Source organism: Drosophila ananassae, chromosome XR, assembly GCF_017639315.1.
Source record: "Drosophila ananassae strain 14024-0371.13 chromosome XR, ASM1763931v2, whole genome shotgun sequence".
NCBI lineage: Eukaryota > Metazoa > Arthropoda > Insecta > Diptera > Drosophilidae > Drosophila > Drosophila ananassae.
The window spans coordinates 16,223,938-16,470,050 of NC_057932.1; the positions used below are offsets into that span (position 1 = coordinate 16,223,938).

The 246,113-nt window shown below is 39.0% G+C and overlaps 17 protein-coding genes across 33 annotated transcripts; 10 read left to right on the forward strand and 7 right to left on the reverse strand.

Annotated features, from left to right (window-relative positions):
• Positions 1–22,529: 22,529 nt before the first annotated feature.
• On the forward strand, positions 22,530–29,451 carry LOC6505092. Its single transcript, XM_032452109.2, has 4 exons — positions 22,530–22,587; positions 24,484–24,996; positions 25,065–25,265; positions 28,484–29,451. The coding sequence occupies exons 1-4, from the start codon at positions 22,585–22,587 to the stop codon at positions 28,979–28,981; spliced, it is 1,215 nt and encodes a 404-aa protein (XP_032308000.1). The 5' UTR covers positions 22,530–22,584; the 3' UTR covers positions 28,982–29,451.
• Positions 29,452–55,064: 25,613 nt separating this feature from the next.
• Positions 55,065–59,054, reverse strand: LOC6507951 (circadian locomoter output cycles protein kaput). 2 transcript variants are annotated; one of them, XM_032452058.2, is made up of 4 exons: positions 58,565–59,054; positions 56,938–57,536; positions 56,664–56,813; positions 55,065–56,056 (listed from the first exon to the last, which is right to left on the reverse strand). In XM_032452058.2, the coding sequence occupies exons 1-4, from the start codon at positions 58,569–58,571 to the stop codon at positions 55,199–55,201; spliced, it is 1,614 nt and encodes a 537-aa protein (XP_032307949.1). In that variant the 5' UTR covers positions 58,572–59,054; the 3' UTR covers positions 55,065–55,198. The 2 variants fall into 2 exon arrangements, with proteins under 2 accessions (XP_032307949.1, XP_032307948.1); XM_032452057.2 differs by lacking the exon at positions 58,565–59,054 and having other exon boundaries at positions 56,938–58,355.
• A 6,013-nt stretch (positions 59,055–65,067) lies between these two features.
• On the reverse strand, positions 65,068–74,364 carry LOC6508274. 2 transcript variants are annotated; one of them, XM_001965445.4, is made up of 4 exons: positions 74,095–74,364; positions 72,909–72,957; positions 65,840–66,303; positions 65,068–65,766 (listed from the first exon to the last, which is right to left on the reverse strand). In XM_001965445.4, the coding sequence occupies exons 3-4, from the start codon at positions 65,972–65,974 to the stop codon at positions 65,320–65,322; spliced, it is 582 nt and encodes a 193-aa protein (XP_001965481.2). In that variant the 5' UTR covers positions 65,975–66,303; positions 72,909–72,957; positions 74,095–74,364; the 3' UTR covers positions 65,068–65,319. The 2 variants fall into 2 exon arrangements, with proteins under 2 accessions (XP_001965481.2, XP_032307881.1); XM_032451990.2 differs by lacking the exons at positions 72,909–72,957; positions 74,095–74,364 and adding an exon at positions 66,505–66,799.
• A 6,215-nt stretch (positions 74,365–80,579) lies between these two features.
• Positions 80,580–131,204, reverse strand: LOC6505173. 2 transcript variants are annotated; one of them, XM_044717419.1, is made up of 7 exons: positions 130,878–131,204; positions 128,878–129,065; positions 85,986–86,190; positions 85,031–85,556; positions 84,309–84,933; positions 83,469–84,236; positions 80,580–82,728 (listed from the first exon to the last, which is right to left on the reverse strand). In XM_044717419.1, exons 3-6 carry the CDS (start codon positions 85,987–85,989, stop codon positions 83,529–83,531), a joined length of 1,863 nt encoding a protein of 620 aa, XP_044573354.1. In that variant the 5' UTR covers positions 85,990–86,190; positions 128,878–129,065; positions 130,878–131,204; the 3' UTR covers positions 80,580–82,728; positions 83,469–83,528. The 2 variants fall into 2 exon arrangements, with proteins under 2 accessions (XP_044573354.1, XP_014760308.1); XM_014904822.3 differs by having other exon boundaries at positions 80,580–82,732.
• A 2,658-nt stretch (positions 131,205–133,862) lies between these two features.
• LOC6505094 (allantoinase) lies at positions 133,863–137,101 on the forward strand. Its single transcript, XM_001965443.4, has 4 exons — positions 133,863–133,999; positions 134,476–134,957; positions 135,015–135,555; positions 136,550–137,101. The coding sequence occupies exons 1-4, from the start codon at positions 133,894–133,896 to the stop codon at positions 136,885–136,887; spliced, it is 1,467 nt and encodes a 488-aa protein (XP_001965479.1). The 5' UTR covers positions 133,863–133,893; the 3' UTR covers positions 136,888–137,101.
• A 4,063-nt stretch (positions 137,102–141,164) lies between these two features.
• Positions 141,165–158,075, forward strand: LOC6505093 (cyclic AMP response element-binding protein B). Of its 6 annotated transcripts, none has more exons than XM_032451975.2 (6): positions 141,165–141,945; positions 150,784–151,233; positions 152,463–152,690; positions 152,790–152,958; positions 155,613–155,747; positions 156,031–158,075. In XM_032451975.2, exons 2-6 carry the CDS (start codon positions 150,886–150,888, stop codon positions 156,237–156,239), a joined length of 1,089 nt encoding a protein of 362 aa, XP_032307866.1. In that variant the 5' UTR covers positions 141,165–141,945; positions 150,784–150,885; the 3' UTR covers positions 156,240–158,075. The 6 variants fall into 6 exon arrangements, with proteins under 6 accessions (XP_032307866.1, XP_044573355.1, XP_032307862.1 ...); XM_044717420.1 differs by lacking the exon at positions 141,165–141,945 and adding an exon at positions 149,622–149,886; XM_032451971.2 differs by lacking the exon at positions 141,165–141,945 and adding an exon at positions 149,638–150,285.
• Positions 158,076–159,487: 1,412 nt separating this feature from the next.
• Positions 159,488–161,384, reverse strand: LOC6505172 (protein-serine O-palmitoleoyltransferase porcupine). The gene has a single exon (XM_001965441.4). The coding sequence runs from the start codon at positions 161,239–161,241 to the stop codon at positions 159,688–159,690; it is 1,554 nt and encodes a 517-aa protein (XP_001965477.1). The 5' UTR covers positions 161,242–161,384; the 3' UTR covers positions 159,488–159,687.
• A 3,149-nt stretch (positions 161,385–164,533) lies between these two features.
• LOC6505095 (nitric oxide synthase-interacting protein homolog) lies at positions 164,534–166,608 on the forward strand. The gene is made up of 3 exons (XM_001965439.3): positions 164,534–165,415; positions 165,478–165,586; positions 165,654–166,608. The coding sequence occupies exons 1-3, from the start codon at positions 164,664–164,666 to the stop codon at positions 165,723–165,725; spliced, it is 933 nt and encodes a 310-aa protein (XP_001965475.2). The 5' UTR covers positions 164,534–164,663; the 3' UTR covers positions 165,726–166,608.
• Positions 166,609–167,766: 1,158 nt separating this feature from the next.
• Positions 167,767–171,414, reverse strand: LOC6505170 (coatomer subunit beta). Its single transcript, XM_001965438.4, has 6 exons — positions 169,550–171,414; positions 168,832–169,487; positions 168,611–168,772; positions 168,283–168,556; positions 168,114–168,219; positions 167,767–168,045 (listed from the first exon to the last, which is right to left on the reverse strand). The coding sequence occupies exons 1-6, from the start codon at positions 171,172–171,174 to the stop codon at positions 167,980–167,982; spliced, it is 2,889 nt and encodes a 962-aa protein (XP_001965474.1). The 5' UTR covers positions 171,175–171,414; the 3' UTR covers positions 167,767–167,979.
• Positions 171,415–173,493: 2,079 nt separating this feature from the next.
• On the forward strand, positions 173,494–176,448 carry LOC6505096 (transferrin). Its single transcript, XM_001965437.4, has 5 exons — positions 173,494–173,647; positions 173,723–173,965; positions 174,266–175,352; positions 175,821–176,205; positions 176,276–176,448. The coding sequence occupies exons 1-5, from the start codon at positions 173,560–173,562 to the stop codon at positions 176,378–176,380; spliced, it is 1,908 nt and encodes a 635-aa protein (XP_001965473.1). The 5' UTR covers positions 173,494–173,559; the 3' UTR covers positions 176,381–176,448.
• A 706-nt stretch (positions 176,449–177,154) lies between these two features.
• LOC6505169 (cytosolic purine 5'-nucleotidase) lies at positions 177,155–199,931 on the reverse strand. 5 transcript variants are annotated; one of them, XM_044717421.1, is made up of 9 exons: positions 199,384–199,931; positions 197,747–198,034; positions 196,784–196,872; positions 180,233–180,306; positions 179,961–180,174; positions 179,746–179,892; positions 179,128–179,248; positions 177,613–178,587; positions 177,155–177,553 (listed from the first exon to the last, which is right to left on the reverse strand). In XM_044717421.1, exons 2-9 carry the CDS (start codon positions 197,837–197,839, stop codon positions 177,413–177,415), a joined length of 1,854 nt encoding a protein of 617 aa, XP_044573356.1. In that variant the 5' UTR covers positions 197,840–198,034; positions 199,384–199,931; the 3' UTR covers positions 177,155–177,412. The 5 variants fall into 5 exon arrangements, with proteins under 5 accessions (XP_044573356.1, XP_044573357.1, XP_032307965.1 ...); XM_044717422.1 differs by lacking the exon at positions 197,747–198,034; XM_032452074.2 differs by lacking the exon at positions 199,384–199,931 and having other exon boundaries at positions 197,747–198,085.
• Positions 180,675–230,597, forward strand: LOC6505098 (cuticle protein 21.3). Of its 5 annotated transcripts, none has more exons than XR_006507764.1 (7): positions 214,276–214,511; positions 215,959–216,223; positions 216,455–216,838; positions 218,925–219,015; positions 219,117–219,546; positions 220,208–220,338; positions 230,475–230,597. XR_006507764.1 is itself a non-coding variant. In XM_032452077.2 (5 exons), the coding sequence occupies exons 1-5, from the start codon at positions 214,500–214,502 to the stop codon at positions 219,184–219,186; spliced, it is 825 nt and encodes a 274-aa protein (XP_032307968.1). In that variant the 5' UTR covers positions 214,277–214,499; the 3' UTR covers positions 219,187–220,120. The 5 variants fall into 5 exon arrangements, 1 of the variants encoding a protein (XP_032307968.1); XR_006507763.1 differs by having other exon boundaries at positions 214,277–214,511; positions 216,452–216,838; XR_004310203.2 differs by lacking the exon at positions 216,455–216,838 and having other exon boundaries at positions 214,286–214,511.
• LOC6505097 lies at positions 204,921–207,062 on the forward strand. The gene has a single exon (XM_001965435.4). The coding sequence runs from the start codon at positions 205,128–205,130 to the stop codon at positions 206,784–206,786; it is 1,659 nt and encodes a 552-aa protein (XP_001965471.1). The 5' UTR covers positions 204,921–205,127; the 3' UTR covers positions 206,787–207,062.
• Positions 225,756–227,440, reverse strand: LOC6505168 (secreted protein C). The gene is made up of 2 exons (XM_001965431.4): positions 227,073–227,440; positions 225,756–227,002 (listed from the first exon to the last, which is right to left on the reverse strand). The coding sequence occupies exons 1-2, from the start codon at positions 227,112–227,114 to the stop codon at positions 226,130–226,132; spliced, it is 915 nt and encodes a 304-aa protein (XP_001965467.2). The 5' UTR covers positions 227,115–227,440; the 3' UTR covers positions 225,756–226,129.
• Positions 227,571–228,346, forward strand: LOC6505099. Its single transcript, XM_001965433.4, has one exon. The coding sequence runs from the start codon at positions 227,629–227,631 to the stop codon at positions 228,268–228,270; it is 642 nt and encodes a 213-aa protein (XP_001965469.1). The 5' UTR covers positions 227,571–227,628; the 3' UTR covers positions 228,271–228,346.
• On the forward strand, positions 228,648–229,594 carry LOC26514113. The gene has a single exon (XM_014904870.3). The coding sequence runs from the start codon at positions 229,078–229,080 to the stop codon at positions 229,552–229,554; it is 477 nt and encodes a 158-aa protein (XP_014760356.1). The 5' UTR covers positions 228,648–229,077; the 3' UTR covers positions 229,555–229,594.
• Positions 229,716–230,186, forward strand: LOC6505100. The gene is made up of 2 exons (XM_014904808.3): positions 229,716–229,825; positions 229,876–230,186. Exons 1-2 carry the CDS (start codon positions 229,760–229,762, stop codon positions 230,140–230,142), a joined length of 333 nt encoding a protein of 110 aa, XP_014760294.1. The 5' UTR covers positions 229,716–229,759; the 3' UTR covers positions 230,143–230,186.
• Positions 230,598–246,113: the final 15,516 nt, after the last annotated feature.

The window sequence follows — 246,113 nt, forward strand, 5'->3', positions numbered from 1 at the left end:
AGTTCATCAATCAAATCGAGTGGGGACGAAGATGAGTTATGGATCATTGATCGGCTGTGATGAGTTATGATGTTATGATCAAGGATATAATGGATGGGAGAGGGTTTTTTTAAAAGGGGTTTTATTCAATTTCTTATTAGAAAGGGGTTATAGGGAGTAGTTTTCAAGATAGTACCTATAATATGCCTCAAGAATACTATAGATCTCAAGGATCTTCTATTAAAAGAGGGTTAGGATGAGTTATGATGTTGGGATCTATGAATTTGGTTAAATTTCTTATTAGAGAGGGGTTCTAGGGAGTGGGTCTTCAAGGTAGTACCTCTAAAAACCTATCCAGAACTCAAAGGTATCAAGGATCTTCTATTAAAAGATGGTTATGATAAGTTATAATGCTATAATCTATGATATAATGAAAGAAAATATGAAATACTAGATGATAAGTAATTTGAAGGGAAGTTTTCTTAAATTTCTTATAAGATCCAAGTTCCAAGGAGTAGTTAACCACGTAATATCCATAAAAATTCAAACAGAATTCTCCATGATCTCAAGGATCTCCCAAAGATCTTCTATTAATAAATGTAGTTTAATAAATTAAACAATAAATAACCAGCCCCCTGGCAATTAAAATTCCTGAATTCCTCAACAAGATCAAAGATTAGAGATTAGAGATCCTGGTAAAGGGATTTATTTTCCCCTTAAGAAGGGAGACTCCCTTCAAAGGACTCTCTAATTGCCAAATAGAGAGAGAGTGTGTGTTAAAGTCACGAATTATCAGACAATAAAAGGGAAGCCAAGTGTACGACACTTGATCTTCTTATAAACCAATAATCCTACATCTCCTATAGAGTATCTATGTGTGTGTGTGTGTGTGTGTGTTTGGGAAGGATATCTGGGCAGGACCATCTCCTTGCTTAGCTGCATTTTTGGCCGCAATTTATCACACGCCACTTGTAGCCCCGGGGCCTTGATCTAATAAAAACTGTCAAAACGTTAGCAGGATGCTGGGAAAATATTTACACCAAGGATACAAAGGACATACATACAGAGAGAGAGAGAGATTTAGACACACACAAATAGAAAGAGATAGAGAGACTCCTGGAAAGGACTGTTGTTCAAAAAACAGTTAGAATCTAGACAATAGCAGGTCTGACCTGATGATCCTGGGCGGTATGACACATCAGGAATCGGGAATCTGGAATCAGGAATCACAAAATTTAGACATTAAAGGACCTAGGATCCTTGTCCTCGTTTTGGGTGTTCTCCTCTCTCCTGCGGCTCTCTATTCAAAAGATGAAAGTGAATTTCGGAATTTCAGAAAGAAAAAATAAAAAAAATGTCAGTCAATTGAAATGAAATGAGGAGTAGAGCCCTCCAAGTTCTTCGTTTTCTTACTGTCTTTTGGTTTTTTTTTTTTTGGGAGGTGGGGAGGTCTTAGAGTCCAACTGGTAGAGTTCTGGGCGGCCCCTTGCACGTTTAGCTATTTTTATGGAGTTCCTCGGAATTGTCGCTGGCTGGCTGGCTGGCTGGCTGGCTGGCTGGATGGCTGGCTGGATGGCCGGTCTAGGACTTGGACCTCACTGGTGTTTCGGTGGGTTACTTTACGTTACTTTACACTCGGTTTCTTTCGAATCTTGAAACATTTCTATTAACACGGCCCCGGGTGCCATTGTTGGCAACCGTTTTTTAACTTTGCCGACGCCGCTGGGAAAAAACTCTCCCAGACTTCCCAAACTGTCAACGCCGACGCCAAAAAAAATTGTATATTTTTATATTATTATATGGAAGATATATAAATGAGGATGTGCAGTTGATTTGGCCGTCATTTCCTGTCCAAGCTCTGAAATAGTTTCTCAATGTCAGCGGTTGCACAATCCAAACAGTCTTATATCTTTTTATTTTTTTTTTTCCATTTTTTATTCGACCTTGCCGACGGCTCAGCAGCCACAAAGAAATAATAAATAAAAATTGAAAGCCAAAATATTCAAGCCTCGAAATGGGGCAAGCTTAGCCAAAAAAAGGTTTTTGCCAAAAAAAAAAATAAAAAAAAAATAAAATAATAATAAAAACTAAATACAAAAAACGCCGGCGATCGTAAAAAACGGTTAAGCACTTGATTTATAGGGTGTTATAAGGTGTTAGGGATTTGTGGCCAGCTTCTCAGCTCCAGCTCCAGTTCCAGCTCCAGCTCCACAGATCCTCAGGTAGGCAGGGCAGAGAATTATCAAAATATGTATATTCGTATTCAAAAACAGATTGCAACAATGAAATAAATAATTGCAGTTTTTTAAGGGCATTTTTTAAGACTTTTCTTTAAGATAATAAAAGGTATTATAAAAGGTTTTTTTTATTATGGAAATTGTTTGGGGAATATATAAATTTTAACAGTTTTAATCATAATTTTGTTTAAATTTAAATATAATATTAAAAGTCATAAGTCCTTTTCGCCTAAGATAATAATTTATATTTCTTGATTTCTTTTTTATAATATTCTAAATTCTATAAATTTATATACTTAATTTTAGATATTCTTTATAATAATAAATATTATTGGAGCATATAATTATACCCGATACTCGTACAAGATACATGGTAGGGTATGTTGGTTTCTTTTTTTTAAATAAATTTAATAAAATCTTTACTTATATACTATTTAATCTTTTTCCAACTATTTCTATTATTCATAAAATTTTTTCATACTGTACTTAACTATAAATAAATCAAATATTTATGATATTTGAAACAAAAAATGTACCTTAAAATTTTACTAATTAATAATATAATTATTCTTATAAAGCCTAGCTAAAAAATTCTTATAAAAGCTAATAAATATTATCCTAAAATCTAAAACAATCATAAAAAATATTCCAAACCTAAATAAAAAATATCCAACAATTAAAAACTTAAAATAATAGTCCCTTTTTAAAAATAAAATTTAAATGAAACCCTTATTTCTTCCCAAAGAGTATTGCATAGTTCTAGGCTCTCTTGGGGCTAGGTTTTCCAGGAGGGGGTGCCACCTCCCCATCCCCCTCCCCCCTTTTTGGAGGTAATCTTATCGCCCCCGGAACCGCTGCCGTAATCGGACGATAAGCAATAGAAGCCGTATCGCAATCAGCGCCTAAGAGGCGGCAACTCCCGGACTCGAATTAGATATAATTAAGCTCCGGCAATCGGCAATCGGGAATCGGCAATCAGTGGCAATGGTGGCAGCCACAGTAGGTGCAACCGCAGTAGGTGCAACATCGGCTGGCAGGAGTAGCACAAAGCCAGCAACACCAGCAACAACAATAACCACAATGATGATGGCCAAAAGAGGAAGTTAATCCGTGGCCATAATCGCAGCATAGCGCCACAGCATGAGGCAACTTAAGCCTTGGAGTTGGGGCATGTGGCATGGACCAGAGCTGGGGAGTTGGATGGTAGAGGGGGTTGGGGGGTGAGCTGCCTCCTGCCCCCGCGGAGAGGCCCATTGAAGTGTCAGCAGTGCCACACATCGCCGGGTTCCCCTCTGTGCGTCGGCGAGGGTGTCTCCGATGCTAATCTCGTCCAGCTCTGCTCCAGGATACTCTACTTGTAAGGAGGGGAAGGTGGACTTTAAAGGAGAACTAGTAAGTAGCAAAAAAAAATTATTATAAAGTGATCTATTTAAGGGGCAATGAGTGTCAGGGAAGAAGTGTCTTTTTTTGATTTCAAGGTTTTAAGAAAAAAAGTTATAAGTTAGTTTTTAGTTATAAGTTAATAATTTAAGAGCAAACATAAATAATTAATAATAAATAATTATTAAATAATAATAACTTTGTGAAGTAAAATACAATAAATAAATATATTTTCTTATTATTTATAATTTAGATAGAAATGCGAATTGACAGAAGCTTAAAAAATATTAATAATAACTAAATATAAATTAATAAACAAAAAAAAAACAATTATAAAAATTATTTATAATTTACATAGAAATAAGACACTAAAGAAGGTAATAAATAAATAAATAAATAATAAATTAATTTAGACACATTCAAATGTATAATTTAAAAAAGAAAATTATGTACAAATAATCTTATTCTATATATAAATTCTATATATTTTTTAAAATAACAAAATAATTATTAATTATGGAATTGTTAAAAAATTACTATCATTCTACCTCATTTACCTTTAAATAATCCATAAATATATAGCTTAAAAAATATTTAATAATATATAGCTACACAAAACTCACTAAATTACTCTTAAATATTGTTTAAATCTTAAAACTAAATGAATAATAATAATAATTATTAATAATAATTAAAAACCAGAGCATTTAAAGGCAAATATGCTCCAAAAAAGAATGCAACTGCCACGAAATCGCGAACAATGCCAATATAAATATTGTGTAGTACTTTAACATTTAACAATACAACACCACCAACAATAACAACAATAAGAATAACAACAACAACAACAACAACAACTCAAAAGCCCATAATAAACAAACAATTACGGTTTCATTTTGTTGCACGTTGCAAGGCAATGGTGTTGTTGGTGTTGGTGTTGCAGTGGCACTTTTGTCGCAAAAACAGTCTCCATATTGGCTGGCAAATACTATATACTGTATATACCCCTGCCTCCTAAGCCCCACCAGGGGGCACTGCCACAGAGATTGCAACTGCAACAGCAACTGCAACAGCAATTCTTGTGGCATTTTGTGCGATTCACACAGCGGGGAGTCAAAAATGTTCGCCACAAAGACCCCAAGAGTGTCCAGTCCCAGTCCCGCCCGATAAGAGAGTTGCAACAATGGTTGCTGCTGCCTCTAAAGACTTTGCAACTTGCAACACCAATAACTTTTGCAGGAGACTAGGACTTTTCTTCTAGGATCTTTCCACACAAAAAAAAAAAAGAAAAAAAATAGGTAAAAATCAACTAATTGCAAGCGATACTGATTACTCATACGCCCCCATGGCTGCAAAAAAAAAAGGACACGCGAGGGGGCATGTGGCAGGGGCATGACAATGACAGGCGGCAAGCTACACGCGAGGAACATGGGACAAAAACAAGACAAGAGGCCGCAAATATTTGTTAAACTTGACACCAAACAAAAGAATTTTACCGAAAGAATTTGAATGAACCAAAAGAAAAAAAAAATAAAAATAAATAAAAATAAAAAAAAAAAAGCGAACAATGTAAGCAGCGCTGGAATGCGACAGGGATGAGGGGCAAGGGTGAGGGGGTGGAGTGTTGCAAGGGTGGAGATGGTGGAGCCACAACCACTGCCACAAAGCAACAACAACAACAGCAACAACAAAAGCAAATCAAACACAACAAATCGCCAGGCAAACACCAAAATCAAATTGTACAACAAAGCAGGCGCAGAAAAAAAGGATTTTCAGGCAAAGCACAGTGGGCTAAAACTAAATAATTGTAACTTAAATTTAATATACATTTTTAACAAGTTACTGAAAGCTAAAATTTTAAATTATTTAGACAAGAAAATATAAATTGTTGCGCTTAGGGATTTTTTTTCTTTTAAAAAGAATTTGGGAAGAAGTTGGGAATTATACAGATTAATATTCTATTTTTAGTTATATTTGTTTAATTTTATATTTAGTTATTTATTTAAGATTTAAAGAATATCTATAAAAACCAAAATAGTAAAAGTATTTTTTCATAATTATATATTTTTAAATACTTGGTTGGGAATTATAGTGACCATATTTTTTTTTTCTAATATAATTATTGTCATAAAATAAGTATTTTTATTTATTTTTTGAAAGAAAGCTTTACAAATCTTTAATTTTTTTTCAAAAGAATCTAAGACTTAGACTTTAGTCTTGGACTTAAAAGCTTCAGACTTCAAAAGCCATTAAAGCTGTTGAGAATGAAGCTTCAGAATGTTTAGTTGGGAATTATAGTGGATGTTAAAATGTATTTTTGAAGTTTTTAAAGATTTTGTTGTATAAATAAGACTTTTTATTATTATTTTACCTTTGAAAAACACATATTTTTAAGGCTCTATATATTTTAAGACTTATAAATTTTTAATCTAAATAATAAACAATATTAGTAGTAAAGAACTATAAAGAAAGATAATATTGAATATAAAAAATAATTGTTTAAAACTACAATAATACAAAATATACTCAATTTTTTATTAAAAAAAAATCAGTACCACTATTTTAACATATTTTATCTCTAAACTCTTTTCTTTCAGTCTTAAGCCCTTAAAAGTCCTTGTAGGCCCTTTGAGCCCTTTAAGACCCACTGTACTCCGGATTTCAGGTCCCTCAGAGTGCTGACGCGCGCCGATCCTGGCCGGCAGGAGTCTGCGAGTCGGCGATGGCGATGAAGGAGCCGGGATGGTGGCCAACCTAACGCAGTTATCAAAAGCGTTGAATTATGGCCGCGTTTGGACTGCCAGCTAAATGAGCAACACGTTGCTGCCGCTTCTGCTGCTGCTGTTGCTGTTGCTGTTGCTGGTGGTGGTGGTGGCTCGTTTTGTGGCGCTATCGCATTTGATCTCGTTTGCCGGTCCCTGGGATCGAACAAACCCGCAGGCTATGGTCTTTTGGTCTCTCGTCTTTTATTTTTTTTTGTATTTTTTTTTTTTTTTGTTTAGGGATAGGTATCGCATCGTATCACATCGCATTGGATTGGACCTGATCGGATCAGGTCGGGTCTTAGCTAACAATGCCCATGATATCATTCATTTCTCATTTTCGGTTTTCATTCATTGAACTGGCCAAGTGTCGCCGCTTGTCCGTCTGTCCCTCTGTCCGCATCTGTCCGCCAGTTCGTGTTCAGTCTAATTTCATAATAAGAAACATCTTCCAAACACACACACAATGGGACATTGGAGAGCACACTTCCTATTTATTTTTATTTTTATTTTTTTTTTGGTTCAACCTTGTTCTTGTTTTTTTTTTTTTTTTTTTTTTATGGCATTGGAATGCCGCTGGAATGTTGGCATTTCCGGTTGGTAACCCCCTCTCTCATGGGGGTTAGAAACCCTTTTTCTTTTTCAACAAGAAGCGGGAAAGGTTCAAAGCTCTAAGATGAGTCACCTCTGGAGTGGCTGTCTCGGAAGAGTCTCTCTTTATTTTTTAATTTTATTTTTTTTTTTTGCATTCCCCAATTACTGTCTGATCGGATTCATTTCATTCATCCATAGATCTGTCTAAACATATATTTCCCTCACAGTGTTTCTGTTTTAAGGCGGCGTCTGTTCACACGCCGCTTCTTTATTCTTTTTTTTTTTTTTATTTTTTTATTTTTTTTATTTATTTTTTTTTTGGTGGTTAGCAACCCAGAAGAAGACCGTGTTGCTCAATGTGTTGAAACATGAATGAATCTTGTTCACAATTTGGCAACAACACGTTTAGCACGAAACGAAGGACGACAATGGACTCGAAACTCCTCTCCTCTCCTCTCCTTTTTTTTTTTTTTTTTATTTTCTGGGATCGTATCCATTGTGAGGAGCGATCCTCGGAGATGGGATACCTTCCTTTTTTCCAAACCGGCGGCGGCGGCTGCTTCAGCGGCTACAGCGGTACCGGCGTCGCGTACACAAATTATTAGCAGCCCTCGTCCGCTCTGTCCTCTGTCCGCCACTGTCCGCTCACTGTCCGCCACTGTCCGCTCTCTGTCCGCTCACTGTCCGGTCTCTGTCCGTTTCCCCCTGGTTAGTAAAACATCATGTTGCTGTTAAGGGTACCAGGCACTGGGTCAGACCAAGGCACTAAAGGGGCAAGAGACACTGACAGGGGGATTTTTTTGTTTTTTTTTTTTTTTCTTATGGCTGAGAAGCAAGAGCAGCCTCTGTGGTCCAATTTGGACAGTCTTCTGTCCACCATTGTTGTTGGGACTGGTACTGGTACAAGGGACTGGGGACTGGCTCTGCCGGCGGCCAACTTGGCCGACCGATCGCCGGTCGCCGAGTACTGGAGCTAGAAAATTATCTGCTTATCTTGTCTTGTGCTCGTTTCGATCGGCTGCTTATTCATGTTCTCGTCTGCACCCTTATTTTTTCTCAGCCACTTCGGGCATAGCCGATGGCTTATGCGGTTGGTTCTGTCCTTCTGGAAGGGTATTCCTCAGGAGCCGGTGGGTTTAAGAGCTATCTTTTGGTGGCTGTTTGTTAAGGGTTTAATGGAATTTCTTTCGATTGACAATCTTTGGGTATTATTTTGTCCGTTTGTCCGTCAAATCACCTGTCCGTTAGTCCTCTTAATTAATTGCATGATTATTTTGAAGAATATTTTTAATATTTCTACCATTTTAAAAAGATTTATTGGGCCTCAAGACTAAGTTTTCTTAAAAAAAAGCTTGATTTTTCGAGTGTCCGTTAGTTTATATGTCCGTTTGTCGGCTTAATCATCTGTCCGTGTGTCCGTTAGACCTCTTGTTACTTGTCCGCTTATTCAAAATAATATTTTTAATATTATTTACATTTTTATAGTTTTCCATAACATAAAGTCGAAGCTTTCTTAAAAAAAGCATGCTTTTTCGAGTGTCGTTTAGTTCAAGTGTCCGTTTGTCCGCCAATCACCTGTCCGTGTGTCCGTTAGCCTTCTTAACCAATTGTCCGCTTTTTTAGGGGATTCTTGGTAATATTACTACCTTTCTAAATTTATTTTTTGGGGCTGAGGCCAAAGTTTTCTTAAAAAAAGCATGCTTTTTCGAGTGTCCGTTAAGTCACTTGTCCGTTTGTCCGCTTAATTACTTGTCCGTGTGTTCGTTAGTCCTTTTAACTATTTGTCTAATTATTAAGAAGCTTATTTGTAATATTATTACATTTTTACAAATATTTATTGGACCTGATATTTAAGTTTTTTTAAGAAAAGCATGTTTTTTCGAGTGTCTCTTAGTACACCTGTCCGTTTGTCCGCCAAATCAGTTGTCCGCTTGTCCGCATAACTATTTGTGGGCCTACGCCTCTCTAGAACTATTAAGTATCTCGTTAAACACCTATATCTTAATACAAATATTAAATTTAAACCTTCTATTACCTCTTCTTAGCTACTACCCTGTCCGCTTGTCCGCTTGTCCGTCTGTCCGCGTCTCTATTTGTCCTCCTATTAGTAAGATTAGTCCCTCAATCAAACCTCTTAATATCCTTATCCCTGAAGACTCCTTCTACTTCCCAAATAAACTCCCCTAGACCCATCTCCCTTAACCCATCTCTTTAAAATATTATCTCCCCCCATTTAGTTTAAAGACCTCTTCCAAGGTATCATCTAGTCTATGGAGGACAAAAAAAAAAGGAGCTCTCCAAGCTCCTCCAGGCCAGGCTGCTTGTGTATTTAATTTATGTGGTTGACGTGACACTTGCCGGGGGCCTCCGGGGGTGGACCGACCGACTTGGCCCTGGCATTGGTCCAAAAAGGCGGCAAGTGGCAAGGTAGTAAGGTGGTAAGTGGCAAGCGGTAAGCGGGTGAGTGGTAAGTGCTGCCTGGTTGGTAACTCGTCCAGGTCCGCCTAATATGCGACAGCCTCCGCCTGTTAACACATCGGTGAACCACAAAATATGAAAACCGAAACCGACACCACCACATCCCAGGGCAGGACAGGGCAGGACAGGGCAGGGCAGGGCAGGACAGGGCAGGACAGGGCAGGGCAGGGCAGGGCAGGGCAGGACAGGGCAGGGTAGGGCAGTCAGGCCACAGAAACCGAAACCGAAACTGAAGCGAAGGATCTGGTACTTTGGGGGTACTTTTTGGGTCGATTTTTGTTGGTTGGACCCTAGTGGTTGGGACCTGGTGGTTGGGACCTGGTGGTTGGGACCTGGTGGTTGGGACCTGGTGGTGGGACCCTGGTGGTTGGACCCTGGTGGTGGTGGTGGATCGTGGAGACCCCACGCCGCTGTGAGGTCTGGATGCCCTTCTCTTCTCCACCATACCTTTCATATTTGTTTTTATTTTTATTTTTTTTTGTGGCCCTAACGAGGTGTCCAGGCGATGACGATGGCGATATTCGAGCCACTGACTGAGACTGAGACTGAGCCGGAGACTGAGTCCGAGTCCAAGTCCAAGTCTCAAGTCCCATGTCTGGTAGTGAGAGTGAGATGAGCCGAAGAACCCCCGAACCCTCCTGGTGATTGAATTTCACACGTGGCTTAGTGTCCGCCCGCATTAAGCACGCTTCAGTGGAGCGAGATGGAGTATGGTTTTTGGGGGGAAAGAGATAGTATATGGTATATGGTTGGGGGTGGGCTGTTATGCAAATATATTCTCCAAAGAGGGGGGGGGGGAGGGGAGGAGAAAAGGAGACATCGCCATCTTGGCAGGAGATGGCTGATCTCTTCGCCATCTTTGGACCTTCAGAGTCGAAGGAGGATGAGCTTCTACTCCTGGGCCCATTGTTCTTTGTGGCTCCTTCCGATGGCATTCCAAAGATTAATGCCAGACAGAGATAGATTCTGTATAGTACTGGTTAGAGGGAGAGAGAAGGTATATATGTCCTGGGACCTGGGTCTGCGTATGAATGAGTTATTTCGGGCCTAATCGCAACGCTTGCATCTCGACCAGGCGACCAGGCGACCAGCGACAAAAATGCCTTCACCTATACCTTTCGACTTCTTCTTTTTTTTCATCCCAATCTGACTGCGATTCCAATTCTTCAGTCTACCAGTCTTCTGCCAGCCAGCCAGCCAGCCAGCCTCCCAGCAGCAGATTCCCAGCTTCTTTCTTTCCCTTTTTTTTTGTGTTGTCTCCAAAGAGATCCAGTGCCTGGGCCTTTCAGCCTTTTTTTTTGTTTTTTTGCAGCCTCGACTGTCCTCCATTTGATTGAACTGCTCAATGAAATATGCAAATTTGTTGCCGCCGCTTAATCAACTGCCTCGGCCTCAGCCTCGGCCTCGGCGACTCTGCCCCCAGACCAGGGGCATCATCATCCGCATCCCCATCCGCATCCTCATCCTCATCATCATCGTCATGAGCTTGGTCGTCTTGGCCAACACATTTGTGGTCTTTTGTGGTCTTAAATATATCCTGCTGGTGGGTAAATTTTTTGTTCTCTCTTCTCCCATCCATACATATATATTTTTTTGTATTTTTTGATTCCCAGCTGTGGTTATCGGATCGCGGCGAGGGCAAGTCACGACTTTGCCGCCAAGAAGCTCCATCTCCAGCTCCCAAGTGAGTAGAAGAAGGCACTGCTCGGCCCAATCTCCGGACTCGCACTAGCCATCGCCATCGCCACCGTCATCGCAGCAGCCACCCACCCACTCCCGCCATCCGCCATCCGCCATCCACCATCCGGCCGGACAGTTGCAGTTGCAATTTGGCATTTGTACCCACATCCTACAGCCTCATCTTCACTTATTTCTCATTTTGTTTTAGCCTTTTTTCTTTGGTGGGAGAGTATGTACACTTGAAGAAATTATAGAGAGGTTCAAAGAGCTACAGGTTAGAGTTTAAAGGTGGTATGTCGTTTTCAGGGATCTCGAAGGACCAAAATTTTCAAAGCAACTTAAAATCAATATAGTTTCTATGCTTAAGCTGCTTTTGGTTCTAATAAGTAACTATTTTAAAACAACATAGACCTCTCAGAAGAAAGCTATATAATTCTTCAGCCTATGTCGTTCTAATCTCGAAGGACCAAAATTTTTAAAACGACATAAACATCTATATCTGTTATATACTTATGTCGTTTATCACTCGTAGGATCAAGAGTGTCGAAAACCATATAGGACTCTCAGAAGAGAGCCATATATTTGCCCGACTTATGTCGTTCTAATCTCGAAGGACCAAAAGTTCTAAAACGACATAGGCCTCCCAGGAGAAAGTTATATAATTTCATCAGAAAAGTGACTTAACAGTTAAAAATATAACTATTTCTTATTTTTAAAAAAAGAATTTGAAAAAAAAAGACATAACTATTATAGAAAAAAAAGCTACATACTTTCCTAAAAGATATGTAGCTCTAACAACTCAAATAAATAAAATTTGTAGAGAAACTTTCAGCCTAGAAATATAAATTATTAAAAACAAATTAAACCCTCAGTAATCTGAAGATTTCTCTCAGTGCTTTTGGGCACAGAATTAAACCATTTCAATAAAGAAAGACAAGCTTATTTTGTTTTCAAAGAGGGGCATCAGGTGTTCACCCCACACCGTAAGTCTATTGGCCGACTTTAGACCCAATTGTGAACTGTTCTTAGGCCGGCTAATTACACTTAATTGGCCTTGCTAACAAGTGGCAGTCATCCGGCCACAATTTGGCAACTCAATCAAGACATCAAAATGTGATTGAGATGCAGATGGAAGCTGTTTTGACTTTTCAAATTGAAAACTGAGACTGTAGACAGAGTTTGAGAAACAGAAACTAAAATTGAAATTGAAATTGAGAGTGACATGGCATTGGCCTGAGGTGTTAAGGGGGAGGGGTTTTCATATAAAAAAAATCCAAAAAGATCTCCTCTATCCCCAAATATTATATCCCACTGGCACGCCCCAAAAAAAAACATAAAGAGATATTACTTTCCAGTCGTGTCTCCTCTATTTTATGCAATGAGATGCAAGATACAAGATACAAGATACAAGATACCAGCTACTAGATACTAGATACCAGATACAAGATAGAGATCTGAGTGACTGGCAGATTGCTGCTATCGATGTTGGCTTAATATTTGCGTTTGTGGCGTTAATTATAGTCCGTTCCTAGCATATCTTCAGGCCAAGATACAAAAAAAAAAAAAGCCGTTTCTCTGATTGTTTATTTGTTCGATTCGATGTTGGTTGTGGATTTTCAGTTCGAGTTGGAGAAGTTCGGACTCTGGCTTCGATCTGACAATTGCTGGCCGTGTAATTCCGGTTCGTGCAACGATAATTATATTAATTTGCCATCGAATGAGCCACCACCGGAGTGATACCAGATACGGGTATGGGTATGGGTATGGGTATGGGTATGAGTTGCACTTGCAGTTGCAGTTTTTTACGCTTTTTTTTTTTTACTTTTTTATCCTCTTTTTTTGTCGTTTTACTCTTCTGAGAGGGTATTGTTGGCTTTTTGAGGGGTTAGGAGGGTGAAGTTATCGATTATTAATCGATATATCGGTCTATTGTCCGCGTGTCCGTTTTTCCGCTTGTTTCTAAGAGGGAGAGGTTCTCAGTTTGAAAAGTATAAGGTTTAGATTGTTTTTATTATTTAAATTTAGTCTATAGAACCTAGTAGTCTTAGCCCAATAGATCTGTCCTTTTGTCCGTGTGTCCGTTTGTCCGTGAGTCCGTTTGTCCGCCTGTTTCCAAGCTCTATAACCTCTTAGCTTGAAAGCTAGCACCTTAACTTGCAACTTAGAGGTCTTAGATCTAATACTTTATCCAAAGAGCCTCCTCTATATGTCCTTCTGTCCTTAACTTTCAAAGAAAACAAACTTTTAGGAATTAAACAATAATAAAAATAATAAAAATACCCCCTTAAGAGTATCAGAAATTCATCTTCACCCCTGAATAGTTTTCCTTTCTTGTAATTTTTTTTTTTTTTTGGATTTTTAAACTGGCAGTGGCACTTGCGGCTGTCAGTACACCAGTCTGGTTATCAATTTCCCACTCTGTCTGGCATTTCTGCATCTGTATCTATATCTATATTTGTATCTGTATCTGTATCTATGTATCTATATGTGTGAGAGTATCGACTTAAGACATGGCATGGCCATTACAAAACAATTGCGATTGAGGAAAATCAAATCAAAACTGACGTCGGGGCAGCCTCAGATGCGATATGCGAGATATATAGATACGAACAGCTGACATGTCTATAATTATTCGAAATCAGGCAAAGTAAGGAAATCTTTTCTCACACAACAAAAAAACGGGAATCAAGTGGCAGGATATTTGATATATTAATGCAGGATTCAGATTCAGATTCACATATTTTTTTTATTTGTTTGTTTTTTATTCCCATTGCGGCGCTGTCATAAAAACTTCAATGTGGGCATTAAAACGCGTGCAGCAATCGAGGGACAGATACTACACAGCTACAGATACAACTACAGATACAACTACAGATACAGATACAGATACGGATATGAAGCTTGAAGATACAATACCTGGCGGCTTTTGTCCCTCTTGTCCCTCCAGCCGCCCCTCCAACTTGTCTGTTCGCTGCGTGTAAGACAAATGAGCACTCAATTATCGTATCTCTGCTTTGGCCCCCACTTTCAGTATCTGTATCTGTATCTGTATGTGTGAGTGTGTGGCTCTGGGGTTTTGTATCTTTATCTTTGACAGGACTAGGCCAGGGAGCTGCTGTTCTATCAATTGATTTTTCACACAAGTCTTCCGATTCAATTTGTTTGTTGAGATATTTTAGAAACTAGTGGGTGGTCTTTTAGGGAATTATTATATTTCTTCTAGAAACTATCTTTAAAACTAATAGTTTTAGATAATTTTAGCTTCTAGATACTCTTAAGAGTAATGTAAAATTTAATATTTTTAGATTTTTTGTTTAAGTTTTTTGCTTTGAGGACTTTCGGGTGGTCTCCTCGTTAATCGATGGCCAGAACTCCTGGTGGCTCATTTTTTTATTCCCATATTGTCCTCCTTGGATTCCAGTCCTCCTTCCTTTATTTTTTATTTTTTATTTTTTTTTTTTTTTGCGGCCTGTCAGTCAAGCAGCCTTCATGCCCCATACTTCATACCTTAATGCTTCATATATTTAATTCTTTTAACTCGGGAACCTCCTCATCCTGGTAGTGTCCACTCATTTTCGAAAAAAAAAAAAAGCAAAAACTGCAGAATTATGAATCGGCATGTTTTTTTTACATGTGCGGGAGGTCTTGTAAGATACACAGATACACGAGTGAGTATCTGGAGAGTATGGGATATATATGGGTGGTATGTATATCTTGTACCTGTCGCTCACAACCTGTTGAGATGGAACGAACCCCTTCTGATCCCCAACCCCAATTCGTTCGTCAAATCTTGAATTAAATGTTGTGAAATTGTACACTTCAAAAATCCCAGAAAGGAACTATCATTCTACATAATTATCATCTGGGTATCTGGGTTTTGTTTTTTTGTTTTTTTCTGAAGATCTTTAATCTCTTATTGTTTTTTTGTGTTGTGGTGATGTGGTGCTGTGGTGCAATTATTATGATCATCATACGTATTGTGTGGTCTCTTCAGGGATTGTCTCATTTTCTGGTAGGATCTTGTAAGGCGATCGTTCTTTTCCAGAAGAACTGGTAGTGTCTTTGCCACCATTACTGCACTGCCTGCCTGACTGGTGGAGATTAATGGCTGCGCATTAATCAAAAAATAAAAAAATAAATAAAAAATAAGGGGGGGCGCCATCAACACTTCCAAGGCTTCCAATGCCATACTTTATGGCTGTGGATGGGTCCATTTGATCCATCCTGTTATTTGACACTTTATGTGGTCAACTCCAATCAAGTCCGAAAAACGGAGGCGCCATCACAAGTTGCCACTTCTCGTATTATTTCCACATCAACTAGCCACACACTGCCACTGCCTCCTTCCCTATGAAAAGTAATAACTGTGGGAACTGACTTGTGGTGGTGGTGGTCGCTCCTTCTCATACTTCCTTTTTTTTTTTTCTCTCTTTTTTTTTTTTATTGGTTGAAAATAAGTTAATAACATGGGATGGCTACTACTGACGGAGGCGGAGGCAGACTCTCAAGTCCAAGTCCATGTCCATGTCCATGTCCATGGCCTCTCTATATAAACCTATAACAATAACAATGCAACAATATTGCTGATCTTGTTGAGAGCGGAAGCTCTTCTTTTCTTCTCAACAACACACCCAAAAAAAGAAATAAAAAAAAAAAAAAAAAAAGATAAAAGAAGGCGATCCAAAGTATATCATCATAGCCACCACCTACAGTCCTCCAGTCCTCCAATCCAACCATTCTTTGGGTTTGGGATTCTGGGATCCTTGTTGCGGCTTCTTCAGTCAGTCGGCAGCCAACTGCCTCGGGCACTGTTTTTGGGATTTAAGCATCGGTTTTCGATGGCTTTTCATCCACCGATCCACCGGTCCACTGGTCCTATCCACTGGTTAGTCCATCGGTGGATCCTTATGGACTGCGGACGCCACAGCCAGAGACGCCGACACCGCCGATAATGATGAAGGTGTTGGCGATGATGATGCTGATGACGCGAATGCGCCACAGTTCCCAGTCCAAGTCCCGGTCTCATCCCTACCAGTCCCTGCCACAAAACGCAGTCAAAGCCAGCCAAAGCTCCTCCCCAGCTTCCAGTTCAGAGGCCTTCCTTATGAGGCTTAGGCGACTTCTGAATGCGCTACTCGAGAGATTTGAATAAGAAATTTATTTTAAAAACTAATTTTTTGGATTTATAATCAGTTTTTAGGCTTAAAAAATGTGTAAAAAATTTTATATAAATTAAAACTTATATATTATTTATAAATTGTATTATTTTTAAACATTTTATTTTAAAAACTTCACAGCTACAGATGTTTTTTACTTTCTTGCAGTTTCTAATTAGTTACTGCTCTAAAAAATAACGTTTAAAAAACTTAAAAATCTATTTAAAATATTATTTAAGCTTAGTTTTGAGTAAAAAGTGGGTTTTTGAAACTGTTTTTTGAAGTTTTTGAAACAAAAAAGAGGATTTCAGATAAATATATGAATATTACAGGGTATTACAGGCTCAATATTATAACTAAAATGAGTTTTAAATTTCTCCTTAAATATATATATTTATATATAAATATTTTTTAAATTTGACTCTTTAAAGCAAATATTTAAATAATTTCGTATAATATATTATATTTGATTCATAAGTAGTACCTATTTTTATAAACCCTTTCTACTATTTTTAACACCACCCTTGGAGCATCCCTCTTTACTATCCCCAAACACCCTATGATACCCTGTAATACCAGAGGTGTAGGGCATTCCTTGGGGCTGTGCGGACTGGCGCCGTTTGGCTGCGATGCGCCGCCGTTGCCGCCGCCGCTAAATGGGATCAGTTTTGGTAACGAGTTAACGAGTTGATTTCACTCCAGCGATTGCCGCCGCCGCCGCCGCCGTATTCGAACCGGATTAGCAGTCGCACCTCCTCCCCCTCTCGGATGCCCCCTCCCCCTGCCACACCCCCTCATCTGATTCCTGGACCACCGAATATCCACATCCACCGACCGATCCGGCTCCATCTTTGTCTGCGGTGGCCTCCATGGCCAATGTCTACACAACAAGGTGACGGCTCATAATGACGGGCCATGGCCAAGAACGTGAGCACAGGGCTCTGGCTCTGGCTTTGGCTCTGGCTCTGGCTTTTGGCCAGGGCTTTGTTGGCCAGGCTTTCTGGGCCGAAATGGTCCAGAGTCCGTTCGGCTGGGATCAAAATCGAGCTGCGTTGAGGCGTTTGCACCTCCCATGGATGAGTCGCCAGTGTCAGGGCACTGAGCGAAAAAAGGGTTAACAAAAAAGGTATTTAAAGTGTAAAAAGATTTATTAAAAATAATATTAAATAATTTATATAAAAGGCTATAAAAACAAGGAGTAAAGGAGGGAGCCTAAGGAATAATTTTAGGAACAAATTTACAAAGAAAATGAAGCTTCTTAAAAATATATTTTTATAAAAATAACTGCTTTAAAATGTGTCTTAAAAAATAGAATAAGAATCTTGAAGCAAGTATTTAAAAAATTAATTTATTTAACATATATAAAACTAATAAATAAGCTCATTCAGAAATATATAAATAAAATAAATAAAATAAAAAAAGTATATGAAATGAAAAGTAGCTTTTAAAAAATTTATGTCAGGCATATTGTCGTCTTTACAGTGTCTAAAAAAATAGTATACTCAATTTTTAAGCAAGTATTTAATAAATTTATAATTTAATAAGTAAGCAAGTATTTAATAAATTAATAAATAAGCTCTAAAAAAAAAGAAGGAAAAAAATCAAAAACAAAATACAAGAAACATGTCCTAAGAAGCTTTTTAAAAATGTATATTTAGCCAAAAATATCTTAAAAAACTGTCTAAAAAATATTTAAAGTCATTTAAAGTAAAATGTATATTTTTTTAAACATTTATAAACTATAAAAATTGTATTAACCCCCCATTTCTTGCAGTAACCCTGATGAGGTTGCATTCGAATTGCCAGCAAATATTCCCCTCTGTGGCTGCCGCTTTGCGGGTCTTTGCCAAAAGTGGGCGTTACCCGGTGATCATCACGCATTTGCGAACTCCTCCTCTACCACCACTACCCCACTACCCCACCCCTCCACCCATTCCCCCTTCCTCTTACCTTATTTGCAAACCATCGCCGGACCCGGGGTACCTTAATGGGTGTTATTTTGTTTTGCCGTAAATATTTTTGGAATGGGCGCTAATTAAGTTTGGCTCTTTTTTTTTTGTTCAGAGCTGTTGCGTCTTGCAGTTTTTTTTTTATTTTTTTTTCTGCACATCCTTGGCACTTTAGTTATGTGTGAAACTTTTAAAAAATTTTCGGATCAGTCGGCAAACATGAAAACCCCTCAAATTGGCGGGCATTAAGATCCCGAAAGCAGCCAGCTGACGCCCCTTTCCTGGTCGTTTCCCCAAAATGAAATTATATTACTCATACGCCACGTGGTACGGTCACTACACTATAGTGGTAGTAAGTAAGTAAGTGACTGTCTAGTATGGGGAATCTATGAATGAAAAATCAACGGAGCAGAAAAAATGAGTAAAAATACGATGACACGACACTGCAACAAATTTCATTTGCCATAAAATATTGTGGCATGCCTTTATGAGTCATTTCCTCTTGGCTTTTTGGCTTTTAACTTTGGCTCTGGCTTTTAGTTGCTGTTTCAAATCGATGGGCCAATAAATTAGCATTATGCGGTTACAAATCCCCCGACTCAAAAAAAAAAAAATATATATATATAAAAATAAGAAGAAAACATCTTCCCGATGAGCTGGCCAGTCTCAGTCTGCCACCCCAACTTGGTTCTTGGGTTCAAAGTTCTCCCGCGAACTCCTTATCAGCGTTTTTCATTTTTTTTGGTTTATTTTTTATGGTCAGTCGTTAAATAATTTAATCATTTAATCATTAGACTATCGTGTTTTGATAAAAACGTGCCATTTGGCTTGCTTTTACTCCGGAAGTCGCTCCTTCCTTTATAAATAAATTAGTCTTGTCTTAAGATTAGATTAAAGGAGGGTTTTTTGTTTATTTTTTAAAAATAGAAAGTAAAATATAGACTCTATTGTTTGTTAATCATTTTAGTGTTAAAGCTTTCGGGAACAAAATTTTATTAAAATTCTTAGTAATTTTTCGCTTATAGAAAATAATATTTAAACTTTCCCTTAAATATTTGAATATTTTCTTACTTTTTAGTTAGTCTAGTAGCTTTTCATTTGTTATTTTATTTTATTTATTTATTTTCTACAAGTTCCTACAAAAAAATACAATTTATTGTCTAAAGTAGCCACTTTAAATTTTCTCATTTAATTTTTTAATGAAGTAAAAAAACCTCCATAATTTAGATTTAATTTATATGTAAAGTTTTTTAGAAAATACCTTAAAACAAGTATCATTTTTGTATAAATAGATTTAAAATTGCTTACAAACTTGTAGCCATTTAATAATTAAGAGATTTTTATCTAAGAATTATTATTTAAAATTTTTATATATTTTTTTTTTTATTTTATAAATGTTTACTAACTATATATATTTTTTTTACCTTTTCTCTAAAAATATTTCCACTGTTGCAAAATAAAACCTACTAGTAGTAAACCTGATTACGTGACTACTTACAATTACTATTCCATTCATTAAACTTCAAGTATTTCCCCCCCCCCTTTTTTTTACAGCATCCCCCCCCCATAAAAAATTGAATCTTTCTCTGTTAATCATTTTTTATGAGCTTAGTTGTAAACCCATTTCCATATTCCTCATACCGTACAGAGCCAATATTAAAGTCATGTTCCGTACGCGTGTCGCCCTCGGAGAGTACGTCAGATATTACTCATACGCCACCGGTGCCGCCTGGTACTTCTGTCATGCCATTAGAGTTTCTTACAGAAATAATGACGATAACGATTACGATAATGAATTCTAGTCTGCCAATTGGACAGATCAACATACGATAAGTTAGGCCAATAAAATAAAAATTAAAAAAGAAAAAAAAAAAACCAAAAATCCGTGCCAGTTGGTTCGACACAATAGTTTAAAAATAGATGCGAATTGTCATGATTGACAATCGAAACAATTCCCTTTTTTGATTGACCGACCATGTATTTTTTTTTTTTTTTATTTTTTTGGAGACGTCTCCATTGGTTGTGAGTTCATGAGTAATGATGACTTCAAATTTGGCGGGCATGGAGTGAAATTTTAGAGCAGTAACCCACACCCACCTCCTGTGTGGCTGTTTCATGAATGAAAATTGCTTGTGTCGTCATTGTGGCGGGCAGACAGAGCGTATGAGTAATATTCTTGCGAAATTTGAAACGGAAATAACTCAAATTCATGCTCTCTCTCAAACGAGAGAGACATTGAGAGAGAGAGAGAGAGTAATAGTATGAGTATTTGCATTTGTTATTGTTATTTTTTTATATTTTTTTTTTCCTATAATCGGAAGTGAAAGTCATTCGATAAGAGCTCCTCTATACCCTATACTGTGTACATAGAGTATAGAAGCTCTATCGGGAGACCGGCAAAAATCTATTTCAATTTTTTTTGTTTATCTGCGAGAACAACGAGCTGCTCTCTCTCGCTAGAAGAGAGAGAGAATCACAGAGAGAGAGATACAGATCGTTTAACGATCGGAACTCGGAACTCGGAAACTCGGGAATTCGGAATCGGATATTCGGAAATTGGAAATCGGTACGATTATGTGTCATCCACATAGGCGTGTGGCATTCTATTGCTCCCCGTGTTGAAATGAATTACTTAATAAGGCCATAACTAGCAGGCCGCCTTGTTTCCAGGGGTTAATGTTTAACACGTTGGGGCTCTACCATTTGGAGCTAATGAGCCCACTCAAAAGATACTCTGATTCGATTCTAATTCCATTGAGTCAGTCGCTTGAGGACCGACAGATTAAGACTTTATTTCTATTTTAATTCCCTTATTTGTTGCAGCAATTAACAGGGCAATTAAGTGTTTTATTCGAAATAATTTTTAATCTTTTTTTAAGAACTTGGCAACTTTTTTTTGATAAAAATTCTTTCTTTTCGATATTCTATATAATTGATTACCTTTTTTTATTTGAGAATATTTTGCTTAAATGATTCATGGGTGGTTTCTGTGCTATTTATTTAAAAACTTGTACAAATATTAACAAAATTATTATTTATATGTTTTAGTTAAAGACTTAAAAAAAAATTTAAAATTTTAATTTCTTGGAATCTATTCATAAATGTACTTATGTATGTATTTTTATCGTAAATTGTGCAAACTCACTCAGTTCTGCATAATTTTTATATAAAAAAACACCATAATGTAATAGGAATTTAATTAAATTCTTTGATTTTTGATTATAAATATAAAATAAAACCCATAACTAAGCATTATTTTCTTTGAATTCTTTAAGAAAAGTTTCTGGAACTTGATTATTTTATTATTATGTTTTTTATTTTAAATATATTTTTATAAATTATTTTATTTAAAAGCTATTTATTTAAGAAGATAACTTATCTTTTCTTAAATTTCTCGTCAAAATGTAGAAAATTATACATTTTTAGAGCCTACAATTTATGACAAAGGTGATCCCGATCGCTTGAATATTTTCTAGAATTTTCTTAGACCTTTTAACAGCTGATTTTTTTAAATAATTATTTTTTATAATTTTTTTAAATAGTTTAAAAGCTAAAAACTTAGTCTAAAAACCCCCTAATAGTAGCTTGGTAAAGACTTTTATTTTTCCGAAAATGGTGACCCCGATTGGCCATTTCTCTAATTTTCTTTTCGCCTCTCTGGACACTGCTGTTGCCGGCTGCACAATTGTTCTTTTGTGGCTTTCTCGCCTTTTTTCTCACTACAAAGTTTTGAGTGCTTTTTTCCAGCCTTCGCACTCAATGGCCGACCGACCCCCACTCCGTTGACGCTCTTGCCCACTCTCTCCCACTCCGGCTAGCAGGCTCTCTTGCTGGGGGAGCCGACGCCTCCTCATTAGTCCGCTCATAGTAACGGAGGAGCTCGGTTCGGGGGCAGCTAATGCGAAAAAAAAAACACTGCCACCGAGAAAGTCACTCCAACCCAGAGCTTCACTCACTCCACTCCACTCTCTTTTTTTGTTGTTATTTTGTATTTTTTTTTTTTTTTTATTCTCGCTCTTTTCAAGTGGGTTGAGAAATCGGCAGCGACTTCGACAATTCGATCGGTTTCGGAATCAAATCATAGCGAACAGTCGAAGGCAACGCGTCGCCACTTAACGCGAAACTTCCAATAAATAAATTATATTTTCCAACCGAGTTGCCAAAAAAAGAAAATAAAGAAGGAAAAACATACAAAGTTCGCGATTAAATTTATTATTTTTTTTTATTTTATTTTTTAAATTATTTATTAAAACGCCTTAAAAAATAAAAAACTGAAAACAAGACAAGTGAAGTGCCAAGAAAAAAATAAATACAAATTTTTGCAAATAAATTTTATGCAAAAATTGTAAAGCCAACGATTTTTATGTAAATGGTAAGTAAAGTGAAGAAATTAAAAATTAAATAATAATATTTAAGATTTGTTAAGAACACCTGTTGTTTTTTGTGATAAAAAATATTAATAATATTATTATGTTTTTTTTGTTAAATCTTTTGCCAATAAAGTCGAGTAACAACAACAAAATAAATATAAAGCAAATCGTTAAAAAACATGTGAAATTAATTTACACGTTCCGTCTGCCCGAGGGGGGATGCGTCAGCGATAAAGACGGCAAGTCGGCCAGAGAGAGAGCGAGAGCGAGAGAGAGAGAGAGACAGGTAGAGATAACTCAAGACCCTGGTTCTTGGCCATGAATTTCACAAAAGCTTGCAAGAAGTATTCCTTGATTTGTTTTTTGGGCCCCAAGTTCGTTGACCATCTCCCGATAGATACTATTTCCTGGCCTACCCCACACTATCCCCAACTGACCCACCCCCTCCCCCAAAAGGGAGCTGATTCAGTCTGCCAAATAAAGAAATTTATTTTTAATTTTAAATAATTATGTCAGCCAGATAGTAGAGCGAAAAAAAAAGAAAGAAAAATAATACGATAACAATAAACAAAATCACGCACGCTTCGGGCCCCCCAAACAATTGCGATTATGGCCGAGAGCGGTACCGGGAATCCCCCAAACACCAGCGACGTCGTCGTCGCCCACTCACTCTCTCCCCCTCTCTTTCGCACTCACAGTGTTAAGGTCTCACGTGCGCGTCGAACCTTTCGCTCACTCTTATTGGCTCCCCAAAAAAAAAAAATATACAAAATAATAATATATTTATGCGAATCGTTGAAAGTTAATATATAACCAGTCGGTTTAGTGGCTTTGTGACTTATGGTAATTACCCCCTCGTCTGCCACACATTTTGGCTATAATTCGCACGCATGCCCTCTTGGGACTCAGACTCAGACTGGTTATTACCCGACTCGGACTCGGACTCGGACTCGGGCCAGTTAACTTCTTATCATAAATTCTAAACTTGGCCAGCACTGGGTACTTTGGCTAGAAAGTTTCCAAAAGGGAGGGTTCGTGGGAAAAAGCAGAAAAACATGGAAGGTTCAAAGTTCGGGGAAGATAGGGGCTTTTGATAAGGTTTAATATTTTTTTAATTATTTTAATTAAGAAATAAATATTTTTTATATTTTTTTCTATTAGCTGTAATAGTTTTTAGGGATATCTATGGGAAAAAATATCAAATTTCTTGCAAAAACATTAAAAATTGATTTTTGATGTTTTTAAACTCCTTCTTAAGCCTAAAAATAGGGTTTTTTTTAAAGGTATGTTATTATCAAAACTTAAGAAATAAAATAAGTCATAAATTATAATAATAATATAAACTTTTAAAAGGGAAACTATATAGAGAACTAAATATTTGAGTTAAAATATAAAATAGTTATAGAAGCTGAACTATTTATCAATTTTAAATATTTAAAAGTGCTTTTAGGACTTAAATTAATTCAAAATAGTTTCTATCTCATCAAAAATCATACATTTATGATAATTTTATAAAAATAAATTGTGATATTTTTGATAAAAAGAGAAAATAATTTACTAGTTTTTAATAAAATGAAAGGTTTAAAACTTATCTTAAATCATTTTTTTAAAGGAAAATAGAAAATAAATAAGTTAAAAAAATACAAAATATATTATTAATTAATTGTTATATTTTACACCATAAAATATTAAATAAAAAAGTATGGAAAATATCTATTAACATATTAAATATTTATTAAAATTTTATTTTATTAAATATTATTTATTACCAATATTATTATTATTTATTAAATATTATATTTATTATTTTAGAATTATTATCAAATAATTTTTAAATAATTCCCCAACTTCAATTAATTAATTAACTAATTTTCTTCCCCTCCTCTCCCCTCCCCCAGACGACAGCTGCCTGTCCGCTCGACGTCGGCAGAAGCAGAAGCAGCACCGGTAGCAGCATCAAAACGGCCATCGCACGGGCAATAACGGAACCGGAACCGGAACCCCAGCCGCCACCACCGCTGTCGCAGCTGCGGATATCCCGACGTCGACCGAGGAGTTCCTGGTCGCTCCTGGCTTTCGTCACCATAATGTGCCTCCAAATGCACTTCGGCGGTGGCGACTTCGGTGGTGGTGGTGGCTTGAGGGGCGTGGCCGGTGCCCCCCTGCAGGACACCTCAGCGGGCAGTAACAGTGCCGAGGAGGTGGCACTGATGGCCGGAAGTACACCGGAAGTGCCACAGAAGCGCCTCCATAAGCGCCATCATCCCAATTGCAGTTTCCGGTGTCGGTTCCAAACGGAACTAAACGCCAGCCTGGAGGTCCTGGACTGGGAAAACACCTGCGGCGGCAACTGGACCGGCAGGGACATCAAATACAAGCACAGGCCCAACACCAACAAGAAACGGAGGATGGTAAGATACTTCTAACTATTATTAATTTTTAATTTAATATTTAATTTGATTTATATTTTACTTTGCAGATCCTTAAAGGCCTCCACGATCAGACCAACAAGGAGCTGATTATCCTGCAGGACGACGACAAGAACCGTCGCACCACCAACTCGGAGCGGGAGCTGGCCAAGAAGTACAACAAGGCCATCGACCTGAAGCAGCGGGAGCGGATGGCCCTCCACAAAAATCAATACAATTTTTTGCCAAAATTAAATGCCACAAGTTCTCAGGTTGGTCTTCATTATTATTTATTTTTTAATAATATTTTTAAAGATTAAGAAAAGCGATTTAAGAGAGCTTCTCCTGTTGCCAGGGGGCGGCTCCTACCTGGCGAGGAGAGGTGAGAAAAAAGGGGGGGTCACGTGCTCACCTGCGTAGGTGCAAACAGACCGTCACAAGTTTTAAATGCCCGCGTTGCGGTCATATGAGTTTCCAGTCCGAGTCCGAGTCCGAGTCCGAGGAATCGTGCCAGCCGACAGCGAGAGTGGCTCTAAAAGTTACTCTTAAAAATGCAAATACAAAAAAAAAAAAAACGAACCATTGTATATTTATTTTTAATTAAAAATTAACTCTATTTTTTTTCAACATAAAAATGGCACATAAAGTTGAACGATTTTGTGACTAACTCATGGACCGCACCTCGCTACGATTCGTCAGCATTTTTTCTGAGCAATTCGGGACGCCCCATTAACAAACAAAAAAATAAATATAAAAAAATAACCAAGCACGACAGTCCAGAAAAAAATTAAAAAAAAAAAATTAGAAAAAAAAATATTTAAGAAAAAAATATTTAGCTACTGATGGCATAACAATATTAAAATTAAGAGCAAATTAAAGGCGCGCGCGATCGGCGATCACGTTTTATTATCGTTTTCGGATCAAAAAAAAAAAATAATAATGAAAAATAGCAATCTGATGGCTAATTTAATAAACAAACAGAAGGAACTCAGGCGGCGCACACTTCTGACAAGCAAACACCAAGGAGCGCGATATATCTGAATTATAGACCATATTATAGACCACATTATAGACCATTATAGACCACATTATAGCCCCAATGTATCAAGTTTCCAGCTAATTGATTTTTTTCAACTGGAAGTCTAGAAGCGGAAGGGAATTCGGAAATAGTTGGGGAATTGAGTGTCGCATTCATGGGAAATGAGTGTAGGGGTTGGGAAAAACCCACTAGACCGATAAGCCCCATGAATAATATCAAAAAAAAAATATATATATATATATTTAAAATAGGTATGGTCTTTGGAATGTGGAAGCAAAAAGTGGAAGTATTCATGGAGTTTAGGGGCTAAGCCAGCAGTACTTGCGACAAGGTGACTTATTCGATCGAGAAACGAGTGAACTTTGGGCTTCTCAAATAAAAAAATAAAATAATTAAATTTAAAAAGAGAGCGGAGTCTTTCCGGAATTAGCAAACTCATCTCAAGTCAGCTAGAAAACTAAAGACAAGACTCAAGTCTTGAAAACAAAGTTCACTATCTACCTGGTTTATTGGCCATTTCAGTCAAGCATAGTCCACTCTATCAGTCAGTCATTCAGTCATTCAATCACTCAATCAATCATGGCGATGAGAGGCGGCGAAGCCCGGCTTTCGCTGAAATTTCTCAATTGTCGTCACAAGTTTTTTGGGGGAAAAATACCCGATCTTTGCTGTTTACACAGCCAGAAAATGAGTTAGCGAATCATTTTGGTTAAATTTGCATAAAATATGTATATAATTATTATTCATTTTGGCTAATTTGTGGAGTTTTCGGGGAAATGGAAAGTTTTTTGTTTTTTTTTTATGTTTGGGAGTAATAGTGATATAGTTGCGGAGTTTTTGAGAAATTTAATTGTAATATTTAAGTGTTTTTCCTTTGAAGTTTTAGTTTTAAAGTGGGGAATTTAACTATTATTACTAGTTACTAAGTTAGTAGTTTTTTCACATATACATATTTTTTAAGGATAAAATTTTTTAATACATTTTGTTTCTTTTTTTCAACCAGTTTTTTAAGATACTGGACTTGGAATTGTGATTTTTATGATACTTATTTTAGAAGAAAATACATTGTTTTGGTTAATTTTCTTCAGGCTTTGATATTTTTTATTTTATTATAATTTTTATTTAATTTTTTATAATTGCTATATTTTTTTTTTGCGGTGTGTAAAATTATTTTCCCATCAAAAAATCCCTTAAAATGACTTATCAAATATCCCCAACTATTTCCCTCTCTGCATCTAAGCTGGGAATCTTTCCGGCCGGGGGGATGTGTGTCAATATTGGCCAGAATCCGCGTCCCGGCTCTGCGTCAATCGGCGATTACGCCAACTAATTGTTGACATCTCTCAGTCGGCGCCGATCGCAGCAGAGCCGTGAAGTAATGAGAAGGGTGGGGAGTGAGGGGAAAGGGAAAGAAAGAGAAAAAAGAAACGGTACCCATTTCCGATCGTATCCGATCCGATGACAAGGTGCCAAGACCTACGACTGATAGAAGAAGTCTATTTTTAGGCACGCGGCTCGGCTTGACTTCGGCAAAAAAAAAAAAAACAAATAAAATAAATAAAAACAAAAACAAATAATGCTGACTCGGTGTTCGATACTGGGAAACAGCGGCCTTTTGACGTCACTAAAAAACTTGCGGCATATTCGCACTACAAACAAAAACAACAATAACAAAAATATGAGAAAAAAAAATATGTGAGAAAATTGATAGGGTTGAAATGTTGGGATTGGGGGGAGGGGGCGGTGTTTAACGATGTGATATGTTTGAGTTTTCAACGCTCATTTACGGTAAATGACACACTCGCGGCGAAAATAGAGAGAGCGGCGCGCGACGGCATACGGGGCGCATACGTGATTCATGCCAACGAAGCGAACCGAGCTGTGGATTCCCCCAAAAAACGCAACAGTCAAGGGGGGGGCGGCATAGTGTTGGGGGTGGAGGAGCGGCGCAATCCCCAAGCCCACCCAAGCGAGGGAGGCCTAGAGTGGAAGAGAGAGAGAGAGAGAGCCTACACTTCATGTGTATGAATGAAACGAGTGAGACGAACGCCAAACGTACGATGACGACGACTACGTCACGAAGCTCACGAAACGAAGCCTCCAAGGGGGAGAGCAGTGGAGCTTGGCACAGAGAGAGAGTGAGAGCGTAAAGGCAGAGAGCAAAGCAGAGCAAGCTGGCTTTTCACTTTCAGGCAGCGCAGTCGACGCCGTTCAGTCAACCCAAAAACAATTGAACCACCACCACCCCCCCCCCTTTCTCCACCCAACAAATGCCCTTGTGGGGGGGTCTCTATGTCATATAGATAGGGTTTCAAGGGTGTTCTAGATATCAGGGTATTTTAGAGAATTATAAAAGTATTTTTTTTTTTAGACTATTTAGAATTAAAAAATAATTATATTTAATTAATTATTTATTTTAATTAATTTATATATATATTTTTTTAATTACAGTTAAAACTGCGTCACGTGCACCGCGACCTTCAGCTCTACGTGGGCGCCTTCAGCTACCTGCGGCACGCGAAACTGCACTGGGACTACGCCAACCTGCAGGCGGAGAGCGTGATGTCCGCCGATCTGGAGCGCCTGCGCGCCTCCGCCCGCCGTGCTCTCTGCAACGTCGAAATGGCCATTAATGCCACAAATCGGTTGTACCCCGCCCACGTCCCTGCCGGTCATAAGTTGCGACGACCCATGACCCGCCAGCTGATGGAACGAAAATTGCAAAAGTTCAAAACACCGCTGGTCCAGTTGCATCGGCAGGCGACCTTGGCCGCGGGGGGGGCGGAGATGATGCCGCCCAATCTCCACTACGATCAGCTGGCGAAGGATGCTCTCTTTGTGAAGTTCAAATTCGTTAGATACCTGAAGAGTATCCGCAAGATACTGAAAACGCAGACAAAGCCGAAGAATAGAACCAGTCACATTTCCTCTCAACACCATTCCGCATAAAACACGAGGCTCACATTCCATTTTACAAATTTAAATCCTTAAAAACAACATCCTTAAAAAAAAAACATCCTTAATTTATTAAAAAAACATCGAAAAACTATTTATTACGCAATCATGAATCACATTTATGGAATTATTCCACAACAGGCTATGATATGACAACCGAATATGAAATAATTCACAAATCTTAATTTTTTAAAAATATTATTTTTAAAAATTATTACATTAAATTTTTTTTGTCAGTTTAGTCTTTAAGAGCCACAATTGTATTATTTATTATTTTGTGTCACATTCCCGAACTATTCTAAAATATTGTAACTATGCCTTGTATTACGATGCTGTGATAATAGATCTATTACGATCTATATCGTATACGATTTATACGATATATATTATATATACGATATATACACCTCTTATCAATTTTTTAGCTTTTTAATGTAGTCCAAAAATAAATTCTTTTTTTTTTTTTTTAAATAGAAAACAAAACAAATGAAATGAAAATTAAAAAAAGAGTGGTTTTCTTTCTGGGAGGGGGAAGGGGAAGGGGGTTTGAGATATCATATTATTTTCCCACAGAAATCGCGCATACGCCATGGTTACCCCTATTTTAATGGTCTGGCAGGAGGTTTTAATTGCAGAAGAATTACTCGGGCATTTATAGACTTGTTCAGATACTTTACGACCTGCGGAATAATAATTCTCTCAGTGTTTTTTAACCTTTTTTTTTTTTTGTTTTTTTGGTCAGTTGTCCCCTCTCGGTGTCGCAGCAATTTTTATGACATGAACCCGAGAGGGGTTCTCTGATTTAATCTCTAAAATGGGATCTACGCGGTGCGCACCTATACTCTTTTTTTTCTCATTCTGGATATGAGAAGAAAACGGAGTCTGAGTCTTCTGGATATCCCTTAAAACCTATCCCGAATCCCTGGACTTATATATTTTTTTTTGTATTTTTTTTTTTATCGCACACAATCAGCAATTGTCATTAATTTCGGACTCTGTGGGTTTTTTCTTGTCGTGTACGTGCTCCGATTTGTCTGGAAGAGTGGAGAAGACTCCTCTTTCCATTTTCCATTCTTCGGGACTGGACTTTTGATTCAACAATTTAATATGACCAGGAGAGGGGAAGAGGAGATGCCCCCATTTAGAGATGGTTATCACACCCAATTTTATGATGTTCCTCACCCTTTCTCTTTCACCCTCTCTCTCCATCTCTTTCTTCTCTAGAGAAGAGTCACGGGATTGAGGCACATGAGACTATGCAGAAGAATCCATTCATAGTAGCATCTTTTTGAAAATATCTTAGCGCCTTCTCTTTCTCTTTTCCCCCCTACTTTGCATGCATCGTGCGTAGTCTTCTCCTATTGCCTTCTCTTTCTAGGCCTATGTAGCCGTCTCTTTCGGCGCGAAACCCTTTTTCAGGTGCACGTAACGCATCTATCTTCAGTTTTGATAGGTTTTTATTGGCCTGACCTTTATTAAATTGAAAATTATGTCTTTCTATGAGAAATGTTGAAATTCCTTTGGGTTTCCCTTTTAGAGCCAACCCTTTAAAATTTCTTATCGGGTATATGGGTTTTTTTTGAGTATTTGATTTTTATTTTATGGTTCAAGGAGTTTATGTACTGTTTTTAATTGAAAATGTGTTTAATTACTATTTCTTGGAGGTATTATTGGCATTAAAATCTAGATATTATTACTTTGAGCCTTTTTTTAAAGAAATCTTAAGTTGAAAAACTTTAAAAAATGGGTTTTTGAAAGAAATATTTTTATTTAAAGTTTAGTAAAGTAAATAAAGTAGCTAAAAAAATACTTTAATAAATTATTGTATAAAAATTAATAGTATTAATGTATTTTTTTGCTTTTTATTTATTTAAAAAAATCATTTTAGATTTTGAAGTTAAATTTATATTTAAAAAAAATGATTTATTAGATTTTTAAGTGGAATTATACATTTAGAAATAAATTCAAATATCATAAACCTAGTTTTGGATTAATTAATAATTATTTTTTAAGAAATATATATGAAATCGTGTTTATTATGAAATATTTCTTTAAAAATAGGTAGAAAAAAGTTTGATTTTTAATAAAATAATATTTTCTTTAAAATAATACTTTGCCTTTTGAATTATAATGTAAAAAACTAGTCTTATAAGCTGCATTTTCTCTAAAAACAAAATATTATATAAATATTATACCTCTTTCCCTTTTTTCCAGGGTATCCTGCTGTTCTCAACCCTTGATTTAATCTGATTATTTCTGAATGAACTTTTGCGCCTGCCACTGATCTAATCTAAATGTTTATTTTGTTTATTTTTTCTTTGTTGTTTTTGTTTTTTTTTTTATATATATACTTATATATATGTTTATATATTTTGTTTTTGTTATTTTTTTGTCCAGCCTGTTCCCGTCACCGGTCACGTGCAACTGTTTTTTTTTTATTTTTGTCTCCAACTCGGCGGCAATTAATTTAAAATATCTTATTTCATTTGTGTGTTTTACTTTTTTTCTGGTTCTGTCCCTCTTTTATATATAAATATTTTTTTTTTGTATTTAAGTTGTATTTTTGAGTTATGTTTTCCGCTGCAGATTTACTTTCAGATAATGGGCGTTACATTTATGTTCCCTTAAAATGTTACCAGTTTTCTTGTTTATTTTTTTTGGGTAAAAATAAAAATAAGTAAGAGAAGTGGGGAGGGAGGAAGATGACCACCCACCAAGGTTGTGAGGAAACAAGTTCCGATTACAGTTCACACAGACTTTTTTTTTTTTTAAATTAAATAGATTCTCCCACGACTTCAGATTTTTCGAATCAAACAAAGTCAGCGAAAATCATGTGGGAAATTACGGAAGATTTGTTGGCAGAATCCCGAAGAAGGGCTTGGAAGGTGTTGAAATCTTCTAACAAATTGCAGATCAGCTATTTCGAAGAATCGCTCTTCACACAGCTGTCTCTGGAGGTTGAATCCGAGAGATGCTGATTTTACAAAAATATCTATATTCCAAGAAACCTTAAAAAATAAACAGAGGTAAGCTTTAGTTTGTTTCATATATTTTTTTTTTTATATTTATTTTATATTATCTTTTATATTATTCTATTTTCTATAGAGATCTCTAGCTAGCCGTCTAAACGGCGCCTTGGCCCAAATAAATAACAAAATTACAAAACCCCCGACGCACCTTTATCCCAATTTTTTTTTTTTTTTTTTTTGGCATTTGTCGGAAAGGTGTACTTCAATTGCAAAATGTTATACAATTGTCCAGAGAACCCCCGACACAAATTATGAAAGAAAAACCCATAGAATCAAATATAAAATTTTCAGATCAAAGGTGACGCGCCCACTTTAAAAGAACGACAATTGAATTGAAAAGGACAAAGGACCCAGCAGCTGGACAATCACACAATAAAGTGATCAGTACCCCCCCCACACACACACACACACACAGTCACCCCCACCCCCTATCGAGAACAATGACAAAAATGGTATTTAATTGTCAATGAATGGAAAACGCTCTTGACCTTTTGCGGCTATTTGGGAAACAGTTGCCGCTTAACACTGCTCCATCCCCTCGCACCCCTCGCATATCCTTGTGCAAAAAAAATAATAAAATAAAGTAAAGTATATTATACCAGATAGGTGACCCAAAAGAGCACAAGCACCACCCAGGTGAGAAAACTCCAGCCCGAAACAAATTCCAGCGACAATGGAATTGTTATAATTAATGGCCAGCTTGGCGCCAGACTTTTTGGTCGAGTCCCGACAAAAAACCAGAAACAACAAGGGTCGACATCACAACCAGGGTATCCACGAGTAACAAGAGGAAGCCAGCTACCTACACAACAAGATACACATGAGAACTACTTAAGAGTGTTATGGATTACAAGATACATCAGTTGTACGGAGCTACCTTAAAATAATTATAAAAAATTAATTTAAATAGATATTTAGTGAATAGATTTCGAAAAAATATTATAGAGAATTTATCCACCAATCTTTACCAGTACTTTTTTTGAGAATCGGATAAATATTGGCAAAGATATAGCCTTCGGGGATTTATATATAGCCTTGGGGGCCATCCTGGCATTCCCGGTGTTTTCGAAGGGGAGGCTCCAGAAATTTTGGAAAAAAATTTAAAAAATATTTTGTTCCCAGGTTTTGACGCAGAATGGAGGGGAATCGTTCCACGAATCTTTTAAGGTATTCCGCTTGAGGATCGGATGGAAATCGGCAAATATATAGCCTTCGCTGGGGGCCATACTGGCATTCCCGGTGTTTTCGAAGGGGGGCCCCAGAAATTTTTGAAAAAAATTGAACAAAATATTTTGTTCCCAGGTTTTGATGCAGATTGATGGGGAATCGATTCACGAATCGTTTAAGGTATTCCGCTTGAGGATCGGATGAGAATCGGTGAAGATATAGCCTTCCTGGGGGCCATACTGGCTTTCCAGGTGTTTTCGAAGGGGAGGCCCCAGAAATTTTGGAAAAAAATTGAAAAAATATTTTGTTCCCAGGTTTTGCTGCAGAATGATGGGGAATGGATCCACGAATATTTTAAGGTATTCCGCTTGAGGATCGGATGGAAATCGGCAAAGATATAGCCTTCGCTGGGGGCCATACTGGCATTCCCGGTGTTTTCGAAGGGGAGGCCCCAGAAATTTTGGAAAAAAATTGAAAAAATATTTTGTTCCCAGGTTTTGATGCAGAATGATGGGGAATCGATCCACGAATATTTTAAGGTATTCCGCTCTAGGATCGGATGAGAATCGGCGGAGATATAGCCTTCGCTGGGGGCCAAACTGGCATTCCCGGTGTTTTCGAAGGGGAGGCCCCAGAAATTTAGGAAAAAAATTGAAAAAATATTTTGTTCCCAGGTTTTGCTGCAGAATGATGGGGAATCGATCCACGAATATTTTAAGGTATTCCGCTTGAGGATCGGATGGAAATCGGCAAAGATATAGCCTTCGCTGGGGGCCATACTGGCATTCCCGTGTTTTCAAAGGGGAGGCCCCAGAAATTTAGGAAAAAAATTTAAAAAATATTTTGTTCCCAGGTTTTGATGCAGAATGATGGGGAATCGTTCCACAAATCTTTTAAGGTATTCCGCTCTAGGATCGGATGAGAATCGGCGGAGATATATCCTTCGCTGGGGGCCATACTGGAAATCCCGGTGTTTTCGAAGGGGAGGCCCCGGAAATTTTGTGAAAAAATTTACAAAATATTCCCTTCCCAGTTTTTGATGCAGAATGATGGGGAATCGATTCACGAATCGTTTAAGATATTCCGCTTGAGGATCGGATGGAAATCGGCAAAGATATAGCCTTCGCTGGGGGCCATACTGGCATTCCCGGTGATTTCGAAGGGGAGCCCCCAGAAATTTTGGAAAAAAATTTAAAAAATATTTTGTTCCCAGGGTTTGATGCAGAATGATGGGGAATCGATCCACGAATCGTTTAAGGTACTCCGCTTGAGGATCGGATGGAAATCGGCAAAGATATAGACACCGCTTCGAGCCCTCCAGGACGCACCCGAAAACCCGAAAGGGAAAAAAGCGGGAAAATTAATGAGCGTGTGCCGGCCGTGTCCTGGCGGCACCAGGGCCCTGGGAGGGGGGAGGCGAGGCGAGGCGAGGCGGTGGTGGTGCCGGCTTATCGCAGGACAAGATCAGGGCACAAACAGAACGGATAGGAGGGGGCGGGGGTCCTGAAGGGCGCAAGTCAATCAGTCAACTGCGAAGGCAATCACTCAATGGGAACACACACACACATCCCGGTACACTGAGAGAAAGGTAAACAAGGAGAGGTGGGGGAGGGTGTGAGGTAACCCGTGGCGGGGGCCGGGGCAGGGGTGAGGTCACAATTCACAAGTGGCCTGTCAAATATTGACCGAACCCCTTTCAAAGGACTCGAAAAGAAACACAACTTCACAGGCGAATGCGATGGACAAACATTTGAATATAAATATTAAAAAAAAAGAGTAGAGACCCCTCCTTGTTGCCCACTCCTAAAGGGATATATATGGAATGCGGTATCTGGTCAGTTGATACCGATCTTGGATCTTGGATCTCAGGTGCTCATGTAATCCTGGAGAGAGAGACAGTTCATTAAACCGAATGCGACTGGACTGGCGACTTAATTGGTTGCCCATTATGGAGCTGGTCAGCTACGATCACATACGAAGCTAAACACTGAGAAAAAAATTAAGGGTTTATGGTGAGAAATGGATAAAAATATTATTAACTATATTTTTTATAATTTTTTTCTACCAAAAACCTAAAAGTTAGAGCTCTACAGCTCCTAGAACTTCTCTTGAACCGTAACCCCTATAAAAACTCATTTCTTTTCTAATTATCTTTACTAGTTACCCCCTTTTCTTGAAGTGCCATCTATCCCAGACAATATTTGATTAACAAATCCGCGGGAGGAGTACTGCAGTAAACTTTTGCAGTAAAAGGATCGTCTACGAGACTGTATTCTAGATGGTAGATGGTAGAATTTCAAACCAAAACAAGTGTGGCCCGATCGGAGGACTAATTGCCGGCCAATAATATGACAGCGTTCTCATTCAATTAAAATATCCATATCTAGTGCAATTAGACGATGTCCATCGCTCATTAAACTTGCACGAATTATTGCACGCACTTTGTCATACATTTTAATTTCACTTTGTCCGAGACAGCAACGAAAACAACAACTGACCAGAAAGGAAAGTTAATTGGAGGCAAAAACGAAGCATAGATACTCTTTAAAGAGTTATTTTAATTTTATTTTAATTTTTATTAAGTTTTTAAGGCAAAAAGTAAAGATTATGAAGATTTTAGGGGAGATATAGAAGATATAGTCAACCGATTCTACTAATTTTTATATATATGGTTTATAAGACTGCTATTAATGTCTCTACCAACTTTCATCTCAATATCTGTTAAAACAACCGAGTTATATGACTTTAAAATATTTTAACGGACATGCGGACACGCGGACAAGAGTATTCCGACTTGGTAGGCATTCCTGGTCCCCTACAGTTGAAAAATCATAGTATCCTTTGGAAGAGTATCTGTATCTTTGCTGACTTCGAAGGCAACAACTAAATCGGATTGGAAAGAGCGAAGGCGGGGGTAGAGAAGGGGCTACGATCTTTGGATCTTTGGAGTTATCTGTGCTACACATTAGCAATTACGCTCATTACACTTAATTACAGAAAACTAGGAGTGCATGAAGATTTCCACATGAGGACGGGACGACTTCGAATGCGAAATGCGAAATGCGATCGGAGGAGAGCCAACCTGAACCTGAACCTGAATCTGAAAACTTGGATTGGAACAGAGATCGGTTTTGGTTTTGGTTTTGGAGAGGGGAATTAAATACAGAGAGAGAAATATAAGAGTAACTATACTAGATAATAGAAAATTATTATATTTTAAGACTGAAATAATTTTAATAAAATATTTAAATTGGAAACTAAATATTTTTCATATTTAAGTTGATTTTTTGTTAAAAATCACTATCATATCTATGTCTTAGTTAAAGTCCAAGTCTAGATAGAGATGGCATTAGTGAAGGAGAAAGAGAAAGAGAAAGGGAGAACGGGGGCGAAAGAGATGGCATGCGGAGCAAGTGAATTATTGCAGTCTCATTATGTGCGATGAGTTATGTATGGCGTATTGCTTTCGTCGTCAGCTCGTCAGTTTTTCTGGCCAGAAGACTGGAGACTGAAGACTGAGAGGAGTGAAGACTGGAAGACTGGAAGACTGGGCAGTGAAGATTGAGTACTGGATACTGGGGATCTAGAGAGTCTGGGGGCATGGAAAGTGCTCCGTGTATCTGCATCGCATCGCCGAAACAACGCCAGACAACTGACTGGCCATCTGTCAGTGCCTTGGCCCCATCCCCTCCCCCCTTCCTTTCAGTCTCCTACCCCCATATACCCCCCCCTTTCTACGGCACTGTCCTGGCCGAAGAATGTAGTGCGATGGTCGCCTAAATCAAGCGTACTTAGCGAATGATTTACATTCCGAAAGACAGCAAACACACTGCTTTGCGGTATGTGATGTTATGCGAGCAGCAAACAACAACAACAACATGCACAGCAGCAACATCCAACATCCAACATATACACCTGGAGGAAAGTGGTGTGTGTGTGAGTGCGTGTGTGCCCCACAATGCAGCAAAAGGAAAAGAAGCTTGCCCCAAAATGAAGAACAAATCAAAACGAACTATAAGATCTCCTACAATTTCCAAAGAAAAACTGATTTAAGAATAGTGTTTAGTATTTTTAGTATTTTTAAGGAGTTTATTAGTATTTTTGTAGGAAATAGTATTGTTTAAATATTCTTTATTCTTTTTCAACTGTTTTTTTAAATCTATTTCTTTGATGAACTTCTAAGATCTCACTTATATTTAAATAAATTAAATACTTAAATATTGAAGTGGTGTCATTTATATATATTTAAATATTTGTAAGTGGTATATTAGTATTTTTGGTATATAATAGTATTTTTTAAATATTAATTATTCTTGTTATTTTTTTTATTTTTATAATGAGCTTCTAGGACCTTATTTAATAGTTTCTATACAATTAAATATTTAATTATATTATCTATATATATTATTGATTATTTTTAAATTTTATATTAGTATTTTTGGTATTAAATTATATTTTTTAAATATTCTTTCTTCTTTTTATTCTCTTTCTATTTCTACGATGATTATAATTTGATTTCTATGCCATTCCATTTAATTAAATATTAAATTACATTAAGTATAAGTAATTAATAATTTTTAAATATTATATTAGTATTTTTTAAATATTCTTTGATCTTGTGATTCTTTTATTATTCTATTCTTTAAGCAAATACCTTAAATTCCTTCTTCCAAATTAACTTTTAAGGTCTAAGTTAATAATTTTTAGATTATTTATTAAAATATTAAGTAGATAATTAATGCTACTATTTTCTAGTAGATCTCGTACAGTAATCCCCCTATAACCCTTACACTTTATCCCCAAAATAAAACTAATACTCATTCGTATTCCCGCCACTTCCTCCCAAACATGTCACTTCCCTTGAAGGGAAAAGAAAAAGCCCCCAATGCGTTGGCTCTATTTACTCACAATGTTCTAGTTTTTATTATTTTTTATTAGTATTTTGAGGTTTTTTTTTTAATCTTTATGACGTACGAGGAGTACGTAGAAGACGTAATGCCGGCCAATATGAATGAGTTATAAATAGAAATACTATAAAAAATATAAATAACTGAAACAAACTGAATCATACATTTATTATTTAATTTTTTATTTTATTTATTTTTTTTTCAATGGCCAGACCAATCAATATGCCGCAGTCAGAGGATTGTGGGGCAAGCGATAAAAGGAGGGAGGGTGGAGAGGTGGTGGGGGGTAGGGTGGTGGTATAGTGTGTGGCAGGCACCGGCACCGGCACCGCAAAAAAGTCGGACGCTTCCTCGCATAAATATCACCAGCAATTACTCAGTCATAAGTCTGCCGCTCGCTCGTTTGCTGTCATGACATGAGTGACTCTGCTCGGCTCTACTCTACTCTACTCGCTCTATAAGGTTGTTGTTACCAGAAGCACAACCAGAAGATCTCTCCTTTAATGCATCCCCATGGTTTACCCCCTTCCAAGGGGGGCTCCCGCTCCTGTTCCGCCTCTGGCAAGGAACAGACATCGAGTTTGCAGCTCAAGATGCGAGATGGGCGATGGAAGATGGAGATGAAGATGGTCAAGCAGATGGATGGCAAAAAGGCGATGGGTATACCCCCTAAAAAACAAAGAACAAGAGAGGACTATGGTGTTGGTTTGGCAAATTTAAAAAAAAAAAATAAAACAAAAACAAAAAAAAAAGCCAACAGTCCTCAGTCTCCCAAAAACATGAGCCACTGGGCGGTAATTTGTTAAAGCTTCCTTACTTTTCAACACTCCCTCCCCCCACCCCCTTGACAGGAAAAGGGGGGGAGAGAGTGGGAAACCCTGAAGGATCTGAAGTCGAACCCAGAGCCTTAATTGTGGTGGCCCCTTGAGTGGCTGACTGTTTTAGATCCTTGCGACTACTTTGTCTTGAAGATAAATCTCCGGAGCCATCCATCTAAGTAGACCAACTTTCAGGCTACAGTTCGTCATGATCGTCAAAGTGCACTGGACGAAAAGTTATATACCATAGAGTAGTATTATTTGATGAGTTTAGATATCAAGTTTGGTGGGTTTAGCTTTAATAGTTTATGAGTTATGGAAGAGTAAGTGATTTGGCGGACAGGCGGACAAGCGGACAGGGGTTTTTGAGGTTTTTTTATTTTTTGAGGAAGGTTTTTAATAAAAAAAATGGAAACTTAAGAGGTCTAGATACTAGATCTTCTCTAAAAAACATGTTTTTATTAAAAAAAAAAATAAGAATTGACGGACAAACTGACGGACAGGCGGACAAGCGGACAGGGGGTTTTCAAGATTGTTTTTAAGAAGGTTTCGAATAAAAAATAAAAACTTAAGAGGTCTAGATACTAGATCTCCTCAAATATACTCTTAAATAAATGTATTTCTTAAAAAAAATATAAAATAGAAGGACAGACTAACGGACAGAAGGACAAACGGACAGGCTACCAGCTATCCTACTTGATACTTCTATATCCCCTTAAATAATACTTAATATATATTATTTTTCTCACTGTATCCAGGGAGATCTCCCTCTTCAGATCAAGCACAAGCCCACAGCTCCCTCTTTAAGAAAAAAAAACAAAAAAAAAGAATCTTTTGGAGAAGAAAGAAGACTCTTGCTGACTCGAGCACTTGCTTCCTCGACACAAATCAACGGGGATGACAGACCCTGACACACCGACAGTATACTAGGGATGAGTCTCGGGACCCAGGCTCCGAAACCCCAGATCCCGGGGGCTTTCCATCATACCCAGAGCCCAGAGAAGTCCCAAGTCCCGGTCCAGGGCGAGCGCCGAGCCGAGCCTCGGTTCGAGTCAATGAAAATGTTAAGCATCTTACGCCAACATCAATTTCGCGTTTATTTATAGCCGCGTTTTCCTTCCTGCCACTCGCTCCTTGGCCACCAGATCTTGGCCAACTCAGCGCCAGGCCCCCTACCTCCCTCCCTGACGTCACTGATAATAAGTCCTACTATCCCATAATACCATAATATGTCATATGGGATGGGATTTGTTTAGTCAAACTTACGCATTAACAGTTAAAAAGTAGAGGCATCAGTGTCGTCACTGTTTCCATTTTTTATTTATTTATTTTGGCCTGTTTTTTATGCTTTTTTTGTTTTTTTGCGCTTTTGGCCATATTACTGAGTCAATAGCCGGGCCGCAGCGCCAACAAGTTGTGGCTGTCAGGCGTAGTCACCGCCGCAGTTGGTGGGTTTATTTAACAGATCTTTATATATACCCTATAAAGGGGTATATACGAGGGTATATGGGGGTACATGAGTGTGCTTTAGTTTGCCAAAGGATTATAGAGCAACAAGATATGAGTTGTGGGAGGAATAATCTTCAAGATTTGAGATAAAAGATTGAGATTTAAGAAAACAAAAGAGTTTAAATATTAAATGGTGGCATTAAGGTCATAGTTTTTGGTTTTAAAATATAAAAGAGATCGTAAAAAGAAGGTTAAAAATGTCTAATAAATATCTAAAAATGTCTTAAAATTTTTAAAATATTAAAAACCGTTCAATTTTATTTAAAAACTTTATTTCTTGCAAGTGTTTTAATTAAAAAAATTAACAAAAATAAATCTCAAAATAAATCAAATCTTAAAAACTCTTAAACCATTTATTTTTCCAGGGTATTACCTTAGTTTATACATTCAAAAATTAAGCTGCTTTTGGGCTTAAAAAAGAAAACAACATTTTCAATGAATTTATTATAAAATATAGAGAAACTCTGTCTAAAAATGTCTAAAATGTTAAAAATTGTCTAAGTTTAAAGACTTTCATTAAAAAACTTCAACAAAAATAGTCATATATAATATACATTTTATTTTAATCTATTAAATTGATTTTTCCAGGGTATAACCTTAGTCTATACCCCCAAAATTAAACTACTTTTGGACCGAGGAAAATAAATGCAATGAATTTATCATAAAATTGCGAGAAACTCTGGCGTTTTTCGCCGAAAACCAAAAAATGTGCGACTCGAGTTGCCTGAGATGCGGCTTCTGGCCTCTTATCTGTATCTGTATCTGTATCTGTATCTGAGTATCTGTATCTGAGTAACCACCAGTATCTTTAGTATCTTTGTATCTAAGATGAAATAAAGGCGCCAAACGACCTTGATAATAATTTTTTTATTTATTTATTATATTTATTTAAATATTTTTTGGAAGGAAGTAAGTTTATGTTTTTTTTTTGGGGAAGGCTTACTTTTTAGATAAGAATATATCGATTGGAATTTCCGACAATGACCCCCCCTTTAATTGGTTAGAAAAATCAACTCTTTTCATTATCAAAAGTGTTATATTGGATGTGTTGTAAGTTATACAATTGCCATGCTAATATATTTCACATATTTATAGGCAAATTTATTTGGAAATTTATTGGTGTTGGTTCTTGGAATGACTGAGAAGGAGGAACCGAACCACTGAGCACTTTCCTTTGAATGTTTAGCTTCTGACCCGCGGGGGCCTCGAAAATTTTATTTTCCCATCGTCCAGTCCATATAGTCTATATATCCCATAGCCCATAGCCCTAATCTAATCTAAATAGAAACGAAGCTTAAGCGGAAATCAGATAGCACTTGAATAAATCACTTCCAACAGACCCGCACATTAAATTATTTATTATTATTGGCCGCATAAAAAAAATAATCTTTAATTAAATATTATTGTTTAGTAGAGAGATTAGTTAGTTAATAGATTTACAATTTACAATTTAATTAATTATTAAATTTATATTTTGTAGTACTGCCAAGCCCCATACTCCACTTGGAGGTGAAAACTCTTCTTTTTTGTGGCATTTCCGATCGTTTAGGCCAAGTTTGTTAGCAAGTTGCTTGTCTAAGCCAAGTTTGCTTTTGGGCCAAGTTATGATCTCTCTCTCTCTTTGGGTTTTAGGGTTTTCTTTTGGACTTTGGAGGAGACCCCATCACCATCACCGTCACCAGTTGACCAAAAAATGCCTGGGCCTTTTATGATGGGAAACAGTTTGCGGCTTAAATCATGTTGTGTGTGTGTGTGTGTTGTGTGTGTTGTGTGTGTTAGAGTGGTGTGTGGCAACAACAAACATCATCATAATCGTTGCTAACCCATTCATGTACCTTCCTATTTTTTTTTTTTTTTTTTTTTTAGATTTTTCTTTTTTGATTTTTTGTTTTGTTTTTTGTGCCTAATGACAAAGACTAATATTTTCTTCCTGTGACATATCTCTTTCGTGCATTGAAATTTACTTTTTGTTTGGTTGTTGTTGTTGTTGTTGTCTCTTATTGTTGTTATTGTTGTTGTTGTCTCTATTGGCCATGTTGTCGCTCCATTTAGACCAAAAGAACGGAGGAGGAGACCCCCGGGGCCAACAACAAGCATTTTATGGAAATTATTTGTTGCATTGCGCTGCTAATGTGTTAAAACAATATCTTGTCCATCTGTCCGTGTGTCCGTTTGTCCGCTTGTCCGTTTTGTCCGCCTTGTGTCCGCCTTGTCCAACTGTCCGCCTGTCCGCCTTGTCCGCCTTGTCCGCCTTGTCCCTCCACTTCTTCGGCTTTTTGTGTGTACGCTGTGTGGCACAAACAAGATGAGGAAATATTTACACAAGCCCATGGGCCAGCCAGCTGTGAGCGGCACAACCGGGCACGCCCCTGCACACCGCCGCCTCAAAGTCTCAAATACAAACCTTTTCTTTTTTTTTTTTTTGGTTGCAATTGGCAAACCAACGACAAAATGTCTAAAGTGTCTCTCAGTCCTTCCTTTTTAGGGTTTTCTGGTTTTCCAGTTGTAGGCGGTAGACCACCCAGTCTCGGCTCGGTCCTCTTGTCCACCTCTGTCCATTGCATCAATTAGCTCCCACTGAGCATCTCATTTCACCTGCCCGCGCTGCTTGTGTTTGGTCAACCGTCGGTGGTCAGTCGTGGGTCAGTCAATGGGTTTCGGCCTTCCAGCCTGCTTTCCAGCCTGCCCTTCTTCCCAATTGTCTCGGAAGCGCGCGAGCGTTGCGAATTGCAGGTCTCTTCTGCTGGTAAATTGAAACGTCACCCCTAACCCCTCGACAGCCTTATTTCCATGCCATTTCCCAAGCCCGGCCCCACACGGCGTATGCGCAACGGGTTCCCCCAGCTACCCAGTGTCCTGGTCCTTTTTTTTTTTTTCTGCTGATAGTCTTGTTTAGTGTGAAATTCCTGCTGATTGAGGGAGTTCTGTCAGGGACATTATTTGTTTGGAATATATTATTATACTTGGCAGTTTTAAACACAAACATTTCACGGTGGAGTTGGTTTTAAGGCCTTTTATGGATTACTTCTTCTTAATTATATTTATTAATAATGATTCTTTATCCTTTCTTTACTTAAATAACTATAATTATATTGAAAATATCCAGAAACTGACTAAGTTTCATAGAACTCTATAATAGAACAATAATAATACCTCAAGTGTTGTAATATAATATTATATGATTTAATATACGATATAATATACTATCTCTGATCATTTCTAACTTACTTTTATCCTAATATACATACTCTGAGGTATATGGGATATACTCCAAACATAATATTAATAATATTATATATACTAAGGCCATTTTCCATAAAAATATAAGAAACTACTATAAAATGGTAGTAATAGTAATAGTAAAATAGTAAAGTATTCTAACAGAAAATATATAATATTTTACATATATTTTTAAAATATCAAATAGTTATAAAATATACTACCTACTAGTACCACTCTTATACTATACTTTAAACCTTATATATTCCTATTTTTCTTACCATTTTATACTTAATAATATATTATATAATTTCTTTACTTAATTTCTTTACTTTTTCTTACCATTTTATACTTATTTATATATTATATAATTTCTTTACTTAATTTTATTTCAATATTTTTTATATTTTATTACATTTTTTACTCAAAAAAATCATAATATTTTAGAAATCTATACCTTCCACCGTTCTATTTCTTTACTTTAAACCTTATATTTTACTTACTTACATTTTTCTTAGTATTTGTATATTTTATTAAATTGTTCTACTTGAAAACATAATATTTATATAAAATATAGACCTCCTCCTTTCCACCTTTCCATTTCTTTCCTTTGACTTAATTTTCTTCCCATAATACCGTCGTTTTTAAGAAAAAAAAAAAGTCCTTTGGAGAGGCCGCCCTTTTATGGGATTTCCGTTTTGTTTTGATGGAAACATCAGGGACATCCTTAGAGAGCCTGGCACCGTTAACACTTCCGAGACTCCCATTGTGGATCAGGTGTTTGTAGTCCCCCACCCCATCCCGTCCTCCTTCGGTTGTCCTTTGCGTGTCCTTGTTGGCCTTTTCCGATCGATTTATTTTTGTATGGTTGGGCCTTTTGTTGGTGGAGGAGCGAAACAAATATCAGGAAATGTCATCATTTGTAAAAAGGACAAGGACTTCGTCCTGAATTGAATTAAGTCCCGTTTCACAGGATCACAGGACATTGCCACACATGGCGTGAGAGTACTGAGCAGAAAGAGAGAGAGTGAGAGAGAGAGAGAGAGTGAAATTGTCACTAAACATCTGCGTCTTACCTTTCTCTCACACTGTGTCTTCTTTCTTTTCTTTTCCTTTCCCAACCTTTTCTTTCTTTTTAACCCCACCCCACTGCCCACTCCCCCCCCCCCCCCCCCCAGCCGTTGCACCCCTGATGGCCGCTCTCTTGTCTTGTTTGCATTGTTCTCGCCCAAAAGAGATTTGATCAGTTTTTAATGAACTTCATTCATGTTTGAATGACTTTGATCAGTTCCGCTTTGTCCCCTCTCTCTCTCTCTCTCTCTCTGGCTGTCTATCTCTTTCTATTACCCCGCCCCGCCCCCTCTCACGTTTCTCACTTCAACAATAGCAAATACACAAACCTTTTTTTGAACGCGTGCGGTGCGATTTTTGTGTTGTGACAGAATAAAAAAAAAAAAGAAAAAAAAAAGGAAATTAAAAAGAACAAAGTCTGAGGGTTGAGGGTAGAGGGCAGAGGAAGTGCCAGGGGAGAGGGGAGAACTGGCAAAAGTCAAAAGGTTTATTCACAAAAATTAAAAGAATTAAAAAAGACATACATACAACATTTAAGATTTAAAAATTAAAACCTAAAAAGATAAACTTTTAACAATACATATTACTTTACTATTTTAAAAAAAAATTAATATTAGTTCTAGTTATTTTCTAGCAGTCTATAATATTTTAAAAAACAATAATAAATGTTACACATAAATACACTTGAAAAAAAGAACAAATTTTATACTATTCCCAAGCTGGAGCTAATCCTCGGATAAAGAAACCCCTCTTCTAAGCCGCTTGCCTCCGAAAAATTTTCTCACTCTTCAAAATAATAAGAGGGGAGGCCTTCATTTACAACAAATCGAACAACAAATACCCTAAAAATAGCAAAATAAATAAAAAATAAATTGTATAAGCTATGAAAAATATTAAAAAATATTTAAATAATGAGAAAAATAAAGAAAAAAATAAAATTAAAAGCCTACGAATTAAAAAAAAACACAAATTAGCGGACAAACGGACAAGCGGACACACGGACAAAGAAATATGCCAAAAAAGGTAAAAAATCCTCAAATAAAAAATATGAAATAAAGAGAAACTAAATAAAAAAAGTTATTACAAATTATCTATAAATATTTTTTTAAAATAAAATTTTAAAAAACCAAAATACCCTCCCAAAAAGAAGTATAAAAAAAAATAATAACCAAACAAAAAGTAAATCAAGTTCAACGAGGCGTACAACAAATATTTTCACCAAGTGCCGACAGTTACCCCCTACCCCCTACTACGTCCCTCTAGACACCTTTAGCGGCTTCCCACCCCCACCCCTCCCCTTGACAGTGCCGCCTCCGCCCCTGGTTAGCTGGAGATGGAGATTGGGTTGATTGAGGGTCCTTCAAAAAAAAAAAAAAAAAAAAGGGTACAAAAAACAAAAAATCTGAAAAAAAAATCCAGTATTAAATGTGTCCCACATTATGACCTCAATGCGATGGAAAGAGATAGCCAGGTGATGGGGCAGAAAGAGAGGGGTAGATCGGGAAGGCAGAATAGGAGAGGTCGGGAGCCTGCGAGAGAGATGATATAGAAAAATTTATTATTTTACTTGTCAGAATTTGTGCAGCAGAAGATCTGTTAAGACGACAGTCGCTCATCATGATCGCGATGATTATCATTATTGAGGCACTCTTGCTTTGATCTGCCACAAAGTTGCGCCCAGTTTTCAGTTCAGGCTCATCTTAAATCCCATTCCTTATAACCTTTATGAAGGTAGTCCCCCTCCCTGCCTACCCCTGCCACCCTGCCACATGGGCGCAGCAAGTGCAACCCGGTGTTGCCGCCAAAGTTGACGCTTTGTGTCATTGTCAAGTGTTGCGCCTTGTTTGTGCAGCACCACACACAACAACAACAACAAAGAGAATTAAAGAATAAAAAAAAAATATTATTACAACAACAAAAAAAAAAAAAAGAGAGAAGAAAGAAGGAGGAGCACTGAAGACACGATGACGCGGAGGAAGAATCAGAATTCAACATTCAGAATTCTGAATCCAAAAAAAAAAAATCTGAATCTGAATCTGAATCTCAATCCCATTTGCTCTATTTTTTTTTTATTCCTGATTAATGTGTGTCTTTTCAATTCTTTTTTTATTATTATTTTTTTTTAAAGAATAGAGGCCCCAATTGACATTCCAATAGACGGCCAACAAATAGTCCCAACAATGAGTGTTGGCCGTGTTAATAACAAATTATAACAAATTCCACAGTTTTCACATTTTTTTTTTAAAGGATAATTATGTAATAACCGATACTTGGATACTCTTCCCGCAATAGAGTATCTAGAAGCGCAGAGGAAGCTTAAATATTATCTATTAGTGTTCAATAGAATAAAAAAAAAGACTTAAAACCCTTGAGCTTAAAGCTCTAAGTTTTAAGTTTAAAAATAAATTAAACTTTTAAGAATTTCAAGCTTTTTTTAAGGGAAAATATGAGATAAAGTAAATTAAATATATATATTAAATATATATAAACAAGGTTCTATATATCCTTTAAAGAAATATAGAAAATTAAAATATTAAAAAAAATATATATATATAAAATTATTAAAGCTATAAGAACATATATATTTAGGGTTTAAAAATAATATATAATATATTATACAAAATGGGTAAAATTCATAAATAGATTATATAAAAATTAAATTATAATCAAAAAATGAATTAATAAAATATTTATTTACTAATTAAAAATTAATTAATCAAATCTTGCCACTTACCCGCCCACTGTACCTCCTTTTGACTCTTTATATACAATGCATGTAGATATTTCTACTCCTTTTTACATACATAGATTGTTATTTACATACATGAGTACATATGTAATACATGGTATGTATGTATGTATGTCTGTCTTGCTCCTCCCTATGTATAATTGCCACTTCTGCTGCCAACTGTACCGTTGCCTAGGCGACGCAGCGGCTGCTGCAAGTTGTCCACTTCTTCCACCCACACACATTCGCGGGGGGGAGGCAGGCTTCGCGAATTTAATTTGTTTTTAATTTTCAATTAATTAACTCTTAAAACACAAACTAACTAGATCCTAGTTAGTGTTTCCTTGCTGCTTCCCCCTCTTCTGCCCCAAAGAGCGGCACATATAGCGGTTTTCTTTTGACTAACGGCACTTGAGTCACTCACTAAAAAAAACAAAAGCAAAAAAGACACTTTTATATTTCCTTTATTTTTCCTTTAATTGGCTTTTGGGACACTATTTTGAGCAGTGTATCTACTAGATGCAGCTGCAGGGACACACACATGAGGACTATGCCCTTATAAGGCAAGAAAAACCGAACCAATTGCGGCTTCTCGGGGCATGCCACCAAAAAACACATAAAAAACAGCACCCAAAAAAACAGACACTCGCCCCCGACCGATTGCACTTGTTTTTGCACAGAAATCATTATAATTAATGGCATTTTAGTTAGTACTGCCTACTTATGATAGTTAGTCACTGTTTCAGGCACTGATTAGTTAGAACGAGAGCAGTTAACGGGAAACTAGACGCCACGAATCGTGAGATGAAGGATACTGATCGCAAGAAGAAGAGCGTCGCGAGAATGGCGGAGGAGGTGGAGAGTGCGAAAAGCGGAGAGTGGAGAGTGGCGAGTGTGGGAGAGAGGAGGATCGGGTGACGGTCACATTGTCCTGGACTTTGGCGCCAATAAATGAACTTTTGAATTTTTAATTGACTTTTTCTGATTAATTACACGGATTTTGGGGGGATTTTCTGGATTTTCTTTAACTTTTCCAGCAAAAAGCTAATCAAGTTTTTTATCAACGAACTTTGGCGCGAAGGGATTACTTTTTGAATTGTTGATAAGGGTATCTGTGTCTTTGGTATCTGGAGTATCTACAAGATATAGTATCTATAGGAACTAATTATAAGAAGGAATATCTATAAGATCACTAAACTGGATAGGAGTTTTTGGTTTGAAATTGTTTATTTTTTAAGTGATTTTTTCTTTATTCAAAACAATTTAGTTTCTAAAAATTTTATTTATTTTTTAAAGTAATTTAAGCTAAAATACATAAGGGAAAGATTTATTTAAGCTTTATTTAATTTTTAAATATTCTTATATTTTTTATGAAGTTTTTCAAGGAAATAACACTACCATTTAATTTATTTTTGTTGCTTAAAATCTTATGTAATAACTTAAATTTCAACTTCTTCCTGAATTCCCTCCAAAAAACTGATTTATTGCAAGCATTATGTAATATAACCCATATGATTATAAAACCCATCCCTTAAACCCGAATCCTTAATCATTCCTTGTTCTTAAATCTTTATAATTAATCCCTGAATGGGGATTTTTTTTTTTTATTTTTTATTTTTACATTCTTGTCGAAATGCAAATTAATGCGTTTTGAGAACTTATTGACTTTAAACCGTTATGTCTAACCAGAGGAGGGGTGTATCAGGGTGGGGTAGATGGCAGGTGGGTGTGCGTTTGTGTGTGTGTGTGTGGGGGGGGGGAGGGGGTCCAGGAGGGCGAGTCACGTTCGCCAGGTTGCATAAATCAAGTGACAAGTCGCCGCCTTCGTTTTTTGTTCGTTTTTTTTTTTCGAATTTGAGTGTGTCAGTGGCGCAAAAGCAAAGCGGACAGAGGCGGACAGTGGCGGACACTACGGACAGTGGCGGACACTACGGACAGAACGGACAGTGACGGTACAAAAGCGGTAAAAGGTAAAAGGTAAAGGGAGAGCTCCCTTAAACGAGATGCTGTGCCGGTGATTATGACGACAAACCATAAAAACGCATGGCAGGATGTGAGAGGCGCGAGTTATTCCGTGGCTTTCCTGGAAATTCTCAACCAACTTTTTTTCTTTTTTTTTTTTCCAGTTCAGTTTCCCACTTCAGTTGAGGTCTCAGTGGTCTCAGTTCTTAGTTCCAGTTTTCGAGTTTAGTGTATTTTTTTTCGAGTTTTGAATAACCATCATCCTAGAACCTAATCCCATATGCACGTATGCACAAGACTGTCCGTCTGTCCGAGTGTCCGCTTGTCGGTCTGTCCGTCTGTCCGCTTGTCCGCCTGGCAGGACCTCTCCCTGTCGCGGGTGCAAAATGCAAAACAATATCATCATAAAAACGGCACTACCAGCTGAAGTCGTCCATAACCATGACCATGTCCAGTAATATATATACAAATATATATATATATATATATATATATATATAAATATATATATATATAACCGAAAACCGAAAAACTGAAAACCAAAAACCAAAACCGAGAAGCCAGTAGAGAGGTCTCCCAGACACACTCGTGACCGCTATAAATCGATGAAGTCATTGTGTTTTTGTGTCCTGAACCTTCTTCCAAAAAGGTAACAAAATAAGTGCAAAAGAGACCGAGTCGAAGCGAATGAAAGAGACAAAACTATAGGGAAATATCTACTGGGTAGTGGGTACTGGGTTGCCTTTACAATTTCGAGTTTTTATTTTTATTTTCGTACTTTGGTTCGATTTTATTGCCACCTCATAAAAGTAGCATAAACATGTTAGTAGCCTTTTGCTACCGCTACTTAAGTTAGTTGCCACAAATCTTGCCTCTCTTTCTTTTAAAGGTTTCTATCTCTTTTACTCTCTCAAAAGGAATATTTCTTTCATATTATATTTTTAAATATTTTTTTTAAGAGAATATTTTGAGTTTTATAGAGTATTTATTCATTCGGGTATGGATTTTTTGGGTTTCCCCTCTTTTTTTTTATTTTCTTTTTTTTCTCACCTCTGTTCTCCGTTTTTCTTTCAGTGTCAAAGTGTAATAAAATATTACTCATGGTAATTAAAATTTTGTGCTGGCTGTGGCGGCTTTTATTTCTTTTTCCGTCGGCTCAAGTTCAATGTGCACAGAAGCGGAGTTTTACAAAAAAAAAAAAAATCTAAAAAACTAAAGAATAACAAAAAACAAAAATTAAAACAATTAAAAAGCGTTTGTCGAGGTGCTCAACTCCGAAAAATGAAATAAACTAAAAAAAAAATGGTGGGGAACTCGTAAAAACCACGGCGACAGTTCAACGACATGTTTATTAAGTCATACGCAAAATTTGTTAGGCCTGTCTGAGACTCACAAAAAAAAAAAAAAACAACTAAATACTACATATATATAATATAAGAAAAAAAAGGGCTGAGAACTCCTGAGACGGGCAAGACTTTAAGATTTATATCCAAGACACTCTATGAGATTACATAAACGGCCATTAAAGTGTATGCTAATAAAAACAAGATATGTCCCGCCAGACAAGCTCACAAATTATATAATTAAGAGACCCCACTAGAGAGTACTACCTTTATGGCTTTTAGGTTTTTGGCTTTGGGCTTTCGGCTTTAGGCTTGTGTGAAATATTATTTAAAGGCTTTAATTAGAACAGAAGTAGGGGGTTTTTTTGGCTGAATTATAAACTGAATGAGGGCTTCAATCAAATCAATTAATTTTTAGGCTTAAATAATATATTTGACCTATTTGTTGGACTATTTGTTAAGTAATTTAATATAATATTTATATATTTAATAGAATACTTTATAGCCTTAAAGAATATGATAATAAATCTTAAAGTGTTTCAATAATTTTTATTATTATAAGTCTATTTTTTGGACAATTTTTTTTAGTAATTTAATAGGCTATTTAATCCAATATCTTATATAGGTAGTAACAATTACTGAAAAATTGATAAAGAATTGAAAACCTTTTAAGAGAAGCTCTTCAAAAAACAAGAAATATATAAAGAATTGTTGAAAAATTCAACAAAAAAAAGCCATCAGCCGGCCGGCAAACGTAAATAATAACAACTTTAAAAAGCATAATCATAAAAAAAAAATTATGAAAATAAAATAAACAATAACAACAACAGAAGCAGTGGCAGAAACAGCAGCTCCACTGGCGATAATAATAATAAACAAAAAAAATACAGAAAAATATGGAAAAAAAATGTGAAAAAAAAATATATATTGAAATACGAACGATTTGAAATGCAAATCACACGACCAATTTGACAAATTAATTGAATCGCTTTGTAAACAAATCGAAACTCGGGCCGGGCCGGCTAATTGACAGGGTCACTCCCTGGGATTAGGGGGGTGTACCAGGGGGTACTCCACATAGAGAGCCCCATATGGAGCTCTAATGGCTTGAAAATTGAAACCAAATGGGGATTTATGGTTTTTTTTTTTTTGGTTGCCAGACGGAATGGATTTTTAAGAAGCCACGATGACAACTGGAATGTTTTCTAAACAAAGGTTCGCTTTTTCCATCAAATTTTACTACAATAAATACTTAAAAAATTATATTCAAAATAGTAGTGGTATTCCCCTTTAAATTAAATCATTCAGAGCCAGAAAACAATTGGAAATTATGGTTTATTAAGATTATTAAGATTATGAGAGAGATAAGGTATATTTTTGGGAAAGCCCCGTGGGAACTGTCTAGCTTTTTTTTTTTAATTTAATTGAAAGGTTATTAAATATAAATAGGGAATTCAAAAAAAAATAAAAACTTAGCTAAACAAAAATTATTCTTTTTAAATATAATAAAATAATCATCAAAATATAATAAAATGTTTAAATAAAATTAAATAAAAATGTATTATAATTATAATTTATAATAATTAAATAAATGAAAAACCATAATTATATTGTTAATTTTTGGTCACTTGTCTCGTTTTTCGATTGAGATTTCAAGAGATTTCGAGAGATTCCATCAAAAAATAGAAACCGAAAGCGTAAATCCTGGACGGCCCAGAACAAGACGAAAAGGGCCGACAGGACGACGGCATTCCTGGAAGGTGTCGCCGATCCGCAGGACAATAAAAAACACACAAAAAAAGAAATGAGCCAAGAAGGAGATTGGAAATTTTCTTTCGGTTTCGGAAAGACAACATAAAAAGAAGCGCAAATGGCCAAAAAGGACAATGGCCCGAGGAAAAAAAGTGGCCAAAAAGGACAAAAGGACCTGAATAGAAATGCAGTTATTTGGGAGCCGAGAGAGAGAGAGAGAGAGAGTCGCCTCCTCCCCGGAAAATGATGGGTTATTAAATATTTTTAATCCCGACACAACTTACTTACCATATTCAAATTTCAGGACACCGGCCAGGTAGCCGACAGGATATTAACCAAAAAAAAAAATGTGAAATATTGTAATGTTTTGAAAAACCACCGTTATGGAAACAGGCCAGGCCAAAAGGACAATAGAGACCAGAGAGATAGAGAATGTCGGACAAAATCGAGCCTCTTTGGTTAACATTTTGCCTTTATTGTGCACGCTGTTTAAATATTTACTGAGTTTTACAATATTTATGACAGCTAAAAACATAACAACACCTACTTTACCCAAAAAGGGCTCACAAAACACACACACTTGACACATACATGCCTGCCTCGAAGGATGCAAGGATCAGTACAGAAACGAAAAAAAAAGAGAGTGAGGCTTAAAGACTTCCTTTTAGTCGATCGATTGCAATCAATAAACGGCTTAATATTCCATATATTTTGCTCAAATGTCTCGTGCTAATCCATTTGCATGTCAACAGAGCTGAGAGAGTCCTTTTGCACGACTCCCATTACACAAAAGGACACCTTTTGTTCGGTTCAGCTTCCGTTCCGTGTTGATAATCCCTGGACTCTGGACCCTGGATCCTGGACCCTGGACCCTGGACCCTGAGACTCTCTGGACTTGCAAGCTCGGCAATAAGCCAAGGCATTAAAAAGTAAATTTGCCTAAATCCGCTTTTCAAAAACAAAGGACTAGGAGACAAGGACCTTAAGGACATGCATTTCGAGGACTTGGAGACAAGTGTTCGGTCGTGTTTTAGTTTAACACCAAAGGATAAACGATAGATCATCTTACCGATGATCCCACCGAAATACGTCTAATATTTTGAAGACTAGACACTTCGGACAAAAAAGGACACAAAGGACTTATAGATATTACGTACAAAATATGTAAACTGAAAAATAAAACCCGGCTTTTAAACGTAGAACTTTCATTGATCAGCCCAGACTTCATTGATCATCTTCCCATCTCCTCATTCCATTCATTGGCTTTTGTGGTTTTCTGGCCTTTGTCGGATTGGCTTGGTTTCGATTGGATTGAATTGGATTGCTTTGGTTTCGGATTAATCTACTACCTGTAGTATAGTCTTGGCCAGGTGCTGCTAGAGGGGCTGCTAGAGGGGGGTAGCCTGCTTCATTAAAAGAAGAATATAGAAACAGGTGCGATGTGCTAATAGTTTGGCGCCGCTGGAGATCATAAAACCCGAAGCGTCGGTGGAGTTTATGACTTTCAGCCAACAACAAAAGAGATTCAAGAGGGGGGGACCACACTCAGAAGTGGGTCAAGGTTTCATCGAAATTTTAGAGGGGGTTATCATTTAATAAATTACAAATAAAGGGCAGCTATTGAGAGGTGTTGTTGTCACTAGGTAGAGGTTGGGAACTCATTTTTTTCAAATTTTTAGTTAATTTTTAAGGGGTTAGCACTGTCACTTGTTGAATTAAAAATATTTTTATTTACCCCCTATTTAAATAATTGATTTTTGGCTATAAGTTTGAAGAAGAATTTCTTTCTGTTTATTTAATAAAGCATCCCAGAAAAACCACTTTTTTATAGAATTTTTTTTTAAAAAAATTTCAATATTTTCTAAAACTTCTTTTTGAAAAATTTTATTTTTTAAATAGAAAATAAGGGTTCACCTTGGAAGAAAAACCTATACAAGTTTTAAAATTTATTCCTTTTAATTCCTGAAAATTGAACCCCACTTCTTTTTTTTTTTTTTAAACCCCATTTTAAAATAAAAAATTCATTTATTTAATTTTTGAAAATTTCGTTTCAGTTTTTATTGTTTGCTTTATTTCAGTTGCTGCTCCGGCTGCTGCTGTTCTCTAGATCTATATCTATATATATTAAAATATATATATACTAGACTACAATGGGTCTATAAATACGAAAATCGATTTCTAGGGCGTTCGCTTACACTAACTCGAGGGTTTACTGTACAATTACATCAAGCACTATATCACAGATATTCAAACTAATTCTAACCAAAAAAAATTGTTACTTTTTAAATTAAAAAAATATTAAAAAATATTGGCTTAAAAATAAATAGAAAAAATCTTAAAACTGAAGGTCACATAATTGGGGAGTTGGAGGCTAGGGGGCGTGGTTAAGTAATACTTTGTGGTGGGGAGGGGTGGGAGGAGGTGCGGTTGCTCTTATGTGACTAGAAACGGCAACTGCTATTTTTTAAGATTTCTTTTTAAAATTAAGCTGCTTAAGTCTAAATATTCAATAAATACTTGTTGGAATGTGTGTCATGTTAAAAAAAAAAATAAAATAATAATAATTAATTAATTTTTTTTGTGCTGGCAATCAAATAATTTACTTAAGCTACGATTGATCGATTAACGGTTAAATTAAGGGGCGGGACAGGGGGGCGTGGATGTACGGGTGCAGGAGAAGGGGGGCGGGGTGATATGGCGGTCGACTCACGTGCGCTGCACGCGTGTACCTCTCGACTGCCGCTTGCCACGCCTACCGCCGCCGCCACCGTTGCCACGTTTTTGTGGCGCCACCGATCCACCCGCCTCCGCCCCCGCACCCGCCCCCGCCCTTGCCCCCTGGATAACCTGAATATCCTGCGTATCCTGCGCCGGCTTCGACACCTCATTAAACTCCTTATTCTGCCATTCTTGTGTAGATTTCTTCTGCTGCTGTTGCAGTTTCTTCTGCTGCTTCCGTTGCTGCTGCTGCTGCTGATGCTGCTGGCGATGCTGCCGCTGCTGCCTCTGCTGCTGCTGGCGACGCTGATGACGCTTCCTTTCCATTTTACCGTCACGACGCAATAGCTGCCACATGGTGCGCAGAAAATCATAATAATGATGCTTCACAAAACGCATATCGATGGCATCCGCTTCACTCAAGGCTCCTGCGGCAGGATCACCGCCACCGGAGGAGCCATCGTACGACATTTTTGAACGCAATTTCAAACGTTTGTTCATCTCGAGACGTGATATTTGTGGCAGTTTCTCCAAATCATCTTGTTGTTTTTCGGATGATGCAACACTAACAGGACCATTATCATCGTGTGTCACGGTCGCCACATTAACCGCCGCAACGCCACTGCGCCGCTGCTTCTGCCTCTGACGCGGACTCTGCGTCTGGTTGACGGCGGTCTCCAGCTCGCAGAGGATGCGCCGCGAACTCAAAAGCAGCTCGCGCAGCTCGCGGGCGGTCCGCGACTCCCGGGTTATGGATCGCTGATCCCAGCGGATCTGCAGCCGGCGCAGGTACGCGAAGCTGGCCACGTACGTTTGCATGTTGCGGTACCAGCGCTTCAGGGCAATCTATAAAAAATAAATTCAAAAATAATGCAAATATTTAAGATTAATACAGGGTTTTAAAAAAAAAATTAAGAGAAACAAATATGAGCTATAAATATTTCTCAAAATAATAGAGTCTTTTTAGAATGATTTTCATAAAAAAGGTTTCTTTTAAGTTTCTGTTACAAATTTAATAGAATTTTAATATTTTTTAATTTGAAAAATCTATAAAAAACTCACAAAATTCATATTTTATCCAAAAAGTTTTGATATTCCTATTTATTTTTCATTTTCTCGCTATTCATTCTATTTTTCATTCTATTTTTTTGATCTAAAGAATAGTTCCTAAAAAATACTAGACCCCCAAAAAAAAACTAAAAAAAAGGTTATTTCAAGTTATTTTTGAAAATAATATTAGAAAATCTTTAAAACAAAATGAAATAAATATAAAAAAAAAAGTTTAAAGGTTCTACAATTTTGAAAAGGTTTTTTTTTCAGATAGTTTTTCAAAAAAAAGCTATTTTTACACATTTTAAAGCTAAAAACACTATTTCAAGCTATTTTCTTACTTTTTTTTCCCCCTAAAACTTATATATTTGTTAAAAAAAATATATTTTTTTTGAAAACTTACCGTAGAGTTGGGCTTAAGCTTGGGCAGAAACTTGTAGTTGTGTGTGTGCAAGGACCACATGTTCATATTACGAATATCAATAGCCGAGTCCTGCGAGCTGTTCAAGGTGCGATATTCACTGAAGGCGTGATGCTTCAATTGATTGAATCTCTAAAAATAAATTATACAAAAAATAGTATATAGATTAGAAAAAAAATTATAAAAATTTAATAAAAGAGAAATAGATTTTTTGGAAAAAGTAAGTAAGTAAGAATAATAATTAAAGGACACCCACCTGCCTGGAACGCTGACGATGACGACGATTACCAGCCGAAGGATGATAGTTGCCGGCACAAGGATTCACCCACTCCAGGGCCGTGGTGCTCTCATTAAAGTTTCGATAATCGATCCAGTTACTGTTCCGTTTCCGGTGACGTTTCCTTGGACTTGGACTTGGACTTGAACTAGAACTCGAACTAGAACTCGAACTGGAACTGGAACTAATGATGGAGCTGCTAATGATGCTGATGGGGGAGGGTGGCGTGGTGGCGTTAGTACTTGTACTAATATTAGTGGCTGTTGTTGTTGTTGTTTTTGTTGTTGATGATGGTTCCGTTAGGCCATTATTGGTGGTGGTGCGCGATTCCGCCAATTGTGGCAACTGAGCGGTTAGCAGGATAACGATTAGAAGCAACAGGACCATAGCCGCATCTCCAACTGAACGGTATTTAATTCCGCTGCCGCCTCCTCCTTGTCCGTCTCTATTGATGTCTCTTTCTCCTTCTCCTCTAGTGCCGCCTCCTCCTCTTCGTCCGCCCGGTGTGGCGTTTCCGTTTCCGTTGCCGGCTGCCGTTTTGCCGTCTTTAGCTTTGGTCGCAGCTCGCTGCCAACCAACTGATCCAAAAAATATATATATATAGAGAGTTATATTATAGATATATTCCAAAATTCCAAAAATTCCCATAAACCAAAATTCATAAATTCCAAAAATAAATAACAGTTCTTTTTTTTTTCTCGACACAGGATTCCAAAAAATAAATAATCGATAATTAATAATAATTATGAATGAAAACGGATGACAGGATCTCAAGAGAGAAGGCCGGAGAGAAAGTTTTCTCTTATCTAGATAAAGAGAGTGGGAGAGAGAGAGTGCGAGGGCGGCGCGCGGCTGATGAACGAAAGTGATGGATAGTTGGAGGTTGAGGGAAAGAGACGAAATTCTTCAGACTTGATTCTTCCAAAAAAAAAAGTAAAATAAAGGATATGATTTGATTGGACTGACTTGGACTTGCGTTTTCTTCGAGGACTCGACAAGGACCTGCCTTCTAAAATTTTCTTTTCACAAAATTGACTATTTTTTTTAAGTTTTAATATTTTTTTTGTTTTTGGCTTTTTTTTTTCTTTAATTCGATCTCTTTCCACCACTCGGGTTGGCCAAAAAAATATATATATATATTTATGTTTAATGCAACAATGATGAATGCAACTGCAACCGTGCGACAGTTTGTGCAATTTTGTTTAATTTTTTTAACATTTTCTCTGCGTTTTTTGGTTTTGTTGCTTTTCTTCGCTTTTTTTTTTTTAATTGTTTTTGTCTTTTCCAGGGCGAGATATAAATAAAATATAATATGTGTGTATGTTTTTTTTGAAGGGGGGAAAACTTGTTAATTTAGACACTAAACTCGAGAGTAGCCTGAGCTCCAAACAAAACACAAAAAAAAAAAATTGTAATTGTATCCTTGCTGGTTTATTTTTGCTGTTTAAGGATTTCTACTAAAATTTCTATCTTGCGTTAAAAAAAGGAATAATTATAACATTTTAATTGCGAAAGAGAAAAGAGTAAATAATTATTTTTGGAATCCTTAAAAGTCTTTATATTTTATATAATCTGTAATAATTATTTAATTAAAAATAATACACACACCGCATAATCGATGAATTATAAAGATGAGGGCAAGGATTCTCCTTTTTTCCAATCCTTGGCGTTAATCCAAAATAATTTGTTTTTTTTTTTTGTTTTTAATTTATAGATCACTTTGTTGAAACACCACACTTGAAAAAAATGTTTTTTTTTTATTTTTAATTTTGACAGTTGTAGTTTGTTGATATTTTATAGATGGAGTTTTGAATTGATTTAGTTTTGTTGGGAAAACTAGTACGCGGGGAGTACTACTGCTCGCATCCGAGTGTGAAACCGAACTGAACCAAAAGTTGTGCTGGATTTGACCAGCTTTCTTTAATGAGAGATCGGATCCGGCGTTTTTCCGATACACTCCGATAATACTCCTTTTGGCTACTCCGATTTCGATTGTTTTCGTTTTCGTGACGGAGCTGTTGCTGGTGCGGCGCCGAAAGACGAAAAGCGTCGAAACTGAACTGAACTCGGATTGAAATTGAAACTGAAACTGAGGCGATCGCCCGAGCTCGGTTCAGAGCTCGGTTCAGTCGCTGCCGGCGTCGCTGCACGAGCGTCGGCGGTCCACAAAACCATGGTCCAAATGGCCATAAAGACAGCAAAAACAACAAAAAGGGCACCGCAACCGAAGATCTGCCATCTCGTTCTACCCCGCCCATAACTGATCCTCCCAATGCTCTCGCTCTCCCTCTCCCTCTCTCTCTCTCTCTTTGGCACCTGCTTAGCCTAGAAACGATCGCCTACCTGATAAAGGAGCTCAATCGCTCCATCCCTTTTGCTCCTTGTGGCCTGGGTCGGAGACTCCATTTTACCAATCGTCCAATCCGGGCCACTCACTCAAAGCCACTGAGAGCGGAGGTAGGCGAAGAAAAAGGCCAAAAGAGAGAGCATTCGGGTGGAGAGAGTATGGTGGTGAGAGTGGGAAAGCTACCTGGGTTCCAATATTTTATGGGCCCTCTTTCCCCCATACAGTCCTTCTCTTTCCAGCCCACTGGTAGCCAGGATCAAGCCCTCTCGGTCCATTTTGACCTTGAACTGACCCAATCACCCCTACTGGTCAAGAAAATATCATATCCTGATATTGAAATCAGGTAAGGGGCTTCCAGAAGACTCTAAATTACACTTTTATATTCTGGAAGTTGTTTTTAACAACATTTATATTTTATTTTGAATATTTCGTGATATATTTCTTAAAGATTGTATCCTTATTTTCAATGTCCTTATAAATATAACACTTAGAGATCTAAATGGATTATATTATGTTTTATAATTTATCTTAAACTAAAACTTAGTTTTCTATGAAAAAGTTTAAAAAAAATGAAATTTTTGAGAGTTTTTAAATGTCAAAAGTGTTTTTAAAAACCCCCTATATTATGCTCTGAATAAATATCATAATGTCCGATTATAAATAATACAATATATTAAAAAATACAATTTAATATGACTCTTAAAATTATACTTTAGTATGTATATTACTTACTAATAATTACTAATAATAAGCCTATATTATACTTGCAGATACTTCCTATACATGTACAGATACTTTTTTATAAAATATTACAATATTATTCTTAAAATAATACTCCAAAATAGGTTATATTTTGAAATAATTTTGAAATAATATTTATAAATATTTGAAATATGTTTAACTCAATTTAACTTATTTATATTTGCTTATTTATATACAATTTATATTTAATATAAATGATATCTTATAAAAATAATATTATTATACATATATTAATTTAATATATTTTTACCCAAACACCTACTTTAAAGAACCAATTATTTGAATTTCTGTTCCAAAATTTCAAGTAGAAATCACCTTAACACTTTCCTATTATTTTGAAAACTAAAAAGAATCTCACAGATATTTCCTATATATAGTATACCTCCAAAATTCTAGAGTCCAAGAGTGTAGATGTTTTTTTTTGTTTGAAAACCCGTAAGCTGGTCTAGAAAAGTTTTATGGCGAGGTGGCAAGTACCTGGGACCAAATGTCAAACTAAATCCGGGCGGCTTAAAATTTATGGATGGTAGGGTATCTGGTATTTGGTATTATGCCTACCTATATATAGGGTATATGCCCACTGATTTATTTTTATTTATTTGTTATTGTTACTGTTGTTGTTGTAAGGAAGAGGGCTTGCACAATTGAGGGGCTAATTAAATCAAGAGTTTGCCTTTTTTGGCCGGCTTTGTTTGGAATTATGTTTGGTATTGTTTCAAAAAAGGACCAACAGGACAGGACGACAGGAGAAACAGCTGTATAGATGGTCAGATAGCAGGACACACACACGGGCAGTAAGGACAAAGTATGACCAACAAACAGAGTATGACCTTTTTTTTTTTTTTGCGTGTAACCGTAAGGAAGCTGCAGGACGTGTCGCACAGCAGGGACACTACTCCTTGATTTTTGCCGCACGCCACCCTAAGATGCAGCTCGGGCTGCCAGGACCCCCCCCCAAAGGACACATATAGGAGGAACATATATCAAGGTGGCACACCGTGTAACCTATTGTGAGTCCTTTGGGAAATCGAGAGAAAATAAAAACAGGCGGCATCTAAAGAAAAAAAACACAAAATATAAAGATGTCTATATAAAAAGGACGAAAATACACACACTACAATTCGCACCCAAAGTAACATCTTTATCCTTGTGTTGTAGTCCTGCGATTATTGCATTGATGAGCTCCTGCTGCTCCTGTCGGTAGACACACACACACGAGGCACAACGGGATATCCACACACCTCACACACAGGACCTACCCCCCTCCTTCTCTTACTCCTCCACTCTCACCGTACAGGACATGCTAGGACTGGGACTAGGACCCCCGCCCCTCCTGTTTTACTTCTGCAATTCGTTCTGGACAAACAAAAATATTTATTTCGCTAAACAAAATTGAGCTGTTTTCGGTGAGGTCCTTTTGCACATTTCAATGCCCCGCCATTGTGTCCTGTCATGGTGTAATTTTTTAGCGGCGTAACGAATGCCAAAGGATACGCTTTAATTGCCGTCCAGCGTTATACAAAAACAAAAAATCCAACACACCAACAAGGATCCTCGAACATCGGAACCTCGACTTGAAGGTTAACCGACAGCCGCAAGGATATAGGAAGGACATGACCAAAAAGTAGAAGAAGAAGAAGAAGAACATATAGCAGCAGGCATCATTACACGCTGCTTAGCTGGCCAGGACCTGTGTCGAGGATCTCGCCCTCCTATCTAGCCTACCTACCGTACCGCACCGCACCGCACCGCACCGCACCGTATCGTATCCTTTTTTCGCAGGACGCCGAAAAGGACGAAGAATAGGAGGAAAAGGAGGTGTGAGTTGCGAGCTGTGCCCCGAGAGTTTAGTTGTTTTGATGTTTTTTGATTATGCGTAAAATCGGTCGCTTTATCATCAAAATCCCCCTCGGAACTGCTTCTGTAACTTAAACGGTTAGTTAAGTCCTTCTTTATTTGTTTATTTACTTATTTGTTTATTTTCCAGCCGATATCCATTCGCTTCAATCCGATTTCCCAATTGCCCTTGAAATTGCCATTCGTTATGGGCTTTATTTTGTGGAATTGGTCTCTGAATCTTTAAGGATTTCGGCACTTTTTTTTTGTATCTGTAGGGATGTAATGACTCAATCAAGGATCTCAAAAGGAAGTTCCAAGGGATTTATTTGTCTTGGAAGAAGTCCAAAAAGTTATTTTGATAAAAAATAAATATTTTTTAAAAGAAATATTAGAGTTTATTCATTAAAAATCTATATCTTATTATATTTATTTTTAAAAAGAATTTAAAACAAAAGAAAATCTTTAAATCCTTACCCAATTAACACTATATTTTGAGATTAAAAAAATATATAGAGCCAAAACATATTTTCAGCAATTTTTTATTTTTTATATATTTTTTTGTTGTTTTGCTTAACTGTTTTTTTTTAACTTAGAAGCATTAAAAAATGAAAAAATTAGATTATTGCTAAACATTTAATAACATAATAGTTTCTACAAAAAAGACCGAAAAAACATCATTTTTTCATTATAATTTTAATCTTTTTTTACACTAACTTATAAATTTAAATTTATTATACTTCTAAAAATGAAAATAAAAAGGAAAGGTCTAAAATAAATGTATTTTAAAATCAAGTAATTTCAAGATTAGACTCTCATTTTTTTTTATATAATTTTAAACTTAAAAACTATTTATTTTTTTCAAAAACATTTTTTTCCAATTTTTTTACTCTTACTTTCTATTGAAAACGAAATCATAAGTAAAAATTTTATTTCGGGGAGTTGTCAGGACCCTCGGAAGGCGTGGCCTGGTAGGCTCCCCAATTGCCAGTGCCTGTTGCCATCGGGTGTGTGGGTGTGTGTGGGAGTATGTGTCAGAGCAGTCATCACGGATTGGCCATCTTTTCGACCACAAACGAACACTTCCGAAGACAGGCAGCCAATCAATGACCGAAAATAACGCTCGAAGAGAGCGCCAAAGAGAGAGCGAGCAAACAGAGAGCGAGAGAAAGTCGTGAGAGAGCCACTCAAGTGCAAGGTGTGTGATTCTGTTTTTATGGAAGCAACAGGTTGCCGCTTATATGCCTCGTTCTCCCTGACAAAAAAAGCAGAGAGAGAGCGAGAGAGAGAACAGGTTGTTGAGCAAAGAAACAGAAAAATTTTAATGAAATGGAGTGGAAGTGGATTTTCATTCATAAAAATTCAATGTCCCTCTCCTTCTTCCCCCCACTATTGCTCTTTGGATGTATCTGCTTCTTCTACGTTTTTTTTACTCCGCTGACTCAATACGGTTAGTTGGGGAATTTACAGTTACTGGGGACTGGAGACTGGAGACTTGGGGACTGACGCCATTTGTTGCTGCCACGCGAACTAAGCACTCCCCGTTGATCGAATTACCCCCTTCAAAAAAAAAAAAAAAAAAACGGAGAAAAAGAAGAAGCCAGTAAAGTGGATAACGGTAAAATTAAGCAACTCAATATGGCAAAAATATAACATTTTTTTTTTAAATAATTTTTAAATAATATTATATATAGGATATATATAGTTTCTATATCACGCGACCATTATTGCCCGATATTTTAGTATAATGATCTATGAGTCACTGTAGTGTTCGGTACTTGGGGGTACTTGGGGTTTTCTCAATGAGTGGAAAACGCTTCGGAAACCTTCGAATGGAACGTGCCCCGATGGCACGAGCCATAAATCCGATCTATTGGCCCGATGGGTCACTGGGGTGGCTTAAATTACCAGCCAGTCCTATAGTCTAGGTAAATTCCAGGGTGGCCCCAAAAAATTCGAATGCACTGCGGCGAGTCATACCACTAAAATGGAATCTCTGACTACGATTCCGATCTATGGAATATACTGGTGATGGGTGTGGGACTCGATGAGGGAAATCCACATACAGATTACATTTTTTTTTTGTCATTATCTGCCTCGTGTACACCTGAACTGTATTACTCAATGTGGAGCGGAGCGATATACATATGTAGATGTGTTTGAAAAACCCAAGAACATGAATTTATAATTTTTTTATCTCTAAAAAAATAGACTTTGGGGAAAACTGTAGATAAAAATGTCAAAACCGAGACAAAAACTTGAATTCTTGAAGGCTGTTTGATTAAAATAATCAAGTCGTGACGTTTAAACATTGTAATAAATAAATAAAAAATATATATAATAACAAAAAAATTCCATTCATAAAAAAGTAAAGATAAATGACTATTTAATGTGTAAAATAAAATATTAAGATTACTACTAAAAATAGTAATATCTAAAAATATAAATGTTTGTAATATATAAATATTTAAATTATTCCTTTAATATTTAATTTGATAGACCTAAGAAATATTAAAGTAAAATCTATAAATCTTTGAAGCCAAACAAGTCCCAGAAATCGAATCCCATCGGATCCAGCTGATATGAGAATTATTTGAAAATTTAAGTAATGATTTCCACGAAAGGAAACTATTGAAAAATTTAACAAAAATTGATTTATTTTGAAAAGTATATTTTGTAATATTTTTAGGAATTAATATTTTTCAAAACTCACCTCAATGTTGGTCCAAAATCATCTCGTGATGAAATGATGAATCAAACCCTTAATGATTCATAAGGTCTGCTCTATATATTTGGATAATATAATAATATAGATAATATTAGTATTCAAGTCAAGTCGAAGTATTTTTTTGAAGCGACAATCTGAGACACTTGCCCAAATAGAATTATTATTTTAGTCACTTGCCAATTAGTCACTTTTAAGGTCACTTTTTAAATATTTTGAAGAACTTTGGTCACTTTAAAGATCCTGTTTTGAGATCCTAAACCTCCTTATAGCCCCCCAGAAAAAATCAAAATAATTTTTTTGAATGCTCGTTATAATAAATATTATATATTTTTTCTTTCACATAGAATCTAGCTTTAAAAAAAATTGTATCCTTAATATTATTAATAAGTTATCGAGCCTGCGAGGCAGATGTGTGATCTGTGTTTTTTTTTGGGGGGGATGTTTATAAATAGAGTGCATTATGTAATGGGGTGGGGGTGGGGATGGTGTTATGGATATAAATAATTCGTTGGGTTTTTTTTTGTTTTTTCGTGTGGAATAATAAGTTAAATAAATAATTTATAGCTAAGAGTGGGGGTCTGGGTGGGATTACCTAGCCTAGCAGCTTTGAGATTGCAATGGTCGTTTTGTATTTGTTTTTCTTTTTTTTTTCTCTCTTCTTGAAGTTCCAATTAAATCCGTGGACTTTTTAGTCCTCCGTCCACTTGCCGTAGATGCGCTCGACGATGGTCAGGACCTTGATGGTCTCGGCGTAGGCGGCGAACTGCAGTGTGGCATGCCTCTCATTGAACTTGTAGTCCGGTGTGGCACACTCCTCCAACTGGGACAGCTCCAAAGCCTTAACCACATTGTGACTGACCTTTTCGGAGATGTGCTTGTGAGTATATTCCCTTGAGGCAGATGCAAATTCTCCAGTTAGCTTCAGATGCTTCACGAAATCATCAAGGACATTGAGAGCGGCCAGAATCCGTGGCATCTCCTGGTCAACACCGCCCACTTCACCATGATACTCGAAGGCCTTGTCGATGAACTGCACCTGGGCCACCTCGTTCTTGAGAGGATGCTCCAGATACAGCCGATGCAGTTTGGTTTCGTGCAGCGCCTGCTCCATAGTCTTGTTGCAAGTGTAGTCCAACTAAAATGTGAATAAATAACAAATAAATAAATTAATAATTGTTGCAGGAAGGATGAGGAGATGAAAAACCTACCCATTCATCGGTGAGACAGATGATGGCCTCCTTGGTGTCCTGGACCACCTCGAAGGCATTCCTCAGCAGAGCGGCGTTCAGCGGGGCGTTCGACATTTTCCGAGCACACTTTCCCCGGGTGGAGGTGCCGATCATCGATATATTCCGGAAACTGGGCTCCAAAATCTCCTCCTCCACGGACCGTGGTGTGGTTGGGAAGATTTCAGATTTCAGGTTTCGGGTGGTGCGACGATGTCTCCGAAAACGCTTCACAGGATTGGCGGTGGGGTGGGGTCGTCGCCGGTGTGGCAAGTGTACGTATGGCAGTGATGTCTCTGTACCTGTACTGGTGGCGTCTCCCCTTTTATGGATAGCTAGCTCCGAGCCACGGGAACGACGTGGCAGTGCCGATGTCCCCGTCGGCCAGCTGGCGGCGATTGTGAAGGCAAGCAGAACACCAAACAGGAGCCAGGACTTGCTGGAAGCTATAAAAATAAAAAATATAAAAAAAAAAAATGATTAGTTACTTTTTAAATATTTAAATACTCTAAAAAAAAATCATCTGACTGGATGACACAGTTATGAAAATAATAATTATAGAACGACAGATATCTCGGATTTATGATGGATGTGATTCAGAGGCAGAGAGCTGGCCCGAAAATAAATAAAAAAAAAAAAAAACTTACACGCCAGACGGAAGCGGCTAATAAATTGGCGGGATGAGTGGGCAGTTACAGTTACAGTTACAGTGGCTTTAAGGGTCTTGGCCTGATCGGGACTCAGATCCTGAAGACGCTCCTCCAATAGCTCTTCCTTATTACAAGCCATTGTTATATTTATAATTTTTAAAATAAATAATTGGTATTTAAACTTTGGTATTTGTTATATATATATTATATTATTTTATTATAATAAACACTCGCGAATTGGGATAGGTCTTGGTGTCTTGGGTGTCGAGAGACTGGAGCGTGCGAGCTCTGCGGTGCGAGATTTGACGGTTAATGAGGAGTTGGGGCCGCACGCGGTCACTTTTTATACGATATCCGCGATATCAGAAACCGAAGCCCCACGAACGGCCGGCGGCGCGTCTCAGCGCGTGCCGACTCACACCAATACAAATGAATCCACACACAGATACAGATATACATTCATAATACTCAGTACTGGATACTGATTACTGGATACTAAGTAAAAAAAAAAATCAAAAAAAAAAAAAAATACAATTTATGCGAAAAGCAAAGCAAAAAAAAATCTTGCTTCAAAAGAAAAAGCAAAAAAGGGAAACAAAAATCTTCAAAGATCTCATCTCTCGATGACGATTTTAAAATAATTATTAAATTACTAAAAAATATAATATATATTTTTTATAGATTTTTTTTTTAACTCCTTTTTGATCTATCATTTTTTTCTGATTTCTGATCACTTTTCTTTTGATTTTCTTTCATATTTTCCAACTTTCCTTTTGGTATCTTTTGCTGTTTTCTTCCTGTCTTGCAAGAAAGTGAGTGGAATAGTGTCTTCTGTGTACTGTCTTCTGGGGGCCCTGTCAGCCCATCCGCGTAATTTATGCACACACGCTTCTTAACCCAAAACGGATGTCACATTGAATTCTTATACCCTAAACCTAAAAATGGCACTGGTTACTTTCCGATGAAGTTCCTGAATCTTAAGACCCTTTCAGGAATATCAGGGAATTTTTGTAAATTTATTTTAATATTATTTTCAAGCCAAAAGTCATAGAAATTGTTGGTTCACTTTTTCTTGCAAAGTTATTTCATAAATTTTAAAGTTAAATAGTCTTTTAAAAAATAGTTTAAAGTGTAAAGAATAAAAAAGCATAATATGGAATTTTTTGAAATTTATTTTCAAGCCAAAAGTAATAGAAATTAATTTTAAAAGTTACAATAGTCTCCAAGAAATATTTCAAATTGTAAGAAATGTTCGAAGAAACATATTTTCATTTAGTTATGATTTTAAAAAATGCAATCTTTCTTTAACTTTATGTAGTATTATCTTAAAATTATTTAATTTTTATGTTTTAAATACAACTAAGAAAGCTCCTTTAATCCCTCCTTTAATTTCCAAAAAAAATCTACCCAAGTTTCAATGATTTCTGGATCGAATTTAGTTGATTTTTGTTTTCAATTTTGTGCTTTGATGCTTTTTGCTTTTTAGTGCTTTGCTTTTTGAATGCTTTGCTGAGTTTTGTTGGGGTTTTTTTTGTCCTTTTCACTCTCGGCGAATGATGGACCTGCCTTGGGAATGACGCGTTTTTGCGTAGGCATTTCCGATCGAGCGCCCGGCACGTGTTCGTTGTGGTAACTAAACGGCCAAGTCGGACTTTAAACGGACTTCAGGTAAGAAATCACCTGCCCCATTCGGTATAAGAGACAATTACCAACTTACAACAAAAATAATGCTAATAAAAATAAGTAAAAAAAAAAAAAAATACCTTATAAAATTCAAACTCTTCTATATCTCATTCATTTATTTTTCTCTCTTTAAGCTTTACTCATTGTTTTTATTAAAAATTTTTTTTTTTTTTTGTTATGACGGGAAGACGGGAATTTCACCGTCAAACTGCTTGAAAATCTCCAGGGATTCGATCCAAATTTATTTATAATTTTATTTTATTAATTTTTTTTTTGCCATAAGACGTAAGTTCTGAGAGAGTCGGAGGCGGGCATAGCTCCCTGAAGATTTAGAATTTCAATTGGAAAAGTTCATTTCGTCAAAAGTGAGACTTTACCCATTTACTGGGAAGAGCCCAAAAGATTTTCTGACTTTTGATAAATTTCATTTTTACGTAATTGGTTTTTTATGATTTTGTCCGTCCTTGGGTAGGGTTCTTGGTAGTCTAGACCTCTTGAAGTTTTAAAGAATATGACTAGGATCGGATGACTATATATTATATGCTATATATTATTTCATTGAGAATATTATGACTATCTTTGGAGTGCATATTATGAGGCAATCATATATAATAATATAGATTTTCAAAAGGATAGAAATACAGGAAGGACTCTATTCCATTTGATCCTGTTCCATCACTCTGTTGCTAGCCAAAAAAAAAAGTGAAAAAAATTAAAAACCAAAAGTTATATTAACCTAGTAAGAGCAAAGGCAAAAAATAAAAGCAAAGTCAGCTATTTGAGCTTTGTTTACTGCCAATTATCACACCCCCAAAGGTGTTAACTAAGGCCACGCACACACATCTACATATCTACACACATCTGTGTATGTGCCTTCCAGTAATCCATCCGACTTGTCTCTGTAAACTTTCAACGTCAGTCCCTCCAGGGAGTTCCGCTATCTAATATTTATTTTCTTTTTTTTTTTTAGCAGTGTAAAAAATTGTATTTAGTTCTTGTTATTTTTTTATTGTTTGTGTTCCCCTTTTAGAAATGATCGTGATTTTCATGTGACGTGTCACTAAGCCGCAGTCTCGAGATCTCAATGAATAATGGAGCCTTTACTAATACCCATATGGATCGTATTATTAAATATTAGTGTAATATTATTATTGAATTAATATTGAAAAATAATTAGTAGGATTTGCGCTGAACTATATGCTATATCTCGCCACAGGACTCACTAGAAAGCAGATTCAAACTCTCATTTAAGTCCGAGTCCTACATCCTTCCTAAATAATTACAAAATTCCAACGCGCCAATTAAAAATTCAAAAGTTCATCTCTTGGCGCCAAAGTCCAGGACAATGTGACCGTCACCCGATCCTCCTCTCTCACTCGCCACTCTCCACTCTCCGCTTTTCGCACTCTCCACCTCCTTCGCCATTCTCGCGACGCTCTTCTTCTCCTTGCGATCAGTATCCTTCATCTCGCGATTCGTGGCGTCTAGTATCCCGTTAACTGCTCTCGTTCTAACTAATCAGTGCCTGAAACAGTGACTAACTATCATAAGTAGGCAGTACTAACTAAAATGCCATTAATTAAAATGATTTCTGTGCAAAAACAAGTGCAATCGGTCGGGGGCGAGTGTCTGTTTTTTTGGGTGCTGTTTTTTATGTGTTTTTTGGTGGCATGCCCCGAGAAGCCGCAATTGGTTCGGTTTTTCTTGCCTTATAAGGGCATAGTCCTCATGTGTTTGTCCCTGCAGCTGCATCTAGTAGATACACTGCTCAAAATAGTGTCCCAAAAGCCAATTAAAGGAAAAATAAAGGAAATATAAAAGTGTCTTTTTTGCTTTTGTTTTTTTTTAGTGAGTGACTCAAGTGCCGTTAGTCGAAATAAAACCGCTATATGTGCCGCTCTTTGGGGCAGAAGAGGGGGAAGCAGCAAGGAAACACTAACTAGGATCTAGTTAGTTTGTGTTTTAAGAGTTAATTAATTGAAAATTAAAAACAAATTAAATTCTCGAAGCCTGCCTCCCCCCGCGAGTGTCTATGTGTGTGTGGGTGGAAGAAGTGGACAACTTGCAGCAGCCGCTGCGTCGCCTAGGCAACGGTACAGTTGACCGCAAGAGCGGCAATTATACATAGGGAGGAGCAAGACAGACATACATACATACCATATATTACATATGTACTCATGTATGTAAATAACAATCTATGTATGTAAAAAGGAGTAGAGTATGGAATGTAAATAAGGATCCTACGGAACTTCAGTTCAAGGTAAGTGGCATACTCTTATTTTATTGGTTTTGTTTTTATACCCTTGCAGAGGGTATTATAATTTTGGTCAAAAGTGTGCAACGCAGTGAAGGAGACATCTCCGACCCTATAAAGTATATATATTCTTGATCAGGATCACCTCCTGAGTCGATATGAGCATGTCCGTCTGTCCGTCTGTCCGTCTGTCTGTTTCTACGCAAACTAGTCTCTCAGTTTTAAAGCTATCGAGTTGAAACTTTGCACACACCCTTCTTTCCTTTGCAGGCAGTATATAAGTCGGAACGGCCGGGATCGGTCGACTATATCCTATAGCTGCCATATAACTGATTGATCGGAAATGCCATAACTTTGGTGTTTTTTAAGTTAGAGGGTTGGGAGTTTCTACACATGTTATATTTGACCAATTTATCTTGTGTACAAAATTTCATAAGGATCGGCCGACTATATCCTATAGCTGTCATAGAACGATCGAAATTGGCATAACTTTGGTGTTTTTTAAGTTAGAAAGATGGGATTTGGTACAGATTCTATTTTGGGGAAAACAATCTGATCTGCCAATTTTCATAAGGATCGGCCGACTATAAACGATCCGCTATACATCTAATAAAATAAGATGGGTGGCGCCACCTAGCGGACTGCGACTGAACTGCAAGGGTATATCAACTTCGGCTCCGCCCGAAGTTAGCTTTCCTTTCTTGTTAAATATATTTTTTGATAAATATAAAATATATAAATATTTCATAAACATTTCATATTTTATTATTATGTTTATATTATTATATTTTATATATTAACTATTACTATATATATTTTTTGTTTAATTTTAAAATTAAAAGCTTTACTATTTATATTATTCATATTAAAAAATAGACTTAGTCGTCCTGTTGAATTATAGCACGCGACCCAGTCTGCTGATTAATAAATAGTAGATAATTAAATATTATGAAATTAATAAATTTCGTAATTTTTATGATTAAGGTTGTCAGACGTTTTTTTTTGAATTTATAGAATCCTCAAACCTGATAAGAGTCGAATAACCGCATTAATGAATAATCAATTAATTTAATTATTGAGCAATATGAAATTTAAAAGTAGAGAAAAAATGTCTGAAAATTGTTAATTATTTTATTTCTATTTTAAATTGCCAAAAAAAATACTGCAATTGGCTAAGGAATTATTTAATTTTCAACTAAAAACGTAAATGAATTTTTTGGGAAAATCATGAGAGTTCGAGACAAACATTTCCGATAAACATAAGTTCCAAATCTCAGGAGAACTCGAACTCTGAGGCACAACTTATTTCCATTTTTTGTACATTTTTCGTAAGATATATTACATTTTTCGCAGATATTTTGTTCGTAAGAGCAGTTGACGCAATCCGGAGAATGAAACTGAGTTTTATGAACGGAAATACCCCGGAACGGAAGCGTCCGTTAAGTGTTGACGGTAGTGGGCCGTACTGACCACAGACACTACTGTGAATGGCAATATTAGGAAAGCTAATAACCAGTATATTAGCTGAGGTATAGCTGATGGGGTAAATCACACGGGATGTTTACCCTCTATTCTATTACAATCTCCGGGTCTTGCTTCGTCATCATAGCTCTCTATCTCCCGATTTCAGATCGGATATTCGAGAGAGATAGTATATATGTACATATATACATACATATCTATCGGATGGCACACTCACTTATTTACCCAGCACATTATCTTATGAATGAAACGCTGTGGGAAGCACTTGACGAGCACCCCCCGAGCCAATCTTTAAGCCAAAATCCAAACAAGGGGCTCGGACTCGAACTCGGACTCGGACCTGGACGCGGCCCTCGGGTGAGAGAAGCGTCTATTTTTGGCAATAAATAGACGCTTCTCCTCTCTCCGAAAGCGCCAAAAAAAAAAAATAAAAAATAAAATAAAAACTCTTTGCACAAGTCATGATGCGATTGTTGGGTGCGATTTGTGACGCACTGGGGTTCCCTGAACCCGGCCTAACTACCTTTCGGGCCAATAAAATAGTTAACAGACACTCACAGTTCTAAATCCTGTTTGCAATCTGCCTACAGATATTCGACAGCTGTAAGTGAGATGTTATGCAAGTGACTAACGCAAATATTTTTGTTGAAATATTATAGTTAAAATAGTGAATTAAATAATAGTTTTTTAATCTTTTTTTCTAAGAAATTCAGACTTTATATTAAGTATACGCACTGTGGAATCTTAGAAACTTCATCTTATAATTAATAAATATTTTTTAAAATAGGGTTTAAATAGTTAAGATTAATTCTCTTCAAAAATTCTTAAAAAATATAATAAAAAACTAAAAAAAAAATCTGAATCACTCCATATCAAGTATACGCCTAGTTGAACCCAAGCAACTTTTGTCATATCAAAATACCAGGTATATTTTAGGTCTACGACTTATCAAGTATACGCCGGGTGGTACCCGAAAACTTACCTCAAGGTAGAGTTTGCCTTAAACGAGTCAAAATCCAAACAAACGTGGCCTAAAAAATAAGCATAAAAAAGAAACAATTATTAGAAAAACATATTTAAACAAAATATTATAATTTTCCATTTCATCTATCAGAGCTTTAAACAGAAAAGCTATAGTTTTTGCAAAAAAAAAAGCTTAGCAATTTCCATTGCCTACTTTTCGGCTGTGAGTTCAAAAGCTTTCTTCTTGACCAAGTACAGTAGTGGCCACAATATTGTACACCTGCGTTTGGGCCAAAAGTTAAGCTATAGAACCTCTAGAATTGTTGTTTCTCATTTCGGTTTTGATTTATTTGTGGAACTGGTTGTTACATTTTGTAGGGCCAAGGGCGTATTCCGAGAAACGTCTATTTTATTAAATATACTATATATTTTATGTAATATTGAAATAAAAACCCACAAAGGTTTATTTTCTTGGAAAAAACCAGGTTACATACCAAATATGTACTTTAGTGTGATATACCTTGATTAAGTCTGTTAATTAAACTATGAATTTTTGCACTGAAAAAATGTTAAGGAATCTTAAAGTTTAATCATAATATTAAATAATCATTATGTTCCTAATCTTGGCTACATTTTTTGGGAATGCCCCAAAAGAAATAATTTTTCTTCCCACATTTGTCAGACATTCTGTCACTGGCTCTCTCGCTCAGGCTGCCTCTCTCTTTTTCTCACACTGTAGTTCTGCTTTCACGTGCTCTCTCTCATCATACACTGAGAAATATTATTAATTTTCAATAATTTAAAGTTTAAAATATAAAAAAACACAAGAATCTGTTTATTTTTAGCTCGTAAACTGTTTTATAAAATTAAATTTAAAGTACTTATTGTAGTTTTTTTTAATTCAAAAATTTTATAATAATTGATTATTTAAAATATTTATATATTAAGCTTACAATTGAAATAATTATTAGACAAAAATTAACTCGAAATTGTATGAAACATAATTCATAAAAAGAAAAATCTGAAAAAATGATATAAAATGGTATAAAATGATTTATACGTTTGTTTTTAAGCTTTTTATAGTTTATTTTTTTAATTTCTTTAAATGTTCCCCTAAAATTTCCCTTCGCAATTATTCTCAGTGTATTATTTCGACGCCCTGCTCTCGTGTGTTTTATGATAGACCGCGATCTGTGTTTACTCACCGTTTCTGCTGAAAAGTTTGTTCTGGCCGAACTTTGTTAACACACAGCTGTTTTTTTTTAGCCAAAGACGTCGATACCACTGGTTATCCCACGTTAATTACGGCTCGAAGACAAAAAATTGGGGTTCACAGCGGAACACAGTAAAAAAAAACAAAAACAGCAACAATAAAGGGCTTAATTGGTCTGAAAATGTGGGTATTTTGAAGATACAAACAGAACCGGCGAGGTCGACTGATGAAATTGAACTGAAACCAAAGCTGGAGGAGCCGTGGAAGGTAGTGCCGGCACTGCTGGCGTCGACAGAGCATTTGCGGTTTGTTTAGTTCAAAGTGCACCTGGAAATAATTGACCTCCTCCCCTTGCACCCTCCTCCTCCTTCAACCTTGATGGGACAATTTAGTAATAACTATCAGAAACAAAAAAATTATTAACAATTTGTAAAAGCTATTCTGCAATATAAACAAATAATTTTAAGTCAAAAGCACGTACAAAACAGGGGTTTAGGGCCAGGCTTATTATTTGGCACGCCACTGTCTTGTGGGTTTGTGTCTCCGCTGGGTGACTAAATGGGGAAATGGTTGTGTTTCTTCATAAAAAGGGCTTTATTTTGTTCACAAACCAAAATAAGTGACACAACAAATATATAAATTAATCAAATAAATAAATAATTATTATAAATACATATATATCAATATAATTATATAATAGACATGATTTATTTGAAATAACTAAAAATTACAACTCGAAAACAGCTTGAAAATTACCTAATGCATAATTGGCACAGCTTTTGCTTTATTTATTAACTTATTTATTTATAAAATTGTTTATTGAACTAAAAAAAAGTCTAATAACAACGTTTTAAAGTGGGATTAGTCATAAAACCTTTTTTTTTATAAAAAACCGGTATTTGTTATATGACCATAAAAATTGGAATATCTTGGACATTTTTTATCCGATTTTGAAATGGTATACCATTTATTAATAAGGGCTGTATTCCCCTTTTTTCTGAATTAAAAAATTAGCAACATAATTTTTTTAGATTTTTATGAAAAAATTATGATGTACCCCCTTAAAAATTTTTGAAAATGGGGTCAAATTTTTGAAAGTCTGTTTTTCATTGAAAACGATAGTACTCGATGAAATAAGATCGGGAAGGTATAACATTTGCCGATCGGTCGAGAATTAGCCAAGTTATGGCTAGTTGGGATTAGCGTTTTGGCCCAGTTAGTCTAGGTGCGGGTTTTCGCTTTTAGCCACACATTTTAGCCAATATTTCAAGAATTTTACATTCGATTCCAAAACGGAATACCATTTTTGAATCAGGAAATCAATATCTTTCAAACTTGATTCAAATCTGGGCAACAAAAATTTTTTTCATTTTTCGGAAAAAATCATGATGTAAAGAATTTTAAAGAATTTAAAGAATTTTCGAAAATTGAGTCAAAATTTCGACTCTCAGATTATTAAATAGAATGAAAATAGGCGAAGAGCTAAGATTGGGAAGGTATAACATTTGCCGATCGGTTAAGAATTGGCCAAGTTATTAAAAGTTAAGCTTAAGAAAAAAGGGGTTAAGCCAAGTTGAGTTGGAAGTTTGCTTCAAAAGACGGTTTTTGAATAGCTTTTGGCCCATATTTCAGGTAATTTTAATGCAAATTAAAAACAGAGTACCATTTATGAATCAGAAGCTCAATATCCTTTAAATTGCATCAAAATATGGGTAACTAAAATTTTTTAGATTTTTAAACAAAAAATCATTTTTCGGAAAAAATCATGATGTAAAGAATTTTAAAGAATTTAAAGAATTTTCGAAAATTTAGTCAAAATTTCGACTCTCAGATTTTGATGTAGAAAGATAATACTCGAAAAGACAAGACCAGAAAGGCATACCGCTTCCAAATCGGTCAGGAATTGGCCAAGTTATGGCCATTTAGGGAATATAATTAACTAAAATTAACTAAAAACATAAACTAATTAAAAACATGGCTATAGATTAGTATTCACTTGTGAAACACAACCAACTAACAAGTAATGTGAAATTCAACTGGGGAACTGTCAACAGATCGAAGGAAAGAAAGGAAATCCAATGAAATGAACATGATGCCACGGAATATGGCCTCGAGATTCGGATTACGCATTTGGGAAATTAGGCAAATATGTTTGGTGGCATGCCCCAAGCCCCACGCCCCATGCCCCATGCCCCCTGTCCACTGCACTTTGTGCATAATTGGTCGCTTGTCGCAGCGATAACAATGCCGATGACAATGCCAGTTGGACGGATGATTAGCCAGCAACAGTTGTCGTCAGTGTATTGTTACCTGGTACCTGGTACCTGTTACCTGTTACCTCTTACCTGTCAGGAGCCACCCTCCTGACCCCCATGTCCTCTGACCTTCAGCGTAAAATCGCCATCTGAATCCGACATTGTCGTATGAAGCAATCGGAGCGTTCGAATTTCACGCTCGACATCTCCACCCAGGCCTGGGCCTCGACTATGCAAGAGTTTGCAACCATTCCGATTCAGCCCATCCTGCCACCGTGCCACCGTGCCACCCTGCCACCATGCCACCCTACCAACCACTCTTTTGAATACCCTTGCTAAAGGTCGAGCTTCCTGGAATTTTATTTTTTTTTTTGCATTCATAAATTATGCATTGAAGTTCTCTGTAGCAGTGAGAAATGAATTTTCCTTTTGTTAACTATTCATATATTTTTATTTAAAAAGGGAGTTCTTTTTCAACAACTCTATTCATTATGAATTTTTCATCTCTAGGATGATGGACTAGAGGTGTTGGGACGTTTGTAGTTTAGTTTATGGAATAGAGTGTCAAGTATTTAAGGTTTCAAGTAAAGAGCTTTAATAGTGAGAGACTATGTGAGGTTTAAAGGATATTCTAAAATAGTTATTATAATTTAATAAAAATATAACTAGAGAGGATAAGGAAGTAGCTATTTGAAGTTTAAATATTCAAAGTTTGGGTTTAAGAGCTTTATTTTAAAATAATAAATTGAGTTTGAAGAGATAAGCGGACAGAACGGACAGGCGGACAGACGGACAAGGCTATTTATTGGGAAAGAAATCAACTTGGCTTATGAAATAAAATTTATTCTACCTAAAAATCATAGTAGAGAAGCTATAGAAGAAGCTATTTCATAATTAAGTATTTAAAGTTTAAAGTTAAGAGCATTTTTTTATGAAGATAGGCGGACAAACGGACAGACGGACAAAGACTATTACGAGTAAGAAATAAAATACGAGAGAAAATAACACTTTAAACTATTTTTTAGGTTTTATTTTTTAGGCCTTACCTGAACTCCCTTAGATTAATAATACTTTTGATTAAATTTAAATGAAGTTTATTTTACTGCCAAGTAGCTCCTTAAAAACTAATCAACTTTTATTAAAATACTATAGGGTATCCCACTTGCAACGCCGTTGTCGCCTCCATTGATCCGTTTGAGGCAGGGTCGAGGTCCACTGGGCAATGGGAGCGGATGCCATGGATGGCAATGGTATGGATGTGTGGGTGGGTAGGGGGATGGCTACTGGGATGTAGGATACTGGGGGCTATGGGGGGCTATGGGATGAACGCTAGGAAAAGCTGGGAGGGGGGGTGGTGGTGCCGCTGGCTGTTTGGCCAGTCAAGCGTTGCATAAAGCGCATTAACATTTAATGCCTGTTGCCGTGACCGGTGCCTGGTGCCTGGTGCCTCCCTTTTCTGGTGTGCCACTCTGCTGGAAATCCACCTGGCCAGGTGGTTTCTGGCTCAATGCTGCCGAATTTGCGTTGCATACTTCAAGGCGATAGCGACAGCGATAGCGATAGACTGAGAATGAGAGGAAAAATGGAAATGGGACTGATGTGGGTCGGATGGAGGATGTTTGATTTATGACTGGAATGCCGTCGGGCATCAGGACTACTGCGACTCGGTGGTTCAGCGGCTCAGGAGCGGTGGCTCCACTGCACTTGGCAGATTTTTGTTCGCGATGCCGCCGCTGGCGCTGCCATTCGTTCGGCCATCAATCATGAAAAGCGAAAAGTGAAAAGCGAAAAGCGGTCTTCAAATTGAAATGAAAGCGGTAACCGAAAACCGAAAACCAAAAACCAAAACCGACAGCGACCTTCCTGATGACCGACAGTTTGAAAACCGAAAAATCAGAACCGTCAGTGACAATGAAAACCGAAAACCGAAAATTCAAAAAGGTAAAATACCAACTCTGGCAATGCCAATCATAGTTCGGACCGCATCAGAAATGAAAACCACAACAATCTGTACACATAAACTATTTATTTCCGTATTTTGTATATATATATTCCATATGTATATATAGATGTATATAGGTAATGTATATGGGGTGTATATCTTTAAGCTGTATACTGGATATTGTATGTGTGGTAAAGTACTCTCGCCTGGTCATACCATTCCAATCCATTCATCCTCCTCCAGTTATCCTTTAGGTTATTCTATTCTCCTCCATTTTTTTGGGAGCCTTTTTTGGGGGCTTCTTTAGGGTGGTGTTATTAAGAGCAAATACCTATACAATACAATACTTATTCAACTGTCCTACACACCTGCCCATCCCTCCAATCTCAATTGTTTTTCGATTTCATTCGTTTTTCTTTTAGATTATGTGTCCTTGATTGATTGTTTTACATTCGGTTGCATTTTGGATTTTATTTTGTATTTATTTTTTTTTTTTGCTTAAAAAACACTACAACTCTAAACCTTAGGCTAGTGCCTATAACTTCTGTGATCTTTCCATAACCGACATATACGCATAATTATGTACAAACGTATTCCCGTATCTATCGAACTCGCCCCTCCTTCCTATTTACATAGATATATATCTTAGTTAGTTATACTCTCTCATTTTTTGGGCATAAATATATATATTTATGATTTTAATGCACACTCCCTTGCCCCTCCCTTGCGCCTCTGTCTCTAAAGTTTTATTTAATTTTTTATTTTATTTTTTTTTACTCACTAGATTATGCGTAGTTTTGCCCACTTTTCCCCCTGGGTAGATCCCTTTGAGTAGATCACCCAGAAAACGCCCGAAAAAAATTCATTCTGATTATATAACTCATATATATCTCCCTCTCTTTCTGACAAACACTCTCCCTATCTCTCTCTCTCTCTATCTATCTCTCTTTCTCGGACAGTACTGGACCACACACTAAGAAACGTTGGGCGCCAGTTAACACTACGAAAGTATTGTAGTTCGGTGGTAACCGCGATTTGTTTGTCCATGTAGTCCTGGTAGTCCTCTAGGCCTACACAGGCAAACATTTAAATATATATATATATTTTTTTGTTTAGTTTGTTTGGTATTCTGTGGGATAAACATTTAACAACAATTGAATAACGGTAATTACAATTGCACGACATCAAAACAAAACGTCAACCAACAAATGACAATTGATGGCCAGCGCCCTCTATCGGAATCAAATTTTTTTTCTAATTCTTCCAGAAGACAAGACCCAGGAATGCTCTCTTTTTTTAGTATTTTTTCTCAGTATTTTTTGTTTGTTTGTAGTATGCAATTATTATCGTTATATAGTATTAGTTATACGCTTTTTAGGTCATACATCTATGCACATTCAATGCTAAAACAATCGAAAAAAATTTCATTCTGCATCCATATAGTATATGGTATTTTTTTTTTTTTTTGTATATCTGGTATATGCATATATAACTGATCAGTAGTACAATACATATACAACTATCAAAAATAGGACAAATAGAACTTGAGAGTTGCTTTGGCCTTTCCTCGTTTAGATCATTTAGATCCTTCTTGATCTTTCTGCTTTGCTTTTTCTTTCATTACTTTTAGTATTTTTCTCTTCTCTTCTCTTTTGTTTTGTACACATTTATTGTTATACAGTATAGTATATAGATCGATTATATAGAACAACAGTTAGGAGGTTGATGTGAGAAAAACATGGACAACTTTAGTATTTTTTTTTGACATTTTTTCTTTAATTTTTTTTTAATGTCAGCGACCAAGAAGGAACGCGTTTTGTAAATAGTACTTTTAATATATTTGATATATTGTATAATTAATATGCTTTTGTATAGATATAGATCAGTATCAACACACACTGAAAGTGAAAGTTAACTTTGGGTTACCTGCCTCGTGAGACGCACACACATTTGGAAATCGAAGTCTAAAAACACGCACATTTCGGGCACATTGAGATATAATTCATGGATTATATTGTTGTGTTATTAATACTATTAATGTATAATGGTATATAATTCCAATAAATTCCAATCATCCGGCAATAAGCGGCCTGCAGACACATTCCTAAACACATTCCACCAAAACCACCTTCAATATCCTATTTTCTATTTGCCATTTCTCGACCAAAATTGACAAATTGACAAAGCCAAATGCCGCATATAGAAACACACTTGATTGATTGCAATATTGACTGATTGTTTGTTTGTTTTCTCCCCCCCACCCCTCCCTCACCCTCTCAAGTTTTCTCAATTTTGTCGCGAAATTGCGAAAAATTCCAATTTGAATTTTTCTTCTTTAATTGATTTTTTTTTCTAACTTCCGGAATAAAATCTCGCTTTCTCCCCCTTTAAAAAAAAAAAACTTTCTTTTTTCCGCTTGTGCTTTTGCTTTTTCTATCCTTTGTTGTTTTTTTTGTGCTAAGAACATTAAATATTCAACGCCAACATTAATTTATATTCGATTTGACTTTAAACTCGATTTAGTTTAGGCTTTTACGATTTACGATTTATGATTTTTTTTTTTTTTTTGCCTTTAACTTTTATGCCTTTTTGGTTTTTAAGAATTCGCCTCTCGAGTAAGCTCAGATTGTACATACAAATTACATTTATTGTGTGGTTTACATTGATTAAAACTCTTGAGTCTGTAGACATTTATTTCTTATTCATCGCATAAATAAACTCGCATATTGTTATGTATATTAATGTGTATAGATATATAATATATATATATATATATATTTATGGGCACGTAACTGTGCTTGATTTTCATTGTGGGAATTTTGTGTGTGGGTGGGTGTTTGTGTGCATATATTCATATTCATATTCATATTCATATATTTGTATTCATATTCATATTCATATTCGTATTCATGGCAACGGTTCGAGCACATTCTTGAGCATTCTTGATTCACTCGATTGTTTGTGTCTCTTCGCCGATATTCAGCCTCGATTTGTGCGATTAAAGCAGCACTTTAACTGTAACTGTACTTCTAACTGTAATTTTACTGTAAACTGTATCCTTGAAAGGATGTCAAAGGATGCAACCACTTTCTAACCTCTTTCAAGCTCGAACCCGTCACCATTTTTTTTTTTTTTTTTTTTTGATATTTTTTTCTTCACAAAAAAATTAACAAAAAAAAAACGTACTATATATTTTATATAATATATTTGGTATATAAGTATGTCTGTTGCAATTTATAGCAACTTATCAAAAAATCCCCATCCTGGCCTCTATTGGTGGATCCTTAATCCGGATATCGGCCCTAAATTGCTCTGCACATAGAAAAATATTTCTGCTTTCTCTGCTCGAAGTTCGAATCCCCTTCGAGATTATCCTTTCTCTTAATTTTTTTCTTCAAAAATTTAAATTATTTTTATTCAAATACAAATGTTATGAAAATGTATGAGAATATATATTATCTGTATCTTTATTATTTATATTAAATGAGGTCTGTCGTCACGTCGTTTGAGGATTAGATGTGAGGTGAGGTGTTTCGTCCTGGGTCGTCCATTCCTCCCCATTCCCGATTCCCGATTCCTGAATCCCCTGCAGCGGTTTGCCTTAAAAACCTATCGGTTGTCGCTTAACTACATATCTGCCTATCGATCACTATATATCGCTTATCGTTTCTCAATCGCCCTTGCCACTTACCAATACCAATAAAAGTTACTTGTACCGTTAGTTACTCGCTTGTACTGTTATTGTTCACCGTTACTATGATCTCTTATTGTGTTTGTGTATGTTTTTTTTTTTTTTATCTTTTCGATAACTATCGATAACTGTCAGTGTGCCGTGTTGCTCTTCAGGTACAGTTTCCTGCTTGTGTCTTTTGTCTGCCATTTGAGGTGTGTATTGCTGTTCCAGTTTCTATTAGTTCTAAGTTCTCTATCTGATCCCGATACTGCTGCCGCCATATACTCCCATAATTCTCAGGTATCGCTAGCCCTTCTCCGGATATATAATATATATCCCCTTCCACCATACTGTCTCTGATAATCTGTTGATGTCGGCGTATTATTTGTTTTTATTATTTATCTGTGGATGCAATGGGTTTAAAATTCTTTTGTGAGCTTCAATGTGAATGTTAAATACTGAATATGGGTTTAACTTCTTTGTTCAATACGTGGGATGTTGGGATGATGGCTCTGCCTTTTCGTTTTTTTTTTTATTTGTCGCATTTAAGCTATTGTTTTTGTGCTGCCAACTAGTCGACATTGTGTTTTGTGTCTGAATGGTTTATTATTATTATCTAGCTGCTGCTTTTATTGTTCACTGGTGTGTTTTTCAGCTTCAAACTTTGTTCGTTTGTTTGTTCGTTTGTTAAGTTTTTTGGTTGTTGCTTTTGTCGATTTTCGATAAGGATGTTTTGGATCTCAGAGGTGCAAGTAGCTGGCTAAGTCGGAAGATACATAATATGCAGCAAATAAATGGTTAAAATAGTTTAATTTTATTAGTCTGGCAAGTTTCTTCTCTAAAAAACAGAGATATCTTTTAAACTTATCGAAATAATCGAAAAATAATATCGACTTAATATCAAAAAAGGATATAATACAGCAAGTAAATGGTTAAATTAGTTAAATAGTATTAGTCTTCATATAGTTATATCGAAAATACTAACATCATCAATAAAAAAACCGCGATATCTTTTAAATGTATCGAAATAATCGAAAAATAATATCGGCTTAATCGCAAAATAAATCAAATACAGCATAAAAATAAATAATACAGTTATATGTTATTATTCTTGTAAGTTTCATATCCAAACAACAGAGATATCTTTTATATTTATCGAAATAATCGATAAATAATGTCTTAAAAAGGAAAAAAAAGGAAAAAAAAGAAATAAATGCAGAAAATAAATGGTTACAGAATCTGAAATAAATTAATCGGCTTGTCTTTTTAAGTTTCAACTCTATAACTTCAAGTTTCTCTTTAAAATTTATCGAAATAATCGAAAAATAATATCGAATAAATCAGAAAAATAATGATAAACTTCAAACAAATAGCTTATTAAGAATAGATTCACTTTCTCTTTTAAGTTTTAACTCTCAAGCACATAGCTCTCTTTGAAATTCATCAAATTAATCGATAAATAATCGATTAACAATCAATTAAAGACTAAAACTCACCGTTATGCTGCTTTAGTAGGGACGCGACCCCCTGCTCTACTTGCCTCTGCGCCCCCCGACCTATTTGACAAAGAGGTCCTTCAGCGTGGCGCACAACGAGGCGTCGCACGTGTCCTTCGAATCGTCCTCGTCGGCCTTCCCGAACCAGTTCAGCGTGGAGCGCACCGCCCGCCCGGCCTGCGACTGGGCGGAGCTGCTGCCGACACCCCGACTCCGTCGGGAGCTGTGGGCTGGACTGCCGCCGGCACTGCCCGATCCTGTTTTGGGCGTGGCGCCGCGTGCCGCTGCCGATGTTGAGGCGCCCGATCCCATACCGGAACCGGAACCGGAACCGGAAGCAGAGCCACCCGCCATACTGGCATTGGAGCTCTTGCGCAGGAAACCCTCGATGGCGGTGCCCAGAATGGTGGCATCCACAATATTAGCCTTGGTGGCATCGGCCCAGCTCTTCTGTTTGGCGCGCGGCTTTAACTTCGGCTTGCCAGAGTCTCCGCCCAATGGGTCCTTCTTCTGCAACCGTTCAAGGACATCCTTCGATAGGGCCACCGCCGAACTCTTGCTCCGGACACTCTTCTTCCGGGCCATCGGTTGGTGGCGCTTCGCAAACCATCCGGACAAGGCGGCCGATCCATTATCCTGCGCCTCGGTCACCAGCTGCTTGGCGTTGTTCAGCAAGGACACGTCGAAGCTGTTGGAGCGTGTGGAGCGTCCTGCATTCGGATCTAATAATCCATTGCTTCCACCGGCACCACTGCTGCATCCTCCGGCCTGAAATCGAGGGTATCGATTAGTAAGGGTATCGAACTAAGGGTTATCCTTCCGCCCCAGGACATGACCCACCTGTCCAGCACTGTGGGCTGTTGGCGTCGGCGTTGCGCTGGTGGCTCGTCCTCGGGCGGCGGCCTGAAATGTCTGGCTGAGAAATGGGCTGCTGGCGGTGGCAGCCGAGGAGCTAGATGCCCCCGAGCTGCCATCCCTTCCCTCCGGATCCGGCCGGTGCATGTCCATGGCCGAGCTGGTGAGGGAACTAAAGATTCCGGCAATATCCGTACGGCTGCCCAGAAGTCCGCCGCCGCTTCCGGACTTTTTGCGGCGTGTGGAGGCCCGATTGGTGGGGCCGGAGGGCTGGAGGGGGGCCTGGATCTGGGTGGGCTGGATGGTGGTGGGTGGGGCGATCGGTAGTTCGGAGGAGCGGCGAAAGGAACTGGCCAGCCCCGGCTGAGGGCACTCCGAATAGCGGCGATTGGTGAAGCGGCGAGCCGGCTGGGCGGCACCCACCTCGTCGACGGTCTGGACCTCGCAGACCTTCTCGTTGGATGAGGTCCAGAGCTTCAAGCGGGCCTTCCGCGACTGCAAGTAGATGTCGTCCATGATGTCCAGCTGGAGGTTGTGGATGCTGCCGATGGGATCGGTGGATGGGGGCCCAGTGTTGCTCTCCCGACGGGAACTCAAAATCCTGCTACTTCTGCAAGGGATTATGGGTATTTTTTTTAAGGATAAGTGGCTTAATTCTAATGATTTTTTTCTTTATTTAATCCTTAAATATTTAACATTAAACTCACCCATTACTGTTGGGATAGGCGGCCACTGATTCCCGACGCGAACGTCCAAATAGAGTGGTGGGCACCTTCGAAATGGTCACCACCGAGTGCCGTCGGCCGGTGGGGGCTGGGGCCTGGGATAGGGTGGCCAGGAAGGCCGCCTCCTTGGGTGTCGGCCCAGAGCCCTCGCCCCCGCGCTCCGACAACCGACGCACCTGACTGGCCGTAATGCCCTCGGTGACCTGCTGGGAGGGCAGGGAGTGCTTCCGGGCCTCCCTCGGATCGCGCCATGGCGACAACAGATACGGATTAACCGGCGAATCAATGTCCAGACTGGCCCGATTGGAGACAGTCTGCTCGGAGCTATCCGGATCCTGTTCCTCGGCAAAGTTGGACTCCTCGACCACGATCAGTGGCTCGGGGGCGACGATGCCGGGTGCTCCCGGGGGCTGGGGGCGTTGGGGATGGGGTGGGGGGCGGTGGTGGCCGGGTCCGGTCGATTGGCCCGTAAAACGGGCAAAGGGTGATCCACGGAAGCGAAGAGCATCTAGAGGGGGGAGAATATTAATTTTTATTAAATATTAATTTGAAGAAAAATATTAGTTTAAAATATTTTAAATTACAAAATAAATCCTCACTTTAAGTAATATTTTTTTGAAAACTTTATCCCCTCTTTTTTTTAACATTTTTTGACGTTTAACTTTATTTTGAAAAGCCACTTTTGCAAAGAACTCCACCCCAGAACGGTTGCTGGTTTCATTATCATTACGGAAAGGACATTACAGAAAGGACATTACGGAAAGGACATGCAAACGGTGTGGTCAGTGGCCAGTGGCCAATTTGGGCAACCTTTTTATCTCATTGACTCACATCCTCGTTGTTTTTTTTTTTTTTTTTTTTTTTTGTGAAAATGGAGCTGGTGGGGAGCTTGTTTGGACGAGTGGTTCATTAGTGGCTCGTCGGTTTTGTCACTTACCCATTTTTGCACAATTGCTCAATTGCTCGCCAGCGGGGAATTCGCTTCTGTCTCCTGGTTCCTGTCGCCTGGCTCCTGGCTTCTGGCTCCTCGCTCGTCCTACGTCCTACGTCCAGGGGATGTCCTTTCCTGTCTCCTCACTCGCTTTTCGCTCTTTTGGCTCCTCACTCGCCGGCCGCCGTGTTCGTCCTTTGAAGTGTCCTTGCTGGAAGCGAGAACAAGCCAGACAGACATCCAATAAGCGACACAGAACACAATACTCCACAACCAGAGCCTCTTACATTTTTTTTTTTTTTTGCCTACTTAGTCATATGATATTCTGTACGCTCTTCATGTGTATTATTGAATAAAAATGAGGAAATTAAAATATAATTTCTGGGAAAAAATTTAAGGACAAAAAAGTACCATAACAAAAAGATACTCAAAAATATTAAGGTTAAGAGGCTTTAAATATTGATTTTTTATATATATTATAAAGATATAGTCTACCGATTTAAGTTTTTTCAACTTGTGTTGTTTTTTTTTAAATAAAACAAAGTTTTGTACCATTTTTCAAGTTTCTAAGTTATAAAATAAGAAATTATAGACTCAAAACCGATTCTTATAGTTTCCAACTGTAGTTCTAAATATTTATCTTAAACTAACATTATTGTATATAAAAGTTTAAGCTTTAGAGTTTCTATTTTAAAAACTAAAAATATTTTAAGCAAATAAGCAAACTAGTGCTCAAATGGACAAATAATTTTAAGAAAAGTGGTCTATATTCATGGCTAGAACCGACCACTGTCTCTTTAAAACAGGCTCTAAAAAACTGCCATCTCTAAGCCACAAAACAAGTGTGACCATTTACTAAGACTTTAAGAAAAAGCTAAAATTCCCTTTTCCCAACTAACGCCTCACTCCACTGAAAGGCTTTAGGACATTTTCGTCTTTCTTCGTAGCAAGGGGATAGGAGCTCCATTAGTACCGGCTGTGGAGTCTAACAATCCACATCTAGCTCCTCATTATTTTAAGTTTTTATTTTTATTTTGCTTTTTTTATTTAATTTATCGAATCATTTTATATAAATATTTTAATAATAAAATTTTCCTGTTCTTATCTGATTTTCTTATTTTATTTTTTAAGAATTATTTTCAAAACATCTTCCTATTCATGGACACATTTGTCTTTTTTCAAAATTCTATTGTTTTTTTCTCCAATTCTATCCGGGATTTGTCATTCTTGGGGATGAGTTTTCTCAGCTTATAACCTGATTTTCTTCTTTGATTTTTCTAAAAAGTTTTTTTCTGTTTTTGTTTCAACTTTTTTTTTTGAAATTTTTCTCTTTTTGAATACCTGAAGACCACTTTCTATCGCACCTCCCGCCCTTTCATGGTATGCTTTCTTCTCTTATATTATTATTTTTTTATCTCTCTCTCTAAAAGTATTTTTTTTTTTAATTATTTCAAACATTTTTTAAATTTGTCTTTTCTTTTGAATAGCTGAAGACCACTTTCTATCGCACCACCCGCCCTTTCATGGTATGCCTTCTTTTCTTATATTATTATTTTTTTATCTCTCTCTAAAAGTATTTTTTTTTTAAATTATTACAAACATTTTTTAAATTTTCTTTTCTTTTGAATACCTGAAGACCACTTTCTATCGCACCCCCGCCCTTTCATGGTATGCATTCTTTTCTTATATTATTTTATTTTTTGTTTCTTTTATTTTTATTTAATTACCTGGGCCTTCTATAAACAATAGGTTTTTTTACTTTATTCATTTTATTTTTAAAATTTTCTTTTGTAACATTTTGAAAGATCTTTAATACAGAAAATTAAATCCTTTAAATAAAAAATCGAGTTCGACTTTCTTGGGGACAGACTAAACTAGTTTATATTTTAAACTAATCATACTATTTTGTATTATTTTTTTTTTAAATGAATAGTTTATAGAAAGACAAATAAATAGATAATCTTGCTTTAATTTTTATTTTATTTATTTTTAAAGAGTTGCTTCTTCAAAGGAATGCGTTTAAGTTTCTATGTTCCATCTTCAGAAGAGTCTATTTATTTAATTTTTTTAACCAATCCCCTGTTTTATTTCCCTCCATCTAACACCTAGAAGTCTAATCTCTTCTCTAACCATCTTCCATCTAAAAAACACTTGAAGAATCAAACTTACCAGTTAAAGTCCGAAGTGAAAACAAATTATGGCACACATAAATGCGTTTCAGCCACTAAACTGGGTAAGGTAATATGTAATTAGAATTAAACACGAGATATTTTCCACAAGAAGAGTGGAAAATTCTCACAGGATTCTCACAGGATTCTCACAGGTTATGCAAAAATTAATTGGTAGAAGTATTTTTAGAGCTGTTTACCGCTTCGATGCTCGGATTTCCGAGTATGCCCCATGAACCCCAAAGAGTATTTAGCGTATGAGCACAGCTCATGTGTGAATCCTTCGTCCTGCCACTCCTCCCTACGAAGGATATCCTTGTGTGTATGTAGATGGATTGATGCAGGTTAAATAAAGCTTGGGAAAGGACTCCTCCTCTCCTCTCCTCTCTTCCAGCTCTTCCTGCTCATTATCCTCGACAGCAAATTGCAAATGGCAGCAAAATCATGCATCAAAGTAATTAAAGCCACTGTCCAGGGACTTTTCGCTTCGATGGCTATGAGTATTTTCACTCTCCCCACCAACCCTCCACCCCTCACTTACTTGGCATCCTTGCTAGGGACATCCTGCCACCATTAATGAGCATAAAATTATGCAAAAGTTGAAATGAAAATTTCGCCAAGAGTTCATGTTCATATATACCTATATATGTACATATATATATTTTCATCAACTCCCCCTTCTAGAGGGCTAATGGGTGATGGAGTTTTCAACCGCGAATGGTTCTCCCTTTCTCTCTTTTTTTTTTTTAACAAAAAGTGTGCCAACTTTTTCCCTTTCAGCCGGAATCTGCGGCCACGACCTCTGACCAGAACTCTGGTCTGGTCTTCTCTCTTTTATTTTTTTTTTTTATTATATTTGCATTATAATATCATCCTTTTAACAGACATTTAGTGGAAATGTTTGTTTATGGGGTTTCTTTTAATGGAAGGTGAGGGTTGGTGAGGTTGTGAGATACAGAAGTTGTAGGGCTTTATTTTTGTGGCCTGCAGTGGGATTTTTTATAGCCTCATGGTCATATCTATTTATTTTTTTAAAACTAAAGACAGAATCCTTAATGTGTACAGAAGTTGTACTATTTTAAGCCAAAAAAAAACTGTCTAAAAAGTTACAAAAATACACGAATTATCTCCGCCGGTCCTCCTGTCCGCTTGTCCTTTTGTCCGTTTATCCACTTGCTTATTTGTTTTTTACAAAAACTGGCTTTAGTTTAAAGTTATAGATGTAATTCTTATACTGTCTTCTAAAGTAGAGCCTAAAAAATACCTAAAAAGTTTAAAAAAGCACTAGTCCTCTGTCCGCCTGTCCGCTTGTCCGCTAGTCCGCCTATTTATTTTCAAAAAAAATACATGCTATTCTAAAAGTTATAGTTATAATACCATCTTATCCCCTTTTAAAGTCAAATACATAAAAAAAAACACCTTAAAAGCTTAAAAAAAAACACCAATTCCCTTGTCCGCCTGTCCGCTTGTCCGCTTCTTTAGTCCCTTCCAAGCCAAGTTATAACTCATAACCTCAAAAAAAAACTCACACTCCAAGCAATTATATAACTTCTTAACCCAAAAACAAAACTTTTTCTTTTCTTTAAACTCGTTTTTGAGGGAAAGTGAGAGAAGTTTTGGAAAGTGAGCCTGTTGTCCTTTGATTTCATTGCGGTTTCCGGCCGGAATCGAACTGCAATCAGCTTAACCTTTTGACACTTCCGCTTAACCCTTAACCCTTAACCCCTTATACCTTGTGGCATTTAACCAGCACAAATTATATAAGCCAGCCGCAAAAGCAAGTTTCAAAGTGGGACGGACAGGATGACGGACAGGAGGAGCGCCTTTGATTTGATTAGGCGGACTTGCAACCATCATCATTATCATCATCATGATAATCATGATAATCATGATGATGATTTGGTTGTTAGTGCATCTGTTGAAGAGCCAAAGTCGCAAGTCGCAAGTCGCAAGTTCATTAAGCTTGTAAATTGGCAATCAACACCAAAGTTGCGGCTTTGTGTTGGAGTTAATTAGCCTGTCTATGCCACTGACAGAGAGCCACCAGATCCAGATCCAGAGCCAGAGTGCCTGGACGTCCCTCCGCGAATTATCCTTCGTGGCATTACCACCACCACCACCACGTCCTTACGCCTTCGCCTTCAGTATCAGAGATACTGAAGTCTCCGGCCTTGCACTTGCACTTGGCAAACTAATTAGCGAAACAACAAACGGATGATCCGAAAATAAATCAAATTTCTATATAACCCTCACAGCCACTCATACACACACCCTTCTAGCAGAGCATCCTTCATATTTTCTGCTAATGAGGGAGGTCCTTTCGTCCTTTCTGCCTCGTCCTCCTGGCACTTTACACTCGAAACACAGAGAAATTGAAATTAAACGTGGGACTGCTTCTGTGGTTAATTTGGTGCGAGCTGGCTGGCCTTTATTGGCCGTCCTTATTTTTGGACAAATTTTTGGTCCTTCGAGCTCGGCTGGGTCCTATAATTGTGGCCAGTCGGGGCCAATTGTGAATCAAATGCGGAAACTCAAAGGGGATTCTTTCAGGAGAAAATGGGCAGAGGAGTTGGGGGACAGACTAGGTGATACCTGGTAGTTTTGGGACTATTTTCTTTTAAAAGTTAAGGGGTATCAGAGACTAGTGTCTAGTGCCTAGAAATATTTATTATTTATTTATTTATTCATTTATTTATTTATTTATTTATTTATTTATTTATTCATTTATTTATGTTATTTATTTTACAAGAAATCTTTTATTTTATGATACCCGGTACTTGTGGCCTCATTTTCTTTAAAAAGTTAAGAGGTATCAGAGACCTATTGTACTGGCTGTAAGATAACCGGTACTTGTCTAGAATAAAATAATTTTTTTTGAAAAGAAATCTTTGAATTGAAAAAGGGAACTGCTTGACTAAATGATACCTAGTACTTATGGCATTTTTTCTTTAAAAATCTAAAGAGAAAGACTATATGATACCTGGTACTCATCTCTCTCCATCCTGAAACCCTTTTTTGAAGCCATTTTTTAAGGACTTAGAATCTTTGATGTTAAATATTCTGAATAAGATCTTCATAATATGATACCCAGTACTCCCCTACCTCATCCTTCTCTAAACCTTAATTTTAATACAAAAAACCAAAATCAACTCCCCGAATAAAAGCATAAAATCTCAATACATTCCTTGCCCCAAATTGGGGCACAAAACGAATCAAATTATAAACTTGATGAATGCCAATAGCCAGCCAGCTAGCCAGCCAGCCTAGTTTGTCAAAAATGAATTGTTGAATTTTTGTCACTTTGCTGTTGATTAGGAATATCAAGCTCCGACTCATTTTGGAGCAAATAAAATGGCTTTTCAATTGGTTCGTCCTCGTCCTCGTTCTCGTCCTTATCGTCCCTTCCATCCATGTGATGTGTATATTTGGTTAGTTGATTTGAGTTTCCCCCTACCAGCTCCCATGGGCAGCTACCTAGTCCTGTCCTGTTGGTCCACCCAATTTTGTGGGTGATTGATTGACTTGGTTTTTGGGGACAGACGGCGGACGGCGGACGGACGAAAGGACAAAAGGACGACCCAGATCGAAATATGCTGTGTTGAGAGAGAGGAACGATTGACAGATTGACGCAGTGACTATGTCCTGCGTCCTGTATCCCCATCCCCATCCCCATACCATCCTGGCATCCCACTTTTTAGGAGTCTCGCTCAATTTCAGCTTAGCTTTGTTTAATGGACTTGCACAAAAAAGTTTACAAAGCACTTTGCTGTTCGAGAGTGGGTCGGTGGTAGGATGGATGATGAAAGTCCTGGCCGAAAGGACATCCATCAGCAGTCGGTTAATGCAACATTGCATATTAATGGGAATTATGATGGTGCTTCTTCCTGACAATTGCTTCTAATTGTCGTGGGACACTTTAAAGGATCAGTGTTCAGTTTATTCAATTCGTTGGCTCTTAACATGGCTTATGGTGTATTCCCTGCTCCTTCGAGTCCTTCCAGTCTCCTGAATACCATTTATAGTTCTTCTCCCATCCTATTCTCCCACAAAGAAAACAAGTCTGAGTTGGACATTTGAAAAGGCAAAAAGGTTAAGGGTTAAACCGCATATGGCCGTTGGCAGATTCACTTTTCGATTCACATTCGCATCAAGCATAAGTTCCTCATGCAGAACCACATTCGCATTCAGATTCGAATGCTCTGGCAAAAATATTTGTCCTTCCTAAACCTACAAACATTTGAAGGGGAGATTGGAAGGGTATACTGGACTATTTCTACGGTTTTTGGGGAAGAAATTATGGAGAAAAATAAATGATACCTGGTACTTTTCCACCCAAAGAGTGGTCTTCCAGAAGCAACTATAGTTTATGATTAAATGACCCAAGACTCTTGTATTTTAAAAGGTATTTAAGGACTCTAAAGTACTGCCAGGACAGCCACATAAGCCTTATGGATTCCGGACAGCAGGGGAGCAGAGCTGGTAGAAGGACTTTCTGGTAGAAGAACACAAAACACAGAAACAGGAACAGGAACAGGAACTGGAACAGGAAGAGCATGATTGCGGCTTTCTTGGCTGTCTTTGACATGCAGTTTTCCAGTTAGAGGCAGTGGCAGTGGCAGAGGCACTAGCAACTACCAGTCGCAGTAGTGGTAGTGCCACCTGGCAACGGAAGTGCACACATGGTTACCTTGCCTTGGCAGTAACCTAGCTGCCTGCCTGTCTGGCCCCATCAACAGTGCGGTGCAGCAGCTTTGGTGCCACTTTGAGTTTGAGAAAAGGACACGGACAGGGAAAAACTAAAAGAGAGAAAAGGTTACTCAGCACCAAGTCGAATACGGAATGCACATGAGGGCAGATCATAACTATTTTAGACTTAAAAGTTGCCTAAAAAGATAAGGAATGTCTGAGAAAAATCTGGTCAAGATAGCTCTTAAATGGAAGGACTTATGAAGTCGAGAAACAAATTCGCGGACATGCGGACAGTAGCGGACAAGCTTAGAAGAGGAAAGGAAAAACCATAGCATACTTTTTGGCATAAATATAAAAGAATATTCGAGAAAAGCGAACCAGAACAGAATAATTGTGCATCTGAAACGAGCAGAGGATTAATTTTAAAAGCCTCAGATCCAATTAGTTTCCAGAAAACCCAAACTTCTCTGCCTAGAAATCATTTTAAAATTCATGTCTAACTGTTGAGTGCCCGAAAGTATGCCATCAAATGTTGCATGCCAGCTTTTTTGGGGAGTGGAGTGAGTAAGTGAGTCAGAGCCATTGTTTCATGCCAAGTGTCGGGAGAGAATGTGCTGGATATATTATTCAGGATATGCTAGGATACTCTATGCTCTTAGCTGGAGGTGGAAAATATTTCTGAAATGCTGGCCAGGCCAGGCCAGGCTTCCTTCCTTCCTTCCGTCTTGTCCAGCTCTTGGTGGTCCCTCTACCTTTGTCGTGTTTACCGCTTTGGCGTTCACCTTTCACCTTCTTTTTTTTTTTTTTTGCTCCAAGCTAGCTGACACAAGCTTGTTTATGACATGCAACGAAAATGCGGCCAGGAAATGGACAAGGACTCGCTCTCTAGTCATGTTCATGGCCATGGCCTCAAAGGACCAACCAGGATGCAGTTTCCTCTTCTTTTTTTTTCTGCTCCTCCACCATAAGTGGTTTTGATAACATTGTTATCAACAGTAACACTTGCCATTTTTTATTTTTATTTTTTTTTTTTGTATTTATTTGCCACTCGATAATTTACAACTACTGAGGGGGGGGGGAAAAAATAGTGTTGCATATGTATGGGGGCATAATACATTAGCGCGGCAAGCGGAAACGGAAATGTCACACATTTGCAGCCGCTGGCAACATTGTGGCAGCCCGTCGAGCTGCCGGGGCAGGAAGCGAAGCGAAAATAGCAATCAAAACTTAACTGAATTGCAGCACATGCCGGCGGTAGCATGTCCTTCGTCCTTCGTCCTTCGTCCTTCGTCCTGCCAGCATCCCTACTACCTATCCTATCCTACCCACCTACAAAGTTGGTTGAACGAATTAAAACATAAATGCATTTTACTGGCAGTGCTATGCCAGGCATAGCAGGTGGTCCCCCATACCCTGGACATACCTTCGGGGGTTTATAACAAGGATCCCGGGAATACCAGGATCCCAGAATCCTCCTACGTTTACTCCTAATTGAATCGAACCCAAGTGGACCGAAGTGGAAGTGCCAGAAAATTTTGCACGGCTCTGGAAAATGTGTAAAAAAAAACAAAAAAAATAAAAAATATTGGAAAAAAATGTAAGTTAAAAGATAGATAGAGAATCGAAGCTAAAATACCCTAGAAAGAAGTTAAAACAAGTTTCAGTATTTTTAATACCAAAGTATAGTTTGAAGAGAAAGTGGCGGGCAAAAGGACAAAATATATAATTTAAATAAGAAATAGAATTTCAAAAATTATAAAATCCCAAATTCCAGGACAATGGCTATAAAAACCCCAACGGACAGACGGACAAGCGGACAGACGGACATGGAAGTCTAAAAAATTCTAAAATTCAGACTTCCCCTTCTAGGGTATCCCAAAAATAATGAACCAAAAAAAAAAAAAAAAACCCCAGAGAGATTCAAATCGAAAATAAACCAGAAAGGCAGGAATACAAAAAAAAGACGCCTGCCTCATCAGGAGGCAGGAGGAGGTCCTGTAAAGTCGTTACGCGCACTGCCCATTACCGCCCACTTTAGTACCATCTCACTCCGACAGCAAGTGCCGTCTCGCTCTTTTATGGACCCATACAAATTCGTTAGCCATTGAGGAAAAGCGTTGGCGATGAACGAGTCCTGTATCCTGCCTCTGCTACTGCTACTGCCTGCCAGCCTGCCATGTCCTTCAGCCTTCGTCCTGGGCTGCTTTGAAGCTCCTTCTGCTTTAGCTTCTGTTCTGTCTGCTCTTGCCTTGCTTCCAATTGAATCAAATTGAATTCAATTGAATTCGCATGTTGCTCATTGAATTGCACAGATTATGGCTAAAATACAATTTTAATTTCACAGGAAAAGCAACATAAAAAAAAAAAAAACGAAAAGAGAAGAGAAGTATTACGAAATTCTTCCGCCCACATCCCTCACAGATTGCCTTTGTCCTTTTTTCCTTTTTTTTTCAGTTATTATCATCGCTTTTTTTTTTTTTTGTATAATATCCTGGCAGTAAACAGGTGGAACTAATTACCCATATTTATTTCGAAAAACTATCACTGGCATTTTGATTATCGGGTTTTCATGATTTCGTGGAATATTTGTTCGAATGTTGAGGTTGAACTTGAAAATTTTATCGGAAATAGCTTTTATGCAAAAAATTATATGGGTTGGTGCCTAAAAGCAGGCTTTGTTCAAGTGCTTTTGGAGAGAATTGCATACTTTTAGGAGATAGGACTTACAATTCTATCCTTGACTAAAACAAATTAAATTAAATTAACTTTTTAGAAGATTTTTGCTAAAAATGATATATTTTAGTGCCTAAAAGCATACTTTGTTGAAGATATTTTTGGTTAAAATGCCAATTTTCTTTAGAGAATTGCATACTTTTAGGGGTTATGACTTACAGTTCTATCCTAGATTCATATTAAGTATATTAAATTAACTTTTAAGAAGCTTATTTTTTTAAAACAATAAAGTTTAATGCCTAAAAGCATGCTTTTTTTAAAGTTAGTTGTTGTGACAATGTAGTATAGCCTACTTTTAGATGTTGGGCCTTAAAATTCTAACTTATTTAAAAATAAAATAAAAGGAATCGTAAAAAAAAACTATTCCTTTTTGATGTTTAAGCTTTAAAATAATATAGCTACCTCCCAAAAAGCATGCTTTTTAGAAGTAAATTACGATATTGCCTACTTTTAGACACTTTTGTTGGTGATTTGAAAAAAGCATGCACTTTCTTTTATTAGTCCTTTTAGACCCAGCAGGGTATCCTTTCATTCAACGCCTCCTACTATTCACTTTCTGTTAATTAAACGTTGCCAGGTAATTAAAATGCAGCTGTCATGAGAATGTGGACTGGACCAGACCCAGACCCAGACCAGAACCGGACTGAAGTAAGCGGCTTACCAGCATCTAACAAAGCCACAAAAACAGGACTCCTCGGAGTCCTCGCCTTAAGCTCTGGAAGAAGAGGATCTGGAAACTGGGCCCCCCGAGTGCCACCATCTCAAGTGCTATATTTATGCCGATTTCAGTTCAGAATGCAAAATGCACTCCACTACATACCTTATGTGATTTGTTTGTATGTTTATTCCCCTAGGCTAATCCCCAAGTGGATTTATGTTTGTTTTTTTTTTTTTATTATTCGACCCGCAAACAATTGGTTGAAGAGCTGGTTGGTGAAGGCAGTTCTGATTGAATGGCATTTTCACTTTTAATTAAATTCGGTCGGTTTTGGGATGAAAACACAACAAACACACGCATGTCGAAAAAAGTGGAAGGAAAAATGTTTCGACGACAGCCACATAATTATCTCTCCTCATTTTTGGCCTGTCATGGCCTGTTTTGTTTTTTTTTTTTTTTTTTTGGCATCGACAGGATGCGCAGGATACACTTATTAGCCGGTATGGCGAGCAAAAATAACGAAATCCTGACAGCGCGCCTCGGGGTGGCAGCACAAATTTTTGGGTGCAAAAATCGGTCAAAACTTTCTGACAGACAGACAAGTGTCTGAAATCCGATTTTCACAATCATTTTAATCGAATAGTTTCATTCAAATGGCGTTTTTGTTGCATATTTTGAGGCGTTTATTCAACATAATCTCGTTTTTCATTAAGAAAATGTGGATTTTTTTAATGGTATTTTGTATATTTTGTGATTAGTAAGTAGTTTTTTTAGCTGGAAAATGGGATATTTAATTTTTGTTGCCTAGTTTTAGGTGCTTATTTCTTGAAAATTAACTGGAGGTAGTTTAAAATTGTAATTTATTAAGAAAAAAATTAGTGTTTAAAGATAAAAATGTATTTTTACCTCTTTTTTTGTATTTTCTTTATCGGTTAGCTAAGTTAAATTTTTGTAGCCTACTTGTGGGTGCTTATTCGTTGGAAATGAAATTAAGTTGGTTGAAAAATTATATTTTATTAAGAAAGTTTAGTGTTTGAAATACAAAAAAAAATCTTTCTTTATTTTTCATGTTTTTTATCATTTAGCTAAGTTTAATTTTTAAAGTCTACTTTTAGGTGCTTTTTAATAATTTTCTTAAATTATTTATAAAGCATTAGTTTTAAGCTCTTAACAGTTTTAAATATTTTTAATTATTAAAATAAAATAATTCTCTTTCAAAAACATAAAGTTGCCTACTTTTCAGTGTTTTTGTTTTTTTTCTTTTGTTCTCCCACTAGAGAAAAATAACTGATCAGTTAAAAAATTAATCAGTTTAGCTCCAGGGGCTTTGCGCTGTATTTTTGTTATTGGAAACAAAAACAAGTGGTTTTACGGAAAAATAATTCCAAAAACACAGCATCCCAGGGAAAGGGCAGCCAGGCTATTTGTTAATTATTTTGTGCATTTATTGAGTTTTCAGTTCAGGGAGGGAATTGCAATTGTGAAATGAGAATAAAACGCAATTAATCGAAAGGCAAACACAAAAGGCAGGCACTCGCATGGGGATTAAATATTCATAGAATTATTGGCAAATACACAAACACCCCCAGACACTCAGACAATCGGCAAAAAGTTAAGAGGCGGGTTGTTGCAGAGAGTAGAGAGTGGGGATTAAGAATATGAATGATTTATTATTTTGCCATTTGGATGGCTGGCTGTTGCCATTAATTAATTGTTTATTTAACAGTGTTTGCCGCAATTAATGCACACCTGAATCCGGAACCGGATATAGACCAGGCTGCAACGGATGTGGCGGTTAAGAAGGATCCTCTTCCATGTAGTGGGGTTTAAAACCGCAGACCCTGTGCTTACTAGTGCCACCTAGCGGGCGGTACGGGTGGTAAATTGGCAACATTAGACGTAGGGATTAGGCAGGACTGCATTTGCTTTAGCGTTTTAGGAGTAGCAGAAGTCTAGCCCTGGCAGTAAGCCATCTTGTAGAAACTGAGATCGAGAATCTCGTGCTTTCTTTTGGAATCAGACTCTGGACCGGCACGGATGTACGTCAGATCCAGATCCATCCACAAATTTCTGGTTGAAGCTATCGCCGAGTAACCCCAGCTTTGGAGCCGAAGGAGGCGAGCATAGGAACGCTAATTCCTGCCCCGAGAGGGCAGCTAAATTCCCCATACCGACCAGATCCAGAACTCCGCCAGTCAACCTGATCTACGCCCAGCCCATCATCCCAGCCCAGCCCATATCAGCATCAATTGGTTTGCGGTGATGTTTTCGTAGGGTGATCGTCAGATACAAGAGAAAGAGCAGAAAAAAGCTCGTGTCTGGTTTAGTCTGCGCGTTGCTGATAGACAGCTAAGAACCCCGTTCGATTAGCTCCCAAACAAATACCCAAAATTAGGGAACGTCGCGATGATGGCGAAGGTGTCGTCCATGCCAAGTGTCATCAAAACCACTTGAAGTCTTTAGTTAATCTAAATATAAAGTATAATCTAAAAACCTAGTTTAGCAAATTTAAAATCGGTACAAAGTTAAAATCGGTAAAAAAATGAGGTTAAAACCACAAGCTAAAATTGTGTAAAAATATACAAATTAAAAAGGAAAGAAAAATATAAAAAAAAAAAGGAATAGATCAAAAACGGGTGTGATGTAAATTAGAACAGATGATTATTAGAAACGAGTAACAAGTTGAATTAGAAGAGGGCGAAATTAAATAAAAACGCCGATAAGACAAATTCGGTTAAGTCTCGATGTGGGTGTGTGTGCTGAAACTTTTAGTCTTCGCGAGTCGCTTTGGACTTGCATTTATTTACAGACTTCTTACGACACCTCCGATTTGGAAGCGCTTTCAACGGTGGAGTATATCAGGTGAGCAAAGTCTACCCAATATTTACCTTTTTCGTCTACATATGCATGTCATTTCGATTCAGAACCGAAATTGGAAATCAAATGAAATGAAAGTAAAACGTTGAAAATAAAGTTAACTTGTTAGGCACTATTAAAGAAAAAAAAAAAGAGAAGATAAAATTAAAAATTAAAAAGAAAATATTTGAAAATATTGAAATTGCATCACATACGTTTGATTTAAAATATTTGCATTTAATAATAAATATTACACTTAGCAAAAATATAAATATATAAATAATACATTAAGAAATCCTTCCTAAATGCACATACAAATTATTAATGCCTAAATGCGAATACAAATTAATTATCATTGGTTCTAAGTAATAGAATTTTGTAAAACAGTAGTTAATAAGAAATGAAGTAATCTTTTAGGCTTTAACTCAAGAAAACAAAAGTAAACAAAACGAGATGTACACCTTTATGTTTAATAAATACGCTATTATAATGAAAGAGTAGAAAACCCTGTTGTAACTCCATGCCGATCACAGAGCCGTCGTAGGGTTATAAAATAAAAGGGGCCTGTTGCAGGATCGTTGGGAAAACGCACTGGCCATGGTAGGGTGGGCTGAAGACACCCCTTTTACATCTCGGGGTGCGCAAAGTGAGAGTACTATCCTAGTTCTTGTCTGTCCGTTTGTTAAGCTATCTCTTGTCCGGCCGAAATTGGCTCGTTTTTGCACGCAAATAAAACTGATTTATCCCAGATAACTATGAGCACCTGTAGGCTAATACTACTGAAGAACACCACTCCATTCGCTGACGAGCTAGAGCCGGAATTTAATGCGTGCCGTGTTATTAGCTTGCAAAGAACACCAGCTCTACGTTATTCGTTACAGGAATAATAATAAGTAATATCTGAATAATCATGGCGCCCAACGTGGGGCTTGACTGTACAGTGAAGCTCACTCAATAGCGAAACAAACAAACCTTTCTTTTCATTTCCATTTCTATAAATTTCCTAGTCAGCAGTGTCAACTTTCAGTCGCATTGGAATGCAGTTTTTATATTTTCAAAAAGAAAAAAATAACTCACCACGAAGAAAGAATTAATACAGCAGTCTCCTTTAATTGTGTTCATCCACAATAGGTAAGCGCTTTGGAATTGGCCAATTACGATCAATTATTAGTTTGGCTAACCGCGCTTGAACTAGCGAGGAATAGGTGAAGTAGCTAAAGGTCTAGTAAGTCGAGAATGCAGGATTACAGAGCTAATGCTTGCGAGCAAGAGCCTGGCCGCAATTTCGGAAGCAAAATCTTTAGGCAGTTATAATTATTGAAACTTTATTGAGGCTAAGTATGAAGTGCTTGGAAGTACAATCTCAAAGATAACTAATAATATTAGAGATTGGCCACGCTTGTTACGAAGGTCACATAAGTAAAGCAGCTTATGTAGCCGCTTGATGAGTTTTAATTTTTTTTTTTTTGCTGCGCCTTTTTCTCGTATCTTTTTCAGATAATTTTCTTTTCCTCTCATAAAAAAAATAGGAAAGTCCTTCGACAATCAGCTCTTGGTTAGGCATGGAGTTAATTTTTTTTATCGTAATATATATATTCTTTTGTGGACATAATCTAGTGGCTTATATCTTTAAATATTCAGAATTGTGGTTTTAAGTGGCAGCGCTAAGCACGAGATCTTCAAATTGAATAACAATAGTTTCGAAAATAAACAACACATAATAATAATCATAGGATATGGGTGTAGATCACTCAGATAACGAAGAAGCTGGAGGATCATCTCATTTTTGTATTTTATGCAATTCGCGAATTCCTGAAAAAGAGTTATACAAAACGAAATGTGGGCACGGGTTTCATAGAAAGTGTATGAGCACACATCTAAAGAGCAAGAAAACTTGCCCTACCTGCAAAGCGACTTTCTCTGGGGAACCTATTGCAAGATCAGATAGCTTTATTGCACAAAATACAAGAAGGCAAAAACTTATAAGTTCGCAAACAGAAGGCGAAAGTCGGAGATCAGAAAGTATGGAGAAAGAACGGCAGAGTCAAGAGCGAAGGGGTGAGGATGTACAAAGTATGGTATTAGATGCTGTTAAAAGTATGCAACACGAGTTGCTAACCCAACTAACAGAGAAAATGTCCCTCATGATCCAGTCGAACCTAGCCGCCAGAATTCCCCAACAGCCACTTGAGGTGGCGACAGACCCAAGTCCGTCACTTGATCAGCTTCTTGGGATAGATGCTGGCCAGGTGAATGTTGGGCAAAGTCGAGCGCAGGCTAACATCTCTCCTCGGTCAAACGCCTCAGAACTTTCACAAAGGCCAGATAAGGTGGCGCATATAATGAATGGATGGAAACTTCGGTTTAGTGGAGACCCAGGAGGCATCAGCGTAGATAATTTTATTTATAGGGTACACGCGTTAACCGGTCAAACCCTCGATTCAAAGTTCGATGTTATGTGTGGCAACGCAAGTGCTTTGTTTGAGGGTAAAGCCAATGACTTTTACTGGCGATATCACAAATCGGTGCCATCCGTTAAGTGGACCGAATTGTGTGACGCACTTCGCCGTCAGTTCAGGGATACTAGAACGGATGTTGATATTCGAGAATTAATTCGGGATCGCAAACAGAGAGAAAAAGAGAGTTTCGACTCGTTTTATGACGCCGTGGTTCAATTAACGGACAGCTTAGACTGCCCTTTAGAGGATAAATCTTTAATAGAGATTTTACGGCGAAATTTGCGAGCTGAGATCAGACACGAAATTTTAAATATTCCAACTGAGTCGATCTCAAAGCTTCGCGAAATATGTAGAAGGAGAGAATGCTTTCTAGAGGAAGTAAAACGGGATCAGATATATAAAAAGGGTACCCCATTCAAAAGTAACATCTCAGAACTTCTTCAAGTTGAGCATAAAGAGTCTGAATCGGAATTCTTTGAGGACGAAGAGGGGGTCATCGAAGCAATGTCACTAATATGCTGGAACTGTAGGAAGGAGGGCCACAGGTACCAGGATTGCACGGCTCCTCGTAAAGTCTTTTGTTACGGATGTGGGGCACGCAACACATATAAGCCGGCATGCATAAAGTGCCAAAAAAACAAGCTGTTGAACACCCAAGCCGCTCGTTCTCGGTGTGTTCAACGGACTCAGTCGACAAATACGGAAAGCGAGCAACCATAAGTCCTGTCATGGACTCATTCAAAACTGAGGTTGGTCCTGTAGAGGGATGGCATCAGAAAATCAATATTTTTAGGAACATTAGCAATAAACAAGCTTATCTTAAGAAATTTGATGCTAAAAATAAGTCACGGAATACCAATAGATTAAAAAGATTCTGGAAAGTCACTAAGGATTTGTGCGCGCTTCGCAGCAATAATGGCGACGGTCGTCCGTATACTATTGTAAAAATCCTGGATCGGAATATCAAAGGGCTTATGGACACAGGCGCATCTATGAGCTGTATTGGGGGGCAGTTTGCACAGGAAGTTATGGGGAGCGAAGTTCCTATCCACAGAGTCTTTAATAATGTTTCTACAGCAGATGGAAGTAAGCTAAATATTATAGGTCGATTAAGCACAAATATAGAATACAACGGTCAGATTAAGGCGATTCAGTTATACATAGTTCCATCTTTAAAACAAAACCTCTACTTAGGCGTAGATTTTTGGAAACTCTTTGACTTACTACCTCCAAATATTCAAATTTCGGAGCTAAGTGCTCACAATCTTACCCAGGACCAAAAGGAAACCTTGCAGGGAGTAGTGGATCAGTTTCCATCATTTGCCTCCGCTGGATTGGGCAAAACAAATCTTTTATCGCACCATATCGATGTGGGCGAAGCCAAGCCCATAAAGCAACGGCATTTCCCCGTATCGCCAGCTGTAGAGAAGCTGTTATATGGTGAAGTCGATCGAATGCTGGAACTGGGGGTTGTAGAAGAATCAGACAGCGCCTGGTCCTCTCCAGTGGTTCTGGTGCAGAAACCTGGTAAGGTCAGACTTTGCCTCGACAGCAGGAAAGTGAACGCCGTGACCGTGAAGGATGCGTATCCGCTTCCACAGATAGATGGTATTCTGAGTCGCTTGCCAAAAGCAATGTTTATAAGCAGTCTCGACTTAAAGGATGCATTCTGGCAAATTCCGCTAGATCCAGCGTCCAGGGATAAGACTGCGTTTACGATCCCAGGTCGCCCACTTTACCAATTTAAGGTAATGCCGTTTGGCTTGTGTAATGCCGGACAAACAATGTCGCGACTCATGGACAAAGTTATTCCGGCGTCACTGCGAAATGAGGTGTTCATCTACCTCGACGATCTGCTTCTAGTTTCGGACACCTTTGAAAACCACATAAGGGTTCTAAAGACAGTGGCGGACTGCATCCGGTCTGCCGGGTTGACAATTAATGTTCAGAAAAGCCATTTCTGCGTTCAGCACGTCAAATATTTAGGGCATGTGATCGGGGAGGGCGAAATACGCACAGATCCCGAAAAAGTGGCAGCGATTGAAAAGTTTCCTCTGCCGAAAACCTTGAAGAGTCTGAGAAGTTTTCTCGGAATGGCGGGTTGGTACCGTAAATTCATTGACAATTTTGCCACTGTAGCCGCTCCTCTTACTGATTTACTCAGAGCCAAAAGGAAATTCACAATGACCGAAAAAGGACATCAGGCATTCATTGAGCTAAAGCGCAGGTTATGTACTGCGCCCGTCCTGCGAAGCCCAGATTTTACTAAGCCCTTTTACATCCAGTGCGATGCCAGCAAAAGTGGCGTAGGTGGAGTTTTGGTCCAAAAAACGGAACAGGGTGACGAATACCCGATCGCATTCGTTTCTAAAAAACTTAATAAGGCACAAAGAAACTATTCAGTAACTGAACAAGAGTGTTTGGCAGCAATAGTAGGCGTGAAAAGATTTCGTCCCTATGTAGAAGGCCAGGATTTCACAATAATTACTGACCATGCATCCCTAAAGTGGTTAATGGGCCAATCGGACCTTAGTTCCCGCTTAGCGAGATGGGCTCTTAAACTGCAGGGATTTAAATTTAAGATTGAGCATCGCCGAGGATCACTTAACGTTGTTCCAGATGCTCTGTCAAGGGTCAACGAAGACGAAATAGCGAGCATTGATGCTTCGCATGGGTTGCTGGTGGATGTAGCGTCCGAACATTTTCAAGGCCCAGAATATTTAAGCCTGGTAGACAGTGTCAGGGCCAACAGTGCGAAGCTTCCCGACTTGAAGGTTGTGGATAACTTGGTTTACCGACGCTCAGAGCACGCAACAGGCGAGCCCCTTCATGATGTCTATATCTGGAAACTGTGGGTACCATTACAGCTGGTGGGCAAAGTTCTGAAAAATGCACACGATCACCCACTTGCTGCTCATGGAGGCGTGCATAAGACGCTAGAAAGAGTACGCCGCTACTATTACTGGCCAGGTTTGGTGAGCGATGTTAAGACTTATGTCAGTAATTGCGATGCATGCAAGGCTACAAAAGCTCCCAACTGTCCGTTAAGACCTCCCATGGGAAAAGCTCCAGAATCGCAACGATTCTTTCAGCGTTTATACATCGATTTTCTGGGACCATATCCGCGATCGCGTAGTGGAAACATCGCAATTTTCATAGTTCTAGATCATTTTTCAAAATTTGTTTTTTTAAAAGCCATAAAGAAAATGGAGTCGACTGTCGTAGTGAAATACATGAAAGAAGAATTGTTCCACTTGTTCGGAGTGCCAGAGTTAATTGTTTCGGATAACGGCACACAATTTAGGGCTGAATTGTTTCAAAAGTTGCTGAGGGAACACCGAATTACCCATAAGCTCACAGCCATTCATGCCCCTCAAGCAAATGCGTCAGAGCGGGTGAATAGATCAATAATAACGGCTATACGTGCATATGTAGATACTACCCAAAAAGATTGGGATGTGAATCTAAGCAGCATTTGCTGCGCCCTCAGGTCAGCTACCCACTCATCCCTCGGGACATCGCCCTACTATATGGTGTTTGGCCAACACATGGTTACATCTGGAGGTACCTACGCTTTGTTAAGGTCGCTACAATCATTACAAGACAGAGGAATAGCATTCACTAAGTCAGACTCATTAGAGCTAGCTCATAATAAGGCAGTTATGCTGTCAGAAAAACGAGATGGTGTTAACAGAGATCGCTATAATCTTAGATCACGTGAGATTTCCTACTCCATCGGGCAAGAAGTTTTTCGGAGAAATTTCAAACAAAGTAGCTTCCAGACAGGATATAATGCCAAATTAAGTCCTGCTTTTGTAAAGGCACGGGTCCGCCAGAAGTTAGGAAATTCGTACTACGACATTGAGGATCTGCAAGGTAAGCTGGTTGGACGCTACCATGCAAAGGATCTGCGGCAATAGTCCTGGCGGGATCAGCCTTGTGGGGTTTACCCCAAGTCTGATGTTAGCGGGGGGGTGTTGTAGTGGGGTTTAAAACCGCAGACCCTGTGCTTACTAGTGCCACCTAGCGGGCGGTACGGGTGGTAAATTGGCAACATTAGACGTAGGGATTAGGCAGGACTGCATTTGCTTTAGCGTTTTAGGAGTAGCAGAAGTCTAGCCCTGGCAGTAAGCCATCTTGTAGAAACTGAGATCGAGAATCTCGTGCTTTCTTTTGGAATCAGACTCTGGACCGGCACGGATGTACGTCAGATCCAGATCCATCCACAAATTTCTGGTTGAAGCTATCGCCGAGTAACCCCAGCTTTGGAGCCGAAGGAGGCGAGCATAGGAACGCTAATTCCTGCCCCGAGAGGGCAGCTAAATTCCCCATACCGACCAGATCCAGAACTCCGCCAGTCAACCTGATCTACGCCCAGCCCATCATCCCAGCCCAGCCCATATCAGCATCAATTGGTTTGCGGTGATGTTTTCGTAGGGTGATCGTCAGATACAAGAGAAAGAGCAGAAAAAAGCTCGTGTCTGGTTTAGTCTGCGCGTTGCTGATAGACAGCTAAGAACCCCGTTCGATTAGCTCCCAAACAAATACCCAAAATTAGGGAACGTCGCGATGATGGCGAAGGTGTCGTCCATGCCAAGTGTCATCAAAACCACTTGAAGTCTTTAGTTAATCTAAATATAAAGTATAATCTAAAAACCTAGTTTAGCAAATTTAAAATCGGTACAAAGTTAAAATCGGTAAAAAAATGAGGTTAAAACCACAAGCTAAAATTGTGTAAAAATATACAAATTAAAAAGGAAAGAAAAATATAAAAAAAAAAAGGAATAGATCAAAAACGGGTGTGATGTAAATTAGAACAGATGATTATTAGAAACGAGTAACAAGTTGAATTAGAAGAGGGCGAAATTAAATAAAAACGCCGATAAGACAAATTCGGTTAAGTCTCGATGTGGGTGTGTGTGCTGAAACTTTTAGTCTTCGCGAGTCGCTTTGGACTTGCATTTATTTACAGACTTCTTACGACACCTCCGATTTGGAAGCGCTTTCAACGGTGGAGTATATCAGGTGAGCAAAGTCTACCCAATATTTACCTTTTTCGTCTACATATGCATGTCATTTCGATTCAGAACCGAAATTGGAAATCAAATGAAATGAAAGTAAAACGTTGAAAATAAAGTTAACTTGTTAGGCACTATTAAAGAAAAAAAAAAAGAGAAGATAAAATTAAAAATTAAAAAGAAAATATTTGAAAATATTGAAATTGCATCACATACGTTTGATTTAAAATATTTGCATTTAATAATAAATATTACACTTAGCAAAAATATAAATATATAAATAATACATTAAGAAATCCTTCCTAAATGCACATACAAATTATTAATGCCTAAATGCGAATACAAATTAATTATCATTGGTTCTAAGTAATAGAATTTTGTAAAACAGTAGTTAATAAGAAATGAAGTAATCTTTTAGGCTTTAACTCAAGAAAACAAAAGTAAACAAAACGAGATGTACACCTTTATGTTTAATAAATACGCTATTATAATGAAAGAGTAGAAAACCCTGTTGTAACTCCATGCCGATCACAGAGCCGTCGTAGGGTTATAAAATAAAAGGGGCCTGTTGCAGGATCGTTGGGAAAACGCACTGGCCATGGTAGGGTGGGCTGAAGACACCCCTTTTACATCTCGGGGTGCGCAAAGTGAGAGTACTATCCTAGTTCTTGTCTGTCCGTTTGTTAAGCTATCTCTTGTCCGGCCGAAATTGGCTCGTTTTTGCACGCAAATAAAACTGATTTATCCCAGATAACTATGAGCACCTGTAGGCTAATACTACTGAAGAACACCACTCCATTCGCTGACGAGCTAGAGCCGGAATTTAATGCGTGCCGTGTTATTAGCTTGCAAAGAACACCAGCTCTACGTTATTCGTTACATCCACAAAATACCATTCTCCAATTTGTATTTTGCCTAAGGTGCTACGGAGGAGATTATCCTCTAGGATACAAGGCAGTTACTTTGTAACAATTATTATTGTACAAATATTCGACTCAAATAAGCTTAATTAAGTTCTCCACTTGTGGCATTTTGTGGCCAAATAACCTCGAGGCAAATTATACTCATATACTCAGTTTCTACATCAATTGAAATCGGATAATTAAATCCTGTATACCATATGCAGTATTTGTTTGGTCTTTGGCTCATTAAGTGAGAGCATTTCTTTTATTAATTGTATTTACATTTGAGTTTTTGTGATATAAAAAAAAAAAAAAAAAAACAATAAATAATATAATTGAAATGTATATGTCTTATGGATTGTATTTATTTTAGTAGCATTCTACCTTTTCCGTGCCATTCCGGCACAAAAACAAATAAATAATAATAGAAAATGTGTCCTCTGTCCTTCTAAGCAATCCCCCCAAGATCCATAGCCTCTAGCCTCCATTCGAGTCAGGGAAAAAAGCATTTTCCAGCACACTCTCCAATTGTTTGTGGTGCGTAAACATAAATAAATTGTTGAATATTGCTCGACTCGGCGGAGGTCCTTGGAGAGGAATGGCTATGGCTCTGACTCTGGCTTCCTTCCATAGCCATGGCCATGGCCTTCGCCAACTCCTTCTGTGATGTGCTTTTAATGATTTATGACAGAATGCAAACAAAAATGGCAAAAAAAAAATATATATACATATATATATATGTTTCTAAAACAAAATAAGAAAAATTAACTTTGGACAGGAGTCGAAGTTGAAACTACACTAAAGTCAAGTCTCTGGGTGATTGGTTTTTGGGAAATATTCCAGTCTCTTATAGTTATTGCCAAAGTTTCCACTCCAGATGGCTTAAAAATGAAACTTATTTTAGCGGACAGATGGACAGATGTCCCCCTGAGTTAGGGTATTTTGAAAAATGAAAGGCAAAGTCTATACATTCTGTGGCTTTCTGCCACAACGAGAGTCAGAAGGCCCCCCGAGAGACCGCAAGTTTACTAAATTTGATTTGCTGCCTTGGCCATGGAGCTCTCACGATTATTGTTATTAATTTTTGCAAAGGAATTTTTTGGGGGGGCATTAATAAGAAATGAGTTAAGGCCAATCGATAGTTGGTCTACTTGGCTTGGACAAAAAGGCCAACAAGAGAGGAGAAAAACTCACTTGTAAAAATTAAATAAAAAAATATTTCCCATGAAATAGATATTTTTTCTTTTTTTTTATTTGAAAGACAGAAAGATAAAGTTGCTTTTTCTGTTGTTCTGTTTGCTGGAAAGTTATGCCAACGAGAAATACTTTGTGAATTGCAATTAAAAACAAAAAATGTGTAACGATTGTTGGGAATAGTAGTACGGTATAGTATATATACTTGTATATATATATATATATATCAAATTGTACTGCTTGGGATGCTTTAGAATGTTTGCTCCCCAAGTGGACATAAATTCCACTTGAACTCGTCCCTCTGGTCCCTTGGCGCTTTCTGGCTTTCATTAGCTTGGGGAGTCGGTCGGTGGAGGTTAAACCCTCTAGGACGGACAGTGGCGTCCTCAAATTGGGAGAGAATAGGGGGGGGTATATACTTTATAACGTTTAACTTCAAATTTTGGAAGCAACAAACAAGATTTTATTGCCTAATTTTGGGAGATAAATTTGTGCCATCAGACGCCCCTGTTCCAGGATCACCCTCTTTTTAAAATAAAATTGATTCTCTTGCGGCATGCCACTTGGTGCTCACTCTGAACTCTGAACTCTGGACTCTCGGCGGGAAAACACTTGCAAAAATGTAACATTATGATGACAGTTTTTCCTATTACATTGTGGGTGAGTCCTGCGAATGTCCTGCATGTCCTGTGTGCATTTTGAGGACAAAAATTGAAATTGAGAATGGCAAAATAATGAATTGTAAATTGCTCTGGCACCATCCCAAACTCTCATCCCATCATATTAATTTATTTATTATGCTACGCAATAAAATCAAATAAAAAAAAATGTATATATCCCTCATCCTGAAACTAAAATCGATTTCCGGTTGACAAATAACTTAAGTGGCAGTTTATACACTCACTCACAAAAATATACAACCAAGAGAGGCAGTGGATGGCAGTACAGTGAGTTTAAAAAATATTCCACACGATTAATTTTTGCGATCCATTAAAAAGATTTACTCAAATTGACAGAATCATCGTTTGGCCCGAACAGAAGGATGGAGGAAGTGAATGTCCTTGCAAACACACACACATAGGATATGTGGATATATGTGTATATATATATGGCCCTGGGCAGGAGCCATTTCCATCCACTTTTCATACACTTTTCCCCCTCGGAGTGTCTCAATTTGCATGCCATAAACGGAATGAGAGCCTCCCTAAGGGGGGGACGCCACTAGCGAGCACATTAAATGCATGTAATCATAAATTCACACTCATTAAGAGATTTGGCGTCCAAAACTGCAAATTGAATTCATTCTCTTGCAAAGATACCCTGATCCTTAAATATCCTTCCATTCCAGCTTAGCCTTTGGGGGTAATTTAATAAAATATATATATAAATATATTATATATATATATATTTTGTATTTCAACTGGGATTGTCAACTACAGGTGTTGAAAGTTCTGTTTCTGGGCCTTCGGCGAAAATAAACAAGCAAGAAATAATTTAATTGTCGAACAATTAAAGTGCGGAAAGCATTTTATAAACTTGGCCCGAACCGAACCGAACTGAACTGAAATTGGAAACAATGGAGAGTGCCAACAATACATGTTGCGCCTAAAAGCAGGCTCTTAATTATATTAAAATTTATTAAAACCTCCAGCCGGTAAACAAAGCACTGAGCAGCTTCATTGATCACGCTCTCCTCGCTTACTTGCTTCTAAAACAAAAACTTCCTCCTTTCATGCCGAAAAGTATGCTTCTGAAAATGTTTGAATCACGGTTTTGGCTTCATTAGTTTTCTTTAATTAGATTTGGCAGATTTTGTTTGCATTTATTCGAGATTTGTTGAGAAATGCTTTTTGTTTAAGCCTGTTTACGACATTTGAAAGCCTTTAAGCCAAAAAGTATGCTATAAAAATATTTGGGGGGCTTATTTTGAAGATAAAATTGCTTCTGTAGCTTCCAAATATAAACTTTGTTATATTTTTGTTACAATTATTATGATTTTTTTAAGAAATACTTATTGTAAAGTTTAACAACAGGTTTTAAAGCCAAGAAGTATGCTTTAAAAAATGTATTGGTTGATGTTGGAGATGGAAAAGCTTCTTAACTTTGCATAAATAAAGTTTAATAGATTTTCTTTGAAATGATTATGTTTTTAGTAAAAAATACGAGAAATAATGAAGAGATAAATTCTTTTCGAGCCAAAAAGTATGCTTTAAAAAGTTAATTGGTTGATTTTAAAGTTAGAAAGACTTTTTTAGCTTATATTTACAATTTTTATATTTCTATTAAAAAAATACTCTTGTTTAAGCCTAGACAAGTTATTTTCAAGCCTTCTAGCCAAAAAGTATGCTTTTAAAAATTTAAGGCTATCATTGAAGATAGAATAACTTATTTACACTTCTTAAATTAGTTTAAATAGATTTTCTCCACAATAATTATGCCTTCAATAGAAAATAATTGTTCTACAACATTTCTTAAAGTTTCAACAACACATTTCGAAGCCTAAAAGTATGCTTTCATATTCGCCATGTAGGGTATCTAGCAAAGTCGACTAACTTTAGTAGAGGCAATAGTATTTTTGTTTGTTCCAAACACACAGACCCCGAAAATTTTCAACAACAACTCAACAGAGGGTCCATGCCACAAAAGCTCTCTGAAATACATACCATTTTACCAACTACCCCCCCCTATGTCCCTGTCGTTTTATTTTCACACACAAACACCCCTTTATGTATGTATATAGTAGTGTTAGACCCGCCGGGTAACTGAATTTTATTCGCGCCACATTTGTATAAAATGTAAATTAAGTTAATGGTAATAAAGTGTCTATTATGTAAGCAAAACTCACTCAGACACGCACGCTTCTAACTGCATTTGTGTACAAGCGAAAGTATTTTAAGTGATTTTGAATTAGCGAGTGCGAGTGCGAGGAAAAGCGTGGAAAAGTGTGGAAAAGTGTGGGGAAAAGTGTGGAAAAGCGTGGGAGAAGCGTGGGAGAATCGTGTGCGTTGAAAGTTATTTATAGTTAATTATGCACTTATCGATAAATGATAGCGATTGGCAATGACAGTGCATGCAAATGAGGTGGAAGGATGGCCTACAATCCACAAAATCAAACAAGATAATGTTTCATTAAATCAATTGAAGAGAAAAGAGTGTGATTTGTGAGGGCTATGGGTTTAAATCAAGGATACAAGACAGTTGAGATATAAAATTTGTGAGAAGGCCATAGGCCATAAGTGACTCTCCAAGCACAATCCCCCTTAAGAATTATCCTTCCTAACTAATCAGACTTAAATGACATCTCAGAGATCATCCCATCTTGGCTTAAAGCCCAGAATTATGGCCACAATCAGCAGGACACAAAACCAAAAACACTTAAAGGTTAAGTACTAATAGAAATGAAAATTAGAACTTTAATATCCTGACAAAACTGATTATTGTTGGGTAATTATGATGTTTAACTCTCAAGCTGGTTGCAACTGAAGGAGGAGGGATTAAATTAACTTTGTTTTGAAGTGAAATCATGTTTGTGGTTTCGACAAAAGCTATAAAGTACACACAATCCTGTACACATATCCTGTGGTTACCAAAACCAAAGCCTACCAAGGATATTAAATTCTTACAATTTAGTGAAATACCCAAGGCTGGGATAGTTGTGTGTCTTGAGGAATGTTCGTGGAGTCTTTTGATGAGTGAGTAAGAAGGACCTCTAGTCCTGACAAGCCAGATAAATTGACAAAACTGAGAGGATAGCTGAGTTGGGAGCTAGGACCTGGCCAACAGACGCATAACTTTTAAGGAGGCCACAAAAATACGGCCATTACATGTGGCCGCCATTTCGATGGTCGGCCTGAAGCCATCAATAAACGCACACTCGCACTGTGGCGTTTTAGGCCACATTAAAAACCGTTGGCCAACATCAAGCTGGCCCCCCCAAAAATCGTACAATTAACCGAGCCAGATAGCCAGAGCCTCCTCCCAAACCCCTGAGCCATTAAACGAACATTAAGCAAAGTTTTTAGGATAGCCCGGGTTAGGTAGGTAGCAGGTGGTGCGCTGAAAGCTCTGGATATATAAGGGTGATGACTGTTTTCCACCAGATAAGCCGCCCCCGGGGTCTAAGCCCTCGAAATAGATTGGTCCAGGACGAGTGTAGGAGGTGTAGTGGGAGAATGGCTATAATTCCGTTTGTTAAGCTTTTGAAACTCCCGCTGGCATCGACCTTGATCTTGATGCCAATTTGATGTTTGGCATTGAGCGGATGGAGCGTAGGAAAAACGGAAACAGGAAAAATGGCACACAAAACGCAGCTGCAGCCAGGCATGTCCTTGACCCAAATGTGAAAAAAAAAGGACGAGCCAGAAGGAGGCAACAGGGCCAACAAGTGCAAGGATTTCTGAAAACATTCACTCAGAAAATTAGTTTTTAATTTCTAGAAAAGTATAATCGATAGATCGAAGGATCTAGAGGTCCTTCAACATCCTTGAATGCTCTCTTGCAGTGCAAACTCCATCTTATCCTGGAGATAATTAAAGGAAAATCTGTTTAAGCTCAACCCCTTTTTCATTTTTTTTTTTCATTTTATTATTTTTTGCACCCACTTTGCAGTCCTGGCTAGCCCCAGGATTGCAACACAAAAATCTCTCTCTCTCTCTGGGATGAGAAGGGTAGAAAGGACAACAAACTGTAAGGGAATCCCCTTGAAACAGATTGCAACATTTTTGCTGCCACTTGTTGGGCGCCAAGTGGCAAACAGAGTGTCTCTCCCTTCCATCCCAGCCATCTCAAGTGACTCACGAAGAGGCCACAGGACACATAATTGGATACCAAAACCCAACCCCTATTTTTACGCAAATATTGATGGATGGATGGAATGGCCAGAGTCCTGGGGAGTCCTGACAGAGTACAACTCTTATTCAAGGAGATGCACTAAACTGCTCCTTCGCACCCCGGGTTTTTAGGCCAAACACACACTCCTACACCCACACACTTGCTCAGTGGGCCAGTCGATCCAAAAATAGAGCACAAATAAAATCGATAACGATACTTTTTCTTCCATTGGGCTTGAAGGCTAAGGGCTGAAGGTTCAGGACTTGCCTTGCCAGGACTAATCCCAAAAATAAAGGAGCATAGGGGCCAGTTTATCATTTGCTTTCTGGATTCCTTATGTTTGTTTTTTTCCAAAAAAAAAAAATAAAAATAAAAATAAAGAAAGTTTTCATGTAAATACTTTGTTGGGGATTCGGTTTATTTGATTGCTTTCGATTTGCAATCAAATTTGCAAATTTAATTGTTGAGGTGAGAAAGGGATTCGATTTTGCTTATTCGATAAATGGATAAAGTTGGAAGAAAATTTATAAGCCAGGAGAAGGCTTGCAGGACCAATTTTTATGGTATTATTTTTTATTAATTAAGAGGAGGTGTAATATTAAAAAATACTCAAGGCTCTAGGGGACAACAAATAACCTTGTTTATTATTAGTGAAATGGGTATTATTGTAAGAATAATACAAAAAAATTCTCAAGGCTCGAAGGACCAAAAAACTGGTTTCTTTTTATTAATTGAAAGAGGTATTATCTTGAAGCCAATACTTAAATAATACTCAAGGCCTGAGGGACCAATAGGCTTTATCTTTTTTATTATGAATAAAAGTAGGTATTATTGCCAAGATAATACCAAAAAATACTCAAGGCTCGAAGGACCAAAAAGTCGGAATTTTTTTAATAAAAAGAAGATTTAGTGTTATTTTGAAGCTATTGCTTAAAAATACACAATATTCGATGTACTGATAGGCATAATTGTTTAATTAAATAAGAGGAAGTAAGTTTTAGAAGCTAATTCCCAAAAAAAATCCCCAAAGCTCGAAGGACCAAAAGCCATACCACAAAAAAAAATAAAAGCCAAAAAAGTATAGTTGAAGCTAAACGCCCCCTCCTATTTACCTAAATGTTTTATGATGGGCCCATAAAATGTCGCCAAAAACGCGCTGTTTGCGATAAAATTTATAGCCGCGTCTTTTAACAACATATCTCTGATCGGTGATTTGATTTAGCTCTTTTTTTTGTCGGAGGGAAGAAGAAAACTTCAGCAGGGCTATTCCAGGAAATTTGTGTGAAGGGGTCCTTTCGCTTCATTCCAACTTATTGATATTGCAATTTAGCTGACATAAATTTGGCAGAGGGCCGGAGCGAGGGCTTGGCTCAAGTGCCACTTGGTATGAAAGGTTAAGGGAGGGATGGGACTAGTCTGAACTGGACTGGAGTGGGCCAACAGGTCGGCTACATAATGCGTAATGCGTACCGGCCACCGCAGGACCTAAAACTGGGCTCGTCCTCGTCCTTTTCAACAAAACAGTAGAGAACAGAGAACAAAAAAAAACAGGTCCTGCGGCTGTTTATCTTGCGTGTGTTTTGTTGATTTTACCGATTTCTCTTTCCCTCTGGTCCTGCCACGCCCCCCACAAATCCACGCCCCCTTTTTAGCCTCTATTCTCTCCATTGGCCTTTAGAGTCCCTTTTGTTAACTTTTGCGAGTTGACGACGGGCTTTGGAAAATTGTATTTCATTTTATTTCGGTTGGAAAAAAAAAAAAAAGAATATAATAAAAATAAAAGTTAATTTTCGCTTGTCGCTCTAAGCCAATTAGTCCTCTTTTTTTTTCTTTTTTTTTTTCTTGGCCATCTTCAACGAACCGGCAAATAACACAAAAGCAACACCACCAACAACAACAACAACAAACTAATTGAGTAAGCAAAGTTTTTTGGCTAAAAAGTTACTTTCTTTGCCTTACTGACTTTCTCTTTTTCATTTTTTTTTATATTTTTTTTTTTTTTACTGACTGCAGCTATCTGGCTTATAAGCCATAAGCATCCTGCCACCTTCTCGCTCCAGTGGCGCTCCAATGGCGAAGGCTATTTTTAAACTTGTTTTATTGATCCCTTAAAATAATTGCAAAAAAAAAAAACAAGAAAAACAAGCAGACACAGACCGAGTAACCCAAAGAAGAAATCTGCTCAAAAGAATTTTTAGTTTGGCTAAGGGATGAGCCGAAAAAAATTCAAATTATTTTAGTCTGAGAAGGAGCTCGCACCTAGGGTACTCTTTTTGAGGTGAAAAAGGTGCTACTTGGAGTTTCTGGCACTAAAAATTTTAATTTAACAAGGATATAGTGTAGGATATAGAGTAAGATATAGTTTTCTGATTCAATAAAACCTACAACATTATTATTATACTTATTCTATAGACCTTAAACCTAGGGCACTCTTTTTGAGGTGAAAAAGGTGCTACTTGGAGTTTCTGGCACTAAAAGTTGTAATTGTATAAGGATATGGAGTAGGATATAGAGTAGGATATAGTTATCTGATTCCAAAAAAACCTTTAAAAAAATCATAAAAATTCTTATTCTTTAGACCTAAAAAATAGGGCACTCTTTTTGAGGTGAAAATGGTGCTACTTGGAGGAGCTGGCACTAGAAGTTGTAATTTTAAAAGGCTATAGAGTAGGTTATAGTTTTCTGATTCCCTAAAAACCTAAAAATCTATTGAGAATTATGAGAACCTCTATATGAGAATAACTAAACTACCCCCTGGAAAGTGTACAAAAAATCCCTCTCATCCCTTTCCCCTTTCCGAAAATTTCCATTTTACCGTCATCGCCATCATCATAACCATTTCAGTTTCCATCATCCTGCTTTTCATCATCATCATCGTCATTATCATGATGATGATTATCATCATCAGGCTCCTTTCAGGGAATAATGAAGCAACCGCAGCATTGGAGGCTAACCCGAAAAACCGTTTTCCATCCCAGCCCACACCCTGGCAAGAGGTCCTCCTCTTGAGTTGATTTAGTTTTTAGAGGGAGAAAGTGGATTTTCAGGGGGGTGACTGAGGGGGGAGGGCTTTGAAACTTTTCAAAAATATTTGCCTTTACCATTTTTGGGCTTTTGGGTCTCTCGACTGCCGACTGCCGACTGCCGGGAACTTTGCTTATAAATTTCGATGATTGGAAGAAGAACTGCCAGAGACATTCCCCACATTTTCCCCACAGAAGGGGGGATTTTCCCATTTTCCAATCTCATTAAGAATAGTTACTCGGCCTATTTTTATATAAACAATTCAATAAGGATACAGGATACAGGATGCGCCAGGATATATAGCTTTAATTGGCAAATATTTCTTTACTTTCTCCGCGCCAGTCTCCCTGCCATTTAAGATCCAAATCTTTCGAAGGAGATTTGTTTCGAAACTAACTTGGCCATAAGGCCAAATCCTCTCTGATGCCATCCTAGCATCGTTGCGTGTCCTTGCTCGTCCTTCTTTTTCGTCCCTATTTTTTTTTTTTTTTCGCCCTATTGTCTCGGAACTACTCTATACCTCTTGTATCTCGTATCTTGTATCTTTTTTTTTTTTTTCTGTTTTCTGCGCGTTTTATGCAAAAGTTTTCAGATAACGGCAAATGGAAGGACACGCCAGGAGTACAAAGTGAAGGGTAGATAGAGGGGGGGGGAGGGGTTGGTATTTGGTGGCAAGGGTTTAGAGAGGGGGGGGACTCTGTTCTCCGGGAAACGTGGAATGTTACTTAAGTAGGAACGCAACTCTGAAGTCTCGCAGCGTGATAATGGAGAAGCTTTCTTTGAGCCACTCCCGCCACGCCTCCCCTTACCCCGTTGGAGTCTACCGCCCTTTTTTAATTTTTTCTCTCAATTCGATACACTCTCTCCCACTCTCTTCCCCCCCTCACTTTACACTCTTTTTCTCACCATTTCCGCCTTAACTTACGTTACAATCTCTTCTCTCTTTTTTTGTTGTTTATTTTTCTTATTTTTCTTTTTTTTTTTGAGCCTCTCTCCTTGTCGCTCTCTTATGTTGTCTTCTCTCTTTCTATTGCTTGCACACTCAGTTACAGTTACAGTTACAGTTACAGTTACAGTTACAGTTACAGTTAAGTAAAGTTTGGTCGAGAGTCTGTGTATCTGTTACGCGAGTTTCTATTTTTCATTGCCTCCTCTCGTATCTGTATCCTTCAGTATGTGTATCTCTAACTGTAAGTGTGTTTGTGTGTGTGTCTTTGTGGGTATCTGTGTGCGATGAGGCGACACAGCGACATTGCCAAAGTTATTTCATAAATTGTTGCCACAGCAGCAAACACGAGCAACAGAGACACTTTTTCTTATTTTTTTTTTTATTTTTTTTATTTTTATTTTCCCGATAAGAGGGTTCTACTCCGCCCTTGGTATGTGCGTGTGTCTGGCTTTTCTTGTATGGGGAGGGGGGGTGGTGGTCTGTGGAAGGCAGGTGGTGAAAGTAAAAGAAAGTGGTTCGAGGGGAAGGGAGGCTGGGCGTCAGTTGCCTTGTTAAAAAGGCAGAACGAGACATTTTGGCATGCCCATTGTCGGTTGAAGGAGTAGTAGCTGCTGTGGCACGGTGGCATGGTGGCACAGTGGGCGGGGTAAGTACCAAGTGTAAGCAACACGCAAAAGGCGCAACAGGCAGCTGCCGCCGTCCAAGGAAGCGGGCAAAAAAAAAATCTCACACAAAAGAGACAGACCAGAAGAAGCAACACAAAAAAAAAAAGGGCCACAGGGCGGATGAGTGATGTGGAGGTTTTCCTTTTTTTTTTCCTCCCTCTCTTTTTGTTGTTGTTGCCTCATAGTCGCCATCGCAGCTTGTTGCTTTGCCAACTTTTTCAGCTTCTTCTGCCTACTTTTTTTATTTATTTTTTTTTTTTTAGGGTCCCCCCCTTTATTCCCATTTTTTTTTACTTTTATGTGACAGACAATGGGACAGAGGGGGTTAGTTGATACACTGCTCGAAAAAAAAGAGAAAAAAAAATAGAAGGACGAGAGTGTAATGCAAATCAGAAAAAAAATTGTGATAGGCGGGGGGAGAGTGGGGAGAGGGGAAAACAAGCGGAAAGACAAAGGAATTTTTGATGGATTGCCCAAATGGAAAGAGAGTGCCACATGTGGAATGTAATTGCAAGTGAATCCAATCCTTCCTGTTGCAGGATGGGGGAGGGAGAGGGGGGTCCGGTGTGTTTGTGTCAATGTCACCAGTGAGTTGTCCTTGTCCTAACCTCAAACTGCATCTGCCATCAGTGTTGCAGTTTCTCATTTAGATCCCCCCCCCCCCCCCCCCTTTTAGCCTTCTCGATTTCTCCACCCGCCTCTGTAACTGTCCAATAACTGTCAAATTGTGCCTCAAATTAAAATGAAGGCGGTTGAGTTACTGAGCCAGTGGGTTAAGGCCAACGAGGACGGCTAGAAAGGTTAAGGAAGAGGGTTAAATAAAAGGGGGGAATCGGTTCAAAATCTAAAGGAATATTTCCTTCTAATTGGCTTGGCAATCAAAGTTTACAGATTTCAAATAGGGGCTACAAAATAAAGTTTTTCTAGAAGATTTTACAACTTGTTATAATTATTTTATTTATAATTCCCAAGTAGTTCTGTCGGTTATGGAGATAAGGTATCTATAGCAGATATTTAAAAAACAACTTAAGTCTCTACAACCTAATTTATACCTAATAATAACCGTTATATTATATCTTTTTAAAATTTTTTTCATTTTATTAAATCCTATTTTTAAATTTTACATTTTCTGCACTATAAATATAATTCCCAAGTAGTTCTAGCAGGACTTATAAGAAAATCTTAAAAATTTGACTTTAAAATATTATTTTCTCTTAAAAAAAACAGAAAGACTACATTTAAAAAACATTTTTTTTTTAACATTTATACTAATTTTTTTTCAAATAAAAGTTATAGCATTTATTTAAAAACCGAAACATTCTCTGGAGATTTCTTCTCAAAGTGCAGACCGTCTCTAAGTCTCAAAGAAAAAGTGAAAGGATGAGAAAAAAGCCAAAAGAAGAAAAGCCAAAAGGAAAAGGCCAAAAAGAAAAGGAAAAGGAGGAGGTAGAGGAGGAAAGGGAAGCATAAGGTACAGTAAAGCGAGCAACAAGTCGGAATGGAATGGAGATGATGGGAACGAATAAATATAACGGAGTGCCAAATGCTTTGAGTGAAAAGGACGAAAAAGTGGAAAATGTACGCTAATGTTCAAATGTGTGTGTGTGTGTGTGTTTGTTAGTGGTATAGAGGAGTGTGGGGAAAAGTGTTCTTTAATGGCACCAGAAAAAAAAACCATAAAGAAAATGGTTTGTTCCAAAAAAAGTAAAAGGAAGCTTTCACAGGCATAAGAAATGGTATTTTTCACAAATTATATATTTTTATATTTATTTTCATACTGGGTCATACCTGGGTTCCCGCTGTTTTTGAAGGGGACCCTCTGGAAATTTTTGAAAAAAATCTACAAAAAATTCCCTTCTCAGGTGTTGATGCAGAATGACGGGGAATCGATCCACGAATCTTTTAAGGTATTCCTCTCCAGAATCGGATTAGAATTGGCGAAGATATGGCCTTCGCTGGGGGTCATACTGGGGTTCCCGCTGTTTTTGAAGGGGACCCTCTGGAAATTTTTGAAAAAAATCTACAAAAAATTCCCTTCTCAGGTGTTGATGCAGAATGACGGGGAATCGATCCACGAATCTTTTAAGGTATTCCTCTCCAGAATCGGATGAGAATTGGCGAAGATATGGCCTTCCCCGGGGGTCATACTGGGGTTCCCGCTGTTTTTGAAGGGGACCCTCTGGAAATTTTTGAAAAAAATCTACAAAAAATTCCCTTCTCAGGTTTTGATGCAGAATGACGGGGAATCGATCCACGAATCTTTTAAGGTATTCCTCTCTAGAATCGGATGAGAATTGGCAAAGATATGGCCTTCGCTGGGGGTCATACTGGGGTTCCCGCTGTTTTTGAAGGGGACCCTCTGGAAATTTTTTAAAAAAATCTACAAAAAATTCCCTTCTCAGATTTTGATGCAGAATGACGGGAAATCGATCCACGAATCTTTTAAGGTATTCCTCTCTAGAATCGGATGAGAATTGGCAAAGATATGGCCTTCGCTGGGGGTCATACTGGGGTTCCCGCTGTTTTTGAAGGGGACCCTCTGGAAATTTTTTAAAAAAATCTACAAAAAATTCCCTTCTCAGGTTTTGATGCAGAATGACGGGGAATCGATCCACGAATCTTTTAAGGTATTCCTCTCCAGAATCGGATGAGAATTGGCGAAGATATGGCCTTCCCCGGGGGTCATACTGGGGTTCCCGCTGTTTTTTAAGGGGACCCTCTGGAAATTTTTTAAAAAAATCTACAAAAAATTCCCTTCTCAGGTTTTGATGCAGAATGACGGGGAATCGATCCACGAATCTTTTAAGGTATTCCTCTCCAGAATCGGATGAGAATTGGCGAAGATATGGCCTTCCCCGGGGGTCATACTGGGGTTCCCGCTGTTTTTGAAGGGGACCCTCTGGAAATTTTTGAAAAAAATCTACAAAAAATTCCCTTTTCAGGTTTTGATGCATAATGACGGGGAATCGATCCACGAATCTTTTAAGGTATTCCTCTCTAGAATCGGATGAGAATTGGCGAAGATATGGCCTTCGCTGGGGGTCATACTGGGGTTCCCGCTGTTTTTGAAGGGGACCCTCCAGAAATTTTTGAAAAAAATCTAAAAAAAATTCCCTTCTCAGATTTTGATGCAGAATGACGGGAAATCGATCCACGAATCTTTTAAGGTACTCCTCTCCAGAATCGGATGAGAATTGGCGAAGATATGGCCATTGCTGGGGGTCATACTGGGGATCCCGCTGTTTTTGAAGGGGACCCTCTGGAAATTTTTGAAAAAAATCTACAAAAAATTCCCTTCTCAGGTTTTGATGCAGAATGACGGGGAATCGATCCACGAATCTTTTAAGGTATTCCTTTCCACAATCGGATTAGAATTGGCGAAGATATGGCCTTCGCTGGGGGTCATACTGGGGTTCCCGCTGTTTTTGAAGGGGACCCTCTGGAAATTTTTGAAAAAAATCTACAAAAAATTCCCTTCTCAGATTTTGATGCAGAATGACGGGAAATCGATCCACGAATCTTTTAAGGTATTCCTTTCCACAATCGGATTAGAATTGGCGAAGATATGGCCTTCGCTGGGGGTCATACTGGGGTTCCCGCTGTTTTTGAAGGGGACCCTCCAGAAATTTTTGAAAAAAATCTAAAAAAAATTCCCTTCTCAGATTTTGATGCAGAATGACGGGAAATCGATCCACGAATCTTTTAAGGTACTCCTCTCCAGAATCGGATGAGAATTGGCGAAGATATGGCCATTGCTGGGGGTCATACTGGGGTTTCCGCTGTTTTTGAAGGGGACCCTCCAGAAATTTTTGAAAAAAATCGAAAAAAAATTCCCTTCTCAGATTTTGATGCAGAATGACGGGGAATCGATCCACGAATCTTTTAAGGTATTCCTCTCCAGAATCAGATGAGAATTGGCGAAGATATTTTCCTAGGCAACACGGCGTATGAGTAACTTTTATGAAAACTTCTATAAAGGTTAAAAATGTTTCTCAAATTCCAATAATATTTTTTTTTAATTAAATAATAGATAAAAAAGAAACTCTAAACCCTTTTTCCAATTTGAAAGTATATAGTTTCCCTTTTGGCCACTCTGCCTATGAGTGATATTTATTCGATAAAGACTTTTTATTAAAAATCGAAAACAGTTGAATGAAATGAATAATTCTGAAAATCAATTGCCATTTCCCAAGATGGAATAGTACCATTACTTTATAAATATTTTTTTAATATTTCTTTTAACCGAAAATTCAATTGGGAAAATGCCCTCGAAGCGCTTTCATATTCCCGCAAACATTTCTCCATTTATGTGCAATTTTTATGCGCCACCTGGCAAAGGCACTTTAAGCATCCCGCCCTCCCACTTGCCACGCCCCATTCGCATGCACAAATAATTGCAACATATTAATAATGTCTGGAGACCACGCCCCCTCTTGCCTCTCCTTTTGGCCGCCCTCGAAGCACCAGGGCTTTATGGCTTTCAATTTGATGCGAGCAGTTAATAGCCCAAAAACACAAAGCCGTCGAAAGGGCAGGATATGGTAGGGGGAGGGGGAGGAGTGGCGCAGGAAATCGCATGAAATTTAACAAATTTCTTCTTGACTCCTCCGAACACCACCCCCGCCGTGTGGCAAAGACAAAGATACCATTCCCACACCCGAGCTACCAACTTTAATATGAGCTTATTGGCTTTTGGTAGCTGCCATCCGAAAAAAAAGGAGGAAACTCACTTTAAGGGTAAACGAAATTTATATACCCTCTTGCAGATGTATTTTTGGGTTTTCCAGGTATTCTTATATATTACCAGCCATTTAAAGATGGATGTGTGCGAGATGGGAGGACGATTGGAGCTTCGAAATTGGGGAAGTAGTTGGCAGGACATAGGGACGGGGCTATGAGGACTTGGGGTGAGGACTTAGGGGAGTTTAAAGTCAGTAGCTTTAAGAATTAGACAATAATAGGGGAAGAAATGGAGTTTTAGACAACAAAAACTCATAAAAAGACAATTTAAAGGACAAGCGGACACGCGGACAGGTAGATATAGTAATTATGGCTTGGTGGATTAAGATTTTTGAGGATTTTTAGAGGATTCAAATCAGTAGCTTTAAAAATAAGACACTTATGGGTAAAAGAATAAACTAACAGACTATTAGAACTAATAGAAAGTCAATTTAACGGACAAGCGGACACGCGGACAGGCAGAAATAGTTATTATGGCTTGGTGAGTTAAGATTTTTGAGGATTCTTAGAAGTTTTAAATAAAAAAATTATATAATAAAGCACTTAAGGGTAAATAATTAGACTAACAGACAAAAGAGCTCATAAAAACACAAATTTAACGGACAAGCGGACACGCGGACAGACAGAAATAATTATAAAGACTTTGCTATTAGAGATATCGAAGAATTTTGAAAACTTTCAAGTAAATGGCTTTCCAATCAAGAGTCTTAAGGGTTAAGAAAATAAAAAAAACAAGACTTTATGAAGGTAAAACACTTTCCAAGAGTCTAACTCTCTCTGAAGACTGTCTTCCTAAAGAAAAGTCCTCCTCCAAGTAGTCAGTTTATGATCAGAACCACACAAATATTATAATTATAATACCCCCCCATGGGAAAGTGTATAAAAAGCGTACAACTCTTGGCTACAAATTTTTGACGAGCTCAGCAATCTGAACACGCATGTGGCAGATGCCACACAGAGAAAGAGGCGCCACTGCCGCCAACAACAACCAAAAAAAAAACGCGAAAAAAGGGGGGGCATCGTGGGCATTGGTGTTTTGTGAAGCGACAGTGTATGTGGGAACTCAGGTCCTGAAAACACGTAGCCGGGCGTAGTCTCCCGTCACGTTATACGTAACGTAATGAGATTTTGCGGCAGCTTTGTGCATTGCTGCCCCAAAAGCCCTATGTTTCTCTCCCCCTGGCCCCCTACCCCCCTACCCCCCTCCCCCCCCCCCTTTCGATAGCCCTCCAGTTAGTACAACTACTAGAGTATCTCAGTCAGTGTATTTTGTATTTCATCGGAAAACCCTAACACCCATTGCCTAGTACTGTTCGTCCGTTTCCAATGTCCTTTACGGATATCCTTTGACCTTGATAATCCATCCGGTTGCATAGACAATAGGTAGTAGGTAGTAGGTAGTAGGTAGTAGTTGGTAACAGGTAGTAGTAGGTAGTTGGTAGTAGGTGTTCATTGGTGCTGTCAATATTCCCGATTAAGTTCCCATCTTACGTGACTGAATACTGAACAGTGAACAGTGGAGAACAGAGAACTCCTCTATCCTCTATCCTCCATCCATTTCCATGACAATGACAATCGATCGGAACAATGGCAAATAGAATGGGTTCAGATAGAGGTAGGTAGGTGCTAATGGAGCACTACAACACAAACAGGAACAACAACTAAATTTCCAGCAACACGTGACATCCTCATTGCCGGAGCTGGAGTATGTAGGTTTTTCCAACTAAACTGGATAAGGGTATGACATATTCATTGGTTTTTGGCCTGGCTCTATTAAGTTTTGCCCAAAAACTCCAACTGCATTCAAATTCTGTTTGAGTTTGGCTCATGTTCGGGTTTATTGATGAAACTATTGTTTGGTTTCGTGGAAATGTAAGTTCCCAAACCCACACTGGGCAATAGATGGGCAATCTAATCGAAAAGAGTTTGTTTTCTGTTACTGCGCCTAAAAGTAGGCTGAGGATTTTTAGTTTTTCTCCAAAGAATTTGAAGCTAAATGCTCAAATTGGCTTTAAAGGGTTTAAAGAAACTCTAATTTCTTTGAAAAATAGATGAAATAATTATTCGGCCTATTAACCATTTTTCTAGAAAAAGTATGCCTTTTGAGCCTAAAAGTAGACTACAAATTAGCTAATTTTTCAGTTATTATTTATTTTTATAGCTTAAATTCTATTTAAAATGGTTAGATCTTGGTTAAAATTTGAAAATATGAAAAGAAAATATTCAAAAAATCTACAATGAATAAAATTAAGTGTTATCGGATTATAATTCCCAACTTGTTCGGGCCGTTAAGCAAAACAAGAAGTTGATCCTTCAGAGTCCAAAGAAAGTTTAATTTTTTTTGTTATAAGTTTTATTATTTTATATTCATTATTATTTATTATTTTTATATATTCTTTAATTTTATATATTAAAAAAAGGCTATAAAATGTAATTCTTTTCTTAAAATCCCATAATTCTCAAGTGGTTCTGCCTGGCAATTAAAACTTCCAAATACAATGCCTAAAAAATAAATTAATTTTTTGACATTTTGGAAAAAACAACCCAAAAGCCAATAAAGCCCCGTATAATTTTGTGCCAAAAGGTGACATGATGAAGCACATTTCGGGGCTTAATTCGAACGGCCTCTCACCTCAAGGGCTTAATATTACATTTGGTCCTTAACGAGAATAACCAAAAAAAAAAAAACAAGAATTTAATAAAAAAAAAAAGAGTCCTCTCATCGAATTAATTTCTGTGTTTTTCGCTCATTTTTTTTGTTGTATTTTTTTTTGTTTGTGAGAAAGCATTATTTTTCATCACCACGCTTACATCCGCATGACATGACAATTACGAAACCAAATTCGGGTCACAATTAAGGGCCGGACAAAACCCTCTTCAAATGCCCACATAAGGCGTTGCGTAATGGGAAAGTTCCATTTTGTGTGTTTTTGGCCCAAAGCCCAGAGGTCCTGGCCAGGACCGGCCTGCTAAGCATAAATGGTGGGAAATTTACTTAACGCTAATGCGCTCAGCGGCCAAAGTTAAAGCCTAATTACGTTAAAGCCAAGAAGGCGCTTTAAAAATATACTTTTAATTAAATTTAAATTATTTTTAAGTGTTTAAAGAATTCTAAATCGAATACCTATTATCCTCAACTATATTAAGGAGCTATTAAAATTAATATTTAACCATTTTAAGCTTCAATATCATCTCTATAAACTCTAAACCCATTAATAATGTCGGAAATCCCTCCCATTACTCCCAAAACTGCATTTGAAAGGAGCTCTGTAGCCTCCGGCTCTTCCAGCTATAGGTGACTTAGTTCAGCCAATTAGTTAGTTGCTCTCATTAAACGTATTCCAAAGCCCAGTCTAAGGAATCTGATTCCTAAATCTCCATTTTGGATAGCAGTTTGAAATGTAATCATAGCTCAAGGGTATTGGAGGCATCGAGGCTTGGAAGGACGATGATTCCTTTGCAGGATCTCTTGTTGTTGTTGTTGTTGTTGTTGTTGTTTTGTGTTTGTTGTTGTTTGGCATTGTTTGCATTAGTGGCTGATGGTGTTGCTGTTGTTATTGTTGGCGGTAGTGTGGTTTATGGTGTTGTTCCTTCTAGTTGGTGTAGTTGTTGGTGAAGTTTTTGTTGGTGTAGATTGTTGGTGTCGCCTTGGCATTGTTTCTGGATTGGCATTGTCATTGACATTGTCATTGTCGTCCTTGTTGGTCCTGTGCACGTTAATTGTTTCACGTTCGGATTGTCCTCAACTCTCGGATTGGATTGTCAACGAACGGAAAATGGAAAAAGGACATACAAAAAAAAAATATAAAAAAAAAAAGGAAGTAGACTAGGGAACTCTATTAGTTTTAATTAAACAGCTGAGCGTCTGAGCCAACTAATTATAGTGAATGCGAGGGACGTAGGACGAAAAGGGATTCAACTTGGAGTCGAAAAACTCCCTGCTCCCAGCCCCTCCTCTCGCACCGGACCGGGCCCAGTCCCAGCCCAGGTTTTAATCATTGTAATTAATGTGCGCTTGTTAATAACAATTAAATGCGTTCGTTCTTCTTGCTTCCTTTCTTTTTTTTCTTTTCTTTTTTTTTTATATATATATATGGAATATAGCTTTTTTTAGCGAGTGAAACTCGGCTTGGCTTTGTCTCGAGCATTGCCTGGCAACACAATTAAGCATTTAATCAATACAATTAAAGCCTTGAGCTTAAGCGAACGTCATTAAAAGAAAGGCAGGGCATGGTAGGGCATGGTAGGGCATGGTAGGGCAGGCCATATAAAAATAAACATAAAATAAAACAAAGCAACAATCCCAGGCAACCCGAATCGAAACAAAAAGACTCTCTTCAATCAACAAAAGAAATCAAAACAAAAATTCTCAACTTGGAAACACTCTTATTTCTTTTTTTTTGAGGAAATTGTGAAGGTTTTCTTTTCTTTAGTTATAATTCTCAACTGGTTTAGACAGTGGATGATATAAGACACTATTTTTGTCAAAATTATTATTTGTAATTAATTATTAACTTCTTTAAAATTTTAGTATTGTTTTACTTATAAATAAGGTGGAAAATTATGATTTCCATTGGTTCTGCCTAGCATATTAGTTTCTAAAAATTACATTAGATGTAATCTGATATTAGCTTCCAACAATTCTAATTTTAAAGGATATTTTCAATTAAGTTTTAAATCGATTTTTGGTAAATATTTAACATAATTTTAATATTTAACATAAATAACAATTTTCCTCATATATTTTTCAATAATATCAAACTATAGTCCTTAAAAATCTATTCCCCTTAAGAATATGTCTATGAAAAATTTTCATAGTCTACTTTTTGGCCTACAAATAGGAGTTTTCAAAACTCCAAACCCAAAAAACCACCCAATTCTCTGCTTTTCTCAGAGAAGCTTAAAAAATATTTGTATATTTGTGAAAAATGTCGCCGGTATTGGCATTTTCGATTCGAATGCCAAACGACTCCGAAATTTGTGAGATTGAGACAAAAAGAACAAAAAGAAAAGTGGGAAATTTGTGAGGGGATAAAGGAGAGTCGAGCCCGCGATAAAAAAAAAGAGATGGTAAGGGGAGCTGGGAAAGCTGGATTAAAACTTTTTCTAGGAACCAAATTTAAGCCGCACACAAGGATGCCCAATGGTGGAAGGACGCGGCGGTCCTCGCACTCCCCCACTCCCACTCCCCCCTCTTGGCCTTTATCTTTGGCAACTAAATCCTCAATGCCGCCTTTTATGAGTCGGAAAAGCGGAAAAATGAAGAGAGAGAGAGTGAGTGGAGGGGAAGGGGGAGGTTGAAAGCCTGAAGGAAAAACACTGCAAGTTTTTACGCAAATAAACGCACGTATTTTCACAACTTTTGCGCCACTTTCATTTTCGACATTTCGGCATTTTTGGTAATTTCGTATTTTTTGTTGCTTTTTTTGGCCATCAAACATTTTATTTTTTATTGGCAGGCACCTATATATCTTATACAATTTTTGTCCTGCACTGGACAGGAAACTGTCTTGCCTTTCCCCTTGACTTGAAGAAAAATGCCGAAAACTTGCTGCTAATGGAAAATAGTAATTACAATAATTTGCTTGCTCGCTTTTCCTGCCCTTTTTCTTTGGACCTTTTCTTTTTTTTTTGTTCTACCTTTTTTTTTCGCCATTTTTTTTTTTTTGGTTGATTATTTTACTCATTTTTTTGTCTCATTTTTTTTTTTAGTCATTTTCATTTTCGTGTTTCGCGGCGAGTGGCTTTTTGCATTATTTATTGTATAGCTGCAGGTGGTAACAGCTCAGCACCAGCAACGGTAAAAATAATAACCAGCATTAAGCCATCAAGTGTGAGGTGGCAGTGGCAGTGGCAGTGGCAGTGGCAGTGGCGGGGGATTTACGGGAGTGGACAATGGGGGGGCTTCAAGGGAAGCTACTATCTGTTGCTCTCTCCCAGAATGTGTGTCGGGGTGTGTGTGAGTGTGTACGTGTGGAAATTAATAATAAATCAAAATTAAATGTTTGCTTACTTGACACTTTGGCTTCCTTCTCTTCGTCTCCCAAGTGTTTTTCTTCTTTTTGTTGTTGTTGTTTTTATTGCCGTCTCTTGTGGACGTGTCCGCTTTTATTTTATTACTTTTTTGCTGAGTTTTAAGTTTTTATATTATTTTTATTTATTTTTTGTTTTTCTGGTTCTGGTCTCTTAAGCTTTGCTCGACTGAGCACCGAAAAAAAATGGTAAAAAAAAAATGGAACATGGACCCAAAAATTTGAGAATTCTATGTTAGTTTTTCTTAAAAAAAATGGAATTAAAATTATAAAGCATAGTTTTTAGGGGGCATTTGTTGGTGAAATAATTGTATTGCCTACTTCAAGAGTAAAAGTTGGTGGAAATAAAATTCTTTACCATTCTGAGTAATAGTTCGTGGATTGAAAAAATATATAGCATGCTTTTCAGAGCAGTATTGTTGGTGAAATAATTGTATTGCCTACTTTTTGGCGGAAAGTTGGGGAAAATAAAATTCCTAACTACTTTGAATCAGTTTTTTTTATTAAAAAAAATATAAAGCATACTTTTTAGAGCGGAATTGTTAGTGAAATATTTACATTGCCTAATTTTTAGCATAATTGTTGGAATAAAAAATTGTATAGCATACATTTAGCAACATTGCGTTGTTGAACTAATTTTATTGCCTACTTTTACCCGGAAAGTTTGTGGAAATAAAATTTCTACCCACTTTTAAGGATAGTTTTTTGATTAAAAAAATATATAGCATGCATTTCAGAGCGAAATTGTTGGTAAAATAATTTTATTGCCTAATTTTTGGCATAATTGTTGGAATAATAATTTGTATAGCATATATTGCCTACTTTTCAGCCTTTACAGAGGAGTGGAAGTGGGAAAATTGCTTGAAACTTTGTAGTTTTCAACTTTAATTTCAATTTAAATTCAGTTTGGCACTTTGATTGCAATTCGCAGAAGCAATTATTTCACCTGAGGGACTCGCAAATCATTCGACATCGGCGTGTTAATCTCCCCTTTTTTTTTTAGTGGCAATATAATAAAAAGTTGGGTTGCAATTTTATTGAATTCGATGATAAATCAAATATTACCACCGAATATGAATGTGAATCAAAGGGATTACGATGGACCTGGACCGGAGGCGGAACCATATATTATATATGAACTACAATATGAATATAAAAATATTCTCATTCGTAAAAAAAATGAGAAAAATGGAATATCAATTGGAAAATTTTCCACTGGCCGGAGTAATAATTCAGAAATTAATTTTATTTGTTCGCCAAACAATTGGAACCTAAAGTCCATGGGTGGGTGTATCAAAGGATTGAAAATCAAGATGGGCACCCCCCCCTCTCCAAACTTAATTATCAGTGACCCTATCTGGGACACTAGACCCCCCCCCCCCCTTTACAATCACAAGGCATCCATCAGGATCCAATCGCAGCAGTCGACTCCTATATTCCTTTCAATTGACAAACAGACAACAGGATCCTTTTTTGTGGTGGCACCCCCTCATCTCGAAAACAATGCCGCCGCAATTGAAAAGAATATATAACTCCCCCCCCTCCCCGTACGGCTGCTATGAAAACAATTAAATTCCGACACGCTCCTACTGACCGGTCATAAAAAATCAGGACATAATAATAAGAAAATAAAATTATTATAGATGTCCTGGCACATTTCTTGCAAATCAAATTTATGTTTTTTTCGCGCAATGTTTTATTTTTTTTCTTGTCACTTTTGCCATTTAATTTATGATCTGACAAATTGCATTTAAAAAAAAAAATGTAACACAATTTTTATTTACATTTTTTATAACTTCTGACACCACAACAAAAAAGGATAAAAAATATCAGCAGACTGAGTCCTTTTTTATGGTCACTTTTTATGGCTTAAAAAAAAAAACAAGAAAATATTATGGACTTTTTTTTAAAAAAAACAAACAAGATTCTCAAATGTCATTTTTTTTTTTGGGTAAACACTTTTAACAAAATTTTGACTTACGGAATTATGTGATTTTTAATTTTTTTCTTGAAAACTTTTCGAATTTTTTGTTTATTTAATTTTTGATAATTTTTTTTCTGAAATTATTTTTGATGATTTTTTATGTTCGTGGAATTAAGAGCTAGCAGCTAGATTTTTGGTGTGTTGTTGTTGTTGTTGATTTGTGGGATGTTCCGCTCGAGCCGAGAGTTCAACTTGTTGGCGCGATGCTGCCCAGAGCTGTGAATCCTGGCACTAAATCGCTCTAAGGACTCGACTCGGTCCGAGGATGCGACCAGCAGCGACGACGATGAATACGAGAATGAAACCGATATAATACGATGTTGAATCTCGAGCCGACAGCAACAGCACTCGCACCAGCAGCAGCAGCAGCAGGCAGCAGCAGCAACATCAACAGGAGCAACAGGAGCAGAAGGAGCAACACCAGCCACAGCAACAGCAACAGCAACAGCGGCAGCAGCAGCACAAGAGCCGAAGGATACCCGAATTCTGAGTTAAGGACATTCGGCGACCAACTCCACGGCCCGGCATAGTCCGGTGGTGTCTTCACCAGTGGTGCCGGCGGGCGGTGGGGTGTGGGAGTGTCGGGAGGGGGGGTTGGAACGGTGCAGCCTCATCAACGCTTTGGTGGTGTGCGTGTTAAGTGTGTGCGTGTGTATCTGCCAGCAGCAACAGACCAAAGAAGGCACTCCAAAAAATCGGGCAGTAGTTCAAAAAAATAATTTCAATTTTATAAATTAAAAATTTAATAAAAATCAAGAAAAGAAATTAAAAATGATTTAATAAAAATATTCATATATAGAATACATAAATAAATAATAAAAAAAAATGTATAAATAGACATATAATAAATATAAGACCATTGTTTAGACCGTAGTATATTTTTAAACAAAAATACAAAAATATATATTACGGTCTAAAAAATTATAAAAACACGGTTTCAATTTTAAAAGACCTTTTAGAGCTAAAAAAAATATGTAAACTACAAAAAACAGCTACATTATAACATTAAAAGATTAATAAAAACATTAAAATTACCTTTAAACTTAAAAAAAAGGAAAAAATACTGTATAAGCCAATTTTTTGAATGAATAATAATATAATTAGTAAATACAATTAAAATATTGAACCATTTTTGAGTCCATTAACTTAACTTTTGTAATAAAAAAAGTAGAGAAAACTATTTAAATCACAAGCCTGCCAGTGTGCCCATTTTTCATTAGAGTGCCCGCTCATATATTTTTCTGCTTATTTGAGTGCCTATCCTTTTCTATATCCCTGTATTTAATGTCCATCCATTCATAAGATTAACTTTTAATGTTCCCATATTTCTATTTTTAAGTGTGCCCGTTTTCTTATGATTATTGTAAAAAAAATAAATAAATAGGTAGAGAGGTAGTTAAATATTTTGAACTCATTAACAAAATAATATGCTTTGAAGAATATTTTTTTTCACATTCTGAATCTGAATCTGAATAATAAAGATTTTTAAATAAAATTATTTTTAAATTTGTACAAATTACATAAAGCTTACATTATTATTTAAATATTAATATATATAACACAATAATTTTTTCAGGAATTTAACTATAAGAATTTATTAAATCCTTAAATAATTTTTTTTAAAGAAATAATTTTGTCTTTATCTTTTATATAAATCCTTAAGAATAATTGTTTTTAAAGAAAGAAAAAATTTGCAAAATCCTCTCTATGTAAGATTTTCTCGCCGTGTAGAGAAAGCAATAGCTACAACAACAAATGAAACTTTATTTGGGCTTTCGGCTTTGGACCGCCTGCATTCGTTCTCCCGCTCGCTCTCTAATTCCCTCTCCCTCCCATCAAGGCACGCACACTACCACAGTCGCACCCGCCGACACACACCGACACCCATACCGAGGCAAGGCGAGGATGTTTGTATGTATTATGCGACTCGTTATTGGTTTCGGTTTCAGTTTCGTTTTCGTTTCGTTTTCGGTTTGGATTTCGTTTTGGGTTTTCGCTTTCGTTTGCGCCTTTTGTCTTTCATTTGTGGGGTTGTGTGTGTGTGTATGTGTATGAGAAGAAAGTGGTGGAGGGGGGGTGATGAAATGATTGCAACCAGTAGTACGCTAAGCTCCCAATGGGTGGCGCCACCAATTAAAATATTTTTCACAAATTAAACAAACACAAACACAAAATAAATCTCCAAACGACGAACAAGAGTCTCCCCCCCAATTCCCCCACACACACACAAAGAAAAAAAAAAAAGAAAAATAGGAAAACTGGCAAAAAGTTACTGAGCACTTTAATAAAGTTTCCCTCTTGCCACGCCCCCTCGCACACATGTGGGGGGTAGGGGGTGTAGGAGGGCGACTGAGAGATTTTCATTAAGCAGATTTTGGCCTTTTGCGCTGTGCGGGTCAACAAAGTTTTTCCGATTTTTTGTTTTTCTTCTCTTGCCTCTCTATATTATTCTTTTATTTTTTTGGGGAAAAATTTGGGAAAGGATTTAAGAGAGGTGAGCACTAAAAAAAATATAAAATAAAAAATAAATAAAAGTGCCAAAAGTTCTAGAGAAAATTTAATTACTCGGAGAGAGAATTGGGGAAAATATTATTTTATTTTCCAAATACCTTGGAAAAGGAGAGTTTTTGGGAATTTAAGAAAATTAATTTTATAGTTTTTAATTTAAAATATTTTGCTATATTAGTTATTAATTTTTATTTATTATTTTTAAGATACAATCATATTTAAGACACTTTTTCAGACCAATTTCTAGTCATTTTCTTTGCTTCTTTTTACTCTTTTTATATTTTAAATTAAATTAAAAAGTAATATATTTAACATACCCCTTAAATCTTAAGAAGAGGTATTTTTTTTTGTGAATAACAAAGTGAAGAAAGTGAAGAATCGCCTCTCTCGATCGCCCAAAATAGAAAGTGAAAAATAGGAAAAGCGAAAATAAGAGAGAGAAAAAGACGCGTTATGAATTTCCCGTCGGGAAAACTCACACAGTTAGTTAGTGGCCGCTTTTAGAATGGATCTGTTGTTTCTTAGCCGCCGCATTTTCCTCGGCGATGGCGGACAAGAGGGACTCATTCATGGCGGTATTATAGTGGACACAGAGGGTATTATCCGAAGGGGTAAGTATTGGTTTTATTTTATTTTTTATGTTTTTTTAAAGAGGTTTTTATTGAAGACTTTATTTTTGACTTTAAAGTGGAGTGGAGGTCAGAAAAATGTCATTTGTAGTTAATTTTTAATGATAAAATAGGCTTTTTTTGTGTTACAGTGTTACCGTTTAAATTTTAAGCCTGCCAGTGTGCCCATTTTTTAATCAGAGTCTCCGCTTATATACATTTCTACCTTTTTGAGTGCCTATCCCTTCCTATATCCCTGTATTTCATGTCCATTTATTCCTAAATTTAACTTTAAGTGTTACCATCTTTCGATTTTTTAGTGTGCCTTTTTTCCTATTTTTTCCTAAGTGTCCGCTTGTCCGTCTGTCCGTTATAAATACTTTATAACAATTTTAATAGCGTTTATAGCTTCAATAATGTTTTCAAAAACATTTTAGAACTTCTCTCTCAAGATGTACCTAATTTTCACTATTTCGTAGTCCTTCGTACCCCCCAGGAGGTCAACACCTATCTGTACAATACCGAATCCGAGGCTGTCTATGATTTCGGTGACCTGTTGCTAATGCCGGGTCTCATCGATCCAAATGTTCACATCAACGAGCCGGGTCGCAAGGATTGGGAGGGTTTTGTGGCAGCCACAAAAGCGGCAGCTGCCGGCGGCTTTACCACGATTATAGACCGTCCCACGAACGCCACACCGCCGACCGTTAATGTGGCCGGTCTGAAGGCCAAAACCGCGACGGCACGTGGCAAGATCTATGTGGATGTGGGCTTCTGGGGCGGCCTAATCCCCGGAAATGGAGATCAATTGATTCCCCTCCTCGGTGCCGGTGTCATGGGACTGCAGTGTTCGCTCTCCGGTTCACCGGACCCCGTGTCCGGAGAGTTTCCCGCCGTGAACGAGAAACAGCTCGAGGAGGCACTCGACTTGCTAAAGGACGAAGACGAGGCAGTTGTAGCGGTGAGTCGTGTTTAGCTTGTACTCTAGACTTTCCCACTAAAGTGCTTTCGCTTTCAGGTACACGCCGAAACACCTGCCACTAAACTGGAGGCTGAGACGGAGACGGAGACGGTGGCACCTCGGGAGTACAAGACATTTCTGGGCACGCGTCCGCCCCAAATGGAGGTGGCCGCCGTGGAGATGTTGTGCCGGCTGAGCAAGCGGCACCCCCGGCGTCGCATCCACATCCTCAACTTGAGCAGCGGCAAGTGCCTGCCCCTGGCAGCGGAATGTCGCCGAAGTGGCGGCCATCTTACCATCGAAACTTGTCCCCATTATTTGGCCCTCGGGGCCGAGGAGATACCAGAATGTGGCACGGAGTTCAAGACATGGCCGCCGATTCGCGAACAGTCCAATCAGGACCTGTTGTGGCCGGAACTGAAGCCCGGCGGCGGTATCCGGATAATTGCCAGCGATCACTCACCGGCCACGCCGGGCGCCCGCTGTCTCACCTGCGGCAGGGGGCGTGGCAACTTCTTAAAGGCCTGGCCGGGCATTAATTCCTTGCAACTCAGCTTGCCGGTGGTTTGGACAGCGAATCATCAGAGGAGCACGGAAGGTAGGCGTATACCTAATATTACTCATACGACATGTGGGTTTTTTTTTTATTAATTTATATGATTTTTTAGCTTTTTAAAAGGTTTAATTGAAGGGTTTAGCTTAGTAGATTGGTTTACAAATTTATAATATTTTTTAAAAGAAAGAAGGCTTAAGAAAAGATCATCTAAACAAAATATTAAGTATACGCCCTGTTTGAAGGAACATTTTTTATCTAAATCGAAAAGAATATGAAATATACTTAAGAATATAAGCTAGAATATTAAGAATCTTAAGTCTTAAGCCTACATATAATAAATAAATTAATCGTTTATCTCTTTAAAGCCTAAAAATTAAAAATATTACGCATACGCCCCTTGAAACAGAATTTTTTGAAAGAACTTTTAAGTAGATTTCTGATTTAAAACCAAAACAACCTGAAATAAATTTAAGAAATCAAGCTAGATAACAAAGAAAGTTAAATTCTTAACTCAGACTTAATTTATAATCCTTTTTAATCCTTTTTAAAACGTCAATAACAAGCATATCAAGTATACGCCATGTATACAAGAACTTTTAGCTTGTAGCTTGTTGATTTGAAATCAAAAGAAAATCATTCTTATCAAAGAAATATATAAGAAATTAACCTAAAATCAGAAGAAATTTTAAATCTTAAGCCAGGAGTAACTTTTTAACCCTTAAAGACCAAAAAAAATCAATATATCAAGTATACGCCACGTTTGCAACAACTTTTAAGTATCTTGTCGATTAAACATTAAAAGAAAATCAAATTTTATAAAAACATATACGAGAAAATAATCTAAAAACCCAGAAAAGTTAAGCCGTAACCCTAAATCTTTATACTTTAACCCTTAAAGACTAAAAAACAATTAAAATATTACGTATACGCCGTGTAGTCATATCAATTATCCGCTTAGAAAGCCAATCAATAGCCAACTTTAAGCTAAAAAAACTAATTTTTTTAAGAAAAATCTTTATATATTTTGATATTCCAGGTAAGGAGTCTATATCCCTGTCGGACATCCACCGATTAATGTGCCTGGAACCAGCCCTCCTCTGCGGCCTGTCCGCCTTCAAGGGTCGCATCGCCGAGGGCTACGATGCCGATTTCTGTGTTTGGTGTCCCGAGGAGGAGTTCACCGTCGGTCCGGAGTTACTTTTCACGGCCACCAAGGCCACGCCCTATACGGGCCGGCGGCTGAGGGGCGTGGTGCATGCCACAGTGGTGCGGGGCCTGCACGTCTACCAGCAGTTCGAGGGCTTCGGCCAGCCCCTGGGTAAGGTCCTGCTGCGGAAGACCAGCCGCAAGCTGGTCAAGTTCGTGAGGATGTGAGAGGGTGATGGGGGGGGAGGGTAGAGGGTAGAGTAGAGTCCTGGAATCAGGCAACAGAAATTGGGGTAAACTTTGTTAATTAAAATCATTAGGATATTGAGGGGCTGTGTGTTTTGATTGCCCTTTTTCTCCCAGAGATACCTTACTTCCTTCCACCATAAGTTTGTCAATTATAGAAAAAAATGATTAAAAATTAAGTTATTTCAAGGGTTTATGGTTTAATATTTTTACTAAAATTATAATTAATAATTGTACTAATTAATTATTTTTTACAGAGCCATTCCTTCTATTAATTTCTTTTATTTTCTTCCTTTTTTTTAAAAGTATCTTGCAGATTAATTTTATTTTTCAGAGTAAAGATTATCTTTGGCTTTTCTCTCGGTTGTGCCATTTTTGTAATTCCTTTCCTGCTTGCCACTTCCTTCGTGCTTCCTTCTTGCCGCCTTTTTTTGGGGGACGAGGACGTGCAACAAGTTGTCGCGTGGCAACGTCGAGTAAACATGACACCCAGGCGACCCCTTGGAGAACACACACACACACTGTCCCTCCTTCAGCTCCTTCTGCTGCCCCAGGACCCTGCATCTTGCCCCTTCTTCTTCTTCTTTTTCTTCTTCTTCTTGTTGCCTCACCACACTTGTTCCATGTGGCATGTGGAGATGACAGCTTAAGTTTGCTTTCCAGGCGTCAACTCAATTTTTCCACCGTGTATATGTCTGTTTGTTGTGCCTCTCTCTCTGTGTGTGTGAGTGTGTGTGTGTTGCGTGTGTGGGCGTGATTCAAGAGGCGTGTTTACCTAAACTTAAAGGAGGTTTAGGAGGAGGAGGAGGTGGGGCTTGGCAGGTTTATGCCGTGATTTAGTCTAGAAGAAGACTAGAAGATGCCAGATTTATCTACGCAGGAGTAAGCCATTGATAAGAGAACACTGCAAGAAAATAGTATAGTATTTATATGAAATATGAGTATAAAAAAAGGGCAAATAAATTCTACATTTAAAGGTATTTTTATTTCAAAGTAAAGCCTTTGGATAAATAGAAAAAATAATATTTTGATTATAAAATATAATTAAATATCAAGATATATTAATAAAAACAAACAAATTAATTAAAACCCATTTAAATTCAATGAAACTTATATATTTGCTCATACCTTAAAAAAATACTGTATTTTAATGAATTTCTTATCAAATTTATTATTAAAAAATAATTAAATAACAAAATTAAATTAAAGATTTTATTTATTATTATTTTTTTTTTTTTCATTCATTATAAATGATATAATTATTTTATACATTATTTTCATTGAAATATATCTTTATTCCTAAATTATATTATATTTTTGTTCAAAAAATAAAAAAACTCCCTTAAAAAATATTATTAAAAATAAAAAATATAAAAAAAATACATATTTTATATGAATATTTAGTTAAAAATGATTAAATTAAGTTTAAAAACTTGTTTTCTTCCATTTTAAAGACAATAATAATCCCTTTTATAGAGAACTGTTGGAATAAACCCTTTTAAAAAAATAGTTGCCTACTTTTCAGAGCAAAAATAAACAAAAGTTGGAATTAAAAGTTCATAGCCTGCTTTTAGGGATTTTTGATTTTCTTAATCATTAAATTAATCAATAAATAATTTTTAAAATTTTTATTTAATAACCCCCTCCACAAAGCCCCCCCTCTATTATTCTCTCTGCACCAGCGGCAGCGGCAGCACTACCAAAAACAACAAAAAGCTGCTAAAGGGGAGAACGAGACAAAGCGACATGGAGCAACTGAGACGGAGACGGAGACGGATCGTCAGCAGAGCTGTCAATCAATGCATGCGAAACGACCCACGCATAAACCGCTTTCCTGCCTCCCCCTATACCTTCTCTCTTCTCTCATCGCTGGCCATTGCAATGGCCGGATAGTGGTAGGGAGAGCGGGACGACTGGATGGTGGGATAACAGTAGTGGGATGCCGGTGAGAGAGGGGGTTTGGGAGAGAGGAGGGCTTGGCCTGTAAATACACCTTCCAGTTTGTTGATGAGCCCCAGCCCCGCCTACTGCCTACCGCCTACAACCTACCTCCCTACCGCCCACCACTCCTCCTCCTTGTCTTCGTGCGTGTCTGATGACGTTACGATTTTCCGCCTTTCTTTGTTTTCTTTTTATATATATCTCTATATTCTTTTTTTTCTCATTTTTCATGTTGGTGCCTGTTCCTGGTTCCGTTAACTCGAATTGTTTGCTTCCTGCCTGTTGCTATTGCCGTTACTGTCCGCGTCCTGCGTCATCGATGCTCGCCCACGCTCGCTCTCTCTCTCTCTCTCACTCTCTTAACCCTACAACGGCCGCCCCCCAACAAATTAAAAACTTTATTTAAAAAAACCACCAGATCACTTTATATAATTACCCCTAAAAATATTGCCAGCATAGTTCCATCTCTAACTTTTCCATCGAAAACACCCACGCATCTAACTATTTTTGTTACAAAAAAGTTTTAAATACTTTAATAATTCAAATACCGTGTTAGAAAAGTTCCGATAATAATACAAAAATTAAGTGTAGGTGAGTGCAAGTGGGTTAAACCGAACCAGCACCCTACTAGTTGCCAAAAAAAAATACGCTTAACGGGCCTATGAACAGCTTCCATTCCTATTAAATAAATGCCACAAGCAGATCACAGTTTCAAATCATATTAAATGCTGCTTTTGAGTGGATTTCACCTGTCAGGGACAGTCGGAAAAGCAAAGGAAAGCGGCAAGGCGGCAAGGCGGCAAAGCGGCCAACGTTGCGTATACGCCATGTGAGCCACACGCGACACGAAAAAAAAAAAAACTTTTTTTTTTTTTTGTTGCTAGTTTGATGGGTAGGCGGGAGGGGGGCGTGGCAGTATATATAAAGTGTCAGGAGGCTTTTCGAAAAAAAAAAAAACACCGATCCAAGGTAAACATTACGCATACGCAGCGTTGGCAAAGTGAAATGTTATCCCCCGTCCCTGGGGACATGATGATGGAGGGGAGGAGGCGGAAAAGTAAGGTGGAAAGTAGAAAAGTGAATATAACGGTACACCAAGGCGTGACTTGACCCAGGCAATGAGGGATAAAAATCAGAGCTCTGTAATAAGCAAAGTTTCTCCCTCGAATACAAACAGAATGGGGGTTTTTTTCCTTCAAAAAGTATTGAACTTTAAAGTTGAGTTTTTTTTTTATTATTTATTTTTTTATTTTAAACTATTCTTTCTTGGTGTTAAGGAAAAAAAATATTTTATATATTATTTTAATACAATATTTTCATGTTTAAACTAATAGTTTTCGAATTTAATATTCAAATGGATATTAAAGTGTTTTTTATTAGACTTTAAAAAGTTAAAAAAGGGGTTTAGGGGTTTTTATAAAATCAATCAAAAAGGCTTAAAAATATTTTTTATTATAATATTGGAATTACATTCTAATTAAATGTCTTCTAATTAAATATTAAACTGCCAAATAAACTGTTTTTCATTTATTATTAAAAAAAAGATTATCAAAATTTGTTATTATAAAAACTGTAATAAAATTTTGGAATTTGTTCTTCCATTTAAATTTTAAATTTATTAATCACCTATTTTTTATTAGATTTTTAGGAAAATAAAGGGGTTAGCAAGACTTTTTGCCTAAAAAAAAGAGTTTAATTATTATTTTAATGAATGATTTCTCAGTTATGTTTTTTTTTTTAATCTAAAAATATAAAAAATTTTAAATATAAAATAAATAAAATAAAGCCCCCCCTTTAAAAGTACTCCCCATCGCAACAGACGCCCAAAAGTATGCATTGAACGCAGCGAGTGGGAGTGAGAGGCGACGAATCAGCCGGGTATTTAAAAATATATTTTCTGCATTTGTTCGTGTGTGTGTGTGTGTGAGTGGACTACAGTGTCTATGCATGTGTATGTGTGTGTTTGTGCGGTAAAGGTGAGTAAGAAGAACGACGTCGACGCTGACGTTGACGTGGCGATAAGCGCTCTCTTTGTTGTTGCTGTCATTGTTATTGTTATTGTTGTTATTGTTATTGTTGCACAAAGAAGTTGTTTCGAAATTACGAAACAAAAATGCTAATCGTAGCTGGTGCGAACGAGATGGGGTATAAGTGGGGGGAAAGCATGCCGCTATGTGAGCGAGCGAGATGTAGGAAGCGACACACGTCACCAGAGCGGCAGTGGCAGCAGCGGCGGCGACGGCAGCGCCACAGCTGGGGGAGCATATGATTGGGAGGCGCTCTCCGCCGACTCCCACTTTTTGCCGCGCTGTTGCTGCCGGCGCCGTTTCGTCAGTCAGTCATTTCTGTTGCTTTTCAGTTTCAGTTCGGCTACGTAGAGAACACCTAAACGGCCTTCCCCAAAAAGAAAACTGACACATACACCCACACACTCACACTCGCACACACACACACAGCCAGGTAGCGATAGAGCGTAATAGCAACAATAAAAACAACAATAAGCTACGTCGCCGGGCAAGAACAAGAGCCAAAGGTGACGACGAATTTTTTTTGAGCGCCAAAAACCATAACGGTATAATTTCCTTTGCCTCCTCCTCCCCCTCCGGTAGTGCTATAGTCAGAGACAGAGAGAGAGAGAGAGCGAGTGTGTGTGTTTTATTTTTTGTTTTTAATTTTAAAAACATATAAATAATAATAGACTGTGTAGAGGTGTGCGTGTAATCAAATACAAATCAGTAAAATAACAAAATTCTTGACGTAATCGCTGAAATGCAAAGCAATAATAACAACAACAATAAGTTTTCTTCACTGTGTGTTTTGTGTGTCGGATTTTAATTTGCACAGTTTTTTTTTTTTTTAAATTTTTGTTGTATTTTTTTGTATTGTTATCTCTATTGCCTTGAGAGTGAACAAAAAGAGACAGAGCGAAAACACAGTCGCGCTGATTTTGTTTGCCGTTATGCAAAGATTTCATTGTTATTAGTCAGCAACGACAACAACAACAACAACAACAAGCAACAAACAACAAACAATAACAATAATAACAACCACAACAATCCGACTTGGAGTTGGACAACAAAAAATCCTCCAACGAAACGGGTAAGCGATAAAAAAAATATATACTAAAAAATACAGTGGTAGTTAATTAAAAAATATTTTTTTAAATTCTTAAGCTAAAATATTTGACATCATTAATTTTTTAAATATTTTAATTATTTTGTAAATCCCCGATTGTTCACACTGTATTTTCTAGTAGAGCAAGAAAGCAATAGTGGGGGGCCAAGAGGGTGTGAGTGCAAAGCCAATAGACCCACAAACTAAAACGATCATTAATGAGGAAGAACTACCCGAGCGAGACAGAGATAGAAATAGCATACAAATCAGTGGCTTAAATAGGATATTATTAATGGGGATAACTACTTAAGTAGTTGGAAATAAATTAAAAAATATTCCAAAAAGAAGAAGAGAAAAAAAAAGATTATCCTTATCATTGGACTATCGATAAAAGCCATAACGAAGAATTATTGCCTTGACACTGCGATAAAAAATCGCTTAGATATTCAAGATCGTAAATAACGGTCGCTGACTAATACCGTGTGAGGTGTAATGGAATGGGCAGGGGGGAAGGGGGTGGGTACATCCATGTCACGAGTAAAGAGGGGCCCCTTTCCACAAAATACCCTCTAATCTTGGACATTTAAAGAGCTCAACTGGTTAGGGCCGTGCATAATTAGCCAGGCTACTACACCAAGCTGATAACGCAAGCTCTGCTCCCCTTTTTCGAGTGATAACAGAGAGAGCATGGCACTGAGAGAAAATTAAAAAAAAAAATTATTTTTTATAAAAATTTAATTTTTTGTAAAGTTTTAAATTTTTTAAGACATATTTTGTAAAAAATATAATATTTTTTAATTTCTTAAAATTATTTCTCTTAGTGTATTTAAGTATTAGTAAGAGGGGTGAGCCCGACAGCTGTTGCCCGTTGGGGGGCATTATCAAAATTGTTGGTCGGTCTGATAATCCCGCCGTAAAGCCGCAACTTGATGGCCCATGTGCACTCGGCTCTCCCTCTCTCCCAAACTCCCTCTCTCTAGTTGCCCCTGCCCCCCTCTCTTCTCACCTAAACTTGTGACACCTCCCAGTCGGACTTTTTGGTGCATGCATCGTGCCGCAGTCGCCTGACGCGCGCTTTTTTGCACCGTTTTCCGCTTGCATGCAGACATCAAGGAAATTTTTTCCCTTTTCAAAGCAATTGCTCTGAAAAAAAGGGGACTTAGAAAATTTTCATCTCGTTTGGGACTTAGAAAAATTTTTGCGTGGGACATTTAACTTAGAAAAAATTTATTCATGCCAAATTATTAATATTATATTTTATATTATTCATTGAATACTTTTAAGTTATAGAAGTGTCAATTTAAACAAATTGTTTAAATACAAAATAAAAACAAAAAATTTTAAATTGAACTAAAATAGTTTAATTTTATTATTAAAATAAAAAATAAAGGAGTAAAAACAAAAGTTACACACCTCAAGCAAAAAAAAAAAAATTGAATAATAATGTAAATCTTAAAAATAAATACATTTCTTAATAGTGAATTGTGTAAATACAGAAAACAAAAAAATATAATATAAAAAATGGGTGAAAGGGTTGCCATCGCGTGGGCGATATTTTTCTAAGTGCGGGAATCGATAGTAGCTTTAAAGTATGGCAACTCCCCCACCCTATTTATTCTAGTGCATTTAGTTGAATTGAACGTGTTGAATTGCATTTTAACAAAAGAAATGTAAGTATTCATCTTATTTAACTAAACTTATAACACATATATTTGTAACATTCTAGCTACTAATAATACTAATTATAATTAGTGGGTAGAATTACTAGAATAAAGAAGAAATTGTCGCATTGTTTTTATCGCATTGTTTTGATGTTTATGTATGTATGTTAGTATGTATATCAGCAAAATCACCCAGTCGGACTTTTTGGTGCATGCATCGTGCCGCAGTCGCCTGACGCGCGCTTTTTTGCACCGTTTTCCGCTTGCATGCAGACATCAAGGAAATTTTTTCCCTTTTCAAAGCAATTGCTCTGAAAAAAAGGGGACTTAGAAAATTTTCATCTCGTTTGGGACTTAGAAAAATTTTTGCGTGGGACATTTAACTTAGAAAAAATTTATTCATGCCAAATTATTAATATTATATTTTATATTATTCATTGAATACTTTTAAGTTATAGAAGTGTCAATTTAAACAAATTGTTTAAATACAAAATAAAAACAAAAAATTTTAAATTGAACTAAAATAGTTTAATTTTATTATTAAAAAAAAAAATAAAGGAGTAAAAACAAAAGTTACACACCTCAAGCAAAAAAAAAAAATTGAATAATAATGTAAATCTTAAAAATAAATACATTTCTTAATAGTGAATTGTGTAAATACAGAAAACAAAAAAATATAATATAAAAAATGGGTGAAAGGGTTGCCATCGCGTGGGCGATATTTTTCTAAGTGCGGGAATCGATAGTAGCTTTAAAGTATGGCAACTCCCCCACCCTATTTATTCTAGTGCATTTAGTTGAATTGAACGTGTTGAATTGCATTTTAACAAAAGAAATGTAAGTATTCATCTTATTTAACTAAACTTATAACACATATATTTGTAACATTCTAGCTACTAATAATACTCATTATAATTAGTGGGTAGAATTACTAGAATAAAGAAGAAATTGTCGCATTGTTTTTATCGCATTGTTTTGATGTTTATGTATGTATGTTAGTATGTATATCAGCAAAAAGTTGCATTGTCAATATGTCATTTGTCATTGTCATATTTTTTTGTTTCTGTTTTTTCATTATAATTTAATTCACGTTTCTTTTTATTTCACAGAATCAACAAGGAGTGATTTTTCCACCTACGACGACTTCATTAGGGCCATCCGGGATGGAATAAGGAGAGCCAAAAATAAAAATTATAAGGAAAAATCCAAAAAAAACAAAGAAAATTCCCCGCCATTACTTGACAATTTAAATTAAGCAGAATGTTTAAATATTGTTTACTTTTATTTTTAATTTTTAGTTTTAATTTGTAGTTTCAATTTTTAGTTTTAATTTTTAGTTTTAATTTTAGCAGTGTATTAATTAACAGTGTAACTTATATTTAATTTTAATTTAATAAAATAAAAACGAATAAAAGCAAAAAAAAAAGCAAAAGCAAAAAAAATTTTTTCTTGAATAAAAATTTCCCTTGTCGCCTTTCGGTCACTTTTTCTCGAGCAAGGCTGCGTACGGTGTGCATCCTGAGTGCATCTTTTTCTCGTCGCGAGACGCGCAAGTTTTGATGCACGTGCTGAATTTCCCGGCCACGCTAATGTAATTTGGAATGATGCGTTTCCTATGTTGGGAGTGCGCGGCGCACGTCAATGCTGCACGCTTTCAGCAAGAAAGCGTGCACCAGGTCCGACTGGGCAGTTATGCACATATCAGTTATGCACATATATGCCATGCTATATTTGGTAGGTATTTTTTTGTTTCTGTTTTTTCATTATAATTTAATTCACGTTTCTTTTTATTTCACAGAATCAACAAGGAGTGATTTTTCCACCTACGACGACTTCATTAGGGCCATCCGGGATGGAATAAGGAGAGCCAAAAATAAAAATTATAAGGAAAAATCCAAAAAAAACTAAGAAAATTCCCCGCCATTACTTGACAATTTAAATTAAGCAGAATGTTTAAATATTGTTTACTTTTATTTTTAATTTTTAGTTTTAATTTGTAGTTTCAATTTTTAGTTTTAATTTTAGCAGTGTATTAATTAACAGTGTAACTTATATTTAATTTTAATTTAATAAAATAAAAACGAATAAAAGCAAAAAAAAAAGCAAAAGCAAAAAAAATTTTTTCTTGAATAAAAATTTCCCTTGTCGCCTTTCGGTCACTTTTTCTCGGGCAAGGCTGCGTACGGTGTGCATCCTGAGTGCATCTTTTTCTCATCGCGAGACGCGCAAGTTTTGATGCACGTGCTGAATTTCCCGGCCACGCTAATGTAATTTGGAATGATGCGTTTCCTATGTTGGGAGTGCGCGGCGCACGTCAATGCTGCACGCTTTCAGCAAGAAAGCGTGCACCAGGTCCGACTGGGCTGTCGTCAATGGCTTTGTCCCGTTCGCACTCCCACACAAACAATTCTTGCAAACTCTTGTCTTTTCTTCTTCTTAACTTGCCCATGACAAGTAATAACTGTTGTGGCTCTCTTGTTTTTGTTTCTTGTTTTTGTTTCTTGTTTCTTGTTTGTTATTGCACATTCATTTAGTTTTAATTAATTCAGCCAAGCAAACAGAGCGCGTTAGAAAGAGTGTCTGCAGGATAGACTGAGATTCTCCCCAAAAAGAGCCACCACACACACACACACACATACACTTGCAGAAAGCAAAACCAGCAACACCAATACCAACACACTCGAAACAAGTAAAAATAAATAATGCTGACGTCAATTTTGCGTACTCCCCCCCCGCGTACATAGCAAATAGAGGGGGGCGACTAATGGGGTGGCAGAGGAAGAGGCGGGGCCTAGAGCAAATCAAAAGCCAAAAGCAAAAAGCAAAATGCAAACTGATTGGAATTGATTGAATTGCAGCAGCAACAAATTCGCAGTCGCAGTCGCCGTTGGCGTCGGCGTCGGCAGCGGAGGCGCTGCAGTTGCGGCTTTCAATTTTCAGTTTTCAAGCTAATAATAAAAAAAAATAATTAAAAAAAAATTATTTTTATAGAACTAGTCACTAAAGTACTCTAACTTCAAGTCCATAGCTTAAAAGAAAGGACTATGGCAATAGTAGTATTTATTTTTATTTTTTTAAAAAAGGGTTCTATTATGATAACATAAATTAAAAAAAATAATAAATAAATAATTAAAAAAGTTACTTTTTTTTAGATCTATAAAAAAATGTTCTTAGAAAAATATCTATAGAATGATAAAAATATATAAAGAATATATTTCTATATAATTGGGGGCATTAGTGGCGCTAATGACATTTTTAAAAAAAATTTTTTTTTTATTTATAATATTTTTTAAATATTATTATAGACTAGAACCTATTACTTTTTATAGAATATTACCATTTTATTAATATTTTATGAAGGAATATCTACAGAAAACCTAAATAACTTTGTATATTTGTATACTTTATTTAAATATTTAGAAGAATAAAAACCTCTTTTAATTAGTTTTTTTTTAATAAAGAAAAAGTTAAACAAATATTTATCCAATATACATATGTACCATATTGCTAAAGAGTATTTCCATTTTATAGATATTTTATGAAGAAATATTTGCAAAAAACACAAATAACACAGGCCAACAGCAAAAAATCTCCACGCATAATTTTACCTGCTCCATAATCTTTAGGCTCCCCTGAACCAAAGTCCAGAACAAACAAAGGTTCTATCACCCACCGTTTCCGCGGTACACCTAAGAGAAGAAATTGATCAAATTTTACCATATATTGAATTATGTAGGCCGTGTAATGGCTATGACCATCATTGTTTCCAGTACATTTCATTTTTGAAATGTATGTGTACCAACTAAAATTAAAAAATGGTATCTAGCAGTTACCATATCTTTGGAATACTCATCCAAAGTTGAAATCTCAGATTTTCTACGTTAAGTTTTGGTCTTCTATGATTTTTCCCCAAACATTTTTCTATGGAAGATTTTTATTTTCTTATTAAAATCAGTAGATCATACCATGTTTTAATTTTGGATTTAAGGAAAAACTCGAAATAATTTTATTGAATTTAATATAGGTGGTTCAACAATATTTTCTTCAATTAAATTGGAGTTTTTAATCTCATATTTTCAAAAAGTCATGGCTATCTACAACTGTTTCTATATTCAAAACGTATCTATTGCAGGTTCAGCTTGTTTAGTAAAGCTTTACAGAAGTTGTAGATAGCCATGACTTTTTGAAAATATGAGATTAAAAACTCCAATTTAATTGAAGAAAATATTGTTGAACCACCTATATTAAATTCAATAAAATTATTTCGAGTTTTTCCTTAAATCCAAAATTAAAACATGGTATGATCTACTGATTTCAATAAGAAAATAAAAATCTTCCATAGAAAAATGTTTGGGGAAAAATCATGGAAGACCAAAACTTAACGTAGAAAATCTGAGATTTCAACTTTTGATGAGTATTCCAAAGATATGGTAACTGCTAGATACCATTTTTTAATTTTAGTTGGTACACATACATTTCAAAAATGAAATGTACTGGAAACAATGATGGTCATAGCCATTACACGGCCTACATAATTCAATATATGGTAAAATTTGATCAATTTCTTCTCTTAGGTGTACCGCGGAAACGGTGGGTGATAGAACCTTTGTTTGTTCTGGACTTTGGTTCAGGGGAGCCTAAAGATTATGGAGCAGGTAAAATTATGCGTGGAGGAAAAAAAAAGTTGGAAATTGTCGGCCTGTGTAAATAATGAAATTTAACTAGTAACTATGTATATTTTTATATTAAAATGTAATTTTTTGAAAATAATAGTCTCTTTCAAATAATATTTTTTTAATAAAAAATTATCAAAAATAAAGTTAAACAAATAATATTCCATTTTCTAAAACCTAAAACAAATATTTGTCAAATATTAGAGTAAATAATAGAGTATTCCCATTTTATTTATATTTTATGAGGGAATATCTAGCAAAAAAAAAAATATATATGTATATATTCCCATCATTCTTTATATTCTTTATCAGGCTCCGCCATAGGGATAGGGATGATTTCACGTATTATAGTTGCCATAAATTACAAGCCGCGTATTTCAGCTAATTTATGGTCAGGAGGCGCTCAATTGCTATTACGTTGACCGCAGCTGTATATAATACGGGAAAAATGAAATAAAAAGGCGGTTATTTACAGTTCATTTCAAGGGGACCCGAACTTCATTAGCCCCCTATCATCCCCCCCACTTCCCCCCTAGTGATGTCAGCCGCCGGTGGGGAAGGTGAGTCAGTCAGTCGTTCGGGCGGTACTTTCAGACAGCGCGGTTTCTTTTTTTTGGGGGAGCCAGTGAGCAGTGGGCGGTGGGCAGTGGGTGGTAGGCGGTGGGTGGTGGTGGGTGGTAGGCATGCTTCGTGCTGGTTCGTAAAAAATGGCAATTATTATGTCACTCGAAAGGATAGTGATTAAAGGAACAAAACGCAGCCTAAATTATAATTCATTAAAAACAATTTAAGATGCACGCCCCTCCCCTCCTATGCAGCTCTACGCCCACACTGCACTTACTAATTGACTTTTAATGGGAAGCTGTTGCAAGCCATGGATTTTATTTTTTTTTTTTTGCTTCAAACTTGCCGCCAAGATTTACGTCGCAATGACGTCAGCTTCCCCTTCCGAAACATTCAGAAACTATTAGCTTTTGGGGTGTAATTAGCGCCAAGCCGAGGGAATACGGCGATTAAGCTAATTATTTAGCTAAACAACAAACTAAAGAGAAGTAAATTATGATAATTACTCATTTAACTCAATTTTTAAGTCAAAAACTATAATTTACCTGTATTTTTAAATCTCCCGCTCTTATGCTTTTGTTAACGGTAATCTGACGATCTGGCAGCACTGTCTCTATCTCTCTGTTAGAGATGAGCAACAGCGCTCAAGATCATTGCCTATGCTGGGAAATTTTTGGGGCACAGGCAATAAGTCACGACTTTTGCCATCTCTATATCCCAAAAAAAGTACTAAAAACTATCGATAGTTGCCTGTTTGGTCAGCGAGAGTCCTTTTAGTACGGTGTTTTGAAAGGTAAATCATAAGATATCGATAATCGATATTTGTATCGGCTTTCTCTCACCTCTAATTGTAACAAGAGCGAGCAAAAACGATTTTTGCGCAAAAACGGAGTTTGTCAATAGCAAATAAAACGGCAACAGAGCGCGAGTGGCCCCAACACGAAGTTGCAACCTAAAACATATGAAAACGGACAATCTGTGCCGCATTGCAAGGCGCGACGAAAAGAAATTGACAAAAATAAAAGAACGTAAGCAAAGGCAACGATAACAACAGGCAGAGAACAGAAAGAGAGAGAGGCGGAGAGAGGGCAGAGAGAGAGAGAGAGAGCAGTGCGGGTTGTTGTGTGTGTGCGTGCTGCCAACTCGTTGTTGACAGAATGTCCAATCGAATTATTTGTTAATTTCCCAAAAAAAGGAAATATATATTTAATTATATATTGTTTTTTTTTTTAACAAAATCAAATCGTATTTAATGATTTTGAGTTCGAACTGTGCTGTTGCTGATTTTTCAACAAGTTGCCAGCACATCGTGCAACGCGCGCACACACACACACACGCAGACAGAGAGAGCGAGTGAGAGAGGGAGAGGGAGAGCAACAACAACAAGCGCCTCTCAACAGCAACGTTTTTAGTGATGTCATCAGAAAGTAAGTTGATTTTTTTTTTTTTTTTTTTTTGTGCCCCATACCATAGTGTGTAGTATGTGTGTGTGTGTGTGTTTTCTTTTCTGTTTCTTTTGTTGTTGTTTTTATTTTAATTTTTTTTTAGTCGTCCCCCTTCCCCCACACACACACACACACACGAAGAGAGAGACAGCGTTGTCATGACGTCATTCCCCCAAAAATACACCCTGCGAACTGTTGTTGTTGTTGTTGTTGTTGTTGTTGTTGCCATTCCATCACCGACCGACATAATCATCACTCGCGTTCAGAGTCGGAACACAATCGTCGTCATCGTCGACGAGCAAAACACAAAACAAACGCAACAACAGTTGAGCACCAGCTCTGCCATCAATCGGAGTTGTTTTTCTTTTTTTGATTTCAATTGTTTTTTTTTTGGGCTAATAAGACATCTCTCTTCCAACCAACCAACCAATCAACCAACCAACCAACCAACCACCCACCACCCACTCTCCCATCACTCAGCGATCCCTTCAAGCTGGCCAAATTGAAGCGGAAACGGAAGCCAAACTGAAGCACTTGTCGGAGAGCGTCTCGGTGCTGCTGAAGATCGCCAGGATCGGCAATATGGACAACAGCATCGTCGAGGAGAACGGCAACTCGTCGGCGGCTTCGTCCGCCAATGATGTCGCCGACGTTGTCGCCGCCCAAGCAGCAGCAGTGGCCGCTGCCGCAGCGGCAGCCGTTGCTGGCAGTGCCGGTAGTGGTGGCGGCACAGGAGGAGGAGGAGGAACAGGAGGAGGCGGAGGCGGAGGAGGAGGTAACCCCCAGCAGCAGCAGAACCCACAGAGCACGAGTACAACGGGGGGAGGTACGACGAATAATACACAGGGAGGCGCCACCGTGCTCACCACCACCGCCAATCTGAACATCCAGTACCCCCTCCAGGCTGGACTGACGCCCCATGGCCTGCAGGTGAGAAGGATCTGCTGATCTATCTGAGAATAATAGGAATTATAGGAATAATAGTACTAATAGGATAGAAGGATATACTTTTTTTTCGAATCGGGGCTTATTTTTATCCTTTTGGCTTAAATTTTTGTTTAAATCTTTGCTTTTCTGCCTAAAAAACATTTAAAATGTTAGTTTTTGTATAGATTTTGTTAATTTTAGTACAAATTTTCATTTTTACATTAATTTCTATAAAAAATTTTAAAGTTATTTCCTAAAAAAATGATTTTAAACTTATGATTTTAAACCTAAATTTAAAAAAAAAATATGTTAAAAGGGGTTAGTTCCATATATTTTTATTTAAAATGCTGAAATCGTTAATATAAATATAAAATCCTATTTTCCTCCTTTCAAATAATTAAAATTTTAATCGATAATTATCGATAAATAATCAAAATCTTAATAATCTTCCTAAAATCATATTTCAATAAGCAAACTATTGATTTTTTATAAAAGTTTTAAAATATAAAAAATAATTGCTCTTTCCAAGGACTCTTTATCCTATAAATCCCAAAACCAATCTTAAAAAATTATTTTATAAAAAAATATCGATTATAATCGCATAGACCTCTAGTTCCTTCTCTAATTTTTAATTTTTTAATTTCCTACTCAAATGTAGGAAATATTAAGGGAATTCCCTGAAAACCAATTACTAATTCGATTCAGAAATATTAAAAATAATTGCTCTTTTAAAGGACTATATATCCTTTTTATCCCAAAAACAATCTTAAAACTCTTAAAAAACGAGTTTCTAAAAAAGTATCGATTATAATCGCATAGACCTCTAGTTCCCTCTCTAATTTTAAATTTAAATGTAGGAACTATTAAGAGAATTCCCTGAAGGGCCATTACTAATTCGATAAATTCCAATTATTTAGCAAAAAAAAACCCAAAAAAATCCCAAAATTATTCAAAATTATTATTTATGAACAATAAAATGATCATTAAAAAATCCAAAGGTTAAGCTTAAAAGTAAAGTAAAAAATAAAATGAAAAAAATTATGAAGCCGGAAATAAATAATAGAAATAATAATTTCCGAAGAATTCTTCCCTCGCCATTTGAGACAAGAATTCTTCCCAACTATTCTAATTCTAAATATTTACTTTGTAACTTTTAGTTTCTAGAAGAAATTCTAGATTCAAGAATGCGAAAGAGAGACTCATGAGATATATATTCCTCCGATATCCGATAGGTACAATCCGTGATACAGGCGAATCCCTCGGGAGTCATACAGACGGCGGCAGGAACTCAACAACAACAACAACAGCAGCAGCAGCAGCAGCAGCAGCAACAACAACAGGCGCTGGCCGCCGCCACAGCGATGCACAAGGGCGTTGGAATGGGCGTGGTCTATGTGGCAAAGCCGGCTAATACGGTTATACACACGACCTCGGGCAATGCAGTTCAAGTGCGTAACAAAGTGCGTAGCTCCAAAGAGCTTCTCTCTAATTTCATTAATTAATTATAATTATAATTATAATTTTAATAATTATTTTGAAACCCTCCTTTATATATATAGATCCCTCCAAACTTTCCGTGTAAAATCAAACCCGAACCGAACACACAACATCCGGAGGATAGTGACGAGAGCCTCTCGGACGACGACTCCCAGCACCATGTCAGCGAACTGACGCGACGGCCATCCTACAATAAGATCTTAACCGAAATCAGTGGACCCGACATCAGCGGTAATATATCCATCGAGAAGATACTATCTCTCCACTAGATACAATCCCATCCACCCACCACATACTTCAGTATTCAAGAAATCCATCTACTTCGCTCTGGAAACTATGTCGCTAACCCCAAAAAAAAAAGAAACAAACAAACAAACGCATTCGCATTCGCAGCCCAGCTCACATTCTATTCATATTCAGATACAGATACAGATACAGATACAAGATACTCTGCGGCACTTCTAATCACTCCGCCGGAATCTCAGAACGCCACCAGCCATCCATTCCAAGCCCTCCTCCATGTGTCTGTCTCGTTAACCCCCCCATGTCTCCATGCCTCCATGTCTCCTCATCTTGTCGCTCATTTTTTGTAAAAGCTTCTGCTTTTTGTCCTGTTTTCTTCCAAAAAGTGGATAGTTTCTTAATAGGTTAAGTTGGGGCTTAGTTGGAGGATCTAGGACCTATAGGAAATATCAACTCCTGAACTTTATTTCTTATTTAAATAGTTTTTTTTTAATTCTAATTTTTTTAAATATGTGTTTTTTTAGTGTCTTTTTCAATAATATATTTTTTTATCAGATCTTAAAAATATAAAGGGTTAATCATCATATTTAAATAATTAGTTATATTAGTTTCAGACTTGATCTATTAATTTTTTTTTTCTGAGGAAATATAGAAGAAAATGTTAAAAATAATAGATATTTTACAGAGATTAATTTTTTAGATTTATTTTTAAAAGAAATTTAGAAGAAAAAGTTAATTTTTGTTGAAAATAATAGATACTTTATAGAGATTTATTTTTTTTTAGATTTATTTTTTTTTGTGGAAATTTTAAAGAAAAGAGCATTATTTTTCAAAATAATAGATATTTTACAGATCTAGAAAGATATATGACTACAAAATCTATCAAATTTTAAATAGAAACTATCTTTTTTTTTTAATTCATAAAAGTTTAAAGCTTCTGGGTCTATCTTTATCGAGTTTTTAGACTTCTAGTCTCTTATATTGAGGGATTATAGTCTTGAGGGATTTTTATAGAAAGAATATAACAAGGATTGTAGTCCTGAACGCTTTTTTTTATAAAAGGAATAGAGTTCCAATAGAAATATATCCCAAAGAATAGAATATAGAAAGAATAGAATTGGAAAAGGAAATAATTTCAATTTCTAAAATTTTCAATTCTTGGAAAATAGTTCCGAAAGCTTGAAAACCTATACTTCTTGAGATTATAATAGTTTTGAATGAAAAATTAAAGATTTAAGATTAATATTAATATAATAATTGATATAAGACTCGAACAATATAGAAAATAGTTAGAAATTTTTTTGAAGAATTTTCTTTTGTTAAATATATGATACTATATAGTCTAAAAAATGATTTTTAAAATAACATTAAAACCAGAACTTTTGTAAATAGTTTCTTGAAAAATGAATACCCGATACTCCTCTGTTGCTTAATTAGTAATTAGTAATTAGAAAATAATTATTGTATATATGTTAGGGACTATCCACAGTGTTGTTGTTGTTTTTTGGTGTATATCCATTATAGGAAGTACCGTTAGAGGCGGCAGCCTTACAAGATCTTGCCACAGAAACCGTTATTGTTGCCCCACCACCCTGCCACTCCACCCACTTACCATTCTCTCATCATTCTCATTTAGTGGTTGTTGTTGTTGATGTTGCTTAAAAGAAATAATATTAAAAGAAATAATAATAAAGCTTGGGAGTCGTCGAGCTAACCAGGCTTTTGTAGAAGAGTCCTGTAAATAATACCCCCCCCCCCCTCTCTCTCGCACACACACACACACACACGTTCATAAGACAAAGACAGGCCAGCAACACTAATTCGAGTAATGAGAAATAATTAATTATTTATTTCGTAATTGGAGGACTTTTCTTTAAAATTCAAGCCCACGACTGTTGCTGCCTGTCTCTTTCGCGCCCTCTCTCTCTCCTGTAACTTTCTCTCTGCGATACCCCACATGCCCCCCCCTCCTCCCACTTTCTTTCTCTTTCGCTCTGTCGTGTTGTTTGTTGCTGTAATCGCTGTTGTTGTTGCTGTTGTTGTTACACAACCCATCATGCAAATAGAAAAAAAATAAAAAAAAAAAAAAGTAAAGCACCTAACAACCGTAACTTAACCCCACACTTTCTCTCTTACCTGCTCTCTCTTACTCTCTCTCTCTCCTCTGTCCTTGACTAACGACACTATAATATCCCTAAATATCGCTCGCTCGCTCGCCGCTCTCGCTCGCACTCACCCACTTAAAACAACAAAAATAATTAAATGTTCATAATCCCAATACCAAAAAAAAAAAAAATATTAAAAAATTAAGATCAAAATTTTTCAAACAAAAAATGGAAAATTATGAAAATGTTTTTGTTCTTATAATTTTATTGTTGTTTTTTTTTCATTGTTTTTTTTTTCTTTTTTAACCGCCTACCCTACAACAACAACAAAAAATCTATTTAAAAAAAAAAAAACAAAAACAACAACTGCAACAACAACAACAACCTCAACAATCAACAACAACAACAATTCCTCCTCCTCCCCCCCTCCGAACCAACAAAACAAAAAATCCTGAAATGAAAAAAATCTGAAAATCTGAAAAAAAAAATTCGAAAAATTCGAAAAAAAAAAATGTTTTTGAAAAAATGATATCCCAGGCGCATCGCATCCCATGTCCGACGGCGTTCTGAACACCCAGCTGGCGGGGAGCGGAGCGGGGGGCAACGCGGCGAACAGCTCACTGATGAACTTGGATCCGAACTACTACCTGACCAATCGGATACCCTATACCAGTAATAGCCTCAGTCCAAAAAAAAACCCAAAACTGAAAAAAAAAAAAATTGTTTGGAACTTCAAGCATAACACGAACTTTAGGTTGAAAATTGAAAAAATACTGAAAATTAAAAAAAATACTGCATTTATAAAAACTTGTGATCCTTTTTTCGAAAAAAAAAAGTTAAAAATTTCTATAAATAATCAACCCACCGTTCGATTTATAAGAAGTTCTGTTCTAAAATCACTTCAAATCCTATAATATCATAGATCTCATCTATATATATTCTTGATCTCTTCCAGACAATAGCGGATTGGCGGAGGATCAGACGCGAAAGAGAGAAATCCGGCTGCAGAAGAATAGAGAGGCGGCGCGGGAGTGCCGGCGCAAGAAGAAGGAGTACATCAAGTGCCTGGAGAATCGAGTGGCGGTGCTAGAGAACCAAAACAAGGCCCTCATCGAGGAGCTCAAGTCGCTCAAGGAGCTCTACTGTCAGACGAAGAACGATTGAATGTGGGGGGAAAGCGGCTCTCCGATACCGATACCGTTACCGATACCGATACTGACTCTGTTATCGCCACCCACACATCTCTATCTTAGCTACCAAAAAGCTGGCAGCAGGATGGCTGAAAAGCAACGGTATTTTGGGATAGGGATGGGAATAGAGATAGAGATGGGAATGGAATTAATCGATTATCGATCCTTCCGATGGCTGGCCGCATATCATGAATTATATACGTATAGAGGAATATGTATAGAGATGTATGTGGTAGTAGTTGTGTGTAGTGGTGTGTATGAGTACTGTGTGTGGAGGGGGGATCGTAAAGTTCGATTTGTTGTTGTTGTTGATGTTGATGATGATAATGATAATGATGATGATGATGATAATGATGATGATGATGATGATGTTTTTAAGGACACGGACGAAGAAACAAAACAAAGAAAGAAAAGGAACAGAAAGAGAAAAGAACACAGTGTAATTATGTTTATAATTTTTAATTGTAATTTCTTATGTTTATGATTTAGTTTACGAGCCTAGTTTATTTGATTAATTTAAATTTAATTAATACTACAGTTTACCTAAACTCTTGTGTTTCTATATATTATATAAATATAAAGTTATATATTGTCCTGTAAACCCCTCCCTACCCCCTTTCTGAGAATCCAAAACTATCTATTTTGTAATTAAATATTTTTTTTAAATTAATTATTTTCGAATTCGTATTGCAAAGCGTGCGGATCTATAGTCTATATCTATTTTTTTTCTTAGCTAAATGTTGTAAGCCGATTTGTCAGGGTATATAGTCAAAAGTCCCCAATATCCTTCTCACCCAACTCCCTACCACATAAAAAAACAAAGGATATATTAAAAAAAAAAGAGAGAAAAGAGAGTTTAAAGAAAAAAAATAATAATTCACAGGATCTATGTGTATATATGTGTGTGTGTGCCGCAGAAATGTAATTTTAAAAAAATTAAGAAAATTTTAAAAAAAGGAAGCAGATCGTAAATTATTCAAGCACTTTGTTACATAATTTTAGCGACAAAAAAAAATAAGAAAAAAATAAGGAACAGAATCAAACGCCCCAAGACACCAACCCACACTCCTCCCAGGACATCCGAAGATAACCCCTGTATTTTGAACCTTAATATATATATATATTATATATGGATATACGTAGCTAGCGAATATTTGTACACTATTTGTATTTTATTGATCTTGTTTTGGAGCGAAGGGAGGTCCTTAAAAAAGGACCCTACAAAGAATCATCGAAAAAATAGAAAGAGGACGAAGTTGGCAGGAAACACACGTATATACAGCATATATATATGAATATATATATATGAAAAAAAAATACAAAACTCTCGTTATCTCTTGTGATCAACTCAGTTGTTGTTATAAATGAAAAAAAATAAAAATAAAAAAATTATAAATGAAAGTTGAGGCAAGGATCGGGGCTCGGGCAGCAGGCAGAGGACTTTTTTAAATCTAGCATAGCAAAAAAAATAAAATAAATAAAAAATATATAAAAATGATATATGATTACATAAAAACACGGCTAAAAAACAATGCATACAACGTCTATGTTTTACACAAAGGCTCTTTATAAAGAATTCTATATATATATATATACATACACGAATCGATATATATATATATGTATATATATTATGATCTATATCTACATATAGGTTACACATGTATATCTCTCTATTTTTGATGTCCAAAATCAAAATCATCCTCCCCCAAGAACAGAAATTCTAATTTAACTTTTTCAGCAAAAAGTCAGTGGATGAGAAGAAAATATTATAATAAAAAAAAAAAAAATACAAAAATACAAGTTGCATTCAACAAAGTAAATAAATAAAATATTTTTATTGTCATTGCATAATTCTTAAGCTAGTAAGTTAAATATTTAAATCGTAAGCGCGGAAAAACAAAGTAACAGCCCCCAGAGAGATGATTCAAATCAAATTCAGAAAAAAATATGTTTCGAAAAATACAAAAATTACAAAACACGAATTCGAAATGAGAGGAAAAGAAAACAAAACAAGAAATCTGTAGAAATTAAAATATTGTTATAAATATTTGTCTCAATGAGAAAACAAAAAATATAAAAAAAAACAAACAAACAAAAACCAACAAAGAAAATACACATACAAACAACAAAAAAATCAATAAAAATATTTCAAAATGATAAAGGTTGTATTTTTTAAGGGTTTATTGAGGTCTTAAATATTTTATTTAAAAAAACATAAGTCTAGGTTTGTGGACAGATTTTCTGAATATAATATTTTAAGTAGACGGACAGACTTACGGACAAGCGGACAGGGAATATTATTAATTTATTGTTTGACTCATTTTAGGGTTAGTTATTATTTTAGTAGCTTTATTTAGATAGTATAGAGGTATATTAGTAGCTAGTAGTATTTAGAAAATATTAAATAGAAAAGTATAATTTTCTAACTAATTTTCTAGAAGGGCAGACTTACGAGCAAGGAATATAACACTTATTTTGACTTATTTTAGGTCTTGGTATTATTTATGTTATTAAATTTTATATTAAAATCTGTATAAGTATAAAAAATTATAGTTAAATATTCTAAAAGTTGTATTTTCTTAAGAAATTATTTAATTTGGCGGACAGACTTACGGACAGGGATTATTTTCTATTTTACAAATTTTAGGGCTAGTTATTTTTTAATATTAGTTTTAAGGATGACTATAAATAAAGTCTGAAGAATTTTAATAATGAAATATTCTAAACGTTTAATTTCTAAAATAAATTATTTAATTAGACGGACAGGGATTATTTTATATTTTAAACATTAAAGAACATCTTAGTTTTGAAGAAACATCACTATCTTTAGATGGAATTTAAGGATAAAAGTCTAAAGAATATTAATAAAATATTCTTAAAGTTAAATTTCTTAAATAAAATATTTATTTAGACGGACAAGAACTAAGAACAGAATAAATATTATTTTTTATTCTACGAGTACCGGGTATAAATAGTCTATAAGTCTATAGTCTATAAGTTTAATTTTTCAACTATTTTTTTTTTCAAAACAAAGTATCTGAAATACATACAAATTCTAAAAGATATAGTAATGAATATATTCCTCTTAAAATATACTTCCTATTGCCATTTCTTTCTAAGCCAAGACTTGCCATCTCTTTCGCTTTCAAAAACAAACTCCAACCTCTGGCATTTTTAAAACCATATCCCCTTTTAGAAAAAATTCTCGTAAAAAGCATATCCGTTTCACAGAATCGTTTAATTTTTAAGCACAAGCACACTAGATACACCAACTACGAGATACGAGATACAAAGATACAAAGATACAAAAGTAGAAAAGCAGGAAGCGAATACCAATTACAGGCTACGACTACAAGTAGATCAGTCATGTGGTGGAGATTTCGATTCGAGATGCCTCCGGAGATCGCTGGCGGGGCTCTTCACGAGATGAAGAGGTAGAGGACGAAGGTGCCCACGCCGATGTAGTGACTGAGATATCCTGCCCGCTGCCAGTGATCCAGGAAGGACTCATTCCCCTCACCGGACTCCAAGGACTCGCCCAACAGCACCACGCCCAAGTACGCCAGATGGAAGATGGTCAGGACGGTGAAGCCCAGATTGGCCAGCCGAATGAGGAAGGATCGGAAGGAGAGCCAGTTCCTCTTCGAGGGACAGTTTGTGTAGCGACACCGATCCCTTCCCTGGCAGCGATTCGCCGACAAGCAGGCGTCCAGGACACTGGACAGATGACGCCTCAGGAGGACTTCCCCCTCGCCGAAGATGGCCAGTGAGATGAGCACCAGGTAGATGCGGAGATCCATGCCGTGCAGCAGGCTGGACACCAGATAAGTACAGAGCACGGCCAGGATGGTGCGTGCCTTGGAGGAGCCGCCCTCCTGCTTCCACGGCCCATAGACGTACCGCTTCAGCCACTCGTGCATGGGAACGTTCCAGCTCCGCACCAGGGAACTGATGGATCTGGGCCATTCGATGCGCCACGGCTGGGTGACCAGTGGCCCCATTAGTGGCGACTCGTTCTCCGTGCCCTGGTCGCAGGCCACCAGGAGGGCCTGGACTATGAAGCTGACAAAGTAGTGGCTGCTCCGGACGCTCATCGCCTCGAAGTACATGCCCAGGAAGTGCGACATGGTGGCGAACACCTCGCCCAGGAACGGGGCTATGCAGTTGGAGACCACCAGGGCGATGACGCAGAGCACCAGGTTGGGAATCAGCCGGCGGAGGGTCACCACCCATCGACTCCTGGGCACCAGACTGTCCAGGTAGGTGGCGAAACTGACCCACGGCCCGAGGCAGCAGGTGGCCGGAGAATAGATGTATCCCAAGTAGACCAGAGGATTGGGAACTCGAATGCTCCTGGACTTGGTCGCTCCGAGATCGGTGAGATCGAATCCCAGCGAGATCAGCTTCATGTTGACCACCATTTGGATGCCTCGGAGCTGCGACCAGTCGCTCCTCTGCCGCCAGATGAGCAGCTCGTAGATGAACTGACTCCCGATGGTCACACAGGCCAGGATGGCGGCTCCCCGCCTGCCCAGGCGGACCAGCTGGAGCAGGACATAGCCCACGCCCGAGAGCAGCAGGATGAGGCCAAGTCTATGGCTTGAAATTAAGTACAGGAGCATCAGGCCACTGGCCAGGTGGATCAAGTGGAGGGGGATGGAGCTGCTGCCCGAGGAGGTGGCCTCGCCGGGCTGTAGCTTCCTCCTGGCAGCATGAACGGAGCAGAGGATGCGACAGCCCAGACAGACCATCAGCATGGGAGCCACATACTGGACGACCTGCAGGAGGGAGGGCTGGGCACAGGAGCGCAGGCTCTCCAGGTAGCCATCTGGCAGCTGGATCCCATCCTCCGCGTAGTAGTCCTCCTCCCTCTGCCGGAAGGGTGATGGGTCGTCGTCTTCCATGTCCACGTCCTCGTCCGCATCGTCCACGTCGATGTAGTCGCTCTCCTCGTCGTAGTATTGGTAGTCCATCGGTAGCTCCGGGGAGTCGGTGGTCGGGGAGGCCCTCGGGCGGCTGTCTTTTAAAACAAGCAACTAACTAAAATTAAAACAAACCACCGCCAGCAGTGTGACCGTTGACAGCGCGCCAAGAAATACGTCTAAGACCGTGGGCAAATGGTCACACTATTTTTTTCTTCACGAATATTTTGAAAATTTATTTTTATATTTAAAAAAAAACATATAAATAAATTAAAATTAATTTAAATAATAGAGCCCTCCTCCTCGCTTCTCATAAGGGCTACTTAATAAGTATTAAAAAAAAATAAAAATATATATTTTCTTGTAAATTTTAAGTCCTCTGGAATGAACTATATCTTTTCACCATTCTTCTGATTATTGAGCGGATTTATAATACGTATCTATAGTAATTATATCATTTATATATTATTTATTAAAATAATAGCGCCCTTCTTCACGATTCTCTTCAGATTTTTCCTAAAAAAATTTTAAAAATAAAAAGAATAATATTTTTTACATCTAAAGTATTCCGAAAAGATCACTATTCATCAGTTTTTTGAGAGGAATATCTATCTATACTATAAAAATACCTCTATTATTTATTAAAAGAATAACTCCCTTCTCCTCGCTTCTCATAAAGGCATAAAGGCTGGAAAATTTATTTAAAAAGTAAAAATCTATATATTTTTCTTATTTGAAGGCCTCTGAATAAAATTATTTCTTTGTCACTATCCTTCAGATTCCTATCTATAAATATAATAATTCCCATCTAGTTTTTATTTTTTAAATAAATAAAAGCGCCCTTCTCCACAATTCTCATAAAGGCTACTTGAGGAAAATTCTAAAAATCAAAATAAAATTACTTTCAATGTTTATGTTAATTTCGTTTATTCTTTCCCCGGAAGGTCCTAGACTCCTTTTATTCTCTCCTGGTTTAAACGCGCCAGGACTAGCAGGATAGTATACATCTTCTGAATAGAATTTGCGATGTACCTGTCAAGTATTGGATGTCCTTTAGATCTCCTTGCTAGATACCAAGGACGAGTCCCGGACGAGTTCCACGAGCAACTGGACTATCTCGTCCCGGATGCGGCTCAACAGGAAGGTGTTGTTAGCTCTGGAGACAGTGCTGGTGGCCTGGTTGGGTTTCCTGGTCCTCCTGAACGACCGCCGACACTGCGTACGGATGTGCTTCTTGGGGGGAATGGCTCGTGTCATATTGTTTTTCTCAAAAGTATAATAATTTTAGCAATTTGGTAGAAAAACAAATATCCAAAAATTAATGAAAACAAAAAAATATCGAAATATTTTCAATTTTGTCGGTTGCTCTCAGTTTTATAGTACTGGCTTCGTCCGCCTCGTTGTATAGAATGAGAACTTTAGACGAAAGCGGTTCGGATATGGGGATTTCTGACAGGACGTTCGGTTTCATGGACCACTCGGATTGGATCAAGGATTGCTAGATTGGACTTTTTATTTTTAAAGACCTGTAACCTTATATTTCAAATTTTAATATTTTATACATTCATATTTTGTATATTTATATTTTGTATATTTATAAACAACTCACATAAAGAACCCGCTAAAGAATCACCCGATTCTCAACCGGAGTGCCTTTTTGGACTTGGGGATCCATTCCCCACCATTCTGCATCAAAACCCCAGGACGAAATATTTTTTAAATTTTTTCAAAAAATTTCCAGGGGGTCCCCTTCAAAAACACCGGGAATGGCACTTTGAGCGCTCCGAAAGCCATATCTCCGGCAATTCTCACCCGATTCTCAAGCGGAGTACCTTTTTGGACTCGGGGATCCATTTCCCATCATTCTGCATCAAAACCCCAGGACGAAATATTTTTTAAATTTTTTCAAAAAATTTCCAGGGGGTCCCCTTCAAAAACACCGGGAATGGCACTTTGAGCGCCGCAAACACCATATCTCCGGCAATTCTCACCGGATTCTCAAGCGGAGTACCTTTTTGGACTCGGGGATCCATTTCCCATCATTCTGCATCAAAACCCCAGGACGAAATATTTTTTAAATTTTTTCAAAAAATTTCCAGGGGGTCCCCTTCAAAAACAACGGGAATGGCACTTTGAGCGCCGCAAACACCATATCTCCGGCAATTCTCACCCGATTCTCAAGCGGAGTACCTTTTTGGACTCGGGGATCCATTTCCCATCATTCTGCATCAAAACCCCAGGACGAAATATTTTTTAAATTTTTTCAAAAAATTTCCAGGGGGTCCCCTTCAAAAACAACGGGAATGGCACTTTGAGCGCCGCAAACACCATATCTCCGGCAATTCTCACCCGATTCTCAAGCGGAGTACCTTTTTGGACTCGGGGATCCATTTCCCATCATTCTGCATCAAAACCCCAGGACGAAATATTTTTTAAATTTTTTCAAAAAATTTCCAGGGGGTCCCCTTCAAAAACACCGGGAATGGCACTTTGAGCGCCGCAAAAGCCATATCTCCGGCAATTCTCAGCGGATTCTCAAGCGGAGTACCTTTTTGAACTCGGGGATCCATTTCCCATCATTCTGCATCAAAACCCCAGGACAAAATATTTTTTAAATTTTTTCAAAAAATTTCCAGGGGGTCCCCTTCAAAAACAACGGGAATGGCACTTTGAGCGCCGCAAACACCGTATCTCCGGCAATTCTCACCCGATTCTCAAGCGGAGTACCTTTTTGGACTCGGGAATCCATTTCCCATCATTCTGCATCAAAACCCCAGGACGAAATATTTTTTAAATTTTTTCAAAAAATTTCCAGGGGGTCCCCTTCAAAAACAACGGGAATGGCACTTTGAGCGCCGCAAACACCATATCTCCGGCAATTCTCACCGGATTCTCAAGCGGAGTACCTTTTTGGACTCGGGGATCCATTTCCCATCATTCTGCATCAAAACCCCAGGACGAAATATTTTTTAAATTTTTTCAAAAAATTTCCAGGGGGTCCCCTTCAAAAACACCGGGAATGGCACTTTGAGCGCCGCAAAGACCATATCTCCGGCAATTCTCACCCGATTCTCAAGCGGAGTACCTTTTTGGACTCGGGGATCCATTCCCCATCATTCTGCATCAAAACCCCAGGACGAAATATTTTTTAAAATTTTTCAAAAAATCCTTTGTTAAATGGGAGCTAAAAAATTCAAATACTGAAGATGAATCTTAAAAAATTACCATTCAAGAATTAAAAATATGATAAAATAATCTCGTGGAACCATTATCTATCTAATAGATTCAAAAAAAAAATAAAATTCCCTAAATGCATTTTTAAAAAGTGCGCATTCTAGTGTGGCCCTTAACGAAACACCACGTTTTCGCGCGCTGGTCACACTAGAACACTCTGAAACGTAAACATCTGTCGCGTTGCTGTTGTTTGTGAATCAAAAAATAAAAGGAGAAAACCAAGAAATAGAAGCCGGAGAATGACTCGCCACGCCAGGAACTGTACGGCCGGAGCCGTCTACACGTACAACGAGAAGAAGCGGGATGCGGCGGAGTCCGGATACGGGACGAATGCCCAGAGGCTGGGGAAGGACTCGGTGAAGTCCTTCGACTGCTGCTCCCTGACGCTGCAGCCGTGCCGGCGGCCGGTCATCACCAAGGACGGCTACCTGTTCGACAAGGAGGCCATCCTGCAGTACATCGTCACCAAGAAGAACGAGTACAGCCGGCGGCTGAAGGAGTACGAGCGCCTCCGCAAGGCCGAGGAGGACGAGGTCAGTGTGGAGGCCAACAAGAAGCAGGAGGCCCGCATGGAGAAGTTCGTGAATGGCGAGAAGCCGGCCATGACTCCGGCCCATCGCTCCGATCTCCAGCCCTCCACCTCGAGTGCCGCCAGTTCCTCTGCATCCACATCCACATCCGCCACCTCCACACCATCGTCCTCCTCCATTTCCAACATGACCAATGGCCATGAGAAGAAGCTGCCCAGCTTCTGGCTGCCCTCCGAGTGCCCCAATGCCGGTGTGGCCAAGGCCCAGAAGCCGGATGCCACCATCTACTGTCCAGTTTCCCAGCAGCCCCTGCGCGTCAAGGATCTGATCGACGTGAAGTTCACCCTGCTGCGGGATGGGGACACCAAGAAGTCGCTCATCGCCAAGGAGGCCCGCTACATGTGCCCCATCACCCACGATGTCCTCAGCAATGCCGTGCCCTGCGCCGTCCTCCGACCCACGTGAGTTCTGGCCGGGATTGGTCTGGTCCAAGTCTATGTGGTTCTAATGATCTTCTTTTTAGGGGCGATGTGGTGACCATGGAGTGTGTGGAGCGACTGATACGCAAGGACATGATTCACCCGCTCACCGATAGGAAGCTCAAGGAGAAGGACATTATTCCGCTCCAGAGGGTGAGTAGCGGGGGGGGAGGAGATCTGGGTCCATGGAGGTCACTATAATGAGTCTTGGTATTTCTAGGGCGGCACCGGATATGCCACCACCAATGGCAACCTCCAGGGCAAGGAGAAGCGCCCCATGCTCCAGGTCTAGAGATGATTTTAAAAGCCACTTCCGTCGTGTGTCTGACATGTTTCAGCATGAATTTATCGCGTTTAATCATGAATATATCTTGTTATTCATGAATCTATCATAATACTATCGAGTTTAGTCATGTTCCATCAGGACTATATCTTTTTATTCATGAATTCATATTTCTATCGTGTTTAACTATGATATCATGTTTTATCATGAATATATTCAGTTTGATCATGAATTTATCTTGTATTCATGAGTCTATCATGTTTATTCATTAAACTATCTTGTTTTGTGACCATGAATCCATGAATCCATCAAGTGTACTCTACAACAATAGAAGCAATAGTGTCATGAGCCAGCCTATCTGGTCTGATCATGAATCTATAATTTTTAATCAAGATTAATCATGATTCAATCGTATTTTATCATTTTTCATCATGAATATATCAAGTTTCATCATGATTCTTAATTTTTTATCGTGAATATATTTTTTGATTCATGAATCTATACTGTTTTATGCGTTACTTTGAACGTTACTTGCTTCTCATGATTCTATTAATCATGAATATATCATTTTATTCATTTAATCAAGATTATCATGAATAAATCCGGTTCAACCATGATTCTATCGTATTTCTTCCAGAATATATTATTTTTCTTTTTTTTTAACTTATTCAGTTTTATCATGAGCCATGTCTATTTTGGTAAATAATGTTTTATCATGAATATATCTTGCTATTCATAATTCGATCGTGTTTATTCATGAATCTATTATGTTTCATCATGAAACCTATCACGTGTACTCTACAAAAATAGCCATAATTGTTAGACAAATATATGTATCATATATATACTACAATATTCCGAATAAATCCAGGCATGCACCCATAAAAATACACTTTGCAGTTTTATTATTTGGGGTTAATTTTGTTTATTCATGAAACCTATCATTTTATTCATAAATCTATGCTGTTATATCATCCTCCCCTTGTTCTTCATCATGAACAAGCCTTCTTGTTTGATCATGATTCGAAACACGGTATGTTTAAATCATATTTTATTCATGAATCTATCTTGTTTAATCATGAGTATATAATGTGAATCCATGTTAAATCATGATTCTATCGTATTTAGTCATGTTTTATCATGAATATATCACTTTATTCATGAATATATCACTTTATTCATGTATCTACCGTGTTTAATCATGATAATCATGAATATATGGAAGTTTAATCATGATTCTATCATCTTAATCATGAATATATAATATTTTATCATTTTTGATCATGACTCTATAGTGTCTAGAGTGAATAAATTAAGTTAAATCATGATCCTATCGAGTTTAATCATGTTCCATTATGAATATCTTGATATTCGACAATCGATTGTGTTTAATCATGAGTATATCTTGTTTTTCGTGAATATATCTAGTTGGTTCATGAATCTATGAATGAATTCAATTATATTTAATCATGAATCTATCCAGGTATATCATGAAACCTATCTTATCTTATTTAAACTTATTTATTTATATTTATATTTTATTTTATTTAATCATGCTTGATTATGAATCTATCATGTTGAATAATTTTTATCGTGAATATATTCAAATGTAATCATGATTCTATCTTGCTTATTGTGAATATATCTTGTTGTTCATAAATCTATCATTTTTAATCATGAATATGTGGATATATCTTGTTTATTCATGAATATATCTTCTTCCTTCCTTGAATCTATCATGTTTTATTGAATATATCAATGAATATGAATATATCTATCGTGTTTAATCATGATTATCATGAATATACCCATTATTTCGTGGATATATCTTGATTATTCATGAATATATTAATGAATATGAATATATAAATCGTCTTTAATCATGATTATCATGAATATATCCAGTTTAATCATGATTATATTCACGAATCTATCATGTTTTCTCATTAAACCCATCATGTTTGTTAGACAAATATCTATATAATATATATATATCCCTATTCCGAATAAATCCAGTCATGCACCCACAAGAATACACTCTCCACTTCCATTATTTTGAGGTTAAGGTATAATATATATATATTTTTCTGTTTTCTTTCTTTCTTTTTTATTTTTAGGCATAAGTTGTAACGTTTAGAGTTTAAATTGAAGAATTTCTGATGCGGAATGCGGTCTAGATGCGTCTCTCCTGGTGATGACTGGTCGTCCACGGCCAGATCATAATCCCATTCCCATTCCCATTCCCGTTCGAGTTCCACATCCACTAGGCCGCCTGCACCGATTGCTTCTGCGAAGAACTGATCTTATCGCCCAGACTCAAGGCCATGCCCTGAAAAGGATACAAAAAGGAGTAAATAGTGGCATGATTAGGAGCTCAAAGGACTCCCTCTTCCCCACCTGACTCTTGGCTCGAATGCGGATGTGTCCTGTGACCTTGGAATCGGGATCATCTACGGGCTTCTCGATGCTCAGATTGGCCAAGGCATTCTCCCCGAAAATGGACCTTAAATAATGAGATTTTAAGGATTAAAAATCTGATAAAGGATAACCCTTAAAGGACACCCACTTGGCATACATATTGGCGGCCATGAAACCGCACTGGCCGGAGAGCGCCTTCTCCGGCGTAAGGCACTTCATGTTGGTGCTCTTCAGGAGGTGCCTGAGATACTCGTGCAGGTCGGTGAAGCTGGTGTTGACGGTCACCTTGTTCTCCCACTCGAAGTCCTGCCACATCTGCCGGAATTCGGTGTCCGTGCAACTGGCCGGAATGATATAGTCCATGATGTCGATGTGGATGGTGTTCAGGACCACGACATTGGTGTTTAAGGCGGTGTCGTAAACTGGATTACAAGAAGGATTAGATCTGGAAGGTAATGGGAGTGGGATGGACCCACCTATGTTGCCAAAGATGATGCCATTCTCTGTCGAGGAGACCTTCACATTGGCCTTGATGTTGCAGAAGTCGTGGGGGGCAAGGACCACCGGATGCGGACGCTCCACCAGCTTCAGATCACCCAAGGTGGCCAGTTCCAGGGTGCAGTTCTGCAGAGTGTCATCTGGAGAGGGCATAACTATAAGGATTAAGGGATCAAGGACAAAGATATGGCCCACTTACTGGTCTGATTCACGATGAGGACGTCCAGGACGATGTCATACTGATTCACATTCACGTAGGCCTCGGCATAGACCGGATCGGAGAAGCCCGTCAGCTGGGTGACCTTGTTGAGCTTGTTATTCGGCGAGGAGATGTCGCTCATCTGGGCATTCTTGGTCCCGGCCAGGGCCTGGTTCAGACTCGACTCGAACACATTCTCGCCCAGCTGATTATCCCGGCCGTTGGACAACTGACCGAAGGACACCGGATCATCCGGCTGGACCTTGGCGGCGGCCCTCTGCTTCTCCTTCAACACCCGCTGATCCTCATCGGCCTGGGCGTCCAGCATCTTGCCGAGAGCTTCCCGACAGAACAGCGTAAAGACGGACACCGCCTCCGGTGTCCTCTCGCTCAGAGTCCGGAGGCAGACGAAGATGCGATCGGTGTCGTCGTTGGTGATCGGCTTGGCGGGGAAGCCGGACTTGCCCAAATGCAGGATGGAGCTCATGATGAGCATCACCTGGGTGGTGAGACGGTTCTGGGCGCGTGCCTCCGCCTCCAGCTCGGCGTAGCGGAGGGCCAGCTTGGTCAGGGTGACGGACAAGGCGGCGCCAATGAAGAAGTCCCCGTCCATCAGGTACTGACGCAGTGGCGGACGCTTCTCGGCCTTGGCCACTCTAGAGGAGGAGGATACATTGGTGAGTCATGGAGGAGAAGGAATAGAATCTCATAGACTTACGGTGCCAAGCTGTAGGCGCTCTGGGTGGCATAGGTGCCATCGGATGTGACCTTGGTGCTGGCACTGCCAGATCCAGATCCTGTGGCTCCTCCCTCGCTGGCTCCCTGGGACTGCTGCTGCTGCTGCTGCTCCTCCGTCTGATCCCCTGCGAGGCGACGCTGCTCCGCCTCCACCATGGGCACCTCGCCCAGCGTCTGCTGGATGACGGCAATCACCTCGAGGATCTGCGGTCCCTCCACATACTCGCCCAGGATCCAGACGGCGGCCCGATGGATCTTCGAGGACTTGATCTGAGGGAAGGCCTCGATCAGGTGCTCGATGATGAGGGCCCGGAGGGCGGGGAACTTTTGGATGGCCTCCCGGATGAAGACCAGAACATCAGCGGCGGCTAGCTCATTCGTGTCGGACAAGAAGTCCACCAGGACTGGGATGACATTGGCGGCCACGTCGGGGAACTTGATGGAACAGGTGTGAAGGGTGCGGACCAGCAGCTGGCGGTACTTCCCAGTATCCTCGTGCTCCACGTTATGGGTCTTGGCCACCTCCTTCTTGAGGACCAGCACCATCTCGCCAATGTTCCGGGAGTAGACCAGATCCAGGGCCAGGGCGAGGGTCTTGCGACGTACCTCGATGTCGGGAGCGGCCAGGACGCGGAGAACGTCCATGACCAGGTCCTGCATGACCTTCTCCATGCCCTCGTGCTCCTTCATGGCCACCAGCCGGTCCAGGACGATCAGTTTCACGTTGTTGTCGCTCTCCTTGACCACCAGTTCGATGTAGCAGCTGGCGGCCGCCTTGATGGCCGTGGGCGCCAGGGAGAGGGTGATGAGAGTTCCAGCCGACTCGTACCGGACGGCGTTGGAGCTGGAGTTCAGGAGGTTGTAGATGCAGCGGATGAAGCGCGACCGCTCGGCGGGATTGGCGTGGCACACTTTGTAGATCAGCTCGACGATGACCAGCTGGAGGATGTCGCCGAAGGTGTGCACCTGGTCGATGCACGACGCCAGGTAGTTGAGGGCCCGCTCCTGATCCGCATGGAGGAGCATCAAAAACGCATTCCTTTTGCAGCTCATGTCCTGCTGGGTGTCCAGGAAGTTGGCAATCAGCTCCGGTCCGTCCGGCACCAGCCAGTCGAAGTTCTTGTAGATCGTGAATATGGCCAGGACGGCGTTCCGGCGGACATACGAGTGGCGATGATCGAGACACGCCCGGATGGCGGGCATCAGGGGCTCCAAGAGCTCCGGCTCCTTCAGCTTGCAGAGGAACCGTAAAGTGGAGCCGCGCAGAAACTCATTCGGATGCTGGAGATCCTTCCGGTAGGCATCGCAAACGAGGATCATCTCCTGGAGTAGCTTGCCATCCGCCGAGGTCTTCGGCACAATCTCCCAGAAGATGAGGAGCAGCTTCTTGATCGTATGATTCTGGACGGGCAGTACGAACCGGATGATGGTCATGATCAGGCCCGGATACCGTTCGCCATTGAGGAGCAACTTGATCACCTTCTTCAGTGTCTCGATCTTGACGTTGGTGTCGCCCTTCTCCAGGTCCTGCTTCAGTTGCATCTCATTGGGGACGTCCAGGTCCGGGGAGTTTATAATCGTGTAACACGGCACTTGCGACGTCATCTTGCCGATTCCTGGCCGATTCTCTGGCGTTCTCTGGCGGATTAGTGACTGCTATGGCGACTGCTCTGGCTGCAGACTGTGGGTGTAGGTGTGGCGGTATTCTCTGACGCGGTTCCCCTCCTCGTTGCCTCTACAATTTCCCAATTATAAACCAACTTTACACTTTTTTGTCGCTCCGGCTGTTTGACGTGTCACTTGAATTCACCACGCGCGGTGCAGTGTTGGTGAGTCGGCCAACATCAGTGTTGGTCAGTGCTCGCGGGCTGTTAATACCAGCAAAAATACTGTGGTGAATTTGAATATTTGAAAATATGGGGAAAATGGTCTGTTAAGTTAACAGAATGGTATTAGATGGCGGGATTTTTAAAAATAGTGTTTATATTTCTTATATTTATAATATTTTAATTTAATTGTTATGCAATAATAATTTAATAACTAAAATATGTTATATTTTTAATTTCAGAAGAGATAAGTTTGTTTCAGTCTCTGTTAAGCTGATAACATACTGTTAGGCGGGCTTTTTGAAATTTCTGTTAAGAACAAAAGGCAGTTTAAGCTTTCTAAACTGTTGCTCTTTTTATTTATTTGCATTTTTGTGGCTCTTAGTATTTATTTAATAATTAATTATATTTTTTCTGCTCTGATTTATTTTTTCCCCGTCGCTGATAAGAATCTGTGCAAAAAAACCCCAGCCCAGCCTATTAGTGTTATCCCGGCAAAGTGACCTTGAACCGACGGGGTTGATTCGCCGGACTACCCCTGAACTGCATACAAAATTTCTAAATGAACTCGCCACTCAAATGTCATAAAAAATATACTGATTTTTAGAAAGAGACGGTAACAGAGATCCACACCCACGACTTTTAATTTTTTGCATTTTATTGGATTTGTTGGAAGAGCCACTTGTTATTCAACCACGCCCCTTGCATTTTAAACAGATCAGTTTGGATTCGGTTGCCAAGTGCCTGGGGGGATCCCCTTGCAGTGGGTACACCCCCTTTTTACCGCCCCACCCCCTCTGGGGGACTGCACTCTGTCGGGGAGGAGGCATCCCCTAGGGGGGGAACAGGTTCACCTCCGGAATAAACAAATCTTTTTTTATCAAGAAGGGCAGTCCAGAGATCGAAGGGGGGATACTCTTTATTTTTATTTTTTAAGGGGTTATTTTTTATTTTATATTTATCATAAATTATTTACGAAATTATGATTTTCTTTAATTCTTAATATTTAATAAATAATAGTTACTAATTAAATATTTAATCTGTATTTTAAAAATGGAAAAAATGAAAAAAAAATATTTTCTTTCTTTTTTAAAATTTTTTGTTTTCATTTTCCATTATTTTCTTTATTTAAAATTTATTAAACACTTGTTAAAAAATAGCTATACCCCCTAAAAATAGTGTATTAAACCACAAATGACTATTTATTTATTTGATTCCAAGAAAAGTGCAAAAAAAAAACGCTGAAAAGAAGTTCAATTCAATTTACTTTTCAAATGAGAGAAATTGAGACTTAACCCCTTTTTAGATTGCTGGATTAGGGGGTAAACTATCTGGAATAAACTACAAATTACCCTAATAAATATTTAAATGGCTTAATTATTGTCAAGAAGCTGTAATTGCAATTTTAAATTCAATTAGCTGATTTAAAAAAATCTGTTTAAATCAAAAAATCAATTAAAAAATAATTTTCAGCTGTTTTTGTGGTAAAGGGTTAAGAGAATAGAGGGGTTAAAGGGCTGAAAGATTACTTAACTTAATAATTAAAAAAAAAGGTAAAATAATTCGTAAAAAAAAATATTCCCTCTCACCTTGAAGAAAAAAAAAATCCCCTGATATTCTATATATTTTAATTCTATTTTAAAGATTATATTTTAAAATGATTATTAAGATCAAGAGCCAAAGCAATTAATTGCAGATGGGGATCTACTTTATTTTTTAAATAATTTCCAAACAATAAAAGTTGATTAAGTTTTTATAAAAAATATTATTAGAACCCGGACTTTGATGGATCTTTTCTTTTAAGAACCACAATTTGTCACTCAAATCGTCTATAACTTAGGGCAGATCATGGTTATATATATATAGTCTTGTGGATATATATCCATAGATATTCCAGATCCATAGAGACAACCGGTTTCTGGATGACCCGGAGGATAGCCCATCCTAGGGAGTGCCCAGAACCGGTTCCGGCACCTTTCTCTATTATTCCACTTCTACACATATATTACTTACTTATTACTTTATTTATTCTTTAATTTTTTCTTTTTTTTTCTCCTGATTGAAGAAAATAAAGAAAAGCAAACAAATCAGAGCGATAGCAGGTCGGGTATATAAGCTCCCCAGCCGGCTATCGGTTCTCCAGTCGAGCTTAGTCTGCTGCGAGATGAGTTCCCGGCGAGAGATTCTAGGAGTGGTGGTGGCCCTGGTGGTGGCGGGCCTGTTCCTGGTGGCCCAGGCCGAAGAGCCTACCTGTACGTTATAGTTTTAATTTTTTAATATTTATTTTTATTATTAATACTAATATTTTAATATTTAATCTCTTTCAGATCGCTTGTGTGTTCCGCAAATCTACTTGAAAGAATGCCAACAACTGCTGGCCGATCCCTCGGAGGCTGGCATCCGGATGGAGTGTGTCCCTGGACGGGATCGGGTGGACTGCCTGGAGCTGATCGAGCAGAGGAAGGCCGATGTCCTGGCCTCGGAGCCAGAGGACATGTACATCGCCTATCATCGCAAGAACGAGGACTTTCGAGTGATTTCCGAAATTCGCACGCAGCAGGATAAGGATGGTGAGTTTTTAGTTTATTTTTTTTTTAAGTTTAGAGTTGGAATTATTTTTAATTTTATTTTTTTTTTAATTCCTAAATAGTCTTAGTTTTAAAAGAAAATATAAAATCTGGCCTATAAAGTTTCCTTTTCAAAAAATAGAAGCTCTAAAGTTCAAGTCCTTTTTGTATTTTTATTATTTTTTCCCTTTTTTTTGACTTTTAATTCCCTTTAAAAAATCTAAAAAAATATTAATTAAATTAGTAATTATTAAAAATTAAAACTCAATAAAATATTAATCCTCTGGTAACCCCCCTCCCCAGCCCCCTTCCGTTATGAGGGCATTATCCTGGTGAAGAAGTCCTCCCCCATCCAGACCCTCCAGCAGCTGCGCGGCGCCAAGTCCTGCCACACTGGCTTCGGACGGAATGTCGGCTACCGGATCCCCATCACCAAGCTGAAGAACAACAAGGTCCTGAAGGTCTCCAGCGATCCGGAGATCTCCGCCACGGAACGGGAGCTCAAGGCACTGTCCGAGTTCTTCAGCGAGTCCTGTTTGGTCGGCAACTACTCCACCCACCCCAGTACGGATCACTCCCTGAAGAAGAAGTATGCGAATCTCTGTGCCCTCTGCGAGAAGCCCGAACAGTGCAACTATCCGGACAAGTTCAGTGGGTATGACGGCGCCATTAGGTGCCTGGACAAGGGCAAGGGCGAGGTGGCCTTCACCAAGGTTCAGTTCATCAAGAAGTACTTCGGACTGGCTGGTGGGGATACCCCCGCGGAGGGTAATCCCGAGGAGTTTGAGTATCTCTGCGAGGATGGCAGTCGCAAGCCCATTACTGGACCCGCCTGCTCCTGGGCCCAGCGCCCCTGGATGGGCTACATCTCCAACGAACAGGCCGTTAGGACTCCGGAGAAGCTCGACCAGCTGCAGCACCGCCTGGAGCGCTTCTTCAGCAATGGGCTGCAGGCGCAGAACAAGGACGCCGCCGCCCACCTCCTCATCCAGCCGAACGCCGTCTACCACAGCAAGGACGCGGCCATCGATCCGAAGGTCTATCTGGAGCGGGCCGGCTACAAGGATGTGATCGAGCGGGACGGCAGCGCCATCCGGAAGATCCGACTCTGTGCCCAGAACGACGCCGAGTACGCCAAGTGCCAGGCTCTGCATCAGGCCGCCTACTCCCGGGACGCCCGGCCGGAGCTGGAGTGCGTCCAGTCGGTGGACTGCATCCTGGCGGTCACCAAGAAGGAGGCCGACCTGGTCGTGATCGGCTCTGATACCTGGGAGGAGGCCCGCAAGTCGAAGCTCCAGCCGGTGGTCTATGAGCAGCTCGACTCCCAGGACATACTGGTGGCGGTGGCGCCACCTAGCGTTGGACGCGCCGATATCCTCAAGACGGGCATGTGAGTATTATTTTTTATTTTATTTTTATTTTAATTTTTAGTTTAAAAAAAATAAATAACTAAGCCCTCCTCCTCGATTCTCATAGGGAGCACTTAAGTGATGAAATAAAAAAATTAAATTAAAAATAAAAAAACAAAAAAATAATACAAATTAATTGAAAAAATAATAAATAAAAATTAGTGCCCTCCTCCTCGATTCTCATAGTGAGGACTTAAGTAACAATTAAAAAATTAAATAAAAAATAATAAATTTAAATTTAAAATAATAAAAATAAATATTAAAAACAGTGGACTTAAGTAACAATTAAAAAATTAAATAAAAAATAATAAATTTAAATTTAAAATAATAAAAATAAATATTAAAAACAGTGCCCTCCTCCTCGCTTCTCATAAGAAGCACTTAAGCTTCTAAAATATTTTATAAAAAATATAAAATAATAATAAATATTATTTTTTTTTTTTTTATAGAAAATTCGATGAATCCTCGGAACGTGCCCACCTCTCCTCCGTGTTCCTGCACCGCCTCCTGGGCGCCCAGACCTGCCGCGTCCGCTCCTCCCCCGACAGCCAGGTCGAAATAGTGCCCGCCTCGGAGCTGGAGAAGCACAAGGACTCCCAGCTGATCTGCAAGCGGTTCGAGCGTCGTCCTGTCACCGACTACCGCTCCTGCAACCTGGACCTGATGCTGCCCCACGCCGTCTTCATCCGCTCGGACACCACCGCCGTGGAGCAGGAGACCATCAAGCACCTCTTCTCCGCCCTGTCGGACAAGTTCGGGGCTCATGGCAAGTTCGTGGATGTGTTTGCCATCTTCGGGGAGTTCCAGCCAGGACATCCCAATGTCTACTTTGATGTGAGTTCTTTTTTCTTAATTATAAACCTATTTCTTAATTTTAAATTAATTTTTTTATATTTATTTTTAGGACAAAGCTGTGATCTTCACCACGGAACTAACCAATGAACTGCAGAACGAGTACATCAACTGGCACCTGCAGTGCGGCAGCGACAACAAAATCAAGAAAAATTAGTTCCCCCCTTTATAGGGGTTGAAATATAATAAAATATTATTAAATATATTAAAGGCTATTCAAGAAAATAGTTTTTTTTAATTGGTTGGTAAGTTTTCTTTCAAGTTTTTGAATTGGAAAGTAGAAGTAGAAGTTGAAGTAGTTGTTTGAGAAAAATTTTTTAAAGAGCTATTTAGATTTAAAAAAAAAATGTCAAAATATTTTATTTATTTAGTTTTTTTTATCTATATAAGTTTTAAAAAATTAAAGAAGTACTAATTTCTATTTTAAAATTAAATTTAAAGAAGAAGTTTCTTAGAAAGTACGCCCTACAGCCGACCTTCCTGAAAACCTCTTCAGAAAATGTTGATTTTAAAATAAATTTCTAAAAAAATATATGAAAATTTTTCAGAGACAAAAAAATGGTATTATTTCAATACTAAAATAATGTATTTTTGAATTTTCAAAATATATTTCAACATAGATTCCTTTAAAAATAAATAAATTAATAGTTTCTTGATCAAAAATTAAATTCAAAACTAAAAACCACAAAATGGGATTTTAAAACAAAACTTTCTTAAAGAATTATATTAAAAATATTTAAAAAAATATATTTCTTATTCAAAAAATTTATAAAAATTATAAAATAGAACCCCTTTTTTTATATAATCCCTAATTTATAATTAAAATCCTGAAACCCCCAAGACCCTCCCCAAGAAAACCCCCCATTTCTTCAGTTTCCACCAATTTATTTCTGTTTTTTTTGTTTCTAATTTAAAAAAAAACACACAGTTATATATATAAGTCTATATATATTATATATATATGGAACCAGCTAATGTATAATGTATATATCGTATATGGTATATATAGTTTCACAAATCTGTGCATCTCGGGTTTAAAATCGCCAGCAAAAATCGTTCATTTCACAAAAAAAAAAACAAAAAGCCAAAAATAAAAAAATAATTAGGATGATTTGGAGTATCGAGGGAGGGGGGGGGGGGGCGCTTTGAAAATTCGTTGATCCTTGTTGTTCCTTAAACGGGTGTGTCCTTAATCCTCGGAAGCCTCGCGGAGCGGCTGATCGGAGGGGGACTCGGCGCCACTGGCGGTCTCCTCCTCCTCGGAATAGTCCTCGTCGTGGGTGTGAGTGACGACGGTGGGCGTGGAGGGGCGTGTGTGGACAATGGAGCTCTGAAAAAAAGGACATTTTTAAAGGATATTATTATTAAAAAAAAAAAAATTAAACTCACAGCACGATGCAAGTCCTTGGCATCCTTGGTTGGCTGCTGGGGCAGATCATTTCCAGCCATAATCCTGGCTGGAGGAGTTGGCTCATCCGGAGAGCACATGGAACCAGGACCCGGACCCGGACCAGGAGCTGGAGCTGGAGCTGGAGCCAGCTGATCATGGGCGACAGTGGACTCGTGGGGCAGTAGCATGGCCGGAGCACGGAACATGTACGAGAAGGGATAGTAGATGAGATTGAGCAGGGTGGCGGCATAGACGTCGGCATACCGCACCACCTGGCTGGAGAAGAAGGTCTGCCGGGATCCGGACCGGAACAGGGAGCCCATCATTCCATAGGCCATGTCCATTTTGTGGGTCACGTCGCGGATGCAGGTGCGCAGCTGGGAGATGTCCGGCTTGACCTTGGCGCTGGAGTCCAGGTCGCGGTAGAGGTCGCCCAGCTTGATGTCCAGATTTTGGAGTTCCGCGAACAACTGGCACTCATCCGTCCAGACATGCAACTCCCGGACCAGTTCCGGGACAATGAGGAACGTACGCCATCCCCGGATCTTCTTGGACTTCAGGATATCCCCGAAGATGTGATCTCCAACGTAGAGGACGTCCTTGCCCTTGGCGTTGATGAACTTGGTGAAGAGTTCACAGGACCCTCCGGAGTACACCTGGCCGGGCTGCAGGGGGCCGATGTGGGTGCCGATCTTGAGGCCACCGGTCTTGGTGTCCACCTGCCGGAGAACAGTGCCCTCGTCGAAGAAGAGCGGCTTCCGGGCATCCACCACAATGACATCGAAGTAGGTCTTCCAGTCGCGGTGCGGCTCCTCCTCGGTGGCGCCATGTGGGAAGTCGAACAGATAGGTCATGATCTCGTTGGTGTAGGTGTAGTCGCTGTTGGTCAGCATGAAGAGCTTGGCGCCGGACTCCCTGATCCGGGAGAGGACGGTGGGCAGGCGGGCGTCCTTCTTCACATAGTGGGCCATGTTCTGGGGGTATTTTTAGGTTTTTTTTAAAGTATTTTTTCTAGTATTTTGTCTAGTATCTAGTAACTAGGAGCTAGTAGCTAGCGACTAGGAACTAGTAACTAGTATGAAGTATCTAGAACCTAGTAACTAGTAGCTAGTAATTGTTAGCTAGTAACTAGTAGCTGGAAAATAGTAGCTAGCAACTAGTAACTAATTACTAGTATGAAGTATATAAAACCTAGTAACTACTAGCCAATTACTAGTAACTAGTAACTAATTACAAATAAATAGAAACTGGTAACTAGTGACTAGTACCTATGAACTAGTAACTAATAAGAAATAAATAGTAGCTAGTAGCTAGTATCTAGTAACTAGTAACCAGTAACTAATAAATAAATAGTAACTAGTATCTAGTAACTAGTAGCGAGTATCGAGTATCGAGTATCTAGTAACTAGTAACTAGTAACTATTAACTAATAACAAATAAATACTAACTAGTATCTAGTAACTAGCAAGTATCTAGTATCTACTATTTAGTATCTCTTTCAAAGTAATACCCACCTGAGTGGTACGACGCTTCAGATCACCATCGGAATGCACCCAGTCGACGGCGCGACGCACGTCCTGGAAAATCGACTTGTACGTGAAAAGGAAATCGCCAGCTTTGATTCCGCGCTCAACGCTGTCGGGGGAAAGAGATGGGTGTAGAGTAGAGTGGAGAATATGGAAAGAGACAGGCAGAGTGGACAGTAGAGTGAAAAGTTAAGAGAGAGAAGGGAAATGGTTCTTCAAAGCTTACAAAAAACTATATCTTTTTAATGAAAATTTTGAGAAAAAAAAATATTTTTAAATCTATGATCTTGTTTTGAACTTAAGGCGAGTAAGTATTTTTGTAGTATTTTAGTATTTTTTTATAGAAGAGAAATATTAAGAAAGCTAGGGTTAAGAATTCTTCAAGGTTCTTGTTAAATATTATCCTATTTTATATTAAAATCTAAAAAAAAATTGTATAAAATTATTTTAAAAGATAGTTTCGAACTGTCTCTTGGAAAATATGTAGTTTAAAGCACTTTTAACTTTAGTATTTTTTAAGGGACTTGCTTGAAAAGCTTCAAGTTGTAAGTTTTCATAAAAAATTCATTAAAAATGTCTTTATTTTTTAAAATCTAAACCTCTTACCGAACAAACTCATTGCTGTTTGTGAAAAAGTCAGTGAGACAGGCCAGGAGATAGGTCTCCGGAAGGTTGAAGAGCGTGTTCAGGACATAGACCCGGGACTCGTCCAGTTTGAGAAACTTATTCGGATACAACTCATAGACCTGGTGACTAAAAACAGAAATAGCAATTTAAATATATTTACAAATTAAAAATAGATTAAAATAAACAACACTTACTGCTTAATAAACTCAAAGCCATGGACACAGACCAAAATATTGCCGTAGGCATCCACTTTGAGCAAATTTCCGTACAAAGTATCGAACCAGAGGCCTCGCACGGGGAAAGTGGGATCGTATTCGAACTGAAGGATCTCCTTGGGATAGCCCATGGACACCAGACGCTCCTTGACGAGATTGAAGCCCAGTTGCTCATACTGCGGGGACTTGTACTCTAAAAACAATTTTTAATTAAATATTTTACAATTAATTAATTTATTTTTGTTACTTACCTGCCAGGGTATAGTCCATGTCGAAGCCATAGTACTTGATGTTCTCCAAATGCAGTGATCTGTTCACAAAGACTCTGAAAAATACAAAAAAAATATCACATTTTTTAAATTATTATTTTAGTAAAAAAAAGTAATGCCTACTTTTAGGCTTTTATGGGAAAAGATGAAAAGAAAAATAATTATTAAATATTTTTTATAGTTTTGAAAAATATCTATGATATATAATTTTATATCACTAAAATATTACTTAATATCATAAATATCAATTTTTCCCTGTTATCCCTGTTAAAATTAAAAAAATATCCCCTTTGGCGCCAAAGATCGGCACACTGTTAAGAAAAAGTACCATCACTGTTAATTACCCACCTATTGGCCGGCCCCCCACGGCACCTGCACTCTCACCTCACCTCAGTCTCGCTCTCACCCCACTTTCATTCTCCGCGATCGGTGAAGGGTTGAGTTCAGCATTTCACCACCCTGCTTAGTGCGTCGGTTTTTGGTGCTCTTTGTTTTTGTTTCCTAATCAGTGATTAAAAGTGCGTTTAAATCGGCAAAGTTGTAATTAAATTTGAGATAAATGTGCAAACTAATGATAGTTACACTTTTCGCAACTGTGGTTAGTGAAAGTAACTAGTTATTTGAAGTTTTAAAATGAGACTCTTGAACCATGGTGAATTTGAGTGGCCGCTGCCGGCGTCTGTTTTTGATTTGCTTTGTTTTTGTGTTTAAATGGCTTTTAAAGCTTAAATTCTTATTAAATACTATAGTTAAATGTTTGTTTCATCGAATTATGTGCCTACATATATATTTAAATCATGTTTTTGTGTTAAATGCCAGGTGCATGGTGAAATTCATGGCCGCCGGGGACCTGCGTCCAATTGCCGTCCATTTTGTGCATGTTTGTTTTTGTTTTTGGTTTTGTGCGTATACGTCACATGCAGGCCCCCCAAGCGCCAGCAAAGTACCGCTAACTTGTCAAAGCAAATGCACTTTCCTTTGTCATGCCTATTCGTGAATATTGAACTTGTTTGTGCTTGTCACTTGGTGGCGCCTTATCACATGGCACTTGGATTAACGGGAACAGTTATTAAATGTGAGTTTTTATTACAAATTATTAAAAGTATTTATTATTTAATTAAATATAATAATTATTATTAAATAAATTATTCTAACAAAAAATTGATTTTTAGTATTTTTTTTATTATATTTTATTATATTTATTCTATTAAATTTTGTTTTATCCTATTCTTTTTATATTATCTCTTCTATATTTATTATTTTTTTTCTATTTTTCTATTTTTATTTCTATTTTTTATCTATTTTTATAGCCCACCTGCCTACCAAAGAATAGTCAGTTGTAGTACTATTTTTAGTATTATTTGTAGTATTTAGAATTATTCCTTTAAAAAATAGCACTCCCTTGTTGAGTTAAAGAATATCTACAATTTAATTCATATTCTATATAATTCTATATATAATTCTCTATATAATCCTATATAATTCCCTAATCTTTATTGATTTAAAAATACTATACTCCTCTGGAATGTGGATCGATTTGTCTCTCAGATCGTTCGATTTCTCCCGGAGGGGGTTATCTGGGGGGGTGGGGACAGTCTGGGGGGTTATCGGCTGCCTCCTTTCCGGGGCGTGAAAATGGCGTGAAAAACTTTGCATGTTCGGGTGGGAAATGGCGTGAAAAGCGATGCCATTGCGATGTACAATTTCCCAACTTTTTGTCTCTTTTTTTTTTCTTTTTTTTTTTTATCCTTTTGGCCAAAAAGTCCTGCGGTCAGCAATTAGTGTTGGCAACTTGTGGTGGGCAGAGGAGGCGGGGGGTGTGGCGGGCAGTGTGGTGACGCCTTTTTTTGGTTTTTCGCGCTGCCACGCCTCCTTTTGCGGGAAAACTCATTAGCGGGGCACATGGGAAATATTTGGAGGGATTTTTTTAACACTCTTTTGGAGAAAAAAAGGGGTATAGCTTTGGTTTTCAATTAATTAAGGTTGAAGGGGGTACTTTATTATATCTTTTAATTAATTGCTTTATTTTTTATTTGTTTTTTAATTAAAATTAATATTTTTTAAGGTTTTAAGAGCTTTTTCTTTAAAAATTAAACAAAAACTTGAAAGAAAAGATAACTTGGAGGGGGTAAGAAGCTTAAATAGTCTTTTTAATTAATAAAATATAAATAATTAATTTAAAATATTTAAAAATAATATCTAAAAAAAAGTTACAAGTTACTAATTTTAATAGTTTTCTGATAAACCTAACCTAGAAAATGTTTAGAGGACAAAGTTTGAGGTTATGTGGCACCTAGCTATCTATCTCTTTCTAGTATTTAAAAAAAAAAATGAAAACATGGAAATCTAAGAGATTCTTGACTTTCTGTCCCCCTTTATTGGTTTTTGTTTCTTTTTTTTTATTTTAGTTTTTTATGCCCTAGATATTCTTATATTTTTTTTTTTATTTTCTTGCCCCATGTTGCAAGTAGTGTGTGTGTGTGTGTGTGTCCTCTCTACTAGGGACCATGCTGTGCGTTTATTTATTCTGTTCCGTTGTCCCTTTTGGCGATTCTGGTCTGGTTTCAGTTGAAAATTTGCCAAATAAGCGAAAAAAAAAGTTGCATCCTTCCACTTTTCACTTTTGTTTTTTGTCCTTTTTTGTCTTTTTTTTATCCTTTTTTTTAAGGATTTTTGGTGTTAACCCAAATTCGAACAGAATACATAAATCTGAGACAGCCCAGCCATAATTAATTTTATTTTTTCTGGCCAAGTGTCACCAGCAAGTGTGTTTTTTATTTTTTCTTTATTTTTTGGAGATATGTAAACCACTATACCCCCTAAGAATATGTCCCAAAACTTAGTTAAGAGTCTAAAAATAATAAAAATAAATGAAATCGCGATTTGTGATCAAGATTTGAGCCTCTAACTGATAGCTTCCTGTTCAGAAGCCTCTAGACTTGAATTCTAATGGGAATTAATCAGAGAACCCCTACAGATCTCTCCTCAAATCTCTTAATTCTCTAAAAATAATCTCATAAATGCACAAAAGTGCACTTGCGGCTGTTAATTTCAAATGATTTTCTATTAATAGCCGGGACACTACCGGGAAATTATTTCAGATTATTATGTTTTCTATCGATTAGCCTCGACAGTCAAATATAGTGAGTGCCACACGGCGTATGAGCAATATTTGTATTTTATTTGCCTCTCCCCCCCTTAGACCTCACTGATAACAGAGGCCCCCCTTGAACAGCATCAGAAATATTATTATTTTTCCTCAAAAATGTCAACAAACTGATTGCCGATTGCCGATTGGCTTTGTTTTCATTTTTCCCCAAAAAGGTCACTTTGCTAATTTATATTCTTATATATTTATTTATTTTTCATATTTTTTGTATTTTTTACTTTTATTGATTTATTTTTAATAAATATTTTCGTGTTTTGTTTATTTTTTTCCATAATCTCAGTTCATAATCAGTACATTGACTTGCGACTGATAGGGGGTACTTTGTTTTAATCTTTTTAATTTGTATTCTTTTTTTTAGGTTTAATTTGGTGTTTTTAATGGTTTTTTAAATAATTATTTCGACTAATTACACGAATATGAGGGTTTTAAGTGCTTTTTTTTGAGGATTTTTTATTAAAATAATTGATGGAAATTATAAAAAATAAATAAATATGTTAAGAATATATATATACTTCTGATTTAAAGATTTAAGGCATTTTTCTTATTGTTTTAAGCATTTATAAAATTTAGATAAAAAAATATATAAAAAATATGCAAAAACTTATAAAGAAATAAAAAATAATAATAAAAAGAAAAATATTTATAAAAAAAAAAAATAAAAAATATCAATAATATTAATATTAAACATAATTTTTTTTTAATATCAAAACAGTCTTATTTTCTTCATAAAAAATAATTTAAAAACATATTTTTAACAAGATTTCAACCAAAAATACAACTTTTTAGACAAAAAATATATTAAAAATATTATAACTTATTTTTTAATAATATAATATAATAATAATAATAAAATAATAATAATAAAATAATAATAATAAAATATAATTTAACTAAAATTAGATATTAATTTAGGAGAAATAAGAGTCATATTTGAATAAAAACACTTGCAGGACTAACAGAGTCTAGTAATTACGTAACCAACTTACGCATTCTGTGGCAGATAGTGGCAGATGTTGCTGCCACAATGTTGCAGTTGCAAGTGCAGTTGCTGCCCCTGGGCAGTGGGAGCTCCTGCTGGTAGCTTAGTGCCGCTGGCAGCTGCCACAGTAACAGGGACTGCCCTGCCACTGACATCCAGGACATCCAAGACATCGAGGACATCCTGGCCAGGACTTGACTGGCCTTTATTGTTGTTGTTGTGCATTTTTTAACTAAAAGTAAGAGGACATCGCCGATTTGTTTCCCATTTTTCGCCTTTTTTTTTGCGCTCTTGCGGCCCTGCCTGTCAGTCTGTTTCTTGTCCTTCAAGGATGCTCCATTGTCCTTGTTCTACTGTCAGGTCCTGGCTCCCGGCTCCTAGAGCTCCTGGAGCCACTGCTGATTAGATTCCCACAATCCGCCAGCGCCAGCACATAGTGGCCATAATTCAAGACCCCCCCTCCCACTCCACCACCCACTCAGGGCCAAAGTGGCTCTCGAAATCAAAATTCAAGTCATGGCATTGCAAGTTTATCCTCCTCCCCCCCTCTGACCACCAACTGACCCCTCGGACATAACGGGGAATGCGTCATCCTTGCCCCGTAATCCCTATTGTGGCACTACCAGGTTGCACTTCCTCCAGTCTATTTTAAACAGCTCCCTTCCGGCATCTCGCCACCTCGGCATCTCCCAACAGCGTCATTATCGGAATGAGTCCGACTGTTGGCTGTGACGCAGGGCAGATGCCACGTGCCACCTGCCACCAGCCACTTGCCACTTGCCACAAACACTTTTGGCAACAAGTTTAAGAATTTATTCTTCGACTGACATTTGATCTGGGGACTAGAAAGGGGACTTGATGGCTGAAACTTGATACAATTCTGATATAATTATGACTACTACTATTTCTACTACTTCTACTACTATTTCTACTACTAATTATTATTCTTTTAATTTTAAATAACTTTTTTAAGCCAGAATCTATAGAGATTCTAAGCCAAAAGAAAGAGTAGTTCTGACAAGTATATTTTAGGACTATTTGGTCATAAAATTAATCTTTCTTCGGAAATCATTATAATTCTCAAGTAGTTCTAACAGGAATGGAAATAAAAATCTCTGGAAAATGTTTATAATAATATTATTTTAGTATTTCTGCTTAGAACAAAAATGTTTAAAAAAGTCTGAAAATTCAGAGTCTGAAGATTGAAAATGTGAAATATAATTCCCAAGTGGTTCTAGCAGAAGTGGGAATAGGAAGATATGAATTTTAAATATTATTTTTGTTAAAAATTTATTCAAAAAAGTTCTAGTTGAATATTGAAATGTTTGAAATCTGAATTATAATTCCCAAATGGTTCTGACAGAAAAGGAATAAAGTAAAAGATTGATTTTCAATCAAGCGAATAAAATTCTTACAAAAATAGTCAATAATAAATATAATTTATATGTCTAACTGACAAGAACTAGTACAACCACTAGTACAACCACTAGTACAAGCTATTATCTAGAACAGCAATCAACAATCAAAGATAAGACTTCCAAAGCCCTTAAACCAAAACTACTTCCGGGACGGGCCGTCTTCTGGCTCTAAAGTGGCCGCCCTTAATTGGCGGATAGAAGTGCCACCCAGGACTATTAATCAGATCCGCCAGCAGACCAACAATGGGTAGCGGCAATCAGCAATCAGATGCTCTCTCAATTGATAAGTGAGCTTCCTAAATTCAATTATTCCTCCTTTCAGGGGCCCAGGGAGAACGCAATTCGTTTACAAGGTCAAGTCGGCTGTTTTTTGGGAGGGGGAGGGGGGTGGCGGGGAGAGTGGGAGCAGGCCCTTTTCCGACTCCCAATTAAAATCAAAATGGCAAACAGGGACCTGGTGGCTTCTATTGCGGTTGCGGTTGCGGTTTTGGGCTTTTCGACCAGCATCCTCCCCCATCAGTGTCCCTTGGCGGCGCAATTGGGCGATAATTGACTTAATAAGCATAACCACGAAACCAAATAGCCCACACACTTGGGCTGGACACAAGAGTCTCGCATGTGTTGCCGCTACACTGGCCATCAGGGTTGGGGGTTTGGGGATTTGAAGGTCATCTTGAAGTAAGAAAGTGAATTCGATAAGAAAGAAAGCGTTTAAAAAGGCTTTCTTTTTGTTTATTTGCTTGAGAAGCATGGTCACACTGTTCATAATTGAAGCAAGACTTGGTAGATAGCCAGAAATGGTATTTTTTTCAAATAAAATATTTAAGAAAGTGTTTAAAAATGAGCTGGGAGACTATGAGGACACTTAAGAAGAGAAAAATACATGTTTTTATTGGCTAGATAGTTTGAAACTATGGTCACACTATATAAGAAAAGGGCAGGAAGCTTAAAAAACAGACAAAAACAGGCATTTCTTATTATTTTTTTTTATAGAAATAGATAAATAGTAGAAAAGTGAATAAGAAAATTATTTAATCTTGTGTTTTTATTACCTTGTTTGCTGAAAACATTGGTCACACTATTTAAAATTGATATGAAATCTCAATTATTGGACGAAAATGGTATTTTTTTTATAAAAATTAATAAAAAACTAGTAGGAAACTGAGTTTAAAAACTATTAAGAGAAAAAATAGTAGAAAATTATCCAATTCTACCAACTAGATAGTTTCAAACTCTGGTCACTCTAATCAAAAATAAGGCAGAAACCTAATTACATACAAAAAATTTCATTTATTTAATATAACTAGCTAAAAAGAGTATGAAAACTCAGTTAATAAACTTTTAAGACAAAAAAGCCACAAAATATATGCTTTTTTTCCAAAATCCTGATAGTTTGCAACTTTGGTCACTCTAAAAATGAATAAAAACTAACCTCAAACTGGAAAATAATGGAAACTGAAGCCATCTTTCATCCAAAATCATCACAAATCTCCGAAAATCAAGTTCCAATCAAAGTAATACTTGATACAAACGCCCCCTATAGTCCCCCCCTATAACATATATCCTCAATATCTTAACCAAAATCCTCTCAAGAAACCAAGCTGACCAGTGTAGCTGGTCAGGAGCACTGTGACAAAGCAATTCGCAGTTCACTTCCGACACGAGTTTACGTCTAATTAAGGCCTTAATTGCCAATAGCACGAACACTTCTTCTCTCTTCACATCCGGAGGAGGATATTCCTTCTTCTCCTTAACTTAGAGGGCGGGGGGGGGTGAGTGGAGAGGGGTTATCCTACTGTTAAGGAACCAAGAACCGGAGGAGTGCCCACCAATCGCCCGGACAGCGCTCGAGGCGAAAGTAAACTGAACAGAGCTTAGAACCAAAAAACAAGAACCAGAAACGCCAAAAGCCTCGAAACCAATAGTAGAGCTGTACCCCCCCTTTTTTTTTATTAGGGGGAATGCGTGGGACGATTGGTGCTTCATTTTCGGAGGTACGCATAGTCTCTATAGTAGTCGGTAGTCGGCATCGCGTGCGACCTTGACTGGCCCGCTGAAGGGTTGTTGCTATTTGGTTCTTTATTTTTTCGGTGGTGGTCCCCCCCTTGGAATTGGATGGAGGGCAGGGCGGGCCTAATTAGGGGCCCAGTGGACACCCCACGGGATGATGCTGAGGCCACTAAGTGAGCTTAATCAAATGGTTGGCTGGGATGATGGGACGAAGGGAGATGGACCAGCAGAAGCCGCTCTTTTTTTAGAATATCAGAATAATAATAGAGGAATTAATAGAGAGACTAGTAGGGAGACTAGTAGAGTGACTTATAGAGAGACTGATCTTAGTAGCTAAGATATATCATCGATTCTTGTGGCTTTCGGCTTTCCTTGCATCTACAGGGTACTTCTGCTCTACCCAACCTCACTTTAACCTAATTTTAGACACTTTAGGTCTTTTTTGTTAGAGATTCTGCATTTTGAAGATTTTTGAAGCTCCTAGAACGTCTTACAAGCTTTTAATAGAAAAGACAGAGCCTCCTAAGACCTTTAAACTATAAAATCTCAACAAAAAAACTCTCTTTAGAGTGACCAGAGTAGTTTATACAACAAACAAAGTGGCCATCTGTAGTTTCTAGACTAAAAAAGTAACTAAAATGAAGTATTGAAAGCAAAGAACTAGAAAACTGTAGCTGTCTTGACTAGAAAAGTAAAGAAAGTCTTAAAAATAAACTTTATAATTATGTTTTAGAGTGACCAGATACTCAAAAGCCTACCTCAAAGTGACCATGCTTTAAAAACTGCCAGCTAAAAGAAGAAAAAGCCCAAAAATCCCAATAATTAAGCTGAAAATGAGTTTAATTATTTAACCCGCTTTGTAAGAAAGCCCCTTAACCCCAGAATGCCGCAAAACAAAAAAAAAACCCCAATCTTGAAGACTTAAAGCCACAAGTCGGCAAGTCTCTAAAGCCGGAAAGTGATGCGTGAGTGGAAGACCTCATCATCGAATGCCACCTGGCTGTGAATAGTTTGTGAACTATTTGCGACTGAACAGGAGATGGAAAACGAGTTGAGGCGCGAACAGGAGCAAGGAAGGAGCAAGGAATGAGCAGCCAGGAGCCAGGAGAAGCCAGCTTGAAGCCAGGACCTCTTCAAAACAGATCCCACACACGTGCCGCACGCTCGCCCACCGCTTAGCCGAAGGAGCAGCTTGTTATTTGCATTTTAATGATGCAACGGCCAATGTCAAGGCATCGCATGGAGTGGCCTTGAAGCTGGGCTAAGAAATTGGGTGAGTTTCAGAGAGAGGGAGGACATGCGGACACACGGACACACGGACAGAGGGACACCTGGACAGATGAGGGATAATTAGAAATGAAATTCAAAATTAAATCGCAAATTTGTGGGAATGTAATGGGCAGAAATATTGCAATTTGCAAATGCGACATGACATTTGTTTATTTTGCGACAAATTTCGGCATTAATCAAAATATTTAGAAACCAGATTGCAATCAGAGAGCCATGACCTTTGGCCTTTTGACTATTTCTTCCACAAATACGAATTAAATTGGAATTTTGGGTCAAAAGAACTGGTAGAGATACTTTTCCTTTCATTTCACAATTTGTTTACTTTATTTTTAAATATTAATTATTGTTTATCTTCGGTTTGTTTATTTTTTAGTATTTTTTTTTAGGCATTTTTTCCCCAGAACTAATCTTATTTGCGATTTATTGCCAAGTCTATTTAACGCATTAAAATCCCATAAATTCTGGTTTTAGTTTTTGGTTTTCTTTCAATTTTAAATTTAAATAATTTATATATAAATTATTTGTGTTTTTTTTTTAAGAGAAAGTTGCAATTAGTTGGCTTTTTTTACGGTCTGGGTAACTCGCATAAATTAGCCATTAAAGTGCGCCAGTTGTAACTGAAAATCGGAATAATAACAGGAGATTTTATGTTTCGGGAGTAGGGGAAGTTTAAATACCCTACCTTAGAGTAGGGTGTTATGGGATGTAGTCTGTTTCAGCTATTTTTCTGCAATTTTATATATTTCTGACAAGAAAAGAAGGGTTTTTACCAAATCTGGAGTCTATAGCTTTGAAAATAGGGGAATAATAAGCAAAAAATGCATGTTAGCGGACAGACGGACAAGCGGACAGAGATTTTTAATTATTTTTATAGATTTCTTTAAGATATATTTATTGTTTCTTACTTATTTCTAAGTCTACTAAGAAAACAAACTCTGTACAAAATTTGAAGAAAAAAGGACAAAAAAAAAGAGAATTATTTACAAAAAAAACACATTTTAACGGACAGACGGACAAGTTGACAAGAGATTTTTGTTTATTTAGATAGTAGATATCTACAGGAAGTTAAGAAATAAAAGTTTCCAGTAAGAAATAAATGATTTTTAAGAATAAAAAGCTCCAAAAATATTAAAATAATTCACAAAAAACACATTTTAACGGACTGTCCGTCTGTCTGTCCAAGGGGATTGGAATAGTTATAGAATATAGACCACTTTAACCCATTTATTTCTACTTTTAACTAATTCGACCTAGAACTCTACCTATCTGTTCAAAATTTTAGCTGAAAAGGCTGAAAAATGAGATAATAATTGGCAAAAAATGCAATTTTAACGGACAGACGGACAAGCGGACAAGGTTCTTATAGAATATGGTCCACTTAACCCCTTATTTCCTAGTCAAGTCTATGTCTTACAGAAAAATAAAGATTTGTTCAAAATTTGGAGAAGAAAGCTTAAAAAATAAGTTAATATTTCGCCAAAAACTCTCTTTAACGGACAGGCGGACAAGGGAACTGCGATTTTTTGTTAAATATACAGAGATATAGCTATTATTTCCGACTTATATCTATGTATTTTAAAGAAAACAACAAATTCTATCCAAAATCTTGAAAAACAAGAAAATAATTAACAAAAAAATGCAATTTCAACGGACAGGCGGACAGACGGACAAGCGGACAAGGTCACACTAAATTGGTTATACTTTTCAACAAATTGCAATACCCTGAACCATAATTGCAAATAAAAATAATAAATAATAAAAAAATATTCAGAATTAAATGGAAAAAGTGATTCTGACTCTGTGGCAAGTGGAACTCTGTGTGGCAAGTTGGATACAAAAATGAAAAATAAATTTAAGCGAATGTGAATTTCAATGAAATGCAAATTGCATTAAAGTTTTTTTTCCCCAACCAGCAGCCCCCTCTTGTACTACCACCCCCATCCCCTCTACACCCCCCTCTATGTATGATGCTGCAGGCAGTGTTCTTGCCACAGCAGCAGCTCCTGTCGAGAATGTTCGCGGCGTTTCCGGTTCCGGGGCTACGCAATAAAAGTTGCCAACTACGTGACCCCCGCGGAGGACTCAAATAGAGGGGGGGAGGGGTGGAGGGGGGGATGACATGCCTGATTTAAGACAATCGCGTGGAGGGGGGATGGGAAGTTGGTTGAGACAGGTACAAAGGAGGGGAGGGGGTGGGGGTTGACATTGTTTGCATTTGAAAGGTGGGGAGACAAAGGGCAAGGGGGGAGAGGATATTAGAGGGGGGTAGGATTGGGGGGATCACGTAGTTGCAGGTGAAATAAAAAAAAAAAACTAAAAAAAACTCAAAAAAGGAAAAACATATTTAAAAAAAAATTTAAACTCAAAAGAAGAATTTAGAATTTATAACTTGATTATTTTTTAAAAGAAAATGAAAATATTTCTGTATTATAATCCATATTTTTTTTCAGTGTAATCAGCCCTAGAAAGGCCTCACCTTGAGAATTATTCCCCCCCTAGAAGCATCGAAGGGCGGTGAGGGGGGGGGGACTAGCACCCAGAAACATAAATATGCCAATTTAGTTGATTGATTAAGAGGGGAGTGGGGAGGGGGTAGGGGGGGTCTGATTTAAAGCTAATCTGTTTTGATTGGAAAACAGGATGGAGAAGGGCGAAGGGGGGGGGACTCATTAAAGCACGAATTTGCATTAATTGACACATTTGAGAGGGGGGGTGACGAGGGGGGGTGGCACGACAATTAGGCACTTTGCCAAAGAAATGGCCCAAAACTAGTGTGTGTGTGTGTGTGTGTTAGTGTGTGTGAGTGGCCAAGGGCATGTTCATAACTGTAAACAGCAGATGGGCTTGTCAAGAGAAAAAGGGGGAAAGGGGGGTCTCCATAACATACTCAACACATTAAAGTACATATAGTACTTAGAGACTCCCCCCTAGGGGGTATACCCATCGCTAGTTACTGGCAAGTTATTGGAAAACACAGATGTTGCTGGGAAGGTCAAGACCCAACTAATAGAGTCCCCCCCTAGCTCTCTAGTGTACCCCCTTTTTTTTTATATTAAGTATAGTACTACGAGGTGGACGATAAGGGTGCATGATTCAGTCGAGATTAGGCGGGGGGGGGAGATAGCACTAGGGGGTGGAGGGGTGAGGACAAGGGAGTTACTAACCAGGTGACGTAATACATCAGAATGTGGTGTGTCAGGGGGGGGGGACTGTAATCCCCGAGTTGGATTTTGAAATCAAAACTGGAGATTAAAAGAGTTTATTTTTCGATTTTTGGTTTTTTGTTTAAAAAAGTTAAGTATAAGTAGGATTTTTGTAGAGGTTTTTAGAGATAACAAGAAAAAGGGGTTACTTAGAGAAAGAAATAGGGGTTTTTGCTCCAGAGAGAATTCCAGAGAGAGGTCTGGAAAGAGATCTAGATCTAGATCTAGAGATCAATACCTACATAATACTAAATAATAAATAAATACTAAATACTATAAATAATAAATTACTTGAAATACTATATAAATACTATAAATATAACAAATAATAATAAATAAATAATACCGTAATACCTTAATACCTTACATCTGAAAAAAATACGTATACTTAATATTTAGAACGTATACTTGATATTTAAAAAAAAATTAAAAAACCATTTTTTTTTTTTAAATTAAGATTTATAGATAATAGCCTCACTTATAGAACCAAATTATAACTCAGAACTTGTAGACTTCCGGCTTAATTTTTATTTTTGAAATTGTTTTTAAATTTTTTATTATTTTTTATTAATAAAAATAAAGCATATTGAGGAGAAAATGATTCAGAATATGTGTTTAGTTCGATTTCTGCCACAAATTCCAGAACTAATCTGGAACCCCACCAGAACAAAGCCAAAGCCTCCTAGTCATACGTGGCGTATACGTGATATGTGTCATGACCTACTACGTATACTTGATATTTTAAAAAAAAAATTTATTAATTTTTGTTTTTTTTGAATTTTGAATCCCCACCCCCTGCTCACCTGTGACCCAGTTCACGCTTGTGTCCATGGTAGCCCGGAGTTCCGTCCGCCCCCACCGCCACCCCGTTGAAGACCGACTGATCCATGTCGGCCTCTCCTATTGTCTGCTTCCGCTGCCTTTCGATCAGGGAGGATATGGCGCTAATATCGGGGATGGAAGGAGTGGAAGTGGAAGTGGAAGCGGAACTGGAATGTTTTGGCTGCTGTTGTTGTTGTTGTTGTTGTTGCTGCTTCTGTGGCAACTTGGCTTGTTGGCTTGGTTTCTGCAACGGTTGTGGCATCTTTGTGATTTCACGAATTAAATGGCCAACAATTCTGCTGCGACGCTGCGTTGTTGCTGATAAGAGAGAGTAGTGGCCAAGGGGGGAGGGTGGTGAGAGTTAGAGAGAGCGGGAGAGAGAGAGAGAGCGCGATAAATATCTTATCAGCTGTTCGGCGACGTCACTGCGATTCGCGCGATTTCGCTTGGAATGCCTGGAATGATCTCGCGTGGCAGAGTCTCTTGTCTCTCGCGACTCCTTTTCTTCTTCTTCTTGACACACACACGGTGGCACACAACACACCCCTTACCCTCTCAAGACTTTTCACTTAGTTTTCTTTTTTTTCTTGTTTTTGTTTTGGTTTTTTTCTTTTTGTTTTTGTTTTGGTGAGTGTGTGTGGAAATACGATCGAGACGAACAAAACAAAATAACAAAAAAAGGGTTCAAAACGTAAAAAAACGTGCGAAAAGACGTGCGATTGGCGGCGAATTTTTCCTTCTAGAGCTGGGCAGAAAAAGGCAACAATTTCGGTCAACGTTCAGTTTCAGTTTCAGGCGCTCAGTTTGTTTGTTGATGCTTTTAAACCATCGCCTCTCTCTTGGAGCACAGCGCTCTCTTCTTCTGCTCTCCACCACTCTCTCTCTCTCTGTTAACAATTTCAACTGAAAGTGCAATCGGGAGCAATGGCGAGAGAGTGAGAGAGAGAGAGTGCCCCCATCAGAATGGGGTAATGGGAGAGCAAAGCTATTGGCGCATGCTTGCTCTTTGTAAGGGGGGGCTTCAATACGGATAGAGCGCAAAAAAGTAGGCTTTAGGGATATTTAGGGTTTTCTTGTAATTAGTCTTTGCAAAAAAAGGGAAATTTGGATATTTGATTTTATAATTAAATAAAAAATATGTATATAATAATTTGTGTACTTTTTTTTTATTTTTTCTAATTTTGAAAGTAAAGATCCCCCCTTAAACTCTCTCCTATCAGAGCTATGCTCTTTCTCTTCAATGTCTAGTCTTGTGTTTGTTTTTGTTTTTGTTGCCTTTCGTAGATGTCAACGTCAACCTTTTTTTTATTGTTTTTTTTGTTGGTAGTGCCGAATGCCTTTTATGCAATAAACAAAAAAAAACAAAAAAAAAATGTTTTCAACTTTGTGCTGCTACCCATCACTCGCTCGGGGCATGATCAGTCTTGCAAAAGGTCAAAGGTTAAATACAGAATGTAATTACAAATTTACAGTTAGATTTGAAATTGTTTTTCTCTTCAAAGGACTATGAAGGAAGAGAGGAAAAGAGAGAGTATCAAAAATTCGAGAGAGACCTATCTCGATCTCTGCTCTCTTCCAGTTCATGCTGGCTCTGTTTTATCTTCACGCCCTGCTAGCTCATTCCAAAATAGCTCACACACCAAAAAAAAAAACACAAAAAAAAAAAACAAAAAGCCAAACAACAAGTAAGTGTCAGTCAGAAAATGGTTGGAAAGCGAACAAGAGAAATGAAATTATGCACACAAGAGCCCCAACAACAACAACAACACGAAACACACGCCTACAGTAATGGTGAGATAAATAGTTACGGTTAATGAGCAAGAGAGAGAGAGAGTAATTACTCATCTCAGAGATACTAGTCACTAGATGGTTGGGAATTATAAGGTTCTAGATTTATGACCTCCACTGTGCCTCGTTAGAGACATAGTATGTGGCACACTCTGCCTATTTATGGCCAAGCAGCAGCCCACGCCCACCAGGGGGCAACGACTAACAATGAGCTTTACTGTTAAAGTGAGAAAAAAAATAAATATTCAAAAAAAAAAATAATAAAAAATATATATTTAAAAATAAATTGAAATAGTTACTAAACTATGTATTATTATTATTTTTTTAAATATATATTTTTTAAATGAGTCCCTATTTTTTCTCAGTGCATTTGTTGGTAGTGCGTGGGGGGTTTGTAACTTTGCTAAGTGGAATATTTTTTTTTCTGCTTCTCCGCCCGACTGATATGTTTTCGAAGCGATATGTGCCTCAGATTAGCGATCGAAAGGCCACTACTGACAGACCATAAATAAATATTTTTATTTATTTGGCCTGTAGTTAGTTATGGGCCAAAATATGCAAATCCTGTGACACCTGAGGCCCAGAAACAGAACCAGAACCAGATAGATGACTGAATTAATTATGATTCCAATTAAAATTTTGATGGGTGTGACTGGCAGCGGGTTTCATAAATATTTCATCAGTCATTTGCATATCAGAGAGTGTTATATATATATATATTTTAGCCTTTTTTGTATTATTTATTATTATTATTATTTTTTTTTTGGGAAATATGTGTATCAGCTCCAGCTGGGCTTCTCTTATAAATAGACCTGTCTCTTGTTCTTCTCTGCCCACTCACTTAGCACCTTTTCGGATCGTGGCTAGTCTATCTATCTATCTATCTCTTTCCCGCATCTCTTTCAACAAAAAGCAACAACAACAAGTGCATCGTGTCAATGTCAATATGGAGATAAACGCACACCACTCTCTTCAGTTCCAGAGTGCCCACTCACATGCATTTTTGCGGCACTAACAAGCCAATTCACCGTAGACACCCCCCTCCCTTGCCACCACACCCCACTTCGGCCCGCTTATCGGCCTCACCGCCTTGGAAAGTCTCTGAAAACCGGGTGATAATGGGCAGCGTCACGAAAATATTGTAATCAGCAGAAAAACACAAAAATAAAAAAGAGGAAAAATATTTGCAAGAGTTTTCTTGACAAGCTATAGACGACTTTATACCTCCTATTCTACCTATTCTCCCATTAATCTATGCAAAAAGGACATTTTCTCTTGGGAATTCCCGCCATTTCTTCAAATTTCCCCAAAGGCTTCAAATATTACTCATACGCAGTGTGGCTCTAGAACCAGTATTTATTTTCAATTAAAAAATAGTTATAGATTAAAAATAGTATAATCTAACTTAAAATCTAACATATATCTACTATAACTTACAATTAAAATATATATTTTATAAAAAATACTAAAATATCCCCTCCAGGGTATCGATCTCTCCACCTTAAGAGAAGAGTATTTCAAAAACCGCACTATCAAAGTCAGGTTGTCAAGCGAATGTCCTCGTTTCGTGTGGATTAACTTGCTAGTTAGTTAGTGCTGTTTTTAGATTTGTTTTTGTTTTTATTTTTATTTTCTTGTTTTTTTTTTTACGGCGAGATAAGACTGTAAGATTGGCGTAGAAAACAGTTTGCTCTTGGCATTGACCGTGGAGAGATGGACTCTCTTTCTTTTCCTTTTTTTTTAGAGAGAGAGATTAAGAGAGTAAGAGCTTTGCACTGAGAGAAGTTTTAAGTACCGCTTTTCTAGTTTTCTCTTATATTTAAAAGGAGTAATTAAAAATAAATATAAACTCACCTATGAGCCGCATGACGGTAATACTTTTTCGGCTGAGTGGAGGCGGAACTAGGTCCTGGAGTATTCGGAGCCGAATCGTTCATATCGTACTGGAAAAAAAAAAAAAGAAAACAAAAATTGAAAATTGGGAAATTAATGAGAAGCTTCCAGCGCCCACACACACACTCTATTGGGGATTATTTTAAGGAGGACTCAGTCAGTGGCTCAGTCTAAGTGCTTAGAACAAAAACAAAAACAAAAACAATAATAACCCAGTTCCTTGAGGGGGCTGGCAGGCTCATGCCCCCTCCCCCACCACCACCCCCTTGACTGACACAATTGGCACAAGTTTAATGAGTTTTGCTGCAACTGATTGATGCCTCAGCGCTCCTGCCTCTCAAATATATATACTATATTTAGTATATATATTATTATTTCTGCACGGAAACCCAAACTGAGCTATTATTGGCTTAAAAATAGAACTATTCTTAAGGTCTTTAAACATACTTTTTGGGAAATTTATTACTTTTTTGATAATAAGTGTGACCAGTTTTGAGTGATTTTTTTAATTCCATTTTTTGCAATATTTTTTAGATTTAATTTTTTTAAAGCTTTGTTTTTTTTTTGGAATTTAATACATTTCTGCTAAAAAGTGTGGCCAGTTCTTAGTTTGATTTCTTTAATTTGTTCTTTTTTGTAGAGTTTTTTAATTAAAAATATTATTATTTCTCCATGTTTATCCCTCGAAAACTTTATTTTTTAATAAAAACTAAAAAGGTATAGGTTAGGTTCTAAAAATAACAACTCAAAAAGTGTGACCAGCTCGAATTTATAGATGTTTAAAGTAATTTGTAACTTTTTTACTGTCTTTTCCTGTTTTAGACTCTTTTTTCTAAGAAGTTACATATTTTTATTATTTTTATCCAATAATTCAACTTCTCCTCTACTCCATCTTGTTTCAATTTCTCTCAGTGTAGTACTTACTTGGGTGCAGGGCGAGCAGTTGCAATATTCCCTATCGCAGGTCTTGACACACTCCTGCTGGCTCCTGACAATCTCATTGGTCGTGGCCTGCATTTTGCCTAAACTGGCATAGGAGCTGCTCCCTCTCCTGCTACTGCTGCTGCTTCTGCTTCTGCAATTTGGGGCACGTGGGTCCTGGAAGTGGCTGCCACTCCTACGACTGCCTTCGAGGATCTGGAGCCTGGCAACGGGCACTGGCACTGGGTTAGTTGGAAGGCGGCTTGTTAATTGGCGGTAGTGGCGGTAGTACTGCAAAGTGTTTATTGAACGGCTTAAAATTCTCATTGCCAACAAGGGGAGGGTATGATGTGTGTAGGCGTGTGTGTGTGTGTTTGGCCAACTAAAAATGTAGGTGTATGTGTGTTTTTGAGGCTAATGTCCTTAAAATATAGTTCTACTCTAATGTTTAATTTGTTTTTATAAACTTTTAACATAAAACTGGTATTTTAAGAAGATTTTTAATCATAAATTTTGGATTTATCAGATTTACAAATTATTTATATTAATTATTACTTAATTATTTATTATAAACTCATAATATTTATAATTACTTTGAATTTTTCTCTTTTTAGTGTGACCTTATTTCAAGAAAACAACAGAAATCTAAAATTATTTTCACGAAAAAGTAAGTATTTTATGTGTTAACTATTTAAAATGACTTAAAAAATCTAGTTTACTTGATTTTTTTCTTAAAAAATTAATCTAAAAAATTAGAGACAAATTTCAAACTATTTTAAAGTTGAAAAGTAAGAAAAAAAAACAAAAAAAAATATAAAAATCGCCCCAAATACCAGCTCTATATTATTTTTATAATTTTTTGTTTTATAAATATAAATAACAATCTAAAATATTAAAGAATAATTTTAAACTATTTTAAATGTTAAAAATAAGCAGATAGACAAAGAAAAAATACAAATATACCCCCAACACAGTTTTATATTTTTTTATAATTATTTTTAATTTTTTTTGCTTGTTATTTGTTTAATTAATATTAATAACTAAACAAATAAAATGCAAAAAAAAAGCTCAGCCACCTTGGAGAAGATTAAAATCCAAGGCCCAAAAGTAGGCAACATTTTTATCGCAGCCGGTTTTGTGAAGCCTGCATTTTTGCATTTTTGGTCGGCAAGTCGGGAAGTCAGTGGCGTGGGCGGCCAGCGATAGGCACTTGATAGCCACTTTTGGATAGATATCCACAAACATACATATATGCTTTTAATTAAGAGACCCCTTTTTTTATCGCATTTCGTGGGACGACGCCACTGATTTGCTGATTAAGCTAATTTATCTTGTTTTTTTTTGTGCTGCGTAATTGCGAAAAACAAGTTTTGTGTTTGTTGTTGCTGTTTTTGTTGTTATTTTGTGGCAAGAGCTACCGGCAAACAAAAAAGTTGCAAAAATCACATGACGCCCTAGTAAGTCCCAGCAAAAAAAAAAACAAAATAACAAAAACATATAGAAAATATCGATCTATCAAGGTGCCAAAGTAATGTTTTTGGGGGGAGGAGGTCTATAGGGGGGGATAGGCTCTAAAAATACATATGTCACAAGCAACAAAAACAACAACAAACACAATATGAGTCATTACAAAAAAATACCTTTCTTTTTGCAGAGTTTGTAGAGCAGTTTCCTGAAGATTTCACAGATTTTCTCACAGTGTCTTCTTAATCTTAATTATTGCTTTTATTTTTTTTATGATTTTTAAGTTAATTTTTAGTTAATTTTAGTTAAATTTTTTTATTAAATTTCCAGCACTTTTGCGCTTTTTATTTCCACGCACGCGGGGCCACTATTTCATAACACTTTCAGTCTATATTTTTTTCGAAAAAGTTTTCCAAAATTTCCACGCCAGAAACGCAAAATGACACAAAAAAAAAATAAAAGAAAGAAGGAAAACAACGGCAAAGACGGCGAAGAAACACAAAGAGAAGAACTTTTCTGTAGAATGTGTGTCGGAACGAGCACCGTTTTGTTGACTTTTTTCTATTTCCGTGGAGACTTTTCCAATTTTTCCACTATTTTCTTCGATTTTTGTTCAGTTTTTGTTTCAAAATGTTGCTGCTTTTTCGGCCGCCGGATGATGAGATGTTAGTATTTCGACTATTTTGCTTTCGACTCGTTTTCGTTTACATTTTGGACTGCAATTCTGACAGTTGACGCGCAGGCGCTCTCTCTCCACTCTCTCTCTTTCGCTTTCATCGAGATAGCGGTGGGGTAGGTGGGAGACGCAGAGACAGAGAGAGTGGAGCCAAGAAGTACCTCTGGGGGGGCGAGATATTCTGCAGTTGCCGGTCAAAGCTCTCCCGTTGTTTGTAAACAATAGCTCATCTTAAACGCACCTGGCAATGCCGTCATCTGGCTGGCTTCTCTGAGTGTTTGGCGCGCATTTCAAATCGGAGAGCCGTGGGTGGCGCAAGTTCCCAGTGACCTTTTGATTAGGAATTTATGGATGCTTTTTGGTCATAACTTCAAAGATTTCACATCTGATGGGTTTATTTTAAGGGAAATTTAAGAGGAAATGTTCAATACAATTTTTTTTTGCCTTCTACACTCAATTTCTTCTTTCTTTTTCATGTTTTTTCTTTCTCTTTTACTGTTCTCTTTGTATCTTGCATCTTTTTTTCAATTCTTCTCTAATATATATTTTTTTTTGTAATGTTTTATTTTTGAAACTTGAACATAATCTCATATTTTTATTTATTTATTAAAAAATATAATTTTGATTATTTGGTATAATTTTCATATATTTTTATGTACAAATTTTTACTCTTAGTTTTTATGAAAAATTAATTTATTTTAAAATAAAACTATAAAAAATTGATTTAAAAATTATATTTTATTTAAGAACCCCTTTAAGAACTCTCCAAATAGCCATTTTAAGTGGAAACTTCTGTTTGAAAAAATTCATAAAAAATAAAAATAAATTCTAGCTCCTAAATCCAGACCCTTAAATCAATTACCTTTATTTTTTTAACGAGCTCTTAAATTGGCGGAAACTTTGTTATTTAAGGATGAACTTTGGGTGTTGCAACTTGCAATCTCGGTTGCAACAATCTCTTGCCACTTGAATGGCTTCGTTGCAGATATTTTTTGAAGTTCTCATACTCTCTCAGAGGTCAGTATAATTTTTTATGAAATATATTAGCTTAAAAAGGCCTATTTTAGTTATTTTCGAAGCTGTCCGCTTGTCCGTGTGTCCGCCAATTTGTTTCTAGCTTAAGTTAGAGCCTCAGTTTTGAAGATATTGTCTTCAAATTTGGTAGAGAGTCTTATTTTCTTGGTAGTTGATATATATGTTGGAATGGCAGAGATCGGGTGACTATATCCTATAGCTTTCGAACAACTGATTAGTCAGAAAAGTCATAAATCTTGTGTTTTTTAAGAGAGATATTATTATATTGAGTATCTTCTAATGTATAGATACTAGCTATCCTTAAGATTTATCTTATAATTTATGGATAGAGTATTCATTCTTCAATCTTAATCCCTCCCCTAAGAGACCCTCTCCCCTCTCCCTTCTCATAGATTATTATTATTTTTTTTTTCTAAAAACTCGCACCCGCCTGCGGTTCTCACCTTTCCGCTCAAGTTGCGCCAATAAATTTGTGAGCTTTCAATGCTTTTAGTGCCCCATGGATTACGGCACTTTCTTCCGCGTGTTTTCCTCACTACGGCTACGGTCAAGTGGGAAGTGGCAAGGTGGCAAGGTGGCAAGGTGGCAAGGTGGCAATCCCTACTTGGTTACTGACTACTGACTACTGGCCAACTGGTTACTGGCCATTGACCATCATCATCATCATCATCATCATCATCATTATGCAACATGGCGAGTGTGGCACGTTGCAAGTTAGGGGTTGCCTCTTGGCGGCCTTTCAATAAACTGGCTATAAAAGAAAATAAGGAGCTAACTTGGCTTGGCTTTGTTTTTTTTTTTCTTTTTTCCCGCCAAGAGTGTAACGGTAAATAACGGCCAGTGAAGTGGCCTGGAAGCGACACTCTGCAACTGCAACTGCATCTGCAACAGCAGTGGCAGTGGCAGTGGCAGCCACTTTACTTGCAACTTGTAAGCCAAATACTGCCAGACTTGGCCAACTCATCCGGCGGCCAATGGATTACTTTTTCCACTTTGGGCCTTCTTGGGAAGGAGTTCCGGACGGAAATGATTAAGCCGGGCCGAGATATTGGGGGTTAAATGGATTAAAAGAGGGAGTCTTGAGAGGGAAATTTTAAGGGAATTTTGAATTGTTTTTTGTGAGAGTTTCTTTGTTTTTTGAGTTAAAAATGTATAAAAACTATGAAATATTTAATAGAAACTAAGATTTTAGTTAAGACATAAGTTAATATATTATTAAAAATTAATCTTAAGGCTTAATAGATTTAATATATATTTTATTTTAATTTTTAAAAAGCTATTAAAGCGTAAAACTGCTTAGTTTGCTGACTTTTTTCCAAAAAGTTCTCGTTTAAAGAGTTATTTTTTATAAAAAATAAATAAATTTAAATAAAATATATATATTTAAGTATTTAGATAATATTTTTTTAGCCTTAAAACACCTCCAAGACCGCCAAGTTAATTAACAGAAAACACTTAAGCCGAAAACGATTTACTTTCGTTGCCAAAAGGCCGTAAGTGGAAGAAGGAATCTCGGATCTCCGGGTCTGGTGGCTCCGCTTCGGGCCATGTTTACGGATTACGGATTTGTGGGCCAGAAGTGCTTAATTGCCTGAAACCGGACCAAAGCCCAAACAACACTATAGGCCCGACAAAACAATGCCACCCCGACCGAGTGCAACCTGCAACTAGCCACTTGCCAGTTGCCACTTGCCAGTTGCCAGTTGCCACTTTCGGCTAAAAACGAATTTTGGCCAAAATGGCCAGCGGCTATGGCCGGTTTAATTGCTTTTCTGGCTCTCTGGCTTTAATGAGACAGACTGTGGGCCTCTATCTCTGTCTCTGTCACCGGATAACGGTATGCGTAATTAACACAGAAATCAAAATAAAAATAGGAGAGGAGAGGAGAAAAAAAATAATAAAAAACAATACGACAGGTGGGAAAATAATGGCAAGAAGGAGGGATTAAGGTGGGATATTATAGGGGAGATTATAGGGGCCGGGGGGGTATGTAGGTGGTAGAGGCTTCTAATTGCTTTTGGAGAGTGTCTGAAGTTTATATATTTTATTTCTATTTTTTATATAATTTTTTATATATATTTTAACTATTTTGTATCTATTTTTTATTATTTATTATCGATTTCTTGCTCTCTTAACCCTCTAAAAAATAATCTTAAAATAGTATTTTCAAGAACAATAATATTCAAATAATATTTTATATTTTTTTCAACTACTTTTTACTATTTTTTATTATTTTTATTAATTTTTTTGCTTTCTTAACCCTCTAAAAACATTCTAAAAACAATAATTCCAAGAATAATAATATTCAAAATTATATTTTATCTATTTTTTAACTATGTTTTATTACTTTTTAAATTACTAATTTTCTTAACCCTCTAATAATAGTATTTTTAAGAATAATAATATTTAAAATTATATTTTATATTTTCCCTAAATCCATAACTTTTTAATTACTAATTACTCAATTGGTTATCCTTTTTTTTATAATTTTTCCTTAATTTCCGACTAATTAGTTTCCCTCCTTCCCCCCTCCTAACCGGAAATAGCTTTGACTTTTCGGCACTTCCGCTCTTCCGCTTCAGGGTTAAGACTGAGTAACAGGTACCACCTGGCAGCAGGACTCTTGAAGGCCACTCATGTCCTTGCCACGCCCCTTTAAGAGGCTGCAAAAGGGGGGGGGGGGGGTAGAATGGAAATGGATTCATAAATTATACAAAACGAAGGCAGTACCCTTGAAAAATGGAAATAAATTGTAAGATGAAAGGAGGGAGGAAGGGCTAGTAGGGGGAGGGGGATACTGTCTACCAGTAGGAGCCATAATTCAGGACAATTGGCCAAAAGGACTCCCACTCGACTCTATCAGTGTCCATCAAGCCAGAGAGCTTCGCGGAGCCCACTCCCACGCAGTCTCCAGTTCCAGTTGCGTCTCCAAGGACACCCCGGGCCGGGCACTGGCAGGGCTTCCAGCTTCCAGGACCTCCTCCAGGAGCAACTAATAAGGCAACTCAATTAGAGGGCTGCCCAAAGGCCCAAAAATGAAGGACAACAAGACTGGGGGGGTAACTTGGTCTGGAAATTCTCCAAAAAATAAGCAATAATTTTCCTCTAAAAAGGGGGGTTTCTTTAACAAAATAGAGCCAAAAAAATAAAAATAATAATTTTAAAAATAAAACTAATCAAAGGGTATATGATTAGGGGAATAATTGAAAGAAAAATGCCCAAAAAAAAGCCTAAAAATAAACAGACTGGCCAGCCCTCGCACTTTTGCGGCTGCCATCCCGAAAAATGAAATAAACTAATTTAATTAAAAGAGGCCAGAAAGGGCATGTTTTTAGGTCTTTAAGTGTTTAAATATTTATTTTTAAGTCATGAAATATTTAAGAAAATCAAATTAAAGCCGATAGACCTTAATTGTTTCTCAAAACCACTTTAGTTTTACTTTTTCTTGTCTTTTTTTTTTCTTCAAAATAATTCCCCCCCAAGACACAAATATTGCGTATACGCCCCAGTGGCCCCATGGGAGATAATTGCAGCACTTAGCGGCACTTTGCGTTGATTTTTAATTGCCGCCGCGACTGGCTTACTTTTTGGTTAAAAAAAAGCCAGACTCAAAAACTCAAAAAGTTATGTAACTTGGATGAGATTTTTGGGGATCGAAGTGGGCTGGGCGAGATCCATTCCCATGTGCCCCAGGGCTGTGGGGTTTCTCGTCACTCGATACGGGACTTCTAAAGCGTATAGATCGTATTCTCCAGCCTGAAAGCCTTAATTCTAAAAAGCAAAAATCCAAATATCTCAAAAATCTCAAAAAAAAAAAAAATCTCAAAAAAAAGTTCAAAAAAAAAAGTTCAAAAACAAAAAGTTTTCATAAAAGTTTTTAAAAAGTTTTCCAAAAAGTTTCTAAAAAGTTGATTTTTTCAAGTTTTGTTTTAGTTTTTGTGATTTTTTGTTTTCTTTTGTGTTTTCTTGTGTTTATTGTGTTTTTTTTTTGTTGTGTTTTTCGATAAGTTTTTGTTTTTTTTTGGTTTTTGTTATTTGTGTTTTTGTGTCGATAAGTATCGATAACTTATCGATTGTGTGTTCGCGATTCTCAGCGTTGCTTTCGATAACTTTCTGCCTGAGGTGCGATAACTATCGCTCTATCTGTACCTGTTGCCGATAGTTCCATCGATTAACTCGATCCCAATTTATCGATCAACTATCGATAAGATGTGGCGTCTAGTTGCCAAGCCAGAGCGTCGCAACTTCTTCATGGAGGACGACATCGCCTACACCGAGGACCGTGTCCCCATCCGACGTGTCGCCTTCAACTGTACGGCGTCTGTGCCGCAGACCCATCTCCGTCTCCACTTCATCAGCCTGGGCGAGATCACCGAGATTACCTACGAGCGTCCGGATATCAAGGGCACCATGCTCTTCGAGCGTGCCACCTCGGCCGCCCGGGCTCTGTACCGCCAGGAGCATCGTGTCCTGGGGAGGAAGGTCTACCTGATGGCCTGCGGCAGTGCCCAGCAGCCGCAGTACGATGGCGGGAAGGTCTCTGGGTATAAACTACCACTCCTGGACGATGTCCTCCGGATGCTGGTCACCGACTATCTGCCGTTGGAGGCGCGACTGACCTTTGCGGCCACCTGCCGCCGCTTCGAGGAGATCTACACGCTGGAGTCGAAGCGCCGCGGCCGAGTGCTGGACATGGCGGAGGTGGGCCAGCTGACCGAGTGGGGCATCGACCAGTTGATGCGACTGTCCGGCTCGCACATCCGGGAGCTGAGGGGCGGACCACTGCCCCTCAACTGGCCGCACCTGAAGTGCCTGGCCGAGCGGCTGGGGCCCAACTGCCCGGCCCTCAAGATCGTGCACCTTAACGAGGTGCCCCTTAGCTCGCCGCACATGTTCCTGCTGTTCCAGCGGGCGGAGGGACTTCGAAATGTGACGGAATTATCGCTGCGCCGATGCGGATTGACGGACCAGGACCTGCCAGCCTTTCACCCAATGGGGTTGCTTTTTAAGCTTGATCTGTTGGGGAATACAGGCTTGAATGGCAGCAGCCTGCATCGCCTTCCCCCCTCGCTGCAGGTCCTGGTCCTCACCCGGTGCGAGAATCTCGATCCTGGGAATCTCTACAAGCTCGGATGTCTGCCAGAGCTCCGGGAGCTGCGCTGTTCGATGATCCGCTACCGGAATCTGCAGCAGGACTGGTTCGAGTTCGAGGACGTCATCACGGTGGACATGGATGCGGTGTACGACTCGGTGGCGAGGAACTGTCCCGGTCTGGAGATCCTCGAGATCACCGAGTGCCCCTACCTGGACGAGGAGGAGATCGGTGGGCTGCCACGCCTCCAGAGACTGGTGCTGAAGGCCCTGCCCCTAGAGCCGGAGCCGTATAGCGTCAAGGTGGATCTGATGCGGAAACTGGCGGAGAGGAATGTCCTCCAGCACCTGCAGCTGGGCAAGGCGGGACCGAACTATGTGCCGTCGGACAGCTTGGAGGCCATCTCCCGGATGACCCGACTCCGGACTCTGGTGATGCCCAACCAGGAGCGCTCCGGCCAGGAGCTGTTGATGCTGAGGGCGCTCACCGACCTCCGCCGGCTGGATCTGAGCGGCTCGGCCTTCCTGGGCAACTACAATGTGGCGGATCTGGTCCAGGAGTTGCGTCGCCTGAAGGTCCTGAAGCTGCAGCGGTGTCCGCTGATCAGCCGCCGCCTCCTGCCCCTCCTCGTGGCGGAGATGCGGACCCGGCGCCTCAACGACAGCGACCCGGAGGTGGCCAGGTGCCTGGAGCTGGACGTGAGTGCCACCAAGATAGTGAGCGACGATCTGCTCCTGGTGCGTCGGGATCTGCTAAAGGTGCTCATTAAGTTCTAGGGACTCTCCCCCCCCACCACCACCCCCCCTCCCTTTGGCTGCCCCCCCCCCCCTCCAAATTCCAGCTCCTTCTGGCCTCCACTTCCAAATTCCATTCAGAGTCCAAATTTCTCGTCTCAAAATATTGTTACTTGTTTTTTTTTTGGAAGATATATATCTGCTTGGCTCTCTGACTTGCCTCTTGCGTCTGCCACTTGCCACTTGCCACCTGCCACTTGCCACTTGCCACCTGCCGCCCACTGGCTCCTCAGGAATCCATCCACCGACCCGGACATTCCTCTAAAAATTAAATTAAATTTTTTTTCAACAAATTGCAGGCTTTTTTTTTTTTTTTAAGTTCTACTCTTTTTTTTGGGCTTATTGGTTTAGGGTTCTTAAGTTTAAAATATAAATAGTTAAAAATAATAAAATTATGGGAATTATAATAAAATATTAGTGTTTAGTGCAATATAATAGAATAGTTTGGATAGATTTTTATTTAAAAGTAATATCATTTATTTCTTCCATTTTCCTTTTTTTATTCCATTTATAAACATGGAATTTAAAAAAGTTATATACTTTAATATTTATATTTTTTTAAATTTTATACACAATTTGATATATTTATTTTCCTAATATTTTACTCTTTTTACTCTCGATTTAAAGATATTTCTTTATCTTAGAAGAATTCAAAAATCCCATAAAATATTAAAGGGATTTTATTTAGATCGTGTTTAATGAAAACTAAAAAAACTGTTTCTTTTTTCAGAATAATAGTAACATCACTGGATCGATTGGAGATTGGAGATACAGTTTAAATTTTTCAAAAATATATTGTATTGATTGGAATTAATTAAAAAACAGACACTTCTTCACTATATTGTCCAGGTAAGTTTCAAGAACCTTAAAAAGATTATAGAACAATGAAACAGATTGTACATCTATTATTTATTAGTTTAATTATTTATTTATTAGATATGATAGTAAAGTTGAAAAAATTAACATTTTTTTGTCTTATTTTCTCATTTTTGTTATGTTTTCTTTGTTTTGAATTAAAAATATATAGAAATTATGAAATATTTAAAGTTAAAATAGATAAGAAATTAATTAAGGGAATTAGTTTTGTTATTAAATATTTTAGATGAAAAGAATATCCATTTCTTCACCACCTTTTTGATTTATTTTATAAAAGAGTATAAAAAATCAGCCCATTACTTAATGGAACCATGTATTACTTAGAATTAAGTACTATAAATTATTATTATTTTTATAGAACATATTCCACTTCGTTCTGAACCAAAAATATTCCACCCACTGCCTTGGAATCTGGAACATTGCCAGCCGAGAGACAGAAATCAGAAAATAATCAAAATAATACAAAATAATAAAAAAATAATGAAAAATAATAAATGCGCAGATTGCAGAGCGGAATTAAGGCAGAATGAGTGGGCGTGGCATGTCGAGGGGCGATGCCCAGTAAAAAAAGCAAAAAAAAATATGAAAATAAAAGATTGAAGAACAACAAAAGACCAAAATCGGCGTAGCACCTCCGACAAGAACAACAAAAATCACACAAGAAATCAAATTAGCGAGACAGACAAAGGCGTTACTAGGGGGGTGGGCGTGGCTGGCCTAAAGCAGAGAGGTGGAGGGGCAGAGGGTGGAGGGTGGAGGGGGCAGTTTATTGATTTTGTAATTGAAGGTTAAATTTTAATGCGTTTGCAGTTAATAGCGCGTAATGCCCGGCCGTTGCTCTACTTTTCTTCTTTTTTTTTTTTTTGTGGCAAGTAATTGTGTGGCAAGGTGGGTGGTGCCACGCCCCCAGCCCCCTGCCCCCTGCAGTTTGCGTGGAAAAGTGCGCCATCTGGCGGGCAAAACTGTCAGGGCCCAGTTGGCAAAATAATGAATATTTTTGGTGGCAGAATTTTCTGACATTTCTATAGAAATTTTGTTTATTTTTGGCATTTTTTAAAAGGGAAGTGGTGTTAGTTGGGATAGAAATGGTAATACCTGTCTTTAAGCCAGATCTATAGTCTTGAAGGGGTTAATTTTTTAGGCCAAATAGACTCCTCGAATCACTAGCTCCTTTTAGGGGGTTTCTGTTAGAGATTTTTATAAAAATAAAACACATTTTTATCATTTTTATTCAGGGAAGTGGTAGTACTCGTACTAAAAATAGTCATTTTTGGTTTTAAGCCAAATCTATAGTCTTGAAAGGGTTAATTTTTTAACCAGAATAGACTCCCCGAATCCCTAGACCACAGTTGGGGGTTTCTGATCAAGTTTCTATAATAATATCCAACATTTGTATGAGTTTGAATCAAATAAGTATTATAACTTGCTCTAAAGCCAAATCTTTAGTCTTGAAATAGTTTATTTTTAAGGGAAATGGTAGTACCTAGCATAATAATAGTAGTACCTACTTTTAAGCCAAATCTATAGTCTTGAAAGGGTTAATTTTTTAGGCCAAATAGACTCCCGGAACCCCCTCTGGTGCCCCCTTAGAGAGTCCTGATTAACGCCGAAAATCCTAATGACTTGTTAAAGATGGGCCAACTTTAGTGGGTGTGATTAGTGGTAGGGGGTCTATGGGTCCACTGTCCCATCACCACCTCTTCCCCTCCCTCCCCTCCCTCCCCCAGCCATCCCCCTCTCCCCCTGATTCGATCGGGATATCGATGCCATGTTGACGCGTCGCTGTCAGGTCATGTCGGACATTAATCTTCGCCTTTTGGAAATTCCACGAGAAATGCCAACAAAGGGCGACCGCCCTCCAGGACACCTCAGTCCTTTTTCCCCCCCACTCCCCTCCCTCTCACCCCTCTGGGGCAGGCAACAATAGCAAAAATAGAAAGCGGCATGTGTGACAATGGTCGAGTGTGGCAAGTATTTAGGCAAATGTGGCTGCCACGGCGGGCAAAAACGGGGAAAAAAAACAAAGCGCCATGCCAGAGCAGCAATCGTGCCACAATGGGGCATGGAAACAATGCCAGAGGTGGCAGGATCAAGATTTTTGGCTCTAAACGGCAAGGATATCCTAGAATCCAAGAAAAAAAATGTATTTTTTTAGGAAATATTTGAAGAAAGAGCCACTAGATCCTTGGCTAGAGATCCTTTAGCTTTTAAGTTTTAGAGCAAAAAGGATACAAGCCTCAAGGATATCAAACTATCGTAAGGATATCCAATTTCTGGACAAAATTGTGGCGGCGGTGACCCACTTTGGGAGTTTCGCCTGACTGGACACCACAGGCGCGACAGGGGGTGGGTGGTGCTAGAGTCCTGCCACTGGCCCAAAGGACATAGCTATGGCTATGGCTATGGCCCGGTGCACCCGACGCGGCCTCTATTGGCATTGCAATTATACAAATTAATGTCGGAGACAAAAAGCTCGCAGATTGCGTATTGGGAGGGGGGCAGTAGTGGGTTAAGGGGGGCGGGGGCTTCATAATTGAAACATCAGGACATTACACAATGGGCGGGAGGGGGAGGAGGAGGGAGGGAGGGAGGGGAAGGACATCAACAATGACAATCGATGATTGTCGCTGCAACGGGGGAGTTGACTTTCTTTCTACACTGAAACAAAAAACAAACAAAAAGTAAAGAAAACTAAACAAAAGTGAAGGCACTTGGCCAGTTGTTCTTAAATTGTTTTTTATTTTTATATATATTTTTTTTAGATATTTATTTTTAAGGTTTTGTCGAAAAAAACATAAAATCTTTGCTGCAAGATCCCTTTCAAACGAATTATTAAAGAGAATTATAAGAGAATATAAGTATAAGAGAACTTTCAAGAGACTAGGATGCATTTTTTAATTTTTAACTATTTTTAAAATATTTATTTTTAAGGTTTTCTCTAAAAAAGACATTAAATCTTGGCATCAAAATCCTCTTAAATAGAATAGAATAGAATATTAGAGAAAATTATAAGACAATATAATTATAAGAGATCTTCAAAGAGGATAGAAAATAGTTCTTAGCTTTTTTTATTTTTATATTTTTTCAATACTTATTTTTAAGGTTTTTTTTTAACAAATCATAAGAACTTTGCCCTTTAAATAGAATTATTAGATAAGAGAATGTAATTATAAGAAAATATAATTAGAGAGTTACAAAAAAAATAATGGTGTTTTTTGAATCCCTAAAGTCTTATGTCTGAAATTCTTAACGATTTATTTATAAATTATCTTAAACATTTTAGAAATAGCATCTCTACCCTACAAAATAGAGAATTATTGAAAAATAATAGTATTTCATTAACCTCTTAAAACTTAAAAAGATGTATTAAAAATATTTCCTTTATTTTCTTTGCAATTTTGTATTATTTTTTTTAAATAAAAGGCTTAAATTCAAAGGTTTTCTCTAAAATTTAAAGAATTTTATCTTGGTCTAAAAATTAAATAATCTGTTCTTAGAAATGGAAAACAATTAAGAAATGCAACCATTTTTTCTCTTAAAACTCAATACTTTAATTTAAAATGTATTTGTATTACAATTTCCCAATTTTATGAATATTTTTGACTAATTTTTGATTTCCTACCATTTTTTTTATCCCTGTAGCCCTTTATTTGCTTTCTTGGCCATTTCTGACAATTGGCAATGCCAAAACAAGTGGCGCCATCTACTGCTTGATAATGCTTTTACTGACCGCCCCCCTCCCCACTCGTCCTTTATGTCCTGCCACGCCCCTATTTATATTCCGAAGGTTGCCTTGAACTTTTTCTCAATTTTCTTTGAAAAAAAAGGAAAAACTATTGAAAAATTCAAGACAAGAGACAAGATTTTCGCAGCTTCAGTTGCGAAACTTTTGTTGTAGTTGCCCCCCAGCTGGGGCATGGAGAGAGGGGAGTAGGGAGCTACATTACACAACCAATAGGTATAGCCACACTCTTACTTGCTCCAATAAGTATCTCATGCGATACAGATACAGATACAGATACATATGTATCTCGAAGTCACGACAACGCACAAAGTGCGCATAAATTTTAAAGCGACCCACAAAGATTGCCAATAAATACTAAAAAATATCAAGAAAGGAAATATTAGTTTAATGGGAGGAGAATATTAGATACTCTTAAGGATATATTGTAAAAAAAATATCTAAAAATACTGTTTCCACAAGCTATCTTTAGAGTTATATATGGGATATAGTAAGCTGATCCCCTTGATTCTTGGTTATAGAGTGTATAATGAGTTAAGGAAGGTCTGGAAAAAATTTTGAGTTAATAGCTTTGAAATCAAGGGACTTATCTGGTCTAGAAGCAGTTTGGCGGACAAGCGGACACGCGGACAGTGTTGTAACAACTCTATAGTTAGTAGCTCTGTAGTCTATAGTACTTCTACCACTAACTCTACTAAGAGCACATAAAAATTGGAGATAATAGCCTTAAAACCAAGAGCCTAGTCCAGTCTAGAAAGATTTTAACGGACAAGCGGACAGCGGACACGCGGACAGTCTTGTAACAACTCTATAACAGATTCCCCAATCAAGAAAATAAATACCTTTTTAGACCAAAAATCACAATTAAAGTACCCCCTTAAAGAGTATAACAAAAAAGTTCAAAAATTGCAAATCAAACTAGCAACAAAAAAATAAATAAATAAAAATAAATTAAAAAATTCCTCCCAGACGCAAAAAAAAAATACTGCCTTTCAAAATGCTAGTTTTCTATATAGTTTGTTGTTGTTTTTGTTGTTGTTGTTATTATTGTTGTTGTTGTTGTTATTGTTGTTGTTGTTGGTAGTGAGTAGTGGGTCCTCAAGCTATGTGGGGCCTTTGGGCTTGTTATAATGGAGTCCAAGTCGCAATCTGCGACCCAAAACCCGGGCCCCAGACCGATTTGATCCGATCTGGTGGCCAATTTCCGCGCCCATTCTGCGAGCCAGTTTCAGCTGCGTGAGAATGTGCGAAAAAATGGTGGACTAATAAGGGAGTAAGGCACTAAAAGATACCCTATAAGAGATAATAAAAGTAAAAGAAATATAACTGAAATAGAAAAAATAATATAACTTTCAAACTTTAGTTTGAAACAAAAATAAAGCTCCTTGAAAATTATTATTAAAATATTAAAGGGTATCACTTGCTTCTAATCCTTTTTCGAAAACCACCAATAACCAAAATATAACTGTAGGCTGGGCCTAAAAAATGCCAAAAAATGCCAAAAAAGTCGAAAAAACCCATTAATAAAAAACAAGTGACAAGTGCCAAAGTGAATGATGTTTTCTTTTCCTTTTTTTTTTTTTGGAAAATGTTTTGTGAAAAATAGGCTTTTCTCGATTTCCCGCTCTTCCAGATGCCATAAAGACATCCTACTAGCCATTTCTATAAAAAAAAGAGGGCGTGGCAGTCCAAGGCAGAGTTCAATAGAGTGCCTCCGAGCCGATCTCCGAACAAGTTGCCACAAATTTCCAATTAAACAAAGGCAATTAATGTTTTTTTGTCCAAAAAAAGTGAGTCTTAAGGGGGGGTATCTGTTTGATTTTTGCCTTTTTTTTTGAGGGGGTGGCCATCGAGTTGCGTAGCGCGACACGCCTGCGTTTCAATCCAAACACACATCTGTTGGGTTTGAGTTTCTGAGCCGCTGCCTGCTTTGCCAACTTGGCCATAACCCGTTCTGCAGTTGGGGGCCTTTTTTTACTCCAGATACTCTAACGGATGGCAGAGTGGCTTTTGCATCAAGTGGAGTGGCCTGGGCAGTGGAGGAGGTGGCTCTCAAAGGTATATTCTTTGCGAAGAAAATTCTAGAAATTATTGGGAGGAAGTTGGAGGAGCAGCTCCTTTCTACACGCTTCTCAAAAGGTTTAGTTGGAGAATTAGTCAGAAAAACAGTTAAGAACAAATAATACTTGGTACATTCATTGCAATTTGTATTAAAAAATATATATAAAAAAATATTATTAAAAATATAGAGCGCCCTCCTCCTCGATTCTCATAGCTGGCACTTAAGAAACGGAAAAATAAAAAAAATTTTATATTTTTAAATTTATTTTTTAAGTTAATTTTAATTTTTATTTATATTAAATTAAATTATTTAATTAATAACAGCGCCCTCCTCCTCGATTCTCATAGGAGGCAATTAACAAGCCCAAAAAAATTATAAAATATATATTTTATTTTTATTTTTTTAGGTTTATTTTTAAATTGGAATGTAAGAATAGATTTAAAATTATTTATAATTAAAAGCACCCTCCTCCTCGCTTCTCATAAGGGGTACTTCATCAGCCCAAAAATACAATTTTTATGTCTGATATAATTTTTTTTTTTAAATAATTATTATTAATTTTGTTAAACAATAATTAACTAATAACTAGCAATGTCTTGTACTCTTTTTAGACTCTATTCAACTCAAAAATAGTCTACTAAATATATATTTATCTATTTACTTATATAAAAACTATAATTTATTCCGAAAATAAAACAATTATTTAAAAGAAAGAGTATTCCACCTGGGACTTCCTCTTCAGCAAGTTTTTCCTTTCTTGTTTTTTTTTTGTCTATAGCCTCAAGTTGAGGTTGAGTTGGAAAAACTGAAAAAAAAAAACTGAAAAGTGCACCATATTTTCGAGAGCGGAGATCGCCGGCCGATCCGATCCAAACCGATCCGATCCGGCAAATTCGTATAAATAGGCCTAAAGAATGGCGAGTTGAGACAGTTACCAGTCGCCAGTCGCTCCAGTCGAGTTACTTAATTTTTTAAAGTGAAAAAAAAAAACAAAAAACACAAGCAATCAAGCAAAATGGCATTCAAGGTGCGTGTGACAGTGTCAGGATACAGGATACAGGATACAAGGATACATTTCAAAAAATATCCAAAACAGAGACAGAAATAAAAAACGCAGCAAGAGTCCAGGGTCTGCTCTTGTTGTCCTTTCACTTGTCAGAGAAAGGACGAAGCGCCAGGATAAGGAATAGGGGCTCACCACACATTCCCTTTGACAGGATAACTGGGTCGGACATGCCTTCTATCCCTCCTCCCTCCCCCCCTCTTGCAACAGGCAATTGAAATTCAAAGTTTGCGGTTCAAGGCAGGACCAAGTCAGAAACTGGAGCAAGTCCAACACGCATGCTAATTTTTTCGATTGTCGGAGGAGAGCTATTAATAATTGGCTAATTATGAGGCCAGCATTGAGGGGAGAGATAAAAATAGAGGCATTAGTAGACAGAGAAGCTTACTTCTTGAGTGGTTCTAGATACTTCGATAAATAATACATTGTATGTATGACTTTCATCTTAAAACTGTCATATCTTGTAGGAACTATTAAGGATATCAGGGATAAGCAAGGAGAAAATGGAAAAAAGGGATCCGTAAAGAGAAAAATAGAAGTATTATAAGCCAGAGCAGTCTAAAAACTTGTCAGTTCTAGATATTTTTTAATAATATAATTAATGATATAAAAAGGAAGGATAAAAAGGAAGAAACTAAAAATATTACGAGATAGGATCTAAGAAATGGAAATATAACATATAACAGGGTGGATCTTCTTCAATTTTTAATAATTCTCTATATTATTTTAAAATACTTCTAATATATCACTTTAATCTTGAAAGCTGTAAATCCTAGGAACTATAAAAGACTGCAGGGATAAGAAAGAGGTTCTATACAGGGTTTAGCTTAAAACAAAAATAGAAGAATAATAAGATAGAGGAGCTTAATCCTGTCAAGAATATATCAAGAATGTCAAGGATAAGTAAGATGATTAGGAGCTACTATTTAGATCCTCTACGATAAGCATGGAGTTCTATAAAAAGTCTACCATATAAAAAAAGAACTATAACTACCCAGAAAAGCTTAAATCTCTACTAATTCTTTATCTCTTGTTATAATACATAAAATATAAAACATTCATCCCAAAACCCCTGAATCTTAGCCATCTTACATCTATTTAGAACCCACTTTTTAGAACTTTTTCAATTCAAGTATAAGAACTCTTATACTTCCCCCTCCTGTTCCAGTCTCTCTTCTATTTTTTTTATGAAATCACTTGAGCTCTTTTAAGCTGTTTAGTTTATTGTTTATTGTAATTGTTGTCTCACCTGTTGTCTAGGGTGGACCTTCTCCCCCCACCCAGCACCCCTTTCTAGGGTGAACTTTCCCGAACTTAATTAAAACTTTTCGCCCGGCTCCTGTTCTCCAGTGCAATTTCCTGTTCAGACCAAAGACCAGACTAGTAATCCGTATCCTCTTCCTCCGGACAGGTCCTTTGTGTAGCACTCCTGGCACTCCTCGCCGCCGTCCAGGCGAAGCCCGGCGGACCGGCCGCCTACTCCATCAGCGCCCCGAGCGTCGACCACGCCTCCGTCGGCAGCACGCAGGAGCACACGGTGAAAGGACACTACGGACAGTCCTCGCAGTCGGACTACGCCTCCCAGGTCCAGACCGCCCACTCGCAGTCGCACGTCCAGCGGTCCAGCATCAGCAATGACGCCGGCCTGGCGCCCGTCGCCGCCCACGGCTACGCAGGTGAGTGTCCTTCCCGCCAGGACCTCTTCCACCCACCCCCCCCCCCCCCCCCGTAGTTCCTCCCCAAAAAAGAAACCTCCACAAAGAAATCGCACCTCACTTGCAACAAAGACACTAAACCACAAGCACGTAGTTTATTTTTTAATTAATAACTTGATAATAATTACTATTAAAATTAAAAATTAAAAAAAATTAACAAATAAATTAAAAAATAAATGGAAAAAATAGCAGCTCCCGCCCATGCTATTGCTGCTCCGGCGTACTCCGTGGGCCTCGGACTGGGCCATACGGCTCCCGCCCAGATCCAGGGCGTGGCCTATGCCAGCCACGCCCCCGCCCAGATCCAGGGCCTGGCCTACGCCAGCCACGCCCCCGCCCAGATCCAGGGACTCGCCTACGGCGGACACTATGCGGCCACCGCTCCGGCCCTGCAGCTCTCCGGCCTGGGACTCGGACACGCCCTGGGCGGCTACGGGGGCTACGGCTATGGGGGCTATAGCGCCTATGCCGCAGCGCCCTCTATCTCGCACGGCTATCTGGCTGGCCACGCCCCCATTGCCGCCGCCGCCCCGGCACCCGTTCTGAAATACGCCGCTGCCGCTGCCCCAGCTTACGGTAAGAAGGAAACTGGATCCTGAAAAGTAAAAAATACAAATTTCCCTTTTACTAAAAAAAATGTCCCAACTTAATCCCGCTATAAAAAATCAATCGCCTTTAACCTCACTTTCTGCACTCTTTGCACGCTTTTTGCTTCTCTCCCTTTTGTGTCTTGAATTCTTCAACTGTTTAGCGATTTTTCCACTAATTTTTATTTTCAAGATTTTGTTATTTTCCCCCCCCCAAAAAAAAAAAAAAAAAAGATAAGACAGAAAAGAGGGGTGGAAGGGGGGAATGCACTTTAAAAACTTGATGCTGTTTTCGCTTTGGTGGCCAAGAAGAGAGCCAAGAAGAGCACTTGGCAAAAACAAAGTTTCGCCAACAGAAGTTCCAGGAGAAGGAGAGCGGCCAAGAGCGGCTAAGAGCGGGGGGAGTGCTGCTCCAAAGTGAATGCCAAAACAAAAACAGTTAGAAGTATAAATAAATAAGGAAAAGAAAAGAAGTGAAGAGAGAGAGTGGGGAGAGTAGTGGTTACACCTTGAGAGAGATCCGTTCGGGGAGATAAGCTGCAGGAATAAAGCAAAACTATTTTAATTTGATTAAAACTGTTATGTCCTTTGGCTTAAGGACATTCCCAAGGGGCTTCGAGGCACTGATAGAAAAAAGAGGGGATTTTTTAGGGAAATTTTATTCAAAAACTCAAATAGCTCATCATAAATCGATAATATATCGATAGGAAATATAGAAAATGATCTACAATTTTTTAATAAAAATTTATAATAATTTCCAATAATCTTTTTCCCAGAAAACACCATAAACACACTCTCAAAATACTGATAATATAAATACTATTTTTCGAAAACGATCTAAAAGTATAAGAAGAGTATCTAAAATGAAGAAACTCCTGAATTTCCAACTCTTATACTCTCATAGCCTCTGCTCTTAGGAGCTAGTCCTCAAGAATATTCCCGTAAAGAGTACAAAGAACAGCAATTCCTCTACAAATAACTCCCACGTGTAATCGATATATGCTTCCCTCACCTCCTGAGGGATAATCTTCTCTTTTTTGTGTTTTTTTGTCCATTCAGCATCGATTTGTCTTGCCAAAAAAACAGATACAAACTGTCCGAAAGGGGGGTGGCGGGGAGTGGCGAGTGGTGAGTGGTGAGAGGAGCCATCCGGTGGTCGGCCTGTAATCAATCATTCATTGACTCGGGTCGTCTTTTAAGCCCCATAGGCACTCCTTCTACACGTCCAGAATAACGGTGAAAACGGTCAAGGTTTGTACTACAAATCGAGTTGCCCTCTCCGAAGAGTGCATCCCTAGAGTGGGTGGGGGGGAGGTGATAGTGGGGCCTAGTGGTGGGGGAGAGAGGAGAGAGTCACCCAATCACCGAATCAGCGAGTCACCAAGTTACCGTTACTTGGGCTGCCTCACTTGATTGATGTTGGGCCTGACATTTTTGGCCAAAGGAAGAGAGAGAGAGAGAGAGAGCAGCAGCCTCCCTTGCTCTCAGTTTGCAGGGCCAGCGAGGTCACTTTACTCACTTTAAGCTGGAAGGTAAACTTTAAAGTAAAGAGAGAAAAAAGGTGGGACTAATAGTGGGGAAATTTTTAAGAAAAGCTGGGGATTTTTTTTTAGGGAAGATCACTTTGAGAAAAGAAGTACCATGAAAGAGAGCAGCATCCCAACTGTAAGTGTCAACTTAGAAAACCTGTATTATCTCTCTTGGCTTTCATTTCTCTCGGTGCATGGGAGCCTCGTGGGTGACCCCCCGTCTTGTGACAGGTGGTTGCCGCTGACAACCGTTAAGTGTGTGGGGTCGTCCGTTCTCGAAGGACTCGTAGAATTGTCCAAACAATGGCCACGATGCTAATTTAGGAAAGCTCCAACTGTCTGTCTCTCCCCTGGCTCCCTTTTTCCACCATCTCCTCCTCTTCTTCTACTTCCGTCAGCTGTTTATTTATCATCCATCTCTACCTACTTGCACCTGTACTGTCTCTCCGTCTCTGTCTTTGTTTCTATGACCATATCTCATCTCCTTTTTGCATACCACTTGCTGACTTTATTTGTTTTTTGTGTGTTCTCCCCCCTTGGAAGCAGCTCCTGGAATCATTGGACACGGCATCGGACTAGCCGCCCCCGCCTATGCTGCTCCCGCCTACACCACGCATCTGGCCGCCCCCGTCGTGAAGTGAGTATATAGTACACTGGAGGTTGCCTTATTAATGCTCCTAATAATCACCCTCCCCCTCCACCCACTCTCTTCCTTTTTTTTCTCTTTATTTTTTTCAGGGCCGCTGTCGCCGCTCCCGCTCTGGTACATACATCGGTCTCTGGCCATGGCATTCACTATGGCTACTAAGCAAGTGGAGTCACCGCCATACGCGCCGCCATTCTCCCGCTCTTTCCATCATCCCGTTATACTAGCTCCCAGCTCCCCCAACCGTTAAACCGTTACCCGAACAAAAACAAGAGCAACAACAACAAAATACAAAACACAAAACAGGGAGAGGAGGAGAGGAGAACACTAATGGGTAGAAATAATACCCAGAGCGTGTCGGTAGCTGGACGCCTTAATTAAAACTCAATTTGTTAACTGCACCGGAGAGTCAGCAAGTGAGTGAGTGAGTGAGTGAGAGAGGACGGAGGACAGAGGAAAGAGAAGAGTGTGTGTGTGCTCTTTGTGACCCACCTGGCCCCTAGGATCAAAATGGGTATAAAGGTGGGTGGATTGGTTACAATGTGTTGATATTATTGCGTTTGCTTCTTCTTTATTGTTGTTGTTGTTGTTGTTGCTGCTGTTGTCGTATGTGTTGTAATTTTTTTTTTTTATCGCGGTTAAATTTACGCTGTATTTAAACTATATTTTGTAAAAATGAAACGAAATGCATGTGGAAATGTTGGAAAAAAATGAATAATAATAATAATAAAAAAAAATAATAACTCATTGTTGTAAACTGAAGCTTAAAGAGAGAGGAGAGAAGAGGGAGGAGGGGGTTGGAGGTTGGCTTTTGGCCAAAAAAAAATATGATATATGGCAAGGACGTTGCAACGTCGAGATTTATTCGCCATGCATCACTTGATCAGCACACTTTATGGCGCAGAACAATTTTAAATTGGCCAGAGGAATAAAAAAAAAAAAACAGACTCCAAATACAGGCATTAACACCCACATACATAAATATTCGCAATAACCAGTGAGAAAGTGCTAACCCCCACCCCCACCCTCCCTCTTTCAAACAAGAAAACCAATTTACGTCACACACACACACACACATGCAACATACAACATACAACATACAACGCAACACACATGACACAGAAATAGATGTTAACCCGGTTTATTTTCGGTCTTTGGCCTAAAAATTATTGCCCCGAAATAGGGACATCCTTAAATGTCATCCTTAAATGGCGACGGAGTTACAACAATTGCCTTTTGGCCAGCAAGGACATCAAGGACATCAAATGCCAGCAGGGCAAGTTCCAGTGACATCCAGTCCGGCATGACTGACAAGTAAGTGGAATTTATTATTTTATTTATTATTTATTTATAAGCCAAGTGCATTAGAACATTCTAATTCCCTTCGAGTACTCTAATCTCAAATATTTCCCATTCAAAGTCCTTTAATCCGAGTTCAAGGAGTCAGGGATTTATTTTATTTGCCTTTTATGCAAAAAAAAGAAAAAATAAAACTGCAGTTTCTCAAACGAATAATTGTTTTTTATTCAAAAGGAGTAAGAAAATACTATAAAGTAGAGAGAATATCTAGTATTTTTGTTAAAAATTCAGGTTTTAGACATTATTTTAGACTATTTCTGTCCTATCCAAAAACTGAGTATCAGTTTAGTAATCAGAATTCCAATTCACTTTAATCTGCATTCAAAACTACGTAAAAAAGTAAGCAAACAAATTTTCAACATTTTTGAACAAAAAATCATGATGGTGCCCCTTTGAAAATTTCCGATTTAAAATCGGGTCCGATTTTAGGTTTCCAGATTTTGATGAGGAATGATAGTACTGGTAGATCTAAGATCGGGAAGGTATAACATTTCCCAATCGGACAAATATCAGCCAAGTTATGCCCATTGGAAGATGCAGTTTGGTCACATTTTTTTCAAAAACTAAAAATTCTGAAAACCAGAAACTTTTTAGAGGCTTTTTCGGCAATATCTCGGTCATTTTCCAACCGATTTTGAAATGGAATGTCAATTATTAGTCGGAGATCCAATGCCCTTCGATCTGCATTCAAGGATCCTGAAAGTCAACCAAAAAAAAATCCATCGATTTTTTCGACATTTTTATGATGGTACCCCTTAGAAAATTTTCGAAAAAAGGTTCAGATTTTCGATTGCCAGGTTTTGATTGAAAATGATTCTACTCGAAGTTCCAAACTCGGGAAGGTATGACATTTATGGATCTGACAAGGATCAGCCGAGTTGTGCACATTTTTCTGTTTAGAAACTTAAAAAAAAGGGTTCAATAATTTCTTGTTTATTTTTTGTCCGAAATATAACATTTTTATGCACTTTTTAGTGTATATTTTCAATAATTCGCCACCGATTTCAAAACGAAATACCATTTTGTGATCAGGCATCTAATCCTCCTCGATCTGCATCAAAATAATAGGAAAATAAAGGAAACAAAATTTTCCGAATTTTTCGAAAAAAATCATGATGTACCCCCTTAGAAAATTTTCGAAAAATGGGTTAGATTTTCGGTTACCAGATTTTGCTAAAAAATAATAGTACTCGAAGTAACAAACTCGGGAAAGTATAAAATTTCTGGATCGGAGAAGTATTAGCCGAGTTATGGATATTTTTTTATTTCAAAAGTTGAAAATATTGGAAATGTTTTTCAATAGCTTATTTTCGAAACTTGTATGCACTTTTTTGGGAATATTTTAATCAATTTTCAACCGATTTTGATATGGAATACCATTTACGAATCGGGACTCTAATACCCCTAGATCTTCATCAAAATAATGGGAATATTAAAGAGAAAAAAATTTTTGATTTTTTTGAAAAAAATCATGATGGTACCCCTTAGAAAATATTCGAAAAATGAGTAAAATTTTCTATAGCCAGATTTTGATGAAATAAGATAGTTCTTAGACCGGGAAGGTATAACATTTTAGAATCGGACCAGTATTGGCCAAGTTGTGACTATTTTGGCCAAGAAAGGAAGGGAAAACCTGTCATTTTTTAGGCCAAAGCTGAAAACTTCTGAGAAAGAAAAGAAAATCTCTCAAAAAATCTATATCCTTTGAAAAGGAGCTCCGACCTCCCGCTTACTCTTTTAAATCTATTAATTTCCTAGCTTGAAACTATCAATGTCCTTGCTTGGCAATCAGCCCCATTAGAATCGCAAACTAAACGACTCATCCCCTGTAATCCTGAAAACAGAAAACTAAGACCCTTATGTCCTTTGAAGTCCTTGCCTCGAGTATCCTTTAAAGTGAAAGTGAAAATGAAAAGTTAGAGCCGTTTATGGGCCATTTGTTGCGATAATCCGACTCGGTTTTGGGAACAACAATAATCCGGACATCACTTGCCAAGACAGGAGAGTGCTCCGCATATCCTTTATCCTTGTGCAGTGAGTATCCTTAGATGCTTGTGTGGTTTTTGGCCACTCGGGGCTGAAGTTGTTTGCTAATTAAGTGTCTAATTAGGAAGCTGGTGGCTGTGGTGGTGGCCAAAAAGGATTGCAGATTGCAGATTGCAGATTGCAGATAGCAGAATGGAATGCAGTTGAGACTCTAGCAGGTGAGGGAGTGGGAGTGGGTGGATGGACTCCCACTCCTTCGAGGCCCAAACAGCAGCATGTGCGCTTGTATCTGTATCCGTTGGATACACACTCGTAGGCTTATTTAGTGGCCGTATTTGCTTTATTTCCCCTTTTTTCCCCAAAAACCAGCTGCAGGATAAAACAGTCTTGTTTATTTTCGCCAGACCACCACTGGAGTGGTCTGGTATTTTCCATGCAAATACCTGGAAAAATGGAGAGTCTCTGGGCCAATTAATATTCGGCCCAAAGGCGTCTCTCCATTTGTCTTTCAATAATTGAATTCCAGCGAATAGAATTTCTCTCTCTCTCTGTATGTATTTGCTTTGATATCCTTTTTGGATTTTATTGATATCCTAGCAGGGGGGCGGAATGGCGACAATAGTTGGCCATTTATATTGTGGCAAGTGTGGCAACAATCAGCGGGTTATAACATGCCTTTCTATTTCCACTTTCATTGGCTTCTATTTGGTATTAAGTGTTTTTACATTGCACAGGACATTGCAGTTGTGGCAAGGACATCAGTCAGGTCCAAGGCCACCTGTTGGGGGGGGGGGGGGGGGGGGGGAAATTGCATAACTCAACTGGTAGCCAACTTCTCGATTATTGTCGCATTTTCCAAGCCACCCTGAAACACACAAAAGGCATCGCTATCCCAATATGCACTGAGCGAAAATTCTACTCTTTCTGGGTAATAATTATGATAATTAGTGAGCACTTTTTCTCTCAGTGGCAGAGTCCTGAATGCGCACACGTGGCATGTGGCGGCCACTCAAAGGATTCGAGAGCCCGCCCCTCCCTGGGGGAGGCATGCATATGTGTTTACCCCCTACTCACCACCACCCCCCCCTGTTGGGGTAACCAGGGCGATTGTTTCCATTTCATTGTAGCCCCCGGAGATGTATCGTTAGTTATCGGCAGAACTGGAGAGTTAGGGGGGGTAGCCATGGGTGGGGGGGATTAAAAGGGGTGCAGGATGATAAGGATAAGAAGGAGGGAGGGGGGAGGAGTGGCCTGACGTGCATTTCCATGGATATCTATTAATACCACCGCAGAATGGTTGCTGTTTCAGGAGGAGGCTATCAGTGAGAGTCCATAGACCAGGACCATAGACCTACTCCCCCCCTACTCTCCCCCCTTCTATGCCACAAATGAGATTATAAACCCAATAAACAGATCCATTCAATAAAAGCACAAAAGCATTCAAAACAAGGTAAATTACGATTCGAGGTTGGGACTGGGGCCTCAGCTCCGAGATGATTCCACGATAGTCACGGGTTCTGGGTTTCAGTTTCAGTTTCGATTTCAGTTTCAATTTCAGTTTCAATTTCGGTTTCGGATGTTCATTTGCCAGAAGCCCCCTCCACCCCCTCCCCCTTGAATAAACCCACTTATTCAATTTAAACAAGAGCCAAAAAGTGCCCTAAATTAGCATCAAAATGGGAAATATTTTCAATTCAAATCCCTTAATCCAATTGCTGAGAGTCATGGGCTTATTTTGTGGCTAAAATGTTAATTTTAACAGAAAATTAAACAAGTGGCAGTTATTGCAATAAATATTAAGGCTTTTGGAATCAAATTCGAATTATTTTTTAAAGTAAATAATAAAATATTATTGGTTTTTGGGAATTGGAAGCTTTTTATTCACTTTTTAGACAGTTATTTAGTTATTTTTCATGCAATGGAAAAACTGAGTACCATTTTGGATTCAGAACTCTAATACACTTCGATCTGCATTAAAAAATTGAAGAAAAAAATGTATGGATTTTTTTTTAAAATCATTCCTGTTTGAAAATTTTTGAAAATCGAGTCCGATTTTAGATTTCTAGATTTTTATGAGGAATGATAGTACTGGAAGATCCAAGATCGGGAAGGTATAACATTTCCTAATCGGACAAATACTAGCCAAGTTATGCCCATTGGAAGATGCAGTTTGGTCACACTTTTTTCAAAAACTAAAAATTCAGAAAACCAGAAACTTTTGGAAGCTTTTTAGGCCATATCTCAACCATTTCTCAACCAATTTGGAAACGGAAAGTCAATTAATAATCGGAGATCTAATGCCCTTCGATCTGCAATCAAGGATCCTGAAAGTCAACCAAAAAAATCCATCGATTTTTTCAACATTCTTATGATGGTACCCCTTAGAAAATTTTCGAAAAATGGGTTCGATTTTCGAGGTGTGGATTTTGATAAAATCCTATAGTACTCGACGTGCCAAACTCTAGAAGGTATAACTTTTCTGGATCTGCCGAGTATTTTTCAAGTTATGGCCATTGAAAGGTGGGAATATTTCCCATATGGCCTAAAATGAAAAAAAAAAATTAAAATCAAAAATTTCCCATTAGATTTATTGCAATATCTTGGTCATTTGGCAACCGAATTAGAAACGGAATACCAATTATGAACCAGGGCTCCATAAACCTTCAAACTGCATTTTAAAAATCTGAAAAGTAAGATATCAAATTTTTGTCAATTTTCGAAAAAAATCATGATCATGACCCTTTAAAAATTTTCGAAAAATGGGTCGAATTTTCGAAGTTCAGGCTTTTGTGAAATCGAATAGTAGTTGAAGTCCTGAGATCGGGAAGGTATAACTTTTCCCGATCGGACCAGTATTGGCCAAGTTTTGGCTAGTTTGGCTCTGAAAAGTGGTGGAAACCCCCCTTTTTTTTTGACTGAAGCTAAAAAATATCAGAAAAATAAAGAACTGTTCTCTGAAACTTGTAAAAAATTATTCGAATTGTGAATTTGAAATAGAAAGATTACAGAAACAACAAATAAGATACAATTTTTCTTGAAGTAATTGACAATTTTTCAAATATATTTGATAAATGGTATGAAAGATATGATTTCTGAGAAATTTGATGTGATATAACCGATATGATATATTATATAATGTGATAGATATGTTTTCTGAGAAATCTGAACAGAATTTCCGGTTGGAAAGACTACTGACTACTACTATTCTTTGCACTTTATATCTATTCTGTCTAAAATATATTCCCAATAAGTACTTCTATGTAAGTTAGTTAGTAAGTGAGTCTATTATAAGTATAAGTATAAGTATTAGTATAAGTATTAGTATAAGTATAAGTACTAGTAGGTAAGAAAGCCCCATAACCCCACCCAAAAAAAACACCCTTCTCTTCAATCACTTACAAATTTTATTCTTGCCGCCCTACACAATTCCTCTTAAAGCATAATTATCTCATAATACCACAACAATTTCGCGAAAAAAAAAAATAATAATATCAATGGGAAATGACTAATAATCGAAAGTACCAGGAGAGGAGAAGGCTCCGCCAGGTACACGGGTGATGGGGGATGGGAGGATGGGAGTATGGGAGATGGGAGATGGTGGGGGGGGCGGAACACTGCTCCTCAACTTGTTCCTGAAGGACATCGACCTCCTTTCGTGACAGACGCTTTTGGGTTTTTGGGTCCAAGAGCCAAGTGGCGAACCTCGAACTCCGAACTCAGAACTCCGAATCCCGAGAGCCAATCGCAACCGGACTCGCACTTAGAAACTGTAGTTGAGGTTGCCACTCGAGAAGCTGACGTGGGAGACGTCGGCGGAGGGCTGGAAGGTGGGCGTGCCCAGGACAGAGGACATGGGCACGGCCATGCCATAGCTCTGGCGGGTGGTGGGCGCCAGCTGGCTGGTAGCGAACTGGTGGGCCACCGACTGCTGCTGGTCCCGGAGCACGTCCTGCTGCTGCTGCTGCATGAAGCCCATGTGCTGTTGGGTCGAGTAGAAGTCGCCGATGCTGCCGGGGATGCGCTGCTGGCTGCTCGAGAATCCAAAGTTCGAACCCAGACCTCCGCTTCCTGTAGATCCTGCTGATCCTACTGCGCCTGCCGATCCGCGCTCTGCTCCCGGCTGGAGGCCATTGCTGCCAAAGTTCGGACGCCGATAAGCGAATCGAGACGAGGCGGCGGCGGAGGAGGACGAGGATGATCCTCCCCTCGATCCGGTGCCAAGTCCCAGGGACGTGCCGGAGGCAGCTGGCAAGACGCCACCCGCCGGCACCAGCGGCGGCAGGGACAGTCCCCCGCTAACCCCCGCCTCGCCGGCCGGCACCTGCGATCCCGACACGTCCGGATAGTAGTGGTAGAGCTTCTGGAGCAGGTGCTGCTGCTGCTGCTCGAACTCCATCCGCTGGCGCTGGTAGTCTATGAAGGCGGCGTGCATCTGGTCCGCATAGCTGGGCATGTTGGCCACGCCCACGCCCACTGGTCCGCCCAGGATGGGCGGATTGCTGGCGAGGGGGGGCTGCTGGCCCAGGAACTGCTGCGACTGCTGGGCGGCCAGACTGGCGCCGGTCTTCTGTTTGCCGCTCTGCTGGTAGACTCCGCCCGGATAGGGCACGCCAGAAAAGGAGCTAGTGGTTTGCTGAAATAAAAAAAGGATATTATTAAGGATAAATTATAGAACCCTAGACTGGATGCCCTTGATGGCCTACCAGTCTGTGGCCATTTCCTGCGCGAACTTTGCTGGAACGCATCTTTTTTTAAATAAAAAATATCCTGGAAGTAGATCCGATAGAGGATGAGAAGAGACTGTCCCTGGCAGGAGGAAGCGAGGAGTGCTACAAGAGTACTAGTTATTTTAGAAGAGGGAATCTAAACGAGCAACCGCAGAAGGAATTCGAGATTGGAGATTGCAGATTGCAGATTGCAGATTGGAGAAATCGCGTGCGAAAAATTCAAATAATTTCTACAGATTTTGATTTATCGAATTTTTGGTATAATTTTTCGAGAGCGAAATGAAAGTAAAACTAACCGAACCGATTTTACTAAGCGAGCAAGCGAGACTGACCCAACCGGGGTCGGGTGGCTGTCACATCCCCCGGACTTCAAACCGGAAGCCTACTCGGTTCCAGATTTCCGATTAAAGGCAACAAAAAAGTCAAGAGATTCAGAGTCGAGAGTCACGCGATCCCAGAGGGCATATAAAGGGAGTCGGGTGGAACCCAGAGACCCACCGGCTTGTGCGGGAGTCTCAGTTGAAGCCGTACCATGAAGCGGAACAAGTTGATTGTGATACTGGTACTGACCACCATCCCGGCGGGGATCGTGGCCAAGCCGAGGGCCCAGAACCCCCTGGAGAACCTCGGCATGACGGCCATGAACCTGGCCGGGAACATTGCCGAGGCCATTCAGAGCGGGGCCGCCATCAACCGCGACATCAACTTCGACAACCCCCTGATGTCCGTCCACTCGAAGACAGCTGTTGGATATGGGGATGCGATGCGGCCTCCGTCCGAGGACTCCTCCGAGGAGGATCGCCGGAAGCGAAGGAGTCTCCGGAGGTCGAGGAGAGCGCCCTGCTTCTGGAAGATGACCATGACCACGGCCGCCTCCTCGGGCGACGACGATGTCGAGGCCCGCCGGAAGAGGGCTCGCAAGAGGGCCGCCAACAACGCCTCCCGGTCGCGGGTTAGTCCCAAGACCAGTTCCAAGAAGAAGTTCCATCGGGAGCGGCGTCAAGTCGAAATGGACCAGATGCCACCGGGCGCCATGGCGGGATCACAGGCTCCGGGCCTCGGGGATCGCATCAAGGGCATGTGGCTCTCGTTCGTGGACAATGTGACGGAGGTGGTGCAGCAGATGCGCGAGAAGATATCGAGTGCGGCCAACAGTGCCACCGGATCTGGCTAACAGCCACTATACCATATTTTTTTGTTCTTTTTTTAAGTGTCTTTGGAAAATTAAAGCAAACTGGAAGCTGGTTAAAGGCTGAGCTTTGTTTCTTTAAGGTTTCTCGTAAGTCTCAGAGCACAGAGCCTCACTGCGCTTCATAAATCATAAAAATATAATGGGTTTTGGTCACCATTTTGATGGTATTTGATGGTAAACGGTATAAGAACCGGAATATATAGTTATATTTTCTTAGGGTTTCTTATTTTTTAAATAATTCTAAAAGTATTATTTTCCTAAAAGCCTGAGAACTGAGACTTGTAAGTGTCGGGGTCACCATTTATACAATGTGGCCAAGTGGTGACCCCAAAAGACACTTTTCTTTAGGTTTTCTTTGAAAAATCTGTCAATAGGAAGTGGATCCAGAATAACATTGCTTAAAAACTTACTAAACATAACTAAACAAATAATTCTTGAGAAAAAGTATTTTAAAACTTAAACTTCAAAAGGAAAACAAATGTTTAAAAACCCTCAAAAATGGATTTGATTTGAAAGAAATTCTACATGTATATTCTACAAAACTATAGCCAATATACAACTTAAGAGTGAGGACTATAGTCCCCAACACCAATTAATTAGCTCCACAGACACTGCCCCCCAGAAAAAACAAAGCTTACAAACAAAAAAACACAAAATACTCCACAACACGAAGTACAATCAGGGCCGCCTGTCGGATGGAAGATCTAAAAGTGAGCCAAGTCACGAACAAGGCCTGGGCGACTGAGGCCAATCTGGCAATTGGCCAGCCAGCCGACCGCTTCCGGCCAGATGAGATGGCCATCTCGACATGAGGCCGAACATTTCCGTGTTCTGGAATTCTGGAGTTTAGAGCCAGTGCCCTGGAGCGGAGGCAGTACAAAAACCGCATTCAATCGCTCAAACAGAACAGTTTTCCAAATGACTTCCGCTCCAGGCTCCACCAGACTCCCATTACCACTGATTGTGACCCTGGCCGGGCTGCTCCTAGTGGCCCTCGGCCAGGCGGCCGTCGAGGCGGCCGGCGAGGACTTTGATGTCGACTATTCGAACGAGTACGACGATGTGAGGCCGCATCTGGAGTACCCGGATGTACCGAGGCTGGACAAACGGATCGGAGATGCTGCCCGGGAGTTTGGCCAGAACATCACCCAGGCCTGGCACTCGATGGTCGACTCCTTCAAGAACTACTTCGAGGAGCTGAAGAGCCTTTTCGGAGCCTCTCCCTCAGACCCCGACGCCGCCAACGAAGTATTTTCATCCTATTGAAGTTGAATAATTTTTGAAAATAAAACCAATTAATTGGAAGCGAAAAAAACAGAGATGTTTGGAGATTAGAATGGCGTGTCAGGAGGGCATTTGAAAGTGTACTGTTGTTGTGTAATATCATATCTCTTCAGATCTGAACAAGAATCTATATAAAAGGGCCCTGTTGCTCTGAATCACTAGCCATTTGACTTTGAACTTTCACGAAATGCAGTGGCCCTTGGCGACCTTCCTGTTGGCCCTCTGCCTGGGCCGGCTCTCGGCCAGACCTCAGGTGAGCTTCGAGTCGAGTCTGGTGTGTCCTTATCCTTTGTGATTTGCCAGGATATCGGCACTGGCATGATGCTGGCCGTCGGACAGCTCCAACAACTGGCCGAAACTGGTGGCGGTCTGAGGAACGAGAACAGCGTCGAGGTCCTGGGCCAGAAGATGAACGGAGGCCTCAATCTGGGCTTCGGCGAGGCCATGCAGGGCGCCATGCAGGGCGCCATGACGGGCATACAGGGTATGTCCCAGGGTATGCCCGGCATGCCCTCCATTCCCGGCATGGGACGCCGACGTCGTTCCAAGGAGCTCTTCCAGATGAACTAACAGCTTTCCAGGTCTTCGATTTCAATAAAAAGCGTTAAGAAATATTGGAAGCTGATTTTTTTGGATCTAGGGGGTCAGGGAAATTGGCAGAAACTGTTTTCTCGCATGGGATATTTTTAGGGAAATTATTTAGAAACAGTATAGCTTCTGATAAATATTTTTTAAACAGATTTAAGAGATTATTTAGGTTGAAATTATTACTATAAGCTACTATTTATAAGCTATTATTGTTAAATATATTTTTTAGGAAATTTTTAAACCTTAAAAACTATTTAAAAAATTCATAAAAACTATTCCCCACTAATATATACTTTTTTTTCCATCTCTTTCAGGCTTAAAAGGATCTTACCACTGGGTCCTGCTGGGCAAACTGCTGCTGCGGTTGGAAGGGAAATTGTGGCGCTGCCGGAGCCTGAGCCGGAACTGGAGCCGGAGCCGGAGTCTCAGCGAGGGGCTGGCTCGGTCCGGACCCGTAATAACGGGTGAAGGTCTGCTGCAGTCCGGGTGTCTTCAAGGTGAACGAGTTCGTGTTGGCGTCCGTGTGGAAGGAGAGCTGGGCGTGGCAGGAGATGTCCTGCTGGCTGGCCAGCACCAGGATGGCCAACTTTAAAGCCAACGCGAGCATTTCGGGTGAGTAATTTTTTCTTTAAATACACAACAAACCGAAAAAAAAACAAAACAAAAACCAAGAAATAAATGAAACAAGTCGCGGTACTCTGTCAACGGTCGGTGGCGGAGTGTAGATGGCCCGCCGACTGACCGCCGCTTTTTATACCGCCGCCACGCACTCTCTCCCTCCCTCCCACCTACTTACGCATGCAAAAAAAAAATAAATAAAAATAAAAATAAAAAAAATACTTGGCACTTGGCAACTGACAAAAAAAATGTCATAACCCAGAAGTAGGTCTGTCGACTTAACAAAGGAAAATGTTCAATTTCCATTAGGATAACAGCAGGAGCGGGGGGAAAAGTCAAAAGCCACAAAGGGAGGTCCTTTCCGCAGGGGGGGAGGGGGACTCGGCGCTATCTTCATTCCGGTTTATGGGGTCTGATTTTTGGGAAAACTATTAAATCTAAAATCAATTTTTATGTTTTCTTGCCGGCGAGGTGGAATATTCAAGGTAGACCTTTATATATTCTTATTTTCCTCCATTACCTTATGCAGGGAAATTTAAAATATTATGATCTAAAAAATTTTCCTTTGTTTTTATAGTTGTTTGGATATTTTTTGGGAAATTTAATCTCCAATTTTCAATTTTTTAACTTCATTTTCTTAAAATTTCCCTTTAAAAAAATCTTAAAAATCAAAAGAATATTTGATTTTCCTTTTGGAATATTAAGTTTTCAAAAATATCCCCAAGTTTTTATACTTGTTTGTATAGTATTAAAAATATATATTTCATTTCTTTGCTCCTAAAAAAAAACAGCTTTTCTAGTGTTTCTATTTTTAAAATTCATTTCCTTCAAATTTCCCTTTTCACTTTTATTTCCCATAAATTTCTAAAAAACCCAAAAACAAAATAACGTTTTTTTTTATTTTAGAATATTATTTATTATAGTTTATAAAATTATTTAATGTTTATAAAAATATATTATTTTATAAAGAAAATATCCCAAAGTTACTACTACTTACTGCTTACATTATTTTTTATATAAAATAGAATTTTTTAAATTAATTTCCTTAAAAGTCCCATTTTGCTTTAATTTCCCGTAAAAAACTTAAATATCAAAAAAGCAAAAGGATTTCCCTTTTAAAATGTCCCATTACCGTTGCCCAACACCTGCTTCGCTTTTCGGTCTATTTTATAATATCCCATAATTGCATTTTTATTTTAATTTTTATTTTTGTGGACTTTGTTTTGTTTAACATTTTCTTGGATAACTGTCTTTACAATTTTTGCTGCGAAGGGGGGTGGGGAGGAGGGAAATGCGTGCGGAATATTGAATCAGCAATAATAATAATAAAACGAAAAGAAAAAGACGGAAAAAATTTAAAAGAGGGAGCCATGCAGATGGTAATACCAATTCCAAATACCAAATACCAAAGACCCACTGACACTTCCAATTCAAACTGAAAATGCTTTCTGGCACTTACATAACTAGAAATCCCGCTGTGCAAAACAGGGGCGATTTTTGTATTTTTGTATTTTGCCGAAAACTAAACATAATAAACACCGGCATAAAGCGTTGTTTATACGGACGTGAGGGGACTACCAAACACTACCACAAAAACTTAAAGACACTCCGGCCGAAAAGGTGGGGGGAGGGGGGGCCTGGCCTGGCTGCTTAAGGAAATTATGGCCAGAATCGGTGGAAATTAAGTAATAGCCCTTCCGCAGCTTTTACGGGAAAGGGCCACTGCTCAAGCGTGGTTAATAGCCCATAAAAATTGCAAAATTGCCAAAAAAAAAAAAGTACACCGAAGAGGTAAAAGGCAGTACGGAAGCGGGGTTAAGGCCAAAAAAAAAAAAAGAGTGGCCGAAACACTGTCTTACCACTGCCAGAAATTATTGGAATGCTCTATTGGAATGCTCTATTGGACTCTATTGGAATGCAGTTTTCGAGGGCCATCATCGATTATGAAAGCGGTTACTTGGTTAGTAAATGTTGGCGAAATGGTCACTTAAGTCTTACCTGGCTTAAGCCCGGCCAACGTTGCGTATACGCGATGCGTACGTGATCGTCATAAATTTATTTCTGTCCGCATTTCATTAAGTCCGCTGTGTGTGTGTAATTGAAAGCGCATTTCACACGAAACTTCCCCAGTCTTGCCCCCCAGTTTTTGGCCCGAAAGTCTCTACTTTTTTTTTCTTCCGTTGATGACGATTAAGTGACCCAAAGTGAGTTCTTTACTTCACGCTTATAGCCTCCTCCCTCCCACCGTCTGAATTATCCATTAGAGTTGACTTTTCCGAATGAAATGTTTGTCGTTTTACGATTTACCCTCCATAGCCATAAGCCATGAAAATAAACAGCCCCAAATTATGCAAAAACAAGAAAAAAACTCTCTAGCTTTGGAAAGAGTCGACCGTGAAATGCCCTTTAGGATATTCCAGATGGGTTTAAATGTTCGTCACAATAATACGATGTAGTTGCCCAATCAGTATGACAATTTCATTATCAAGCCAACTTCCTACAATCGAAACAATCAGTGGTCTAAATAGCTTCGGGTTTCCAATTGGAAGAAATACAGGCATCGCTGCCACTCCCAGTGTTTTTTTAGAACGTAAACAAAAAATTCGAAAAAAATGTCCCATCCCATTTTTTGATGCAGAATGCTGGGGAATACCTCTACCATTCATTTCAGGTGCTCTCCTTAGGTGTCAGGTGCATATTGGCAGAAATACGATATCGCTACCACTCCCAGTGTTTTTTTTTTTAGAGTAAACAAAAAAATTCCCATAAATATTCCAGCTCCAGAAGCCCGTACCCGGTTCCTGCAGCCTGTAGCCTGGTTCCAGTAGCACCAACCCGGTTCCTGTAGCCTGTAGCCCGGCTCCAGTAGCTCCTGCCCAGTTTCTGTAGCCCGGCTCCAGTAGCTCCTGCCCAGTTTCTGCAGCCCGTAGCCGGGCTCCAGTAGCCCCTACCCGGTTCCTGCAGCCTATAGCCTGGCTCCAGTAGCCCCTACCCGGTTCCTGTAGCCAGTAGCCCGGCTCCAGTAGCTCCTGCCCAGTTTCTGTAGCCCGTAGCCGGGCTCCAGTAGCCCCTACCGGGTTCCTGCAGCCTGTAGCCCGGCTCCAGTAGCCCCTACCCGGTTCCTGAAGCCTGTAGCCCGGCTCCAGTTGCCCCTACCCGGTTCCTGCAGCCTGTAGCCCGGCTCCAGTAGCCCCTACCCGGTTCCTGAAGCCTGTAGCCCGGCTCCAGTAGCCCCTACCCAGTTCCTGCAGCCTGTAGCCCGGCTCCAGTAGCCCCTACCCGGTTCCTGAAACCTGTAGCCCGGCTCCAGTAGCCCCTACCCGGTTCCTGCAGCCTGTAGCCGGGCTCCAGTAGCCCCCACCCGGTTCCTGCAGCCTGTAGCCCGGCTCCAGTAGCCCCTACCCGGTCCCCGCTGCCTGTAGCCCGGCTCCAGTAGCTCCTGCCCAGTTTCTGTAGCCCGGCTCCAGTAGCTCCTGCCCAGTTTCTGTAGCCCGTAGCCGGGCTCCAGTAGCCCCTACCGGGTTCCTGCAGCCTGTAGCCCGGCTCCAGTAGCCCCTACCCGGTTCCTGAAGCCTGTAGCCCGGCTCCAGTTGCCCCTACCCGGTTCCTGTAGCCTGTAGCCCGGCTCCAGTAGCTCCTGCCCAGTTTCTGTAGCCCGTAGCCGGGCTCCAGTAGCCCCTACCCGGTTCCTGCAGCCTGTAGCCTGGCTCCAGTAGCCCCTACCCGGTCCCCGCTGACTGTAGCCCGGCTCCAGTAGCTCCTGCCCAGTTTCTGCAGCCCGTAGCCGGGCTCCAGTAGCCCCTACCCGGTTCCTGCAGCCTGTAGCCTGGTTCCAGTAGCCCCTACCCGGTTCCTGTAGCCTGTAGCCCGGCTCCAGTAGCCCCTACCCGGTTCCTGCAGCCTGTATCCGGGCTCCAGTAGCCCCCACCCGGTTCCTGCAGCCTGTAGCCCGGCTCCAGTAGCTCCTGCCCAGTTTCTGTAGCCCGGCTCCAGTAGCTCCTGCCCAGTTTCTGCAGCCCGTAGCCGGGCTCCAGTAGCCCCTACCCGGTTCCTGCAGCCTGTAGCCTGGCTCCAGTAGCCCCTACCCGGTTCCTGTAGCCAGTAGCCCGGCTCCAGTAGCTCCTGCCCAGTTTCTGTAGCCCGTAGCCGGGCTCCAGTAGCCCCTACCGGGTTCCTGCAGCCTGTAGCCCGGCTCCAGTAGCCCCTACCCGGTTCCTGAAGCCTGTAGCCCGGCTCCAGTTGCCCCTACCCGGTTCCTGTAGCCTGTAGCCCGGCTCCAGTAGCTCCTGCCCAGTTTCTGTAGCCCGTAGCCGGGCTCCAGTAGCCCCTACCCGGTTCCTGCAGCCTGTAGCCTGGCTCCAGTAGCCCCTACCCGGTCCCCGCTGACTGTAGCCCGGCTCCAGTAGCTCCTGCCCAGTTTCTGCAGCCCGTAGCCGGGCTCCAGTAGCCCCTACCCGGTTCCTGCAGCCTGTAGCCTGGTTCCAGTAGCCCCTACCCGGTTCCTGTAGCCTGTAGCCCGGCTCCAGTAGCCCCTACCCAGTTCCTGCAGCCTGTAGCCCGGCTCCAGTAGCCCCTACCCGGTTCCTGAAGCCTGTAGCCCGGCTCCAGTAGCCCCTACCCGGTTCCTGCAGCCTGTAGCCGGGCTCCGGTAGCCCCCACCCGGTTCCTGCAGCCTGTAGCCCGGCTCCAGTAGCCCCTACCCGGTCCCCGCTGCCTGTAGCCCGGCTCCAGTAGCTCCTGCCCAGTTTCTGTAGCCCGGCTCCAGTAGCTCCTGCCCAGTTTCTGCAGCCCGAAGCCGGGCTCCAGTAGCCCCCACCCAGTTTCTGTAGCCCGTAGCCGGGCTCCAGTAGCCCCTACCCGGTTCCTGCAGCCTGTAGCCTGGCTCCAGTAGCCCCTACCCGGTTCCTGTAGCCTGTAGCCCGGCTCCAGTAGCTCCTGCCCAGTTTCTGTAGCCCATAGCCTGGCTCCAGTAGCCCCTACCCGGTTCCTGCAGCCTGTAGCCTGGCTCCAGTAGCCCCTACCCGGTTCCTGTAGCCTGTAGCCCGGCTCCAGTAGCCCCTACCGGGTTCCTGCAGCCTGTAGCCCGGCTCCAGTAGCCCCTACCCGGTTCCTGAAGCCTGTAGCCCGGCTCCAGTTGCCCCTACCCGGTTCCTGCAGCCTGTAGCCGGGCTCCAGTAGCCCCCACCCGGTTCCTGCAGCCTATAGCCCGGCTCCAGTAGCCCCTACCCGGTCCCCGCTGCCTGTAGCCCGGCTCCAGTAGCTCCTGCCCAGTTTCTGCAGCCCGTAGCCGGGCTCCAGTAGCCCATACCCGGTTCCTGCAGCCTGTAGCCTGGCTCCAGTAGCCCCTACCCGGTTCCTGTAGCCTTTAGCCCGGCTCCAGAAGCCCCTACCGGGTTCCTGCAGCCTGAACCCCGGCTCCAGTAGCCCCCACCCGGTTCCTGCAGCCTGTAGCCCGGCTCCAGTAGCCCCTACTGGGTTCCTGTAGCCTGTAGCCCGGCTCCAATAGCCCCTACCCGGTTCCTGTAGCCTGTAGCCCGGCTCCAGTAGCCCCTACCGGGTTCCTGCAGCTTGTATCCCGGCTCCAATAGCCCCTACCCAGTTCCTGCAGCCTGTAGCTGGGCTCCAGTAGCCCCTACCCGGTTCCTGTAGCCTGTAGCCCGGCTCCAGTAGCCCCTACCCAGTTCCTGCAGCCTGTAGCCCGGCTCCAGTAGCCCCTACCGGGTTCCTGCAGCTTGTATCCCGGCTCCAATAGCCCCCACCCGGTTCCTGCAGCCTGTAGCCCGGCTCCAGTAGCCCCTACCCAGTTCCTGCAGCCTGTAGCCCGGCTCCAATAGCCCCTACCCGGTTCCTGCAGCCTGTAGCCTGGCTCCAGTAGCCCCTACCCGGTTCCTGTAGCCTGTAGCCCGGCTCCAGTAGCCCCTACCGGGTTCCTGCAGCCTGTAGCCTGGCTCCAGTAGCCCCTACCCGGTTCCTGCAGCCTGTAGCCCGGCTCCAGTAGCTCCTGCCCAGTTTCTGTAGCCCGTAGCCGGGCTCCAGTAGACCGTACCCGGTTCCTGCAGCCCGTAGCCCGGCTCCAGTAGCCCAGCGGCCCATGCGGCCAATGCTGTACTGTATATGCCATGCGGCATTTGCTGTACGGCATATGGTGTACGGTATATGCTGCACGGCCTATGTTGTATGCTACGGTATATGCTGTGTGGTAAATGCTGTGCGGTAAATGCTGTGCGGTATATGCTGTGCGGTATATGCTGTACGATCTATGCTATACGATCTATGCTATACGATCTATGCTGTGCGGTAAATGCTGTGCGGTAAATGCTGTGCGGTAAATGCAGTGCGGTAAATGCTGTGCGGTAAATGCTGTGCGGTAAATGCAGTGCGGTAAATGCAGTGCGGTAAATGCTGTGCGGTAAATGCTGTGCGGTATATGCTGTACGATCTATGCTATACGATCAATGCTATACGATCTATGCTATACGATCTATGTATGTGGTAAATGCTGTGTGGTAAATACTGTGCGGTAAATGCTGTGCGGTAAATGCTGTGCGGTAAATGCTGTGCGGTAAATGCTGTGCGGTATATGCTGTACGATCTATGCTATACGATCTATGCTATACGATCTATGCTGTGTGGTAAATGCTGTGCGGTAAATGCTGTGCGGTAAATGCTGTGCGGTAAATGCTGTGCGGTAAATGCTGTGCGGTAAATGCTGTGCGGTAAATGCTATACGATCTATGCTATACGATCTATGCTATACGATCTATGCTGTGTGGTAAATGCTGTGCGGTAAATGCTGTGCGGTAAATGCTGTGCGGTAAATGCTGTGCGGTAAATGCTGTGCGGTAAATGCTATGCGGTATATGCTGTACGATCTATGCTATACGATCAATGCTATACGATCTATGCTATACGATCTATGTATGTGGTAAATGCTGTGTGGTAAATACTGTGCGGTAAATGCTGTGCGGTAAATGCTGTGCGGTAAATGCTGTGCGGTAAATGCTGTGCGGTAAATGCTGTGCGGTATATGCTGCACGATCTATGCTATACGATCTATGCTATACGATCAATGCTATACGATCTATGCTATACGATCTATATATGTGGTGAATGCTGTGTGGTAAATACTGTGCGGTAAATGCTGTGCGGTAAATGCTGTGCGGTAAATGCTGTGCGGTAAATGCTGTGCGGTAAATGCTGTGCGGTAAATGCTGTGCGGTAAATGCTGTGCGGTAAATGCTGTGCGGTAAATGCTGTGCGGTATATGCTGTACGATCTATGCTATACGATCTATGCTATACGATCTATGCTGTGTGGTAAATGCTGTGCGGTAAATGCTGTGCGGTAAATGCTGTGCGGTATATGCTGTACGATCTATGCTGTACGATCTATGTATGTGGTAAATGCTGTGTGGTAAATGCTGGAGCCCGGCTAGAAACCGGGTGGGACCTACTGGAGCCCAGCTACAGGCTGCAGGAACTGGGTAGGGGCTATTGGAGCCGGGATACAGGCTGCAGGAACCCGGTAGGGGCTACTGGAGCCGGGCTACAGGCTACAGGAACCGGGTAGGGGCTATTGGAGCCGGGCTACAGGCTACAGGAACCCAGTAGGGGCTACTGGAGCCGGGCTACAGGCTGCAGGAACCGGGTGGGGGCTACTGGAGCCGGGCTACAGGCTGCAGGAACCGGGTAGGGGCTACTGGAGCCCGGCTAGAAACCGGGTGGGACCTACTGGAGCCCAGCTACAGGCTGCAGGAACTGGGTAGGGGCTATTGGAGCCGGGATACAGGCTGCAGGAACCCGGTAGGGGCTACTGGAGCCGGGCTACAGGCTACAGGAACCGGGTAGGGGCTACTAGAGCCAGGCTACAGGCTGCAGGAACCGGGTAGGGGCTACTGGAGCCCGGCTACAGGCTACAGAAACTGGGCAGGAGCTACTGGAGCCGGGCTAAAGGCAGCGGGGACCGGGTAGGGGCTACTGGAGCCGGGCTACAGGCTGCAGGAACCCGGTAGGGGTTACTGGAGCCGGGCTACGGGCTGCAGGAACCGGGTACGGTCTACTGGAGCCCGGCTACGGGCTACAGAAACTGGGCAGGAGCTACTGGAGCCGGGCTGCAGGCTGCAGGAACCCGGTAGGGGCTACTGGAGCCGGGCTACAGGCTGCAGGAACCGGGTAGGGGCTACTGGAGCCCGGCTAGAAACCGGGTGGGACCTACTGGAGCCCAGCTACAGGCTGCAGGAACCCGGTAGGGGCTACTGGAGCCGGGCTACAGGCTAAAGGAACCGGGTAGGGGCTACTAGAGCCAGGCTACAGGCTGCAGGAACCGGGTAGGGGCTACTGGAGCCCGGCTACGGGCTACCGAAACTGGGCAGGAGCTACTGGAGCCGGGCTAAAGGCAGAGGGGACCGGGTAGGGGCTACTGGAGCCGGGCTACAGGCTGCAGGAACCCGGTAGGGGCTACTGGAGCCGGGCTACGGGCTGCAGGAACCGGGTACGGTCTACTGGAGCCCGGCTACGGGCTACAGAAACTGGGCAGGAGCTACTGGAGCCGGGCTGCAGGCTGCAGGAACCCGGTAGGGGCTACTGGAGCCGGGCTACAGGCTGCAGGAACCCGGTAGGGGCTACTGGAGCCGGGCTACAGGCTGCAGGAACCGGGTAGGGGCTACTGGAGCCCAGCTACGGGCTACAGAAACTGGGCAGGAGCTACTGGAGCCGGGCTAAAGGCAGCGGGGACCGGGTAGGGGCTACTGGAGCCGGGCTACAGGTTGCAGGAACCCGGTAGGGGCTACTGGAGCCGGGCTGCAGGCTGCAGGAACCCGGTAGGGGCTACTGGAGCCGGGCTGCAGGCTGCAGGAACCCGGTAGGGGCTACTGGAGCCAGGCTACAGGCTGCAGGAACCGGGTAGGGGCTACTGGAGCCCGGCTAGAAACCGGGTGGGACCTACTGGAGCCCAGCTACAGGCTGCAGGAACTGGGTAGGGGCTATTGGAGCCGGGCTGCAGGCTGCAGGAACCCGGTAGGGGCTACTGGAGCCGGGCTACAGGCTGCAGGAACCCGGTAGGGGCTACTGGAGCCGGGCTACAGGCTACAGGAACCGGGTAGGGGCTACTAGAGCCAGGCTACAGGCTGCAGGAACCGGGTAGGGGCTACTGGAGCCCGGCTACGGGCTACAGAAACTGGGCAGGAGCTACTGGAGCCGGGCTAAAGGCAGCGGGGACCGGGTAGGGGCTACTGGAGCCGGGCTACAGGCTGCAGGAACCCGGTAGGGGCTACTGGAGCCGGGCTACAGGCTACAGGAACCGGGTAGGGGCTACTAGAGCCAGGCTACAGGCTGCAGGAACCGGGTAGGGGCTACTGGAGCCGGGCTACAGGCTTCAGGAACCGGGTAGGGGCTACTGGAGCCGGGCTACAGGCTGCAGGAACCCGGTAGGGGCTACTGGAGCCGGGCTGCAGGCTGCAGGAACCCGGTAGGGGCTACTGGAGCCCGGCTACGGGCTACAGAAACTGGGCAGGAGCTACTGGAGCCGGGCTAAAGGCAGCGGGGACCGGGTAGGGGCTACTGGAGCCGGGCTACAGGCTGCAGGAACCCGGTAGGGGCTACTGGAGCCGGGCTACAGGCTACAGGAACCGGGTAGGGGCTACTAGAGCCAGGCTACAGGCTGCAGGAACCGGGTAGGGGCTACTGGAGCCGGGCTACAGGCTTCAGGAACCGGGTAGGGGCTACTGGAGCCGGGCTACAGGCTGCAGGAACCCGGTAGGGGCTACTGGAGCCGGGCTGCAGGCTGCAGGAACCCGGTAGGGGCTACTGGAGCCGGGCTACAGGCTGCAGGAACCGGGTAGGGGCTACTGGAGCCCGGCTAGAAACCGGGTGGGACCTACTGGAGCCCAGCTACAGGCTGCAGGAACCCGGTAGGGGCTACTGGATCCGGGCTACAGGCTAAAGGAACCGGGTAGGGGCTACTAGAGCCAGGCTACAGGCTGCAGGAACCGGGTAGGGGCTACTGGAGCCCGGCTACGGGCTACCGAAACTGGGCAGGAGCTACTGGAGCCGGGCTAAAGGCAGAGGGGACCGGGTAGGGGCTACTGGAGCCGGGCTACAGGCTGCAGGAACCCGGTAGGGGCTACTGGAGCCGGGCTACGGGCTGCAGGAACCGGGTACGGTCTACTGGAGCCCGGCTACGGGCTACAGAAACTGGGCAGGAGCTACTGGAGCCGGGCTGCAGGCTGCAGGAACCCGGTAGGGGCTACTGGAGCCGGGCTACAGGCTGCAGGAACCGGGTAGGGGCTACTGGAGCCCGGCTAGAAACCGGGTGGGACCTACTGGAGCCCAGCTACAGGCTGCAGGAACCCGGTAGGGGCTACTGGAGCCGGGCTACAGGCTAAAGGAACCGGGTAGGGGCTACTAGAGCCAGGCTACAGGCTGCAGGAACCGGGTAGGGGCTACTGGAGCCCGGCTACGGGCTACCGAAACTGGGCAGGAGCTACTGGAGCCGGGCTGCAGGCTGCAGGAACCCGGTAGGGGCTACTGGAGCCGGGCTACAGGCTGCAGGAACCCGGTAGGGGCTACTGGAGCCGGGCTACAGGCTGCAGGAACCGGGTAGGGGCTACTGGAGCCCAGCTACGGGCTACAGAAACTGGGCAGGAGCTACTGGAGCCGGGCTAAAGGCAGCGGGGACCGGGTAGGGGCTACTGGAGCCGGGCTACAGGCTGCAGGAACCCGGTAGGGGCTACTGGATCCGGGCTACAGGCTAAAGGAACCGGGTAGGGGCTACTAGAGCCAGGCTACAGGCTGCAGGAACCGGGTAGGGGCTACTGGAGCCCGGCTACGGGCTACCGAAACTGGGCAGGAGCTACTGGAGCCGGGCTAAAGGCAGAGGGGACCGGGTAGGGGCTACTGGAGCCGGGCTACAGGCTGCAGGAACCCGGTAGGGGCTACTGGAGCCGGGCTACGGGCTGCAGGAACCGGGTACGGTCTACTGGAGCCCGGCTACGGGCTACAGAAACTGGGCAGGAGCTACTGGAGCCGGGCTGCAGGCTGCAGGAACCCGGTAGGGGCTACTGGAGCCGGGCTACAGGCTGCAGGAACCCGGTAGGGGCTACTGGAGCCGGGCTACAGGCTGCAGGAACCCGGTAGGGGCTACTGGAGCCGGGCTACAGGCTGCAGGAACCGGGTAGGGGCTACTGGAGCCCAGCTACGGGCTACAGAAACTGGGCAGGAGCTACTGGAGCCGGGCTAAAGGCAGCGGGGACCGGGTAGGGGCTACTGGAGCCGGGCTACAGGCTGCAGGAACCCGGTAGGGGCTACTGGAGCCGGGCTGCAGGCTGCAGGAATCCGGTAGGGGCTACTGGAGCCGGGCTACAGGCTGCAGGAACCCGGTAGGGGCTACTGGAGCCAGGCTACAGGCTGCAGGAACCGGGTAGGGGCTACTGGAGCCCGGCTAAAAACCGGGTGGGACCTACTGGAGCCCAGCTACAGGCTGCAGGAACTGGGTAGGGGCTATTGGAGCCGGGCTGCAGGCTGCAGGAACCCGGTAGGGGCTACTGGAGCCGGGCTACAGGCTGCAGGAACCCGGTAGGGGCTACTGGAGCCGGGCTACAGGCTACAGGAACCGGGTAGGGGCTACTAGAGCCAGGCTACAGGCTGCAGGAACCGGGTAGGGGCTACTGGAGCCCGGCTACGGGCTACAGAAACTGGGCAGGAGCTACTGGAGCCGGGCTAAAGGCAGCGGGGACCGGGTAGGGGCTACTGGAGCCGGGCTACAGGCTGCAGGAACCCGATAGGGGCTACTGGAGCCGGGCTACGGGCTGCAGGAACCGGGTACGGTCTACTGGAGCCCGGCTACGGGCTGGGCAGGAGCTACTGGAGCCGGGCTGCAGGCTGCAGGAACCCGGTAGGGGCTACTGAAGCCGGGCTACAGGCTGCAGGAACCCGGTAGGGGCTACTGGAGCCGGGCTACAGGCTGCAGGAACCGGGTAGGGGCTACTGGAGCCGGGCTGCAGGAACCCGGTAGGGGCTACTGGAGCCGGGCTACGGGCTGCAGGAACCGGGTACGGTCTACTGGAGCCCGGCTACGGGCAACAGAAACTGGGCAGGAGCTACTGGAGCCGGGCTGCAGGCTGCAGGAACCCGGTAGGGGCTACTGGAGCCCGGCTAGAAACCGGGTGGGACCTACTGGAGCCTGGAGGAACTGGGTAGGGGCTATTGGAGCCGGGCTACAGGCTGCAGGAACCGGGTATTAGCTACTGGAGCCGGGCTACAGGCTGCAGGAAGCGGGTACGGGCTACTGGAGCTGGAATATTTATGGGATTTTTTTGTTTACTCTAAAAAAAAAAAACACTGGGAGTGGTAGCGATATCGTATTTCTGCCAATATGCACCTGACACCTAAGGAGAGCACCTGAAATGAATGGTAGAGCATTCTGCATCAAAAAATGGGATGGGACATTTTTTTGGAATTTTTTGTGTACTTAAAAAAATACTGGGAGTGGCAGCGATGCCTGTATTTCTTCCAATTGGAACCCGATTCCTACGCGGAGCACCTCAAATGATTGGTAGAAGTATTCCCCAGCATTCTGCATCAGAATCTGGGATGGAAGTATTTTTGGGATTTTTATACCCTTGCAGAGGGTATTATAATTTTGGTCAAAAGTGTGCAACGCAGTGAAGGAGACATCTCCGACCCTATAAAGTATATATATTCTTGATCAGGATCACCTCCTGAGTCGATATAAGCATGTCCGTCTGTCCGTCTGTCCGTCTGTCCGTCTGTCTGTCTGTCTGTCTGTCCGTCTGTCTGTCTGTTTCTACGCAAACTAGTCTCTCAGTTTTAAAGCTATCGAGTTGAAACTTTGCACACACCCTTCTTTCCTTTGCAGGTAGTACATAAGTCGGAACGGCCGGGATCGGTCGACTATATCCTATAGCTGCCATATAACTGATTGATCGGAAATGGCATAACTTCGTTGTTTTTCAAGTTAGAAGGTTGGGACTTTCTATGGATTCTTATTTGGTCCAACTTATACGATCTGCCAAATTTCATAAAGATCGGTCGACTATATCCTATAGCTGCCATATAACTGATTGATCGGAAATGGCATAACTTCGTTGTTTTTCAAGTTAGAAGGATGGGATTTTCAATGTATGCTTCTTTGGTCAAAATAATTCGATATGCCAAATTTCATAAGGATCGGCCGACTATATACGATCCGCTGTATATCTAATAATATAGATGCGTGGCGCCACCTATCGGACTGCGACTGAACTGCAAGGGTATATAAACTTCGGCTCCGCCCGAAGTTAGCTTTCCTTTCTTGTTTTGATTACGTTCTAAAAAAACACTGGGAGTGGCAGCGATGCCTGTATTTCTTCCAATTGGAACCCAATTCCTTTGTGGAGCACCTCAAATGATTGGTAGAAGTATTCCCCAGCATTCTGCATCAGAATCTGGGATGGAAGTATTTTTGGGATTTTTTTGTTTACGTTCTAAAAAAAACACTGGGAGTGGCAGCGATGCCTGTATTTCTTCCAATTGGAACCCGATTCCTACGCGGAGCACCTCAAATGATTGGTAGAAGTATTCCCCAGCATTCTGCATCAGAATCTGGGATGGAAGTATTTTTGGGATTTTTTTGTTTACGTTCTAAAAAAAAACTGGGAGTGGCAGCGATGCCTGTATTTCTTCCAATTGGAACCCGATTCCTTTGTGGAGCACCTAAAATGAATGGTAGAATTATTCCCCAGCATTCTGCATTAAAAAATGGGATGGGACATTTTTTTGGAATATTTTGTTTACTTCTTAAAAAAATACTGGGAGTGGCAGCGATGCCTGTATTTCTGCCAATAGGCACCTGACACCTAAGCAGACCTACCCTATTCTTTCGAATTATATTCTGATATAATCTGATCTGAAAAACTATATCTATCTATATAAACTATAATGTAAACTGGCACTGATATCAAAGTTTGTAGGACATAGAGTAGTATGACATTATTTTTCCGGGTCCCTACAGCCTTTTCGCTTTAGAGCCGAAAGGAAAATACCAAAAGACAGTCTTAGAAGGGGGTTTTTAGCCAAATGTTCCCTGAAATAAGGTCCCTGAAATAAAAGTACCTCTTGCAAGAGTATATCCCGAATGGAATGCGTTAAATAAAATAAAAGGAAGAGAGATGAACGCAAATGGAGACAAACGGAAAGTGGGGCGAGTACGAGGGTCGAAGGGAGGTCGAAGGGAGGGAAGAGGACAAATCTAGCCAGCTGCTAAATAACGGCACTTAATCATTTTAGTGGGTCAGGTCACGGGTGGACGGACGGACGAACGGACAGACGGACGGAGGCAGCCGAAGCCGAAAGCGAAACCGGAGACTGCGACGGAGTCGCACATTTATCCGGAGGCTGAGAGAGAGAAGGGGAGCCTGGGGGGGAATCCGTGGCTTTTCGCGTTGAACTTTTGAACTCGTGCACTGACCCTATTCGTGTCCCTTTTTGTTTTTTTTTGGTTTTTTAGGTTTTGTTGCTGTTGGTGTTGTTATTTCCCCAGTGGACTTACCGAGCTCCCAGGGCGCGTTTATGGCAAAATGCGAATTATTTTCCAGGCCTGCTGCGTACTTTTATTGAGGTGGATGGATCCTGGAAGAGATTTTACGAGTTCACATAGTAGGTATTTACTGTAGATTTAACCCAAAAAAGTACCACTACCACCACCACCACCACCACCACCACCAGCACCATGAATAAAATTCAGAGATTTCCTTTTGTGTGTTCAACTCACATAAAATTTGTTTTTATTAGTTTTTTGTTCTCTCGCACCACCCGAAAATATATGTATATATATATCATCGCACCACTCTGCACCACAACAACAACAAACTAACAATCAAACAAACAACAAACAGCACAGAAAAAATTGTCAACTTATCAACTAGACACACACACGGAGACACATTAAGGATTAAATATTATCATTAAAGACATATCTTTAGTTTTATTTTTTTTCTGTGGAATATATCTGTCTATCTTTTTTCTTATTTTCTTTCAGTGTAGTTGTAGTTGTAGTTGTAGATGTAGTAGTAGTAGTAGTAGTAGTAGTGTGTGTGTGTGAGCAATTCTTTGGGGCTCTGAAGAATTGCCAGCTCTTATACTATATATATATTCTTGTTGTAGTTTTGACTTTAACATTCAATAAACTTTGCTTTGGTTTCTTGTGATTTTCTTTGTAATATTCAATATTAGCATATATGCTTCGTTAATATATATATCTCTATACATATATATCGTATTGTGTATAATTTATATAATATTTTCTTCAATGTATGTAGCTTTGGGGGGGGAAAAAGTTTA

Coding starts and splice junctions, on each gene's coding strand:
- LOC6508274 (XM_032451990.2), bottom strand. CDS start 66,646: ATGGCTTGTAATAAGGAAGAGCTATTGGAGGAGCGTCTTCAGGATCTG. Junction 66,304..66,504: donor TAGCCGCTTCCGTCTGGCGT/GTAAGTTTTTTT, acceptor TTATTTTTATAG/CTTCCAGCAAGTCCTGGCTC. Junction 65,767..65,839: donor TCTGTCTCACCGATGAATGG/GTAGGTTTTTCA, acceptor TTCACATTTTAG/TTGGACTACACTTGCAACAA.
- LOC6505096 (XM_001965437.4), top strand. CDS start 173,560: ATGAGTTCCCGGCGAGAGATTCTAGGAGTGGTGGTGGCCCTGGTGGTG. Junction 173,648..173,722: donor CCAGGCCGAAGAGCCTACCT/GTACGTTATAGT, acceptor AATCTCTTTCAG/ATCGCTTGTGTGTTCCGCAA. Junction 173,966..174,265: donor CACGCAGCAGGATAAGGATG/GTGAGTTTTTAG, acceptor CCCCCTCCCCAG/CCCCCTTCCGTTATGAGGGC.
- LOC6505172 (XM_001965441.4), bottom strand. CDS start 161,241: ATGGACTACCAATACTACGACGAGGAGAGCGACTACATCGACGTGGAC.
- LOC6505169 (XM_032452074.2), bottom strand. CDS start 198,070: ATGAGAATTTTAAGCCGTTCAATAAACACTTTGCAGTACTACCGCCAC. Junction 179,249..179,745: donor AACAGCAATGAGTTTGTTCG/GTAAGAGGTTTA, acceptor TTCCCCCGACAG/CGTTGAGCGCGGAATCAAAG. Junction 178,588..179,127: donor TGAAGCGTCGTACCACTCAG/GTGGGTATTACT, acceptor AAATACCCCCAG/AACATGGCCCACTATGTGAA.
- LOC6505100 (XM_014904808.3), top strand. CDS start 229,760: ATGCAGTGGCCCTTGGCGACCTTCCTGTTGGCCCTCTGCCTGGGCCGG. Junction 229,826..229,875: donor GGCTCTCGGCCAGACCTCAG/GTGAGCTTCGAG, acceptor GTGATTTGCCAG/GATATCGGCACTGGCATGAT.
- LOC6507951 (XM_032452057.2), bottom strand. CDS start 57,606: ATGGGAATTTTTGGAATTTTGGAATATATCTATAATATAACTCTCTAT. Junction 56,814..56,937: donor ATCGTCAGCGTTCCAGGCAG/GTGGGTGTCCTT, acceptor ATTTATTTTTAG/AGATTCAATCAATTGAAGCA. Junction 56,057..56,663: donor AGCTTAAGCCCAACTCTACG/GTAAGTTTTCAA, acceptor TATTTTTTATAG/ATTGCCCTGAAGCGCTGGTA.
- LOC6505094 (XM_001965443.4), top strand. CDS start 133,894: ATGGATCTGTTGTTTCTTAGCCGCCGCATTTTCCTCGGCGATGGCGGA. Junction 134,000..134,475: donor AGAGGGTATTATCCGAAGGG/GTAAGTATTGGT, acceptor ACTATTTCGTAG/TCCTTCGTACCCCCCAGGAG. Junction 135,556..136,549: donor TCATCAGAGGAGCACGGAAG/GTAGGCGTATAC, acceptor TTGATATTCCAG/GTAAGGAGTCTATATCCCTG.
- LOC6505168 (XM_001965431.4), bottom strand. CDS start 227,114: ATGCGTTCCAGCAAAGTTCGCGCAGGAAATGGCCACAGACTG. Junction 227,003..227,072: donor CAGGAAATGGCCACAGACTG/GTAGGCCATCAA, acceptor TTTTTATTTCAG/CAAACCACTAGCTCCTTTTC.
- LOC6505097 (XM_001965435.4), top strand. CDS start 205,128: ATGTGGCGTCTAGTTGCCAAGCCAGAGCGTCGCAACTTCTTCATGGAG.
- LOC26514113 (XM_014904870.3), top strand. CDS start 229,078: ATGAGATGGCCATCTCGACATGAGGCCGAACATTTCCGTGTTCTGGAA.
- LOC6505092 (XM_032452109.2), top strand. Junction 24,997..25,064: donor CCAACAAGAAACGGAGGATG/GTAAGATACTTC, acceptor TTTACTTTGCAG/ATCCTTAAAGGCCTCCACGA. Junction 25,266..28,483: donor TAAATGCCACAAGTTCTCAG/GTTGGTCTTCAT, acceptor TTTTAATTACAG/TTAAAACTGCGTCACGTGCA.
- LOC6505098 (XM_032452077.2), top strand. Junction 216,224..216,451: donor CGCCGCCCACGGCTACGCAG/GTGAGTGTCCTT, acceptor TGGAAAAAATAG/CAGCTCCCGCCCATGCTATT. Junction 219,016..219,116: donor CTGGCCGCCCCCGTCGTGAA/GTGAGTATATAG, acceptor TATTTTTTTCAG/GGCCGCTGTCGCCGCTCCCG.
- LOC6505173 (XM_044717419.1), bottom strand. Junction 84,934..85,030: donor GCCTATCCCAACAGTAATGG/GTGAGTTTAATG, acceptor AATCCCTTGCAG/AAGTAGCAGGATTTTGAGTT. Junction 84,237..84,308: donor CAGCCCACAGTGCTGGACAG/GTGGGTCATGTC, acceptor CCTCGATTTCAG/GCCGGAGGATGCAGCAGTGG.
- LOC6505099 (XM_001965433.4), top strand. CDS start 227,629: ATGAAGCGGAACAAGTTGATTGTGATACTGGTACTGACCACCATCCCG.
- LOC6505095 (XM_001965439.3), top strand. CDS start 164,664: ATGACTCGCCACGCCAGGAACTGTACGGCCGGAGCCGTCTACACGTAC. Junction 165,416..165,477: donor TGCGCCGTCCTCCGACCCAC/GTGAGTTCTGGC, acceptor TCTTCTTTTTAG/GGGCGATGTGGTGACCATGG. Junction 165,587..165,653: donor ACATTATTCCGCTCCAGAGG/GTGAGTAGCGGG, acceptor TGGTATTTCTAG/GGCGGCACCGGATATGCCAC.
- LOC6505093 (XM_032451975.2), top strand. CDS start 150,886: ATGGACAACAGCATCGTCGAGGAGAACGGCAACTCGTCGGCGGCTTCG. Junction 152,691..152,789: donor CAGTTCAAGTGCGTAACAAA/GTGCGTAGCTCC, acceptor TTATATATATAG/ATCCCTCCAAACTTTCCGTG. Junction 155,748..156,030: donor CAATCGGATACCCTATACCA/GTAATAGCCTCA, acceptor GATCTCTTCCAG/ACAATAGCGGATTGGCGGAG.
- LOC6505170 (XM_001965438.4), bottom strand. CDS start 171,174: ATGACGTCGCAAGTGCCGTGTTACACGATTATAAACTCCCCGGACCTG. Junction 168,220..168,282: donor GCCGCCAATATGTATGCCAA/GTGGGTGTCCTT, acceptor TCATTATTTAAG/GTCCATTTTCGGGGAGAATG. Junction 168,046..168,113: donor GCATTCGAGCCAAGAGTCAG/GTGGGGAAGAGG, acceptor TATCCTTTTCAG/GGCATGGCCTTGAGTCTGGG.